Genomic DNA, 250,055 nt, shown 5'->3' with positions numbered 1-250,055 from the left:
AAGCAAAACAGATAAAGAAAATATATAAACGCAAGTAAAATATATAAAACCAAGTAACTTAAAAAAAATAAAAAATAATGTTAAGAACATTCTGTGAACATATATCCGTAAAATCTTTAATATTGACCGAGTAAGGTCATAGCAAAGATGAAATAAAAAAGTGAAAATCGCAAAATTAGATTATGAGACTTTATCCTGGATTTCACAGACAGAGTCACATACATCTTAAAGCATTTTGCACACTACACAGCATAGATACATATACATATATCTCTGTGTCTCTCTATGTTGAGAGATATGTGTGTATCTGTCTATATTTCTATTTTTTCCATCTAGACAGAAAGATTATACCATATTAACATTGTATATATCATTATTAAGTGTCAGACTGCGAACCTTGAAAAGTATTCACAGTGTGATCTAGACACAACTTGGCTTCTTTATTCTCATTTCTGGAAAAACCAGGCCTTTGAACATGTCTCCATTCTCTGGTCCTAATCCATGTCTTACACTTTCATGTGGTCAACCACCCTGCCCAACCTCAAGAAACAGATGTGACAGTACTTCCGGTGAACACTGATGGTGGGGTGAGACGGTGTTAATATCTACGCGTTGGACCTGAGATTAATCTTAATCTCTTCTCTGTGTGTCGCAGGGCGTGGGGTTGAAAGGCATGGGGAAGTACCAGCAGGAGTGCTCTGGTTCAGGATCTCCTGCCCGGAGAGGATAATGCCAGCGGCTGAGCCTGCTGGTCCTATGGAATCCGGTCGGAATCCCCACGGCTCCGTGCTTTCACTGCACACTTCCTGAAGAAGTGCACGATATTGGCTTCCCACCTCTCTAGCCCAAAGAAAACCTCGGCTAACAAGCTGTTTCTGCATCCCGAAAGCCGCGTTTCTGGTGCACATCAAAGTTAAAGCCACTACTTCAGAAAGTTTGGAAATGTGTGCAGGACAGATAAGTGCTAATCTCTGCAAGGAACCATTTGGGATGCAGAACAAAGAATCGGCGACAGGTGTATACATTGCTTGATTCACTACTACCATCATGGTATATTTACCAAAATTCAGCTGGTTTTAAAACCAACCAACCACTTCCTTGAATCTCTAGGGCTGTGAATCTTTTAAATTCCCTTTATCGTGTTTCTAATGCATACACTCTTCTCTGAGAAGCTAAAAAGATCTCTCCCTCCAAATGCGGTGAATGAAGACAGAGGCAGAGAGAAGCACAATGCCTTAAAAGTGGAGGTAAAGAAAGAAAAGAAAAGAGGGACTTCAATTCTTTTCTGAAGGACTTCATAAAGTGAACAGCCACTCTAGACTTGATTTTACTTTCTGCTGTCTGCTAACGGTCAAGACTGATGGCATCAAGGATCTATACATCCCTACGAAACCTTTGACCTCTTATACTTTCTAAAGACCCTCTTTCAAGACATGAAGCATTTGTTCGAACCCCTGGCAGTGTGTTGATGAAACCGCATACAGAATCAACCTCTATAAACGGTCCAGAAAATACATAAAACTACAGTGTAAAGCCAAAAGGAAGAACCAGTCAGTATTAAAGCCCCACGAGACAAATTTATTGTCTTTCTTTTCCTTAAAGTAGAAGCGCTGGAGGCCTCTCCTCAAGCTTCGCACAAAAACCCATCCATGAGTAAAAAGGCAAGCTGAACACTTGGCCTGCCCAGCTGCCTTGAAGTGAATGGGGTTTCTTTTTGAGGCCATTGAATGCTTTCTGTCTCTCTGCATACAATGTAGGTGTTACTGCTCAGAGAGAGAGAGAGAGAGTCGGGAAAAGAGTCACTTGAAAACTGAGGCTGTTCCTCATTCTCAGTCAGTCATGAAATCATTCCTTCTTCAGATGAGGAGGGGGTCCGCTCACAAAGGGCCAGAGGACTCTCAATGGCTGTCCTAACATTTTTATGGGGCCCTTTCTTTTTCGAGATAATAAATCTGATTTTGAATAAAACATGGATCCTCCTGTATATTTTTATATTTAATCTGAGCTGTCACAATGATTTGTGCATTCCGAATGCGTATTTATTAGCAAACTCAATGACAGTTCATTCAGTTCGCTTTGCCTTCGTATTAACGTAAAGGCAATTTCTTTCCTTTTCGGATTAATTTTTCAATTTTATTGACTACATTTGCCCTTTTCTTACCTTTCTCAGTGCTTGGGACAAAAGGGAGTCTTTCAGCAGTCTATAACCCTCGCTGGGTCAAAGCGCAATCTAAAGACTATTAGGTCCAAAGAGAGGACAAAGGACTGGTGGGGGGAGTTGTGAAAATGGAAGCCCACCATTCTGCTTGCAGAGTTCGAAAGTTTCGATTTAGGTTTTGCCGTATTCATGGAGGTCGATGTCTGAATGGGTGTCCGCTGGATGTCCACGACGGCGCAGGAGACTTTTATTCTCTGTGGCTTCTCGGGGCGCGCTCGAAAGGGTGGCATGCTGGAGGCCTCAACTAGAGGTGGCGAATGGTGCAGGCACGCGAGTCTGTCCTCTGGCAGGGGGCTGCTAATCAACACCCTGGGTTGACTGTCGGGCCCGACTTCAAGAGGCTGCCTTCTAAGAGGCCAGAAAGTCTCTTCCCCTCCCCACTGTTGTTTTGAGTCGGTATGGAGAGAGTTTTTGTGCAGCTGCCTGTGATGCAGAGCGTAGGCTGTCGGAGAGAAATGTCTGTGTTAGACACTTTGTTTTGCTATATGGGCTAGACAGAATATAATCTTTGTTAGACTAAAGAGGTATAGTATGAGCTCGTTAGAATGCTTGATTCTGATTGGCCAGTCGCGACATTTGTAGGTTTGTTATTCCCAGATAACAACTGCTTAAAACTAATAACACACTGTAACCCAGATGCTGCTAATCATTTTGACAGGTTCAGTTTAATATTACACAATATTTTATATAAATATGTCTTTTAATAACTTTATATTACTTTATATTTATATAGGCATTATATTTACAAATGATTAAAACAAATAGTGTGTTTGTGACATTTGAACGGGTTTTCCTTGTGTAAGCATTAGTCTGCATTAGTTAAAAATAAACAAATAAAGTATTTCAAATCAATATTTAATGTTCCTTACCTTACTTATGCAGTAAATATGTAATAAGTGGGATAATGTACAGACAGATGGTTGTTATCACAAGATAAGCACTGTCTGGGCTTATTTCTGCAATAACAACCGGATGTTGATACATTATCCCTTACATAGTATAATATAACTTTTTTAATTATTTTTTATTATTTTATATAATACAGTATTTTATAATATAAATATAGTATAACTTGTCTGTATTAATTTATAATGTAATGTATAACTATGGTGTTATGGTATGAGAAAGTGACATGCAATTTGATATCTGGTACAGTGAAGTTACAAGTTTAGAATCACATACTCATTTTTAATTATTTATTTTACAATAATAGTAAACATATCAAATCTGTGGAGTTATGAAAACAGAACTAATGGGATGAAAAAAATATGCAGCATGAAGGTTAAACAACTTTATTATGCAAGTCAATTCAACCTACTTTTTTATTTTGACTTGTGATTAACTTAATTTTAAGTTAAAGATACATAAATATATATGAAGAGTTTGGTTCCAAAATGTGATAACCACCATTATAGTTACCACAAAAATCATTTTATCTGGTCAGTGTTAAAAGTAAATTCTTAATTTTACGCAAAATCCAGTATCCACCATGTTATTCTGTCATCTTTTCTTCCCGCAATAAACGCCAGTCCTCCTTCTCTGCAGAATGGAATAAATCCGCTTAACCAATCACAGCGCACCATTCCATGCACTTTAAACAATAACGGCGGCATGTTAAATACACATGGAATCCTAGTTCCCTTTCAGTCGGTCACTACGACGTCACGTCGTGACCGACGAATTGGGAACCGCTTCGCGGGTGACCTATCTACTTCGAGAACTATCAAAAACGCCAATGAACTTGGCATGCAGGTATTTGCATAATGCCGGCGCCGCCCCGCCAGGTGCGTATATAAGGCGCAGGTGCATAATACCAAATCAGCTTTATTGCTTCGAAGCCGGCAGACATCTGCTCTCGAGAAGCTGTTAACTGATCTTCGTAGATCCTGTTCTGTGTGGGAAGAAAATATCTCAGCTTGCTGAAGTTGGTTGGGCAAAGACACCTCAGTGGAGGCTCGCAGTGTTTTTTCCACCCTTTCTCTCTCTCTCTGTCTCTTTAATTTAGGACTTGAGTTCGAGTGAGTGCGTTTGCCTCTCCCTGTGTGTTTCACCAGCTCGCACAAAAGAGTGATTTCCCTAAAAGAGCAGCACGTTTGAGCTTTGTGTCTTTTTAAAGACAGCCACTCATTCGTGTCACGGTCGGGGTCGTCTTTTTAAAGATGGATTTCCGTCCGTGCTCCGTTTCTGGATGTGGTGTGTTCATCGCCCCCCAGGATGGCCACAAGCGTTGTCTCTCGTGTCTGGGGCTCCAGCACGCAGAGGCAGCGTTGCGTGATAGTTCATGCCCCGTCAGCGAGGGCATGACTATAGCGGATTTGCGGAGACGGGTGTCGTTCCTCCGGCAACGGCCCCTGCCTTCCCAGTCTGGTGCTGCTAAGGGCGCATCTACCAGATTTGCGAAGGATGACCTCCGTATAACGGTGCTGGGTCGGTCTGCTGGTTCGTCCAGTAGCTCCCAGCGCCCTGATCCGTTGCCAGCGGAGGTCCCGATGGAGACGAGCGGCCCGTGTTCTACGGTGTCCTCGCACTCTGTCGAGCCTCCACCTGACGCGATGTCCACCGTAACGTCGGAGGGGGGGTTGTCAGCCTCGGACGTCGATCCGGATCCGCTCCCGCCTTCGGGCCAGGTTGCGGCTTCTGCGTTCGACCCTGAGATGGCAGCCATGCTCGCTCGGGCGGCGGAGGCGGTCGGCTTGGAGTGGACTAAACCTCCCCCACCTGAACCGTCCCGCCTCGATGATTGGTTCTTCGGGGGTGCCAGGGCTTCTCAGTCCTCGCCCCCGGTGCCTTTCTTCCCCGAGGTGCATGAAGAGCTGACGCGGTCGTGGAAAACCCCGTTTTCCGCCCGGAACCGGCCGTATCAGCCTTCACCTCTCACCTCTCTTGAGGGTGGAGATGCCAAGGGGTACACTGGTATCCCGTCAGTGGAGCGCCCGGTCGCGATGCAGTTGTGTCCGGCCGGTGTCGCTTCCTCCTGGCGGGACCAGCCTACTCTCCCCTCACGGGCCTGTAAGCAGTCTTCGGCGCTGTCCGGTGCTGCTTACAAGGCTTGTGGGGAGGCAGCCTCTGCCCTGCATGCCATGGCATTGCTGCAGGTTCATCAGGCTAAGGCTCTGAGGGATCTGCACGCGGGAGGTCACGACTCGGCGGAGTTCTCTGAACTACGTGCGGCTACAGATCTGGCGCTTCGTGCGACCAAGGTCACCGCACGCGCCGTCGGGCGTGCGATGTCTACCCTGGTAGTCCAGGAACGCCATCTCTGGCTGTGTCTGGCGGACATGAAGGACGCTGATAAAACCCGGCTCCTGAATGCTCCGGTTTCCCAGACCGGCCTGTTCGGCGAGACGGTCGAGGAGTTTGCCCAGCAATTCTCCGCGGCCAAGAAGCAGACTGAGGCCATCGCTCAGATCATGCCACGTCGGAAGCGTCCTGCGCCTGCCCCATCCACGTCGGCGCCTCAGCCTGCTCCTCGCCGAGGGCGTCCTGCGGCGGCCGCCTCCGTTCCTCCCCGGGGCTCTTCTAAGAAGCGAGGAACCGGTCGTCAGCAGCCCGCCCCGCCCGCTCAGCCCGCTGCAAAGGGTGGTAAAAGAAGATCAAAGCGGCCCTGAGACGGGCGACCTAGAGATGGAGGGGATCGCTCTTCGGGAGATGGTGAAGGCACCACTCCCCCCACCGGAGGAGGGCCGGTTGGGGAATCTTTTGTTTCATTTTTCTGTTCCGCCGACTTTTCAGTCGGCACCCACAAATCCACAAAAAGAGCGAATTCCACTTCCATCTCTAGGTCTTCAGATGAGCTCCGGAGATACGAGAGGGCTCATAACCCCCCCTCGTTCTCCGACTCATCAGAGGAGAACGAGAGCGACGCACGGGCTCATAACCCCACCGCGCTCTCAGCCGGTAGGAGACAGCTACGGGCTCATAACCCATCGTCTCCCTCCTCCTTCGCCAGAGGGTGCATCGAGTGGTGTGAGGTGTCTTCAGCAGAGCCTCCCTTACTCAACCACCCAGCAACGGACTCAGGTGAGTGTTATCACACACAACACTGCGGTCGGTGCGGCCGTTACGCACACACCGGCGATCACCTCCGTTGCGCCCGCCGCGGGTACACCGATCGTGCCTTTAGTCCCTCTCGCACGGTATCTGGGGGCGTGGGAACAGCTTCCCAGCCCGTCGCGTTGGCTTTTACGCACGATTCGTCTCGGCTATGCGATCCAATTTGCCCGGCGTCCCCCCAAATTCTCCGGCGTTCGTTTCACTACGGTGAGAGCTGCCGATGCGCACGTCCTCCGTGCGGAGATCGCTGTCTTATTGGCGAAAGACGCGATCCAGCCGGTCCCTCCAGCCGAGATGAGGTCGGGGTTTTACAGCCCTTACTTTATTGTACCCAAGAAAAGCGGCAGCTTGCGACCGATCTTGGACCTGCGTTCGCTGAACCGTGCACTTCACAGAATGCCGTTCAAAATGCTGACGCCCAAACGCATATTTCCATGCATTCGTCCAAACGATTGGTTCGCATCTATCGACCTGAAGGACGCGTACTTTCACGTATCGATTCTCCCCCGACACAGGCCGTTTCTCCGCTTTGCGTTCGAGGGGCGAGCATACCAGTACAAAGTCCTCCCATTCGGGCTCTCTCTGTTGCCCCGTGTATTCACCAAAGTAGTGGAGGGGGCTTTGAAACCCCTGAGAGAGAGAGGTGTGCGCATTCTCGCGTATCTGGACGATTGGCTAATAATAGCTCAAACACGTCAGACGCTGTGCGATCACAGAGATTTAACTTTAAAACACCTCGCTCGTTTGGGTCTTCGGGTCAACTGGGAAAAGAGCAAGCTTTGCCCCGTGCAGAGAATCTCTTTTCTCGGTATGGAACTGGACTCGATCGATTTGACAGCTCGTCTAACAGAGGCGCGTGTACAGTCGATTCTGACTTGCCTGGATACATTCAAGAGCAAGAGCGCGGTCCCGCTGAAACAGTTTCAGAAGCTTTTGGGGCATAGGGCAGCAGCCGCAGCTGTAACTCCGCTCGGACTGCTTCATATGCGACCGCTTCAGCATTGGCTTCACGATCGAGTCCCGAGGAGAGCGTGGCTGCGCGGCATTCACCGTGTTATCATTACACCTGCGTGTCGTCGCACTTTCACTCCGTGGTCAGACCGTGCGTTTCTCCGAGCCGGTGTGCCTCTGAGACAGGTCTCCAGGCACGCGATAGTATGCACAGATGCGTCAGACACGGGGTGGGGGGCCACGTACGATGGGCTTGCGGCTTCGGGGGTCTGGACGACACCCCAGCTGCATTGGCACATAAACTGCCGGGAAATGTGGGCTGTATATCTTGCGCTCGTCCGTTTCAGCAACGAGTTACGGGGCAAAGATGTATTAGTTCGAACAGACAACACTGCGACCGTGGCGTACATCAATCGTCAAGGCGGTTTACGCTCGCGTCACCTGTCGCATCTCGCCCGTCACCTCCTCACATGGAGTCAGAAGAATTTGAGGTCTCTTCGTGCCATTTACATCCCGGGCACGCTCAATGTAGAGGCGGATGCGCTCTCTCGGGCTGCGCGTCCCGGCGAATGGCGACTCCACCCCATTGCGGTTCAGCAAATTTGGAGACGTTTCGGCAAAGCGCAGATAGATCTGTTTGCTTCCCCAGAGACGACCCATTGTCGCCTGTTCTATTTACTAGCCGACGACTCGCTCGGCGTGGATGCATTGGCACACAGCTGGCCGCGAAACATGCGCAAATACGCGTTCCCTCCGGTGAGCCTCATTGCGCAAACCTTATGCAAAATCCGGGAGGACGAGGAGAGCGTGCTGTTGGTGGCACCGTATTGGACAACCAGGAGTTGGTTTCCAGAACTCTCTCTCCTCGCGACAGCCCCTCCGTGGAAGATTCCCCTGAGGAAGGACCTTCTTTCTCAACAAGAGGGCACATTATGGCACCCGCGCCCCGACCTGTGGAACCTCCATGTGTGGTCTCTGGACGGGGCACGGAGGATATGAGTGATTTACCGCAAGAGGTATCTAACACTATTGCTGCTGCGCGAGCGCCGTCTACGAGACAGGCTTACGCGCTTAAATGGAACCTGTTTGTCGACTGGTGTTCTTCCCGAAGTGAAAACCCCCGAGAATGCCCGATTAGTGTTGTGCTTTTATATCTCCAGCGTCGTTTGGAGAATAGGCTGTCACCATCCACTATTAAAGTCGATATCGCTGCGATATCAGCTCACCATTCACCCGTAAACGGTAGAACAGTGGGTCAGCACGACCTGGTCATTAGATTTCTCAGAGGCGCTCGAAGACTGAATCCTTCGCGTCCCCCCTCTATTCCTCCTTGGGACCTGTCCTTGGTGCTGAAATCACTCCAGGAAGCCCCATTCGAGCCTCTGCATAGTGTGAGTGTTAAGTTTCTTACAATGAAAACTTTAACTCTCCTTGCTTTGGCTTCTGTTAAGAGGATAGGGGATATTCATGCATTTTCGGTCGATGAATCGTGCCTTCAGTTCGGGCCGGCTGCATCCAGCGTAACACTGAGACCCCGGCCCGGCTTTGTGCCCAAAGTTCCCACCACTCCTTTTAGAGATCAAGTGGTGAATCTCCAAGCACTGCCTTTGGAGGAGGCAGAACCAGCCATGGCTTTGTTATGTCCTGTTCGTGCACTACGTGTGTATATAGACAGGACGCAAAGTTTTAGGACCTCAGATCAGCTCTTTGTTTGTTACGGTGGTCAGCAGAAAGGAAAAGCTGTCACCAAGCAGAGGATGTCCCATTGGATTGTGGATACTATAGCCCTTGCATATCAAAAGCAGAATGTGCCTTGTCCATTTAATTTACGTGCCCACTCTACACGCAGTGTGGCATCATCTTGGGCACTGGCTCGCGGTTCCTCGCTAACAGATATTTGTAGAGCTGCAGGCTGGGCGACACCTAATACGTTCACAAGATTCTATAGTGTTCGTGTCGAACCGGTTTCCACTCGGGTTCTTTCTACTAACTAGTTAAGAATGCCGAGGGTCGGCTGGTGTGTCGGCTTGGAGCCTCTATTTTGGTGCTGCACATTTGCACCATTATGGAAGGCCATCGGGGCAAAAACGTCTAAAAAACTGTTTTTGCCTCTCCTCCACCGCCCTGATAGCTGGTGTTGCGGAGCATCCGCTGTCAACCTATCACTGATGTATTCTCTGTAAACCTGTGTAGGCTAGGCGTCCACATTTGTCCCCTACGTGGGGTTCATTTGTGTGTATAGTCCGTGGGGTTCTAATCCTCCACGTTTTTCCTTAGCAGAGCCTGCTCTGCATCTCTCAACATACCATGTATTGTTCAGAGACTTTATTTGAGCAACCTGTCGGTTGTTTCATATATTTTTATGTCATCCATTAACCTTCTTAGGGGATGGCTTCCGCAGTGTTCTAGCTCCGCTCAGTTTAGACGCTTCTCCCAGTTCGCTGCTTCACTATCGTGGGTTAAGGAACAGGTAGTGACCGGCCTTCTGCATTTCGCCTTGAAAAATCTGTTTTTATAATAAATCTTTGAAAATCAAATTATGGATTTGAATTTTTAATGTTATTATAACCTAAAGATGCTATGTGACGGTTTGTAACAGAAAATAGTGGTTTTCATCCTGTCACTTTCTTAGAGTTAGTTAAAATGGATTAAATTAGTTCAAATGGATTCATTGCATTTTGGAACCAAACTCTTTATATGTTGTTATTATGTCATTTTTACAGTGTGTTTACTAGATTTCACCCATGCTTTATAAACAGTTCTGAAGCAGTTTATGCTGGGCTTTTACACTGTAAAAACTGAAAAGTTGGTCAAAAATACTTCATTTGGTAACCCTTTTACTTTTATGTTTAAGTGAAAAATACCTTAAGTGAAAAATTTAAGTTGAGAAAACTTAAATTGTTAGGTGTTACCAATTTAACTTGTTACAGTGTTTTAGCAGCTTTTCTTCTTTATTTGAATTTTAATTAAAGAAATAAAAATAATATTGTATTTAATTTAGCTTATTTCAAAGTTTAGATGTTTATTTTCAAACCTGCATTCTAAATTTTCTCACAAAACAACATAACAAGCAACATAACCAACATATTATAAAAGTGCATGGTTTGAAAAGGGAGTGGATGAAGCAAACGCTTATATAATTCCAAACCCTTCACATTCAACAGAAAATACAATACAAAACAATATACAACCAAAATAATTCAAAAACAAAACAACAACAATATTCTAATACAACACATACAGGGAACAATTGTCACTATATAATGATATAAGACAAGCAAAAAAACAAAACATCACACATACTTACACAAGACACTGGCCCAAACACTCACTGACCCTACACCCTCTCACCACTGGCATCATGCTGAGGGCATCACTCTCTGTGCTCTATATATTTCTTTAGTACTCTTTTTTTAAATAAATATTTGAATTTAATTATATTTGAACATGATTTTAATTCATCATCCAAATCATTCCAAAGTTTCACTCCCCGCACTGAGATACACATAGATTTTAGAGTGGTTCTATAATTGGGCAAGTATTTATTTTTATTTCCTCTTAATGTGTACCTATGATGAGCATCTCTATCATGGAATAAGTTTTGAACATTAGAAGGCAAAGAGTTTTGAGATGCCCTAAACATAATTTGAACAGTTTTAAAATTAATCACATCTTGTAATTTAAGTTCATCCAACTTTACAAACAAAGGATTTGAATGATGTCTATAGTGAACACCTGAAACAATCCTGATAGCCTTTTTCTGCAGAGTAATCAAGGGCTGTAAGTGGGTTTTATAACAGTTTCCCCAGATTTCAACACAATAATATAAATATGACATAATAAAGGAATGATACAGTAAGAGTCGTGCTTTCATATTCAATATATTACATGATCTTTTCATCATTCCAACACATTTAGCCACTTTTGTCCTCAGGTAACTTATGTGGGGTTTCCAAGAAATCTTTTCATCTATTATAACACCCAAAAATATATTATGTTGAACCTTTTCTATATGTATGTCATCAATAACAATATTAACAGGTGTATTAGATTTACGATTACTAAACAACATGATTTTGTCTTTTTCAAATTCAATGACAATTTGTTAATATTAAACCAGGTTTTTAACTTTACCAATTCCACAGTTACCGAGGCCAAAAGTTGCTCCAAGTTGTCATCAGTACAAATAATGTTAGTGTCATCAGCAAAAAGAATACATTTCATTTTCGCTGATAACCTACATATTTCATTAATATACATTAAAAATAAAGTTGGTCCAAGTATTGACCCCTGCGGTATCCCACAAGTTATTTCTAGAAACCCTGATCTGAATTGATCAACCTCAACAATCTGACTCCTGTCATCTAGATAGCTCACCAACCATTTTTTTGCTATTCCCCTTATGCCATAGTCCTCCATCTTTTTTATTAAAATCTGATGATCAATGGTATCAAAAGCCTTTTGGAGATCAATAAAGATTCCCAAAACAAATTTATTTCTTTCAATACCATCTGTAATTTCTTCCAATAAATCAATTAATGCATGTGATGTAGATCTATTCTCCCTGAACCCATATTGACAATCAGATAATAATTGGTGTTTATCGATAAAGCTCCGGAGTCTGTTATCGTATAATTTTTCTAAAATTTTGGAAAACTGTGGCAGAAGGGAAACAGGCCGATAATTATTAAAATAATGTTTATCCCCTAACTTAAATATTGGTATGACTTTAGCAGTTTTCATTTGCGATGGAAAAAGACCAAGTTGAAAGGATAAGTTACAAATATATGTGAATGGATTTATAATTTCTTCTGCAACATTACGAACAATCCTCATGTCAATATTATATATGTCTTGGGATATTTTATTTTTGGAATTCTTAATTACTTTCATAACTTCCCTCTCATCGGTTGGAACGAGAAACATAGTATTTAAATTTATATCAATTAGTCCCTTAATGTGTTCGTTTGTAAATGGAATTTTTTTCGCCAATTCAGGTCCAACGTTGACAAAAAAATTATTAAATCTGTCCGCAATCACTGTTTTTTCTCGTATAATTGTACCATTTTCTACAAAATACTCCGGATAACATGAGCTGCTAGAACCACGACCAATAACAGTGTTCAAGACTTTCCAAATTGCTTTTGTGTCATCTTTCTTATTAATCAATAAATTAGTATAATATTCACTCCTAGTTACTCTCAATATGCTAGTTAATTTATTTTTATATATTTTATACTTTTGTTCAGTTTCACTAGTTCTATACCTAAGAAATTGCTTATATAAAAGATTTTTCTTTTTACACGAGTTCGCAAGCCCTTTTGTTATCCAAGGTGTTTTTGTGTGCTTTCTTGTTGTACATTTTTTGATGGGACAATGTTTATCATAGAGTGTAATAAAAATATTAAGAAAATTATCGAATGCCACATTTACATCTGACAATTGATAAATAGGTTCCCAATTTTGGTTTGCCAATTCATTTTTCAGTGCTATAATTGAATGATCAGTTATGACTCTACGGTAATATTCACTCTGTACAGTTTTAGATAATTTACAGTTAAGATCGTATACCATAAACACTGGTAAGTGATCACTAACATCATTCACTAATAAACCGCCTGTTATATTATTGTTAAAAATATTACAAAATATATTATCTATGAGTGTAGCACTGTGTGATGTGATTCCAGTCTAGTAATAAGTGGGTACAAACCCAATGAAAACATGGTGTCAAGGAACTCCTCTGTACTTTTGTGTTTATGTGGATTCAACAAATTAATATTAAAATCTCCACATATAATATATTTTTTGTTATTATTAGTAAATATTTTTTCTATCCATTCCCTGAATGATGCCAAGTCAGATCCCGGCATCCTATAAATACAACTTACAATAATATTTCTATTTTTTGAAAGTACCAATTCAACAGTCACACATTCAAATAGATCATCCACCACTAAACACATGTTGTCAACAATATTACAAGGAATATCTTTATCTATATAGAGAGCCACCCCACCTCCTCTCTTGTTTGTCCGGTTTGTATAAAACATTTCGTAACCATTTATATCAAACTCACATATTTTATCATCATTCAACCATGTTTCTGATATAGCTATGATATTAAAATGAGACTTAAAAAGATTCAGGTAGTCTTGAATGGCTTCAAAATTGGATTGTAAACTCCTACTGTTAAAATGAATCAGAGAAATATTCTTATCTAAAGTAAATGTCTTCTCATATGTACTATTAGTATAATATAAACAATCATTTTTTGTATTTAAAAGGATATTACTGTCTGGATCAATTGAGTCCATACATATTGGTAATTTATAATCAACATGATCTGATAAATTATTCATTGTTTCTAAATTTAGTGTATTTATATGGAATTCATCCTCAACTTCAAAGTAACTACCATCACTATCAGAATTATACATCTGTTATTATATCAGAAACATGATTAAAGGTAGAGGGTGTATGATCATCACAGAATGAGGGCCCCAGACACACAACAAGAACAAACACACAACAACATGAACATTTAAGAAGACACTTACCCAAACTCTCACTCACAGACACACAGACACATACACATACACACGCACACACACGCACACGCACACACACAGAGTACATACGCCCTTACACAACACAGATAATAAAGCAAAATTAAGGAAAAACAAGAAAATAAAGATAAGTAAGATGCCTATGAGGCACTGACTATTAATATACATTTTATTATTTTATTTAGTGTTTTTGCTGCATTCTTAGAATTAAATTAAGGCACTGGGAGAAAAAAAAACATTATGAATATAAAAGGGAAAAAAATATATATATAAGTAACTAAAACTAATATGACACAGGTAACTCCCTAACGACAGTTCGCTGCAGCACAAGTGTATTAGACACATTACTTTACGGCAAACACAAAAATACTGAACTCATCGGGCTACCGCTATAAATATTACTTCGTCCTTGTCAAAAAAGAGGAAAAACAGAAAAAGTCCAGCTAAACTTAAGACTTTATACTTAGCAGCAGCCCTCGGCTAGTACGTGCTTACCGTTTATTTAACAGTAACTGTTACTTACTTCCCCTCCGGGAGGTCGCGATAAAACTTCTCAGCATCTTTGGGACAGTGAAAAAGTTTTAAAAGTTTTAATAAATAACTGCACACGTGTATGGATTTTGTGTTGTTTTAAGGGTATTGAGATTTTTTTTGTTTTTATATTTTTTGTTTCTAGTAAGATAAAATGGTTTGAAGACAAAAAAACATAATATTTTTGTTTTTCTTTGTCTTCATTTTTTAAGACTTTTTATTATTATTTATTATAATATCTATTTTTTTGTATTTTTTAATTCTCATATAAAATTTTATAATAATTTGCCAGGTTAATATGAAGTGTCCGACAAACATAATTTAATTTACCCACCAATTAACACATACAGTATTATATTTTATGTTATTAATAATCATTTTTCTCTGTCTTTTTTAAACACTGGGCTTTCATATTGGGTGAAACAAACATGGCTGAAACCTTAATCAGTGTTTTGTATTTGCCCTGTTCATTAAGAGCATACAATTCTGATAAATCTCCAGTATGTCAGACAATAAACAAAAACAAATACAGTTTTCAGTACGAAATGATCACACACATCTTTTCCTCTCGCTCTGAGAGCCGTGTCATGTTCACCATACTCTCTCTGAGATTATAACACACGCTCAACCTGCCTTCCGTGTAGTCGGGGCCCCAAATCAGATTTCTCAAGGTTTGCCGTCACACACCCACCCACACACAGGGAAATAAAAAGCAAAGAGGAACTCGCTGCTATTCCCAAGCAATGCCTGCTCTCCGCATATTAGCCCCTGTTGAAAAGGGGTCTCGGCGAATGAAAGCATTCACCGGTCATTCATCTCCCATTGGCTGGTACTGGTTGGGCAAAATTTGCCATATCTGTAACACTTGAAGAAGTCCAAAGGTTAGGCGAGAGTGAAAGCCGACTCTTGATGCGCTCAGTGTCTCACCGGTTATGGGGTTTGCTCCCTTTTTGTAGTTTCCCAGCAGGAAGCCTGTTGTCAAGTCACATTCACGTGCCGTCGCCACACACTGGAGGCCTTCACCTGTTTGAGAGCCACCACCACACAGACTTTTAACACCAGAATACCTCCCTTTGTGCCTTTTCACCGAACAGACTGTAATTTCATCCATTTTTCATGGCTATAGTTCCCATGAATGCTTTACACTTCCATGTCTAAACGTCAACAATGAGGGAATTTCATGGACCACACTGGCAAGATTCTGTTGCCTCCAGCTTTAAAACCATGTTTTCTAGCCTTCTTCAAATTAATTTTGTTGCATATCATGTCTTTCTGGGTTATGTTTAAGAGAGAAAAAAATGCTTTCAGTACAGTTTTCAGCAAGTTTAAGTTATCATCTTCAAGATAATTACTTTTATACTCAAGAAGCCGTCAGTCTTTGTTAACTAGGCTACTTGTTGTAAGAGAGCAGATCTGTGCAACAAGTACCCGAATCTGTTGGATGGGACACCCTTCACGAAAGTGTATCCAGCGGTACAGACAGACGGCATTACCCCCTCCTAATGCTATGCTTTTGCATTTGAATGCATCAGTGATCTCCTTCTCTGGCGGAGGGCTGCGCCACTAACATCTCTAATCCCTAAAATATTGTCAGACCCCATGAATGCTGGCAATCCGAGCATATGTGTAATTATTCTGTAATTCCCCCACAAATGTGATTTCTCTTGCATGCGTTACGGGTTGACGCCCCCCATCCTTTTGTCATCCAAATAATTGTTTCTCTTTTTTTGATAAATCTGAGAAGGGTACGGGTGGCTCAATAGATAAAGCGACATGAGCAAGTCTCATATGACCGTGCAATTTACATACTGATGGTCTCTCCCATCTCTTGATTCGAACAAAGGGGGCAGTTTGAAAAGATGAACGAAAATGAGTTTGAATTCAGGGGCGTCATCTCAAACTAAACAGTATTCTTATTGGGATTCAATAGGAGAAAAATCACATAGAAAGTGTTGGACTGCTTTTAGTTTATTAGGGTTTTCAAAAAAAAAGTAAAAAGAGGGGGAGATTCATATTAAATATTAGCAACAACAACAAGGATGATCATTATATAGACGGTTTCAGCAGTAACAACATAAACAAGCGGCTGTCGCTGTCTGCACGTAACTTCCGGTAAACTCCGCTAAGAATAAATAACAACAAAGTACTTTAAACGTAGTTATTTATATAACAAGCAAAAAAAAACAACACACAGATTACCTAGGAAAACAAAACATTTGTTATTTTCGACGAGGCATTTCAGTTTAGCAACTAGTCAGACCATTAAAAAAACGAAACCGGAAGTAAAGTTCGGATCCAGACGTGTATCACGTGGATCCGATGAAACCGCCTATACAATGTAAATATGTATTACAATATAAATAATGGAGAAATGTAAAAATAATTTCATTGGCTTACTAAAAAACAATGAAATATTGCAATAAGAGTAACAGAGTTGTTTAATTTGATCGTTTATATGCTGTAATATATAAAACTGTTTATCTTAAAAGCCATTGAGATGCAAATTAAGAATTTATCAAAGTCACAAACTGTGCTCAAATTAACCAAAATACCTGAAAGTCTGCAATCCCACAAACAATAGCCATCATTTCACCATCTACAGGTTAACTACAGACCCTATATCCAGCTATGAGTAACCCCCTTCTAGACAAATAAACTTGAATTAGGTTACATGTAGTTTTTGTCAACATAACTGATTACACGGTGTTTGGCTTTATTTTTATATTTCTTTAATTTAATTTGTTATATGGTTAAACCTCTCTTAAATTTACTGACAGCCCAAATATTGCCTTGGTTTATCCAAGACGTCTGGGCTGTATGGATGTCTATTATATGTCTTTAAAACACAAAATTGTTTGCTGGGATAAAAAGCCAGAGCACTGTAAAAAAACTCAGATTTACAAGTCATGTCAACAGAGATGAGTTGTCACAACTTATAAAATTAAGTTGACTTTTCTCAACTATATTTTATAAGTTATAACAACTCACCTGTAGTTATAACAACGAATCTCTAGTCAAGATAAATAATAGTTAGTTGAAATGACTTTTGAGTTGATTCAACAAAAAATTTTAAGGCAGCAAAGTATTTTTTACAGTGAGATCTTAAAATTTCCTCAGACATTTCTAACAAACATTCCCAAGACTTACAAATTATTTATACTATCCTATTTACATAAATTTTTCATTTTTATACAGTGTAAAAAGATTTGTTGTTTCAACTTAAAAAAGTAAGTGATTTTAAGATAATTTAACAAAAAATATTATTTAACTCAAAAAAGTTCTGTAAAAAATGTTAATTAAGTTAAATTAACTCAAAATTTTGTTTAAAGTTGAAACAACAAATCTTTTATTTAAGTAATGAATTTCAACATTTGTCACAAAACAATTTGTGTGTGTTTTTACTTATAAAGCGAAACATATATTAGTTTAAATAAAAACAGCTAGTTGATAATTAAATTAATTATCAGTGCATCTAATTAAGCTATAAAAGAGAAAAAGTTACTGGACATATTCAAAACAGTGGTTGTCTGTGGTCCTAAGATCTGCTTACTGATACAGTTGGCACATTTTCTTAGAAAAGCTTTAAGTTTCCTTGACAAATGAAACAGTCTCAACATCAGAACTAAAAGAAAATCCTCAGATACCCAGAAAAACTTCACGCTGCCCTGTCTGCAACAAACTGAAATACGCATCCACACAGACGCACCGTACAAAAGAAAAAAAACTGTTAATTACTAACAAGGGTTATTTGAAGGGGGACTTTGAAGATGCTGTATTCATCTCTCATTCAGATCCTCATATTGAAAATAATGAGAGTGGATGACATGGGCCATGGAAGGGCTTTGCCAGTTTTAATTTGGAAACCTCTCCAAGTCATTGTATCTATTAAGACCCTATACTGGCAGCAGCAAACAAGCTTAACTTAAAGTCCAACTTCACACTTCTCTCTGCCTTCTTTCGGCACGCAAGAAAGAAATCCCAAATAAGCTGAGCCCGCTTGTGATTCTCTGCCTTAATTAAGACACTTGTGGCCAACTATAGAGCTTTCTTTCCCATAGTGCTGCTCTCGAGTGTGTGTGTAAAACAAGCGTGAAAGGAGAGAGAAACCAGAGAAGAAGTGTTTGGAGAGAAAAACAGAGATTAATTAATGGACAACTTCACTTGAATAAGATGGGGGGGCACCTCCGATTGCTAACTCCTCTCTGCTTCTGCCCATCTGCATTGATCGGCAGATGCGGGTGAAAACAATTCTTTACGAAACTTTTATTTTGGAACTATACTGAGAAAAGGTTTACTTTGAGATATGACGGCAACAACACATTTCAACACTGTGACAGCATTGACTAATTTGAAATCTCTATAGATTCCTTAATTAAACCCGGGTAATGCTCTTCCATACTGTAAATCAGTAGATTTGATTGATTTTTTATGTTTGGTCCCAGCTGTTTCTTTTACCTTCCTTGATTGATGATAAATGTTTGAATTCTTGATACTTAAATGTCTTACTGGATCTGAGAAAAATTTGAGTAGTTGAGATCTCTTCTGAAACTCTACACTGTCAGAATGTGAAATGTCACTGGGGAAGTACCCTTTCAAAAAATACACATTTGCACCTAAAGACTTCATATTAGTACCTCCAAAGTACATATTTGTACCAAAGAGTGCATATTAGTACCTCAGATGTAGATATTTGTACCTCAGATGTACATATTAGTACCGAAAAAAGGTACACGTTGGTACCAAAGAGCGCATATTGGTACCTCAGAGGTGCACGTTGATACCAAAGAGCGCTTATTGGTACCTCAGAGGTGCACGTTGGTACCAAAGAGCGCATATTGGAACCTCAGAGGTGCACGCTGGTACCAAGGAGCGCGTATTGGTACCTCAGAGGTGCACGCTGGTACCAAGGAGTGCGTATTGGTACCTCAGAGGTGCACGCTGGTAGCAAAGAGCGCGTATTAGTACATCAGAGATGCACACTGGAACCAAAGAGCGCGTATTGGTACCTCATAGGTGCACGCTGGTACCAAGGAACGCGTATTGGTACCTCAGAGGTGCACGCTGGTAGCAAAGAGTGCGTATTGGTACCTCAAAGGTGCACGTTGGAACCAAAGAGCGCGTATTGGTATCTCAGAGGTGCAAGTTGGTACCAAAGAGCGCATATTAGTAGGGATGTAACGGTATCAAAAATTCACGGTACGGTAGTATTTCGGTATGATGCCCACGGTACGGTAATTATTGAAACATTTGCAGGAAGAAAAAAAACAAATGAAGACTTGGAAAAACTCCCATAAGTGTTTATTAAACAAGACTGAACATTACAATGTACAAAGTGTAGTGAAGTGTTTACAATTTTCATAAAAAGGACAGAAAAATTAAGTTTCATTTTAGTTTGTCGACTTTAAACAACTCCCAATCAGTCAGGTTTTAAGAATTGAGTGACTCCCTCAATTGACCTAGTTTTTATTATTATTAATATTAATGCTAATGCTTGGTACTCCTATGAAAGCAACGGTTGTGATTGTAGAATCAAGAAAAGATGATGGGTTTTAAGATGGGTCAATTCCTGAAAACAAAAACAACCCAGTAAAAAATGAAAATTGCTTACTTATTGTAGCTGGACTTAGAGCTGAGGTCAGCTCACTTAATACAGGGGCGCGTTTCCAAATCGGAAGTCTGCAGCCTCTATGGGTCGCATTTGTAGGCTGCATACGTAATGAAGACCGTCTTATTTCAAAATATTAACATTTTTTAAGTTGACTATTATTCTAATTTAATCGTATATTATTGTAACACGCCTATGACTTGCGAATAATACTCAGTTAACTTAAATACACCAGGCGTTTAATGACGGATGCAGCCTGCATATGCGATCTAAGGAGGCTGCAACCTTCTAATTGAAAAACGGCATACACACTCTGCTCATTCACGGATTTACTCACTCGTTTTTTGAATGTCCATCACATTTTGTCCTTCCTCGTTTCTTGTCACAGCGAACGCGAACTTTTTCGACACATCAGATTTAAAGTCCGTGTTTCTTTTGCTTCCGCCATTGCCGCTTGTAGAGAGGAGGCGTCAGAGTAGCACGCATGGGATTATGGGAATTGTAGTTCCCGCGTCCCTCCACTCGCTTTACTTGACCGGAAAAAAACTACACGTGTTGCCCGGAAGACCTAACGTTTTACCGATCATGTGACCACGGTGGTACCGGGAAAATCTTCTACCGCAATACCACAAAATTTATAATACCGTTACATCCCTACATATTAGTGCATCAGATGTAGATATTTGTACCTCAGATCTACATATTAGTACCGAAGAGGTACACGTTGGTACCAAAGAGCCCATATTGGTACCTCAGAGGTGCACGCTGGTACCAAAGAGCGCATATTGGTACCAAAGAGCGCATATTGGTACCTCAGAGGTGCACGCTGGTACCAAAGAGCGCATATTGGTACCTCAGATGTAGATATTTGTACCTCAGATGTACATATTAGTACCAAAGAGGTACACGTTGGTACCAAAGAGCGCATATTAGTACCTTAGAGGTGCACATTGGTACCAAAGAGCGCGTACCGGTACCTCAAAAGCGCACATTGGTACCAAAGACCGCATATTGATACCTCAGAGGTGCACACTGGTACCAAAGACAGCATATTGGTACCTCAGAGATGCACACTGGTACCAAAGACCACATATTGGTACCTCAGAGATGCACACTGGTACCAATGAGTGCATATTGGTACCCTAGATGTAGATATTTGTACCTCAGATGTACATATTAGTACTAAAGAGCGCATATTGGTACCTCAAAGGTGCACGGTGGTACCAAAGAGCCCATATTGGTACCTCAGAGGTGCACGCTGGTACCAAAGAGCGCGTATTGGTATCTCAGAGGTGCACGTTGGTACCAAAGAGCGCATATTAGTGCATCAGATGTAGATATTTGTTCCTCAGATCTACATATTAGTACCGAAGAGGTACACGTTGGTACCAAAGAGCGCATATTAGTACATCAGAGATGCACACTGGAACCAAAGAGCGCGTATTGGTACCTCATAGGTGCACGCTGGTACCAAGGAACGCGTATTGGTACCTCAGAGGTGCACGCTGGTAGCAAAGAGTGCGTATTGGTACCTCAAAGGTGCACGTTGGAACCAAAGAGCGCGTATTGGTATCTCAGAGGTACACGTTGGTACCAAAGAGCGCATATTAGTGCATCAGATGTAGATATTTGTACCTCAGATCTACATATTAGTACCGAAGAGGTACACGTTGGTACCAAAGAGCCCATATTGGTACCTCAGAGGTGCACGCTGGTACCAAAGAGCGCATATTGGTACCAAAGAGCGCATATTGGTACCTCAGAGGTGCACGCTGGTACCAAAGAGCGCATATTGGTACCTCAGATGTAGATATTTGTACCTCAGATGTACATATTAGTACCAAAGAGGTACACGTTGGTACCAAAGAGCGCATATTAGTACCTTAGAGGTGCAAATTGGTACCAAAGAGCGCGTACCGGTACCTCAAAGGCGCACATTGGTACCAAAGACCGCATATTGATACCTCAGAGGTGCACACTGGTACCAAAGACAGCATATTGGTACCTCAGAGATGCACACTGGTACCAAAGACCACATATTGGTACCTCAGAGATGCACACTGGTACCAATGAGTGCATATTGGTACCCTAGATGTAGATATTTGTACCTCAGATGTACATATTAGTACTAAAGAGCGCATATTGGTACCTCAAAGGTGCACGGTGGTACCAAAGAGCCCATATTGGTACCTCAGAGGTGCACGCTGGTACCAAAGAGCGCGTATTGGTATCTCAGAGGTGCACGTTGGTACCAAAGAGCGCATATTAGTGCATCAGATGTAGATATTTGTTCCTCAGATCTACATATTAGTACCGAAGAGGTACACGTTGGTACCAAAGAGCGCATATTAGTACCTCAGAGGATATTTGTCAGCTCTGTCAAAGGTTGCAAAGATGCTGTCATAGTTTGGGATGCAAATGTTATCAGTCCTCTGAGAAAATCGCTTTGTTACTTTCGTCCAGTGTTACTTTTGCCCCGGTTCTCCCGTATTATATTAATGCAAGACTTAACACTATGCTGTTCAATTTGTTTAGTTTTATGAGGAAATGATATGGAAATGTGCAGATGTGAACGTGTGTTGTTTGTAAGGTTAGAGTAATTATCATTGCTTACACAAGAGCGCATATGACAAAAACAGTGCATGAAATTATATTATAATAAGGCACTGCACAAAGTGACACGTACCGCCGTGTTGTTTCAGGTTGGAGCTTGAATTCCTGTACGCTAAGATGTCAGTTCGTTTTGGTGCACAAAGCATACATCGCATTATGAAACTATTCTTTTTTACCTTTTGTAGTGTAAACATAGACCAAACTTGAGGCCACGCGTGATCTGCCTCCGATAGCTTGCATATGTCATCCTCCGCTTCAGTCATCTCCTTTCATCTATGTTTCATCTACGCGCGCTAAAGGGTGATACGTAGCCACCCCTCGCAACGCACGCAGCCTCTCTAACGTCTCGCGAGACTTTCGAGCAAGCCATATAAACTTAAAAAAATATATATATTAATTAATTATTACCATTTGAAAGTAGCGTAGTAACGCCACCGAATGTAGCGAAGTAAAAGTACAGTTTTTTCATTAGAAATGTACTTGAGTAAGAGTAAAAAGTACCCATCCTTAAATTTACTCTAAAAGTACTAGTTACCCAAAAAATGTACTCAAGTAAATGTAACGAAGTAAATGTAATTCGTTACTACCCACCTCTGCTCAGAGGTGCAGGCTGGTACCAAAGAGTGCATATTGGTACCTCAGATGTAGATATTTGTACCTCAGATGTACATATTAGTACCAAAGAGGTACACGTTGGTACCAAAGAGCGCATATTAGTACCTTAGATGTACATATTTGTACCTCACATGTACATATTTGTACGTCAGAGGTACACATTGGTACCAAAGAGTGCATATTGGTACCTCAGAGGTGCACATTGGTACCAAAGAGCGCGTACCGGTACCTCAGAGGCGCACATTGGTACCAAAGACCGTATATTGATACATCAGAGGTGCACACTGGTACCAAAGACCGCATATTGGTACCTCAGAGATGCACACTGGTACCAAAGACCGCATATTGGTACCTCAGAGATGCACACTGGTACCAATGAGTGCATATTGGTACCCTAGATGTAGATATTTGTACCTCAGATGTACATATTAGTACTAAAGAGCGCATATTGGTACCTCAAAGGTGCACGCTCGTAGCAAAGAGCGCATATTGGTACCTCAGAGGTGCACGTTGGTACCAAAGAGCGCATATTAGTGCATCAGATGTAGATATTTGTACCTCAGATCTACATATTAGTACCGAAGAGCTACACGTTGGTACCAAAGAGCGCATATTGGTACCTCAGAGGTGCACACTGGTACCAAAGAGCGCATATTGGTACCTCAGAGGTACACATTGGTACCAAAGAGCGCATATTAGTACCTCAGAGGTACACATTGATACCTCAGAGGTGCACATTGGTACCAAAGAGCGTGTACCAGTACCTCAAAGGCGCACGTTGGTACCAAAGACCGCGTACCGGTAACTTAGAGGCTTTGGTACCAATGTGCGCCTCTAAGGGTACCGGTACGCGCTCTTTGGTACCAATGTGTACCTCTGAGGTACTAATATGCACTCTTTGGTACCAATGTGTACATCTGAGGTACAAATATCTACCAAAGAGTGCATATTAGTACCTCAGACGTACACAGTGGTACCAAAGAGTGCATAGTAGTACCTCAAAAGTAAATATTTGTACCAAAGAGTGCATAGTAGTACCTCAAAAGTAAATATTTGTACCAAAGAGTGCATATTAGTACCTCAGAGGTACACATCGGTACCAAAGAGTGCATATCAGTACCTCAGAGGTACATATTGGAACCAACTGTACAGATTTGTACCTAAATGGTACATACTAGGACCTTATTAAGAGGGTACTGCCCCAGGGACGGCTTGAGACCATTTTCTGACATTGAAGGGGACACGTGTAAGATTACAAAATACAGAGAAAAATCTCAAATTTATCAGACGTAAGCCAAAGATTTGTTTAAGTTGAGATTTCTTCCTTATGGAAACAACTTAAACAGGTTTTGGTCTGGAACCTGTTTAAAAAATAAATCCCATTCCCAGAGGCCAAAAGGTTTTATGAATACATTTACTCCTCATTTATTCTCTCGTCCCTCTTCTTTCTCGCTCCCTTTAATGTTTTCCTTGATCTAAGCTTATAGTTTCTCAGAGCTGAGAAGACTCATGGGGCCAAGGCCAGCAACAAAAGACACGAAAAGCTGCTCTCTCATATTTCTTTGAGAATCGTTCTAATCTTCTACATCAACCCTGAGTGACTCACTGATAAGTCAGATTATAAACAGTGGCACTGAGCACAGAGGTCCTGTGATCTTTAAGGGATTTGGCCACCGCTCGGGGTGTCCAGGTCGATGATGTCACCCTTCAGGCTGTCAATTATTGGCATATGTGGCTCAGTGTGGCCCTCTGTGTCAGTTCAGTGATGGATCAGGAGAAAGGTTCATTCATGTGCAGATTGTACACGCTGTGATTGAGGTGTTGCATTAAGGTGTGCATGTGTCCAATTAAAGCAGAACTAATTCAAAATTAGTCACACAAATGTCCCTTTGCATTACAAAATGACATATTAATATGACATAAGGCACAAAAATTAAACTATTATTATTATTATTATTATTTAAGGTATTATTTATTAATCTAACTGTTGTAACATTTTTAAAGTACACTTGATGTTTTATTTGTGACCCTGTCTGTGAAATCCAGACTAACGTCTCATAATTTTGAGATTTGATGCATACAAGTTTAATTTCAATTATTAATTTTACCACAATTTCAATTTTTGACATGACCTTACTCAGTGAATATTAAAGATATTAAGGTTTTATTTTCAAAAAATGTTCTTTGTAATGTAGGATGGTTTTATGTAAAAAAAATGATAAATAAATAAATAAATAAATATATATATATATATATATATATATATATATATATATATATATATATATATATATATATATATATATATAATTTGCTGCGTTTACACGCACTGGGATACACATATTGGCTATTTCACAATGTCTTCGAATGTGGTTATAGTCTAAAAAAAGTTTAGGAGGAATATTTTTAGGATTGAAGAATTTTATTTTATTTTAATAAGAATTTAACTACTTTAAAACTAAGCTGGATATATTCAATCTTCCTTAATAAAAACAGTGAAAGATAATGGTGTAAAGTAAGCAGAAATATTGTTTATTATCTGCCTCTTTATACTTTAATACAATGCATTTGTATAGATGTACAATTTTTTTCAGTTCATTCCTTCCTTCTGGAATCGAATCCTTAACATTTTAAGTTCAGTCTATGTGGCCACCAAGTTAAGTGAACTTAAATATATACGTTTTTGGGAGACCCATTACTTAATTTAATTGAGGCAATGAGTTTACTCATTAAAATTAGTTTAGTCAACTTATTAGGGTTTTCAGTGAGCAGCATGCTTGTCCAGTTGAGCTATATAGACAAAAAGGGATAAACCTCACATGCTGGGTTGTAATTTAACCTATGCTGGGTTGTTTAAACCCATTGTTGTGTCAAATATATAAAAAAAATCAACAAACCTTAGTAGAGTCAACAAATAAAAATTTAGTTAATTATACATTAAATTTTTAATTAATGATGACAAAAAATTTATGCATTTAAAAAATAATGCAATTTTATAAACTCCACCCCCTTTAATTAGAATTTAAGAAGTCCATAAAACTGAATCAATCAATCAAAGTGCAGCTGCTCAATAAAACTCATTATATAGACCTTTTTTATACAGTTTTTCAAACATATCACAAACATATTTGAAATGCAATGTTACATTTGTTTTGTTCCAAAATATATCAGAACAAGTTAATTGACTGATTGCTTATTACTCACGTACCTATCTAATGGTGCTACACTTCTGCAAGATGGTGCCAGAACAACAATTACCCACAATATACTGCAAAATCTTCAGCCAATGAGATGCAAATCTGTATTGGTTTTATTAATCTGTTATTTTTATGCAACAATGTTATGTTGGCTGAACAAATCAGTTTTAAGTAAAGCTGACAAGAGACACTTTTTTGTTGAATGAACTAGATAAAATTAAGTTCACATTGTTAAATTGATTTTTTTTTTAAGTTATCACAACATAAAATAATTAAGTAAAATTGGCAAAAAAAATTAAAGTTCATTTGTGTAACACTAGTCAAAATTTCAAATAGTACCTTGAATTGACTTGCAAAATCAAGTTGTTTTAACTTTTTAACATTTTTTTACAATGTGGGTTAATTTAACCCAACGTCTGTGTTCTTCCCTTTATTACTCATCCTTTTGTTGAAAATACCCCAGGATTTTTTAATAATTACACAGATTACACAACATACCACATAATTTTTAACAAACTATTTTAGATGCTAATAAATAAAGTATTTACACTCTGGGTTCTTCTGGGTTATTTATAACCTAATGCTGGGTAAATATTGGACAGAACACATGTTGGGTTATAAATAAACCTATGCTGGGTTGTTGTTAACCCAACCATGAGTTAAAACAACCCAGCATAGGTTTATTTATTAACACAATATGTGTCCTATAAAGTATTTACCCAGCATTAGGTTATAAATAACCCAGCAGAATTTAGAGTGTACAAATCTACATTGTAATATTTTAACCAAAGACGTTAAATGTGTTGCACTTGGCCTTAGATCAACATCCAGACATTGGTTAATGGAAAACTGTGCGCATCCTGCATAAGAAAGCAGCTAGTGTCCATATAATGGCCAGATTAGCTTGAACAGATGGAGGGGGTCACAGTCCAACAGCTAAACACAGAGCACATAAAGACAATGTTTAAGCAGAGTCTATTCCCACTCAAAGACAATGTCAATCAAGCTCACTTCAAATTTCTAATGGACATTTTAAATCACTCCTTAAACAGGTGCGTGTTAAAAGAAGGGTACAATTTGTTAAATGGAGCAGAGTGCGCTATACTCTCATTTGCTATAAGCATCCTATATATATTCAAATACTTTTCACATTTTCAATAAACGTGACCCGTGTGTGAAATCCAGGCTAAAGTCTCATAATCTTATTTTGAGAAATCAAAGTTTAATTTATTTGGCATGACCTTACTCAGTCAATATTAAAGATATCAAGGTTATATTTTCACAAAATGTTCATGCATTACGTAGGATAATTTTGGTTGCCTTTCAAATTTTTTGTTAATTCAACTTAAAGGAAAACACCACCGTTTTTCAATATTTTACTATGTTCTTACCTCAACTTTATGAATGAATACATACCTATCTTTTTTCAATGCATGCACTTTTAATCTTTGTACAGCACTTCTTGAGTGTGTTAGCATTTAGCCTAGCCACATTCATTCCTATGGCTCCAAACAAACAAAAAATGTTGTGCCACCATACTTACTCGTGTAACTACTCATGTCTTTAAATAGGGAAATCATGGAAGTGTTTGATGGCTTCTAAATTCATCCCTGTTTGGATCCTAAGGAATGAATGGGGCTAGGCTAAATGCTAACACATTCACGACGCGCTGTACAAAGATTAAGTGCACGCATTGAAAAAAGATAGGTATGTATTAATTCATCTAAGTTGAGGTAAGAACATAGTAAAATATTGAAAAACTGTGGTGTTTTCCTTTAAAAACATGAACAACATAAAAAAGTTTTTGAGTTAAATAATATTTAAAGTTGAGTTAACTCAAAATTTTAAGGTAACCAGGTAACTTACTGTTTTAGGTTGGTCTTTTACACTGTTAAAACAATAAATGACTACTCAGGTCTCTTTTTGGTTCAATCAATCAACAAAGTAACCTATTATTCTCTATTTCTTCCACTATTTTCCCTTTACATAAGATTGTCTGCTTAGACGCGACTTAAATCCATTCTTGTGTTTTGTAAAAGTGTGTTTGTCGGCATCTGCATTGTCTCATTAACCTAAAAGCCTTTGGCACGGAGGTAATAGTTAACACGGCTTTAAAGTAGCCAGAGATGTAACACCAAAGCCCAGCATGTTTCACTGTCTGTTTCGTCTCATTAACAAGAGAAGAACAATCCACAGGAAGGAAACAAGACAGTCAAGATGGACAGATTTGTCTTCTCTATCGAGGACAGAGACCAACAATCCCTCATTGTACAGCTTGTTATTTGTATAGGTCTAGTCTGAGCTAATTGAATTTAAAATGAGATCTTCGCTCGAGGTTCATTCATTTGCAGAGTCCCAGCAGAAGCACAATAGCCTTCGTTTTTGTGGAGCCAAGGCAATTTCATATATGTGCTTGCTTGCTTACAATGTCACTCAAACTCTAAGAAATAGAGTTATTTCCATTTTGCTATATAAGCTTTAACACCCCGTACCTGATGTGGTACAAACAAGAAGGATGGTTTGCTCTTCATTGGGCAGGCGCTAGACCCTACCAGTCCTTGCCTTTTGTGCGTGTGCACGGAGGGGTGGGCCCGTCAGGCTTTGATTCTCAAACAGACACCCTTTCAGCCGCTTTCCCGAGCCTGGCTGTGAGCTCCTCTGCTCACATCCTCGGAAAATTCGGGAGGAGAAAAAGTTTATGGAAGCGAGCCGCAGTTTATTCAGCAGCCCGCCAAAGCCTTTCACAGGCCTGAAAGTGAGAGTCTATAAGAAGGCAATCAAGCATGTGCTGGGAATAAGCTCTGTTGCCTTCCTACCTGTGACGGCCCCCTCCTCAAGTGCGGCTAAGAGACTCTGTGAATGGAGAGAGGAACAATGGACGATAGGAACAAACAATTCAGAGGAGTCTATCATTCTGTATGCTGTTATCTTAGGCACTGAATAAAAGCAGACTCCCCCCCTTCTTCAAGATAGTCAGTACTATTTTTAGAGAGCGGCAGCGGCCCTCGGGTTCCTTTCAGAAGATCTCAACAGGTTCACGAGGGCAAGAAGTGCAGTATATTAAAAAAAATGGCCTAGTTACTTCACTTGACTGAAGGCACATAGAGGTTGACTTTTGTTTTTTCCACAGCGTATGACTGTAAAACACAAACATTAACTGATCTTTCTCAAACATAGTTCTTTTATTCTTTAATTAAAAAATAAACTATTATGTCAGTTTTTAATAACTTAGATTAAGATTAAAGTGTTGGGTTCATAACTTTTCTTAAGTTTATGTGAGAACTGATTATAAAACAAAATTGCTTCAACTGTCCTTGATAAAAATATGTTTTATCATAAAAATGCATTGCAATTAATAATTAAATAGTTCAGATGTGAAACCCTCAAAGTGCAAAAATCTAAAATGTTTTCTTGTAAATGAGCATTTTTATTAGATTATTATGGTTAGGGCCAGTAATTATACTTTAATTGCAATGAAAATGTTATTTTTCAGTATTTGGAATGCCTAATTTTTATAAATGTCACTTTAGTCATGTAATTGATAATTAAGAATTCTGTCTATCTTTCGCTGCAAAACCCTCTAAGTGCATGCAGTCTTTTTGGGGAAATTCACTCTTCACTATCGTTTTTGAATAAAGATAAAAGGCTCCAAAATTCGATCAATATGCTAATATATTTGGTAAACATTCTTTAACTGGGTAAAAAACTCTTGAAGCTCGACAATTGAAATCCGACATACATGTCTCATGTAGATGCGTATAAATAGCATGAAGTGTAAAAATCAATACATACAACAAATTCCACTTTGGCGTGCATATGATACGCCAGTCCTTTCCATTCAGTTAAACGGCACATCTTTTTTTGACGTTTTATTTATTGGTTCCTCCATTTTTTCTGTTTTTTAAACCATTTTCGCTTGGGTTTAGGGATAGATTTCAGATTTGCTTAAAAAGGTTATTTAATATACAGGTTTCTCCATGTTTTTGTCCATATTTAAGCCATGGTCGCTTGGAGTTGGGGTTAGAATTGGGGTTTGGGTTAGGATGTCATTTTTATATAACAAAAAATAGTTCTAACCCTAAATCCAAGCGAAAATGGTAAAACAAATAGTAAAAAATTTGAGAAACCAATAAATAAAACGACAAAAAAAGATGCGCCGTTTAAGTGAATGGGAAGGACTGGCGTATCATATGCACGCCAAAGTGGAATTTGGCATATGTATTGCACGATTTTTACACTTCGTGCTATTTATACACATCTACATGAGACATACATGCACCGTCATTCATCCAATTCTTCTTCCGTAAACCGAACTTTGGTGACAAATACAATGGCGTTTAACGAATTTTGCCAGACTGATCTCACGGAATGTCATGTTATAGTAACGAAAAATTTTATTAATTTATTTATGTTCGTGGCATGAAATTCAGCTTTTTTCGTGTCAGTCAGCACGAATTTCTATAAATAGTTTTTCATGTCTGTTGCACAACTTTATTTTCGTGTCATTTTATGTATTGTTTTCTCATTGTTTTTTCCCTATTTTCTTACCATTGTCACTTGGGGTTGGGGTTAGAATCACTTTTTGTTACATTTTTAGACATCCTAACCCAAACTCTAACCCCAACTCCAGGCGAGAATAGTTTTAAAAGCAGAAGAAAAACATGTAGATACATAAAACCTCATCCTAACCCAAACCCCAAATCTCACCCCAACCTCAAGGAACAATGACTTAAAAAATAGGGGGGAATGAGAATGAGAAAACAATACATAAAATGACATGAAAAAAAGAAAGTCTAGCCACGGACACGAAAAAGTATTTATAGAAATTCGTGACACAGAAAAGACATTCGTGCTCAATAGACACGGATAAATTAATATTTTTTTGGTGACTATAAAACCACTTTCCGTGAGATCATGTTGGATTTTGCAAACAAAACAGTATTTCTAATTGGGCTGAGATTATGCAGATTTGAAATAAAAGTATTTGATGAAAATATATGTGCCGAGAGCATTCAATTAATATTATTATCTTATTTTTGACGAAGGTGACGATTAGCGACTTTTGCATCTTTGCTTTTCAATTATACTTAAATAAATGTAACTCACATTTCTGTAAAGTTACGATTAAACCAGAATTTCTTTCAACAATAATTTTGTTTTTGATTTGCATAATTTTAAGGGGATTTTATCATTTTAATTATTTAATTTAAATTTTATTATTCAACAAATAACCCATTAGGGAATCTTTATAAATAAAAAACAACGTGAAGTCAATCTCAACAGAACAATTTAAGAGTACTGTGAGGCTTTCCTACAAAAATCACTGTGTCAAAACAATTGTAGTTGCACTAAAATGAAAAATCACATCTCAATCATTCTCAATTACATCCTAATGTCTCTTTCTTTCTCCACCATTTTAAACAAAACCCCCTCATGCCTAAGTAATGCCATCCAAAACCGTAAGCTCGATTTCTCCCGCCCTATGTGTGGAGTCGTAAAGCACGTCTTCCTGACCACCACAACTCTGCCTCACAGATGCACTGGCCCCTGCCTGTGGGAAAAGAGAAACCATGACTTATCTGAACATATGGTTTCCCAATTCAAGTCAAAATGTCTGAGCCCTGTTGCATCTGGTGCCATTTTAGTTGTTTAAAAATGCCACACAGGACTGTGACGAAAGGAGAATAAATGGAGAAAAATACAGTTATTACACACCCATGGGCTCATTTTCTCAGCTCATTAGCCACTGGTCTCCGTGACCAATTAGGCTTTGTCACCATCGCCGGGGTCATTACGCTCACATCTTCCTGCATGCTCATTCAGCTGTCTTTAGGGAGAAAATAAAGGCAGGAGAAAGAGAACTCATTGATGGAAGCAGGAAAAGGCAAACCCTTATAAATTGATTGAAAATTAAAGACACACGGTGAGATCATTTTGCTGCCGAGGATTTGTGCGCTCGTGTCTTTAAGAGCAAGACCGCGAGCGGTTTACAAGTGATGCTGCCTCACTGTTACTTTTCAAACATTTTATAGGGCTGGAAACCCTGGCTTAGGGTGACTATAATTATACCTGAAGTCTTAAATTATTCCTGCTTAAAATGCAACCCAAGGCAAAAGCCAGTTGAGAGATTCTTAAATCCGTTACCTCCCAGTGCAGGTCAGTTACTGGCCAGTGTGTGTAAATGGGGTCCATGGTGAGAGGGTAGAGCCGATGTCAATCACAAAGTTAGTGAGTACAAAAGACCATAATTGGCGTGGGTCCACCTCATCCCCGCATCCCAGAGCGCTGTCGGCCCCGTGGGGCCTTGTGAACCCCCCACCACCCCCAGACTGACCACAGAGTCCATTTATCAGAGATGGGGGCAACTTGGCACCCCCTACACACACTCTCGCACGACTACACGCACATACGACCCAAACAAATATGCTGTGGGGACCGTGGAAGACGCACCATGTTACAACAAATTTACAACAGGCGCACCATGGAAATGGCTGGGTCAATATGATGACTAATGGTGTAGATAACCGAGTGTGACTTCAGCTGATTACATGTTTAGTTGATCTGAGCGTCATCGAAAGACGACGGATAGATAGATAGATAGATAGATAGATAGATAGATAGATAGATAGATAGATAGATAGATAGATAGATAGATAGATAGATAGATAGATAGATGCCCTTGAAGACATTTTTTTTGCACATATAAGATTAAGGTCTGAACTTACTATAACCATTATTTTCAGAGGATTTAAACCATATATCCTATATAATTATTTACATTTTTTAGATTATCATTATCAAAAATTATCATTACCGCAACATTATATTATATTAAATATATGCATTTACAAACTTATGTTTCGGTAATGAGAGCTTAAAAGTTATCTGTACTATCACAAACAAAATTTCAACTTTTATCTGGAAAGAAAAAATAAGAACTGCTTACCTGGTAGCCATCTTGAGTGTCACAGTCAATTATGTCCCTTCCAACAATTTTTTTAAATGTTAGTTCCTTAAGGGCTTAAACAATTGAAAATTGTTGCGGAGGATGAGAAAATTGGTCTTGGACACATATATATATATATATATATATATATTCCTTATTATTGTCCCTACATTTACCAATGATCACCAAATACCACATATTTCTTTACTGTAAATGTTTATAGGATAACATGCACTGAAGCTTTTTATTTTTTAGATTTTTTAATTATAAACATTTTCATCTCAAAGAACCCAAATTCAGTCATGGACACGTTGCGGTAATGAAAAATTTCCCCTTAAATGTGGAAAAAAACTAAATTGGTTTACATGCACTGAAGCTTTTTATTTTTTAGATTTTTTAATTATAAACATTTTCATCTCAAAGAACCCAAATTCAGTCATGGACACGTTGCGGTAATGAAAAATTTCCCCTTAAATGTGGAAAAAAACTAAATTGGTTTACATGCACTGAAGCTTTTTATTTTTTAGATTTTTTAATTATAAACATTTTCATCTCAAAGAACCCAAATTCAGTCATGGACACGTTGCGGTAATGAAAAATTTCCCCTTAAATGTGGAAAAAAACTAAATTGGTTTGTATGATGTCATTTGAAATCATGTGCAAAATAGTACGTGAAGAGATGTTTATGCTTCTTATTTTGATACTCTTACTTTGCATTTACTTTTTTTATCAAATTGTTTCATGACACCTCATAAGTCTAATTTCGCGAGAATCACCCAGATAATGACCTTACTCTAATATTAGACTAATATTAAAGATATCAATGATATATTTTCACACAATGATTTTGTAGGATGATTTTATGTAGAAAACAGTAAATCACAAAACGTTACTTTAACTGGTTTTTCACTGGCAGGGTCAGTTATATGCCAGATGCCGGCGCGTCCCAGCAGGCCATGTGTTTGCTCTTTCTTTAAATGAATAGGAAACCAGGCTGCTAACAGCAGGCTGAACAGTAGGCTAATTCCCTGTGTTTATTACAAAAGGACCAATTATATGCTAATCAGCACATCTCAGCGCTGCTAGAGCTCCCCATCCTTCACCGGCAACACAAGATAACAGTCATGCTTTCCTCTGGTCTGTAGCTCAATTAAATGCCACTTGTGAACCAATTTGTCTTTCAAAGGTGTTCCTGTAGCTCGCTTGGTGGCACATGGCAACACAGGCAGTGTTAGATGTATTGATGTTTAGTATGTGGATACTAAACAGCATATCAATTCGGACAAAAGTAGGGTATTGTGATACTCTCTGGCTGTTAAACGTTAGTAAAATCTTGTCATGAACACTCACCTTTCCTTAAGAACATTTTGAACATTACATTTATTGTAAAATCAGCCCAGCAAGCATTAGCTGACATTTTACAGTTTAGGTTAACTATATATATATATATATATATATATATAGACCTGATATAGCAACCCACTTTAAGCCAAGATATAGTAAAATTTGTTACATTTGTTTTGGGGAAATAACTTGCGAGATGTATGATATTCCATCATGTAAGCAAGTCAACAGTTATATAATATTAAAGGATTAGTCAATTTTTCTTAAAAAAATCTAGATAATTTACTCACCACCATGTCATCCAAAATGTTGATGTCTTTCTTTGTTCAGTCGAGCAGAAATTATGTTTTTTGAGGGAAACATTTCAGGATTTTTCTCATTTTAATGGACTTTAATGGACCTCAACACTTAACAGTTTTAATGTAGTTTAAAATTTCAGTTTCAACGGAGTTTCAAAGGACTCTAAACAATCCCAAACGAGACATAAGGGTCTTATCTAGCGAAATGATTGTCATTTTTGACAAGAAAAATAAAAAATATGCACTTTTAAACCACAACTTCTCGTCTATCTCCAGTCCTGTGACGCGCCAGCATGACCTCATGTAATTGCGTAATGACGTAGAAAGGTCACGTGTTACATATTTGAAATGCACATTTGCAGACCATTTTAAACAATAAACTGACACAAAGGCATAAATTAGTATCATTCGACATACAACAACGTCGGAACGGTCCTCTTTCTCCACACTTGTAACACTGGGGCGTAGTTTCGCATACGTCCTCCATGACCTCTTGACGTGATGACGTATTACGTGAGGTCGCGCTGGCGCGTCACATGACCGGAGATAGACGAGAAGTTGTGGTTTAAAAGTGCATATTTTTATTTTCAAAAATGACAATCGTTTCGCTAGATAAGACCCTCGTTTGGGATCGTTTAGAATCCTTTGAAACCCTGTTGAAACTGCAATTTCAAGTTACGTGTTGGGGTCCATTAAAGTCTATTAAAATGAGAAAAATCCTGGAATGTTTTCCTCAAAAAACATAATTTCTTCTCGATTGAACAAATAAAGACATTAACATTTTGGATGACATGGTGGTGAGTAAATTATCTGGATTTTTTTTTAAGAAAATGGACTAATCCTTTAATTTATTTATTTAGTTTAATTTTGGGCTACTGTATGGTTAGATGCCTTGTTTTAATCTAGATGTCTCGCCTGTGTTTGGACGTCTTTTAGACGTCTTTTAAACACAAGATTGCTTGCTGGAAGAAAAGTGAAGTTTGAGTAAAGTCTAAAACATTTGTTGATTCCACTTGGTTTAATGTTGTTGGCTATATATTGAAATATAGACGGTTTCAACAGATGCACGTGCGGTGACGCAATTACGCGTCTGGTTGGAACTTAACTTCCGGTTTTTGTTTCTTTAATGGTCTGACTGGTTGCTGAAACTGAACTCTTAAACAAACACCTCGTCGAAAATAACCAATGTTTTGGTTTCCTATGTAATCTACTTGTTGTTTATTTTGCTTGTTATATAAATAAACTACTTTAAACGGATTTTGTTGTTATTTATTCTTAGCGGAGTTTACCGGAAGTTATGTATTGACCACGAAAGCTACTTGTTTATGTTGTTACTGCTGAAACCGTTTATATTGTAAGTCTTTTTTGTACCGAGCCCCTAAGGTGACATTGGAGTAAAAAAAATCTAAAGTTTCGTTTTGCGTGCTCACGTGAAACTTTCGCTTTCACGTGCGCGCACGATAGTTTCACGTGGGCATGCGAAAGTTTCACGTGAGCACGCAAAACGAAACTTTAGCGAAAGTTTCATGTGCGCACGTGAAAGCGAAAGTTTCATGTGCGCACGCGAAAGTTTCACGTTAGCACCTGATAGTTTCACATGCACACGCGAACATAACTCGATAGTTTCACGTCCGTACACAATAGTTTCATGTGAGCATGCGATAGTTTCATGTGAGCACGCGATAGTTTCACGTGCGCACGCGAAACTAAACTTTATTTAATTTTTGCTCCATGTACCTTTAAGGGCTCCGTATTTTTGAGGCCACTGTAATTGAAAAAATATTTTGATAAGCATGACGTTTCAAGATATAGAAAGTGCCATTTATATTAACACAAATAAAACCATTAACCAAAAAAAGCTCTCAGAAGCAAACCTCACTTTCCACATAAAATCCCACTTTCGTTTTCGTGACCCGTCAATCTATCCCGAGCACCAGAAAAGTGGCCCCAGCTCAAAGAGGAAGCGAGTCGACCGTGTCTTGGCTAATCATTAGCGCTCTTTTGTCTTTCCCCAAAATCAAACAGCATGTGCTACACTCTTTCATGCAGAGGGCTCAATTGTTTTAATATGAACTTCCTTAAGTGTTCACATTAGGAGTAAACTAGCCCCCTGCTATCCAACTAGCCTCACCCCCTCAAAATATCTCCACCCCCAAAGACCCGCAGATCCTTTCTTAATCAAATGTACATTTACTAGTCGCTCGGCTTGAGACATCTGCCCCAAGCAACCAGTCAATATCGTGGCCCCGGTTCAAAGCAGTCAGTTCATTAGCTGTGTCAGCTTTACAACCAGAAGGTAATGGGTTTGAAAGTGAGCAACGACAATGCGTGGCAATGCAGGCCTCATTTAATAGTGATTTATCACCAGCCAAAAGCCCTGTTTAACCTTTGGCCACTGTAGACCTCCCTTCTTCTCTCAAAGGAACTATTGTCACATCCCCAGGGCATCTTAATGGGTGAATGAGGAAAAGATGATCTAGTTAAAGTCACATCATTCAGGCCTGGTTACTGTTACTTCAGTCCACAACAAATGTTTTTTCTTCTTATTTAAAGCACGGCAACTTTGAAATTATATTACATTACCTGCCCCATGTAAATATTTATTTATTACCGTGGTCTACTATTAAAGATCATAAGATAATCTGAGCATGCAGCGTTAAGGAAAGCGATTTTTCTATGCACCTAAAAATGTTGTTTAGTTACATTTTAAGAAAAGCATCAAACTTAACCAAGCAGAACGACTATTGGAAATACAGTTTAAAATACGCTCTTGGCATCCCGTGTGTTTTAATGTTCTAGTGATCTAATGCAGAAGGGCCCTGTTAAGTGGCCAGATGACAATAGGACTGTTTGGTGTGGTCCATATGGACCGCATGGTTCTTTGCAAGCCTCCTCACTTTATTAATCACATGTCCTACCACTGCTTAGTAAACTGTTTTGTTAACAAAGCTTTGGCAGGAAAAGAAAAAAGGGGGTCGGCGTTGAAAATGCGAACAGTTGGTGCGATGTAAAGGCGCTGTCTTCTGCGGAGAGCCTGGTGGTGCCCTCCTCCACCCCACCCGCCTCACCTCCCTCTCTGCCTTCAGTCTACGCCACTCCGCCCCATCCTTACAAGCCATGGCTTAGTCACACCAGCTGCCTGGACCATTCTTCACTGACTGGGCTGCCCCCTGTCAGGAACAGAAGCCAGAATCTTTCTCTGTCCCCCACGGGACAAAAACCAAAAGAACCAGACGAGTTACGTGGACCCGAGCGCGGGGTCTTGAGATCAAGTGATCAATACGATATAGATATTGTGACCAGATGAAGCCTTGCCATACCTCCTTTACTTAATGTGAGCTCTACCGATCGTTTGGATAAATATATTTTTAAAAGTGTATTTTAGTCAATGCTCTTTTTAGAGTAAAATTTGAACAATTTCTAAAGTAATAATAAATCATATTTTGGGGTTTTCAAAGAGATAGACTAAATAACAATTCAACCATAGTATGAGGCTTTAAACATGTTTTTTTTAAACATGAGCTTAATCCACATTGAAATCCATCAATGCTATAAAGGTTCCAAACAAAGCCAAAATGGATTTTATAGTGTGATGCTACTGGAGCCCTTCAAATCTTACAAAAAAATGTATGTTTCATGTTTTTTAAATAATAACCATGTGCATTAAAGAACCTAGAAACCAAAATATGCTCTTAAAAAAGGTGCTTAAAAGTTCTCCACAGCGATGCCATTGAGAACTATTTTGGTTCCTTAAAGAACCATTCAGGCAAAGGTTCTTAGTGTCATTACTTTCATTCCTTTTTATAATCTAAAGAAACTTTTTTTAAATAGAAAGGTTTTTTTGTGTTTCTTTAGTTTCAAGTTTTTATGTTCATATGTACTTAGTACAATACAATTCTTACGTTGTTTGCTCCTAAGGAGAAAGACAAGTTGCTGGACAATAAAAATATGAAACAAGAACCAAAAATATGCAATTAAAAAGAAAGAAAATAAGCAATTGACAAAAAAATAGATTTTCGCAATATGAAGTTGTAGTGCAAGTAACGAATAGACAATCGAGTGACAATCAAGTGGTATAAAGTGTCCATGTGGTGTATTGTTCAAAATTGTCCATGGTTCTGTCTGAAACCGCTCCCTAACTCCTACATAGTGCACTATATTTGGGGTCGGCCATTTTGTAGTGGTGTCTTAAACTTCATTCACTACTTTTTACCCACAATGCACCCTGACTTTGAGGGTACATTCGATGTACACTGGCTCACTTACTATTTACGATAATACAACGGGAGATGAACGCGTAACTGGAATCAGCTGAAGGATACTGACAGTAAACACCACAAATTTACGTTTATACACAAGAAAAAAGGAGTAAACTGCGCTTCTGTGATCCAAGACAATCCGGTGCGACCAGATCAGGACGGAACAATACGTTTATACACTTTTGTTAGTTCTTGTTATCAGTTATTTTTTATAAATAAAAAAATGTGATACCTTTAATTTAAAATATAATACGTGTTTTTATTAAATATAATAATAAACATAATAGTAAATAAATTAAGAGTTTGGTTTCAAAACGAGATAACAAAACGTGTTTCTTATCATGTTATTATTTTGTTTTATGGTCCTACTTAGCTGTATTTTTTTAGTTATGAAGGCTTAAATCAAAACAAACCAACTGCAGTTTGATTGATATTAATTGGAATGCACAATCAAAAAACGAAATTTATCTTGTTTTGGAACCAAACTCTTTAAATATGACAAGCAGTTGGTTTGATCTCTTTATTATCAACAACAATAAACATGACAAATGTGACGACAAAAGAAAGTAAACTTTACCGTTTCACAGTAAAATTTGTAAGGCACACAGGTGTAAGGGTTTATGACGAATCTCTGCGAACGCTCTATGACACATGGTATTTACATCAGTGTCCCAAGTCGCTCAATCATTTTCATTTGTCCATATGGTGGACTCAATTGTCATTCGCCATAAATAGTGAATCAGTAAATGAGGGCGCGGTTTCGGACACAACACATGATTATCCATCTAGAGCAGTGGTTTTCAATCTTTGTCCCAGTGGACCCAATGCTCTGCATATTTTGTATGCCCCCTTAACTGACACACCCAGGATCTATCCCTTAATGAGCTGATGATCTGAATCAGGTGTGTTAGATAAGAGAGACATGCAAAACGTGCTGAGTGGGTCAGTGGGTCCCCTGGGAACAGTTTGAAAATGAGGAGTGTGAGGGGTGTGTGTCTATGTCGTGTATAGAAACCATTAAGCCAAGAATGGCTTTTGTATGGTATCGTGAAGCACCTTTATTTTAAGAGTTTACTTTTCAGAAGATCTTAAGAACACCTGTAATGTAATTTCTTTTATCTCCCAAGAACCAAGAAAAGTGTTCACCTAAATTAGTTCATATGAAGAGGATATAACCTATTCAAAATTCTGTGTTCTTTCAACTGATGGCTGGGTAAAATATGGACAAGCCCAACCTTTGTTAATTAAATTAATTTAATTGGTAGGTAAATTAAATGTCAAGGGGTTGAAACAAGCCAACATAAAGGGTTCTTCACAGCAATGCCATGGAAGAATAATTTCCCCAAAAAACTATTCAGTCAAATGTTCTTAAAAGAAAAATTTCTTTCATCCATTTTTACAGTCTGAGGAATTTTCTTCCACTACAGAGAAGCTTTGTGAAACAGAACGATGCAGTGGATGTTAAAGGGGTGGTTCAATGGTATTTCATGCATTCTGACTTATTAACACAGTTATAGAGTTGTTTCCTCATGCTAAACGTAGGCAAAGTGTCAAAAAAGCTGGACGTGTTACAGAGTATTTCTGTGCCGAGTGCACTTCGCCAGGGTTCGTACAAGTTTCGGAAAGTTTTTTTCGGTTACAGGTCCAACTGACGTTTCAGGGGGTTTTCTATAAGTATCACTTCTTTATATGGGCACTTCCCCCGGAAAACTCCGCCCACTCGTCAATCAGCAGAAGATGCTAGAACTTACAAACATCACATCACACGACAGCTTTGTTTAATTTCAAAACTCAACAAAGGCACGAAAGAAGAAGTGTGTTTTTGGATGTAAGGAGAAGAAAGTCAGTCTTATGGAAACAATGGATATAGTTTATTATCCAGGGTAGCAGTGGAGTTTTGCTTGGGTTGGATGCGCTGGATTTCATTGAAAAGTTCCAACTGGGTCATGATTTGCATGCGGTAAGTAAGACTTCTGTCTTATGTTGGAAATAGGCGCGTGCATATTATATGACAGAAACATGTAGTGAAACTTAAGTTAAACAGTGTTGTATAGTGTTGCATGACTCGTACTTGCTCCTCCCGCGGTAGTAACTCCTCCTTCTTCATTTTTTTGTACGTTATCGTAAAGATTCGGTAAAGCTAATCTTTCTTTTTTATAAATCTGATTAAACTAAAGACTCTTCAGTGATATAAAGGATGTAATACTACTCTATAGGTACTCCAGATTAACATCAGAAATGCAGAAACAGCGTGTGTTATGTGAGCTTTAAAAGTTTGTTATGGAACCATACAGCAAAAAATGCTTCCTCTGTGAACCCAGCATTTTAGGTCAAAATGATTAAATAATACTCAGAAAGATACAAAAAACACCTCACAATAAATAAACCCGCAGCTATTGTCTTACAAAAGACAGCTACAAGCGAATCCCGTAAAACATGCAAGTGCATTCTAACCAATGAGAGGACACTTTAATCTCACATAAATTGTGGTCCGTTTTAAAACTTTGCCATGTGAAAGCGAACGTAACCAAGAAGAAAATGCAACATTCTAACAATTTGAATACCTGTTTTGAAATAAAGCAAATGGTCTAATGTCACTCTTAGGCCTAGTCCGCACGGACTGGGTATTTTTATAACCCGTCCACACATGCTCGGTTTAAAATATATCTCTGTCTTCATGAAAAAGCAAAAACACGCTATCAAGCACTGTCAAGAGCATGCCACACCAGCAGGTGGCGATACAACTCAAATCGTGGCCAATCAGAAGCCTAACAAAAGTGACGTCGCAAGGCAAAACCCCCGGTTGTACTGTCTACATGATCTTAAAATTGTCACCCTGGCAGGATTTTCAAAAATGTTCGGTTTCAGTGCCCTGATACTGCGTTTTCGTTTGGACGAACGACCGAACCGGTAAAAAAGTCACGGTTATAAAAATGTCCGTGTGGACTAGGCTTTAACAACTCGGAGGTATCGTACACCGGAAGTGCACATTAAATAGCGCAAGCTTAGTAAGATAGCGTCTACTTTTAAATGCTAAATATACGTTAGCAGCCAATGTTAACTGTTAATGATTTGGGACAAATATGATGTTATTTAATGTTAAACTATGTGAATGGCGCGACAGGGATTTGAGCAAGTTCCTGAGTCGTAGCTGGGCGCCGCGAACAGGCGCCACCTGTCGGCACCGGTGTGCGTATACTCATAGAAAACAATGTGTTCGATTTTTTTTAGAATCGTCCGGTGTGCAACCCCCTTTAGAGTGCTGCAAAGACCCACAGAAAAACCTTAATTTTCTTACTTATTAATAAACAAATGTTAAATCAGTGTGGTCAAATGTTAATTGAACTGTCACTTTGATTTTGGAAAAATAACCAGATTGTAATCTCAGAATTAATCTAGTGATGTCCTACAGATGTTCAAGATGATCAGCTGTTCAAAAAATCCACGCCACCGCAAAAAAACCCAATGCAGGCAAAACGATTGCGTTCCATTTAGAGCCTTACAATAATCCTTTTCTGGCCTGACAGAATTTGTTCCATTACAATTTCCTTTGAAGTAGTTTTCGGCACATTTGATTGCAAGCTTCGAAAGCACAGCATTATAAGCGCAAGAATGGGGCTTTTGAAGGTGTTTATAGATTTCAAAGATCTCTCTCTTGTAGAGCACAGATTGTGTGGTCTGATTGGGTCATTCCCTCAAGTGTCACTTGAAAAATCCACAGTATTTGGTCTCAGTCCGATACTATGCGCGAGCCATGCTAAGACTCCGAGGCATTCGCTTTGTAGGGGAATCTGCTTAGTTTTAGTGAGCATACAGAGGTTGCGTGACACAAAGGCCCCTTGGCGAACACATTTGCACGCAACCTTTCTACAAAAACTCCAAAGGACGGTAAAATTAAAGAACGAAGCGACCCATCCGCTAAGCAAACAGCATGAACTAATGGATCAGCCATCTTCTCCTCCCATTTCAATTATCCGGATCCATGTTAAGAATATGGCCACGTCGGTAAACGGCAATGCAAATACAGATAATCCCTTACATACATATACATATCGCATTCAGACCGGTCACTTAGCCACAGAACCACCCAAGCAGTAAATGCATGACTTGAGACCGCCAGCAGAGAGCAACTACATCCTTCACGTTTGTACAAGATAATGAGGAATATGTAAATGCCGTAAGGCTTATGAGATTACCTCATGTTTAATAGTTATTACAGGTGTTAGTAAACCAGAATAAGAAGCCAGGCTAATGCTTCTCCATTCAGACTTTGATTGATCCCTTAATACTGCCGTTTGTGGCTGTGTTTGCTGCCCTGGATGAGACACTGGTTTGGGCTGTGGTGGGTCCACATTGTGTACTCAAGATTTGGGAACAAAAGTTGCTCTCTGTTTACTCATTTTTTTTTAGTTTTGTGTCTCAATTCTTTCACATGTGCACACGGTAAAGTGAGATAAAATGCTTTTGCAGCACATAAATGACATCTGAATATTCAACCATTCTAGAAACTTCATAGATCAGTTCTTCTGCAAAAGTATCCATATTACATTTTCCTGCGTTCCCGCTCTCTCTTTTTGCAACCAGTGCTGGCAAGTTAAAGAAGTCATTAAGCTTATCCAGATACAACAAAAGAAAGATTTTGCAATGGCAAACAAGAGTGTTAAATCAAACAGAGATTTGCCAAAGAGGCTTTGGCGAGTTGGTGAGGTCCATACCAATTTAGAGATTTCAATGCTGTCTTTCTTACTCCTGGGAAACTCACTGGACTTGTTTGAAGCGGACAAAAGCAACACAAATATGAAGAGATCATTTTAAGTCAGATTCAGCATCCCGTTCCTCAAAGTGAGACTCGAAATTCCACACGCATCTGAACTGAATACTATCAGAGTTAGGCAAAGATTTTATTCTTCATCTCTTGTATTTAAGTTACATATAGGAACAATGACTATGAACTGTTTACTGTATAACAATTAAACATCATCTACAAGATTATATTATGTCTTATTGCTTAAATTCTGCAGTTTTCAGATGGCCTGCATAGCTGCCTGCTCCAAAATGTGCACAACGGTGCAGATCAAACTCTATATAAAGTGTGATCAACTGTGATCTAAATTACAAATTTAAATGCTTAATTGTATTAATAGTAATATACAATACAATTAAAAAACAGCTTTTTTTAAACTAAATTGAACTTCTCGTGTTACCTTATTATAAAAGCTGACAGATTCGTATTTAAAAATGATAAATAAATGGCATACATATGTAAACAAGTTTAAACAACTTGAATTAAAAAATCATTTCAACTTTTTTGACAAGTGTGAAATTGCTATAAATTATACAAATAAAGTTGTAATAACTTAAGTCCATTCACCTTAATTTTTTAAATTTATACCAACTCCTCACTAGTCAAGAACGTTGTTTAATTCCAATTGTTTAAACTTAAACATTTAAGTGCAACAAGGATTTTTTTTACAGTGTAAGTAATTAAGTTATATATTAGAATTACAGTAAGTAAATTGGGTTCGATGTAAAAAAGTTATATTAGGGCAGCTAATATATGCCAAGCAGTGATATATCAACTAAAGCATCTCTTTTCAACTTAGTTTGCATTATGTTATATATGCTTTCTAAAGTATAAATATGTGGAGACAGATTATTTGCATTAATTGTTAAATAAATAATTGATTATTAGATTTATTGTAATTATTTTGTCTCTCTGCAGGGGGTATGTAAGTAAACTGCACTAATGCATACAGAAGAATAAGATCAACTTAACTAAAATATAGTCTCTCTTATATGTATGTTTCTCTGTTTCTTATATACGATTAAAATCCTGAATTTTAATCAAATTCATCCCATCTAGCATTTTTAAACATCTACACCATCACTGTGAGAATGGGGTATTTATTATTCACATCCATGTGAGCATAATTAGTGTGAAAATGCATTGCAAATTCATGGGAAAGCCCACCTAAACTGTCTAAGATGGTTTAGGTATTATGAATGAAAAACTTTGTCCCTACAATATGCGATCTGTAGAAACAGCGCCCTCTGTTGGCTTCAAAATACCACTTATTTTGAACTCCTTTGAACCTTGCACTTAAACTCATTATTGAAAGTGTTATATTACATGTATGCATTTGGCAGACGCTTAAATTCAAAGCGGCATACAGCCAATCACAAGCTATAATTTTTTTTCAGTGCATTTGTCTTCTCGGGGGATGAAACTCGTGACCTTTGCGTTGCGTAGCTAACGCAGTGCCAACTGAGCAACAAGCAGTTAAGTACAGTGCGGCTTTAGGATTTGATGTGAAAGTTTTTTTTAAACATTATTTATTAGTTATAAACATTAATGGATTTCTTTATTTTAATACCCCTAATAAAAATAATTATTTTAATGGATGACGAATGGATTAAAAAATTACATGATTACTGAAAGAAAGAAATAGAACTGATTAACATTACACAACAATATACAATGAATAAAATAAACGTTTGCATCAAATTAATTTCATCATTTTAAACTCTATATTTGCACACATTAAAATAGATTATTTTTAATATATTTTAGTATTTACTATTTACTATAGTAAACTGATGTAGCCTACTTTGTAGTAGCCTAGTGTATTAGTGATTACCACACTTAATATTCTGTAGTATTAAATATTGTAAACTGATAATACTGTGTAGTCAATACCTACTTTATTATTAACTGAGGTAAGGTTTAAAAACACTAAGTTTATTATAATTTAGAAAATACCGCGAGTATATGCGCGCGACATTTCTTGCTCGTTCGCCAAAGCAGTTCCCTTGAGAAAAGCTAAACACCGTGTAGCGCCGTTTAAAATGTATTGTGTTTACAAATTTAAAACGTTTCTTGTGTTCCTCTTGTCCCATATGTATCCAGCATCAACACAAACCCAGTCATTATAACACGCGACAATATTGCGCTCTCAAACATCGGGAACGATGGGAACTCAGCATTAGTTTGGAGGTGGCACCTATTTGTTGCTCATAAAAACAATATTTAGGTTGTGCCTGAGCGTTACCTCGTTGAATAGGCCCTATTCATGTGAGGTTAGAGTGTAGCGTGGGTCCTGTGAGGAGGTAGCGTGGGTCTGTCAGGGCTTCAGGGGACACGGAGAATAGGAGCCCGCCCGAGTCTCTTGCTTGGGTTCGAGCCGCGGTGATTTAACTGCATAATCGGATTGAAAGTGAGCCGCGGAATTTATGTCAGTTCACATTTCATCAAACGGCGAGTGTGAATTGGAGTCGACAGAACAGAGGGTTAATCCAGAACTAAAGGCAAAATAATTAGGGGCCCCGGTCTAATCTCCTGCTCATTCTAACACCCCTGAATGACATTAAAATATGGCGCCGCTTGCTGTTGACAGTCAAACGTGTTGCCTAACTTTAAATGGGCCAATCAAAGCTCGCTTCTTTACTACAAGGAAAAGCTCCCAACCTGGTCTCATGGGAAATACGTACCTCTGTACACTTTTTTGCAGGACCACAAATATGTACTAGTTTGTTCATAGGATACCATCTCCAATAATCCCAGGTAAAAAGAAGTACACTTTTATAATGTACTTAAAATGCTCTGTTTTCGAGCACTAATTCGGTCGAGTTTAGTACTTCTTGAATATGACATGATATGAATATCCACAAATATGAAGTAAAGAGTGCTAAAAATTTATTTAAAAATTTATTTAGGTACCTAGTAAACTTGAACCCATCTTTGAATAAATATATGGTGGTAACTAAATAATTATTTGTCTATGTTTCAGCCAACCATGGGGGTATGGATAGAGAGAGAGAGAGAGAGAGAGAGAGAGAGAGAGAGAGAGAGAGAGAGAGAGAGAGAGAGAGAGAGAGAGATTATGTATTCAATATTCTTAGTTTGCATAATACATTTGTGAAGAAAATGACATCTTAAATTTAAGTATTACATAAAAATCTTGTACGTTATGCTAAATGGAAAATCATAGGCTACAAAACATATACAAAATATTTTATACAATAAGTGCATAAATGCAAATGTATACTTTTATGCACTTGCTAGCCTATAAAATAAATCGCAAACTATTTCCTTTTTTGATTATTTTGTGCTTGTTCACTGTAAAAAAATGCAACATGAAGTTAAAACAACTTGGTTTTGCAAGTCAGTTCAACCTACTATTTTAGGTTTTGGCTTGTGATTGGTTGACATAACTTATAAAATAATTTTGACATTGTTTAACTTTTTTAAGTTAAAGTAACATAAAAATATATGTTGATTTGACAAAATTGCTGCAAATGTTTTACAGTGTAAGTAGACTTTGAATATCTTGTCTAAAGTTTGGTGCAGATGCTCTAACTTGCTATATAAATCTCTCAAAGGGATAGTTCACCCAAAAATGAAAAATCTGTCATCATTTACTCACTTTCGTGAGTTTCTTTGTTCTGATGAACACAAAGAAAGATATTTTGAGGAATGTTTGTAATCAAACCATTCGTGAGCACCATTCACTTCCATAGTAGGAAAAAAAAGAGTACTATGGAAGTGAATGGGGCTCACAGATGGTTTGATCACGAAGATTCCTCAAAATATCTTCCTTCGGGTTTATCAAAACAAAGAAATGTATACAGGTTTGTAACAACATGACAGCGAGAAAATGAAGGCCAAATTTTTTTATTTTAGGGTGAACTATCCTTTTAAATGTGTTACTAATTGGCTAACATTAAGATAAAACTGTAAATTTTCTTTGAAATGCTTAAAAGTTCCTAATACAAAGTAAGTAGTTTGCTTATAACAACAGTGTCATTAAATCTCTAACATTGACAATTATTTGAGTAATTCTTAGACAAAATCCTAGCTTGGCCACCACCCTAATCTCCACCACTGTTCAAATTTATTTTTTGCGGCATTTATTAATATATTTATTTAATTGAATTATTGTTCATTATTAATTTGCGTTTTTTTGTACATTTTTTCATTTATTTGTCTCTGTGTCTGGGAGAGCTGAGAATCAGGAAGTCAGCCCAGGTTAGGAATGTCAGACAGGAAGTCCTCCCTGTGTTTGGTTGACTACTTCTGAAATAGACTTCCTGTTCTCTACAGCTCTGATTGGTAGGATAATGGTGTATTCAAGGGGAGGGTGACCACACTACACGCAGCCGGGTAACCCTTATCTGATGATGTCTTAGTCAATAACATAGCGGAAGCACTATAGTCGAACCGCAGGATCTATGATGTTACCTAAAGCAAGAAAAATACATGCGTTAAAGCATTGGATCTCAATCTTTTTTGGGCCGGCACCTCCCTACACTCTAAGGTACAAAAGTTGTCACTGGGACAGTACCCTTTCAAAAAAGTACACCTTTGTACCCAAAGAGTGCATATTAGTACTTCAAAGGTACATATTGGCAGTTCAAAGATACACATTTGTACCTAAATGGTAGGACGTTTTTTTAAAGGGTACTGCCCCAGTGACAGCTTTGTAATTTTATTTTTGACAGTGTATCCAGTTTCCAGGTTCCTTACCATCCCCCATAAAAAATGAGCTAAATATTTTTCCTGAATATATGCTGATTAACATTCTTTCTTAATAAAAATATTTCCTTCTTTTTTATTAATATATTATGGCATAATTATAAAGCATGTCACTTAAAGCCAAATGACAGATTTGATTTGACTGGACAGTTGGAACAACATTAGTTTCACAACAAGCTACAAAAGTTCCATTATAATATAGGCCTAAATACTACAACCAAAGTCCATATTTTAATTTTAATAAACAGAACTAGCCCATTTCTAAAACAGCCATTGGGTGTTGTTTTTGAATAAATAATGAAGTGAGTCTATGAAAGGATATGTTAATGTAATAATGTGGCGGAGGCAACCCTTGTGATGACTCTGCTACAGTTTATGGGAGATGCATATCCACCCATCTAGAAGCAGCATCGCCAACCCATGTCCGAAGGGAACTATTATTATTTGCGGTTATGGTGGTTGAAAAGATAACAAACGTTTAGACATGTAGATATTTTTAGTGCATAGTGCTGCTTAGAAGAAAGATAAAGATTTCAAATCTTTATTTTGCTTTTACTGCCAGTCTTACAAACTCTGTCAATAATCACAGAACAGATGGATGGATAGATAGATAGATATATAGATGGATGGATCGACATTATCGCTAACAGTGGTATGTGTTTTACTTCTTGGGTTACTGATATCAGATAGTTGTAAACACAGACGCAGTATAAGTTACAGGCCGCTACACTTGCACAAATAAACACAATCATTACGGCCCCAGGGCTAAGATTCCTTTCATGTTTGTTCTGTGACCCGCAGCTGTGAATGATCACGGGGCATCAGCATGAAGACAGTACAAATCATCACAAAACATCTATCATCAATGTATTGATGTAGACCCTCATGCAAACTCAACCAACTTGTTGCTTTTCTAAGACACAAATCATCCCCACACATCTACCACCAATCAACTGACGTAAGGCCATGTAAAACATCAGATTATTCTCAGCACTTCCACAAGAACTTTGCAGTTCATCCAAGACATATTGGATTATAACTACTGCAGACAGAAAAGGCACTGTTTCAAATAAAGGCCACCCCCATATTTACTCCTCACCATCTGGATCATTTAAAGGGCGGAGTGCCTGCTTTCCCTGTGTTCCTCTTGCGCTCTCGCTCTCTCTCTCTCTCTCTCCCTTCCTCTCGTCCCTTCCTGCCGGCCTCCGAGCAGAGGATGTGTCTGGGAGTGTGAGAGAGGAAGATTGCCGTTGTGGGTATGTACCCTCTTCTCTTCTTCCTCCTTGTTTTTCTGTGTGTCTCTGCTGATTTCTCCATCTGGCAACGGTGAGCAGGCCCTCCGGGCAGGGCAGTCTCTTAGTGGTGGAACAGTGGACGGTTGTACAATAAGGCTAAATGTCAGACGGAGACAGGAATGGCTGTGACAATCATGAAGGTACACATTGTTTCTTATTACTGGCTGTTGGCATGCAATCTATTAAAAGCTTTGGCTAATGATGTCATAAGGTTGTAGTGGTTGAAAGTGTGAGATAGAGAGAGAGATGAACTAAACCCATATATTCAAGTATACTCAACTACAAAACATAAAATTCCTAAAGTAAATAGCACATTCAAAATCTTTAGAAATGTATTTTTAGCATCAATATATTAAACTATAAAGATAGATCTACCATAAATACAATATATAGCTGTACTATACACAATACTAGTAACAGCCGTTACCATGGAAACGTGATGTGGACACATGGCAACAGCTGTAGGTGTACACCAAGGCATGTGTTTTCAATGTTTCCAATGGAAGCGCCACACTTTTCAAAAACGTCAGCACTGGTGGGTGTTTTCGCACTGAGCACAGGTGCTCTGCGTTTTTTCTGCGTTCAGTGCTGAGCGCCCAGAGTTTAAAAATGTTCAACTTTGGGTGAATCGTATAGCTCATCAGCCGTCCAATCACAGTGGAGAGGGGGGGTGGTACAAATACAACAACAACCAACCGGCGCATCGTACAATGACTGATAAACGAAACAGAAGTATTATCGCAACCAAAGCGCTTGGCTGAAGCAACGCTGGCAAGCGCCCACAGTTGGTATTTGCCTGCTTTTTTCAGTCGTGTTTGAATGCTTTGGTGTACATGCCCCCTTATACTGTAAGCACTTATGACTGGACACTGTACTGCAGAGGTTCTCAACTCTGGCCCTCAAGATCCACTTTCTTGCAGAGTTTAGCTCTAATCCTGATCAAACTGCCTGCAATTTTCTGGTATTCCTAAAGATCTTTATTACCTTGCTCAGGTGTGATTGATCAGAGCTGGAGCTAAACTCTGTAAGAAAGTGGATTTTAAGGGCCAGAGTTGACAACCTGTGCTGTATTGGAACCTATGGACTGAGGCTGACCATTGCTGTAAAAAAGAAATAAAATAGAATGCAGTTTTCAGCAATATATTACATACTCCTCGCAAGACCTTAAGTTTCTAAAACCTTAGATTTAGAGGGATCAAGATGCAGATGAGTCATTGTCTGGTGAGCTAAAGACTAAAACTCTTCTATATAACCTTTAACCTGTTTAAATTATCCTTATCACATGGCAACTATGAAAATAAAAGACTTTAACTATGGAACTGTCTCGCAAATAAAGCATGCATTCTTTTGCGTCTGATTTAGTAGACAATGTCACACAGCTTAGTAACATTGGAGCTGAACGACTGCCCAGTTCATATTGGACTTCTCTGTTCTAGGTGGAGCCCTTTTAGCAAAGTAGCAATATTGGCCGAGTCATTATTACCATTTCAATTGACAGATACCCCTGTCCCAGTGGAAGTGTGGCCAGAGGTGGAGAAAGCTGAGTGCTTGGCTCGGGGTGCTGCGCTGAAGTGGGCCTCGGGTGTTTTTTGTCAGCCAGAGCATTTGGAAAGACTCGGGCAGTACAGGAAACGGGAAAGCCAACGGACTGCATCGATTAATTCTAGATTAAAGGTAGATAGTGATTATTTCATTAAGAACAAATCGTCCAATAAGTTCTTGAAGGAATATGGTTAAGCACTCACAGCATTTGCTAGAAACGTCATTTGTTCAGTCTTATTTTTCTTAAGTCAGTTGTACAGTCCTACCTGGAAGGTGTTGACTGGGGTCTTGGTCAACTGCGGAAGGCAAGAGCTGAACTGAGTGAAGCATCTCATGACTTACACAAGGCAAGCCTGGAGTCCAGGAAAAATTCAGAAGAGGTCACTGTACTAGAGACGCTTCGGGAAATGTCAATCAATCATCGCCAGCTCCTTGCTGCAGTTAGCAATTTGCCACGTCTCTATAAAGGTTAGTGATTCTATTTTGTACACACAACATACTTACAAGACCATGTTTACAATGCCTTGATCAAGCATTTGTGTCTCTAAATTTATTTTAACCTAATTTGTATCAGTGCAAAGCATGGTGCTTGAGACAGAGAGGCTAGTGGAGTCCAGGAGACTACTAGAGGCTCATGCTCGGCTAATGGAACTAGAGCACTGGCAGGATGAAGTTCTGCTACAGCTCCGTGGACCTAGGGGAGCATTGGGAACAGGACTAACTTCTGAGGATGAGGATTTGGTGCGGAATTACTTCTCAGGTGTTGGACGCTTGGTGGATGCACTTGCCAAGGAGCTTTGGGCAGTGGTTGGGAGTGGGTTGTCGCTCTCTCGCCAAAACCCCACACCTTTTGTGTCGGCTGTACGTATAGTGGAACGTGAAGAAGCATTAGATCAGTTCTTTCTGGAGGAGCGAAGGTCTATAGGACAGAGCAGACCTATGCCCCCTGGGAGACCACGATGTTGGAGAGAACGCTTTTTCAAGGTTTGATGATGAATGCTACCCGTTTCCTGTTGATAGAGATGCAGGCAAAGTTTTTAGTCACACTCTAGTTATTGTTTGAAGCATGGCAACATATATTAAGGCTTGTTGATGTCAGTTTATCTAATCTATACCTGTTTACCAAACTGTTGGCCAGGTCATGGAGGACGCAGCATCAGCCCGCTTCCGTAGCATTTCCTACTTGCACACCCGAGGACCAGGGCTTGCTAGTCACTTGTCTGCACTACAGCATGGTATAATGGGAGATCTTGCAACAGTGCGGCATATTTTGGAACAGTGTGTTCCACCTCACTATCATCTAACAAGAGCCTACCTGCGCTCCTGCCACCAGTTCTTGCAGGCCCATCTTGGGCTAGTAAGTGGATGGGAGCTAGAAAGTGGGGAAATTTTTGCGGTTCTTAACTGGGTTCTGCACATTTACAGCAGGTAGGTTAAGTATACATTTGCATATGTATTATTAATCATAAAGTCATGTACATAAAAATGGGTTCTTTAAGCTCAGAGATGATGGGTGATCCAGACCTTGAGCCTGAGCTAGACGTCAAGGACCTAGGACCTCTGATTTCTCAGGAAGGTCTCGAGCAGCTACAGAATAAATACGTACTAAAAGTTCGGGTAAGATCCTCACAACATTTACCTTGTTTTGTTTGGATATACAAGTAATGTGTTTTTTGAGAAGTGTGACTATGATTGATTGTAGAAGAGTGTGTCAGAGTGGATGCAAAAGGCTCTAGAGGTGGAGCTGACAGACTGGCAGAGGGACCAAGAACCAGACATTGACCATGAGGGCTGCTATCACACCAGCCTTCCAACCATCATCACTCAGGTGTCTCAGCTATAACTGATGCTATAGTGTATAATGTGACAAAGATTTTGCTTTACATTAAACACAACTCTTTGGTTGTTAGATGCTAGAAGAAAATTCGCGAGTGGCCTTGATGATAAGTGAAGCTCTGCGGGATCAGACAATCCAAATGGGTCTATATGAAATGGAGAACCTTCTTATCCGGTGTGTATACTTATCAATACTGACATACCAGCAATAACAACTTATGAAATGCAAATTTTTTGTACTTACCTCTCTTCAAATCCAAACAGATTTCGAGATGCAATCATAGAATTTGGTAAGGAGCATCGCAAGAATCCAGCAACAAACAGTAACAAGTTCTATCTCCATTATCTCCTGGCCTGCATCAACAACTGCATCATCCTCAAGTGAGATGGTGTACAAGTATCTTTTGACAGTATGTCTGTGTTTACATGCTGTTTGTTTGATAAGTGTGCAGTTCAAACCATGCTTCATGTTAGCCATACATGGTTTGAAGGAGTATGATAAATCTAATTTAAATGTACATTTAGAACCTCCACAGAAAGTCTGCAGCAGCAGTTGTGTACCTACCCTTTAAACCGGTTTTCCCGTATTCCACTCGGGCCTCAGGCCGGTCTGGATCGTGCTGTGAGAAAGGCCTGTCGCCTAGTCATGGACCATCTACTGTCTGACTTGCAGCCACACCTACAAGAACTCCTGTCTCGTACCTGGCTGGTCCAGGAAGATGTAACCCAAAAAATGTGTGGGGTTCTGGAACATCACTGTGACTTGTACAACAGAGTGCGTCAGCCTTGTCGGCAGGTCAGAGTTATATTACACAATACATCAAGCACTATCTTTCTTAATAACTTGTGACCTTTCCATCATGATTGAATGTTCCAGTAATAATCAGACAGTTCCATTATTAGTCTTTGAAATTTGGAGATTATTAAAAATATCCACTGTAGCTTAACATAAACATATTTGTGCATTTCCAAACAAGGCAACCATGTTCAACAATAACGTGTCATGTGACCTCTGTCATCTATAGAGACTAAAGGAAGAATGTCAGTGGCTAACTGTTGTTGAGTATATTCGTGCACTGATGCAGAAGAGACTGGTCTGTCGAGGTGAAGATGAGCGATGCCATTTGGCCCAGCGTTTATCACAGGATGCTCAGCAGCTGAGAGAACACTTTCAGAACACGGTAAGAACCAATTTTATATTACTTCATTCATTTGTTCCTGTATAGCTCAGTGGTAGAGCATTGTGTTAGCATTGCAAAACAAGGTTGTGGGTTCGAACCTAGGTAGCACGCATATTAGAAAAAGTATACCTCGTAATGCACTGTAAGTGACTTCGGATAAAAGCGTAAATGTAAATTATGGGTTTTAAAGGCATGTTTTGGGACAAGGCATCTTGTCTTGGTGTTGCTAGCACCATTCTTTATCAACTAAGCTAAGCTACAGAAACTATATGGTATTACAGCGTTCTGCTGTTTTCACATTTATAGGGGACTGATGGAACAACAGGTGAAGTGAATCCCACCGCTTTGATACTTGCACTGGCAGATTTAATAAATGTGAAAGATCCAGGCCTGTTAACACTGGAGATTTCTGAATTGGTAACCAAGTACCCTGATATTAGTGAGAATTCAGACTTGCGCACCTCATGCTCTTATGTTAAATCCACATTCAATACAGTGATTTGCTCTTCTATATCACAATAACTTCTAATACATGTCTATACAGTGAGGAACATGTCTCAGTGCTGTTGGATGTAAGAGGGGATGTCCCCAAAGATGTTCGGGGGTCTGTACTAGATTTTCTGGAGCAGAGTGCCCCACCTGTACCATCGGGATACCGCTCAATCTTCTCAGAAATACTTGTACCCTCTTCCAGGAAACAGTTTTGTCTGCCTACCGCAAAGTGCACTTGACAACCATTCAGAGAAATTAGACCAATTGTATCTGTCTTTGTCAACAAGAAATTCATCTTTAATTCATAACTACTAAATATGCCTATTTATTTTCTGTTACATAATTTCTGACCAGTGCCTTGTTATATTATTAAAATAAACTGTAGCCAAATCCTTTCTTACAAAAACCCAAAGTAACAAAAATATGAAAAATATATATAAGTGCCTTAAATGTGCAATGCAAACCTAGCAAATTAAGAAATGTAAGTTTATTTAATTCTCCTTATTTTTTTTTTATCGTGGAGGACATAAGGTGATATTTAGTCCATTGTGATTCACACTGTCAACCACTAAAAAATGACGGTTTCTCGGACAGGGCATATCCTAGTCTCAGACTAAAATGCATGTTTGAGCTGTCCTAATTTGGAAACACCTTGTACTGACATATTAACATATATGGGTGCCATTGTTTTGTCTCAACATGCAAACCTGTATTGTTTTTTGTACGGTTTGTTTTTAAAAACGACTTAAATGTCCTAATATAACTAAGGCCTAGTCCTGGATTAATCTAAGCCCTGTCCGGGAAACCCCTTAAAGTATTAAGTAGACCATGCACTGCTATAGTCTACGTCTAAAAAGCTTGGAATATACATTAGTAAATCAGTGGTATGGAAATTTCTGTCTTTTTTGCATCTTGGCAATATGATATGTACTGTCATGGTATTTCAAAAAGCAGATCATATAATAATTTTTTGTGATCTTTTCCATTTTGGGAGGAAAATATGAATAATTGGCCACTTTTAGAATGTAAATGTTATTGATCAGATATTTTGCTTCATACCCAATTATGGCTTTTCAAAAACTTGTATATCGTGGTTCACTGTGTATATTGTGGTTGACTATTGGACAATAAAACAATGCATTTTAATACAAAATGTATTTTTGATTGTTAAACTTGTCATGAATTATTAACTTAAAGGTATAGTTAACCATAAAAGGAAAAGTCTGTGATTGATTACACACTCTCATGTTGTTACAAACAAAATTCAGTTTTCTGATGAACAAGGAGGAAGATATTTTGTGGAATGTTTCGCCCCATTGACTTCTATAGTCTAAAAATACTATGGAAGTCAATGGGGCTTCTGGTCAGGTAAAATTCTGTCATAATTTAGTCTCCCTCATGTTGTTACAAACCTGTATAAATTTAAAAGGAAGATGTTTTGATAAATGTTTTTAACCAAACTGTTTATGGACCCCATTTACTTCCATAGTATTATTTTTTCCTACTATGGAAGTCAATGGGGTTCACAAACGGTTTAGTTACAAACATTTATTAAAATATCTTTCTTTGTGTTCATCAGAACAAATACATTTATACAGGTTTGTGAAAACATGAGGGTGAGTTAATGATGACAAAATATTAATTTTTAGGTAAACTATCCATTTAAGGGGATTCAATAACAAACAAGAACCATGGTATTACAATGTTTTGGATGTTACAGTATGGTATTTTTATATTAAAGTACCTAATACAATGATACGTGAACACAGTATGACAATTTTTACAACCACTGTAGCCTACTATTTTTAAACGGTTAATATTGTATGTCTATAGTATTTGTGCAATGCTGCTTCTAACATCCTTTGAACTGCGTGTAAGTTTTCTAGTATCACCTCTTTAAACTGACAAAGGGCAAACTAAACTAAAATTAAGGGAACTTGTGGAAAGCTTTTTCTGAAACAACAGAATAAGGCCTATCGTGCAACGTATTTAAATAATACAATTTACATTTGTCGGGCAAAAGTTTTTAAAAAATGTCAACCTACCTTGATTTGAGACTATAACTTCAACTTGATTTTGGTGTATATGTGACTGTAGTGATTAAATGCAAAGCACAACAATTCACACAAATACTACACAGTAAACACAAGTAATGCTATTCGATGCGGCGCGACTAGACTGGAACTGACAGGAGGATGACCTCAAAGTACCGCGAGAGCAAGTCGAAATTAAACTCCTACATATGATTTCTCTAATCGCTCCCGCGGTATTTTGACGTCATGAGCCTGTCCGTTCTTGTGGCGAACAAGGCTAGGGCCTGGTAAGGATATATTTTTGTATTATAAAAGTAACTGTGTAGAGAAACACTTGTTAATCAACTTATTGGTTATATATGGAACATTTTACCTCCACAAACAAAAATGGGCAAACAATAAACCCAACAGCATTTTTTTTAGAACGGAATTAGGAAATTATTTTGAAACTATTAAAAGTCTAAAAAATAAAAAAGCAAAGCGAATATATACATTTTTTGAAACATTTTCTTTTATTGAATTATTGGTATTTATTTTATTTTATTTGATCCACTGTTTTTTTGAATGTTAAATAAGCACATTGTAATCCTCTTGTATGTTTGCAATGTATGCAAGGCTAGGGCAGTAACGGTCACAGGTCACGTGGTGTTGAAGGCGTGTCTTCGCAAACAAACATGGCCGCGCCCAGACAGATCATGTTGGATTAATGTTTTTGTGAACAACTGAGTAATTTGAAGTCAAAAATACGTCAAAGTATCGTTTTCTACACTTAAACCTGAAGGGACAATGAAGACGTTTTGCGGTCGTGCTAATCCAACAACCGGAGCGCTAGAGTGGGTCGAGGAGAGCGAGGAATATGATTATCACCAAGAGATAGCGAGGTAATATCAGTATATTAATGACAACCGAACGCTGCACATATAGTTCTAGTTCAGTCATTGACTCATTATTATCCAAAATAAACGAATGAATAATCATAACTGTGGGAACATGCTTGACAGTCACATGTTGCATATTATATATAACACGTGGGAATCCCGCATGAGTTCTGTAATACAGTCCCTGTGTGTTTATCTAGGTCCTGTTATGGTGATATGCTTCATGACAAAGACCGGGTGAGTTGTATTGTTTCCAGTCCCACATCCTCTTACATACACATACAAAAAATATATAATAGGTAATACTGGAAAACACAGATAATAGTTTTAACAGCCTTTATGAAATTTCTCATCAGCCCAGTAAATTTAAATAATATTAAGTCACATTTTTAACGGTAATGTGTTGGAAACCTCAACATAAATAAAGCTGATTTACATTTTTGCCTGTCTTTAGAATGAGAAATATTACCAGGGTATTCGAGCGGCGGTGAGCAGAGTAAAGGCGCGTGGGGAACGTGTGGTGGTTTTGGACATCGGCACGGGCACTGGTCTGCTTTCCATGATGGCAGTGACAGCTGGAGCCGACTACTGTTATGCAATAGAAGTACGTATGAGATTTCAATGAAGATACTGCTTGTAAAGTGATGTTTTGTAATTAAAAAAGTTTATGCACAGGTCTTCAAACCTATGGCACAAGCTGCATCTTCCATTGTGCAGAGGAACGGCTTCTCAGACAAGATCAAGATCATAAACAAACACTCCACCGAGGTTACAGTTGGTCCAGGTTAGATTGCCAGTGATGCAATATGCTTATGGATGTAATCCAATTGGGATTATTAAATTTAATATCATTGTATCCACAGATGGAGACATGCAAGAGCGAGCAAACATTCTTGTCACGGAGCTCTTTGACACTGAGCTGATTGGTGAAGGAGCATTGCCCAGTTATGAGCATGCACACATGCACCTGGTTCAGGTAAGCACAGCATTTACATTTCAAATCATTTGCTTATAGCTTTGTGTCAAGTGCCGCTCTCTCCAATGCAGGCGGGTTGTGAGGCCGTGCCACATCGTGCCACAATATATGCCCAGCTGGTGGAGTCGGACATGCTTTGGAAATGGTCACAGATCCGACCTATACAGGTGGACGGGCACAAATTGCTGCCCCCTCCTGCTGTAGTGAAGTGTGCGGGAGCGCCATCAGTCTGTGACATCCAGCTTAGCCAGGTGTCTCCACAATCATTCACCCACCTCGGGCCCATCTGCACCATGTTCAGGTATAACCGGACATATAGTTAAAGGGATCGTTCACCCAAAAATGAAAATAATGTCATTAATGACTTAACCTCATGTCGTTTCAAACTCGTAAAACCGCCATTCATCTTCAGATGTTTTATATTTAGCCCGAGAGCTTGTTGATACTTCATTGAAAATCAACGTACGGTATACTGTCCATATCCAGAAAGGTAATAAAAACATCATCAAAGTAGTCCATGTGACATCAGTGGGTCAGTTAGAATGTGTTGAAGCACCGAAAACACATTCTAGTCCAAAAATTTTAAAAACTACGACTCAATTCAGCATCTTCTCTTCTCGTCTGTTGTGGGGCGCATGTGCGAGACTGGAGTCACGTGACTGCAGTGACACGGCTGACGTGTTATCCTCAGACATGTTTGCGAAGTTTTTTTTTCAAACTTTCAGCGTGCGTCTCCCTCAGACTGTAAACGAAGCTCGGGCACACAAAAAAAACAGCTGGGGCGCACCAGATAACACGTCATCCGCGTCGCTGCAGTCACGTGGCTTTGGTCTCGCGCATGCGCTTCACAACAGATGCGGAAGAGAACACAATGCTGAATAAATTAGTATTTTTTTTGTTATTTTTGGACCAAAAGTGTATTTTCGATGCTTTAACACATTCTAACTGCCCCACTGATGTCACATGGACTACTTTGATTATTTTTTTATTACCTTTCTGGACATGGACAGTATACCAGACATAGATTTTCAATGAAGGGCAAACAAGCCCTCGGACTAAATATAAAACATCTTAAACTTTGTTCCGATGATAAACTGAGGTCTTCCGAGTTTGAAACAGCATGAGGGTGAGTCATTGATGACATTGTTTTCATTTTTGGGTGAACTATCCATTTAAGCTTCAAATAGGGCATTATTATTTCCTAAATTCGTTTTATTTCTGCATAGCATTGATTTTAGCAAGCCAGTCAGCAGTGCTGCTGGGTCCTACACGGCAAAATTCAAAGCCCAGGCCAGCGGAAGAGCACAGGTGGTTTTAACCTGGTGGGACATCGACATGGACCCTGATGCCAATATTGTGTGCACGATGGCTCCCAGTTGGACCTACTCAGCACCTCAGTCTTACCCTGTAAGTCATTATATAGAATATATATATACAGCTGTATACATGTACCTGATGACTGTGGTGTGTGATGTACAGTGGAGGGACCACTGGATGCAAAGTGTCTATTTCCTTCCTGTTGAGAAGAATGTGGTAGAGGATGAAGAACTCTGCTTAACAGTTTCCCATGATGACTACAGTCTCTGGTACAGCCTTACAAACAGGTAAAGATGCATTACTGAGATACATTGAGATTAGGAGCATCAAAGTTTGATTTTAATCTTTGACATGGTCTTACTTAGTCAATATTAAACATATCAAGGTTATATTTTCACAGTTCTTTAAAGCGACATTCCATTATTTTGAAAATAGCTTTATTTTCCAGCTCCCCTAGAGTTAAACATTTGGTTTTTACCGTTTTGGAATTTGTTCAGCTGATCTCTGGGTCTGGCGGTACTACTTTTGGAGTAGCTTAGCATAATCCATTGAATCTGGTTGGACCGTTGGCATCGCGCTGTAAATAACCAAAGAGTTTCGATTTTTTTCTATTTAGAGCTTGACTCTTCTGTAGTTACATCATGTACTAAGAGCGACCGAAAATTAAAAGTTGCGATTTTCTAGGCAGATATGTCTAGGAACTATACTCACATTCTGGCGTAATAATCAAGGACTTTGCTGCCGTAACATGGCTGCAGCCCCTGAAAATAGTCCCCTTGGTAACTTTCAATAGCAGGGGACTATTTTCAGGCACTGCGAAATATTATTGCGCCTGCTGCACGATGTAACTACAGAAGGGTCAAGTTTTAAAAAAGAAAAATATCAAAACTTTTGGTTATATTTTTTAGCGCGATGCTAATGGTCTAATCAGATTCATAGATTATGCTAAAAGTGGTACCCTCAGACCCAGAGATTGGCTGAATGGATTCCAAAACTATAAAAATCAAATGTTTAACTCTAGGGGAGCTGGAAAAAGCGCACACTTTCGAAAAAAGTGGAGTGTCCCTTTAAATTATGATTTTATGTAGAAAATCGTGCATTTGTGAGGGTCTATGATAGTTTTTGTAATCTGCTCTAAAGTGATATCCAAGCACCATCTTTCCGGCCGTGCTGTACCTGTCAGGCCCACCTGATTTGGACAAGGCCTCGCTTCGGAGAACTGAACGATGAGAAGAGAACTGAGAGTTATGTGAGCGCACTACGCAGTGTAAGTTAAACTATTAAAATACTGAAAACTGTTCAAAAGCTTTCTGATTGGATAGTACAACTGTATGATGTGTGTGCATGTCTCCTTCAGATTGTGAAACCAGACAGTGTTTGTTTATCAGTCAGTGATGGGAGCCTGTTACCCGTTTTTGCACATCTGCTTGGAGCTAGGAAGGTACACGTCTTCATTTTCATTTATCCCTTTAAATAATTATCTTAGGTCCAGACTTCATATATCAATATATGACTCTCTATATCTTAATATCAATTCAGGTGTTTACTTTGGAAAACTCCGGAATGGCGAAACAAGTAATCGAGCAGGTGAAATTTTAATAGCGGCATTCATAAAACGTCCATACGAGCGAATTCGGTTCCATTCTGATACACTTTTGCGTTCACACAGGTCCTGCAAACGAATTCGCTGAAGCACGCAGTGCAGATATTGGGAATCCGACCTGAACAGCTTTCATCAGATGATTTGGAGGGAAATCTGGTACAAACCTGGATATCCTACATTAATACTGATCATGTTAGAAGCTATGAGAGTCTTACGATCTTATGTCTTGTCTCTTCTTCTGCAGATATCGGTGTTGATAGCGGAGCCGTACTTCAGCACCAGCCTCCTGCCTTGGCATTCTTTATTTTTCTGGTATTGCCGCACTGCTGTGGCGCAGCTGCTTCATCCCAATGCCACTATACTGCCCTCTGCCGGCACACTTTATATAGTCGCTGTTCAATTCCAGGCAAGTTGTTTTTTCCGATTATTACATTAAAACATTACAAATACCAAATTCAAATAAGATTTGAATGCTTTTATGTTTCAGGATCTGTGGAGAATTAGAAATCCCTGTGGTACCTGTGAGGGTTTTGATGTCAGTCCTATGGATGAGATGATTCAGGTACTTGGATTTATTTAAAGTTTTTCAACTGAAGCCTAAAATGTAGCTTGAAATGTTTTTGAATCTACCCACAGCGATCTTTGGATTTCCGTGAATCTTGGGAAGCAGAGCCACATCCGCTGTGGGAATACCCTTGTCGTGCCCTGTCCAAGCCACGGCCGGTCATGACATTTGACTTCACACAATGCGTTCCAGAGCAGCCGATCAACAATCAAGGAACTGTGCCGCTTACAGGGTAAGATACGCACATAAATAAGCTCTGTATGTGTTTAGATGATGCTTACTTCAGCTGATGATGTTGCAGGAGAGGATGTTGTCACGGTGTCGTTCTCTGGATGGAGTATCAGCTGACTGAGGATATCACTGTAAGCATGGGCCTGACCAAACCAGTCGATGAAGAGGTATGTCATAAAACGAATCAGTGTTGCATAAACAAGACTGTCATTCAGATGCAAGTGTTCATGTGATTAGTTATCACTCTTATTTGGTTTAATAGGGGTCTTGTGAATGGAACCCACATCGAAAACAAGGAGTTTTCTTCTTTAGATCTGCACCGGAAATATCTGGGGATGGAAGAGAAGATCTTTCATACAGTTTAACCTTTGAACCTCATACTGGTGATATTAAAATGGACTTCTCGGTCACCAAGCCTTGACCCATGGACAGGACTCCAGTCATCAGTCGTTTACTTTGTTTTTAAGATTATCCAAAGAATTTCAATGACTGTGATGTTACAAGAGCTTATAGCTGCTTTTATCCTCTGTGTACTACATACATATATAGTTACACAACTTTGAAGGGATAGTTCACCCAGAGATGGGGATTCTGTCATCATTTGCTCACTCTTATGTTGTTGCAGGCCTGTATGGATTTTCTTTGTTCTGATTAACACAAACCGATCAGAGGTCCCATTGACTTCAATAGTATTATTTTTCTTTCTATGGAGGTCTATGGTGCCTCTGATCAGATTGGTTACAAACATTACTCAAAATATATTCGTGCTCATCAGAACAAAGAAATTAGTACAGGTTTGTGGCGGCGTGACGGTGGGTGAATGATGACAGAATTTTCATTTTTTGGTGAACTATCCCTTTAACTTTACACAGTTTTCAGTGGGACGTAGCATTTACAAACATCAGATTTAAGTTATTTATATGCTCTAAAAAAAATGTTGGATTATTTTCAACCCACCGTTGGGTCAAAAAGGGACGAATCCAACCTGTTGGGTTGTAATTTTACCTATGCTTGGTTGTTTTAACCCTTTGTTGGGTCAAATATAAACTATCTCTGGGCTAATTTAACCTAATAGCTGACTTTGTCTCTTTTTGACCCAATTATTGTAGTGTACTGCGTCTGTGTGTTTAAATTCATGTGAAAGCAGAAAAAATGTACAATGTTGCTACGCTAGTTTCATCATAGTGTGTTGTGTAGTTGTTAACATGCAATACAGTATGTGCTCTTGCTTGGAGTAATAAATAGCAAGGCAAAGGGTATTTAAACGTTTTATTTTATCTCAAACAAATGATCTTACACTATAGAAATGGCTAAATAGATGAGCAACTGATTTTCAAATAAAATAAATACAACCGAAGTGAAGATTTCTTGCTTCTAAATAAAGATGGGAGCTAAAACAAAAGTATTTTTTTAAGTCTGTGTAAAGTCATTTCAGAGAATTGTTGCTAAACATAAATGTTAATAATGTATTGCTAAAACACGTTTAAAGACTGTGAACTAAAGTACTGAATTGCGGAGATACACAGTCACAAAGTTTTTTTTTTTACACATTTCTGTGTTGGGATTATTTAGGTGGGGCTAAAATGGCGGCTTGATGACGCACTGGAGTCACCGACCATGACCCCGCCCCTTACACAATCTCGTGCATCCTTTCACGTTGTCGCGGCATTTGAAAGAGAGACGGCAGCTTTCCCGCGAGTGGGCGTGGTTTCAGCGCGACAATGGACACGCCCCCAGCGTTTGAGAGCTGAAAATCATGCTCACTTTAATAACAAATTTTATTTTTTTGTCGTTAGTTAATCATTAAAATTTGGCTGTGTGGTTAATATCACATTTTCTGTGGTGTCACAAACTCAGAACACATTTAATAACAGACTTTACACAGACTTTAAATACTGTAAATCAATATATCAAATAATTGTAAGATTTTTTTAGTGGTTTGATCCCATTTGGATATATTTTGAATTTTTAACTGATTTAAAGTCTGGAATGAGAGGTTTTCAACTGAGCAGTGCTTTCAACTTTATTTACATTATGGGTAACAATTGTACTCAATTGACGAAAATAACACCTCTATAAGAAACGTCCCTGTTGATAACAGCTGGAAGTGTATCTGTGTGTCTCTGATGTTGCAGAATGATAACGGAATGGATTTGGGTGTTATAATGAATGTCTATGCATCTGCTTTATCAATGTTGGCCAACAAAACCTTCTCCCCGGGTTTGAATGCAGGCATGCCTAAATATGGGCAACTGGCACATCTGAAGGCGTCTCCTAAATAGCACTGAAAGAAAATAATGGGGGTCTTAATTATATAACAAACCTGAAACAATAATTATGGAAAAAGGCTTTGAAAGATATTCTTACACTTCCACAGGCTGATTTAGGCAGACTGGCTTTCTGGGCAGCTTTGCTCTCCTGTTCCAGTTCTTCAGCAAGACCACACGTGCTACACACAAACAACAATCATGTTTATATGTACACACTGAAAGTGCACACTCAGGTTGACACAATGGGAAAATCTCCAACTATAATTTAACTTTAAGGTAATTACCAGTTTTTGCAGGCTTTCTTTTTCTTTGTTGAATCCTCTCCACAGGAAGTCTTGAGAGAGGATGGGTCGGGCTTCTTCAGATCATCTGCATCCAGAAGAGCATCAGAATCTACCAAATCCTGAGAATGAGAGGCGGAGCCATGTGGTGAATAATATGCAAAAACAGAAGCTTACTAAAGGTGATTATAAAGTGAACATTATGTACCACATCATCATCGTCCATATCATTGGCTGAAAGGGTCCACATTTTAGCAGTGCTTGGATCAAGGGCTGGCTTCTCTGTAGAAACATAGATTAATCGGATAAATATTGTCCTATTACACAGCTAAATTAAATGTTAATAGCCACAAACCTGTTGTGGTGACTTTCTTGCCAAAGTTGAGTTTCAGCTGTGTAGAGGAACCGACCTCAAAGTTGGGTTTAGATGCAGACATGCGTACCCTCGAAAGAGAGTTTCCTTGAAAACCCGTGCGCTCCTTTACAGCTGTGGTTGCTTCTGGGCTTAGAGGCTCCGTCTTTATCTGTAAAAGTATGTTTGTAAAAACTACTTTAATGTCCTAATATAACTAAGGCCTAGTCCTGGATTAATCTAAACCTTGTACGGGAAACTGACCCTTTATCTTGTTTATTAAGATACTGACCTCTGTGACGGACACCAATCCAGACAGTTTTAAAGCTGACATCAACTTTCCAGCGCTTCTTACACTATTGTCCTCAGAACCTAAAAGGAAACAACGGGCACAAGTTGGTTTTTATTTGAGGATGCTATGAAGTTGCTACTCTATGAATGCTGTGAAGTTACTAACCTGAAACTGGCTCTTCTAGCACAAGTTTCCCATCAGGTTTCAAAAGTTTGGCGAACTCAGCCAGCATTTCAGAGCTGTGGATTGGTGAGCTGTCTGTCAAAAGTCCTGACAGAACCCAGTCATAACTTGAAGCTGCGTGAGAAACTAAAAGAGAAAACATTAACACTTAAAATTAGGGATGCACCAATATGGAAATTTTGGCCGATACCGATAACCAATAACTCTTTAAATTTGGGGGGCGATAACCTACATCTATAGGCCGATAAATATTCATATTATTATCACAATGAAAAACTCGCAGACCGCGGACATCTTGTCTTTGCGGTAGACTAGCATACTCTTCTTAAGCCCGCAACACGTGTCATCTTCGTGCTATGTCACAGAAAGCACCAATCAAAACTCCACATGGCCAGCAATGAGCAAGTGAAGTGGTTCAACAAACCAAAATAATCCATAATTTATTGGCTTTTATTTATCGGCCGAATTTTGCTATCAGACCGATAACCGATAATATTAAAAATAAGCAGTTATCGGCCGATAACGATATGTCGGCCGATATATCGTGCATCCCTACTTAAAATCAAAAGCATTTCACTACATTGCCATTTGCATTTGTTTGGAATTAAGGGTTTTCTACATAAAATCATCCTATGTAATTTAAAAAACATTCTGTGACAATATAACCTTGATATTTTAATATTAACTGAGTTAGGTCATGTCAAATATTAAAACCAACTTTGTTGCTCCTTATCTTATAATTAGATTATGAGATTTTTATTATGTACTTACAAAGTTGTAGTCTCTCCATGTTCTCCAAAGACACAAGACTCTGGCTGCCAACAATAGTGCCAATATTTTCAGCAAATTCCTTCAGTGTGATGGGAGATGATGGTTGGCTCCAGACCAGGAGCACCTTGTCCCCCTTTTTTAGTCCGATGTCTGCCATGATCTAGTGCATGTAAAAGAGTTTGTTTACAAATGCAGCATTTGCTTTATAAACTGACTAGTTTATAATCAAAGTTATCAGACGACTCAGATGCCGTTTAGACTCTTATCTGGTTCATTTGAACCTATGCGGTTCTAGATACACCAACCGAAGAAAAATATGAACAGATAATAATATTCAACTGCTCGAGTCAATAATACAACCACCAAAATGTGAGAAATATTTTTGCTATCAATTCTGTAAGTTTTGTTTTGGCATGTATTTGAATGTAGATCTGCTGCATCATTATGACTGCGCAGTTCTTACAAAACAATGTAAATAAGCACCATTATCTGGCGGAGACACGAGATGTGAGACATACATAACATTAAAACGCAGGTCATGAAATTAAACTAACAACAAAAACTATTACATGTACAAATTTACAAGTTTATAGATTTATAGCAGTCCAACCTGTTTATAGAGTTCCAGAAATGCGCACACTGCTATATCAACACCGGTCACGTCGGACGTCGCAGCAGTAATGACGCCACGCAGGTTCTTGCTGTAGGCATCGCGTTGAGATGATCTCATAATTAGCCAAAAACAAAATACATGGTACGATGGGTCTACACATTTTTATTTTATTTTTAATTAATCTGTTCACTATTTCTCGGTCCAGACCGCTGAATATATTACAATATATTAGTATTGTTATTATGTTACTTTCGTCAGCGCTGATCAAGGAGGGCCAATCACAGTCGTCCCCACTGAGAAAAACAACAAAGTCCATCAAAGAAATTCTAACGGTTATAATGGAAATTGTATTGTTTTTTAATTCAAACTAATTTGTTCTGTTTGTGGGATGATGACGGAAACATTACTGGAAGGCACAAAACACTACATAAAATATTTTTTAATAGTTTTAATTGCCAGCAAGGGTTTGTAATAATTTCAGTAAAATATTATACTTTTAGTCTACACTTAATGAAGAATGCGACTTTATGTGCCACAAAGCGACCCCTGGAGGAATAACAGTGCTATGCTATCAGCTTTCACGACACACTTGCACTACAACAGATTCATACTGCGCACGCAGACCGATCGATTAATATGATATCAAAGTACCGCGAGAGTTGTTTTTTCTAGCGTGCGTTTTGAATCGCTCTCGCGGTACTTTAATGTCATACGTCCATCGGTCTGCGCTGCACCGCGTGAAGTAGCCTACAATAATACTGCCGCGATCCTTCGCTGTCGTTGGATATGGCGGCGCTGATTAGAGGTCTGAGAGCTGGAAAGGCCTTACGGGGTCTCGGCAGCGGTAAGGAGAGATATGAGAGAGGGAGACTGGTGTGATTTGATTTTTACTCCACGATATTCCTGTTTGATACGTTGATAGGAGTCACATATTTGAATTGTTTTCGTAACCAGGTAAAGTTAGCTACTGTAAACAGTCTGCCTACTTTCAGTTTATGGTAAACGTAACAGTAAATGTCAGCTGCAAGGTGATAATGAAGGGCAGAGCAAAGTATGGAAATAAAAAGTGCAAATAATAATCCTTGCATTTTAAAGGTTGTGCGATTCAGTCCTATAGAAAGATACTAGTTATGGTAAACAACAACTATATGTAATAAAACAAAGCTGGTGGTTTTACAGTGGCGCGTGTCTTCATGCACGTAGACGTATGCAATTACGTTGCAACACAGCAGGCTGGATGCTTACTAAACAACTATAAAATAAATAACGTTATCGGTTATTTTGAAGCTAAAGTTACACTTTCACTACTATGACATAGTTTCTGACCAGTTTAAGATATATAATTTACAATAATATATAATTTACAATTAACTTAAAAATTCACAGTGCATACTTCTTAACGTCTTCATTTATTTGTTTTGTAATGTAAATAAGCTTTAAATACTATTGCATGCTAATTTCATTCAATGCACCACTGCAGTTGCAGTTCAAGCCAAACTCAGTCCCCAGTGCAACAATGTGAGACGTGAATTTCACCGTGCAGCCCTGCTGAGACTCGCAGATGACTATAAAAGTGAATCTGTACCACCTCCATCCTACCATGAGGTCCATAAAGGTGAAGAAAGTTCAACCTCTTCAGCACAGGGAGACTCCTTTAACACAGCTGCTGGCCAGGAAGACGGCCAACCAAACACCAGGTTAGTGCCCGAAGGTTACAGATATTATCCAAGATTTACAAAAACCTGGTGTACTATAGCATCGTTGGTAAAGTATTGTGTTAGCAGCAGCACAAAAGGCCTTAGGTTTGATCTCCAGGGAACACATACTGATAGTATTTGATGTATAAAGTTATCAGGATCAGAGCGGCGAGCATGGCGAAGACTACGAAACAGAAGAACAACTCCAAACTCGCATACTGACCGCAGCACTGGAGTTCGTACCACAGCACGGCTGGACTGTGGAGGCAATAGCATCCGCAGCAGAGGTTAGTTTACTGTAAATAAAGGAGAAAACAAAAGCAGTGATGTTCAAGCATTGAACGTGAATGCTAATAAAGGAAATAATAACAGTCATATGCCGTGTGATTCAGACGCTTGACCTGTCACCAGCCTCTACTGGGATGTTCAACAATGGAGCGGGAGACCTGGTCTTGCATTTTATAGCGCAATGCAACACTCAACTCGCAGAGACGCTCGCAGAGCAGCATAAACAGATCCAGCTCGGCCAGGCAGAGTGAGTTATATGATAAATCTGATATCAAAAATCTGTTTTTTTCTCAAAAAAGGTTTTTACAATTTTGCTGGGGTTTTATGTTAAAGGAACACTCCACTTTTTTGGAAAATATGCTCATTTTCCAGCTACCCCAGAGTTAAACATTTTGGTACCCATTCAGCTGATCTCCAGGTCTGGTGGTACCACTTTTAGCATAGCTTAGCATAATCCATTGAATCTGATTAATTTGACCATTAGCATTGCACTCAAAAATAACCAAAGAGTTTCAATATTTTTCCTATTTAAAACTTGTACTAAGACCGACAGAAAATTAAAAAAATCCATCGATCTTATTATATTATGTAACTACAGAAGAGTCAAGTTTTAAATAGGAAAAATATCGAAACTCTTTGAGTATTTTTGAGCGTGATGCTAATGGTCTAATCAGATTCAATGAATTGTGCTAAGCTATGCTAGAAGTGGTACAGCCAGACCCGGAGATCGGCTGAATGGATTCAAAAACAGTAAAAATCAAATGTTTGTCTCTAGGGGAGCTGGAAAGTTAGCATGTTTTCAAGGAAGGTGAAGTGTCCCTTTAACATGGTCACCAGTATCACCCAGCTCATGTTAATCTGGATTCTTCATTGTGTTAGGCCTAAGAAAACAGCAGAGTTTCTGAGAGATGCAGTTGAGCTGAGATTACGGATGTTGATACCTTACATTGACACATGGCCTCAGGTATCATCGACTGAACGTTTACCCAAATCACTTGCTGATGAATTATTTTTCAGTTTATTATTGAGCACTTGCATTCAGAAAAAAAGATCATCGTTGTTTAAATCCATCCTGGCTTGTAGGCTATGAGCATCCTGCTGTTGCCCCACAACATCCCCGACAGCCTGAAGCACCTGTCCACGATGGTAGATGACATCTGGTACCACGCAGGCGATCGCTCAACAGACGTGAGTGGCTCCTCTAATTTGAAATTTCCACCTTCCACCTTGAAATGCAGTTTTGTATAAGCAAAAATCTTTTCTGTGTAAATTTAACCAACTAGCCCATGGCTTACCTGAGCATTTGCTAGGTTCTGAAACAGAGGACCCAGAAGCGAAAAAATCAACACTGCTTTATTGAAAATCAACTTAAACAGTCAGGCCGTCGAGTCCCGAGCCACCAACAACGAATCAACTTTAGTGTTACACGGTTTTTACTTAAAAAGCTTTTGTTTACTTCACTGCTCCATGCGTGTTTACTCCCTTGACTTTAATCTGCTAATCTTGATGACGTATGCAGCCTACAGCCTTCGGATTTAGAAACGGCCTTGTTAACAACACACAACAAACCACGAACAGCCTTTTAATGGTAAATTTCATTTTCATTTATTTATTGTGTAATAAGAGAGGCGAATAAATGCGATGGCGGTATAGTGCATATTTATGCATATAACGTATGGGTGGAGAAAGTGTAAAACATGTTAACAAGGCACATATCAGCAGCTGACCATACTGATCTTCCAATATTAGTGGATTTTATTTGTCAAAAAAAAAAATTGATATAGTACAAATAAAAATATGTTTTGATCATCTGAGATGATTGTGTCGCGTTGGTCTTAAATTTCACTCATAATGGTCTTAAAAAGGTCTTAAAAAGTCTTAAATTTGACTAGGTGAAACCTGCAGCAACCCTGAAGCTACAGTGTGTGTCATTTCTGTTCACCAAACAGGACTGCAAAATTTTTTGTCTCCTAATGCTACTACAATCTACTACCCTGACCTGTTTAGCCGAACAGGTCCAAACTTGTGCGCTTGGTTGAGGCAGAAATGGACAGTTTTTTTGTTAGTTTATTCACCTGTCTTTGTGTCTCTCAGATGAACTGGTACACTCGGCGGGCGGCACTAACTGGCATCTATAACACAACCGAACTAGTAATGCTGCAAGACTCATCTCCAGACTTTGAAGAGACCTGGGCCTTTCTGGACAACCGTATTAAAGATGTAGTCAACATGGCCAACACAGCTAAACAGGTGCATGATGTGTTGGATTATATCAATATGGTGGTCTTCTCTCTGTGTATTTATCTGTAAAAAATCATCTTTTTGTTTGGTCTAGGTCCAAGCCACTGGAGAAGCTGTGGTACAAGGACTCATGGGCGCTGCAATTACGGTAAAAACCTCAACATTTCAGCGAAATCCCAAATTTACAGAGTTGGAAGACGCTTTTATCCAAAGCGATTTACAGTGCATAACACGCTAAAATGTTTGCATTTGTGTTCCCTGGGATTGAACCCAGATGTATTGGTAAGATCTCATTTGTCCTTCCTACAGCTGAAAAACTTAACAGGGATGAACCAGAGACGATGAGTCCATGTCTTTGGAGTTTTGGTCCTGTTTGTCCCAGCTCCTGCTTACCGACCCCTCGGCCTTGCAGCGCAAATGTCTGACAACTCACTCAACAGCTGTAGATTAACAATTTAGCATGAAAGACAGTGACAGCAATGGTGTTCTGATAGAGGAATTGATCTTTTATCACATTCTTAGCACTTTTAAATGGGTCATATGTGCCACAAATAGGTCATTTAGACCCAGAGCACAGTGAGGATCTGACATTTCTTTTCTTTCTGCAGTTGTTTTTTCTCTATTTGTAAAAAAGGAAAAATTAAAAAATATAAATGCACATTGTATTGAGAATCGTTTGTGTTTGACTTATGTTAGAATCCCTTATTATAATAAATAAAGGGTAAACTATTTACTGAAAAATGTTTCAGCTTGTTATGTATTCAAAGTGGCAAACACTTGACAATAAAAATAAGGCTTCATAGATACAAAAGAAAAAAGAATATTAGTTTCTTCAAAACAAAAATACACTGTTTCTGTTGTTTTTATACTCATGTATTTTCAAACAACAGATTCCTATTAAGAAGTACCATTATTTTAATGTATTACATATGCATAGTGTTTGGAGGCTACTTATTTTTGTTGGTAATCTGAAAATTGCAAAATTGATAACAATTTAAACTCTACCCTGTCATTTTTTAAATGTATCCCCCACCCAACTAGTACTGCACTATTTTGCCATATTAGACACTGCAAACAAATGTGTGGTGCTTTTACGGTTTCGTACAGTACCTATTTTTTTATAAACGTGTATGGTACAGTAAAAATTATTTAATGCGTATTATAGGACTTATATTCTAAAATAAAGTTGGGCTTTTATTATGTCTAACCAGAGTGACCCGGATGCACATAGCATTAGAGCGGGCTCTAGCCAATCGCGTGCTTTCTTGTGTTATTGTGCCGGAGAAACGCTCGCTGCTGAAGCATTACTGCACCATATAGTTTATTTTTACATTTTTATCCATACAATCTAGAGTTTATCTTCATTATGCCGTATGCCAACCAGCCTACAGTTAAAATAACAGAGCTTTCAGACGAGAATGTGAAGTTTTTAATCGAAAACACCGATCTCGCGTGAGTCATACAAATACATCAAATGATCATTTCGTGTATTATTTTAATGCACGTGTGTTGTGTAGTATATTAAGGAACGTATTTTGCAAGTTGTTGCTTATTTCAAAAACTTGTGAGATCAGAGCTATCATATTTCCTTATTACAAGATTATTGTGATATTATCATCGGATACTGTATCATAATATATTAAATGTTGGCTGTTACAGGGTGGCAAACTCTATTCGACGAGTGTTTATGTCTGAGGTGCCAACTATCGGTAAGAATCAAACCATCTCATTCTTTACACAGAGCTTCTGAATGTGTGTTTATTTTTGATCATGAAGTTCATCTCTATCTGCTCACGTGCATTGTCTTCCAGCTATCGACTGGGTTCAGATCGATGCCAACTCTTCTGTACTCCACGATGAGTTTATTGCTCACAGAGTGGGTGCGTATATCGACATCTAACTTATTTTATATTTTTACTTTGTTTATGATTTAAAAAAAGGTTTTTAAAATTGCCTTATAATGCTTGCGTTCGACAGGTTTAATTCCGCTTACAAGTGATGACATTGTTGACAAGATGCAATACTCACGCGTAAGTTTTCACGAGTACTAATCTGCACATTCAAACCATGCACATATACTTATATATTTTACGGTTTTACTTAACTCTTTGTATTGTACTTCTGTGTACAAATTGTCACTGACGTCATCTCCTGCACGTCACCTGGCAAATAAACTTCAGACTGAACAAATTATTCAACCACAGCCTCGCGAGGGCTTTCGTTTGTTTGTTTATTTTTTTGTAACTTTTATTTTGTTTTCTTTTAGGACTGCACATGTGATGATTTTTGTCCAGAGTGCTCTGTTGAGCTCACACTGGATGTGAGATGTACAGAGGACCAGACACGACACGTGACCTCACGAGATCTGCTGTCCAATAACCCCAGAGTCATTCCTGTATGCCCATTTACCTCATCTATCTATCTATCTATCTATCTATCTATCTATCTATCTATCTATCTATCTATCTATCTATCTATCTATCTATCTATCTATCTATCCATTTATCCATCTATCTATCCATCTATCTATGGATGCTAATGTATTATGTCTTGTACCTCAGGTCACATCCAGAAGTCGAGACAATGATCCCAATGATTATGTAGAGCAAGATGGTAGGTGTATTTATTTGTCTATATATTGTCATTCATTTCTTCTGTATGGTGTCTTCATTGTTTGGGATTTTCATGTAGATATTCTGTTGGTGAAATTGAGAAAGGGTCAGGAGCTGCGTCTCAGAGCATATGCCAAAAAGGGTTTCGCCAAGGAACACGCCAAGTGGAATCCTACTGCAGGGGTGGCTTTCGAGTATGACCCAGACAATGCACTGAGACACACCGTTTACCCCATTCCACAGGAATGGTAAGATGCTAAATGGCTTTTATTTGTTATAAATTGTATGATGTCAACTTAAATTAGTTGGTGTAGCCTTTACATACTGTATGTAATGTTGGAAAAGTGTTCTGATTTATATTCTGTTCATGTCAAATATTCCTGCTTCTCTATATACGGTTTCAGCAGCAATAACATACATAATCAGCATTTGTGGACCAAACGTAACTTTTGTAGACCTCCACATATATATATTAACTAAAAGTCCCTTTAGAGTACTTTTCTCTGATAACTAACAAAATAAATTACTATTATTACCTTTGTTCCGATATCATATCCATTGCGTATCAACTACTTCACTGAGCTAATGTTATTGTGTAAAATTAATGCATACAATGTTAGTTACAAGTGCTAAATTCTTGCTGGCTGACAAACTTCTTCACACAGTGGAGGTCTATGCTCGCCGTCTCCCCTCATCTTTAGGAAACCAAAACATTTTATTTTTGACAAGTTTCCAAGGGTTAGTTTAGCCCAGGGTCAGCAACGTTGGTCCTGGAGTGCCGATGTCATGCAGAGTTTAGCTCCAGCTCTTATTAGGCACACCTGGAATAACTAATCAAGTTCTGAAGATTCACCTGAAAACTACAGTTAGGCAAGGTTTTATCAGGGTTGGAGCTAAAATCTGCAGGACATCGGCACTCCAGGATGTTGCCTAACCCTGGTTTAGCCACTAGGCAGATCGATAAACACCTACAGACCAGAAGTGTAATTTTTGCCAGGAGTGTAACCATGGCAATGCGCATGAGTCTAAGGAAAACGTCTATAATTTTTCAAAATCTTTTTTTCTTCCCTTTTTTAACAGTTTTTTATATGCAATATTAAAATAGAGTATGCATCTTATCACTTTGCAATGACGCTAAGGATGGCTGAGCCTGGTAACATGAACTTGCATATGAGTTTTTTTTTTTTAAGTTAAGAGTATGAGACCAATAGGGTGTACAGAATCTTGCCAAGGTTTCCCCACTGGCTGTCGTCAGTCATGGCCTGATAATTCCTCTTTACAAGTTGGCTGCATGTAGCCCCCCAATGTGATTTCTGGTACCATTTAAATAGAGATTGACAGATTTTACCAATAACTAAATTGGTCCCTACTTTCAGATAACCAATTAGTCGACCGATAGTTTTTAAAATGGATACTGGATAAAAACAAACATAACACTCAAAGTGAAAGAACTGCACTGAACCATTAAAATGTGCTAAATAAAAAAAGTATATAAAAAAATATACATTATAAGTGTTAAAGTAAATACTTCTATTAAATACTCCCACTGGTAAAATTGAAATTATGTAAATGTTTAATCTTGTATTTTATTTGCTTCTGTTTTAACATTTAATGATATCTAATCAAAAAAGACTTATTGCAGTGATGATAGAACTGAATTTAGATTTTGATGTTAACGTAGCTGACAACTGCATAAAGTTCACTTTCTCTGGTTATTAAGTTAAAATATGGATAAATCATGGAAAAAATAACCAGCTGTAACTTTCAGGGTGACTTATAACATTCCATCCAGGGACAACGGATTGAAAATAGCCTTTGGCTAATTCTGGTGCATTTACAGAAATGTTTTGTGCAATGTGCAATGTTCCTGATAACTAAATAAATAAACTAATGCAAATCGATGGTAATAATCATGACGTTAAACATTTGGGTTTTGGATTTATCCGCGTGTATTTTTTTGTTTGAGGTACCACTAATTTTAGCATCCTGTCAGCCTTGATGACAAACTCAGGTTCCTTCTGTTGTTTCTCTGCTAATGCAGCATCAATTCATAATTACTTAATAATGATATAAAGCAACGTACTATGGAGGACCACAAGAGTCATGCGGGATGTGATGAGGAACTTCAATGTTTGATAACTACCTGGACATTAAAAATAGAAATTAATGGATTTGTTTAAAAATTCATTAATTAATCTATAAATAAATAGACAAAGTTACAAGAAAAATCATTATGTAACATTTTATTAGGCAATAAAAAGTGAGATTATAAAAATAACGTAGAAATGAAATATTAGTCCATTAATAAATTGGTCAAATTAATATAACAATTTACAAAAACAACATAAAACACTCAATGGGTTCATCATTTTGAATTGCATTTGGAAATTCTTGGTTAAATAATGGAACTTCAAAATGTATTAAAAAAAGCGATTTAAAAAGAGAAGTGAATGGCTGGATTTGTGAATTGAACTACAAATACAGGTTTAAATTAGGCATTTGAAGGGGCGTTTCTGTTTAGCATTTCTGTTTTCATTTACCGACGATTCTCCTTGTTCTTTTCGCTGTTCGATCCGCTTCTCATTTTGGCCTCTCTATTTGGCTTTTCCGTGACTCTTTGGGTCGTTGCAAATGGTCAAATGAGAAATGCAAATCAGCTATGGCCAGGTGGATGTAACAAGCTCGCTGATTGGCTCTGATTGTACAGATTTATAGATCTCGGATGAGGACCCAAAGAGTTATGGAAAAACTAAATAGAGAGGCTAAAACGAAAAGCAAATCGAATAGCGAAAAGAATGAGGAGAGCCATCTGCAAAGGAAAGCAGAGATGTTGAACGGAAATGCCCTTTTAAATTTTTTTTTTTAATTTTAACATTTTAATTTGGACCTGTATTTGTGGTTCGATTTGTAAATGCAGTTGTTTGTTTCTCTTTTTTAATCGCTTTTTTAAAATTCCATTATTTGATTAAGAATTTATGAATGCACTTTGGAATGGTGGACTTGTTGGGTGTTTTGTGTTGTTTTTGTGAATTGCTGTATTACTTTGAACTATTTATTGGTGGATTGGTGTTTCATTTCTGCGTTATTTTTGTAGTCTCACTTTTTGTTGCCTAATAAAATGTTTCATAATGATTTTTTTGTATCTTTGTCTATTTATTTATAGATAAATTAATACATTTTTGAGCAGACGTATTGATTGCTATTTTTGTTGTCCAGGTGGTTATTGGATATTGGGGTTCTTTTGCGTTTTGCATGACTCTTGTGGTCCTCCATAGTGGTCCTCCATAACGGACGCAACTCAAACTAACTATCTGCAAAATTGATTAATCGGTCTAGCTTTAAATTTTACCTTAAAATTCTATACTGCATCTATAATCTTCTACTTTTGCTTAATTGTCAGGCCTAAAAGTGAATACTCAGAAATTGAAGAGGATGGAATTCAGGCTCCATATGATCCTAATGGCAAGCCAGAGAGGTAAGACAACACACACACAGTATAATATATACAGTATAAAGATATAAACAATATAGTAATTGTGTTTTACTTATGCACAAAACAAAACCAGTAACGCCAAGTCTCGTGTTAACACAAAGATCTGTTGTTTTTTTCTTGTGTCTAGGTTCTATTACAATGTTGAGTCCTGTGGTTCACTTCGGCCGGAGACCATCGTCATGTCAGCTTTTGCTGTGTTGAAGAAGAAACTAAGTGATCTGCAGACTCAACTCAGCCATGAAATTCAGAGCGATGTTCTTACTATTAATTGATTTCTAATAACTCAAATTTACAGTGCTGCTTTCTTTTTTTTCAGACTAGTAAGAACATTACTCCTAAAAAGATATTTTTTCAGCTGTTTTGTCTTTTTTGTTGCATCAACATGGATATTTCTACGTATAATAAATGCTTAAAGAACGTTGTTTTCTTGCGTTATTTTGCAATGCAGGAAATCATTAGACCCAGATATGAACACTAGAGGGCAGTGTGCTTAAGTTAAATGAAAGATGCCACTCCTACATGTTCAAAAGTATTAGGCCACCACCACCACCACCACCACCAGACTTGTTGTTTTAGAATGTCTATCCATATAGGACTATATGTAGGAAATATATACAAAAATTAAATTTTCAGGACTAAATGTCGTCTTTAGGCATCGTCTGTGTTAGTGTGACCTCTCTTGGCACTAAACACATCTTGAGCGTTTTTGAGCAGAATAGTAAAAAGACGAATTTCTTTTAAATAAGGATTAAATTTTATTTAGGTTTAAGAGATCCTGCAGTTTCCTGCTATTGCTCAAGTGGAAGGGGAGTTCACCCTAAATACTTGACACATCAGGTTACAATTTTATACAGATTTTAATACTATATACACATTTCCTTTATTTTCTGGATGTATTCTATTAAAGAGACTGAGAAACAATTATCTACGATTGCAAAACAACAAATCTAATTGTGGCATGGTGACCTAAGACTTTTGCACAATACGACCGCACACACACACAATATGGACAGACAGCATGTATGGCTATGAAAGAGCATTGAACAGCATGCTAATCATGGGAAAAGATTTATTTCGAACAAAACAAGCCTTAAAATGAACGTGTAACAAATTCACATAGCCCGAGACAAACGATGTAAACCAAACACATGGAAGGAATTGGAGCTACATGAGTTCAACAACAGATTGTGCAATCGGATTTATTTCTTCCCGTCGATTTTGGTTTTTCCATACATAAGTGTTGAGGGGTTTGAGGAAAGTGCAGTCACAAAACGTCTCCCTGTGATTTAAATCAAAATTTTCTAGTTTAGCACAAAATTACAGCAACATAGACCAAGTGAATGCATTCCTCCCAAGAAGTGTGTGTGAGATAACTATGTTAAAAAAAAGTCTGGCTCCAATAATGTGTCTATAAAATGCATTTTTTACTTCAGAATTCAGATTATGTTTATGGGTGATTCTCACGAAATCCAGACTTAGAAGGTGTCCAGCATCAGATTTTTTAAAAAGCCCTTGAGGCCAATTTCTTTTGCACATATAAGATTAAGTCTGAACTGATTATAACCATTATTTTTAGAGGATTTAAAAATATTTCCTATAGATTTACATTTTTTAGATTATCATTATCAAAAATTATCATTACCGCAACATGATATTACATTAAATATATGCATTTACAAACTCATGTTTCGGTAATGAGAACTAAAAAGTTGTCTAGGTACTATGACAAACAAAATTTTTACTTTTATCTGGAGAAAAAATGCTGCTTACCTGGTAGCCATCTTGAGTGTCACAGTCAATTATGTCCCTTCCAACAATTTTTTTAAATGTTAGTTCCTTGAGGGCTTAAACAATGATTGAAAATTGTTGCGGAGGATGAGAAAATTGGTTTTGGACACATTTATATTCCTTACTATTGTCTGTACATTTACCAATGATCACCAAATACCACATGTTTCTTTACTGTGAATGTTTATAGTATAACATGCACTGAAGCTTTTTATTTTTTAGATTTTTTAAATTAGAAATATTTCCATGTCAAAGAACCCAAATGCAGTCATGGACACGTTGCGGTAATGAAACATTTCCCCTTAAATGTGGAAATAAACAACAAAATTGGTTCGTATGATGTCATTTGAAATCATGTGCAAAATAGTACAAGAAGAGATGTTTGTAACTGTATGTTTCTTATTTTGATACTCTTACTTTGCATTTACTCTTTTTATCAAAATGTGTCATGACACCTCATAAGGCTAATTTCGTGAGAATCACCCTAATACACCACAATAAGATTTCTGATGGAAAATTTGCAGATGTGATACGGCATAAGTGGCCTAAAACGTGCTCATTGAGTTTTGTCAAGTACACACACCACACACAAATCTACATTTTTAACGTCTTTCTTTAATTACATGATCTAAAAGAAGCAGGTGACAGCCGTAACCTCATTTTTTCATATCGTCTAATTCACTGAGACCTATGTATATGTTCATTTCATAATATTATATACTGTACTGTGGAATACTGGCAAAGAAGGACCAAACAGTGTTCTTTAAGTTTGTGTATTGCTTTTTAACTGATACCACATAGATTTTTGGCACACCACATATCAGAGTTAAATGTCATAAAAATTTCATAAATATTTCTATAAATATTTAAAATACTGTGCTGTTTCCTAAAATAAGATATATAGAGATGATAACTCTAAATCTTCTAAGGTTGAGAGAAAAGCAAACATATATATATATTTATATATATATATATATATATTATTTATATATAATTTTTATTTCTGAATCTCTTCGCTGCATACTTCGAACGGTCATCTTCACAGGCGTTCTCGCCACATCGCTTTCCCCTCAGTTCTTGCATTACCCACAGTGCTTCAAACTTGATACTGATGGCAAAATGTTTAATGCTGGCTGTCTTGTACGTTTCAACTTTATCACAAATATGAATAATACCTCCAGTCACATCCCATTCCTACTGTACGTAGTTCTGGAATATGTAAACAGCAACACCTGTGAGATTTATTATGGCATCTATAGTCCAATAAAACTTTGACTGAGTCTCTGATATTGAAAAAAATGTATACTTTGATTCACTTTGAGATGTTGTGGTGTGTCAAATTGTAACACGTATAGGCACGTTGCAGTTAAAAGTAAAATGGACGTAATATGACAGCAAAAGCAAAAATTCCCACTTGTGAACCGAAAGGGAAAACTGCGGGATGAGAATGAACAGAGTATTTAGGAAAAGCACTTTGATTGGATCTATTATTTAGGCTTTACTTTGTGAATCCAGATGGGAAAAAAACTGCGTCCGAATTAAATTTCAAACTTAAAAACATATTACGCAACAGTTTACGGATATGAAGTCGCATCCTGTATCAGTTACAATTGACGACATTGATATGTATAGATTAAGGAGGTTTCCTGTAACGCTCTCGACGACCCTTTTAACCATTAAATGATCTACCGATTTATAGGTAAGGAAAAAAATCAAATTATTCAACTCATTAAAGTGTCACACTTAAAGCAAAAGACAAATACATACTGGCCCATCTACGGTGATTGTGTCAGCATTTAACTCTCTTAGTTTCCATATACTCATAAAACTCAATACTTGAGTTAATACCAGCGACACTGGTGAAGACGTTATTGTAGTTCAAAAATAGTGAGAAACAGCGCAACCTAGCATTGATCGAAGGTACAAATCGAATGTTGGTGGGAATGCCGTACACCTCCTTACTATATGGAAGACACCTAATAGTAAACCACGATTCAAAAAGACCCAAGAAAATTTTGATCATTCAGACGAACACCTAATGTCGGCGTATTCAAAAGATGGTGGAGAAACCTGCTGCTTGCTACTGTTACGTTTGTTCGCACGTAGGGAGAATTGGCCTTTGTGTTTCAAATGCTTCGATAGCCCATTCCTGGACTATGAATGAACTGAGTTCCCACCGATCACATCTCGGAGATTCGCATACATCTCGTTCAAACGTGTAGGAGAAAAAAGCAAGATATTTCATAGGCAGCTGTTACATAGACAAAGGTTCCCTTTTTCCTGAAGAAATATTCTTTGTAGAATTGTCTTAGCAAAGATAAAAAATGGATCCCCAGCTCTGCTGGTTTCAGTGCATTCAAAGGAGGCCAAAGTCCTTAAAAGCCAAAGGAAAGTCGTAGATTCCATACAGTGTGTTGGCTTCAATGTCCTCTCTGGTGCCGGAGCTCTTGAAACGTTGGGAACCGCTTGTGCTTGCGCGGATATTCGAACACTTGAGTTTCTTCAGGATGTGAGAGTTCCTAAAATCCACCAAAAAGCGTGATAGGACGACAATGTTTTCAAATTAGTGAACCAAAAAAAGGAAAGCTTATGAACAAGAGCGCGTGGAGTCCCGGAAGGACGTCTCATCCAATCTCATCTATCCAAGAGTACTTTAAGCGCCCGCTCGATGTTCATTCTGTGACCCACGCGTGTGACGCCCAAATCGATCAGATCCTCCTTTTGCAGGTTAGGTAGGTGGCTTCCCTCTATGTCATTGTCCATAAAGGCGTCTCTGTGCTCACCCAGGTTTAGGCTCTCCAGCCAGTCGGCCACGTCCTGCTTGCTCCACATGAGGACGGGTTTGGTGGCGAAGGGCTTATTTGAGGCGGCCTGGATCAGGGTGAGCGGGGAGGGGGAGCGGCTACGCCCTGTGCCGAGGCTGAGTGGGGGCGTGGGTAGACCGAAGACGTCTGTCATAGTGGGGGAAGTGACGGAGGTCGGGAGGGAAGAGGCACAACTTAGGCCGGAGTCCGGAGGGGACATGATTGGACTTGGGGCGCGGTGATGGGGAGGCAGGCTCTCGGGCTGTCGGCACGGCGACGGGACAGGCACATTCGGGCCAGGCTGGGCAGTGAAGGTAATGGTGGTGTTCTGCTGTGTACCTGAGATGAGGGATACACCATCCTGATTTCTGCAAATGTAGAGAGATGCAAAATCATGAGGAGTGGAAAATGTAAGACATTCATAGCAGGTGATTCAAATGTCAAGTTTCTACCATTTTAAGTTGAACATTTGAGTAGTTTAATGAATAAAATCTAGTCATCTTATTGTTTTATTGGACAAACTTGAACAAATTCGCTTTAAAAGATGTGTCCCTGGACCACAAAAACAATCATAAGTGTACATAAATTATACATCATAAGAATAAATAAGCTTTCCTTTGACGTATGATTTGTTATGATATGACAATATCCGTCCGAATCTGGAATCTGAGAGTGCAAAAAATCTTGAGACAATCGCCTTTAAAATTGTCCAAATTAAGTCATTAGCAACTGTGTAACAAAAATAAAGTTTTGATATATTAACGGTAGAAAATGTACTAAATATCTTCATGGATCATCATGATCTTTACTTAATATCCAAATGATTTTTGGCATAAAATAAAAATCTATAGTTTTGACCCAAACAATGTATTTTTAGCTATTGCTGCAAATATACCCATGCTACATGTGACTGGTTTTGTGGTCCAGGGTCACATTTAGCTGAAAGGTGAGTAGGTTGCGTACCTGTATATTAAAGTCAGAAACTGTCTCCCGATGTACCAGGCCAACATAACTAAGGTCGCATTTACACTGCCTGTTTGAAGTGACTTAATTCAGATTTTTTTCCCTTTAGTGGCACATGACCTACGGAAATTCGGTTTCAGGCCTCATTCATATGTGGAAATAAGTTGGATTTGAATCAGATACACGCATTCGCGTCCGCGACAGTTTGGACAGGGTTCCCACACCTTAGTTAACTTCAAATTCAAAGACCTTTCAAGGATTTTCCAGGTCTAATATCTTCAAATTCAACAACTAAATGTGGGGACATTTCAAGTGAGAGCAAGGTTACATTGTGTTACCTTTTAAGATACATTGTTACAGTTCACTTTCGAGGGAACTTGCGCTGCGTCACTGTGGTGACACTTTGGGGACGCCTCCAGGTGTAAGTGCATCTGAATGTGTATATCAAATTCAACCAATGGTGAGGATTAACGACAAAGACAGGGTGACGCAGGAGCCAGGAAGTATATCGCTATCTGAAATATTGCCAGAGACGGCGTTACAGGGACGCATGAAGTATGGCAAGGGAGACGCAGCGTCTCGTTCCCTTCTCAGGGAACAACAGTTACATACATAACCCGAGACGTTTTCATGTGTCAAACACAACTATGCAAAAAAGCATTTTGGTATGAATCAACATTTGCAAACAGAAGATATAAGCATATAAAGCGAACAGTTTAGCACGTGTGCTTAAAAAGTCTAGAATTGTCCTACACTACACAGGGAATAACATGGATTTTTTTTCAGAAAACTTCTTGCATAAAAAAGAAACTGGCCACTGAAAGTGCTTGAATCCATGTATGTATATTTTCAAAAACTTCCCATGGCCTTGAATCCCCCCCCCAGAATCACAAACTCTCAAGGATTTTAAGGAATGTATAAAGTAGGACTATAGTATAGTTGGAATAGCTTTAAGGTGGCTGAGGATGTGAGACTCTTTGACAATGTGACGTCCGTCCTTGTCCCTAGTATCTACTTATACCCAAGGTGTATTGGCCTGACTTTGAAGTAAATTTACATTTCCCTCTGATTCAGCACAGCAAAAACAATAAATAATACATCAAAATGACTACACATTGCTTGCATAAGTAACATTTTTGACACAGATCTTGAAATAAAAATACCTTGATTCAGTGATTAACATTATCCTTTCATTTATATATATATATATATATATATATATATATATATATATATATATATATATATTGCTCAATGTACTAAACATAGTGCTCTGCTTTGGCTACGAGTGCATTTTAGGGCCAGTTCTCTGGTCTGTAAATAACAGAATCATTCAATAATGAATGAGACTTTGGAGAAAGGACAGCAAGCCACTGCCTGTAAGACGTGGCAGCCATCAGCGTGCACAAGCCTTGCACATACACATCAAGTGAATTACTGATGTTTGGCAAAATAAATAAGACATCATAATCTCGTTATAAAACGGTCACTCAATATCACCCTAAACGTTTCCGTCAATATGAAATATAATAGCCATTTATGATCCCGCTTAAGATAATCTGTAGATGTCTTGTGGGAGTGATTAGGGTGATGTGATAACTAACTAACAAATGGACCATGCTGTAACAACACGCACGCACACCTCCCCCCTCCGTGGTATGGTCTGTGTTCATCATCACACTGACGTTGCTCATCTCGTCCTCAAGGCTGTTCTCATTATTAGGTTGCTAGGCAACTCTTTCGTTCTCCGACGGAGCACACACACACACACACTCATCTGAGAGACTAAATGCATGCTTGTGATACTGAAAGAAAAGCATGGCATACCTCGTTCCAAAGTGAGTCCTGGTTCCTGTCGGAGAGTCTAATGTGTCCCCTGGCTTTGGTGCTTTGTCCTTGTTTACGTGCTGCAGAACTGAATTCATCTCCCCCATTCCATGAGACTTGGCTTCGGGCCCATGGGGGCCTTTCAACTCTGGAGGGTCACCCCATAGTTTTGAGGTTCGCTGTGTTGGGGTTTTCAAGGGTTCTGGTGGAATAGTTCCAGGGGGTGGTGGTGGAACCGAGGAGGGAATTCTAAAAGAGCTTATGTTTTCCTCTGGCAAAGGGTCCTTGTAAAGTGCATTGCTTTTGATGGCAGGTTTGGGTTTTGGTTTGGACAGGATCTGAGTCCTGTCCACCAGAAAGGCTTGTCCATCTGCATAGACGGTGCAAGTGTCTAGGTTCTCACCTCCTTCAGAAGACAAGGTGGAGATGCTGGACACAGTGGAGATGGTGCTGGTAGTCTCCAGCTGAGGGTCACAACTGCTCCGGCTGTCGACCTCGATGCCCGAGTCAGTGATTTGTTCGTAGGGTTCTAACGGCCCTGGAGGAAAGCTGGGAGGGGTGCAGTTTGTGAGGACTGTTGGTCTTTTGATTTCTGAAATTACACCACCTAATGGGGGATAGTAGGAAGCAAGTGAAGGTCCTTTCGTGCCATTCGCTTTCTGTTTCAGAAGCTCAGCTATTGACCCCGTCTGGTCTTCAGGAATGTCAAAACTGTTGGCGAACTCCAATGGAGGGGGGAGGGGTTCAGCGAACACGAACTCTTCATCGATGTCGACAGAGGCCAAAGGCGGTGGAGGGATGCCGAAGGGAAGCTTGACAGGCTCATCCACAGAACTGATAGTTATGATGGTCTTGCCATGTGGAGCAGCTGATAGCGGCTTGGTAGCTGGGGGGTTGGTGGGAGCTGGCTGGTTGGGGTCGCGAAGCTCCCCGGGGGTGTTGTCGGGATTCCCCACCTCATCCCTTTCACCCTCTGACAAGTTGTTATCCTCTGATTTTACCCCATCTGTTGTGTGTACCATCAGCAGACCAGCTGACTTCTGCTGCGAGGTGTCTACAATGTCAATTAGCATGTTCTTCTTCTCCTCTGTCCTCTTCTCCGGCTTGCCCAGATCGAGCTGGTACTTGGACTCTGTCTCATATTTGGATTCTGTCATCTGTCTGCGCAAGCCCCCACGGGGACGCCCCATGGTGGCGGTACTTGAGAAGCCAACCTCAACATTTGGTCTAAGCTTAGTGTCGATGAAAAGTGGTTTATTAAGATCGAGTTTTAATTGGTCACTCTTTAGTGGAAGAGGTTGTGATTGGTCCCTCATGGCCCTGTCTCTGGCCGCTAGTGCTAAAGCTAACGGCGAATTGGGATCTAGTGGTTTGCCTGTGACCGGATGAACGTAATTTCCACTTCCTGAGCTGTAGGTCTTATGAGCAGGCAGACTGATTGGGCTATGTCCTGTACGTGTGTTCAGTAGCTCGCGCACTATGGTGGGCTCAGGGCTGTTGAAGTCCGTCACGTTGCCACCACCTCTGGAAATGCTAAGCAGGGACGTGGGAGGCGCCATGAGCCTACGCAGCCGTTCGTCACTGCTAAACATACCCTCGTCGATCGACTTTGAGTGTCGAAGACGTGGTACTGGTGTAGGTGCCACGTCCTCATCACCTGCATCTGTGGACTTAAAAGATGGGGAGTTTCGATGAACATCCAGCCTCTTCTCCCTGTCTCTGACTGCACCGGCAATGGCAGCTGCAAAGGGACTTCCTGAATTCATACCGTCATCAGGACGCAGTTGCCCTGGGTGGTCCGGTGTGGTCGTCTCAATTTCCATACTGCTTCCCTGGCTGCTCTTTCCACTGCTGCTGGTAGAGGGCTCTTTGATTATTATGGTTGGTATCGGGATGGAGCAAGTCTTCTCTGGACTGTCCTCCACATTAGACTGTTTCACAAGCATGCCCTTCCTCCTGGCAGGTTTGTTGGGTACAAACAGTCCGGCTTGTCCCATCTTTCCCACATCAGAGTAAGGGTTCTCAGGGACATGGGCACGACGCATATGAAGACTCTGCTGGGCTGTTGGACTGTGATTGAAGCCTTCAGACTCGTACTGCTCAGGACTGTCTCTGTAAAACACGCTCTGATCTCTCCACCCAGCACCTTCAGTTCTGTCCGAGGCCGGGCTGTTCGCATTAGGGCTCTGAGAAGTAAAGCCTGCTCTGATGGTGCCATATCCTCGGCCAGCTGGGACGGGAGCATTATTATGAGGTGGAGATGGAGGGGAGATGGCTGGTGGGGGTGGAATATCTTCTGATGTGTCAGGCATCGAAAGGCTTCTTGTAAATTTCAACATTGGAGGAGTGAGGAACTGCTTCTCTTCTTCAGTTACTCCTGAAATGAATAAAGAAAAAATCTAAAATTAGTCCACTGTTATATCGCTCTGGTGGTTATTTTAAGACATTTGACAGGTCAGGTGTGCATTTATTGAAAAATAATGCTTACCTGGAGAACATTTCTTAACTAATCAGTATAAAGCATTCAACAGGCCCTGTGGTATAAATTATAAAAGTGCATACCTATAGAGGTTTGTCGTCTCATAGTTCCTCTTGGTACACCCAGGAAAGGACCTCTAGGACTACTTGGTGGTGGCGGTGAGTCTGTTGCTGTATCCTGACTATTGCAGAGAGACTGCAAAAAATAAAAAAATCTTATAGGCCTGATAAGATAATAGGAACAAAAAAGTACTCTATGTATGAATAATAAATAACAGTAAGTAAAATAACAGTGAATATATTAGCAATGCTGTGAAGAAGTACCATTTTTACCAAAATAGCATGCTTGGGCAAACATGTTGTCAGAACAAAGGTTATTACACTAAAACTAAAATGCAATTCTTAACAATGCCACAAGAGACAAGAACTCTAGGGGACGTTAGCTATGGCACACTTACATTCATTTCAGGGCTGACAGCGAAACACTTGCTAGTCGGACGTGGTTTGACCGTCGCAACCCTCAAATCGGCGTTTGAGTTGTCCCACATGGGTTTCTGGGGGGGCACAGCTTCATCCACTTTATCTGCAAGACAGCATCGTCTCAAATTAGAAATCAAGAAGCTACATTTCAAATAAGCTATGTAGCAAATACTGCCAATGTCCTCAAACAAAATGCTCAGAATGAGGATCCGAACCGAGCAAGAGAGGCGACAGAAATAGGTACAACGACAAAGTCAAGGTCAAAGCCGTGCAAGCGCTTCCAGGTTTCCGTTGGAGAAATCTTAGCACTTCTTTCAACGGCCACTGCACAACCTGCTAGCATTTATTTCAGACAGTTCCCATGCATGGGATGATTACTTAGTGTGACTTGAAATACAATCCTCTTCTTCAGACCCTCATTATCTGAAAGCTGATCATCTACACAGAAATGGAGGAAAGGGAAATTCAGAGTCGTATTTCCTAGCATAAAAGTCAAAACTGAATCTGGTAAGGGAAACACACACACACAGTTACACCTCTGCATTATATGGATATATATATATATATACTCACATTACACAGGCCTAACATTTCAATTCCCATCATACCGCTAAGGTAAAACAGAATTGAAAATAAAAACTAGGCATTCATAATCTGTCTTGTTCATAATTATAACACAAAGAATTTTAATGCAGTCTGAGGAGGCAAAAAGTGTTTGCTTTTGTTTTCATAAACCGTGCTTTCCTAATACTTAAATGTAGCTTTAAAAGGGCTCTCGCTAAAGAACACAAGTTGTTTTAAGGACACAGCAGGAGTACTTTACAGCCAACCGCATTATGTAAACATAAGACTAATGCCTCTAACTGTTCACAAAAGATCTCCTTTGTGAAGACGCAGCAGTGTCTAAAAAATCGCTATTGTATCTGCGCAGCACTCACACGTCCTCACACTGCTGATCATTGCTAACAGTGCCAGTAGCTTTACGCCAAAAATATAGCATTACATTTTGCAGGAGGAAGGTTTCTATATTAAAAATATGCAGCATTATTTCCATGGCAACACCTTGTTTCAGACTGATTCAAAGCTGGAGCGCTCCACCATATATTAGTTAAAAGTTGCTTGTTTAAAGGCTAACCCTTTAAAACCCAAAAAGAAATGTGTCATGAATTACCCAATACCCAACCTCATGTCGTTCCACACCTGTACGACCTTTGTTCATCGTCGGAACACAAACTAAGATGTTTTTATGAAATTGGAAAGCTCACTGAGCCCCTATAGACAGCAATGCTACACCTTCAAGGCCCAGAAAAAAGCAAGGACACTGCTAAAATAGTCCATGAGACTAAAGTGGTTCAAGTGAAAAGAGTAAAAAAGAACAACTAGTCAACAATTTCTTCTCATCCGTCTCTGACGTGTATTCACGAGAGGAGCACATGTATGTGTTGTGAACGCCGGCATCCTGCGCCAGCCATATATACAGCAGTAGAAAAAAATTAAGAGATAATTTCAATAGTCCATTTCAGTTTTAATAGATTGACTATTTATAGGTTTTTGTTTAAGTAAAATAATAATTTTTAAAGATTTTTTAATAATATTTTTTTCCTAAAATAAGAATTTTGTTTCATTCTTTCAACTACAGATAACATTTCTGCCAAATTCTTAATAAAAATAACGTTTTTATTTACGTTTATTTACTGAAAATTTAAATGGGGAAAAGATCATCAAAATAATAAAACAAAAAATTTGAGCTGTCAAAAGATTAATAGCAATTAATCTCATGCATAATGTATGTGTGTGCACTGTGTTTAATTATTTTGTATATATAAATACACACATTCATGTATGTATTTAAGAAACATCTACATGATATATATAAAATGTAAAACCAACTTTTATTTTGTATGCGATTAATTGTGATTAATCTTTTAACAGCCCTAAAAAATTGCAGTGTTTTTTAATATTGCAGAGAAAACAAGTTAGAATTAATTTCTTAACAACCAAATACTATTGTTTTACATGTATCTTAGAAAAAATTAAAAAATGAACTTTTTGGGAAAAACCCTGACTTTTAGATTTTACATTTGCTGTTAGTTGACTTTATGTCACTCTCGAGGTTTGTTTTTGTTGAAATTCAACAGTCACTGGACTGAAATACTGTAAAAAATCTTTGCCGCCTTAATTTTTTTTGTTGAATCAACCCGACAAGAGAGGAGTTGCTACAACTAATTAAATGAATTTTCAACTATTTTCAACTTTTTTCAACTATATTTTATAAGTTATACCAACTCATCTGTAGTTATAACAACTCATCTCTAGTCAAGATAAATAAAAGAAAGTTGAAATGACTTGTAAATCTGAGTTGATTAAACAAAAAAAAGGGCAGCAAGCATTTTTTCAGTGAAATTATGACTAAAGTCAAAACTGGAGTGGTCTCTTAATTTTTTTACGGCTGTATATATATACACACACATATACGTAGATGCCTCATTTGACCACTACATATATGATCAAACAGCCCTAATGAAGAATCTATGTACATATATATATCTATGTAGTCAGCACCACACGCATGCATCGTGGTGCTGTCATGAATTTCCATCAGAGACTGACACGAAAGAGAAGAAATTGTAGAATAGAGTCATTCTTTTGGGAGGGGGGTTACACACAAAAAAAGTTTGCTTCATGAAATGAAGATTGAACCACTGTAGACTCAAGGACCATTCCAACAATGTCCCCTCTTACTTTTTGGGACTTGAAAATTGCCTAAAGCCCGAAGTTTAGTTAGTTTTTTACATGTACGTGAACATACGCGACCTTGCATATAGTTTATTTGACTCGTACGTGTACATAGATGTTCCACGCATGTACATTGCAACAAAATGCAATGCATCTCCTGTGCTACATACTACATTCTCCTGTACGCGCATGCACAACCTACGCTTAAAAAGTATGTGCGGTTAAAAAAATACAGCAGCGCGTGTACAGTGTGCACATACTAGTCTATTCTGATGATGAAATTTGCATCACGCACATGCGTAAAACAACACTATGCTTCTAGCTTAAGAGGGGTCAGAAAGCTCTCAGATTTCACCAAAAACATCCCAATTTGTGTTTCAAAAATGTTCTTATGGGTGTGAAATGACATGACGGTGAGTAATTCATGACAGAATTTTTATTTTGACGTGAACTAACCCTTCAAATGTGGAATTATCTTTTAAAATGTCCAGCATCATCCCTATCTTAGTAGTAAAAAAGGGACTGGATGCATGTTTAAGGGTGGGTTTTCAAAGTGAAATTCATGGCTTTTGCTTTCTCATGCATATCTTTTTTTAATACATGGCAGGGTTTTGAATAATACATTACTACATTGCACTTTTGAAGATTTGTGTAGTCAATGAGTAAAGCTAAAGGCATATGGAGCATTTCGCAGTGTAAGCACATTTCTTATGTTTTCATTCGATTGGTAAATTTGGATTATTCAAGTGCATTATTTGCCAAAACAAATTTCATATCGAACCTTAAATTGAATTGAATAAAAAAGCAAAAAACAAACATCTAATTACTAAGTTGTGACAAATACTTAAACAGTGCTTAGGGAAAACTCACCCTTTTTTTTCCTCAAAGTGGCTTTAACATAAAAGAACAATTCAGCTTTATTTAAGAATCAATTGCATATCATTTCCAGATAACATAAGGAGGAGAACCAAAGTTTGGAATAAACTGTATTCCTCCATATGGCATTGACCTGTGCATAATGTAATGCCATCAGTCGGAAACCAAACTTTCAAAGCGACAAATCCATGCAGTTAGTAAACTTTTCAATAACACTCCACAAGACAAAATGACAGTTAAATCCCCAACAGATCAAACTGACAAAAAGACACAATAACTTGTTAATACTCATTTAATACAGCTTACCCATAATGCCATTCTTTAATTACCAATAATTAAACCAGCATGACCCATCAAACCCTATTTAACCGTGGTCTATGAGCACCAAAATAAATCCAACACAGATCCGCTCAGAAGAAATGTGTCATGCTTTAACAGTAAATGTGTTTTCAACAGTTGGGGGCACAAAAAGTGAGGTCACACCGAAACACTCAATATATCCATATAATCACCAATACAAATCGCTACAACAAAGGCACATGCATGTCAGGGAAGCACAATTAGTACAATTTGTATGAAAATAAAATGCATCATACCTTTATCCACTTTTGGTACAGCATGCAGGAAAACAAAATAACATCAAAGTTCATTTTATAATGAACGACAGCTGCAGAACAACAGAAAAAATTCCCACGTTAAAAAGCATTTATACATTCTTTTTGCGTTCACGCAAGACGCATTAAAAGCACTTTAACTTATGCACGAAGAGTGTCACCAAAATTATTTAGCGTTTATGATAAACAGCTAAAAAAAGACAAAATGCGAGAATGCGTCCTGTGTGAACGAACTGGTAAAATGCAATACGTGACTACATGTTAGATGAGATGCATTTGCGTCTGCGTGACATGACTGAGCTTACCTAGGTCTTCAAGCTCTGAGGTCATAGATTTTGACCGCATGGATAGCGCTGTGGATGGAGCCCTCCGTGGTGGTGGAGGTGCTGTATTAATAAACAAAGGGACAATACAGCAGGTACAGTAGATGATTTATCATGGGGAGGAGGCATTGCATACAAAAACAACTTCATGCATTCAGGGTTTCCTTTTGAATAATAAATGAGAGAAAGAGGGAGGTAGAGATAAGAAAACCCCCTAAAACACAAATGAGTGATGTTAGTAAAATCAGTGATTAGTATAACTAACATTAGTGTCATGGAAAAGCGATGGTAAGAATTTTTACATGAGCATTTGCTACATTTTCAAAAAATACAAACATATTACTCGATATGCAGAAATACACAAGAAAACCTCAATAAATCAGAAGGGAATGGTTACCTTTCTTTCGAGCTGTGTCGTCAGGGTCCAGATTTCGACTGACTGTGACGACTTTAATGATTAAGTGGTTGCCGCCATGACGGATCATGTTGACAACTTGTTTGTGGCCCACTTTGACAACATTATCCTGGTTCACCTATAACAAAAGAGGAACAATTAGGCATCACATAAGCAAAGAAAATAAACAAAATATCTATTTTCCACAAACCAATAAGTAGTACAATGCAATACTTTAACGATTTTTTACATAAAATCATCCTACATAACATTCTGTGAAAATAAAACTTTGATATCTTTAATATTGACTGAATTAGAATGTCAAAGATTAAAATCAATGATTGAAATCAAACTTTGATTAGATTATGAGACTTTAGTCTGAATTTCACAGACAGGATAACACACATGCAATATTCACAACATATACTATATTGCAAAAAATGTGCATACACTCCTCAGCAGGAAAACAAAATAGAAAGCCTGTACATCTATAATGTATATCTAAATGCCACAAAACTCAAATTTTATGAGGGCTTAAACTTCTATATATCAAGAAGCAAATTCTTCTTAAAGGAATATTCCACTATTGTAAAAAAAATGTGCAACGTGATTACGCAATGCAGAAAGTCGCGCTGGCACCTCACACGGCTAGTGCAAGACAAGAAGCTGTGATTTAAACATGCTTATTTTTTATTTTTCTTGCCGAAAATGACTTTTTTTCGCTAGATAAGACCCTTATGCCTCGGCTGGGATCATTTAGAGTCCTTTGAAGCTGCATTGAAACTGCATTGTAAACTGTTGAGTTTTAATAAAGTCTATTCAATTGAGAAAAATCCTGGAATGTTTTCCTCAAAAAAACTAATTTCTTCTCCACTAAACAAAGAAAGACATCAACAACTTGGATGACATGGGGGTGAGTAATTATCAGGATTATTTTTAATGAAAGTGGAATATTCCCTTAAGCATTCATCTGTGTGATAAGCTATAAACTCTTGCGGTTTTGTAATGGCACTTGGCAAAACCACAAAATAACCATCAACCCTACTAAACCAACTACTTCATTCAGACATAAACACCTTATTTATTTCTCAATTGAAAGCACAGATATACAAACAGAAATATATGAAACACAAAGCCATTATTTTATCCACAGTATGTTGAAATCTATTAAAATGTCATATATATTTTCAATAGTTACCATATCAGAGAAAGCCGTCATCAGACTGGCATAAGTGGGCAGTAAATCTGATTGCGAGTAAATGTTTAAGTGGGATATTACTGTAAATCTGCCATCGAGCAGTTACTGTCGAGTTTAACTGCATTCAGCTAAAGCAGAAACTATTCGTTATGACAATTGTTGATGGGCAACATTGATCACCAGACGTTTTTCTTTCTCCAATGACTCCAACTGCACTTTTACTTAAAGGGGACATTTCACAAGGCTTTTTAAAAATGTTAAATAAATCTTTGGTGTCCCCAGAGTACATATGTGAGTTTTAGCTCAAAATACCCCATAGAATATTTATTACAGCATGTTAAAATTGCCACTTTGTAGGTGTGTACAAAAATGTGGTTGGATAGTGCAGATAAGGGGCGATATTATCCCCTTCTGACATTACAAGGAGAGCCAAATTTCAATGACCTATTTTTTCGTGTTTGCATAGAATGGTTTACCAAAACCATTTGAGAAAGTTACTGGGTATTTCTTTTACACATTTTCTAGGTCGATAGAAGCACTGGGGACCCACATGGACAGAGTCAGATTTTCATGATATGTCCACTTTTCGCCTCTCTATCGGCGCCTCTGTTTGAAACATAAAATTGCAGTTGTTGTGCTTCGCTTGCTGATGTCTGTGATCAGAGCATTAAAGCAGATTTGTCATTATACATCAATATGAGTACAATCCAACAAGTCAGATATCCGAAAAAAATGCCATCTTTACATCGTAAAAAGTGAAGGTTGGATCTACTTAAAGGAAAACACCACAGTTTTTCAATATTTTACTATGTTCTTACCTCAACTTAGACTAATTAATACATATCTATCTTTTTTCAAAGCGTGCACTTAATCTTTGTATAGCGCGTAGTGAATGTGTTAGCATTTAGCCTTGCCCCATTTATTCCTTAGGATCCAAACAGGGATGAATTTAGAAGCCACCAAACACTTCCATGATTTCTCTATTTAAAGACTTTAAATGAGTAGTTATACGAGTAAGTATGGTGGCACAAAATAAAACGTGGCGATTTTTAAGCGGATAAAAAATTTGAACTATATTGTATGGCGAAAGAGCACTTAGTTTGCAGCACTTCGACCTCGGCGCGCAGTAACATCATCACTCCTGACTCCTCCTCCTCTCGCTCAAACTTTTGTCAATATTACTGCGCCCGAGGTCGAAGTGCTGCAAACTAAGTGCTCTTCCGCCATATTGCTATGATGTTGGCCCTATGAAGTTGCTAGGGTCCTCTGGATGGTTGCTAAGGCTTTGCCTGGTAGTTTTTAGAGTATTCTGTGATGATTCTGTGAGGTCTCGATAAAAGAGCCCTTTCATTGAATATCGTTCTCGTCTTAACTTCAGTGTCTTTTTACCCAGTTTATTGTCGATCAGGTGAACTGTCTGAATATTAGAAACGTAATATCAAATCGTGTGGGGCTTGTTGAGAAAAGATGTGATATTACTTTTCACCTGACGATAAAGTGTGTAAAAAGATCCTGTAAATGTATATCAAATGATAGATATCGTGATGTATAAAAAAATTTCATACATGCTATAGAAAGCACCAATAATGTTGATTATATGTTGATATGCTTCATATATTATATAGATAGATAGATAGATAGATAGATAGATAGATAGATAGATAGATAGATAGATAGATAGACAGATAGATAGATAGTTTGAAATAGATAGATAAACATAACTAAAAACAATGACACTATTAAACAGATCAGCAGAGATAAATAAGAGGCAGGTTTGGGAAAGATTTTAAAGTATGCCTTTTACCGAAGGAAAGGTTACGTGAATAAGCTTGGGTAACCAAGGAAACAGCCGAGAGAGCTGAAGTCGTCTTCATGACGAAGAGAGCTGAGCTGCTCTTTTTATCCTACTATTCATAAATGCTGTACGTGTGATGGGAAACAATAAGATATATGTTTGTGTCTGTAGAGAAAGAGATTGCCATTGTCCTAATTGAATAAAACGAGGCGAACACAAGTTTGAAAGCAAGAAATAATCGATGGGATCTGGAGTGAAAGGTCCAAATGGAGAGCCAGGTCTGTTTAAAACAATTACAGCCAGTAACGTCAATCGTCTTTATATATTCGTCATCTCTCCCTATTGAGGATATTCATACTGCACATTCCAGAAGTCATCAGAAGACAAAATGACAGCATTACATCTTGATGCTTGACCTTATGACAAATGGTGCAGATTTAGAGTAAGACAACGCATTGTGAGTCACGTACAAGGTGTGGAAGGAGGGCAGAGGCAAAACGAAATTTCCCAGCATTCACACTGACCTCCAGTTTCTCAGCAAGTCACAGGCCGGTAATGAGATTTGGACTCATTTAGGAAGTGCTGGGACCAGATGTAGATAAAGCTCACAAAACAGCACAATCTCACCATGGCCACTTCATCTAGATAATCTCATTATGATGGACTCGAGCCAAATCCTATGAAGCACCAGAACCAGAACATTGTTCACTCTATCATTTGACCCAATTGACCTTTTACATTGGAACACAAACTGAGAATTTGTGTATAAGAATATATACTTAGACAGAGCTTCCTATTCTGAACAATGCAAAGATTCATAAAACATTATATAAAACATACAATTAACCCCTGACCTGAATGTTGTGACATCTTAACAACACAGTACTACTACTGGTGAAAAACAGTACAACAAATCACAACAGTCTATATGTGTACATAGATGGACTATCAATTGCAAAATTAATGGATAAAATTAACTGTTGTTCATCAGCAAGCGTGTTCCCTGGGAATTAAACCCACGGCCTTATGCTCTTCTAAAGCAATGCTCTACAAATTAAGCTTCAGGAAAATTTGCTCTTTCAACATGTATTATTTCCTATTATTGCGCATAATTGTATGTTCCTGTTGGTAGAGCATTAAGTAGCAACACAAAGGTTGTATGTTCGGCACACATACTGGAAAAACTTTATAGATTAATGGCACTGTAAGTCGCTGTGGATAAAAGCATCTGCTAAATGCACAAATGTTAGGGGTGTAACGGTACACGTATTAAATAGAATTGTTTCGGTACACGACTTTTGGTTCAGTGCACATGTGTACTGAATAAATGTAATAGGCATTTCTACGTGCGAGACATACTTCAAATCCGAGTTCCTACATGAACAGATTAAGTGGCGCAGCGCAAGTTGGACTAAAGGTGACAAATCATGAAAATCTGACATTTTCCGTGTTTAAGTGCTATAATTGGGTCTCCAGTGCTACTATCAACCTATAAAATGTAAAAAAAATGGATTTGGTAAACCATTCTCTGCAAGAATGTGAAAAAATAGGTCATTGAAATTTGGCTCACCTTGTGATGTCAGAAGGGGATAATACTGCCCCTTAATCTGCACTATGCAACCACGGCACTGACATTAAGTGAAGAGATCAGCTCATTTGCATTTTAAAGGACACTCACACTTTGGCAGCGAAAAGACAAAAAGACGTTCAACAGACGCAGCACAATTCATCAATGTCACTTCAGGGGACCAATCAGGAAACCCTGGAGGCAAAACAAGCGTTTTAAGGTTTCGTTTACAGTAACAAGTTGGCATTTCTGTTATTTCCATATTTTTTTTTCATTATATGTTTTATTTTATTTAAACCAATCAGATGTTTCATATAAAAATGTGTTTAAAATATGTAATCTGTTTGTAATAAACACTATTAATGTTTACAACAGGGAACTACACTAACATTTCCACTGGTGCCACTTGCGCTACTAACTTTTTCAGTTACTGGCGCAAAACATGATTTGGTCGCACAAATTAGTTATATTATATTATGGATAATAATGAACAATAATGAAACTGTATTGCATACAGATGTGCTTTTCATTTTAATTGCCATCTTTTAAACCACATGCCGCCTTGTTTTTTTAACGTTGCAGTGTTTCCCACAGATCTGAAATTTGGTAGCTGGTGAAAAGGGCAATTATTACCCACAAACAAAAAATGGTCTATTATACATGTGACAAATAACTAATAATGTGTGACACAACACAATACTTTGATTTATTGAACATTAATATTAATTTCACATTATAGTTCGTTAATCTAATCTAGCTTAATCCACTCATTATTTCAGATTTAAAAGTCTATTGCGGTCCCGGTGACGAGTGACTTTACATTACAGCTTTGTGTTTTTTTATATCTTGAGTCAGCTTGAGCTTTCCTCGTTCAGTGCTTTTTAACTACCATATCTGTGCAAACTTTTTAGAAAAGACATGGTTTATTAATAATAAGATTATAAAAAATAGGAGAAAGAAAATGCAGCGTGTGGTCGTAACAAGAGCCAGTTGTTATCGCCATAGAAACCGGAGGCACGTTGAAACTGCACTCGAGCTTTAGCGTGGTAGCGCTCGCGGCCGTTCTCCGATCGAATCATGTTTTACACAAAATATTAATCAGACTTGGGATCCGAAGTAATTAAACTAGGACTGACCCCAACGCGACTGACCATTTAAAATATAAACCCTTCACCGCTCGGGTCTTCCGTGAAGACCTCTTATGGTTTAACTCTGCTAAAGTTCAGACACATGGAAGGATACAATATTTCGCACCGACCCAATTCATTGAGAAACAGAAAGCATGCGAACGCTCACCGGGAGAGTGAAAATGAAGCCAACTCGATGTGTTGAAGGCTCAGAGCATGTTATAAAACATATTCTTAAAATACACATTTCTGTTTTAATAAATACTCATAGTAAATCATAGCATATTGCCTAAAACATAAGGTAGGTACAAAAATAATCGGTGATTAGGGATGTTCACATTGACCGTTTAACCGTTAACCGAAGGTAAGAATTTATGACCGATTAACATTATCAGTTAAAATAAAAAATATTTTGTCAATACATGGTGCGTGTCGTCATGAGCCGACAGACATTTCGACACTTTTCTATCTTTAATTTGTGAATGTCCTGTGAATGACACAAATGATTGCTGCCCTGACGGTCTGATAAAGTAATAACTGGTATGAGAAATCATTTGTATGCGTGTTTGGAAGCTGAACAGAGATGCGCGCATCATGAGTTACTCTTGAAGGTACGAGTCTCCATTGGCGCTTTTCCATTGCATAATCCCCCCACGGTTTGGTTCAGGTCGGGTCAGCTCACCTCACTTTGGCTTAGTTAGTTTTTCATCGAGTTTAGTAACATTTTGGACTGGGAGGGATTATAGGCGTGTTGTTATATTTGCGCTGCCTACTGCTGTGACATCATGTGAGAGCGTCGTTGTACATTCCCATACATTCATTTATTTCTCAGTCCACCACAAAATTAAAACTGACCACCACAAATAAATGTTTGCACTTCGCATTTATCACTACCTCTGTCTTAGATGACAGTTTCTGTACAAAGACCCATGGCGTCGGTCAACGCACTCCGCTGAGCCTCATTTAAAGGAATATTCAATTTTCTTAAAAGAAAAGATAGTTTACTCACCACGATGTCATCCAAAATGTTGATGTCTTTCTTTGTTCAGTAGAGAAGAAATTGTGTTTTTTGAGGAAAACATTGCAGGATTTTTCTCATTTTAATGGACTTTAATGGACACCAACACTTAACACTTAACTCAACACATAACAGTTTTTTTCAAAGGACTATAAATATCCCAAACGAGGCATTAGGGTCTTATCTAGCGAAACGATTGTCATTTTTGACAAGAAAAATTAGAAATACGCTCTTTTAAACCACAACTTTTCGTCTAGGTCCGGTCCAGCGCGACCTAACGTAAATGCGTAGTGACATAGGGAGGTCACGTGTTACATATATAAAACACACATTTGCGGACCATTGTAAACAATAAACTAACACAAAGACATGAATTAGTATCAGTTGACATACAACAACGTAGGAACGGTCCTCTTTCAACACACTTGTAAACACTGGGGCGGAGTTTCGCGTTCGTCCTCTGTGAACTCTTGACGTCATTACGTATTGCGTGGGGTCACGCTGGCGCATCACGACCGGATCTAGACGAGAAGTTGTGCTTTAAAAGTGTATATTTGTTATTTTTATTGTCAAAAATGACAATCGTTTTGCTAGATAAGACCCTTATGTCTCGTTTGGGATTGTTCATAATCCTTTGAAACTCAGTTGAAAAAACTGTTAAGTGTTGAGTTAAGTATTAATTGTTGGTGTCTATTAAAGTCCATTAAAATGAGAAAAATCCTGCAATGTTTTCCTCAAAAACATAATTTCTTCTCGACTGAACAAAAAAAGACATCAACATTTTGGATGACATAGTGGTGAGTAAATTATCTGGATTTTTCTTTTAAGAAAATTGAATATTCCTTTAAGTTGCATTTAAGCATATATGCAGACGTGTGTGTCGCGAATGTGCCACCACAAACTACAAGTCTGGAAAACCTGTTATGGGTGTTCCTGATTCTCAACTTGTGGATGTTTTCATAGCTAAAAGGGAGTTTGGGAACTTGCAGCAAAGCACAGATTACAACAGGTTTACTCGAGACAGCGCAAGCTAGCATGAAGGTAAAGCTAATTGGTAAAGCAAATTTTTTAATATAGCGATGACGCTGATAGTGACGATTCTCTCAGACCAATTAGTGATCTACTTTGGTATCAGCTCGGGTCACTTGGAACCCCAACCTAGGTGGTACTAAAAAAAGTATCGGGAACTACGTACTGCACCCAGTGGAAAAGCTCCCAAAAGTAAGCTGACCCAACCCAAACCGTGGGGTACAATGCAATAGAAAAACGCATGTAAACGTGTGTTTACATGCATCTTTTATAGAAAAAATATATTTTTGTTTAAAAACATACGCATTTATTCCCACAGATACACACATACTGTAAATGGTACACTAGTTTGCAATTGTAAAATTACCAGTGACGTTTGTGATTGTGCATGTTTGCGGTTTCATGGTGCAATGAGACATTACAGAAACACGATGCACATGCAAATCTTGACTGATAGATGTGCGTGACATGTGGTGAGCATCCCACACTTGATTAAAATCTGATGAAATTAGCAGCCGGTTATCCTCTCGACGCACAGCTAGCACACAGGAAACAAACCATAAAACGTTAATCCCTCCATTTGGCTAATCATATCAATTCTACTCAGGGTCGTTCTGGTCACACTTTCTCAATACATACAAAGAACTCATAAACCGAATGTATTCATTGCTTCTCTGACCGAATGTACCACACAATGAGTCTGTGCTTGTTGAGGTTTTTGTGTACTTGTGAGGGCCAAATGTGTAATGCAATGACATGTGAGGACATGTGAGCTGGTCTCCACTACTTAAAAGGCTGATAAAGCAGTCAAATCACATTCACGGGAGCATCCGTTCACGTGCCATTCATGCAGCCTAGCTTTGTGAGCATGTGCGTTTATGTGACAGAAAATCTACAGGGACCTCCATATTTCATAAAGGATGATGTTGTGTCATCTGGTTACTTCCAGAAGAATAAAGTTGTGTGCTGCACACACACTTACTGATACACAAGACGTGCACACATACACACAAATATATATACTTATGCATGCTCGCTAAACCGTTACGTAACCGTTTATCCATGTTCACCCTTGTAGTTACGTAATGCCACTCTAGTGAACCAGGAGACCACCCGAGGTATCTTGACATAGGCCGATGAGACACTAACTAATACACTCTCAGAAAAAAAGGCACAGAAGCTATCACAGGGGCGGTACCCTATTAAAAAGTACACCTTTGTACCTAAAGGATGCATATCAGTACACATCTGTACCTAAACAGAACATGCAGTATTATGACCTTCTAATAGCAGTTGTGCCTTTTTCCTGATAGTGTAGTACCAGAACAAATGGTACACACAAGGAAGCCTCTTACTATTTAATTTAGGACACCATCTACAGACCAGTCCAAACATCTACTTTAAAATTATACAGAATATTACTGAAAAGAACAGCAGCAAGCATTATTAATGAAAAGGGAATACATGCTGCAGCTGAAGTCCAGGTCCAAGCTGGTTGCACCAGCTGGGCGTAAACCCGGTCATAAGACTAGTCTGGATGTAAAATGCACTTTACGTCGGATGTAGAGTTTACACCTGTTGCACCATCTAGGCATAGCGAACGACTGAGACTAAATCTTACGTCTAGTAAAGGTTAGACGTAAGTATAAAGTCTTGACTTTTTCTATGGCAAAAATAGAAATAATAACATGTAGAAATAATGAAATGTGACGAGACATTGCCACGTCTAATGCGCAGAACACGCGAGATGTGTGCTTTCAAGCATGGCAGAGTGAGAGACCGCACCAATAAATTATATCATAAAATACATAAATACTTACAAAGACAAAGTAGAGAACTTTTCATAAGCTTTCTTTTAATTTTGTTTTAATCCAGAGCTGTTAGAATTGACGCACGGATCTTGAGGATACAGCGTACTGGTAAACATGAGGAGCGAAAGCTCTCATTTGTCATCCATTAGAAACCTTATATCACTGTGACTAAACGCGAATAGTGTCTCAATATCACTGTGGTTAAAGACATACACGGGGACGCACATCATCTTAAGCTGGGCGTAGTTGCGACTGGTCGTAGTTTCAGTTCACAAGTTCACACTTACAAATAAATTGGATAGATTAAATTAGTAAACGTATATGGCGTGCTGTCTGGGGAGAGGGCTCTGAGCTCAGAAATGGGCCCGAACGCAGAGTACCCCCCGCCCCGGATAAGGGATTAACCTGGTGAGTGAGAGGAGACGGGCTGGTGGAGGGATTCTGAAGACTGCAGAGGATCTTTGGAGAGTTAAACTGTAACTTATATATGGCTTGCCTTTGTGCTGATTGGGTAGATATGATGATTACTGATTGAGGACAGCTGGTGGTACTAGAGTATTTGTTGATTACTGATTATAGACAGCTGGAAGTACTTAAGTGGTTTATCTGACATGCTCCTTCTGAACTATGTTAATAAAACATCATATGGTGCAAAAGGCGTAAATATTTTTTCACAACGACGGACGTAGCTAAGCCCGACGTAGGACTTACACCCAACTTTTTTACGTCCGGCTGGTTCAACCGGCCTCAGGGGTTTGTCCACATGCTCATGGTATGGGCAAGGGCCAATGGGTCACATGGACCTAGGTTTTCAGTTGCTAAAGTGTTCTGCATTAACTAATAAAGGGGAAATATCATGAAAATGTTTAAGTGCTATAATTAGGTCCTTAGTGCTTCTATCAACCTAGAAAATCTGAAAAAGATCAACCCAGTAACTTTTGGTAAACCATTTTCTGCAAGCATATGAAAAAATAGATCATTGAAATTTGGCTCCCTCTGTGATGTCAGAGGGGATAATACCACCCCTTGATCTGCATTATCCAACCACTAAACTGTCATTTTGTGCAGAGATTTAAAAAGGAACACACCCAAAAACTGCACATTTTTTATCAAACCTACAAAGTGGCAATTTTAACATGTTATAATAAATTATCTTTATGAGATTTTGAGCTAAAACGTCATGTACATACTACTTATTTGACATCTTAAAAAAGTCTTGTGAAATGTCCCCTTTAACAGTTACAACTTCAAAAAAATGCATTAATAAATGCTAAAATTAACATAAACTAAGATAAATAATTGTAAACATGTTAGCTTGTGCATTAACTAATGTTAACAAATACAACCTTATTGTAAAGTGTTACCAATAATTGAGACAACTTGTGTTTTATATAAGCTGTAATAAAAATTAAATGTTGCGTTAAATGTACTTCCATATTGTATTTCCAAATGAAACAAAATATCAAAGGAAGAAAATAGCTGCCATGGCTTGTGTTTTCCAATTTCCACTGTGAATTGATTGGATCTAGAAAGTGAGCATTTCATTCATAAATTGAACTCACAGCAGACTGATAACTGGAGGGGGGCGGGGTTAACACACTGATGATGCTCTTTTTCTTATGAATTAAAAAAATAACGACACCAGATGAATACGTTGTTAATAATAAACACTGCAATATTCCATTAAAATAAGAATTGTCAGTTTTGATTTCATGGTGACTTTAACATTTATGTACTACATGCAGCCAAATTTACAATATTAATAGAAAGAAAAATAAGAAAAATGTGTACGTAAACATTTACGTGTTATCAAAACAATTAATAAAATGTATAATACTGTAATTTATTATTTAAAAAAAATGACTAGTATAGGTTTGCTGCTTGAATTGGACAAAATAGTTGGCTGTAACTGTAAATAAACAATAATCACACTAATACTGGCTGATATCAATTCGGTTACCGATATATTGTTCATCCTTAATAAAAAAATCATTCAGCTCAGCAAATGCACACAGCTCTCATCTCTTAATCCCTAAGTCAAATCCACTATCATTCCTAAACACAACCCCACACCAACGCAGCGCTCTCTAATACGGTCTAGAGAGCCGACAATCACTGCACCTCTGGCCTGATTTAGAGATTTACACAGAGTTGTCAGAGGACAATCATCCATCGCAGATCAAAACTCTATCCCTTCAAATGCAATCTCCCTCTTCTTGGTGATCTCCAGAAAGGAGGGCACCCATTTGTCTTGAGTGAGGATAATTATGAAGAGCACAGGGAATCTACTTTTCACAAGCACACACACACATTTACAAGACCTCATCTATTTTCTCTTATGCATTGCTCTACGAAGAAAAGCAGCAGAGCTATCGGCTCGGCCTGGTTTACGCTTAAAGATAGGTTGCGTGATAAGACCTCTGCGGTCAAGTCCTCTGTAGAGGAGATTAAACACAAGATACTGTGAATGACTCATTGAAAGGCTATGGAATTTTCATTAAGGATAAAGGGGCTAACCGAGTCCATTTTCCGAAGTCTAAACAGCACTCGTAGTACGAATGCTGTAAACTGTGTTTTTGTATGGCAACTATGTCCTAACACAGATTAAAAGTTTTACGGAAATTGACCAGTGCCTGCTATGACAGTATACACTGTGCTTTTATGTAATTGCCTAGGAATTTAATTTGAGTACAAGTTGTTTCCAAATAATGCCAAAAACAACTTGAGGGAAATTGGACGGGATTGCGCTGGGTGTAGTTTGAGGTAAAGCATTTATGCTTTTTTACACCCCTAGTTACGGCCATACAACAAAAATTTATATTCAAATACATAAAACATTTTGTACGCTGCCATGATCATTGGGTCTCATTCATAAAACATGAGCAGAACGAATTTTTGTGTTATTCGTTCGTAAAGTCGTTCTGGCGTAAAAGTTCATGAAAATTCGGATTTCAAAATGTTAGTTGGTATGAAAAAAATTTACACCTGCTCCACACCACATGTAAATGGTGCCTAAAACCTTAAAACGTTCTGTATTTTTCTAGACAAAATAATTTGACATTTTGATGAACTATGTATCATTATGACATGTCACGAGTTATTTTGTGCTGCTGTCTTTATTAATTTTCTTACTCTTTAACTTTGAGAAAAACACAGAGCTTGTCACTGTCCTTTTTACACAACCATCCAATCATAGTATTGGAGGGGTGGGACAAACACTACATTGACCACCAACCTTAATACTTGTACAACTCAACAATGGAGAAGTTAATATTACTTGGTACTGAATTTTTTATATTCAGTAATATTGTTCAAAAAGCAACAAAAGTGTTTCCGGAATAACGGGCAGTGCTTCCAAAGCGCTCTTAAGCGCCACCATGTTGTTCGTTTTCAGAAGAGCACCAGGTACTTCAGCTAGCTTAAAGGGGACATTTGATGAAAATCTGACTTTTTCCATGTTTAAGTGCTATAATTGGGTCCCCAGTGCTTCTATCAACATAGAAAATGTGAAAAAGATCAACCCAGTAACTTAGTTTTACTTAGCATGTGAAAAAATATTGAAATTTGGCTCCCCTTGTGATGTCAGAAGGAGATAATACCGCCCCTTAATCTGCACTGTCCAACCACGGCACTGCCATTTAGTGCAGAGAAAGAGAGAGAGGAAATAATGGACTGCATAATTGAGTTTCAATTTCAACAAACCACCATCATGGTGATCAGTGTTTGCATTTCATCAGCTCATTTGCATTATAAAGGACACACCCACAACTGGTACATTTTTGCTCACAGCTACAAAGTGGCAATTTTAACACGTTATAATAAATTATCCATATGATATTTTGAGCTAAAACTTCACATATCTGCTCTGGGGATTTATTTTACATCTTAAAAAGTCTTGTGAAATGTCCCCTTTAAAGCGCTATGGTGGACACAGTTTAAATTATTAATTTATTGATAGTCCTGCAGCCTATTACTCTCTTATGCATTCATGCAATATAATGTAGTCAAACCAGATTCCAGAGGATTTCAGCATACGTAATTTGCGTAGCTGTTGTGCAATAGGCGGGGATTATGCTAATTATGAATGAGCATGCATACGTGCCCTGTTTTCAAATTCATACATACACACATTTCACTATTAAATCTGACGTTTACGAAATATTTGTGAATCAGGAGGTTTCGGAAAGGTCTGTTTACACGCAAATCACTCACATATTTACTCGTATATTTACGAATGTTTCATGAATGAGACCCACTGTCTTTAAATGCTATACGGTACCAACCAGTATCATGCCACACCAAGCACATCTTCCCAAAAGTATAATAAAACTACTTCATGTCAACTACCCACTAATTAAAGCCCTATGATATCACCTGATACCATAACAGACCCCTAAACGATATTGACCTGCACGGTATTGAAGGCCAAAATCAATATCTTGCTGAATAGTGTAATGTACGATATATGCAATACAACAATGCGAAATCTATTTGAATTATGATAAAATGTATTTAAAAACTGAAAATTATATAACAACATGCATGTTTTAAATTTTTTTCTGGGAAAGGAAAACATCTATTGCTTTGTACAGGGTTCCCACACCTTAGTTAACTTCCAATTCAAGGACCTTTCAAGGACTTTCCAGGTCCAATACTCTCAAATTCAAGGACTAAATGTGGGGACACATTTCAAGTGAGAGCAAGTTTACATCGTGTTACCTTTTAAGATACATTGTTACAGTTCCCTTTCGAGGGAACTCGCGCTGCGTCACTGCAGTGACACTTTGGGGATGCCTCCAAGGGAAAGTGCTTCTGAATGTGTATATCAAATTCAACCAATGGTGAAGCTTAACGACAAAGACAGGGTGACGCAGGAGCCAGGAAGTATATCGCTATCTGAAATATTGCCAAAGACGGCGTTACAGGGATGCAGGAAGTATGGCAAGGGAGACGCAGCGTCTCACTCCCTTCTCAGGGATTAACACATACGTCACCCGAGACGTTTACATGTGTCATACACAACTATTCAAAAAAAGCATTTTGGTATGAAATAACATTTGCATACAGGAGATATAAGCATTTAAAGCAAACAGTTTAGCACGTGTGCTTAAAAAGTCTAAAATTGCATGATATTATCCTAAACTACACAGGGAATAATAAAATAGATTCAAGCACTTTCAATGACCTGTATCAATGTATGTATATTTTCAAAAACTTTCCAGGGTCTTGAATTTTCCCCCCAGATTCACAACCTTCAAGGATTTCAAGGACCCGTGGGAACCCTGTTTGTCTCACCAGTCTCTCTGCTATTTGGATCGACCTAAAACTCATACCATAACTTTTTGAAGTATTAAAATCATCTAGTTATTGCAATATTCTGATTATTTCAATATATATTGCTGCCCTAACAGACGGTAAAGACTCTCATCAGTGAACATCGACAATGCATGTAAAAATATCACCTTACAATGTAGGAACTATCAAAACAAGGCTGAAAAGCCAAAATAGAACAAATCCCGCAACTAAATGTTAGATGCCATAATATGTTTTTATCTTATGCATGTCTTAAACCATAAGATGCAAATTACTAGCATTCTCCTTTGGTGATGGAATCCTTCATGCAGGTGTATTTTTGTATCAGTACAAACAGGAAAAAACTGTTTACATGCGGCCCAGTACTGCACTCCGACGGGAAAAAAAAACCTCAAACCGCTACCTCGCTTTCATCACTGAGCTCAGACACAATGCTGGAGCCGTTGCTAGGCAACCGTTGCTCTGTGTTACAACATGAGACCTGGACCATCACATGCATGCATGAGGCAGGTCAGTAACGTAATTTGTTATAAAAAGAAAGATCACGTATATAACGTAATGCTTCGCTTTCCACATCTTCTGATATGTCATCCAATGGCCGAAAACGCAAATCACATAAATCTAGGCTGGTGATTTTATATTTAGCCGCAGTAAATGCTATGTACTGTTCTATACTGTTTGTGGTGCGTGATGAGCAGCTTTTGGTGACAGGTTGTACGGTTATCAGGCCATGAGGACGCTTGCAGGCATCTCCAACAGTCCACAGACTTCCACCCTGCTGGTGCACAGAGAACGTTCTGGAGAGAGTATTGCTGACAAAGAGACATCCAACCATCAATGAACATGCCACGTTTCCAGTTTTTAAAAAGAAAAGTATTTTCTTTTCATCTTCCTACAGCATGACGACAACATTTACAACCAAAAATACTACTGCGCTGCTTTACTAAACAACCCACCACCATTTAAAAAAGCAGATGCATGTTGTTTCAGACATGACCTAAATGCAATGCAATTCTTATCAAGCATTAATATTGAACAATTATGTAATGACTTGTTTTGGCAGATGTAATCACATTGATAATTGCAGAATAAAACGACTGATTTTGCTCAAACATGTCATTACACTCCTGATTCATGCTTATGTTTATCCGCAGCTGAATGAAAGCTTACGCTCCTTTTTATTGATGGTGATGAGCTTTTCATACACAAATTATTTTTGGTATTGATAACTTATTACCAATGGATAAACTGATAGCATAGAAATGCTAAATAAATCTACGATTCAATGTCGTTCTGACAAAGACGAGAGGAGACGAGTAAGTAAGATGCAAAAATGCGATAACAGCGACCAGATGAGAGTAAAGAGAGAAATACTAATGCCCACACAACAAGGGCCAGTGGGTGTAGATATATTTTCAGTAAATCCATATTTTGTAGCTTCCTGGTTGATCACTCTTCATAAGCTACACAGTCGAATGTTTCTTATAGTTTCTTTCAGCTTATAGGATCCACTGACTTTCAAATCCTCTAGTTTCTAGGAGGTATAACAAATAGATTTTAGCAGATATTTACAACCTACAAAATGCACTGAAACCGTTCACCATCATTGTAATGTGTTTCGCTTAAAACGAGGTCAAGATGTCTGTGAGAGTTTTGCCTTGCTCAGCTCGGCCCTGAGCCACAACACATCCATTCACCAAGGTGTGAGAGGACAAATCGAGACCATCACAACCTGATGTGGGCAGTGAAGCTTGTCTGGCTCCTGAGGGACTGACGGTCAATATCTTCGACAGGACGATTAAAACGTGTTTATTGTTTTCGTGGTATTTGGGGGGAAGTGACAACGAATAGATTTGTATAAATAAACACTCACTTTCTCTCTTAAAGTGTTATTCTGGCCTTTTACATTTATACGTGGACATACTTTATACATAAGGTATCAGAATGCAATACTGCGATAACAGAATGCATAGGATACCTACTGTATAAACTTATGTCACATTATACAGTATAACGAAGGAATAACTTTACTCTTAGTTTTAGGGTGGTTCCCACACTTTAGGTAACTTCAAATTCAAGGACCTTTCAAGGACTTTACTGGTCCAATACCCTCAAATTCAAGGACTTAATGTGGGGACACATTTCAAGTAAGAGCAAGTTTACATCGTGTTACCTTTTAAGATACATTGTTACAGTTCCCTTTCGAGGGAACTCGCGCTGCGACAATGCGGCGACACTTTGGGGACACCTCCAGGGGTATGTGCGTCTGAATGTGTATATCAAATTCAACCAATGGTGAGGCTTGATGACAAAGCCAGCATGACGCAGGAACCAGGAAGTATATCACTATCTAAATATTGCCAAAGATGGCGTTACAGGGACGCAGGAAGTATGACAAGAGAGACGCAGCGTCTCTTTCCCTTCTCAAGGAACAACAGTTACATACGTAACCCGAGACGTTTTCATGTGTCAAACAGAACTATGCAAAAAGGCATTTGGGTATGAATCAACATTCGCATACAGAAGATATAAGCACTTAAAGCAGCAGTTAGCACTTGTGCTTGAAAAGTCGAGATTTTTATGATATCATCCTACACTACACAGGGAATATTATGGATTTTTTTCCAGAAAACTTCTCGCATAAAATAGATTCAAGCACTTTCAATGACTTGTATCTATCTATGTGTATTTTCAAAAACTTCCCAGGGTCTTGAATTTTTTTCACCCAGATTCACAAACTTTCAAGAATTTCAAGGACCCGTGGGAACCCTGTAGTTTAAAGGCGGAGTGCACAATGTTTGAAAGCCAATGTTGATATTTGAAATCACCTAAACAAACACGCCCCTACCCCAATAGAATCTGGACCTTCTTTTGATAGACCCGCCCCACACATACGCAACCCGGCAAGGATGTCGGTTAGTAGACACGCTCCTTACTGCTGATTGGCTATAAGTGTGTTTTGGTAGAAGACCCCATCTCCTTTTCCAAAGCGTTTTTCAAACATTGTGCACTCCGCATTTAAGTGGACATATGGGGCGGTTTCCCGGACAGGGCTTATCCTAGTCCCAGACTAAAATGCTTGTTTTAATTTAAAAACATCTTTCACTGACCTATCTTAACATATATCAGTATCATTGTTTTGTCTCAAGATGCACACCAGTAATGTTTTTTGTAAGGTATGTTTGTAAAAACTACTTGAATTCCCTTATATAACTAAGGCCTGGTCCTGGATTAACCTAAACACTGTCCGGGAAACTGCCTCAAAGATTTTACATTATAATTACACAAATTGGTTTATATTGGCACTAAGGTGTGACAAATGAAATTTAGTATGTAATTTCTCAATTAAAATGCTTGTGAAAACTGTACGGCTGCAAAATTCAAAAATGAATTAGTAAAATGCAGAAAAAATTCATTTTTGGGAAAATATCCCAGCAAACAATAGCCACTGTGTAGGTTAACTATTGACCGGATAAAGCCCGGCTATAAGTAGCCCACAATAAAGTTTAGTTTCGCGTGCTCACGTGAAACTTTCGCGTGCGCGCGTGAACCTACCGCGTTTAGTTTCACGTGCGCGCGATAGTTTCATGTAAGCACGCAAAACTAAACTTAAAAAAAGATTCTGCACATGAAGGTTTCGCATGAGCACATGAAAGTTTCACGTGAGCACATGAAAGTTTCACGTGAGCACATGAAATTAAACACTAGATTTTTTTTACTCCAATGTCACCTTAGGGGCTCGGTAGGGGTTGGACGGCAATAGGCGTCTTTTTAAAAGCAAAATTTCTTGCTGAGATGCCATGTCACACTGGAGTACCGTGAACAGTGTTGGGAGTAACGCATTACAAAATATAATATATTACAGTAATATATTAGTTTTTGCTGTAACGCAGTAATATAACGCATTACTAATAAAATTTTGGTAATATTTTACTCGTTACAGTCTTAGTAACGAGCGCGTTACAACAATGCATTTCAAAATTAGACTGTGTTATTTTAATTTTTTTATTTTTGACCAATGCGCGCGACCAGCATCCACACATGAAAAAGCTGCGTGTAATAGTTATGGCTGCGTCCCAAACCGCATACTTCTATACTATATAGTGGGCGAAAAGCACTACTTCTCGTACTCTTTGCCTACTATATAGTATGGAAGTAGGCGGTGTGGGACGCAGCGTATGTCTGTTTCCACGTGCTGTATGCAACATGTTAATTTTTACTTGAACTTTGTATTTGAAATGCGATTTGGACGCGGCGCGCGTCAAATATAGACATGTGGAAGTCCGCGGCCGTAAGCATTGACTAAAGTGGTCGCAATCAGGTCCGGTAGCGCCGCACACGCATAAGTAAAAGCAACAGAACGTTTCTATCGGTCTCCTGTGCTGCTTGAACCTCAGAAGTAAAGAGACTTTTACAAATGTTGCCAGTAAAATGATCCATATCACACCAGCAATGACAAGGTAAGCGTTGCTATGATTACAGTGCTAGGCTATTCCTATGCTATCTACAGTTTTATTACAAACAGCAACCTAAACTACAACATAACATTAGGGAAGACTTAAACATGGTTATCTAAATATAATTTAGTACATTTAAACATCACTGTTTAAAATTTTACCAGCCTTTGTATGGGAGCCTATATTCATTGTTTGGCAAAAAGCAGTGTTCCTCTGTTTGTCTGTGTTTTATTAAGCAATTATATGTTAGCCTACATATTATCCTTATATTGTACTGAAATGAGCTGTATTCCTTGAGGCCTGATCCTCCAATAGCACTTTTTGATAAGTTGTGTCAATCCAGTGCATGCCAGGTTTGTGCTGTGAATCTGAATTAAATGTGATCACTTAAGAATAGAAATGAAAAGAGGTTGCGTGTCTTGCCATGTTATTAGGCTATAGGTTGCATTATAGTGGGCTCTATTGTGTTTGGTATGTGTACCATAATTTACCAGACTTTTACCAGATCATTTGTCTATGTTTTTGATTCTGACAGTGATTGTTACTGTATTTTGCCATAAATCTTCACTTTGCCTATTCAAAGCTCGAGGGCCAACACATAACTTCTAGATTTATAAGCAGCAACAAACTACATTTTAACATTTTATAATGCCTAGTCATACTTCTGTTCTTTTGATGAAAGTAACTCAAAAGTAATACAAAAGTAGTGTAACTTATTACAGTTCAGAGACAGTAATATTGTAATGTAACTAATTACTTTCAAATGACAGTAATTTGTAATATATAATGTATTACACTTTGGAAGTAACTTGCCCAACACTGACCGTGAACTGCCCTAAGGTATCATGTCAACTACCTATACTACATACTGAGAGAGAGAACTACATTAAATAACAGAAACTGTTAACATCAAGCCAAAACAAGTATCGCAATAAACATTTTCTCGTCAAAATTCAGCTGGCACTGACAAATTCTAGCTTGGATACATTTGGATTCCTGGATTAAAGGAACACGGCGACTTTGCTTATTCACCGTATCTCCATACATACCCTTTTCATCTCAGTGCGTGCCGTAACTCTGTCTGATGCACCCACTGCTAGCCTAGCTTAGCACAAAGACTGGAAGTAAATGGCTCCAGCTAACATACTACTCCCAATAAGTGACAAAATAACACCAGCATTTTCCTATGTCGTGATTTGTATAGTCACAGCGTGTACAAATAACAAGGTCATATGAGACACAGCCATCTTTTAAACATATACATACTGGGAACTTAATTCTCAGAAGGTGAAGCACTGCTACTTGGGCGGAGTGATTAGCACAACTCTGAGCGAACTCTCTGCTGTTCACCACGGGGCTTCTCGAGTGTTGCGAGCAAATCACGCACAAGTAGCAGTGCTTTGCCTTTTGAGAATATAGTTCCCAGTATGTATACGATTAAAAGATGTCACTTATTGGGAGCAGTATGCTAGCTGGAGCCATTTACTTCAAGTCTTTGTGCTAAGCTAGGCTAGCGGTGGGTGCGTCAGACAGAGTTACTGGATGCACAGAGATGAAAAAGGTATTTATGCACTTATCTAATTCTGGGGGATACAGTGAATAAGCTAAAGTCCCAAAAAGTTGGTGTGTTCCTTTAACATAAGAAAGTAATAATTCATGCAATCTTAGCCACTCATGACAGCCAATCATTTTCCTCCTTCCTCAGCCCATGAACTGCAGAGATCTGCACTGTGTTCTTTAACACAGTGAGTGCTCTCTTGAATTTTGCATGCAAATGAACTTTTTTATGCTGATGTTGAGAGGAGGACGCTTTATCCAATGCTTTCATGTCTTGCGTTTAGTCTTTGCTTGTCAGTTTCACCAGAACTGAGGGGTCAACCGGGGCTGTTTTCCAGAAATATCTCAAACGACATGCAATGTCATGCATTGTGCTTACAGAAAAGTCACAGATTTAATTATGAACAGTTCTCATCAAATTCTTCTTCCAACATCAAATGATTTTGGTCATAATAATTATATACAATTTTTTTATTTTATATCCTATGCTCCTCAAAGAACCTTACTTTATATCTTCACAAATGTCCCATTAATTTCCATTTCTCTAAAGTAAAAACATCAGAGATGAAGCATTACTTAAACAAGACATTACCAAAACCTCTTACAAGTCTCCTGAGCTATGAAAGAACCACCTATGAGTAATATATATTTCCTCTGGGTACCTTAGCATAAAGCCATAACAATGAAAAGCATTTAATGCATTCCCATAGCTTAAACCAAACCACAGTGTAATCTGAGATAACAAGGTGGTTTATCCTACATTTAGATTGAAAACAATCAGTGTGATCCCTTATCACGACATTTCTCATCTGCCTCCGCTGCTTCTTTGGCTTGACAGCTTACATATCCAGAGTACTTCCGAGACATTAAAAATTTACAACATCCAATAAATGCAAGATCACTCTCAGACAACTGCATCAAATTCAAAGCTCAACTTCTACAGAGTTAGAAGACTGATAGATGATCACTGGCCTGACATAAATGAATTTGCAATTTCAAGGTTAGACTCTTTTCATTAAAAATTCGAAAAAAGCAAAAATGATGTGATGACATAAAAAAGCATGATGGCATACAAAGGTTAGCAGATTAAACATAACCCAGACCAAAGGCTCAGAAGATGTCAGAAGTGTCCAAGACACAGAGAAACAGAGTTTTTGCACAGGACACATCACTGTCCTTTCACAGCTTTTTCCGGAAGCGCTCTCCTCCTGCGTCTCTAAGCTTCCCTATCTCATTAAAGATGTAACCATGACCTTTCCTCATATTCACAAGCCCAGACTGTGCATAAACATTTTCTTGTTTGTTCAATATGTCAATGATTTTCAGCAAGCCTGAGAAGAAGTTCCCCTGGATGGACATCACTTCTCAGCTGATCTGGGACCTTCAAATCCCCTCAGAAAGCATTAAAGCTCTGAACCACAGCAAATCGTTTTTCTTTCCAAAGAATAAAAAAGAATGTAAGCCCAGTTGTACCCTTACCTCAATGAGAAAGTCCCCAGTCCTCAGACCAGCTTTCCATGCCACTCCACCCTCATCCACAGACTCCAGATACTGCAAAGCAGGGAAGGCCGGAGTGGGGGTAAACTCCTCAATGGGTGTATCAGCTAAAGATCCAGATAAAACAGAGATTAGGATTATAAAATACATTGGGATAGTTGATTTAGGCCCAGGTGAATCCTAATGTTGGACTGCAAAGATCTTATACAGTATAGCTTTTGGCTATTTCAGAATTAAGCTTAAAAAGCATGCTTTTATATGAAAAACACACATAATAGACAAAAGTGAAAATGCATTTCCTATGAAAACTGGTGATGTCAAGGAGCACATGATGCCAGCTGCAATGCATCCATCCAACCAAATCAAAAATGAATGCAGTAGTTGGGACGTTTATATAACCACAGAAAATGCATGCATGGTTGTCACCACTGGTCCGAAGCCTGACAGACACAAGCAATGCCCTGATGCAGTGAGCACTCACGCTCCAAACTCCAAACGTACTGTAGTGCACTGGCTGTCTGGAAACTAAAGCATTGCAGTTGTGGATGGAGGCCTGTGCAGGCATTTCTCGAAATATTACCGCATTGGATAGTTAAATGTTTGCCTGAGCTTATGTAAATGGCTATGAGTAATTTTAAAACAGATTATGTGTTGTAATAGAAAGAGGCCAATGAGGATGACTGTCAGCAAGCTTTGAAGCAAAAGTGCCAGAGCCCTAATGCAGTCCTCGGGGCACCCACGTCCCCATTGACAAACCCAAGCCAAGCACATGGACCAGGGGGTGGATGGTGGGGGTCTGTGTTTACACTTCTTCACAGATTTGACCAAACCATTCAAATTCACAAGAGCCAAGTGATGACTCTGTTAGTGCATCAATCCAGAAGTTCTCGACATGGATGCAATGCATGCAGCTGCAGACACATCAGATGAAGCGCGCGCGCGCGATGACGCGGTTTGAAATCAACAAAAATGACGTTAAGTGAGATGGATTTGAAACGAGACAACACGAGGGAGGGAAAGGAAATAAATGAACGACAGACATCTCGACACGAGTGTGTACAGAATGAAGTCAAGCACACACGATGAGGCGGCGGAGACGACGACGATGGAGACGACAGCGTCCGTCTTGATTTCCTACCTTTCGCCCCTCGCAACACGAAACCGAATCCCTCGTTATCCTTCTTCTGCAGCACCACCGTCTTTTCGTTGATCACGCAGTCGCTGTGGAGAAAATTGCGCGCATAACGACCGTTATTGCAGCCTATCATCCTCATCATCGCCACCGCGGCGCGCGCGGAGTGATGCCTCATCCTGACAGGCGTCGGCTGAGAGGAATTCATCATGTTTTGCGACGAAGAGCGCGATGTGAGAGTTGTAACCGCTGGAATAACGCGCCGCCGACTTTATCTGTCGAAGAACGAGCTGCGACGCCGGTTAAGAGAGGCAAGGCCCGGTAACCGGCGCGATAGCGTGCCGTAAGCGCGAGACATAACCGCCGGATGAAGGATGAAAATCACCAGAGGAAAACATGAGCGGTAATCTTGGAGGAATGGGTATGGCGAGAGATAGAGTGAGTGAGTGAGAAAGAGAGAGAGAGAGGGAGAGAGAGAAGGAGAGAGAGTGACGGTTTACTGTGCCACAGAATGAGAGAGCGCAAAAGAGAGGGGAAGAATGTGTTCGCGCGCGCACTAGCCGGTTGAGCTCGCGACTAAATATAAATGTATTTTGATCCGTCAATGTGGTTTGAATTTCATTTTTGCAATTAATTCTCTGCAAAAAATGAAATATTTGCTCGTAATCTTGTCCAAATACGTCACAGTTACATAACACAACGCTTATCCATCGTTGACTATTGTTTGCGATGGACTTTAAAGGTTCCAGCACTTGCCCAGAAAGTTACTGCAAACGCCTCAGTAGATTTAAATCCCACTTGTACCAAGCAAAATACTGTAATCTGTAACTTTCACCTAACGATATAAGACCTAGACCCAGTACAATAAAAAGGTCTACAAATCAGTTTTTTTATTATAGGCTACAGTAGCCAATAGCCATTCAAAAACTACATTCTGCCATCATATACCTGCATTCATGTCACTTTAAACCTGAGTGCTATTGTTTGTTTTTGTGAAATGTATTTTAGAGACCATTTAAATCGTTTTTTCCATACAGCCACAATTCAGTGACCAACTGACCATGACACAAGCTCGAATGTGAGTGCAGACATTGTGCTTTATGAGTTTAAACAGAGAGCAAGATTTTCCATTTAAAAACGTACAGTTTAGTCCGTTTCTCATACAAAGCTATTGTATGACTTCATGAGATACAGTAGAGCGTACAAGTCACATGCTTAAATGTTTCCTTTAATCTTTTTTGGGGGGCTTGACTGCTTTGGTCATGATGAGCTGTTATTGTATGGAAAAGATCTGTGCAGGGTTGCCAGGTCTGCGTAAAAACAGCGTATTGGCCAATCAAAACAAGCCCAAAAACACTCTAGTGGTCTTAATACATATTTTACTTGAGATGTACAAAAGTTTATATGAAACCCTTCACCCCATTGCAAAAAAAAAAAAAAAAAAAAAACAGCAGCAACAGTTTAAAAGTAGCTAAATTCAAAAGTGCAGACTTGGCAACATTGGATTTGAGTAAATTTTCTTAAAAATGATCTTTTGTGTTATTAAAAAACAACAGCATACAGGGTTGGAAATAAATAAGGATTAACAAAATATGATGAAGGTTTCTTTGTTGGTTTAACTATTTTGTTATCACAGCATTAGAATGCAAAATTTGGGTCAAAAACATTCATTTGTATTTAATGTACTTGGTAAATGATAATCAGAAAGGCTTTCAATTGCCATTAGTTTATAATAAATTACAATTTCTGAGTCAGACACAGAGAGCAATTACAGAACAACAAAATAACTAATCATTAAGAAAGACTAAAAGCGATTTTGCAGGGATAAATAGTTAGTGAAACAGTTACAGTTCTAGGTACTGTAAATTCTAGTTTTTGGTATACAGAGAAGTGCAACTGAACTATTTGTCCTGAATGACATCACACCTTGTGCCTAACACCGTCTATATCTTTCTCAAAATCACACACTTCACACAAACAGATCATTTAATGAAAGTGTTTAACCACTGAAGGCACAAATACACTATATTTGAGCAAACCGAACATTCAAGATATCAGTCTAAGATACTGAGTTTAAACCTGACATTTCCCATTTGCACATTGCATCTTGACTGTGACCTTAAAACTGTTCAGACTGTAAAGATCTTAAAATGAAATCACTTGAGGTCATGTACAGTATATATAGGTTTAATTAATTTAGTGGCCTATAATACAAACACCCGGAAACTAAGATCCCCTTGATAACGTCAACCGTCTGTAATCCCATTAAAACTTCAGCTGCAATATCGATAAAATGGGCTTAACCTGTGACCACAGAATGTACTTATGTACCATACAGTCTTAAACTATAAGATAAAGTCTTATTGATGTATTAAAAAGTACTCTGGGCTCTAAAGGTAGAGTGCTGACTCTCGCAGAACGATGCATGGTTGTCATGGCAACATAATCTGCTTTGAAGGGGACACTGTGGCGATGTCACAGAGCAACAAGGTCATTAATATCCCGGCCTGTTAGGGGGGCTCAGTAGCTGGGAATTATTATTTGCTCATAATGCATTTACGGCATACAAGTATGGTGATCTCATTACAAAAAAGCTTTGTTGCATCCTAGTGCAGTCACGGACCGCTACCAGGCCTAAATTTCAGTTTGGGTTATCTTAAAACTAAAGCTAGAAACTATGTCTGTTCAAATATCTCAAACCTAATCACTTTTGTAGAAGGTATTTATTACATTTATATTAAAATCCTATATCACAATATATTAAATTTACTCAATGTATGCATAAACAGGATTGTCACTGCTAGCAGATATTGTGCTTCTATCTGTGACGACAGACTAAACGCTTAAGCAATTTCACTTAAAATCACTTATGTCCCTCTGTCCGCCCGTCACTCAAACTCCCTGCAGCAGGAAGTAGTCGGCACTGCATTGCCATGGACTCTCTGTCTCCATGACAACCAGCTCTGAGCGAGGGGTGTGTCAGCTGGGTAGGAGTGTAGCCGGATGCAAGGGGATCTGTCTCCTTTATAATTTTAGCACTCTCTTGTAAATAACTTGTAAAAGTAGTAAACAAGCTTTTAATGGAAGAGTTTGACAATATTAGATTAAAATAATAAAGCATTGATTTTATTGCCTTAAAGGGATAGTTCGCCCAAAAATGAAATTTAATCACCGTTATTTTGTTACAAAACTATATAAAATGCTTTGTTCTGCTGAACACAAAGGAGGATATTTATAATGAAGCAGGAAACAGAAGCACCATTGACTTCCATAGAAAACAAATACTACTATGGAAGTCAATTTGGTTACAAACATTGCTCAAAATATACCTTTGTGTTTAGCAGAATAAATAAAGTTTGTACAACATAAGAGTGAGTAAATGTTGTGATTTGTGCCTTAAAATGATTAACACGATTTTATTCAATAACAGTCCATCTTTACAGCTATTTAATTTGATAAGTCTACGCAATCTAACTATCATCAAGGGTTCAAATATGCTTAGTTTAATTAAAATAGTTTTGGTAAAATCATAATGTTACAGGGCAATGCCATGAAATGTCTATGCGACGCAGTGACGACCTGAAGCTCAAGTGTTGCTTACATAACCATTTAAAGAGAGTTTTCACACTCTTCAAACCCCTGTGAGTAACAATGTACTTGCGCAACGCTTGGTGTTATATGACAGAGAGATGGCAAAGTTTTGGGATTTTTTTTTTTTTTTTAAATCAATAGATGGATGAAAAGGCAAACGGATGATCACACTGCACTTCGGTACAGTGACAATAATTATTGACATTAATAACAATTAGTAAAAATTTAGTTCAGGGTTATTTGTTTTTACCTAAAAATACTCATTTTAAAAATATACTTTAATTTATTATTATAATTAATTATTAATTAGGACTGCTTAATCCACAAATATCTCTGTAGTTTACACTTTAAACTGCTTTAAAATGTACAAAACAGTACCTTTTATGTCGCTGGGGTGGTACCCTAATGTTCCGTTTTGTACCGTACAGGTATACTAAACATGATACAACGTGGTACCTTTTTGGGTACATTACTGTACCCCTAACATTTAACTCTTACAAAACTCCACTTTTTTGAAGATATGGTTATTTTCCAGCTCGTGTACTAAGAGCGACGGAAAATTAAAAGTTGCGATTTTCTAGGCAGATGTGGCTGGGAACTGTGCTCTCATTCTGGCGTAATAATCAAGGACGTTGCTGTCGTAAAATGTCTGCAGGAGGTGCAATGATATTACGCAGCAGCCGAAAATAGTCCCCCTAGTAACTTTCAATGGCAAGGGACTATTTCGGGCACTGCGTAATACTGTATCATTGTGCCCCCTGCAGCCATTTTACAGCAGCAAAGTTCTTGATTATTACGCCACAATGAGAGTATAGTTCCTAGACATATCTGCCTAAACAGTCGCAGCTTTTGGTTTTCTGTCGGTCTTAGTACACAGTGTAACTACAGAAGAGTCAAGTTTTAAATAGGAAAAATATCAAAACTCTTTGGTTATTTTTTTAAGCACAATGCTAATGGTCTAATCAGATTCAATGGATTGTGCTAAGCTATGCTAAAAGTGGTAACGCCAGACCCGGAGAAATATTTAACTCTAGGGGAGCTGGAAAATGATCATATTTTCAAAATAAATGGAGTGTCCCTTTAAAAGGTACACATTACATCATTATTAGGGTAAAATATTGTACCCCAACAGGGACAACATTATAATGTGCTGTATACCCATAAAGGTACAAAAATGAACCTTTGAGGGCTATCACCCCAGTGAAAGAGAAGATACAGTTTTGTGCATGAAACAAAGACAACAAACTTTAAAGCATGTTTAGGAGTAGAAAATATTTAATCGTACCTTGATGCATCAAAACTGTCATAAGATCCCACAGTGTAATGTCGAAAGAGCTTCCGCCTGTCTGACCGGTCCGCCCGGGCATCTGTGAAGACACAGTCAAACAACATGCATTTAAAATCGTATTTTTTAAAGCTTCATATCATTTACAATCCGTGCTTTAAAATTCATTTTAGTTACCGCTTTGTTTCACACACAAGCATAAGCTGAAACTTTCTGGTGTGACTGAGTTCAAGTACTAACACTTAAAACTTTGAAAGCCTGAAACATCACATTCAAATCAACATCATCATCGCTTTCACACTGAATACAAAATGTGCAAAAAAGAACAAAAAGAGCAACACATTTTTTTTTTAATGCGAAAAGGTTTGGGTTACATAATACCATATAGGATTAAAAAACTGTCTAGTCACAAAATTGGTCTCACTGTATGCCATGCGCCACTTTTTCAGCAAATTTAATCATTCAGCGAATGCGACACCAACTGTGCCCTAGGAAACAAATAAATAAAGTAACAAAGGTGCTTACAATTTCACCTCAACATGCAAATGAATACAACTGAGAATCAATACCAGCATGAGGGAAATTCCTCGGCCACACGCGGTTCGATCGGTCTTGATGGCTGTAAAGTAACTCGGTGATCAAATAGCGAATCCAAAATAAACAGATGGCAAAAAATGTCAAAGCCCTACTAGTGCTACAATAACTATACCACTTTTCCAGTTTAATTGCAACCAATATAAAACTCTTTGTAAGACAGGGACCATTTGGCCCATAATGGAGCCAAACAAGACAGTCCTCAGAGGGAGCTCAAGAAGGCCAAATATTGACTACGTTTTATGGAAGGAACGATGAGAGCAAACAAAGCTAATCAAGAGACTTTTTTATATTGTTGAGATTAATCGTCTGTGCGGCTACACTCTTAAGACGAACCAAATATCTTGGGGGGAGCGCTCATTCTCGCATGTTCCCATGGCATCATATTTGTCGAGGTTAATGGGAAATTGCGTCACAATGGCACCTACACAGCTACACCATCTTGTTTATGCTAATAATTAAAGTGTATATAATACAATATAATATTATTTAGTATGTGACCCTACCTGTAAAATCCAGGCTATAATATCATAAAGATTATTTCACACTGATTTCATTTTTTGACATGGTCTTACTCAGTCAATATTAACCCTTTCCTCGTCAGCATTTTTTTAAAAGCTGCCAGCCAGCGGCAGCATTTTTTATGATTTTCACAAAAGTTAAATGCCTTCCAGAAAATTTTATAAACATACAATATATCAAATGAAAGACAAGACCATCTGCTTAAAAAAAAAAGTTTCATCCTACCTTCATTAGTTCTCTTTTATCACCTCTCAAATATGGGTAGGTTTCTAAAATTTTGAGCAAAAAGCTGAGATAATTGCATTTTTGTGAAGAGACTTTTGATAGAGATCAGATGCAGAGCGATCCTCAAAACTTATACGGACATACAGCTGTTTGCCCTAGGGCGATACTTCCGTGTTATTAATTGCACAAGAGCCATTTGGTGGATAATAGTGGTATTGCGGAAAGCCAGAAATACTCGTCATTGGCAGGGAAGCATTTCGTAAATGGTGGGGAAAGAGTTAAAGATATACATTCTTTACATTATTTAGGATCCCCCTTTGAATCAATATGGTTATATGTTCTGATGAAATAAAGATGTAAATTTTTATTTATTTTATTCAGTTTATGTTTAAATTAAGAACAAATTGTACCACATTGACACCAAACCAGTGGTGGGTTTCCCAAAAGCATTGTTAGCCAACATAAGTTTCGTCGTTACTAACAAAGTTCAACAATTTGGTGTTTCCCGAAACCATAGTTCAAAGGAACATTCGCAAGCTGCATCGCAAACTTGTGCGGTTTCAACGACAGCTCTTCACCTGTCGTTAGAAGCATAGTTCCTTGTTATTATAATTTATACCACGGGTTTGTTGAATGTTGTATTCTGATTGGTTAAGAAATGTTCCATGGGTATGCATTATTTTTTGATAACTACACACCTAACTTTTCAAATGTCTTAAAAATAGGCACCAGAGCAATGTTTGTGGTAACCTTGGTATAAGCGGAATAACTAACTCCGGACCTTATAATTATTTAAAAATAATGCACACCCGCATAACCACCTTGGGTGTGCATTATTTTCTTATAATTCAATGACCCGTCGTCAATTATTCCTTACATATAGACATAGGTTGATCATGCTTTTGAACAAAATAAGCAAAAAACATGTAGTGCATTCTATATCCATCATTCAAAATATATAAAACATTTATTTTATGTCTTTAAGTTTGTATTAAAGTAGAATTAAAAGCGCTGCATTTGAAAACTGCGCATGTGCGCAGTCCTACGAGCTTTAAGACCCTGGGGAAGCCTTGGGAGAAGTGACGTAATGCTGCGTTCCCACCAGCCGTGGTAGAGGCGTCAAGCACAAGTTATTTCAATGTTAAGTCAAAGTGAAGACGCGTCAACACGCGTCTGGAGGTCTCGCGGTGCGAATAAGGCGTTTAGCGCGGCGCGGTACACTCGATTCCACCTCGTTCACGTGTCTAGTCAGCGCGAAATGACGCGAATTGAGCATTGCCGCGGCAAACGAGTTGGAAGATTTGAACTTTGGCAGAAAAACGTGCCACGTTAACCAATCAGGAGCTTGCTCTAGTAGTGACTTGATTACAGGATGCGACCGAAGTCGCGGAAGTTCACATCATGGGAGGGGGTGAATTTCTCGATGATTAGAATTTCACGCGCGAATGAAGCGAGTAAACTCAAAATGTTCAAGCGGCAAACTAGATGTGTTAGACACGAATCAATTGATAACAAAATCAGTTTTCCGATGCAATTTAGGTTGTTTACAACAATAATCTGACATAAAATAGATTTGCACAGATTAATTAGTACTTCACCTCCCACGTGACATCATCAACTATGTTGTTAAACCAACATGGTTCAAGCGACAAATGTGCGACAAAGTTACTATGCTTTTGGGAAACAGTCGTGACAAGGTAGTTAGTTTCTCCAACTATGCTTCGTACTATGTTGGTTCAGCAGCGAGTTACGTTGTTGTTCGGGAAACGCACCCCTGCATTATTTCTTACAAGGTGTAGCAACTAAATGTGATGCGCCATTTCTAAATGCAATTACATGATAATTATGATTAATTATGACACACATCTGGCGCTTGTCTACTGTGCATCCTTGCAAAAATTCATGAAACTTTTGTATTCATGAATAAAGAAATAACAACATATGGGTTTGAAAAGAAGGATGCGTAAACAATGAATGAACTGACTTATTGTGGGTAAAGTACATAAAGACAACAAACAGTATTGAAAGGAAAGTAAAGCCAGCAAGAGGGCATAACTGATGATGATAATAAAAATCGTCTCCCTGAGTAACAGGACTGTGCAACTAGGAAATATCCACAATATTTATTCCTTAATGACACAGTTGAGGAATTTGTTCTTGTACGGGCTGTAGCTTCGAAAACTGCACCATTTGAATTGTCCTCTGTGGTTCTGTTGATACACGATGATATCAGTAGTCAGAAGGCTGCGTGGGATTCAACACTTTCCCCTTCCAACCTACTCACTGGTTAGCTGTTAAAGTTACAGACGCGCAATTCTTTGTTGAGCCGAAACGTTTTGATGTGCAAACAAAAGGAGGTTTAAATTCTGCGTAATTCTTCACAGACATCCCTTATCACTGCTAATGTAAGATGTCCACCCAATCTGTCTGTGGTTTCTGATGTATAAAATGAGGTCTGTTTCATATATTGCTTTTATTGGTTATCAACATATGTTAAATTTCAAAGCTTCATTAGAAATGCAATATCTTTAAAATATTTACAAAGAGACTTTCTGGACTTAATGTCTCTACTTGGCACACCTGAATCAAATCAAATTAGTATGCAGTCAAACAGGACATATTTTGGTGCATTACTTAAAACGAATAGATCAAAACTGATTCATTTGGGTGTGCAAGTGAATCATCACACTCCAAGCTTGACATTACCATTTATAGATGTGTTGTGTCAGGTTGTACTTTATCCAGATTGTGCAAAGCAATACCTGATTCTGCATGATAGCATTCAGCATTAAAAAGAACAGAGGACTTTAGTATCAAGACATAACAGCTAACCGAATATACTGTATAATAAAACGCTGGTTATTGTATGCAAGTAAAGGATAATATATTGGCAGCCAGTTGTTATCGCACTGAAGGGGCTTATTTCGCGATAACAACCTGTACATTATCCCGCTTTTTACATGGCTATTTACCTCATATGTAAGATAAGGAATGTTAAATATTGATTATTCGCTAATTTTAACGAATGCAGACCTTCCGCGAAGAAAACCAGTTTAGTTTCGCTTTTAAGATAAGACGGAAAAACAATATTTGATGTAATCATTTGTAAATATAATGTCATATATGTTATTAAAAAGGTAATTTTTTGTGTAATATTAAATGATTTGTAACATCCGTGTTATTCGTTTTGAACGTTTTGTTATCTGGGAATAACAAAGCTGCAAACGTCGTGATTGGCCAATCAAAATCAGGCCGAATAATAATACTCTACTCTTTCTCACATCCTAATGGAACACCCTGTCAGCTTTCTATAGCAGAGCCACACATATTTGAGTCAAGCGTTGTTCCTCAACGGACAGTGTGAGAAAAAAACTCATTTGATAGACGGCGAGCGATGATGACAGCTGCTACAACACCGGATTTTAAATCACCAAGGGTAACTAACTCTGCGGCTCATAAGTACAGCAAAGTGCCGGCACGTGAAACTCGAAGACCACAACAAAACTTTTCACGAAAGTCTTGGAGCACTCCACAGGGATGAGCAAATAGCCAATGCCAATAAACTTTGTGACCTGACCGCAGTTTCTCCTTCAAGCTTAATGAAAATACTTTCTGTTACACTACACTATTTGTCTTTTCAGACAAAGCCAGAAAAAAAATCAATAGCGAAAAAGATTACGTTGTGGATAGAGCAATACATTTTACCATCATTTGAAGTATTAATCTCTCTAATGTCCTGCGAAGAGAAACTGGAGTCTAGTAATAGGAATGTAGAGTTACTGTAGTATAAAAAAGATTTTTAGACTTTAAGGTCACAGTTTTCCAGAATAAAGTATTCGATAATACAGAAATATGAAAATACACCCGCAGGGCACTGAGCATCATCTGATCTTCATATCTTGCACTATAAATAGTGCCTAAAATATTATCGACAACAGACTGAAACTAATCATTGCACAATTAGATAATATAAAAACAAAATTATTCATCACAAACCTTCATCAACGCTCCACATACCTCCAAAATGAACCTTTTTCCTGGATCTGATAGTTTCGTCCATTGGTCCCCTTTAGTTAAACACCAGAAAAGTAAATCCCAAAAATTCTCCTCGCCTGAGGGGGGGTTGCTACTTCTCTCTCGCCCTCAGGCCTCGCTGCCTAACTTCCCATCTCCAAAAACTCTTGCATCTCCTTGAGCGCCCAGGTGAGAATTGACCAGCACGCAGCACGCGCACGAAAATGATAACTGTGGTGTTGAAAAAGATTGTATGTAAGCTCTGTTCTCGGTGCCGTGAGAGCGAGGGAAAAAAAGATGCCACAAAAAGAGGAAAAAAATCTTACCGAGGCCCACTCCTTAGCAACAGGGTTTGTACAGTGTAGAGCATGTTTCCATGGAAATATATCAATCAGGAATGTGCATGAGTGTTGCACGGAAAGGTTCAAGAGACTTCAGCAGAATACTTGTGCTGTTACTAACCAGCTGATGCTGGCTTTAACAGCACAAGATTTATTTTTAATATTGCATTATATAGATTTGAAGTGGGAAATCCCATCAACTTTCTGAGCTATCTAGCAGGGTATGGATCGGTATGCGATAGACCTGCCAGATCTATGTTAAAAATAAGTTAGAACCGCTTCACGCAATGTTCTACGATAGATGGGATTAAAATAAGGTAGAGAGCATTGCCATGGAAACAGAACGACTATTTTTTAAAAGCTACAATTTCAGTCAATGAAAGAAAAGAAACAGCTGTCCTTGTAACTCTCATCCAATCTGAAAACAAGCGTTTTGCGTCATGTTTTTATCATTCCTGCTAGTTCTAATGGTATTGTAGTAGCTGTGGATTTCAAGGTTGCGGTACTCTGCTACAAACCAATGGCTCCCATTACAACTGAGCATTTCTCACCTTTTTATGCCGCAGCTCGCAACGCTAACAAACGTGGATGAGGTTCAAAATGCCTCAGGTGATGCGTCTACCAAACATAGTGAGCATTTTCACCTCGCATTACTGTTTGAATTTGTGCAAATTGATCAAATGTTTTGCGACAAGTCAGTTATTTGCAGTAACACTGATTATAGCGAAATCAGAAACAAAATTATATACCAAGCAAAAGACCCGAACATTTATTGTGCTCATCAAGTAAACAAAAAATGATTATAACATTCAAAGTTGATGCATGTGTTTTTTTGTTATTTTTTCTTCAAAAACACCACATTTTCAGCAAAAAGCTGAGATAATTCCATTTTTGTGAAGGATTTTTGAATGAGATCAGATGCAGAGCGATCTTTAAAACATACACCGAGGTCTTTCTATTTCACGTGAGGCGTCACTTCCGGGTTGTAAAAGTTGCGCCTGGTGGATAATAGCAGTATTGCGGAAAGTCTGAAATTTTCGTCATTGCCAGGGAAGCGTTTTCTCTTAATTGATGAGATAACTCATCAATGGAATAAGGGCTGGCATATTAAGTAGCTCCTCCCCCTTTTGATTTGCCACACAGCCTGTAATCTGAGGAGAAGCTGTGCAGAATGATGTCATAAAATCGTATTGGCGGGTGCGAGACTTTAAGTTTAAAAGGTGCACTGTGTAACTTTAAAGGCGGGGTGCATGATCTCTGAAAGCCAATCTTGACATTTGAAATCACCTAAACAAACACGCCCCTACCCCAATAGAATCTGGACCTTCTTTTGATAGACCCACCCCACACATACGCAACTCAGTCAACGATGTTGGTTAGTAGACACGCCCCTTACTGTTGATTGGCTACAAGTGTGTTTTGGTACTTTGCCCGACTCCCTTTTCCAAAGTGCTTTCCAAAAATCATGCACTCAATATAATACATGCATTCAATACAATATAGACGGTGTAGTCAGCGTAAACAAGCGGCTTTCGTGGTCAACACGTAACTTCCGGTAAACGCCGCTAAGAATAAATAACAACAAAGTACTTTAAACGTAGTTTATTTATATAATAAGCAAAATAAACAACACGTAGATTACCTAGGAAACATAAACATGTTATTTTCAATGAGGTATTTGTTCAAGAGTTCAGTTTAGCAACTAGTAAGACCATTAAAAAAACTGAAACCAGAAGTAAAGTTCGGACCAGACGCGTATCGCATCACCACACGTGTGTCTGATGAAACCGTCTATACATAACTATATTATCAGTGGTGTACAAAACTATTAACTGTATTGTTTTTATTACCTTAGAAGGAGAGGTTTTTATCTACATACACTGTGGGTCCCCTTACATGGTAGTTGCCGTTTTTCTACAGTGGCCCTAAATGGACAAACTGTTCTATAGAGCGCGTTTTTTTACTACATTGTCTCAGACGATGACGTGTTTGGCCTGTGGCAGCTACCATAGCTTCACTAGTATGCATTTCGAAAGGGAGGGGTGAGCTGTGGACTGAGCCGTAGGTTGCAATTCACCACTAGACGCCGCTAAAAATCTACACACTGGCCCTTTAAATGCTTATATCTTTAAAATGCTAATTAATAGATATCCTTAAAGGAACAAGCCAACTTTTGGGGACTTTAGCTTATTCACCGTTATAAAAGTTAAAAAAGTCCATACATACCTTGGGCAGAGTGATTGGCACAACCCTTGCACAAACTCTCTGCTCCTCACCATGGAGCTTCTCAGGTGTTGCGAGCAAATCACTCCACCCAAGTAGCAGTGCTTCGCCTTCTGAGAATATAGTTCCCAGTATGTATACGATTAAAAGATGGCTGTGTCTATACAAATCACAACATATAAATAGCAAAATGTTGGCATTATTGGGAGCAGTATGCTAGCTGGAGCCATTTACTTCCAGTCTTTGTGCTAACCTAGGCTAGCGTTGGGTGCGTCAAAGTTATGGCACACACGGAGATGAAAAGGGTATGTATGGACTTGTCTGGCTTTGGGGGATGCGGTGAATAGGCTAAGGTCCCAAGAAGTTGGCGTGTTCCTTTAAGGCTAACATATTCATAATAAAAGCCAAAAAACTTCAATTCAAAGTCCAATGACCTGAGTTATGTGCGGGGCTATGTGGGCGTGTTTAGAAAGGCACTACTTTGGCAGTTCTATCTACAGTATTTACGTTCCCCTTAAAAAAACACTGCAGGTACTTTAGCCAAACAGATGTGAAACTGCATACTACGCTACACAAGAACAACCTTAAGGCATATGTCATGTTCTATCATGTGATGGGTGAATTTTGATCTTACAGTCTGAGAGCTGAGTCAGCCAAACTCTCTCCTAAGCTCGGCCAATGAGTCACATAGGCCAAAACCTCTAGGCCAATGGCAGCTGTCGTTCGCCACACCTCCATTCTGTGTGCCACATGCTGTCATGAGCATCTCTCCTGAACGGTTACATTTGCTACACATAGCTGCCAGTTACTGTCTTACTGTACACAGTCACAGCCAACAATCTGGACTGAACCGAAGAATAATAGTCTTTTTGCCAGTCTTTTGCCAGTTGTAATTGTTGGTCACATAATTCAGATTTGTGTTGCGTAATTTTGTCATATGGTGTAATATTATACAATGTCAAGCATTGTTATGAGTATAAACGCAGGGATGTGTGAAAGAATAGCATCCATCCATGCGTATAAAAAAGGTGCGTTGTCGTTACGTTTAAATGTGCATATTACTAATGCACTCTTTAAAGGGATAGTTCGGCCAAAAACGATATTAAACCCATGATTTACTCACCCCCAAGCTGTCCGAGTTGCATATGTCCATCGTTTTTCAGACAAACACATTTTCGGATATTTTAGAAAATATTTTAGATCTTTCTTTTGATTAAATGTAATGTTACGGGGTCCAGCAATAGTCCACGACCTTCAAGTCCAAAAAAAGTGCGTCCATCCTTCACAAATTAAATCCAAACGGCTCCAGGATGATAAACAAAGGTCTTCTGGGGGTAATCCGTGCGGTGTTGTTGTAGAAATATCCATATTTAAAATGTTATTAACTTTATTAACTAGCTTCCGGTAGCGCCGCCATCTTAGACTCAGGAGAGAGTGTGTACGTAGTGTACGCACTTTTCTTAGTGACGTATGACAAATCGGAGGGCGGGGGACAGAGCAGCAACAGAGAAACCGCTGTCTATGCTGCGTAAGCGCTCATCCTGAATGCATATGACTCTAAAATGGCGGCGCTACCGGAAGCTAGTTAATAAAGTTAATAACATTTTAAATATGGATATTTCTACAACAACACCGCACGGATTACCCCCAGAAGACCTTTGTTTATCATCCTGGAGCCGTTTGGATTTAATTTGTGAAGGATGGACGCACTTTTTTTGGACTTGAAGGTCGTGGACTATTGCTGGACCCCGTAACATTACATTTAATCAAAAGAAAGATCTAAAATATTTTCTAAAATATCCGAAAATGTGTTTGTCTGAAAAACGATGGACATATGCAACTCGGACAGCTTGGGGGTGAGTAAATCATGGGTTTAATATCGTTTTTGGCTGAACTATCCCTTTAAAGGAACAGTATGTAAGAAATTTATATCAATTAATCATAAAATGGCCCTGATATGTCACTAGACATTAAGAAATCATTTTCATTTCAAATACTTATATCACTGACAACAGTGGTCGGGCCAGGATATTGTCATTTAAAAAGTTGCAGCCCTCAACTGATGTTAATGTTGTCATTTTGTGTATTGGCCACCAGTTATGTGATTGCAGTACCAGTTTTAGCCACAAGTTTTGTGATTGCAATACCAGTTTTGGCCGCAATCAGGCACGTGCACACATAGACATCAAAGGGGGCTTGAGCACCTGCCCTTTTTATTCCTGGAGAGAAAGTGCCTTTTTTTCTCAGGTGCTTTTTTTTAATAATATGATCTTTATTCATAAAACAACTGATGTCTGTCTGTTTCCTGTGTTTTTTACCTATTACTTATTTAATTTAACATGAATTCATTCAGGAATCATTTAAATGAGATTTAAACTCATAAAAAGAAAAATAGCGCTATTTGTGGTACTTAAACGGTTAACTAATGAGTCCCGCCTCCAAAACTCACATCGCTAATATGATTGGCTTTACCTTTCTTAAGCCCCGCCTCTGTAACCTACTTCGCTTTATGATTGGTTTGTCTTTACTCGTGTATTGTAGGCTCCATTGCCGCTTGTACGCGCGTCTAAACCATTTATGATAAAAAAAGACGCTCACGTTCACAAAATACTCGCAAGACACTCCCTTAACACTAAACTCTGATTATGCATGAGATTATGTGAATATCTGGTAAATGCGATCGTCTCTTTTGACATAAACCCTTATTTTGACAAAACACGTGATAAACATATGATCACTCGACGCGCATAACACATATTTTGATAAAAGGAACCACACACATGACGGCCTACATACATGTTGTGACGAACTTTGCCTCAAGTCACCGTCCTCTACTGCATTGCATTATACCAAATACACATATACAGTAAGTTCTTTTTAGCAACGCTTTTCAGATTTCACAGTGAGTAGATTTATGTTTCCAGGTACAAATACTTACTGTACAAGTTCACAGATTTGATTTTGTTGCTCTTTGACCTACATATTACAGTCAAGGTTTAGTAAAGATTCAGCTTGGCTGGAGCTGACTTAGGATGTGTTTTAATGAAGAAAACCTCTGAACGCCTCTACGACACACGCAGCACACACACACAGGGCTGAAACACACGCAGTAGTTGCACTGATGTGGAAGGCATTCATTTGGCCCAAAATAACAACTCTCAACAGAATGTTGCCCCTGGCCCCTTTTGCCAATTTGCACAGAAAACGTTGAGTGCACAAGCACACACCAAAGCTACAATACTACTCACAACCAATAATAAATACAATAATAATACTTATTTTAGTCACATTCATACTAGACTAACAGTATGATCGCTGTCAAGTGCATTGCCGGGCTTCGGTCTAATTTTGATATAACACGCAAAATCTCAGGTGTTAATTTATACTAATGGTGACAGATGAACGCAAACTTGTGATCTGAGAGGTGGACGTGTTAGCTTTGTGGCCTAGTTACAAATGAAGACTAACTGAATTAACAGCCTGCTGTAGCCGCAAGGCTTCTCAGATATTCTGCGGGTTATCGGAGCAGCAGAGACAAAAAAGATGGAGACAATAAAATGGCCTTAAATTGTAGTATAACTGTATCAATGAGAAATTTACACTTTATTTATAACAATACATGATAGAAAAGTCTGTCACAGTTTTACTCATCTTTATGACATCCCAAATCTATAGATTTCTTCTGTGCAACAGAAAAAGAGATTTGCCAAATGGGTTATGCTGCTATTTTCCAAACAATGCCTGTAGTGCGAAAGGCATACAGTGACCACCGGCTCTAAATCCCAAAAAAGTAACATAATGCAATTTATTCCAAGTATTCTGAAACTTAAACTCAAATTTAAATCTGTTTCTATTCATGGCTTTAGATGACTTAGAAAATAGCACACAAACCATATCAACGGCTTTTGAGGAAATTGTAAGTGCTTTTATGGAGCTTGAACACTTCAACCAAGCATTAGGTCAAAAAGGGACAAGCCTAGATGTTGGTTTAAATTAACCCAGAAAATTTTTATTTATTTGATCCAATATTGTGTTAAAATAACCCAGCATAGGTTAAATTAAAACCCAATGGGTTAGGTTTGTCTTTTTTTGACCCAAAGCTGGGTTAAAAAAAATAACCCAGCATTTTTATAGTGAAAGCATCAATTCTTAAAAGGATTGTTCACCAAAAAATTTAAATTCTGTTATCTTATCCTCAAGTTGTTTCAAACCTGTATAAATGTCTTCGTTCTGCTAAATACAAAGGAAGATGTTTTGATCTGGGGCACCATTGACTTCCATAGTCTGAAAGAATAATGCTATAGAAGTGAATGGTGCCCCAGATCTGGTTATTAAAGCTCACAAAACACACGCTGTTTCTGCATTTCTACCTATAGACTAGTATTACATCCTTTATATCTCCGAAGAGTCTTTAGTTTAATCAGATTTATAAAAGAAAGATTAGCTTTACCGAATCTTTCCGATAACGTACGAAAAAATGAAGGAGGAGGAGTTACTACCGCGGGAGGAACGAGTACGAGTCATGCAACACTATACAACACTGTTTAACTTATGATTCACTACATGCTCGTGTCATTTATATAATATGCATGCGCCTACTTCCAACATAAGACAAAAGTCTTACTTACCACATGCAACTCATGACCCGGTTGGGACTTTTCAATGAAATCCAGCGCATCAAACACACACGAAAAACTCCGCTGCTACCCCAGATAATAAACTCTATCCATTGTTTCCATAAGGCTGGCTTTCTTCTCCTAACATCCAAAAACACACTTTTTCTTTCGTGCCATTGTTGAGTTTTCAAAGCTGTGTCGCGTGATTTGATGTTTGCAAGTTTTAGCGTCTCCCGCTGATTGACGGGTGGGCGGGTTTTTTTGGGGGGAAGTGTCCATATAAAGAAGTGATACGTATAGAAACCCCGAAAACGTCAGCTGGACCTGTAAAAAACTTTCCGAAACTTGTACGAACCCTGGTGAAGTGCATTCGGCACAGAAATACTCTGTAACACGCCCAACTGCTTTTTTGACACTTTGCCTACGTTTAGCATGAGGAAACAACTCTATAACTGTGATAATAAGTCAGAATGCTTGAAATACCATTGAACCACCCCTTTAAAATTTTTCTAAATATCTCTCTTTGAGTTCAGTAGAACAAATAAATGTATACAGGTTCGAAACAACATGAGAATGAGTAAATGATGACAGATTTTTCATTTTTCAACTATCCCTTTAACAAGTTTCATTATATGGTGTGACTAAATCTGCCTGACATCATCTTTAATGTTCCACAAACATGTTAGGAAGGCAGTAAATGAAGACCAAATTTACCTTTATGCATTTGACAGACACTTTTATCTAAAGTGACTTTCAGTGCATTTACAAGATTTACAATTTAACATGTGTGTTGCTGGGATCGAAATGTTGGCTTTTGGGTGAACTGTCCTTTTAAATTGGCATTGTGTACAGTGAATGTTTGTACAGTACACACTCACAGGGCCTGTCCTCGTTGGGTTTGCTTGGGATCTCTTCCACGCATTCCGCTGGGAACCAGCCTACATTCCCTCGAGCGCTGCCTTCCCAGAATCCTCCTTCTCCAATACTGAGAACTACATATAGAGAAAGCAAAATAAATACATAAATAAAAACAGTGATCCTATCCTTTACAACACGCTACCCGAGGCGTAAAAATAGACATATGTAGTAATATACAGTTTCAGGCCTACGCTAAACTCAGCTAAAGTTTATATCGAGTCTCCCTCACTCGCTCGATTTGTGAAGTGTTGTCATCTCTGGCCAGCCACTGCCAGGTGGCCAAGGTCAGAATCTGTCAGGTATTATTCTCCATATGGCTGGAGAAACTGCACAGCTACAAAACAATTTCTCCTTTTATTTGCTGTACACATTGTAAATATTTTACCAGTGCTGTAATACAGGATTTTTTTTCAAGACTGGTCAAGATATCACTAAATTGCTGGTGCATTCCCATACGGCAAAAAATATTTTTTTAAATATATGCTAAATACATTTTGTAGAATATTATGCTCAGTTGAAAATATTTTTGAAATTGGAAATATATTTAGTTTTTAACCTTCATATATCAACATACAGTACTGTGCAAAAGTCTTAAGGCACCACCACCAGACTTGTTGTATAAGAAGTTTAATGTCCATCCATATTTATTTTTTTATATTTATACATATTTTATTAAGATACAAACAGAAAATATCATCGTCAGTGTTAAGTGTGACCTCTCTTGGCACTAAACACATCTTGAGCGTTTTTTTGAGCAGAATAAAGTAAAAAGACTAATTTCTTTAAAATTAGAAATTAGCATTTAATTTTATTAAGGTTTAAGAGATCCTTGGAAGTGGAAGGGAAGTTTACCCTAAAAATTTTTTTTATACAATATACACATTTCCTGTATTTTCTGGATGTATTCTATTAAAGAGACTGAGAAACAATTATATATGATCACTATAACATTGCAAAAACAACCAATATAATTCTGGCATGGTGGCCTAAGACTTTTGCACAGTACTGTGTATTTCAAAATGTATTTTAAGAGCAAGAAAATACATTTCTAATTTTACATCCCATATGGCAAAAATTTATTTTTTGCCTAAATGTATTTTAAATATATATGCTAAATACAAGTTAATTTTATAAAGTATGTTGTTGAAAATATATTTAATTTCAACATTTTTAAAACTGTTATGTTTACACGTAACATAAACAAAGTTTTTCTTTCAATGCAATGTGAATATATTTCCGTGGATTTAAATTTATGGAGGGCTAAATTATTTTAATGCTTTAAATATATTTATAAAAGTATATTTTAAAATATACAAAAATGGCCATATATTGGTGAAAAATATATTTTTGTAAACATATTCCAAAATATATTTCAGCAAATATAATTTTGGACATTTTTTGTATATTTTAAAATATATATTTTTTGCCGTAGGGGTATTTTTGATTTATTTATTAACATCACTTATGTGATTGGATGTCAAATATCCTGCTTTAAAACTGCTGCTTTGATGTATTATTTATATGACTTGAGAGATTGGTCTCAAGGTCTTGCCTTGGTCTCGCTCTCGCTCTGCTATGGTCTTGGCCTTGTTGTGGTCTTAACCCTTTAAAGACTTGGTTTTGTCTTGGTCTCGACACACACTGGCCTTGAACTAGACTTGGTCTTAGTTTAGGTGGCCTTGACTACAACACTATATTTCACTACCAATAACATTTTGCTTTGAATAAAGATATTTTTACAATTTTGGTCTTTTTGAAACTTGCTCTTGATTTCATGCTATTGTCAAACTATTAAAAACAAATACTACAAATACATCAATCCTATTGTGTTGAAGAGGCATTTTACCTTTAACCCTGTCGTTCTTGTATAAAGCGATTTCACCCTCAGCCTGCGGTTGGTAAGACTTGACCACCACATAGTGTCGTCCTGGCACAGCACTGTATAGCTTACGTTTTGAACCTGGCGTGTCCATTCCAGAGAAGGCATCCCTGTTGGGACAGGGATTAGTGAGAATACAAGCAATAAATATATTAAAATAATATTAATATTAAAAAAGGTGTTATCTTATATGTGTACACACAGGGGTAATTTAAAAATCCTACTACAAATGTAAAAGAGTAAAAAAGGACAAACCCAGCCGATAGGTTAAATTAACCCATAAAATGTTAAGATTTGGGTTAAAACAACCCAGCATAGGTTAAATTACAACCCAGTGGGTTGGGTTCGTACCTTTTTGACCCAACGCTGGCTTGTGGAGTGTAACACCTTGATGTATGAATGACATGTATACTACTTGTTTTACTTTGTATTAGTTTCTAAAGGGACTTTTAAAATATTCATTTAATTATAGTAAATATTATTTAATAACCCAATGATGTTGTTATCTATCTCTGATGCAGAGAAGCTTGTTCATGCATTCATGACATCTAGACTAGTGCACTTTTAGGTGGCTGCCCCGCATCCCTATTAAACAAACTGCAACTTGTCCAAAACATATGGTTTGTGTCGAAACTTAAGCTTTACTAATAGTTATCTGAGGGTACATATAGGAGAAAAGATTGTAAAACACTGTTTATTACTTATTGATATATTATATATACTAGTAGCAGTGAGGCACACTAGGATACAAGATCACAACTATTAAAAGTAAGATGGCTCCCTCTGCTGGATAACCACTATAAATGTACATCATTGCAAGATTGGCCCACAAACAGAGGATTGTGAGAGTAACCCTGAGCCAGTAACTTAACCAGTATGGCTAACAAAAAAACAGTGCATCCGTTAAGCAGTCCGGTCCTATCCTAAAATGACTCTCAGTACACTACTGGAGCATACGGCTCCTCTCCAAAAAAACTTGTTCTCTGTGAAAACGCTGACACGCAAGACTCTACAAAAGAACAGTCCCGAAGATGTTGTTAATGAACGTGTTAATGAGGGCGCGATGGACCTGAAAATAACATTGGCACTCTCGCTGCAAAAGAACATCTAGTTTTTTTGTAACGATATGCATAATCTCCATACTCCAAGGCACATATCCTTATTTCTACATTAACATATAAATGGCAAATTTTCTTTGTAGAGACTGACAGCGTACAAATGTACCCGAATGTACCCAAATGTTCATTTTTACACCATACTATAAAATAAATATTTTAAATTCTCAGGCCACATTAAAGTTCCCATATTGTCAAAACTGAAATTTTGTGGCTTTGTTTCATGATAACTTAAGCTTAAAAAAAAGATTCATTTTCACAGCTCTCTTTGCTTACAGTTACCAAGGGTGCCACCACTGTATACACCAAAATTTTGCAAATTAAATGAAAATGAAATAACCAATTTCTTAGATAGATTGGTTGTCCATTCATAATAAATTTAGTGTATTCAAAACTAAACCTAGACACTGGGGTTATACAAGTCACTTCTCATTCTGTCTCACAACCTCCCCGTGTCCCCATGGTGGCATCTGATGACTTCGGCCTATAGGAGAAGATGAAATTGGGACAAAGCACCTACATATGCCCTCACATGTGCCTCTTGCTTTTTTAAGCCTCCACAGAGAGCCTATCAATGTCACCGACCAAAGTCAACATAAGCCTTCTTACATAAAAATACTGTAACACAGATATGGAAATTGTTCACAAAATAGAGCTCTGGAAAATTTTTATATGCTAAAAGCACATAAACGTGAACTGTAAAAAGTTGGTTTAACTTCAAAAAGAAATACTTCAGTTGGCAATACCTTAAAAAAATCCACTTACATTTTCTCACTTTAAAGGAAATATTTAAATTGATAAAGCAATTACCAATTGAGGTAATTATTTATAAAGTTTTTTCACCCTAAATTTTTCACTTAAAGTTAATAAAAACAATTACTTCAATTGGTAACACTTAAAAACTTAGTTTTAAGCATATCCAACTCTCACTTTTTACAGTGTGTGTCGATATTTTTTTCTAAATTAAACCAATTGTAGTGCCAAAAGCAGCCTGAAAGACCTGTAAGGGAAAATAAATATGTTATTTGGTAGCAAAACAGACAACAAAGTGGCACAAAACATCTTGGGCTCTATCTTACACCCGGCGCAATGCAGTGCAATGCGCGACGCAAGTGTCTTTTGCTAGTTTCCACCCTGCGCAATGATAATTTTCACGTTTAGCGCCACATTGTTTAAATAGCAAATGCATTTGTGCCCATGGGCGTTCTGGTCTGAAAAGGAGGTGTGTTCAGGCGCATTGTTGGCGCATTGCTATTTTGAGGCAACTAAAATAGACTACGCCATTGACCAACAAAAACCTGCTCTAAAGTCTAAAGTCATTGGCGCAATAATGTTTTTTGTTATTTAAAGAGAACATTAGTAATATGCGCCTATAAATAGGACCACAACGCAGGTTTGCTTATCACACACATGAATGCGCAGCAGCAAAAAAACGTTTTTAAATATGAAAGATTAAAGGATTGAATGTAAAAGATTATTATTGAGTCTCTTGGACATAAATGAGGACCGATTATGAGACGTTAGAAGGCGCAAAGAGCTGCTTCACCTGTAGCCTGGTAAGTAAATAAATGCTTTGCTTTAAACAAATGCATCTGCTACTACCACACGGATTTATTGTATATGATGACGACTCTGTACCTGTGGATATGGTGAGATGAGAAACATTTTTAAGTAATGCTTAAAAAAAACTTGTGACGCTGTCCAAGGGCTGAAATGTGCGGAGAGCCGTTTGTAAATTCTTTATCTCCTGTTTGTTACAAATAAAGTATTTTTAGAGTACAAACCTTTTCTTACATATTTGTAAATGATTTTTTGATGATATTAGATAGCCATACATTTAAAGCAATTAAAAGCCTGCTTTTTTACTTCCATGACTAAAAGAAAACGGGTTTAAAAGGTTTTAATAAAAAAATAACAATTTCAATACAAGTGAAAAACAACACAATTATTTAACATTAATCTTAAACAGGGGATCTTCTTCCTCCGCTTAGTTTTTCAGTTTACAAAGTCCGTCATCTAAATAAGGATTAGACATAGCGCCAGCGCAACTGGCTTTTAAAGGGGATGAGAGCTGAGACTCTCATTGGTTACGCCCAAAATACTCCCATTACTCATTAAAAAAATAGGACCAACCCTTTTCGACCATGTGCTCGGCGCACAAACCATTTTTCCCGTCGTTAAATTAGCAAAAGTGGATTTGGACGTTGCGCTGTGCGCTTTAGACAATGCGCTTAGATCATTAAAATAGGGCCCCTTATCTGTAAACTGCTACATCTGTCAATGGCTGCACGATAAATCGCATGCGATTGTCATGCGCATCTTGTCAGTAAAGCCGGTTCCTTGATCAGTAATGAATCGTCATCACCTGCTTTTTAGAGTGGCATTTACTACACAAAGCCGTAGTTTACTGACAATCGGGGCAGTTTCTTCTTCATTATCGGGGACGTATCGCTGGGGCTGTCACGATTATGAAATTTGATTGACGGTTAATTGTTTACTCAATTATGACAATTATGACGATTAATTGCCTGTTCATTGCTTTGACATTTAATTCTCATACATTTTTTGTTTATGAAATAATTTCGACAGATTACTTAAATTAAATCTTTTGCAAGGTTTATCTGGCAATAAATATTTATACACATAACACATTTTTAAAAGTAATCTGTTACTGTCTCGTTTATACAGGCGCTGCAGCTCCCCCTTTTGTTTTTTAGAGAGATGTGCAATCATCACGGTGATCAGAAATCATCGGGATGAGGTCAAACAATTGCGATGAGACGATTATTTCATCATCTTGACAGCCTGCGATAATAAACACAATATTGCCCAGCTTGTCATTGAACTACGGCTTTGTGTAGTAAATGCCACTCCATCTGAAAGCAGGAGATTTATTACTAATCTAAGAACCGGCCCTATGTCAATATATCATATTTAAAAGATAGCCAGAAAGAAGTTCACAAGAGCAATTCCCAAAAAGGTCTATTCATCAAATACCACCCATACTATCACAAAAATTACGCAGATGCAGATCACTATCCAGTTTGTGTATACTGTACATCTTTTATAATATGCAAATTAACCGCCCTGTATATTTTAATTGGGTATATTGTTAACTAAAGCAATAAATATCTTAAGTTCATCAACTTCCTAAAGTAATAACACACATTCTCGAGTGGCTTATTATACACTTGCAATATAATGAAAGACGCCAATGTGCAATAAATATTGACATTTATTGCTAATAATAATCGGAACAAGCAATTTTTGCACCAAGTGTTATTAGTTCATTACTTTAACTGCAGGTAGTTGCCAAGCAACATAGCCACTTGCTAAAGTACACCAATACAGAATACTGGATATATTACCCATTAATTATATACAATTAATGTTAAATACAATATATATGTGTGCTCTGTGTTACCTTCTCTACAACGTATAAAGCAAAATAAATCATACTGTACTGTGAGTAGGTTGAGTGTGAAGGGCTGGAAGGAAACAATAGCGACACCCATCAGAAAAGCTTTAAATTTATAGACCAACACCTTAGAAATTGTGTATTGATTGTCTGAAAGTTTTGCTTCATTTTTTTTACTTTAATGCCTCTTACATCACAAACATGAAAACCTGTTTAAGAATCAGTGCCGACAGCCACATGAAACCAGGCAATCGAATCTACTGTATACTATCCAAATCATAAACCACAAAAATAGCCGTGCTTTACTCATTAAGTACAACACACTGACACAGACATCTTTATCTGTATCTCATTGTCAACTTTCAATTGGTCTGAACATAATGAATCCACACCCGCAGTTGTTTACAAGCCAGTAGGTGTTTTGGAAGAAAACTAAGCATATTTCAACAAACCATAAATGACTGGCTTACTTATTTAAAGCACAGCCTATGGCAGCCAGATGGTCTGCCAATGCAACTAGCTGTCAAAACGCGCAGCGTTGCTTTCTTATCCGGCTTCGTCCAAACACAATTACATAAGCTCATCTTATTTTTAAAGAAAAAAAGCAAAAGAGAGTTCATGTGGGCTGAGATATTTATGCAAAATGGGGAGGAAGAAAATAAAGGCCATCAAGTGTTACTGTAGATATTGGTTGAAGCGCCACACGTATAGTCACTTCCACAGGTCTATTTTTAATCCAGCTCAAAGCAAATGAGAATTAGGTTTTAATGTCTTTGTGGCTGTGTTTGTGATCGTCACAACGAATTCTTAGTTACGATAACTGCTACGACCCCTTAATCACAGCCCAATGGAGCGGTATCAGACTCAAATTCTGACTAGGCTATCATTTAATGTGATTCAAGAGAAAATGTCTTAAAGGATTAGTCCATTTTCTTTAAAAAAAATCCAGATAATTTACTCACCACCATGTCATCCAAAATGTTGATGTCTTTATTTGTTCAGTCGAGCAGAAATTATGTTTTTTGATGAAAACATTCCAGGATTTTTCTCACTTTAATGGACTTTAATGGACCCCAACACTTAACAGTTTTAATCCAGTTTAAAATTGCAGTTTCAACGCAGCTTCAAAGGACTCTAAACGATCTCAAACAAGGCATAAGGGTCTTATCTAGCAAAACGATTGTCATTTTTAGCAAGAAAAATAAAAAATATGCACTTTTAAAGCACAACTTATCGTCTTCCTCTGGCTGTGTGACGAGCCAGCGTGACCTCACGTAATTGCGTAATGACGTCGTAAGGTCACGTGTTACATATATGAAACACACATTTGCGGACCATTTCATACAATAAACTGACACAAAGACATTTATTAGTATCATTCGACATACAACAACATCGAAACGGTTCTCTTTCTCCACACTTGTAAACACTGGAGCGTAGTTTCGCATTCATCAACCGTGACCTCTTGACGTGATGACGTATTGCGTGAGGTCGCACTGGCGCGTCACAGGACCGGAGGAAGATGAGAGGTTGTGGTTTGAAGGTGCATATTTTTGTTTTTATTGCCAAAAATGACAATCGTTGTTTCACTAGATAAGACCCTTATGCCTCGCTTGAGATCCTTTGAGACTACAATTATAAACTGCATTAAGACTGCATTAAAACTGTTAAAGGACAAGTGTTTGCAGCGACCCCTGACCACTCGGTGAGTTTCACGTCTTTGTAAATCAAAGTTTAATGCATTTTAGGAAGGATTGTTCCTGTGCACCTATAAAGCCATTATAGAGGTGGGAGGTGATACAAGAAACACCCGAAAATTCTCGGGCCAGCATCATATGTCCAAATTTCAGTCAAAACCATTCTATTTCATCATAAACAATCTGAAAACAGGGCTTTAAATGTAAAATACCGAACTTGTCCTTTTGGGGTCTATTAATGTCCATTAAAATGAGAAAATCCTGGAATGTTTTCCTTAAAAAGCATAATTTCTTCTCGACTGAACAAACAAAGACATCAACATTTTGGATGACATGGTGGTGAGTAAATTATCTTTTTTTTTTTAAGAAAATTGACTAATCCTTTAATCCCTTGAATTTTTATATATACATATTCGAACTACAAAAGTTACATTGGAGCTAAACATTTAACATTTAGGTGAAGAGCAACCATGCAACTAATATGGCAACAAAGTATTTTTACTATCATCTCTTATAAACACATGCTGGTACCGCCACAGTACAAAAGGGTTGATCTTCAAAACAGAATCTTCAAACTAAGAACAAACAACACGGTGTATTCACAACATGACCTTTACTGGGACAAGATACGAAACCTCCAATTTCTCATGTTTATAGCTGTTGACAAATGGCAATTGCAATACGACGCTAACAAACTACATCTGCTTTGGCTCCATTCGGAGCCACTAAAGAGCGACCACATTATCTAATACACCACGGAGTAGATTATACATAGACACAGACTGAAAGTGACACACACACACACACATACACCATACGGACATAGCCATAGCAACTGCCGCTGTAACTAGGGGATGGTGCTCGGTTTGAGCTTCACATGCAGCCACAAGAGCCAATGATATTTCTATGGGTTTGACACTGTCACTGACACTACCCAGCACACATAAAATCTTACTACAATATTATGCAGTATACGTATTTACATTGTAAAATATAAACAATACCACTGCAACTTTGTGGAAAGTTACAATTAAGCAAATACTGATGAAAACCACAATGAAATATGTTGGGAATGTTGTGAAAATACAAAAGTTTTTTTTACTGTGTCAAAATGACAAAAATACATCTAAAATATGCCTAAAGTAACGTTAAAATGTTGTACTTCTCAATGAGACATGCAACAATGTAGTAATTAGTAAAAATACCAACACACAATCTGGTCATATTGCAGCATTTGTGAACATTGTTTTTGTTTGATTTGTTTTTTAATAAAATAAAATAAAATAAAATAAAATAAAATAAAATAAAATAAAATAAAATAAAATAAAATAAAATAAAATAAAATAAAATAAAATAAAATAAAATAAAATAAAATAAAATAAAATAAAGGCTTGCAGAATGACTTTTAATTTAGGTTATTGGCTAGCATGACAACTGGACAATACAATTTCGAATGCAACAAGTGTCTAGCACAACAAGCAAATCTATATAGGCTAACATCGTGAGAAACGAGAGGAGAACAGGGTCAAATACCAAAGGAGTTAATTTCTTCCTTTTTAAAATGACATCTAATTAGAGAAGTTTTTTGCGGTGGAAGTGAGTAATTGGCCTGGCCCACTTACCTTACCGAGCCCGCTCTCGCGCTAGAACCCCTGTTGAGTGACAAGATTCGCACACCCCCTGACACACATGCATGCACACTGATGCACACACTCCTGCACACGTGCACACTGAACTTTCACTACATGATGTGCACCCACGCATGCATTCACTCAGGAAAATACACACACACACACACATATATATATCCCATATACACACACGTAATTTACATACATATATATTTATATATACACATACAGGCACATGCTCCCTATTTGAACAAATTCTTTCCTTTTTCTGTGTCTTACATTTTTGTCCACTCTCCATATTGCACCTTTGTGTTTGCGCTGTTGTACCCAATGTCACAAAAGCTAAAAAAAATGAAAACAAGAGCCTGGGCTCCTGTCCAAGAGCTTGGATCAGGTGCAAATAGCATTGCAACCAAATCCTGGCTGCTTGGTTATTTAACAGACAGATGTCCAAATATTTTTGTGTTACTTTTTAAGGCCATAAGCAAACCTTATGCTGAAATGTGGTTGCTGCCATATCTGCTTTTTGCAGATATGTCTGCCATACCAGATATGATAACAAGCACGATACAGAAAAAGTATTTAGTGAAGTCTAAAATCATTACAGTTTTCTGGACAATTTATATTTTTTAAATGCATTATTTCTAGTAAACATACACAACATTTGTGACTGTGGACCACAAAATCAGTCATAATGGTATTTTTTTATTGTTATTAATACATCATCTGAAAGCTGAATTTATAAGTGTATGTTATTATATATTTGTTAAAATAGGAGAATATTTGGCCATTTGAAAATCTGGCACCTGAGGGTGCAAAAAATCTAAATATTGAAAAAAAATCACTTTTAAAGTTGTTAAAATAAAGTCCTTAGCAACACATATTACTAATGATAAATACATTTTTTGATATAGTATTTACAAAATATCTTTATGGAACATGATCTTAATATCCTAATCATTTTTGGCATTAAAGAAAAATCTATAATTTTGACCCATACAATGTATTTTTGGCTATTGTTACAAATATACCATATATATATAGTGCTACTTACGACTGGTTTTGTGGTCTAGGGTCACATATAAGAAATAAATTAAAATACAATTCTGTCTTTAATCTAATAAACTTTTAAATGCACGTTTTGATTATATATAGTTTTATTTTTATCCACTGAAATGTCAGCAGAGGAGGAAGTCATTAAAACGACTGCTACTACTGTAATAAGTGAAACATATACAGAAACATCATTTTTCTTTATTTTCCTCATAGTAAAGGAATGAGTAACTATGGTAACCAGGAGCTCACATACACCATAAACCATCCCCCATTATATAATGTGACTCTATATACAGTATAACTATCTATAGTCAATCTACCATCACCAAATGATTCCCTTTATATCTTCTTTGAGCTCATTCATGCACTCTCGTGTTGTTCTGAACCTATGTGTGTTTCTTTCATAATTGATTGTAACCACATAGTCCACATAGTTGACGATACCCATTGACTTCCGTAGTATTTGTTTTTCCTACTATAAAAGTCAACGGTTCCCGGCAACTATTCATCATCATTTATCAAAATGTTTTCTTTTGTGATCAACAAAATAAAGAACAACATAAGAGTGCATGAATAATGACAGAAATTTCATTTTTGGGTGAACGATCCCTTTAAAGCAGCTGTCATCATGTTAAAGTGCTGCTGCTGAATACAGGAGCAAATAAGTGCATGGGACTCTCTTATATTAATATATATATATATATATATATATATGTACGTCTAAGGGCCCTATTTTAACGATATAAGCGCATTGTCTAAAGCGCACAGCCTAAACGGGTGTGTCTGATTCCACTTTTGCTAATTTAACGAAGGGAAAAAAGGTTTTTGCGCCGAGCGCAAAGTCGAAAAGGGTTGTTCCGATTCTCATAATGAGTAATGGGTGTGTTTTGGGCGTAACGTGAAATAAACCTTTTTATCCCCTTTAAAAGCCCGTTGTGCTGGTGCTATGTCTAATCCCTATTTAGATGACGGATTTTGTCAACTGAAAAACTAAGCGGAGGAAGAAGACCACCAGTTTAAGAATAATGTTACTTTTTCTTTTTAATTGTTCTTTTTTGGATTTAAACCTTTAAAAGCCTTTTTCTTTCAGTCATAGAAGTAAAAATAGCAGGCCTTTAATTGCTTCAACTGTATTGATATCCTACATAATCAATGTAATGTCATAAAATAATTAGCAAATATGCAAGAAAATGTTTGTACTCTAAAAATACAAACAAGAGATAAAGAATTTACAAACGTGCGGAGAGCCGAAGCGTTTCAGCACTTAGACAGCGCCATGGGATTTTTAAAAAGCATTACTTAAAAAAACGGTTCTCATCTAATCATATCCACAGGTACAGTGTCATCATATACAATAAATCCATGGGGTGGCATTTAAAATAACATTTAAAAATAGATGCATTTGTTTATAGCAAAGCATTTATTTACTTACCAGGCTACAGGTGAAGCAGCTCTTTGCGCCTTCTAACGTCTCATAATCGGTCCTCATTTATGTCCAGGACACTCAATAATAATCTTTTACATTTTAATCCTTTAATCTTTAAAAGCGTTTTTGTGCTGCTGCGCATTCATGTATGTGATAAGCAAACCCGCATTGTCGTCCCGTTTATAGGCGCATATTACTAACGCGCTCTTTAAATAAAGGTATTGCGGAGGATTTTCTTTTTTCGGGTGGATCATCAAGACTATTGGGCTTCCTAGTTGTCAATCAGCAGTGTTGCGCAATTGCATTTTTTTTAAAAGTGGAGAAGGCGGTTTTTTTCTAAAATTCGAGAAAATCCTCCGCTACACCTATAACAAAAAACATATTGCGCCTGAGTCTATTTTAGTTGCCTCAAAATAGCAATGAGCCAACAATGCTCCTGAACACACCTCGTTTTTAGATCAGAACGCCCATAGGCGCAAAATTGAGCGCAAAAGCATTTGCTATTTAAACAACGTGGCGCTAAACGTGAAAATGATCATTGCGCCGGATTGAAACTAGCAAAAGACACTTGCATCGCGCATTGCGTTGCATTGCGCCGGGTGTATAATAGAGCCCTAAATAATTGCTTACAAGCCGAGCCTTAATTCCTTTGACTTCCGATTGACACATATTCACTAAAAGTCCCGTAAATACACAAATATCCACGTGCATGGATTCTTGAAGAGTATATAAAGTACAGCTGGACAGAGGGCATAATCCACAGTCTAATCCACTTTCCAACCACCAAAGCAACATTTGACCTATTTGCATCCACACATGGCCCTAAAAAAACAACACAAATGTGCCAGAAATGTGGCCTTGGGTGGCAAAGGATAAAAACAACTGTGTCCAAATAGAAAGGGACACACTACGATCCTCTTTGCCCCAAAGTAAGAGGGACCCACTTTGGCCCCATAAGATTTTAAAGCACATTGAAATGTGCCAGTTTCCTTGATCTAAAATTAACATTTTCCAGGCCTCAAAATGTGAAAATAAACTGCTGGTCGAGAACTTAATAAAGAAATGAAACATAATATATGATTTGATTCATACACATATACATACACAGAGATACAGAAGAATTTTAAACATCTCTCAAGTTTTTCAACATTTTTCTTTTCAAAATTGACAACACAATATTATTATTTGTATTAAGCCCCTGAAACAACGAAATGAGAGAAAGAAGTCATTAGGTATTGTGATTATTCTATTTCCAATGGTTTAATATTTAGTAAGAATTATTTATAGCAAATAAATCTAGTCAGCATTGCTAAAAGGTGTAGCACAAGGTGGTAAAAAAGTAAATTTGGGCCATTGTTTACATGACCCACACACTAGGTTCTCATATAGGTCCTGATATCTCAGATGTGGCTGAACTGACCTGCCGTGGCGCTGAGGGGTCTGTCTCCGTGTGTCTCCTTCCCCCAGCCGTCCCAGGGAAGGAGAACGGCTACGGGGTGAGCGTCCCCCCCGGGCCATGGTCTTCACTGTGCCATTGGGGCTGTTCTGCATCTGCTGGGGGTGGCGGGGCGAGAGGCTGCGCAGGGGCGAAGGTGAGCGCGAGCGGTCCGGCGGGAGCTTGTTGACGTTCAGGTTGTTGTCACTGTTGGAGCGGAGCAGCACGCGAGGGGCGGCCAGAGTGCTCCTGCCCTGGTGCTGAAGGGGCGTCTGCTGCCTGCTACGACCTGCGCCTGCCGGTGCCTCCCGAAAAGGCACTGGGGAAAAATGATATAGATATTAAAAATTATGCCGAACTTGAAGTGGAGTTTCAACTTTTCCGCCAGCCTCAAAGCAATTCGGTTTTTACGGCGTCCTTCATTTCTTAGCAAGTGGAAATAATTGAAGCGTTGTGGCGGGTGTTTAAGAGCAAGCTGTTGAGACGTATTTCAGCTCATTTCTACAAATGAGTAATATCACATTAAAGTCAGACTTAGCCTGAAGGGCCAGATCACCAAAAGAGCAAGCTGTCTGCGAATCAAATACACAATCAGCCGGGTTCATTGCTCATTTACTGAAAAATGAACTGAATTTACTGCAGTTTATTTATTTATTCTACAGTACTAAAGGGCCTGAAATTATTTGTAATACTTTTAACTGAATATTGCATGATATGTGTCAAGCCAAATTCAACTTATTCTGTACTGACATCATTAGTATGCAACAAAAAGGGCTACCCCTACAGTAAAGTTTCAGCAAAATGGATATAGTGTGTGTTCACACCAGCCGCGTTTGAGGCGTCAAATTCGCATGTACCGTGTCTAGTTTTCCACTTGAGCATTTTGATTTTACTTGCTTCATTCACGCGTGAAAGTCGCGCGTGAAATTCTAGTCATAGAGACATTCACGCGGAAATTCGCATCATGGGAGGGGTTTCTGAAACTCCGCCTGCTTCCTGTATTCACGTCACTACAAGAGCAAGCTCCTGATTGGTTAACACGCCGCGTTTTTCCGGCAAAGTTAAAAATTTTCAACTTGAGTGTTTACCGCTAAATGCCTCATTTGCGCCGCGAGACCTCCAGACACGCGCCAACGCGTCTTCACATTGACTTAACATTGAAATCACTCACGATTGACGCCTCTATCGGCTAGTGTGAATGCAGCATTACAGCGAAAATCAATAACTCCAATATCTTTTCATAAATTTAATCAAACCATATTTGAGGTGGAAGATCTTGATCAAGCATAAATCTGAGGTGGAAGATTGGATATAACTTTACATACAGTAGAGAAAGTTAGTTTGCATTTCATTGATTCATACATGTATTTGTTACTTGTATTATGTTGATGTTAACTACCATGTTTAGAAACATTTGAGTGACGCGTAAATATGAAAAATTTCTTGCGTAGACCAAAATCACTATTGTGCCAAAATATGAATTTCTCTAATTAGAAAACTAACATTTTTTAAAAAATGAATGACTTGGACAAAAAAAATGCAGAAGCAGCAAATAAGAACCCCAAATAGATTCAGCGTCACAAAGTGAAACCTTAACCAGCTGCTTGATAAAATGCCAGGATCAGGAGTACAATTTTGCAAATTCTAGGCCAAGGGTGGCTATTTTAAAGATGAACAAATATAACATAGCTTTGATTTATTTTGGATACTTGTAGTCATAAGTAAAAAAATATATATTTTTAACCCAGCATTGAATCAGAAGGGATGAACCCAACCTGTTGGGTTATAATTTAACCTATGCTGGGTTGTTTCATCCCAAAATTCTGAGTTGTTTTAAGAGAGTTTATGTTAAGTTGTTTAAATGTATTTGTAGAAATTTACGTCATCTGTAAAAGGCATAGGACCAAAAACTGTTCAACCTATCATAGATCTCGGTTCAAACGGACGTTGCCTTTAATGTCCCTTATCCGTAAGCGTAATTTGAATGCCACCGCGCAGCCTGTTCACGCAGACACCATACGTCATCAGCGCGTTCACGTGCGCTCACCTCCTGTCTGTAAACAGAGGGAGATGGAAAACTTTCCTGCTGAATTGACAACCTGCACAGAACCACAAAACGAAAAGCATCTTTTAAAACAACAACAGCAAAAACTGCCTGAATCAGCAAAGAGCAAAAACCCAAATTAACATCTTTACTGCTTTACCACGAGATGCAAAAAGCTTCAGGAGGCAAAGGGTCTGAAAGAGTCGTTGCACTGTTTATTTTGGTAAGGTAGGTACGCGATTTGTTTGTATTGATGAAACATTGTGTTGCTTATGATATTTGTGTTTGTTTACAGATTAGCGCAACGATATAGTTTCTACATCTACACAACCAAAAGTGTGCTTTAATTAACTTTGATTTAAAACAGTTGTTTATGTTTTGGTAATGTTATTCATGCATGATGCACATACGTTTACATGATGTGCCGAACACATATTTTTAAATGACGAGCCACACACATGACGGGCTACATACATGTTGTGAGGAGCTTCGCATCATGCGCCCTCGAAAAAGAAGTCACTGGCCTGCCACTGTGCAGATTACTCAAGAGTGATATCTGCCGATACTGATAGTTTGATAGTCATATTAACTTGCATTAACTCAATTCTGAAGATCACATTTTCTAATGTTATTCATTCATATAATAACCATTACTATTGAACATTAAACTAGTGATGCTTCTTTACATTTTTTATACACAGAGCTCAAATTCATTGCATTATCCTGTTCTCTTTTGATTGACAGGATATATCGGCAATGAATATCGGCCGATAGTAAGATAGTGAGACAGATACCGATTATTGGCCGATATATCGGTGCATAACTTTAGTTTTAACTAAATTTTGGCCGATACCGATAACTCTTTATATTTGGGGGCCAATAACCGATATATATATATATATATATATATATATATATATAGGCTGAAAAATATTCATATTAATTTCACAATGAAAAACTCCCAGACCGCGGACATCTTGTCTTTGCGCTAGACTAGCATACTCTTCTTAAGCCCGCAACATGTGTCATCTTCGTGCTATGTCAAAGAAAGCACCAATCAAAACTCCACATGGCCAGCAATGAGCAAGTGAAGTGGTTCAACAAACCAAAATAATCCATCATTTATCGGCTTTCATTTATCGGCCTAATTTTGCTATCAGACTGATAACCGATAATATTAAAAATAAGCAGTTATCGGCCGATAACGATATGTCGGCCGATATATCGTGCATCCCTAGTTTTAACCAATTGTTGGGTCAAATATAAACAATTTCTGGCTCTATTTGTGTCTATCTCTTTCTGACTCAATGTTGAGTTGAAAATAACCCAGCATTTGAGTGTAAATGTGGGAAAATATAAATAATAAGTGTTTCAAAACTATTCAACCATAGTGTATGCCAGCCCATTGCCTGATTTATTCTATACCTGTCGTTTGTTTTGTTTTCAAAACTTAGGTCACAGATTGTGTCAATACAGCTTAAATTGTATTTAACTTATCTCTGTAATACACTAACCAATACACTTACTAAGTGGTTTTAGTCTCTTAAGCAACAAGACTAATCACTTCGGTCCCAGGAGACGATTTACCCACAGCAGCCAAGTTCTGTGGTTTCAAGGTGATATGCGAGCCTTTCAGGGCCAGATGAGTCCTCCTCCCCCCTCCTCCGTCTCATGCCTAGAGAAATCCCTCGAGTCTACTGTATGCGTGACGAATACTTATACTCTATTTATTTCACTAATGTCACTTTAAAGGTGGTTGAGGAAGAGTTTTATCCACAGGAGCTTGTTTGAAGGGTGTGTTTCACCATGAACTAGATATATCGCTGGCAGGGCGAGACAAACGCTATAAATATATTTCCGCTTAAGAACCCGGGAGCTGAATTGCGTCGTAAAACCTCGACCAAACATTTATTAATGCGATGATGTAATGGCAAGTCGCAGCAGCTAGATCACCTTCCCTGGTGACGTTTATTATGACAAAGCACCGTCTCAGAGGTGCAGATGTTCTGGTTCATTATTTAAAGGCAACTGTAGGGGAGTCATCATTACAGTAATGATGTTCAGGAGTACCGTAAAACTTCAAATAATAGCCCGGGCTTTTATTTTCCCAAACCTATCATCACACCAGGCGTCTAAAAGAGACAGGCGTCTATAAGAGACAGGCTTTTAATTTAATTGTTCCAGCATGACAGCAGGAGGTTACCACATATTACGTTTTATTTTTTATTTGAATGTGTTTAACAAATTAGTTCGTGTAATAACAACAGTCTTAAATTATTGGCAGTATAAATAAAGCAAACAATGATATGTTTTTTATTGGTTGTTGCGTGAAATCTTACCCAGATACAACAGTGCTATTTTCTGATTGGCTATTGTGTAGCCTCTTTCTTTTTTTTGTATTGGCTCGCTCGACTAGAACTCTAGGGAAGACTGGCTTGATAGAGAGAGAGAGCAGTGCGGCCAGATACATTTAAGGCACTGCAGCATATTAAATAAGATAAATAGTGTTTCCGCGTGAGAAATACAATGTGTGGCGGGAGTGCATGCATGACAAAAGACTGAAAGCCCGGCTATTATCAGCGGCCCCAAAACACTACCGGCCCACCGGAAAAAGTTTGCTACTGTCATCATCACCTCAATCCTGGCGACGAAGCTTGTTGTGTTGTCATAGTGATGAGTAAATAAGCGACTGCGTCTGTCACGTGACATCTACCGGTAAGCAAAAAAAACTTTAGCGTGTTCAATCTGCACCATAGAACTGTCTTAAACAGACTATCTGACGGGTTTTAGAAGATTAAATACAACCCGAAACTAAAAAACAGACCAGGCCTTTATTTGAGACAGGCGTTTATTTACCCAAACCTGTTGTCACACCAGGCGTCTAAAAGAGACAGGCGTCTATTTGGGACTCGGCTATTATTTGAAGTTTTACGGTATGTGAGTTGTTAACCCAGTCCCCCAATGAGCCATGAATAAATCCACCCCCCTACCCCCAATGATCAGATGACTCCACATCAGCCATGATGCCATTTAAAGTAAACCAATGCTTATTGATAATGTCACACGATATTTGCATAATTGATTTTCTACACAAACTTGGTTTATATGGGCAGCTCCGAGGAGCAAAACAAACAGGGATGACAGGAAGCAATAATATTGGCTGGTTTTTGGTAAATATGACCCTGTCTGTGAAATTCAAGGTAAAGTCTTATAATCTAATTAGCATCAAAGTTTAATTTCAATCATTGGTTTCACTTTAACTTCAATATTTATGACCTGACTCGGTTAATATTCAAGATTTCAAAGTTATGTTTTCACAGACTGGGTCATTTGCTTTAAACAAGTGAAATCAAAGTCTTTCCAACTTCTGTTACATTTAAGACCTGAATCTAAATCCCAATGCACAATTTTCAAAACCAGGCCAAGGATATCCTACATGTCAAACTCTTTAAAAAGTCTAGCTAACTTATGCAGGAGAAATCCAGAATTATGATACAACAGATTAATGTCCTCGCACATGAAAGTGACCTTCTCTCACCCATCTCTCGGCCTTAAGAGTCCTTCAACTTACATTATCATGTGTCAAAACATATGAAACACCTCAAAGCGCCAATCACAAAACATATAAAAATGCTTACACAAGTAAACACCGTGTAGCTGTAAAGTTTTGAGCAGTTACACAAGCATGAACCAGAAGTCACCAAAGGTCTTGCTCCCACTCAAAACCCAGCATCACCCCTTACCTTCTTTCTTGAAGGCATTCAGTAAAGACTTCATATCTCCTCAGTTTATTGCTCAGTAACTCCCTTAAATGTCAGTTTCGCCTTGAGAAACTTGAAAGAGAAGGTCAGGTTCTCCTAAACCGGTGTTCATCGGTCAGTAAAGGACGGTAGAGAAGGCAGGAGCTTTGGTGACAGTCCTCGCACCACATGATGCCGTCTGTAACTGCGAGAGCGCGCAAGCCTCGCACGTTTCTCTCTCGCTGACACACATACGTACACACAGATTCTCTCTCTCTCTCTCTTTCTCTCCATCAGTGTTTCTTTCCAAACGACCCCGCCCCCTTTTCTGTTTCTCTCTCATGACTCTTCCTCATTGCCCCCCTCCCATTCAAATCATTCACTGTACTATGAGTTGAAGCCCCCCTTCTGGATAGTCACGGCTCAAGACTGATTGGAGTGTGTTGTTGAATCAGCTGGGTGACAAGTCCATGCTGAGATAATTCTATTCAAAACGGCGCCATTATGACACAAAGTACTGAGATAAACAAAATTCACGCAGAATTTCTCAAGTTTGGCCCATCAGTGGCTCATAATACAATACAAGAGGTTTCTAAATCAGTCGCGACCGCCCGCCGCACGCCACAATCAAGACGCTTAAATTAACTGGCGGAAACCAGAAGGTGTTATTGATTAGGGATTTTAACCCTTCTCGGACTGCCCAAACAGCTGTATGGGAATCAAGCCCCTGAGTGTTGCTAAGCAACCTAAGGATGGATGTCTAAATTAGTCAGTGCAAGTTGCCGGGTTTGTGAATTCTCCCGTTATCCGTGTATGTGGGCTGTCCTTTCACACTAGCAATTCACAATTGCCTCTCTCTCTCTTTCTCTCTTTTTATCCCCACCTCCCTTTTTCTGGCATGAGATGAAAAAAGCTCGAGGAAATGAGGGGGATAGGACTCCTTGCATTTTAAAATCTGTGTCAGGGTATGATGTCATTGGTATGTGTAGATTAAAATTTTTGATACATATACAGTGGGGTTCCCAAACGTCTGAGACCGCATTGAAAATGTTTCTAAGTGTATTTATGAAATGATATTATCAGAATAACAATTTGTGTAAAAAGTTACTCCGAGTATATTGATATTAAGTATGTAAGCATGCCAGCTAGCATGGCAAACACAAATGTTTTGAGAAGAGTTTCTTGTGTGCTTCGATGGAAGAAAGGACATCTGACCTTTTGTAAAAAATGGGTAACATGGTCAGTCACAAAGGTTGAAAATACAATGACCTACTAGCCTGGCTAACACCAGACCAGTCTCATAGAGAATGAGACGTGGTCTGGGAACCACATGCTCATTTCCTCGTATTTGAGGCGTGGTTTACGAATTCCCAGAGCCGTTTATTGGCCGCTACGAATGTCTATCAAATGCGTCTGTACGTAGCTCATAGCCAATCATTTGAATTATACCAGATGACGTATGTAGAGCGACATCAATTCAAACGTAAACTACTTTTATCGGTTCGTGTGCACACAGCTGAAAGCTATGGAACTAAACCGGCAGCTGTATATTGATATTGAAAAGCAACACAACTTAGTGGCACTGTGACAACCACAGTACAGGCATAATGACAATATGATATTAATAAATACCACTTTCCATTTAAAAATGAATTGTACTTCGTCAACGATGATGCCTAGCAGGTTGGTCCTATAAAACTCTGTCGCTATCATGTCTTGTCATATCCAAACATCCTTCTTGGATATGAAATTGTTTAACGCCAAAAGTGGCTCTTTTTTGTTTTTAAACTTGCATTATAAACTTCTTAGAACAATATCTAAGGCTGCATTGAAAAGTAACTTTGTGTCTGCTGCCGTGTTGTATAAACAAAACTGCTTCGGTGTGTCGCATAGACATCGTCATCTTCTTGCTGCCCCCTCCCCGTTCTGTGATTGGTTCCCTATTTCAGGGGCAAAAAAAGGTCCATAGTTTCCATGCTAGACTTGCAGCGTGAATAAAGTTATGCGCAAGGCAGCATGGGGAAACCTACAATAATCTAGAAGGAGTGAATTAGGGATGCACGATATATCAGCCGACATATCGTTATTGGCCGGTAACTGCTTATTTTTAATATTATCGGTTATCGGTCTGATAGCAAAATTAGGCCGATAAATGAAAGGCGATAAATTATGGATTATTATGGTTTGTTGAACCACTTCACTTGCTCATTGCTGGCCATGTGGAGTTTTGATTGGTGCTTTCTGTGACATAGCATGAAGATGACACGTGTTGCGGGCTTAAGAAGAGTATGCTAGACTAGCGCAAAGACAAGATGTCTGCGGTCTGCAAGTTTTTCATTGTGAAAATAATATGAATATTTATCGGCCTATAGATATCGGTTATCGGCCCCCAAATTTAAAGAGTTATCGTTATCGGCCAAAATTTCCATATCGGTGCATCCCTAGAGTGAATATTCTTATTGTATGCCACTTTCTTACTGTATGCCACTAAATTTTCAAAATCCTAAATGTTGCACCAAAAAAATAAAATTAATTATAATCTTAGATTTTATACTTACTGTATATCTTCATATTTTCATGTATAAAAAATGAAAATGTCATCTTAGATTTTGGATTTTACTGTATATCAGGGGTCGGCACTTAAAGGGATAGTTCACCAAAAAATTTAAATCCTGTCATCATTTATTCACTCTCATGTTGTTACAAACCTGTATAAATTTCTTAGTTCTGATGAACACAAAGGAAGATATTTTGAGGAATGTTTGTAACCAAACTGTTTGTGGACCCTTTCACTTACATAGTAGGAAAACAAATACTATGGAAGTAAATGGGGTCCATGAACGGTTTGGTTACAAACATATCTCAAAATATCGAGTTGGTAAATGGTGACAGAATTTTCATTTTTGGGTGAACTATCCCTTTAAAGGAATATTCCATTTTCTTAAAAGAAAAATCCAGATAATTTACTCACCACCATGTCATCCAAAATGTTGATGTCTTTCTTCGTTTAGTCGAGAAGAAATTATGTTTTTTGAGGAAAACAATGCAGGATTTTTCTCATTTTAATCGACTTTAATAGAGCCCAACATTTAATACTTAACTCAACACTTAACAGTTTTTTTCAATGGAGTTTCAAAGGACTATAAACAATCCCAAATGAGGCATAAGGGTCTTATCTAGTGAAACGATTGTCATTTTTGACAAGAAAAATAAAAAATATGCTCTTTTAAACCACAACTTTTCGTCTAGGTCCGGTCCAGCGCAACCTAACGTAAATGCGTAGTGACGTAGGGAGGTCACGTGTTACATATATAAAAGGCACATTTGCGGACCATTTTATACAATAAACTGACACGAAGACATTAATTAGTATCAGTTGACATACAACAACGTAGGAACGGTCCTCTTTCAACACATTTGTAAACACTGGGGCGGAGTTTCGCGTTCGTCCTCTGTGACCTCTTGATGTCATGACGTATTGGGTGGGGTAACGCTGCCGCATCACGACTGGATCTAGACGAGAAGTTGTGGTTTAAAAGTGGATTTTTTTTTCTTGTCAAAAATGACAATTGTTTTGCTAGATAAGACCCTTATGCCTCGTTTGGGATCGTTTATAGTCCTTCGAAACTCCGTTGAAAAAAACTTTTAAGTGTTGAGTCAAGTATCAAATGTTGGGCTCCATCAAAGTCCATCAAAATGAGAAAAATCCTGCAATGTTTTCCTCAAATAATTAACATAATTTCTTCTCGACTGAACAAAGAAAGACACCAACATTTTGGATGACATGGTGGTGAGTAAATTATCTGGATTTTTCTTTTAAGAAAATTGAATATTCCTTTAAGTTTGGCATCAGAATTTTTGCCACAAGATGTCAGACCAGAAAATAGTCAAAGGATAATTTAAAGGGATAGTTCACCCAAAAATGAAAATAATGTCATTAATGACTCCCCCTCATGTCGTTCCAAACTTGTAAGACCTCTGCGTACGGTATACTGTCCATGTCTAGAAAGGTAATAAAAACATCATCAAAGTAGTCCATGTGACATCAGTGGGTCAGTTAGAATGTGTTGAAGCATCGAAAATATATTTTGGCTGAAAAATAACAGAAATTACGACTTTATTCAGCATTGTCTTCTCTTCCGTGTCTGTTGTGAAGCACATGCGCGAGACTGAAGTCACGTGACTGCAGTGATGCGGATGATGTACGACGTGGCTGACGTGTTATCTGGTTTGCCCCAGTTTTTTTTGTGCGCCCGGGATACACATGCTTGTTTGTAAAAAAAATCACAAACATGTCTGAGGATAACACGTCATCCGCGTCACTGCGGTCACGTGACTTTAGTCTTCCGCATGCACTTCACAACAGACGCGGAAGAGAAGACAATGCTGAATAAAGTTGTAATTTTTGTTATTTTTGGACCAAGATGTATTTTCAATGCTTCAACACATTCTAACTGACCCACTGATGTCACATGGACTACTTTGATGATGTTTTTATTACCTTTCTGGACATGGACAGTATACCGTATGTAGATTTTCAATGAAGGATCAGCAAGCTCTCAGACTAAATATAAAAACACCTTAAACTGTGTTTCGAAGATGAACGGAGGTCTTACGAGTTTGGAACGACATGAGGGTGAGTCATTAATGACATTATTTTCATTTTGGGGTGAACTATCCCTTTAACAAAATTACTAAACAAAATTATTACCTTAAAAAAATGGCGTTATTGTTTGGTTTGCAGCTTATTGCATGGATAAAAATAACTTGACATAATGGGAATATTAACCCTTTCCCCGCCAGCATTTAAAAAAAAAAAGTTGCCAGCCAGTGCAAGCATTTTTTATGATTTTCACAAAAGTTTAATGCTTTCAGAAAACTTTCTTCTTTAAATATATAAACATTCAATATATCAAATGAAAGAACAGACCCTTTGCCTTTAAACCAAAATAAAAACTTTCATCCTATCTTCATTTGTTCTCTTTTTGACACCTCTCAAATATGGGTAGGTTTCTTCAAAAATACCAAATTTTAAGAAAATGATAAGATAATTGCATTTTTGTAAAGGACTTTTGATAGAGATCAGATTTAGAGCGATAATCAAAACGTACACAGACTTTTAACTGTGTTTGGCCATAGTGGATGCTTCCGTGTTTTATAAGTTGGGTAAGAGCGCCACCTGGTGGATAAACGTGGAAATATGGATTGCCGTAAAAACTCGTCATTGGCAGGGAAGCGGTTTCTCTTAATTGACGAAATAACTCGTCAATGGCGGGAAAAGAGTTAAACTGTGTCTTCTCTATCTAGATTGACTGGACACACATTGTGGAACGAAGGATTATGCGTATCACTGATTAAATGCAAACAAAGACACCAGTCATTGTCCTGCCAAAGTCCCAAAAGTAATCTTGAGCGAGCGAACGCATGTTGTCCAGCTGGGAGACTATGGAGAGAGTCAACTGAGCGCTCATCCAGGCCTTTCCTCACATGACTGCATTTGATGTGCACTCTCGCGTGGACGCTTTTGCACGAGCGAATAGTGTTTGGTGCCCCCGCGAGGACACTTTCCAAAATGATTGTTGGGCGGGCCAGTTTTGGCCCGTAGGTCGCCTGTTGCAGACCACTGCTGTAAATCTTCACATTTGTGACTTTATTGAATATTTTTACATTTCCATGTATAAAAAAATAAATGTGATCTTAGATTTTGGACCTTACTGAATATCTTTCAGTATATTAAAAGTCTGGTTCTTTCTGTGTTTTTGAAGCTTTGATTGTGTTTACAGCGCGCAATATAACATGCGTTCATGTTTCACCTGTAAAAAAATTTAGATTGTAAAAAAATCTTGTATAGCGCTGTTTTTACTGTCCTCAAAACGGGCTGATGTCTTCCTTGTTCTATAAAGTCCCTCCTTCAGAAATACGTATCGAGTTCTGATTGTGTAGTTTGTTTAGTGTGTTGTGAGTTGATAGCAGCTTAGCTTGCCATTAGCTTAGCTGGTGACTGACGTATTCCTGTGGGCGGAGTTTAGTCAAAAAACTGTTCTACTGACGTAATTAAAGCAGGAAGTAGAGGGCTGTAGTCCAAACCGGCCGTTCGCTGTAGGCTTTGAAAGGCGAATTCTGTTAAATAAAATATATCGCCCGGCAGTGAACTTTGAGCTTTATCATTTTACAGGTATTATTTATGATACTATAGCAACATTACACACTAACTAGGGTTTAAAAAATGGTATCAGGGCGAACGTGACCTTTAATATAAATGCACTGTAGTGGTTGTAGTAGTCTGAATGTAATAGGAATAGACAAGAGCGACATTAATTAAATCATAATTAGAAATCTGATTTCCATCTCTCTTGTCTGAGCATAGTTACCAAATGAAACCACCAAAATGACTCAACCGACAGCTTCTTAAATCTAAATAAACTCTTACACAAGCAATAAAGCCACAACCTTTTATCCCAGTAGAGCTGTGATCGTGCAGTCAGTGAGCAGTTGTGATAAAACCATGATTCAAAATAAAACAAGCTTTACTTTTTAACCAACCCAACACAAACCCTGTGAGTTCACTCCCTGCGGACAGCCTAGCCTTTATTTTTACTTTCCTCATGCTTCCTTCGCCTCCATTCGTGCCATTAACAACCCTGACTTATAGGACCGCGGCGATCGGCCTTGCTTTGATGAATCTTTCCTGATCAAGAAAACATCCTTTTATGTGTGTCAGCAATTTCAAACCCCTCCACCCGTCTAGAGAGTAGCTAAAGATGAATAGACATTTTCAGCCAATTAAGGTCTCTTATACGTAACAAACAAATCCATGGGCCCTCCAAGGGCCGTCCACTGCAGCTGGTATTCACAGTCTCATTAAATCAATAGCCATTAAATTGCACTTGAAACACAATCTAAAGCGCTCAACCCATTCAATCGAAGCCAGCGCTGTGAGGTTTGAACTTGGGGCGGTGAAACGAAATCCATCACTTTGTCATGCAGTGCATTTGATTTTTTTGTTTGTTTATAAACCCTGATTAAAAGTCACAGCGGTATATTACGTTTCCTTGCAAATCAAATCTTGTGTCAATACAGACTGCAATATGAGCCTGTGGGTTTGCTTGCGCATACATGCATTTCATATCCCCATAATTTACAGTATATGTGAGCGTGCTGTGAAATCTGTGTATATCATATGCTTTCGCAAGTAAGTCGATAATAAGCCGGGCTCCGTCACCTCCTTGGCTTCTCAACATCCCTTAAGCCAATTATTGTGTGGATCTGGTAACCATGGCAACCAGTGGGTGGCATTAAATGGGACGACCATTTACATACATAAATACAGTGCTTTTTTAAACATATAGGCCTGGTGTCACTGCACGTAAACAAACAAAATGGTTTTGATCAAAAACCCCTCCACAAATGTATATGGACGATATAGTACGAATTGATCAAAGCTACAATGCTGTGCCCTCTGCCGCGGTCCAACATGAGATGCGTAATTACAGGATCCCCCACTACTACAACATACACATGAAAATAACAAGCCGCTGTCGATTATCCCCGAGTGGCGCATTAGTCTCAACTACAAACTGTGCAACTCCTGACGATTGTTCAATCAAAATTTATAAAAACATTTTCTTCACACAGCTGGCCCACCGTCAAAGGTTTATTTTAGCAGATTGAAACATCTGCAGGAATCACAAGCATGCGGATTCCTGTTTTCTTTTGAAGAAATCCCTGTTATATTACGTCCGCTGTTATCCGAAGGTAAATGCGAAACCTGGCAGCTGTTGTGCCTTACATCTCTATGTCCCATCCAAACATAGGCACATAGTCTTGGCCACAAATAACATCTGAATCACTAATAACCAGGACAAAATAATTCATTTATGTCACACTGTTTACACCAGTGACTATTTTTTCAGGGTACAGTATGTTCATTTACATAGTCTTGGCCTCAAAAACTATTTAACTGTTATTATCCAGGACAAAAATTGTTACTTTATAATTTATTCAATTACAATGGGATATATATATATACATAGTACCCGATACTTTTTAGTACCACCTCAGTCGGGGTTCCATGCGATCCGAGCTGATACCAAAATGTGATGCAAAAACACTGTAGATCACTGATTGGTCTGAGAGAATCGTCACTACCAGCGTCATCGCTATAATGTAAGATTAGCTTTACCTTCATGCTAGCTTGCGCTGTCTCGAGCAAACGTGGTGTCATCTGTGCTCTGCTATAAGTTCCCAAACTCCCTTTTAGCGATGAAAAACATCCACAGGTTGAGAATCAGGAACACCATAACACATTTTTCCAGACTTGCATTTTGTTGCGGCACATTCGCACGTGCACGTTCTCATATATGCCTAAATGCAACTAAAATGAGGCTCAGTGGAGCGCGTCAACCAACGCCACGGGTTTTGTACAGAAACTGTCATGTGAGACAGAGGTAGTGATAAACGCGATGTGCAAACATTTATTTGTGGTGGTAAATAATTTTTTTATATTTTGTGGTAGACTGAGAAATAAATAAATAATGTATGGAAATGTACAATGACGCTCTCACGCTCTCACGTCTATGTCATGTCACAGCAGTAGGCAGCGCAAATATAACTACACGCCTATAATCCCTCCGACTCCGAAGTGTTACTAAACTCGATGGAAAAGCTAACCACGCCAAAGCGAGGTGAGCTGACCCAACCTGACCCAAACCAAACCGTGGGGGACTATGCGATGGAAAAACGGCATTAGTGCAGTAATATATAGCACACCTGAGGCCTAAAGGCCGAAGTATGGTCCGTTTTTATTCGTATGCAAGGGTTCGCGTACAGTGCGCGTGATGCAATTTTCGTCATTAGAAAAGTACACACGAACTGCAGGATTTTTCAAATCCCACGTACATTGCACCCATAGGTCACGTATGCGTGTTCAGGAGAATATAGTCTGTAACCCAGGAGATGCTTTGCATTTTGTCGCAATGCGCATGCGTTGAACGCCTGAGTACAAGGCCATGTACTGTATGCGTAAAAAACGTAAAAAAACAGACAATACTCCGGGCTTAATGGTAAAAGAATAGGGCTTATAACACAAAGATGACCGGTTTAAGTCTCACAGCAAAGGTCACATTTCAAGTATGGGCTTACTATACTTACTATACTTGACAATCACGCCATTTTCACTTAAAGTCGTTTTGGATAAAAGTGTTTGCGACGTACATAAAGGTAAATACAATAGTAAACAATCAATGAAGTAGCAATGAAGTAGTTTTAGTAGTAACGAGTAAAGTTTCGCATTACTTTTTAAATGTACACATTAATATTTGAGTTACTTTTTTAAAAAAGTAACGCAAGTTGCTTTTTAGTTTAATTAATTAGATTAAATTTTTTTACTGAATTAAACTAAACATAGTCACATTATGCACTCTATGCGTACATGCCTGTGTGCGAACAGTTTTAGTCAGAAACTGAGATAGCAGGCCAGAGATCGACATTTTTGTGATGAAATATGCAATTTCATAAAAACACCTGCAAGGCCTGAAAGAGATCAAGCCTCAGCCAAGAAAAAGTAACACAAAATTAACTATAAAGTAACGTAAGCATTACTTTCCATGAAAAGTAACTAAGTAACGCAATTAGTTACTTTTTTTTGGGAGTAACTTAATATTGTAATGCATTACTTTTAAAAGTAACTTTCCCCAACACTGATTATAACCAAGGTGCGATTCGGGGAAAAATCTGAGGGAGGGATGTTTTCAAATATTTGTAATTATGAAAAAAATTATAAACCACATGCTTATATTGATTATTCAGGGTATTAAGCTATTTCTTGTAACTGGTGAAATTAAATATTACACATTTTGTCCCCACCGGGGATAAAAAAAAATTCATCAGAGAGGCAGGGATATAAAAACCAGATGGGGGATAATCTACCCCATCCCTCCAACAAATCGCACCCTGATTATAACTGACAACATTTAAAACATGACTAAATATTTTAATAGAAATAATATGACTATGAAATGCAATACACCCAGTGGTTGCTCGTGACTGCTCATCCGAGGGGCAGTAATTCAAAATAAGTGTTCAGGGTGTCGTGTGTGTTGCTCGCGTTTTCAAAATATGTGTTTGTTATGTCATGTGAACCACGTGCATCATGTGTTTTGTCAAAATAAGTGCCTGCCGGACACGCGTCAAAACCGTTTATGATAAAAGAGACGCTCACATTTACAAAATACACGCAAGAAACTCCCTTAAAGGAATAGTCTACTAAGTTTCAATATTAAAATATGTTATTACCTTCACTAAGAATTGTTGATACATCCCTCTATCATCTGTGTGCGTGCACGTAAGTGCTGGAGCGCGTTGCGGCGCTTCGATAGCAATTAGCTTAGCCCCATTCATTCAGTGGTACCATTTAGAGATAAAGTTAGAAGTGACCAAACACATCAACGTTTTTCCTATTTAAGACGAGTAGTTATACGAGCAAGTTTGGTGGTACAAAATAAAACGTAGCGCTTTTCTAAGCGGATTTAAAAGAGGAACTATATTTTATGGCGTAATAGCACTTTTGGGAGTACTTCGACTCGCCTGAAAAGTCCGCTCCCCTTCTCCCTCTCATAATGGGAGAGGGAGGGTGTTACTGCGCCGAGTCGAAGTACTCCCATAAGTGCTATTACGCCATACAATATAGTTCCTCTTTTAAATCCGCTTAGAAAAGCGCTATGTTTTATTTTGTACCACCAAACTTGCTCGTATAACTACTCGTCTTAAATAGGAAAAACGTTGATGTGTTTGGTCACTTCTAACTTTATCTCTAAATGGTACCATTGAATGAATGGGGCTAAGCTAAATGCTATCGAAGCGTCGCAGCGCGCTCCAGCGCTTACGTGCACGCACACAGATGATAGAGGGATGTATCAACAATTCTTAGTTAAGGTAATAACATATTTTAATATTGAAAATGAGTAGACTATTCCTTTAACACTAAACTCTGATAACACATGAGATTATGCGAGTATCTGGCAAACGCAAGCGTCTCTTTTATCATAAACCCTTTAGACGCATCTGCAGCAGGCACTTATTTTGACAAGACATGTGATGCAAATAGGATCACTCGACGCGCAGAACACATATTTTGAAATTACGAACCACACACATGACGGGCTACATACATGTCGTGACGAACTTCGCATCGAGCGCCCTCAAAAAAGAAGTCACTGGCCGCCACTGAATACACTCATACTGTAGTTAATCAGCATATACTGTCATCAGTGTGACAACTAGCCCCGATCTCATCTACAGTATATATTTCCATAAACAAACAAATTATCTGACAAATTAAAGTCAGCCAATGTCATTCAATAAGCAGGTTAACTGTAGTTTCTGTAGCTATTCTTCGTCACGTCATTATAGAGAAACCAAGACAGAAAAGGCTTGACAGTAGTAACATGACAATCCCTCATCACATTCTGATCAAAAATCTGACAATGCCCTAAATTCAGAACAGGAATTAGTAGGAATTCTAGTAGTGTTGTGTGTGTGCGCGTATGGATGAGTTTCCCATTCCTGTAAGGTCTGTAGCTTATGTAGGTCAGCTCCACAGAGTAAAGCTCTCTCTAGATGCACGGCTGGGTTCGGAGCTCAAAACCATCTATAGGGTGCAACGACAATGAGAAACGCCTGTGTGCACAACCTTCGGGGTACAACGAAGCGGAATGCTAATGTCATCATTTATAAATTGTGATGCACACGGACCGCATGTTATATGTGGAGCAGAATGTACACGCAAAACGCTTGCTATAAATAATTCACATTTTAATTATTCATATTGGTCCGTACTCATGTTGCATGTTGTGTGCCGCATGCGGGTGCATCCGTGGCGCACAAGGACCTTCGGAATCTATTTACACGGAGCCGACTTCATTTTACCCAATTCCCTTAGTTTAATGACGTCTAATGATTAATTAAATCTGTTGTGCCTTCACTAGCTTTAATGAGGCTGATGATTATGCGGTCGGTTAATTGAAATGAGCGTTCAATCGCTGGATTCCTTCGAGCGTGCCTGAGAGTGTCGGAGAAATATACAAATGCGTTTTCCTTTCGGTAAATGAATACTGACATCTGCTACACGTGTCAGATCCGTGGGAGCCGAGAGGGCTGTGTGAAGTAAAAAAATCATTTGTCATCTGTTTATGGCCAAAACATTCTGCCGAATGCTTATCTGACTTAAAAATTTGACTATGATCAAAAGTTAAAGAGTACATAAAAAAGTTACCTTACATACAATATTCTCTTCCACGACAAATATACAAGCAAATGTATTATATTCAAGCTTTCACAATTATAACCTAAAGGCTAAACAGCATCAGGAGACCAAGAGGCAGATATTGCTATGACACTGCATAATTATGGGATACACTGGAGAGTCTGTTATGCCGGTGGCAGTGATACGGGAAGCCCCTTTTAGCTTAGTCTTTATCACATGGTAAAACTTTTGCACCTGCAATATCAGCTGCCTACCTGATAATTGGATTATATCTGACACCTTAATACCATGCTCTGTTGGGCATTATGCTGAGGGATTGCACTTTAAATGAATTCAACGATTTGGTTAGCTACATACTGATATTGCAACGCTATCTCATGGCGAATTTTACGAGGTGGCTAATTCGTAATAATTTGTACAACCACATTCGTATATTTTTGCTTGTGACATTGAGGTTAGGGGTGGCTTTCGTTATTGTTTTTTAATAATAATCGTATGTTTTGTACGATTCACTTTGTACGAATTCATACAAATTAGCAAACTCGTAAAATACGTACGAATTCTCGTGAGATCAGGCTGATATTGTGTGAAACACAAAAATACTGCCTTCTAACATGGAGAACGTTTGCATGTTGCTGTAGCATTGTGTTAGCAAGACAAAGTTTATGGGTTGATTCCCAGGGAACACACATACTGATAAAAATGTATAAACTGAATGCACTGTAAATCGCATTGGATAAAATGCCATCTGTAAATGCATAACGTAGCACCCATCTAAAAATGATGTATTAATTTGTTACACTTTTTTGTGTTCCGTGTCATTTTGTGTTGGTTTGAGTTAAGTAACACAAAATGTGTTGTTCCATATAATAACAAGATATGTGAATACTGTATTCTGTTGCTGGGCAAAGATTAATCGCGATTAATCGCATATAAAAAAGTGAATTTTTTTTGCATAATATGAGTGTGTGCTGTGTGTAATTTTTATGTATATATACACACACATTCATCTATGTATTTAAAACACATTTACATGTGTATTTATATATATATATGTGTGTGTGTGTGTGTGTGTGTGTGTGTGTGTGTGTGTGTGTGTGTGTGTGTGTGTGTGTGTGTGTGTGTGTGTGTGTGTGTGTGTGTGTGTTCTATATGATATATACATTTAAAATATATATATATATATATATATATATATATATATATATATATATATATATATATATAAACAAAACATTTCTGAAATGAATATATGTATGTGTGTGTGGTTAAATATACATAAAAATTACACACAGTACATACACATATATTATGCAAAAAATCACTTTTATTTTGCATGCGATTAATCACGATTAATCTTTTAATCCAGAACTAGTTTTAACACATCTGTTCTAAAGGGGGTCGCACACTGGGCACGCAGCTCAGCGTCGCGCCGCGTCTAGGACAACTCGGAGGTGCACATTACATAGCGCGAGCTTCGTCAGATAGCGTCTACGTCAAAATGCTAAATGTTAATCATTAATTATTTAGGACAAATATGATGTTATTTAATGTTAAATTATGTGAGTGGCGCTGTGTGGCGCGACAGGGATTTAAGCAACTTCCTGAGTCAAAGCTGGATGGCGCGGACAGGAGCCACCTGGCGGCGCCAGTGTGCGTAAACTCATAGAAAACAATGTGTTCGATTTTTTTAAAACGGCGTGGCGCTGCGCTGATCCCCTTTAGAGTGCATTTACGTTTTCGTCTAAAAATGCAATGCAGTTGACACACACAATAAGCTTTAGTAAACTTACCAATATCAGAGTCTTTGTGATTCTTTATGATTTCTGCAAGCTCAAAATTACCAGAAATAATGGCCACCTTTAAGAAAAAACAAGACATAAATGAGATTAGATTGTTAGCATTGGATGTTCGATTGCTTTATCACATTTTTCTCTCCGAAGTGCTCAACCGACCCATTTTGGTTTCATAAAAAGGATTCATGAAATAGAGACAAGTTATTACAAATACAGAAAAAACATCATGAAGGAGTGAGTTAGTAAACTCAATAATAAGGACACTGTAAGCAAACACAATAACACCTACACTGTAAAAAAAGATTTGTTGGTTCAACTTAAATAAGTAAGTTACCTGGTTGCCTTAAAATTGTGAATTAATTCAACTTAAAAATATTAGTTAACTCAAAAAAAAGTTGTGTTAAAATGATTGTCGACTAATCTTTTTAAGTTGAATTAACCAGGTAATTAACAGGCAACTTACTTTTATAAGTTGAACCAACTTTTTTACAGTGTAAAATTATAGCTGTTACAGTTTAATCTGACGTAGTAGTGAAATAAAGGAGTGAAGTAGATTATCTTCATATGAATTCTTTCTTAGGTTAAAGGAAAACAGCACAGTTTTTCAATATTTTACTGTTTTTACCTCACCTTAGACGAATTAATACATACCTATCTTTATTCAATGCGTGCACTTAATCATTGTAAAGCACGTCGTGAGTGTGTTAGCATTTAGCCTAGCCCCATTCATGCCTTAGGATCCAAACAGGGATGAATTTAGAAGCCACCAAACACTTCCATGTTTTCCCTATTTAAAGACTCTTACATGAGTAGTTACAAGAGTAAGTATGGTGGCACAAAATAAAATGTGGCAACTTTTTTAAGCGGATAAAAAATGAAAACTATATTGTATGGCGGAAGAGCACTTAGTTTGCAGCACTTCGACCTCGGGTGCAGTAATATTTTTGGAAGTTTGAGCGAGAGGGGGAGTTCACAGGAGTGATGATGTTACTGCGCGCCGAGGTCGAAGTGCTGCAAACTAAGTGCTCTTCCGCCATACAATATTTTTTATCCGCTTAAAAAATCGCCACGTTTTATTTTGTGTCACCATACCTACTCGTGTAACTACTCACGTGACAGTCTTTAAATAGGGAAAACATGGAAGTGTTTGGTGGCTTCTAAATTCATCCCTGTTTGGATCCTAAGGAATGAATGGGGCTAGGCTAAATGCTAAAATATTCACGACGCGCTGTACAAAGATTAAGTGCACCCATTGAAAAAAGATAGGTATATATTAATTTGTCTAAGTTGAGGTAAAAACATAGCAAAATATTGAAAAACTGTGATGTTTTCCTTTAATTCCATAATATGTGTAAACACTTAATCAACTTAAAAAATTACTTCAACTGGAAACACTTAAAAAAGTAAGCATTTTCAACAAAAATGTTTAACCTCAAGTGAAATTTTAAGTTGAAAAAACTTTACCAACTCAAGTAATTTTTTAAGTTGATCCACTTTTAGCTCTTACAGTGTATAAGAGCTTTGGCTTAGCCAATCACAGAAGCTTGTGGCTGGGATTCCTGCTTGTTCAACCAATTGCAGAATGTGGAAGTGATTCGAAATCTTTTGCTATTTTAGCAATCCGAAACACTTAACTTTTAACATGGTTGTGACTTTAAAGAGAGCCTCCGAGGATTTAATACATTTATTTAATAGCTTGATTTTTCATTCAGCATGAGTTAATTTATATTTAATAGCTTCAATTTTGCCACACATACCAACCATGGTCTATTAATTGATCTATAATTTAGACATCAGTCTGGTTAGCAAGTTCAGATGTGAGAACAAAGCCGTGTTTTAAATACTGCATAAAAGGCACGGCGCAGCGTAGTATGCTTATGAGTTTCGGCGCTGTAGGTGTGATAAAATGCAGATTTCATTCACTAGGCTGGGTTGCTAAGGTTTGATGTAATGAGCTTCAGAAGAACTGCATTCCTTTTCATATGAAATATGGTGCTTGGCTGCAGTTTAGAGGTACAGTGTTAGATGGGCCAAAAACAAATCTAGAGCTGAGAAATTCCAGGTAAGTAAATCAACACGGTAAAGGCCTAATTTAGTAAGAAACAAATTTGTTCATCCGGTATATTTACGAGCTCTTTTTGAGCAACCTGATTCGTCATTCCAAAATGGAAACAACTAACAAGGTGCTAACAAGAGTTCCTCAAAACAATGCCATACTGTCAAAAAAATTGTCCCTAGGTGTCACTAGAGCAGTACACTATCAAAAAGTACACATTTGCACCTAAAGGGTTTACATTAGCACCTCTAAAATTACATACTGGTACCAAAGAGTGCATTTAAAGTAGCGATGCTTATTGATTAATCGCGATTAATCTATAGCAGAATAAAAGTTTTTGTTTCATTTATATATTATATATAAATGAAGAGTTTCGTTTCAAAACGAGATAACCACCGTTTTTTTAATTGTACAGAAATCTCGTTTTTTGGTTGTGCATTCCAATTAATTTCAATGCAACTGCAGTTGGGTTGTTTTGATTTAAACCTTCATAACTTAAAAAATACAGCTAAGTAGCACCATAAAACAAAATAATAACATGATAACATGATAATAAACATGTTTTGACAAAAATGTAAAATAATGGATTTATTTCGTTTTGCAACGAAACTCTTCAAATACTTAATATATAAATATATATTTTTTCTTACAATTATACAAGCATCTGTGCATATTTATCTATACATAATTATTATACACAGTTCACACACATATATGATGTAAACAAAAACTTTTATGCTGCTATGGATTAATCAACAGAAATGCAATATAATATACACTCACCTAAAGGATTATTAGGAACACCATACTAATACTGTGTTTGACCCCCTTTCGCCTTCAGAACTGCCTTAATTCTACGTGGCATTGATTCAACAAGGTGCTGAAAGCATTCTTTAGAAATGTTGGCCCATATTGATAGGATAGCATCTTGAAGTTGATGGAAATTTGTGGGATGCACATCCAGGGCACGAAGCTCCCGTTCCACCACATCCCAAAGATGCTGTATTGGGTTGAGATCTGGTGACTGTGGGGGACATTTTAGTACAGTGAACTCATTGTCATGTTCAAGAAACCAATTTGAAATGATTCGAGCTTTGTGACATGATGCATTATCCTGCTGGAAGCAGCCATCAGAGGATGGTCATAAAGAGATGGACATGGTCAGAAACAATGCTCAGGTAGGCCATGGCATTTAAACGATGCCCAATTGGCACTAAGCGGCCTAAAGTGTGCCAAGAAAACATCCCCCACACCATAACACCACCACCACCAGCCTGCACAGTGTTTACAAGGCATGATGGATCCATGTTCTTATTCTGTTTATGCCAAATTCTGACTCTACCATCTGAATGTCTCAACAGAAATCGAGACTTATCAGTCCAGGCAACCTTTTTTCCAGTCTTTAACTGTCCAAATTTGGTGAGCTTGTGCATATTGTAGCCTCTTTTTCCTATTTGTAGTGGAGATGAGTGGTACCCGGTGGGGTCTTCTGCTGTTGTAGCCCATCCACCTCAAGGTTGTGCGTGTTGTGGCTTCACAAATGCTTTGCTGCATACCTTGGTTGCAACGAGTGGTTATTTCAGTCAAAGTTGCTTTTCTATCAGTTTGAATCAATCTCCTCTGACCTCTAGCATCAACAAGGCATTTTTTCCCACAGGACTGCCGCATACTGGATGTTTTTCCCTTTTCACACCATTCTTAGTAAACCCTAGAAAGGGTTGTGCGTGAAAATCCCAGTAACTGAGCAGATTATGAAATACTCAGACCGGCCCGTCTGGCACCAACAACCATGCCACACTCAAAATTGCTTAAATCGCCTTTCTTTCCCATTCTGACATTCAGTTTGAAGTTCAGAAGATTGTCTTGACCAGGACCACACCGCTAAATGCATTGAAGCAACTGCCATGTGATTGGTTGATTAGATAATTGCATTCATGAGAAATTGAACAGGTGTTCCTAATAATCCTTTAGGTGAGTGTACATAACTATATTATCAGTGGTGTATAAAGACCAAAATAACTGTTACAAAACTGAATTGTATTGTTTTTATTACCTTAAACCGAGCCGCATTTATCTACATACACTGCGGGTCCCCTTACATGGAAGTCGCCATTTTGCGCCACCATGTTTCTACAGTAGCCATAAACAGACAAACTGCTCTATTTTATCACTACTTTGTCTCAGACGATGACATGTTTGTCGTGTGGTGGCTACCGTAACTTCTCTATGCGTTTCGAGAGAAAGGGGTGAGCTGTGGACTGAGTCATTGGTTGCAATTCACAATCTCACCTCAAGATGCCGCTAAAAATCTACACCTTTAAGTAACTCAAAAGTGCATATTGGTAGCAAATATATCCACATCTGTATCTAACTTGTACATATCTGGACCTTTTGAAAGGGTACCGCCCCAGTGACAGCTAGCGACCATACCATTTTTATGAACCATTTTTGCTTCCCCTAAGAATATTATAACAAAATTGCTAGATGCAACCTTTCATTACTACACTCCTAAAGGGTTTGCCTTTGACCCTGTGTAATTTGTCTTGGAGTAAGGGTAGAGGTTATGATTTGCTCAAACCGGATTGAACAGCGTGAGTTCTGGTTAACCGTGCGTACGGGAGCAGTCCAGTAGAGCGCCTGAAGTTTCATGAGCTGCTTAAATGAGATGTAATCGAGCGGCCGGCGAGGCGTGAAATATGATTTCAGCAGCGTGAGATGAATAATACAGCGCATTAAACAACGCACCAGCGGAGCGCTGATATCTATATTACATAAACACTTCACTCCTACGTCAAGTTTGGAGTGAGCAGGGTCAATTCAAAGCTTAGAGGTTGTAAACCAGTATATCTAACACAACGAGGCCGTCCATGAACCATTGCAGAAACCATTTCTAATGCTTCAATTGTTTAACAAGATCTAGAATTGACCAGGATTCAAGAAGAACAGACTGCAAAATATACTGTATGATGTGGGCTCTATTTTTAATATCTTTTGGAGGTTTGCCATTGGATTACTGTTGGATATGTGTTGTCTTGCAAAAATAAACACAAACAGCCAATTAGACACAAACAACCACACATATCTGAGCACCCAGATACATACAAATCTGTTTGAGCACAGATACAGTATTTTTTGGTCTTATGTTGTGTTTTTAAACGTTAAACACAATGGGAACCTCAGTGTTCGTGTTGCTCAACTGTTAAATCATTTCATTAGCCGTGCAAGAGTCGGTTTGATGCCTAGAGGGCACACCGAAAAGGCTTACAATAAAACTAATGTAATGAAAATGTGGCACAATCGCACAATGCTGCTTTTTGTGAAAGGGCTTTGTTTGATGAGCTGATCTACACTTTGCATTATGAAATCAGTTTATAAAAACAACGTAACAAGTGTAACTGCAGTGCCGATGTGGTTATTTCTGTCAAGGAGGTTGCATTTCAAAGGGTTAAGCTAACATTGTGTGGGTGGTCTAGTACAGTATTGATGTTGGCGTTTGCTATTAAGACGGTTTACTGTACGTGCTGTTTTGCCATCAGCATGTTAGGGCATGCTTTGAAGCTTAAATAATTCATTTCGTTATGACATTGCTTTGAGGGATGGATCACCATTTTCATAGCAAGTGGACACTGGGTAAATCTGTAAATGAAAAGACTTAGAAATATCATAAAATGTCTGCATTAGAGTTTCAGATAAGCGTGTCACAAATTGAGCTCAAATTTGCCAAGGCTACAGTCAATACTGTTGAAGATATCAATATAACCTCAAACATTTCTCATTAAATTTACTCAAATACAGATTATTTTACCAGTAAGACTTTACAGTAAGGTTGTATTTGTTAAAGGAATAGTCTACTCATTTTCAATATTAAAATATGTTATTACCTTAACTAAGAACTGTTGAATCATCCCTCTATCATCTGTGTGCGTGCACGTAAGCGCTGGAGCGTGCTGCGACGCTTCGATAGCATTTAGCTTAGCCCCATTCATTCAATTGTACAATTTTGAGATAAAGTTAGAAGTGACAAAACACATCAACGTTTTTCCTATTTAAGAAGAGTAGTTATACGAGCAAGTTTGGTGGTACAAAATAAAACGTAGCGCTTTTCTAAGCGGATTTAAAAGAGGAACTATAATTTATGGCGTAATAGCACTTTTGGGAGTACTTCGACTCGCCTGAAAAGTCCGCTCCCCTTCTCCCTCTCATAATGGGAGAGGGAGGGTGTTACTGCGCCGAGTCGAAAAAGCGCTACGTTTTATTTTGTACCACCAAACTTGCTCGTATAACTACTCGTCTTAAATAGGAAAAACGTTGATGTGTTTGGTCACTTCTAACTTTATCTCTAAATGGTACCATTGAATGAATGGGGCTAAGCTAAATGCTATCGAAGCGTCGCAGCGCGCTCCAGCGCTTACGTGCACGCACACAGATGATAGAGGGATGATTCAACAGTTCTTAGTTAAGGTAATAACATATTTTAATATTGAAAATGAGTAGACTATTCCTTTAACAGTTAGTTAATGCATTATCTAACATGAACTATCAATAAACAATACTTCTACAGCAAATATTAAAGTCCTGTGAAGTCGCGATCAACTTTACTTCTGTCTTGTGACGTATTTCCGAGTGAAATGGATATAGTAGGCGTGATTTGTGTTTTCCACTGTGCTTTGATTGGATAAAAAATAGGCATTTTAAGTAGGCTTTCAGAAATGGAACTGGCAGCAGACTAAAGGGGGTCGCACACCGGACGAGAAGCGCAGCGCCGCACATCTAATAACAGAACACATTATTTTCTATGAATGTGCGAACACCGCCGACATTCTCAAATCCCTGTTGCGCCACAGAGCGCCATTAAAGGTGTAGCGGAGGTTTTTCTCGAATTTTAGAAAAGAACTGTCTTCTCCACATTTTTAAAAAATGCAATTGCGCAACACTCCTGATTGACAACTAGGAGGACCAATAGTCTTGATGACCTTTAACATAGTTTTAACATTACATAACATCATACCAATCTTTAGCGATTAACATTGGCTGCTAATGTATATTTGGATTTTGAAGTAGACGGTATCTGACTAAGCTTGTGCTATTTTATGTGCACTTCCGGTGTACAATACCTTCGAGTTGTCCTAGAAGCGACGCTGCATGTCTCGTCCATTGTGCGACCCCTTCAAGGGACGGTTCACCTAAAAAAAAAATTCTGTCATCATTTTCTCATCCTTGTGTTGGTGTAAATCTGTATGAATTTTTTTTCTGATGTACACAAAAGAAGATATTTTGAGAAATTATGGTAAACATAAAGCAGATAGTGACCATTGACTTCCATAGTTGCAATAAAAAATATGATGGAATTTAATGGGTACCGTTAACTATGTGCTAACTATCATTTATCTAAATATTTTCTTCTTCATTTATCACAATACTTTCAAAATATTTTTTTCCTACTATGAAAGTCAATGGTCACTATCTGCTGTGTGTTTACCATCATTTCTCAAAATATCCTCTTTTGTGTACATAAGAAAAAAGAAATTCATACAGGTTTAGAACAACATGAGGATGAGTAAATGATGACAGAATTTTTATTTTAAGGTGAACTATCCCTTTAACAGTTGAAGGGGGTGTGGTTAACAGATGCTTCCGCCCAAGCCGCCTACCTAGCTGACGTCAGAGAATGATCGCCACAAGAAGTACATTTTAAGATTTTGATTGAAGTTTATGAGGGAAAAAAAAATTCACAGATAAATTGTTTTAATAAACACTGCAATATTACATAAAAAAATTATCGTCAGTTTTATTGTGTTTTATTGTTATGTATTTTAACAATCATTTGTTTGTATTTTTATTTCACCTAAGCAATTTTAGGAGTAACATCTGAGACTAAATTGATACCTAAATGAAACTTCATCAAATTTCTTGAGCTATGAAAAGGCTGAGAAATAAAATATATATTAAATTATTAATATAAATTAATATATAGTAAAATGCTAAATCAATTAAAGGCGGGGTGCGCGATATTTGAAAAACACGTTGGAAAAGGAGTCGGGCTGACTACCAAAACACCCTTGTAGCCAATCAGCAGTAAGGGGCGTGTCTACTAACCATAGACTGTAAAAAAAGATTGCCCTCTTCCATTGGTGAAAAGTGAAGCCGGTGTCCCGATACGGAGCTGACGTCTTGGATCTTGAGTCTGCGCAGTAGCGATTTCGGGACCAGTCCTGCACAGTAGTGAGCAGGAAGTAAAGCCGCAAAATCAAGGCCCCGCCCTCGCAGAATGCACATTTCACAGCTGTCAATCATGACGTGACACCACCGTTTTTATAGCATTAAACTAAAAACAAACTTATTTTAAAAACAAACACTTGAATTTACATCAGCGTGATAAAAACTACACTAAATGACAGAAACCAGCTTCAGAAAAAAGATAATTGAAGTGCAAAATTGTTTAGTTGGTCTCAAGTCCCATTGAATAACATGGGGAGGCGGGGTTTATGACCTATACTAGGACCAGTCACTGGGGGGCGATCGAGACGTTTTGGCTTCACTTTTCAGGGCTTGTGCGGCACGCTTGCTACTAACCAACATCGTTGCCTGGGTTGCGTATGTGAAGGGCGGGTCTATCAAAAGAAGGTCCCGATTCTATTGGGGTAGGGGCGTGTTTAGGTGATTTCAAATGTTAAAATGTTTTTTTTTAATTATTAAGTCCAGACAGTTCCAGGCAATATTGTCATCATCTCAAGGCCACAGGCTTGAATCACCGCTACTGCTGTCAGGCATCTCACGCAAGCTACTGAATGTCACAACCTGACATTTGAAAAAATCCCAAAGTAAACAGATGCGGAAAACAGAGATTTATACATTTATTAAAAAACTGCACTTCTATTCCAGAATATCAGGAAACACTAAACCATGCAAACAAACATAATAAAATGATGATGAATTCCCCTCAGGCTCATTTTGTTTCTCTGTAAATCATCAGCGATTCTGTCTAATTAATTATCACTTAATTGAGCAACCGACTTAAGTTTATTTTGCGCTTATCGTTGTGTTCGTTTCAATGATTAACCAACAAAATATAATAAACTTGATTCAAATGAGCAAGCCTTCAAAGAAACATCTGACCATCATTGTTAAGAAACATAGCAGAGATGCGTCACCCAACTGTTGCTGAAATGGACACTGAACATGATAGAGAAAAATATATTCTCGTACCTGAAAGGGAGTTTGTCCTCTGTAGTTCTTGACGTCTTTGCTGGCTCCACGGACCAAAAGAACCTTGGCACACTTTTCCTTCAGAAGAAAAAGCAGAAGACTTTTTGTTTCATTTATTCATTCTAATTCTATAGGTTAGATTCAATTAACAATAATCATCTAACTCCACACCTTAATATTTTTATCGAACGCGAAACCCGAAAAAAAGAAGCGCTCTTAATTTTCCGAGCTATTAGAGATCAAATCCTCTTCTTTCAAAAGTGTCTCCCTCAGCTTAGTGGTCTCCAAATTCAAGTAAGAAGCTCAACACCCGAAGAGAAACGAGAGGGGGTCTCGGCAGCGATGTCGGTGTGCATGAATGTGTATGTGAGAATGAAAAGCAGAACGAGAGAAAGGGAGGGAGATGCTTGTGGAACCAGGGCTCTGTAGCTCTCCAGCCCACTATATCCAGCTGGATTCAGCAGCCCACCCACGGCAAACCTCACCATTAAATTGACACACAATCGCACATACACACACCTCCGTTGCCTATTCCTCCTATCTCGCTTCTAATACTAGTTTCACAGCTGCTGCCAGATCTTGTATTAGACGTAATCACATGACTATTCCCTGTTCTTATAAATACCATTGGCCTGCATTTGGCACCGTACCAAGTGACTCGTTGACATGGTGACAAATAGGCGCAATCGAGACTCCCAAACCAGCCCTTGACTGCATTCAAACTGATAAACGAGAGAAATTAAAGGTTTAACGGTGCATCGGCTTTAATAATAACCCGCTGTGGCCAATCATTACAGAGGAGTACTTTAAATAACGACCCCATTGGTCAGCGCGGGTTGAATGTTGAGATACACAATTCATCATACTGTATGTGACAACTGACCTTGAGGGCTTTCAGGAATCAATGAATCAAACCAGCCAGTGAAAGAAAGTTTATTTATTGTCATACGCCTAGGGCCAATTGATTTTTGCAAGTTCTACGCGATGTCACCATTTAACAGCACCGTAAACTTATTATGGGGAGAGTCCCATGTGATTAAGGGGAAACGTTCAGCCAAAAATAAAAGTCATCATTTACTCACCCTAGTGTCCTAACCTGTATGACTTTTATCTGTGCAATGCAATATAGTACAATGACCGTGAAGGAGGAGCTCAGGCATATGAGGTCAATGGAGGACGTCAGGTGCAAAAGCCCCTAACCGCCACCTCCATCAAAAATGACATTAACTGAATGCTCTCGGCACATACTATACGTTCATCAAATACTTTCGCTTCATTGTGTGCTAAGAAAGATGGAAAATTAAGTAATTATATTATGCAGTGCCCAAAAATAGTCCCCAACTATTGAAAGTTACCAAGAGGACTATTTTCGGGCACTGCGTAATATATCATTGCGCCTGCTGCAGCCATGTTACGGCAGCAAGTATTTGATTATTACGTAAGAATGAATATAGTTGCTAGCCATATCTGCCTAAAAAATCACAACTTTTAATTTTCGTTCGTCTTAGTACACGATGTAACTACAGAAGAGTCAAGTTTTAAATAGGATAAATATCGAAACGTTTTGGTTATTTTTTAGCGTGATGCTAATGGTCTAATCAGATTCAATGGATTATGCTAGCTATGCTAAAAGTAGTACCGCCAGACCCGGAGATTAGCTGAATGGATTTCAAAACGGTAAAAATCAAATATTTAACTCTAGCTGGAAAATTAGCATATTTTCAAAAAATGTGTAGTGTCCCTTTAAGAGCAGCTACTCACCTCATGACCAATCCAGACTCGTACCAAAATGCAAAGGGAAAATAAAACTGCTTATACTGTGATATACACATTGTGAATCTCAGATCAATATAGAAGTCACAGCATGAATGTTACGTTAAATACAGGCTGAATACAGCAGTGAATAGCGATTGCGGTTTCAGCAAACAATGACGGCCGTGCTGTGACCCCGAGCAGATACACCAGACTGAATCTCCCACAGAGGAAACATAAGGTGATTATCTGCCTGCCCGCTTAATGTTGTGAATGTAATGGGTTGTTGTCCATTCATAAACACTGAATGCTATGTTAAAGGTACTCTGGATTCCAGCTGATTTCAGCTCGGGATTTATTGTAGACGGAATGGGGAACAATGGGGAATCCAGAACACTGTAATTACCCGCAATCATTACTGGGTTTTATAGAAAATGAATATGGCACCAGTTCCACCCTGAATCTTCCCATGACGTGAACCTGACCCTTTAGTATATTAAATAAAAACATATGTGACCCTGACTGCAAAACCCATCTAAAGTCTTTTTTAAATTTTTAGTACTATTCGGACGGGATTAGTTTTAGATAGTGAGGTGGGATAAAGCAATTTTTATCAGAGCTTCTTAGTGATTTTAGTCAAGTCCATAATCTCCATGTCTGTTTTACTATAGTCCTTTTGTGATATAAATTTTGATGTTACAAGGTACAAAAGCATATAGAGTTCATATTAGAACCTCAAAGGTACATATTGGTGCCAAACATACTGTATATACATATCTGTACCTATACCTTTTTAAAGGGTACCGCAGCATAAAGTGTACTGATTCAAGAAGTCATTTGCTAACAAATCTACACTAACTCATAAGAAATCTTACAATATCAGTCTGTCAAGGAAGTATATGTGACCCGTGCTTTCTTAATGAGTCGGAATGCACACAGTTTAATTTTGAGTTACAGGCAAAATAAAGAATAAATGTCAATTTTCGTGGAATTTTTCATAAAAATATTTACATTAAGCCCTCATCTAGTGATCCCAATGCTCTAAATAGTCATTAACTCCGCCAATGACGAGTTAACTTGTCAATTAAAAGAAAACCCTTCCCTGCCAATGACGAGTGTTTCCGGCAATCCGTAATACCGCTATTATCTACCGCTATTATACCGCTATTAGGTGGCACAACTTATAAAACCCAGAAGTATCGCCCTAGTGCAAACAGCTGTATGTCCGTGTATGTTTTGAGGATCGCTCTGAATCAATTCTCTGTCAAAAGTCCTTCACAAAAACGCAATTATCTCAGCTTTTTGCTCAAAATTTGGTGTTTTTGAAGAAACCTACCCATATTTGAGAGATGATAAAAAGAGAACACATGAAGGTAGGATGAAACGGTTTGTTTTGTTTGTCTGTTCCTTCATTTGATATATTGTATGTTTATATATTAAAAGAAGAACATTTTCTGGAAGGGATTAAACTTTTTGTGAAAATCATGAAAAATGCTGGTGTTGACTGGCAACTTTTAAAAAAACGCTGGCAGGGAAAGAGTTAAACATGTACAATTATCTTTATTTGTATGTTTTCTGAGAGGTGTACTGTACCTAAATGCTTAACCTACTGTAGACAAAGGATGCTTGTCCATCATACGCATGTCTGACATTTTGATTTAGATTTTACAACATGCAGGAATTAGAAAATAAAATGCAGGACTTGCTTGATGTTAAAAGTAGGGATGCTCCGATCGATCGGCCGCCGATCGGTATCGGCCGATAATGGCATTAAATGACTCGATGACTAGAAAAAATTGTAACAGTTACAGTCATCAAAGAGCTTGCATTTCAGCTTTTAAAAAAAAAAAAACGGTAATGGAATCGGTATTGGTCGATCACGAAGATCACAAATCGGTAATCGGTATCGGCTGCAAAAATCCTGATCGGAGCCTCCCTAGTTAAAAGAGTAATTAAAGTGTAACTAAACCCCTGATCAGAGCTTGAACCTGCTTACGTAGGGTCGTACCGCTTACGTCACGCGGTACCGCAACATCCAATAGAAAAATTCAACTGCAGTAGCCACCGTTCAACCTGAAGAGGGCAACACTCAGACATTTTTACACCATATATTGTAGCATTAAAACTCTTTATACCCAAATGTGAAAAATGTTACTCAAATCAATGAACAGCACTAATAAAGCCCCCCCCCCCCAAAAAAAAGTTGGTTTAGGGTTTAGTTACTCTTTTAACATCTAAAATTATCTTTATTTGTATGTTTTCTAAGAGGTGTACTGTCCTAAATGCTTAACCAACTGTAAACAAAGGATACTTGTCCATCATATGCACATTTTGGTTTCGATTTTAAAACATGTAGGAATTAGAAAATAAAATTCAGGACTTGCTTGATGTTAAAAGAGTAATTAAGATAAAGTTCAGGACTTAAAGGAGCAGTGTGTAAATTTTAGCGGCATCTAGTGGTGAGGTGCAAATTGCAACCAACAGCTCAGTTCACAGCTCACCCCTTGCTTTTGAAACACATAAAGAAGCTACAGTAGTCGACACAGGACAAACATGTCATCATTGGAGACAACTTAATAAAAAAATGTGTCCGTTAAGAGCTTCTGTAGAAACATGGCGGCACAAAATGGCGACTTCCACATAAGGGGACCCTCTTTGTATGTAGATAAAAATGTCTCATTCTAAGGTAATAAAAACATAACGGTTCATTATGAAAGGTTTTTATACACCCCTGATAATATAGTTTTGTATATTATTTTGCATTTCTGTCAAGAGATCCTTCTAAAAATTACACACTGCACTTTTAATTGATGTTAAAAAAGTTATTAAGAGAGACAAAACTCGAAAATGATCTTTGTCGCGCTGATTGACAGATCTGAAGCATTCACACGCGTGACCCATATTCAGTATATACACAGAATTACAGTTTTAAAAATATCTGTTTTAACAGGAATTCACGCAGATATTATCTGTTATGTCTTAAGTGAGTGTTTGGTTAACTGTAAAATATCTGATGTGTAACATTATATTAGATCCTTGCATTATAGTAGATCTTAAAGCTGTCTGTCTCAATGTCAATCAAACAATAAAAGAAAGAAAAAAGTTAAACATTTTGTTCCTATTGTCTTGTTTCTTTGTGTGCGCCAATTTATTAGTTTTACCAGGGAGTTTAAGGTGTGTATGCACGGATTTTGTTTTTGAACCTTCCCTTTATTACCGTTTTATAGTCTGTACAACCTTATTCCACTACTGAGAAGCTTTTATAAAACAGAAAGGTTCTTCATGGAACCATACAGCCAACAATGGTTCTTCTATGGCATCATAGTACCCTTTATTTTTAAGAGTGTAAGTACTCTAAAGTACTTGAAAGAACTCCCACTGCCCTCAATCTTAGCTATCTGGCTCCGGTCCCATTGATTTCTCCCTTGAAACAATATTGATCTTGAAAGAGAAAACAATGTTTTTTTCAAATTCTTGCATTGACATCTATGACGCCAATAACCTCTGTTTATCGACTGGTTAAATGGAGCTGAATTCAGTTCATTAAAGGTACAGTGTGATTACATACCTGTTTGTACAGGGCGCAGATATGAAGGGCCGTATTACCAGATGCGTTTTCAACTCGCATATCCGCACCATAATACAAGAGATGCTCCAGGTGTTGAACGTGCCCGTATCGGCAAGCCTAACAAATGAGATCACCATATACTGAGTATAGTAAAAAATCTGAGAGCGCAGATTCAATAAAGAAGCTTGTAACAGTGTATGTAAAAGCTTTTAAAAATGTATATACAGTTGTACGACCTGAAAGTCTTTTAAATCATGAAAACATAGTTCAGTCTCCCTGTCCTCTTGTATTTTTCAAAGACTGATGAATAATTTTAGAGACTGAGTAAAAACTGAAATTTGACTGACAGGATAATAACATCCTGCAGTCCACCTATCACAACACTAGATGTCAGTACGCTGACAGGCTTGTTGATGGATTCATCTAAAACTGGTTTGATCTCGTCACCTGTCTAATATTTAAACAAAGCCGCTGCCATACAAGCTGAAGTTGTATTATAATTACTTCATCAAATATACCAATCCCCTGTTCATAAATGTATACCATTTATTATAAAGTGTTTATCACACTCAACATTGTTAGGTAACAAAAATGCCATGCCCATAAAAAAAGTATAATTATGTAAAACACTGTGCCACCTGGTGGATTTCGTGCCATCCGTTCTCATCATGGCATCCGACACTGGCATGGGCACGCAGTAGTACCTCACAGCAGCTGGGATCTCCCCCAACAGTTACTGTATGGTAGAGAGGAGTCAAACCCTGTCTGTCTTTGTAATCCGGAGATGCTCCCAAATCCAACATTGCCTGTAGACAAAAGAGACACACCATTATGTCTCCCACAAGAATTAAATAACACAATAAGCATAGGCTTTATCACTTTACTGCTTTGTAATAAACCACAATCATTTGACAGCTTGTTTTGCAATAGTCTAAAATAAGCCTCAAACAAAATCATCCTTCTTTCTGATTGTCTTTAAATAAAGACGAGTCCCCTTAAGATTTTGCACCTCCTCATAATTAATTTGTATAAGATTAGTTTATTGGTACCAAGGTGTCGGTTTGGCTGGTTACTGTAGCATGACCCAGTTACCACCCACCGCTCTATATATAAATAAATAAATAAATAAATAAATAAATAAATAAATAAATAAATATATATATATATATATATATATATATATATATATATATATATATATATATATATATATATATATATATATAAATTGATATATATATTTTTATATATATATATATATATATATATATATATACAAAATTTGTATAATGTATGTATGTAGCCTACTATCTACTGCATATATATCATATACTTATTGAATACTTGAGAAAAAAATCTGTCTTCACTGCAAGTGACGGCAAATGCTCCCAATATATTCACTAAAGTCATATACTGCAAATGCACAAACTGCAGACAGCTTCATTGATTCACACACGGCCTCTTTTGATGCATCGCTCACTTCTTTCATGCACAGTGACTCGCAAGACACAATTTGATTTGAGATTTGTTTCCAACAGAATTTCAGTGCAGATAAAGTGGGTGATGAAGAACTTTAAAGTAAGAAACAGACGAGAGAGTACAAGAAAAAGATATGAGATAAAAGATGTTATTTAGGAGAGACGTTATCTCAGCATCGTCTACATCCCTAATAACCACATTAAAGAGCAACTATTATCCGGTTCACAATTTTACATTTCCTTTGGTGTGTATTAGTCATACTAACGATATGCAAAGGTACATATCCCAAAGTAAACGATGATGAGAGTTATCGTTTCCAACGTAAGTTGTCTATGTTTTCATATTTAAAGAATTTACGACTGACTAAACCATGATTCAAACGCAAGTTTTGAAAAGCGCAGATTAGCGTTTGTTGTTTGTCGTTTCTACGATCAGATATGAAGATATGGTTTTAATGTTTTGGTATCCTTACCCTACCAATTTGTTACGTCCTGCTCAAGCCGTGCTGGCAAAGTTAATCGATCAGCTTGGTCATCTGCATTTCTTGGATCAGATTTGGCTCGTATTGATAAGTAAAGACGATATTAACTCCTGTCAGTATTGTGGGCTAATCTAATAAACATGGTAAGGAGCGTCACATTTCCGGCTGATGTCAGAGGTATTCAGGCCAATCATAACGTACTGGTAAGCTGACAAATAGGGGACACAGCGCTTTTCAAATCGGTATGCTTTGTAACAAATTAGAGCGACGGCAGGGCTTAGAAGAGCAACAAAAATGTACGGTATAATGTTTTTTTTAAACCATAAACCACGCAAACACATTGTATTATACCAAATATACAAAATAACGTTGTTTTTAGTAACGTAATAGGTGCTCTTGAATATGACAAACAAAAGAAACTAATTTAAAGAAATAGAGGTGATTTATTTAACCTGATAAGGAAGTTGTTAGCTGCCTAACCCGGGTGGCGCCGATTTAGGATTTTTACTTACTTTCAAAATCTTTCCTTTATCTGCTTCGGTGAAATTGTCCAAAACTAATTGTTCATAAATCCCTAAAAGTCCAAGGAAATTTAATATCCAAGCCTTTTAATCCAAAACGATTTGTTCATCTCACAATCTTGACGTTTCTGACCGAATTACGATATAAATACTGTATACAATTAGTTCACGGACATTCGTTAGAATCTCCCTTTTCATTTACGATTTATAATGAATATTTTCGGATGTCACGTTTATTGTGCAACGTTTGAGGAACAAATAAGTAGGGCTGTCACTTTTCGTTCGAAAATCGATTGCACAATCGATTGGACGAACCAAAAAAAGTTTCGAAAATGAAAATAGGTAATCGATTTTAACCAAATATGTACACTATTAATTTGAAAATAATTAAACAATTAAAATATAGTAACAAAACTTACAAACAAGCAGAAAAAGAAAATAAAGAATTACGAAAGTGCAGTAGGTGTTGCGAAAGCAAGACAGAAAATACCCAGCAATTTTACGCACCTGTAGTTTCACGCTTTCAGTCACTGTATCTAATGTTTTGCAAAGAAAATGGAGGACAACATCAATAAACCTGTGCAACACGAGAAAGCGTTGAAATTGCGACCTTACAGAGATGATGATTTATGACAAGGAGCCACCATTGCCAGCTGACAGCGATCCGCTTTTGTGGTGGAAGATACGAAATGCCCCCACCTTGCGCAGCTGGCAACGAAGTACCCGATTTTTCCTGGGACATCAGTGCGGTCGGAGCGCGTCTTCTCAACAGATGGACATATTGTGAATAAAAAACGCTCTGCTCTGGACCCCGAAAAGGTTAAACGACTTGTTTTCCTGACCAATAATTTGTAATGGCCCTAGCCTTTTTGCGCATTTCATTATGCCTGCCTAGTGCCGCCTAAGTGTCGGTTACGTTTAATAAAAAAAACACACAGCATGCTCTTAACTTCAAGTAAGTCTATTTAAAGTTTCATTTTTGAACAGTTGTTTGAAATGGATCGAATCATTATTTAAAATAATTTTTGAATTGCCTAAATCATAAATGCAGCCGGTTTGAAGCCTGCAGTAATGTTTTTCATTTGTTATGGCAGCAGTCCACTCTGCATAATTTTTTCGAGAATGTTGCACTCCTGTTGCTGTTTGTTATTCTGCACGAAACGTAATGACAATAAATAAGAAATATTACTGACTTATGCGTTTCCAGCGCTCTCTTTACATTTATCCGCTATTTGGCGTTGAAAAAGGAAAAGTATTTTTAGACATGGAAAATCGATTTTACAATCGATTCAATGAACACTTACATATTAAAAATCGAAATCGATTTTTTCACAAAAGTGACAGCCCTACAAATAAGCCCCCTTGTGGAATTTCAGCCGTTCTATAAGAGGCTACAGTAATAACGAGCAAATGTTTAAACTAGGGCTGTCAATAGATTAAAATATTTAATCGCGATTAATCGCATGATTTCATGAGTTAACTCGCGATTAATCGCAAATTAATCGCACATTTTTATCTGTTCTAAATTTACCTAAATGTAACACTTTTCAAGTTTTTAATGCTCTAATCAGCATGGATTTGGTCAATATATATGCTATATGCAAATGTATGTCTACAACAGCCTGTTTACATTTTCAACAGAACCATCAGCCATAGTTTTATATATGATTTTCCCTTTAGAAGACCTTGTTCTTTCTCCATTTCTGTTTGCTGCTGCATCATTTGTGACCTGTGCTGGCAAATTGAGCTGGGATGAGCACATTTTCAAAAATGTGTAATTTATATTTTAACATTCTCTATTAAAAAACTTCAAAACAATTGGAACAATTGTTGGAATCTGACAAAGCATGACAGAACTATACCTGTTTACGCAGAGCAAAAACAATATCACTATATGTTACATATAGGTTTTTCTTTTATTGTTTAATTTTGACATTGAGACAGACTGCTTTAAGATACTGTAGGCTAATGCAAGGGTTTAATATAGCCTAATGTTACACAACAGATACTTTTCCTCAACAGTTAATCCAAACATTCACTTCAGATATAACAGATTATAGGTCATACCTGCGTGAATTCTTGTCAAAACAGATATTAAAAATGTAATTTTGTGTTAGATGTCTATTTAAATCGGGGTCGCGCACTCGCGTGTTTGTGTGCATGCGCTTCCGACGTCTGCGTCAGACATCGCTTTTGAGCCTTGTCACTCTTAATAACTCTTTTAACATTAACCAGATCCCGAACTTTATCTCTCTTAATAATTATTATAACATCAAGAAAGTCCTGCAGTCTATTTAGTCTATTTTCTATAATTTCTGAATGCTTTAAAAACGAAACTAAAAAGTGAAAGAAGACGCATCTTTGCTTTATATGGATTTGGGACGGGACACCTCACAGAAAACGTGCAGATAAAGATCATTTTAGATGTTTAATGACCATTTAGAGCATTGGATTCGCTAGGCGAGAGCTGTAATGGTCTTATTTTTATGAAAAGCTCCGACTCATCTATACAGCGCGGGTTACTTGCTGCGTCTCAATTCATCCAGCTGTGGGTCAAACAGAAATTGCTTGTTGCGTTAATCGCGTGTTAATAAAAGTAGTGCCGTTAAAATTAATTTGCGTTAACGCGTTATTAACGCGTTTATTTTGACAGCCCTAGTTTAAACAGAAAACTGTAATGCTGTGTTCACACCAGCCACGGTAGAGGCGTCAAGCGTGAGTGATTTCAATAATAAGTCATTGTAAAGACGCGTTGACGTGCGTTTGGAGTTCTCGCGGTGCGAATGAGGCATTTAGCGCGGCGCGTTAGACGCGATTCTGCCTCATTCGCGCATCTAGTTCGCGCGAATGCCGCGAATTGAGCATTGCTGCGGGAAATTGAAAAATTTGAAATTTGGCGGAAAAACGCACCACATTAACAAATCAGGAGCTTGCTCTAGTAGTGACGTGATTACAGGAAGCCAGCGGAATCGCAGAAGCCTCTCCCATGACGCGAATTTTGGCATGAATGTCTCGATGACTAGTATTTCACGCGCGAGTAAACTAAAAATTTTCAAGCAGCAAACTAGACGCAGTAGACGCAAATTTGACGCCTCAAACGCGGCTGGTGTGAACCCACAGTAAGAGCAAACAAAGTTAGTTACAGTTTGTATGTGAAGTGGATATACTGTTTGTACTAATTAAATAAATGCTTAGCAATTCAACTAAAATAAATACATTTAAATACATATTTTTGTTTCTAAGCATAGAACAAAAGCATCTTAACGTCTTGTAGTAAAACCCACAAATTTAAAGACATAATCTAAAGCCAAAATACAAATGTTACCCTGGACAACAAAACCAGTCACAAGGGTCATTTTTTAAATTGTGATTTTTTTATATAATCTGAAAGCTGAATAAATAAGCTTACCATTGATGTATGGTTTGTTAGGATTGGACGATATTTAGAAAACCTGAAATCTGAGTTTGCCAAAAATCTAAATACTGAGAAAATCACCTTTAAAGTTGTCCAAATGAAGTCCTTTGCAACACATATTACTAATTATAAATAAATTTTTTATATATTTATGGTAGGACATTTACAAAATATCTTCATGTAAAATTATCTTTACTTAAAGGGCACCTATTTCATTGCTAAAAACAACATTACTTTGTGTATTTGGTATAATACAATGTATTCACAGAGTTTTTGATTAAAAAACACATTATTTTCCACATACCGTACATTTTTGTAGCACCAGATTTCACTCTCTTTCTGAAACGCACGGATTTGAAAAGCTCTGTGTCCCTGATTGGCCAGCTAATATGTACGTTATGATTGGTCTGAATACCTCTGATGTCAGCCGGAAATGTGACGCTCCTTACCATGTTTGAAAGATTCGCTCACAATGCAATGCTGACAGGAGTTAACTTACAGGCTGTGAATTATGATAATGTCGGTCTTGTCTACATCACCAATCCCAGGATGTAAACTGTTGCCTAAAATCCGTGTGTTTGTTATAGTCAAAAAAAGAGAGATTTACAATGTATACGATAACTCGCGTCATTGTTTACTTTAAGGGTTTGTACCTTTTGCATATCGTTAACATGTACTAATACACACTAACACACCAAAGGAAATTTAAAATCGTGAATCGGACCACTGGTGCTTTTTAATATCCTAATGTTTGTAGGCATTAAAAATCGATCGTTTTGACCCATACAATGTATTTTTGGCTATTGCTACAAATATACCTATGCTACTTATGACTTTGTGGTCCAGGTTCACAAATGTATATGGAGAGCAGTCACAAAACAATGACACCTATTTAAAATAATCTCTGTTTCCAGGCTAAATTTACCAGATTTCAAACATGCAATATATTTCATTATTTCCCAACCAAGCAATTTCATAACTAAATGACTACAAGCACTTTTTATGCATCTTTGAAATTAAAAAAGTCAGCAAATCTACAGCTCAAACACTTGAAGAGGTATAAAACTGAAATTCTGCGGTAGGCTGTTTATAAATAAACAACAAGCAATGTACTGCGAGTACAACAGCACAAAGAACACAGTGTATTGCGTTCACAAAACAATAGTGCATCAGCAGTTATACTGTATTACCGATTGTTGTCAAGGGAAAACATTTCATTGAAGCTATTCCTTAAAAGCATCACAAAATTACCATGTACTTTATAAGATAAACAGAAAAATTGCTTATGCAGTGTGCTTTGAATCTATATTTTAACAGCGGCTGAATAATCCTGAATATTATATCTCCAAGACTCTGTAAGATTCTGATTCCCTGGACTGTTTCAGACCAGCGGCAGCCATTTTTAACAACACTAAACTGATGAACCAAGAAGACGTGAACTCTGTATGACCGTTTGAAATGAGTTTATTATTACCTTAAGGGCGATCTGGTTCTTAGCCCGGGCTGCTTTATGGAGGGCAGTCATACCATCCCGAGAGCGGAAATCTAAATGAGCTCCACCATTTTTCAGTGTCATTATAACCTCCACCATATTGTCCAGGTGGGCCGCGAGAGTTAGCGGCGTCTCTGCAGACCAGAAGCACATTAAATATATAAAATAAACCAGTATATGAAAGCAACACATTTTGATTCATTAATATGACATATTCATACAATGTAAAAAAAAGTGTCAATAGGTGTCACTGGGGCGGTGCCCTTTCAAAACCTTTGGACATTAAGAGTTCATATTAGTATCTCGAAGGTAGATATTGGTACCAAATGTATACATATCTGTACCTAAATGTTACAAAAAATGAAGATATTACAACTTAATGTTGGTGCAATTTTATCAGATCCCCTACCGCCAGTTTCAGGGTCATGATAGTTGGGGTCCAACCCTCTTTCTAACAGCATGGCGACTTTGTCCACCTGGTGATGTTGGATGTACTCCATAAATTTCCTCAGGTTGACCTTAAAAGGGACATGACAGAATGAAAAACAGAGGGCAGATGAGGGTAAATATGAAACAGTGAGACCTAATGATTAAGAAGTAAGCGAAGGGCAAGAAAGACAGACAAAAACATCAGACAAGAGGGTGAAGGGTCTCAGTTCACTTCCTCTTGAGAACTCCGGGACACACATGCTGTGATACAAGGCTGGATAAAAATAGATAGGAGAGCAGCTCCCAATACAGATACATCAGAGAGAGAGAGAGAGAGAGCAGCTGAGATAGAGACCATTGGGAAGCTATGGCACAAATATGAACTGATCCAGACATGTCAGCCACTAATGCACAATGCACAACACATATGTGAGTAAGTGCCACAAATTATTACACCACCATAGGTGTTTGTTTGCATTATTAAAATTCTGGATCCCATTTAACCAACGCTACTTTTTAATAATTCATTCTTTAACACGAGCGAATGGTTCACATTAACTACAAAATGGAGATGTCATGTAACATAACATACCTAAAATATCTCAATTGTGCAATACAACTAAATAAACATGCATTTATTAGTTAACACCAAGGGAGTAGATTTGGTTAAATTACTGGGAGATTGAAATCTCAATAGTACATATGTTTTATTAATCATTGTAAAAATATTGGGAGGGGGGATTAGTGTTGCCAGTTTAGATTTTTGAGGGTGCCCCATTCCCCCAAATACCGCAACCTTGGTTTGGATAGTTTTTATATTGACCTCTTTAGTTACACTGCTACGAATGACTTTCTTAGGGGCCGTTCACATATCGCGTCTTTTGAGTGCTCAAGTTTGCTATTTCAAATGTAGGCGCGTGGTATGCACGCTTATAATTTAAGCCACGCGGTTTTTACAGGCGCACCGCAGGTCATGTAACAAGGACCAATCAGCTTCCTCACCTTTTGCGTTACTTTGAAACCTCAGCAGAAAAATGGAGGAGCAGCTCATAATTGCGGTTCCATGACAGACGCCTCAGGAGCACAACTGCCCAAGCGCTTTGGAAAGAAGGAGAAAGTGGCGTTTTTTCACACGTTTTAGGCGCGTGTGTGTGAACGGCCCCTCACTATTTCTTACAAATAAACAACATGATCTCACAAAGTTCCGCGTTATAGTCACGGAATATTTTGCTCATTTATCCGTGTCATTGTCACGGACCTCCAAATTTTTCCGTGTCCATATACCACAGATTTTCTTTTCTGTGTCAGTTTCATGTATTGGTTACTCAATTGTTTTTTCCTATTTTTAAGCCATTTTCGTGTGGGTTTGGGGTTAGATTTGGGGTTTGGGTTAGGATGTCACTTCAACTATTGGTTTATAATATTTTTTCCGGATTTTTAAACAATTGTCGCCTGATGTTGGGGTTAGAGTTGGGTTTGGATGTAATTTTATGTTACAGAAAGTAGTTCTAACCCCAAACCCACGTGAAAATGGTAAGAAAAAAGGGAAAAAAAATTGAGTAACCAATACATGAAACTGACACGGAAAAGAAAGTATGTGGTATGGACATGGAAAAATGCGGAGATCTGTGACAATGACACGGATAAATGAGCAAAATATTCTGTGACTACAACACGGAAATTCGTGAGATCAGGTTGCAAATAAAATACACCAAAAAATATACAATTTCAGTGAATTTGTGCTTAAAAAATCTGCCAATGGGTAAGACATTTTTACTTGAGGTTTTCTCGATTTAAGTGTTTAAGAAAAAAATGGTAACACTTTACAATGAGGTTTATTAGTTAACATGAACTAATAATAAACTGCACTTATACAGCATTTATTAATCTTTGTTAATGTTAATTTCAACAATTACTAATACTTTATTAAAATCTTGTTAACGTTAGTTAATGCACTGTGAACTAACATGAACAAACAATTAAAAGCTTTATTTCTATTAACTAACATGAACAAAGATTAATAAATATTGTAACAATTGTATTGCTCATGGTTTGTTCATGTTAGATAATACAATAACTAATGTTAACTAACAATGTTGAACACAAATTCACTTAAAGCTATGGTCTACGATTTCAAAGATTGTTCATTGTTAATAACCTCGTTTAGATGCTGGTTATGGTTCTACAGTAAAATCCTAACAATATGAAAAGAAAAAAGAATGAAAAAAAATCCATTCACTCTATTGGGTGTACAGCGGCAGGGAAGTTGACTAATGTAAGCTGTCCGGCCGGACAGCTTACATTGGTCGACTGCTCTCATCCAATCCCCGCTCCACTTGAAACTCCACCTTGCGCTCGCGTCTCCACCCCATCGCACCCCGTCCCCGCCTGCGACATGACCGATTTTCAACATCGTAGACTACAGCTTTAAATTTTATGTTGTTTTTTTTTTGTCTAAAACACTGGTTCCCAAACTTTTTCAGCATGCGGACCCCCTTGTTTACGGTGCATTCCTTCACGGCCCCGCAAAGAAAATTTGTGACAAAAAACTGTTCTAAAACTCAACATTTTAATAAAAAAACATTAAATTATACAAAAAAATTGTGCTTTTGGTTAGTAGCCTTATTTTGTTTAGGTTTAATTACACAGAATTCACTATAAATTAATGTATTTCATAAAACTGGGGCCCCCCTGGAACCATCTCGCGGCCCCCAGTTTGAAAACCACTGGTCTAAAAGACCTATTTTCTTAGGTCATTTTGCTCATCAAAAAATAAATTTTTAGATATTTGTACTGAAAACAAGACAAAAATGTTAAGTAAGAAAGTCATTTTTTTGCAGTGTAATTTTTTTACACAATTTCATGGCTATACGAGGTGGCTAATTCGTATTAATTTGTACGTCCACATTCATACATCGCCCTATGATGTTGGGGTGGGGTTTCTTTGTTGTTCTTGTATGATTTACTTTGTACAAATTCATACGAATAGGCCAACTCATAAAATATGCAGAGCTCAACATTAAGGACTGCCCAGTGGCCCGGGGCCAGCGTGAGAGATGTTCTGGCCAGTAAACAGTTTTGTCACTTGCCCGATCGGCCAGTGCTTCACCCTTAGTCACTAAAATATATTTGGCAAATTCTTTGCGTTGACCCCTAATATGTAAGAATTTCCATGAGATCATTCTGGTTACACGAACCAAAGTAATTTTTAGGTTAGATCAAGTAAAAAATAGCTACTTATGTAAACCACTGCATGTTTTTGTTTTGTACAGTGTAGTGAGATTGTTTAAAAATGCAAACCCCTCAAAGCGTTCCACCATGTGAAAACACTACTACAGTATGTGACACCCCAACATGCATTCATAATGCATCAAAATCTATTCGATGAATTACGAAACAAGCGCGTATGCGCAAGGGCTGTTCTTACGTCACCCTTCGCAACCCCAGGTGACTTACGAAGCTAATATAATAACTTATTAAGGGAGCGTGAAAGCTCAAAGCAATGAGAGAGAGATTTTGTAAATGCTGAGGGAAGCAGCGCAAGGACGGAAGATAAATAGGTTGAGCAATAAACGCAAAGACACAGAGCTCAGCATAGGACATACAGTGCTGGAGGAAGGTGGCAATTAAAAATGGGTTTAGAGCTTCGGGGTTGCTCTGGGGGGGTGGGGGGTTGTGCTTAGGGGGAGGGGTCACAGGACGTCCACTAGAGATGTACGAAAACATCACGACAGTCGAGGAGCTAAAACGTCAACATCTATGACCATCTCAGCCCAGAAGTTCTGCTAGAGGTCCAAAACATATGCAAATGTGCCAGTCTCTGCATTATTTATCAGGACAGCCTAAAAAAATGTTTGCGTGTTAGATATTCGTTTCTTGAGAGTGCAAAAAAGAAAGATTGTTAATGTTTCTTTTCTTGTTTCAACCATCGTGTCCCAGGACATCATCTCTCGCTCGCAATTAAGCAAACAGCTTTCATTTGATATGCATGTAAAAGAGTCGATTATCATAACGGAAGACAAGTTAACAACCAGCTGGGTGTCAAAAAATAGACACATTTTTAATAAATATGCATAGTAGGCTAATTTACATATGTCGTAGCTAAAGTACAAAATAAGTTTCATAATTCTTACCTGCGTGTGGAGTTTCTCGATCTGTTTTTCATTGACGTTCGGCTGCTGGTACACTCTGCTCTTATAACGAAACTGGAAAATAAGTCAAGATATGGATTATATTGGATGAATTTATCAATCACTGTTGTATTCCATATTGTAATATAATAATGTTTTGGCTAATACAAGATCAATACACTTTAAATAGTAAGTTAATAAGAAATAAGTACAATGCTAGTAGTACCATGGCATTGTTTGAAGCACTTTAGGGTACCATGATAACACCATTAAACATTATTATGGTAATAATACAGTTATACCATATAATGATAGCGCTGCATGGAACCACACTGTCAGTAAAAAGGTACAAAAGCTGTCACTGGGACAGTAGCCTTTAATGCTGTGTTCACACCAGCCGTGGTAGAGGCGTCAAGCGCAAGTGATTTCAATGTTATGTCAATGTGAAGACGCGTTGACGCGCGTGTGGAGGTCTTGCGGCGCGAATGAGGAGCGAATGGCGCAAATTAATAGTTGCCGCGGGAAACGCGTGAGTTGAAAAATTTGAACTTTGGCGAAAAAAACGCGGCATGTTAACCAATCAGGGCTTACTTTAGCAGTGACTTGATTACAGGAAGCAAGGGCAGAAGCCCCTCCCATGACGCGAATTTCCGCATGAATGTCTCGCTGACTATAATTTCACATGTATAAATATACAAAAACTAATGACACACAGGTGGAATGAATCAGGTGAAGATTAACAATGTCCAGATGACGACAAATAGACCAGACACAAAACATGACACGCATCACCGTGTAATTACCCCCCCTTAAAAGGTGGCTTCCAGACACCAATCAAAACAAAACAAAGTCTGGGAGGGCTACTCAGGGGGAGGGACGGAGGGTAGGGTTGGACCAAACTGGAGACAGGACGAAACCTGACATCAACAGCCCAGCCAATACTCGAACAGTCTCTGGTGCGTAGTCCATAATGGGAACCGACTTCGAAAGTTCAACCATCGCGGGAACTGCTTCAAAAAGTTCAACCATCACGGGAACCGACTACGAAAGTTCAACCGACACAGGAACCGCCTCAGAAGATTCGACCATCCTGGGAGTCGACTCAGAAGATTCGACCCATAAGGGAACCGACTCAGACGACTCATCCTTCACGGGAACCGACAAGGACTCAATTGGCCCAGGAATAAACTCCACCCGTCTCGGGGGAAACGGCCTCGTAGATCCCAGCGACCATCCCGGGGAATAAATCGGGCATGGCCGTGGCCGATCACAGAACCGCATCGAGCACGACGGGGGTCATCCCAAGAATCGACCCCGAAGATTCGACCGTCAGAGGAACCTCGACCACAGACTCGAACCTCCCAGGACCCGGCTCATGTGTTGCGACAACCACCCCGGGGAATGAATCGAGCGTAGCTGCCGCTAACTTGAGCCGAGCCTGGAGACCCGAACGTTCGCTATCCGCTGACTCCAGTAAGTATCGGGACACGGCGGACAGCGCATCCCGACGTCCATTACTACCCCTCGAAAAAAACTTGGGGGAGCTCCCCTCCGCAAACTCGCTGCGTCCTTTACTGGCCGGATCATTCTGTCATGACTGGGATGGAGGAGTGAGGAAGTGAGGACGCAAGTGCAGAGTTTGTGTGAATAAATAACATTTAATAAAAAAACCAGAAATAAAACAGGAGAATCAAAACATGGCAGGTACGTAAAACACAGGAACAGATAAATGTTAACTGGAACAGACATGGTAGAAACGACAATGATCCGGCGATGAGTGATACACAAACACGGGTATAAATACACAAAGACTAATGACACACAGGTGGACTGAATCAGGTGAAGATTAACAATGTCCAGATGACGACAAATAGATCAGACACAAAACATGACACGGATCATCGTGACAAATATGCACCATTCAGGTACAGAAATTTACTTTTTGAAAGGGTACCGCCCTTGTGACTGCATAGTGTGTGTTAGAGAGAACCTACGCAAATAACATTATATGGTAACACTTTACTTGAAGGGGTGTGTAGAAGACTGACATGACACGTGGCATGAACATAAAGGAGCTTTTATGCATGTTATGACAACTGTCAATAAGTGTCATTCGCTCAATTATGTCATTTTTAATGAAAAGATGACATTGCTTAAGATGTCTTTTTTATGTTAACTTCACATAAACCATTATATGTCAAGGCCATTATAATTGTGTCATGAATATTTTTCTTGACCTCAACTACAGCGGTACAAATTTAACCTGTCATTAGAATGTGTAGTTTTTGGGTGTGTCCTTTAACATGCAAATAAGTTAATCTCTGAACTTAATTGCAGTGCCGTGGTTGGATAGTGCAGACTAAGGGGCGGTATTATCCCCTTCTGACATCACAAGGGGAGCCAAATTTCAATTACCTGTTTTTTCATGTGCTTGCAGAGAATGGTTAACCAAAACTAAGTTACTGGGTTGATCTATTTCACATTTTCTAGGTTGATAAAAGCACGGGGGACCCAATTATATCATTTAAACATGGAAAAAGTCCCCTTTAATGACATTTTAATGACAAATTCAATTTGTATCACTGGTAAAAAGTGGTCAGAAAAATATTCATGACACAATTATAATGGCCTCATGACAGCCAAACCAATCACATGACAGTTTAATGCAATGTAAACCCATAAAGCTAGGTCGTTTCTTAAGTTAATGAATCTGCTATGTCATGTTTATGACAGATTTATGACAGGTTATGTTGTCTTGGTAATGTCAATTTGTCATGACCAGTTATGTTGTCTTGGTACTGTAATGTCAAGTTGTCATGACAAGTTATGATGTATTGGTTTATGTCAAGTTAACATAACAAAGACATCTCAAACGATGTCATCTTTGCATCAAAAATAACATACCGTAATTGAGCGAATCTCCTTCATGTTCATGACACGTGTCATGTCATCATTATAAGGTGTCATGTCAGTCTTATGCACATCTCTTTAAGTAAAGTGTTACCCATTATATTAAAGAAATATTCCATTTTCTTAAAAGAAAAATCCAGATAATTTACTCACCACCATGTCATCCAAAATGTTGATGTCTTTCTTTGATCAGTCGAGAAGAAATTATGTTTTTTGAGGAAAACATTGCAGGATTTTTCTCATTTTAATGGACTTTAATAGAGCCCAACATTTAATACTTAACTCAACACAAAATAAACGATCCCAAACGAGGCATAAGGGTCTTATCTAGCGAAACGATTGTCATTTTTGACAAGAAAAATAAAAAATATGCACTTTTAAACCACAACTTCTTGTCTAGATCCGGTCGTGATGCGCCAGCGTGACCCCACGCAAAACGTCAAGAGGTCACAGAGGACGAACGCGAAACTCCTCCCCAGTGTTTACAAATGTGTTGAAAGAGGACCGTTCCTACGTTGTTGTATGTCAACTGATACTAATTAATGTCTTTGTGTCAGTTTTTTGTTTACAATGATCCGCAAATGTGCGTTTTATATATGTAACACATGACCTCCCTACGTCACTACGCATTTACGTTAGGTTACGCTGGACCGGACCTAGACGAAAAGCTGTGGTCTAAAAGAGCATATTTTTTATTTTGCTTGTCAAAAATGACAATCGTTTCGCTAGATAAGACCCTTATGCCTCGTTTGGTATCGTTTATAGTCATTTGAAACTCCGCTGAAAAAAAACCGCCAAGTGTTGAGTCAAGCACCAAATGCTGGGCTCCATTAAAGTCCATCAAAATGAGAAAAATCCTGCAATGGTTTCCTCAAAAAACACAATTTCCCCTCGACTGAACAAAGAAAGACACCAACATTTTGGATGACATGGTGGTGAGTGAATTGTCTGGATTTTTCTTTTGAGAAAAGGGAATATTCCTTTAACATTGATGTAATCTATTGCTAAAATGAACAATAAAATAGAAATGTTTGTTTCATTGTAGTCTGATGGTGTTGATAGTGGCGCGATTACATCAGACTCTGAGGACCGAATAAAGAAGTAAAAAGATGTGTTTACAGCAGCCTGGCATCAGTCTTTCACGCAGAGAACTTAAGAAGCTTGAGTAAAAGAAAGCATATCTTACAAAAGGTCTTACAGCACTGCCCAACCCATTTTGTCATATCATGATATAGGCGCATGATAGATTTGAGAGCTACTGTGTATCAGTGAATAGCACAGCTATATAAATACATTTTTTATTTTTGGGCAAACTATTTCTTTAAAAGAACTACAGTTGTGTAAAGAAAACGATCTCTTTTTACAAGCTTGGGCGACACATTACCTCAAGGGTAGAAACACCCTTATTGGTGGGCAGTGGATAATCTCTAAGAGGTCTTTCTTCCTCCAGGAAACCACTCTCTCTCCCATCCACCGCAGGCTGAAACAGCCCATAGTTCAGCACATCCTTCAGACTCTGTGTAAGTGTACACAGGATCTGCTGCTTAGCAACCCATACTGTGGCATCAGAACTGAACCGCATGGATTTCTGAGAGAGAGAGAGAGAGAGAGAGAGAGAGAGTCTCTATCAAACTATAGCAGGTGAACAGATTAACTAGGGAAAACAATTGTGTGCTATAAATGTAGAAATTAACAAACCCAACAGAATAAATCATGAAAACAAAGGTCATTAAATGGCACAGACTAAAATGAAAATGATAACAATTTCATAAGCCAAAACATATAAATAAAAGGTTTATTTTCCCCCTGCGATCAACTTACAATGTTAGTCAAAGATTGTGACCAAAAATAGTGATAATTACGTTTTTCACATGCATTTTTAATTAAACACGGCATTATTTGCAACATTGTCTACTACAGGGTCCATTGTGGTATAAAAAATTGCCATTAAATGCTGCAATGTTTCATTGAATTTGGACTTTCACACAAAAATGAAAATGACCCAATGATTTACTCACCCTTAACCCATTGATGTATATTATTATCTTTCTTTGGAAAAATACAATCAGAGTTATTTTAGAAAATGTCCTGGATGTTCCAAGCTTTATGGTAGTAAATGGTGCTTCTGGTTTAAAGAGTACGAGACTTAGTGGCATAGTGATGAACGCGAAAGCTTAGAAAGCAAAACAAAACAGCAGCCGAAAAATAGAAATCTGAAATAGGGATTCCAAAGAAAATGTAAGAGGATTTCGATATTAGAAGAATATTGGGGTTTTTGCCTGCGATTCTGCATTCATTATTTATTTATTGTTCCAAGCTTTATAGTGGTGGTAAATGGTGCTTCTGATTTGAAGCAATCCACACAGCTTCACGGGGTTAATACAGTAAAGGCCTTCTGAAAGCAATCGATGCGATTTTGTAAGAAGAATTTCAAGATTTAAACTTTACAAACTAAAATAACCAGCTTCTGGTACCGACGTATGCTCATTAGGGGTGTCACGATGCTCCAAATCCACGATTAGATTACATTTTTGATTCTAAGGCCACGGTTCAATTCTTAATTTTTACTTTTTTTAAAGCACAAAAAAATGCTATGCCACTTTTAGACTAGACTTTTATGAAATATAATATCTGACCTTGAACCCAGAGATGCCCTGCCATGTTACGCCCCATTCAGACAGCCAGCGACCAGCAGTAGCAGAGCGACGCAATCTCCTTAATTTCAATGGAAACCTGGCAACTTCCGGCGACATGAGCGAAAGTGACCGTTGGCGACCGCATGGGCGTGTCCAGTGACGCGAGAAAGTTAAGAAAAGTTTAATGCAAATGTTGAGCGAATTTCGGGAGCGACTACCAATGAGAAGTAGTGGAGTTCACGTCATCCTTCTCTCGTCAGTTACTGGAGTAGATGGTACTCATTTGTTTATGACAACCAGATTTAAACACCCCTCATTGAAAGAGACGGGCGACACACAGGGATAACGTCGCTGGCTGTCTGAACGAGGGGTCAGTCGTGCTGCCAGTGGAAAAATATGGTACACGCACATACCTGATAAAACGAAACTTACTGTCAGATGAACATAAGGGTCTTATCTAGCGAAACGATTGTCATTTTTGCCAAGAAAAATTTAAATATGCACTTTTAAGTCACAACTTCTCGTCTTTCTCCAGTCCTGTGACGCTCCAGCGCGACCTCACGTAATACGTCATCACGTTAAGAGGTCACAGATGACGTATGTGAAACTACGCCCAAGTGTTTACAAGTGTGGAGAAAGAGGACTGTTCCGACGTTGTTGTATGTCGAATGATACTAATTAATTAACTTTGTGTAAGTTTATTGTTTAAAATGTGCGTTTCATATACGTAACGCGTGACCTTTCCATGGCATTACGCAATTACGTGAGGTCGCGCTGGCGCGTCACAGGACCGGAGATAGACGAGAAGTTGTGGTTTAAAAGTGCATATTTTTTATTTATCTTGCCAAAAATGACAATCATTTCGCTAGATAAGACCCTTATGCCTAGTTTGGTATCGTTTAGAGTCCTTTGAAACTGCAATTTTAAACTGCATTAAAACTGTTAAGTGTTGGGGTCCATTAAAGTCCATTAAAATGAAAAAATCCGGGAATGTTTTTCTCAAAAAACATAATTTCTTCTTGACTGAACAACATCAACACTTTGGATGACATGGTGGTGAGCACATTATCTGGATTTTTTCAAAGAAAATTGACTAATCCTTTAATGCTCATGAAAGTATGATGAGGGCGTAGTGATGAATGAATGATAAATGCGGAAGCGCAGGCAAAAACTCAATATCGTGTTGTCTAATATCGAAATCTTCTTACCCCTTACATTTTCTTTTGAATTCCCTATTTCAGATTTCTATTTTCAGACTGCTGTTTTGTTTTGCTCTCTGCACTTTCACATATAAAGCTTGGAACATCCAGGGCATTTTCAAATATAACTCTGATTGTGTTTGTCTGAAAAAAGATCATCTTTAACATTGAGTATGGCTTGAGGGTCATTTTAATTTTTGAGGGAACTACCCCTTTAAAGGTGCAGTGTGTAAATTTTAGCGCCATCTAGTGGTGAATTGCAACCAATGGCTCAGTCCACTGCTTACCCCTTCTTTTTTTAATCACATAGAGAAGCTACGGTAGCCACCACCGGACAAACATGTCATCAAAGACAACTTAGTAAAAAATAATTGTCCATTAAGGGTTTCTGTAGAAACATGGCGGCACAAAATGGCGACTTTCATGTAAGGGGACTCTCGTGTATGTAGATAAAAACGTCTCATTCTAAGGTAATAAACACATAATGGTTCATTATGAAAGGTCATTATACAACCCTGATAATATAGTTTTGTATATTATTTTGCATTTCGGTCAAAAGATCCTTCTAAAAATTACACACTGCACCTTTAAGGCTACACTCTTAAACATAAAGGGGTGGTTTCCCGGACAGGGATTAGCTTAAGCCAGGACTAGGCCTTAGTTTAATTTGGAAATATAATTATATTTAACAAACATGCCTTGCTAAAAACATTACTTGTGTGCATTTTGAGGCAAAACAAAGGGCACTGATGTATTTTAAGATATGTCAGTGCAATATGTTTTCAGTTTGGACAGCTCTTACATTTATTTTAGTCTAGTACTAGTCTAATCCCTGTCCGGGAAACCGCTCCATAGTTTCCCGGACAGGGTTTAGATTAATCCAGGACTAAACCTTATTTATATTAGGTCATTTAAGAATTTTTTCAAACATAACTTACCAAAAACACTACAGATATGCATCTTAAGAAAAAACAATGTCACCAATATAATTTAAATTAAAGGTTTTATAAATTAAAGCAGCTCAAACATGCATTTTAGTCTGGGATTAGGATAAACCCTGCCTGGGAAACCACCCCAAAGGTTCCTAAACATCCACAGACCCTTTCTGTCACAAAATCTTCTTTGTAGTTGAAAAAACTTCTTCAGACTATAAAAAGGTAAGAAAGAAATTGCTATTTTATGAACCTTTGACTGAAAGTTTTTTTTTTTTTGGGAACCAAAATTGGTTTTTAAGACAATTTAAAGGGATGTTTCAACCAAAAAGAAAAATTCTGTCATCATTTAGTAACCCTCAAGTTCTGATGAACACAAAGAAAAAATATTTTGAGCAATGTGTGCAACCAAACATTTTTTGAGCACCATTGAATTCCATAGTATTATTTTTCCCTATGGAAGTCAATTGTGCTTCTGCTTGATTACAGATATCTTCCTTTGTGTTCAGTAAAACAAAGAAATGTATAAAGGTTCGTAGCAACTTGAAAATAAACTATGACAGAAATACAATTTTTGGGCAATCTATCGCTAAAGGAATAGCAGTTTATGTTGCACTACCCCATTTTGACAAAAAAGAAAAATAAATTGAATAAACTTGGAATAAGTCTATTTTAAGAAAAAGACTCCCCATCACATTGATGATAAAACGTCTGTGAACTTGTCTGTGAAGCATGACAATATCATTTTATGCTTAAAATAGGTCAAACGCAGTTGGTGCTCTGGCCCAATTACATAAGTTTCATTTTTATAATCCACCAAAACCCAAACAGCTTTTAAGAAAAGCTGCAAAAGGAAGCAATTTACTATAATAACATAATTTAGAGAAATCCACATGACCCAGCCTGGGGCTAAACTAAACAGCACTGCTTGTGTATACGTGTACAGTATGTGTGTATATGTGTGTAAACGTACAGACTGCTGCAGGTCAGGGATGACCACACAGATCAGTAGTGTGTCTCTCAGGCTGTTGTCTAGTCGGCCGCTGGTAGGTCGATCCAGCCTGGGAGGTTCATCTCTGGAGCTGTCTGATTCTGAACTGGCCGAGTCAGAGAAACTCTGAGCCATTTCCTCCTCGCTGGACATGGGGCTTCGTGGCATGATCAACACTGTAAAGAAACACTGAACATCACTTGAAATGAAATAACATATATAATGCAAAGACAAGTCAACCATGAATTTGGTTTAATCATTTGTAAATAAAATGTAATATTAATTATGCATATTTATACTGAATTTGTTTGCATTAGTTTGCACCTGTCAAGATGACTCACAGTACCCGGATGAGGCTGTGTTATAACACAGGGAATAACAAACCTCAAAATGTCACAACTGACCAATCAGAATCAAGTATTCCAAAGCGCTGTGTAATAAAAAACCTTTAAAATGGTATGATTCTCATTTAAAGGTCACATAACACACAGCGTTTCTGATAATCTCATGAAAAATCTTAAGTACCTAGAGTATTATTACATCCTTCATATCTCCGAAGAGTCTTTTTATCAGATTTATAAAACACAGATCAGCTGTAAAGCAACTTTCCAAAAAAAGCATTGCACCTGGAGGCGTACCACACACACTATCTCTGGATAACTTATGATTCGCTACAACGATTGCCAACAAAACTAGGGATGCACGATATATCGGCCAACATATCGTTATCGGCCGATAACTGCTTATTTTTAATATTATCGGTTATCGGTCTGATAGCAAAATTAGGCCGATAAATGAAAGCCGATAAATGATGGATTATTTTGGTTTGTTGAACCACTTCACTTGCTCATTGCTGGCCATGTGGAGTTTTGATTGGTGCTTTCTGTGACATAGCACGAAGATGACACGTGTTGCGGGCTTAAGAAGAGTATGCTAGTCTAGCGCAAAGACAAGATGTCCGCGGTCTGGGAGTTTTTCATTGTGAAAATAATATGAATATTTATCGGCCTATATATATCGGTTATCGGCCCCCAAATATAAAGAGGTATCGGTTATCGGTATCAGCCAAAATTTCCATATCGGTGCATCCCTAAACAAAACACAGACATTTAATGCAGTTTTACTTACCGCCTGATGCAGGGTTCACACCAGACGCGGTAGAGGCGGCAAGCGCGAGTGATTTACATGTTAAGTCAATGCAAAGACGCGATTAGGCATCCTGTGACGCGTTAGGCGCAGCGCGAATGGTGGGTTCCGCGCTGAAGGAATTTAATTGAGCATTGCCGCGAGAAACGCGCAAGTTGAAAACTTCGGCGGATTTCAAAGCTTCGTTAAACAATCAGGACCTTGCTGTAGTAGTGATGTGATTACAGGAAGCAAGCGGAGTCGCAGAAGCCCCTCCTTTGATGCGAATTTCCGTGTCAATGTCTCGAATGACTAGAATTTCACGCGAGAAAATCTAGTGTTCAATTTTTCCTCAAATGTTCAAGTGTCCAAGTACGCGCAAATAGCGTGTTTTTGCCACCTATAGCGCGGCAGATGTGAATGCACCATGAGACTCATTATCCCGGTTGGGAACGCCCCATTTCAACAAAATCCAGCTTTAAACAAACACACATGCAAAACTCTGCTGCTACCCCAGATAAACAAACTATATCCATTTTTTTCATAATGCTGGGTTCTTTGGGAAGCTGAACACACTTCCTTGGTGACATAAATTTCATGTCAGCTCTTGGTTGGTGTGTGTGCGCTATTCCAGGTGAAGTGCCCAAATAAGGACTTCCACTGTACTTCCTGCACTGAAATTGGCCATAAAAGAAATAAAGCAAGTTTGTATAAATCATGTTCGAAAAAAACTTGTATAAACCCTGGCAAAGTGCATTTGGCACAGAAATACTCAGTCACACGTCCAACTGCTTTTTTGACACTTTGCCTAGGTTTAACATGAGGAATCCAATTCTAAATCTCTTAACTGTCACGCCCTTTTTGAGAGTGGGGATGAAAAGTAAATGTGCATCTTCAAATTAATATAATTCTGGCATTTTTTGGTCTAGAAGCCTAATCTTGGTCTTGTTTTAAAAAAAGAAAATTTAAGGTTTTTCACTGACGTGTCTGGAACAGAAATTTTTTTATTGCAGTTTTAATTTATTTTAATAAAAAATGCCATAACATATTAATTTTATAAATAAAATTATAAAAATGTAAATGTTTCACAACAGAAATACTGTAAACATAAAGCCACAAGTCTCAAGTAGTTCAAATTTCAAGTAAAATCACAAGAAATAAGGTTTGTGTCACTTTTTTTGTGGTTTTACCAACAAATGCCACTAGGTGTCATTGGTTTGCGGCATACTCTTGTCACAAATTAATAAATTACTCTCACTACATTATTACTACTGCCAAAAGTTTTTGAAATATCAAAACTACATTCTTAGATCTTTCAATGATACAAATTTTATCAACATTTTTGAAAATGTATAATAGAATATAGTGTTATGAATATATAAAATTAATATGCATTCCTATGGGGGGGCAGGGTCATGGAACAAAAAAACTGTCACTACATCATTTCTATTATCAGATGACCTTGAAACATAGACTGTAAAAAAAGATGGACGACTCTACGTCGCCTCCCACCATTGTAATGAATTGAAGCCAAAAATGTAAAAACGTCAGTTTGGGGCCAAGGCATGCGCAGAAGGAATCGTCCGTGGAGCCAGAGGCGGAGCCCCAGAATCAAACTTCCGCCCAAATGCTCACGCGACCAATTCAACCACGCCAATCATAACAACACGCCCCGTTTCTATAGCATTAAATTACAAGCTAAAATGAAACTTACCACAATAATGAACACTTGAACATATATCAGCGTGATAACAACTACTTGAAAGGACCATGAAAGTGTAAATATTTTTTTTTATTTAGAGCCCCATTCGTTTGAATGGAGAGGGCGGGGTTTATGGCTTGTACTGCAGCCAGCCACCAGGGGGCGATCAAAAAGCCAGAGGCTTCACTTTTCAAGGCTTATGAGGCACACCCACCTTGAAATAGGAAAATTACATTCTGAGAGCTTTCAGTGATATATAGTTTAGAACAGGGTATTAGTGTTTTAAATATGTGGGCCTATGACATTTTAGAAACTGGCTCTCACAACGTCATTTTATCCGCAAAATGGTGATGATATATGAAAAATACACTCTTAGAGCTTTCCAGTGATATATAGTTTGTCAAGATTTTTAGGTTTAGAACAGGGTATTAGTGTTTTAAATATGTAATAACAAATTGGACCCACCTGTGGGCCTATGACACTTTAGAAACTGACTCTCAGTACGTCATACTTTTCTGAAAATGTTGATGCCAAATGAAAACTACACTTTTAGAGTTTTCCAATGATATATAGTTTGTCATGATTAGATGAAAATTCACATGCAAAACACTGAAGTAAACATAGGCGTCCCGCTGGCAAACAGTGACATTTAGCAGGATTATCAATATTTTGAGGCACACTCTTATCATAAATGAAGCGCTTACTCTCCCTGCATAATTTATTTTATAAACACTGATGATATCTGTATTCTAGAGGCTAAGACCTTTCCAACGATATATAGTTTGTCATGATTCGATAAAAACAATACATCCAAAATATTTAAGTAAACTCAGGCATTCCGTGTAATAAACAGGTGACAGGTAAGTCAGTGTTAATAAGTCAGAATTCATAATAGCTTTAGACCCCCACCCAAAATGATTCTTTTTTAATTTATTTATCTCTGACAGACTGAAATCAAACTTGAAATCATCCAAAAACCCACGAAGGCAACTCAGTAACCCTATATAGTGAAACAGCTCTTGACAAGAAGATTCCTAATGTGCTTTAGTCCAGCGAATATTGTGCATTTGTTCAACTGATGCTTGTCAGACTGTTAAAATGACACAATGTTAAAAAAAACAGCATAAAGGTCAAGGCAAATTGTGCACCATTGACTCCCTTTCATTTCAGACTGTACATTAAACATAAAAGCCAAGAGTTCGTTCACGGTTGAGAGCACTGAATAAGCATCAAAAAGAAAGAAACCTAAACTAATGCTGACAAAAGAAACAAGAAAGTGTCATTCTTCAAACACAACACAAAAAACGTTAACTATTATAACAAAGTAAAAGTAACACCTAATAGTGAAACTTGCATATCACATAAACCATAAAGAATAAACATTTCTAACTCAATGTCTCTTACTCACATTCCACTGGTTGTTTATAACTAACCACAATTGCTAAATTACTAAATAGCTTTTCCATTTACGCTGTTTGCAGACACATTTATCCAAAGCGACTTCCGGCGCATTTAAGCCAGGGCTCCAGACTAACTTTTTTCACTAGGAGCACAGTGGCCCCCAACTGAAAATTTTAGGGGCGCAACCAGAAAATTTAGGGGCACACACTGTAAATCAACATGCTATCCAAATATTCACATTTCTACTAATTTCCACTTTATTACTAATAAATAATTTAATGATAGATGCAGAAAGTACAATGTGCTGTTTTCTAATTCAGTGTCACATAACAAAAAAAGGTACAATTTACTGGTCGCACATGTGCAACTGGATGTAAAATCTTGGTGGCAAAATGCTCCCTTTTGGTGGCAGTCTGGAGCCCTGTAAGCTATACCGTACATTTAATAATTTGTGTGTTTTTCCTGAAATCAAACCCAATTGAGCCACAGCTATTTACCATTTGGTTAACATTAAACGGTCTACGTGTTATAAAAAAAAATTCTGAGGCGGAGCAAAGCAATTTGATGAAATATGACCAAGACATTTAAATAACTTGCACTACTGAATCCTTCACAGTCAACTTAGCCACGTGTATTTGGAAATTTATAAGAGTCAATTTTGGTTAAATGTTAACTTTAAGAGTTTTTAATATTACGATTAATGTTTTTCTGTTACTGCATCTTTTGTGCCTCTTCTCCAAATACAAAATGTCCTCTGTGACCTTTTGTGATGTGACGAGGTTCACTGAATGTATTTAACAGTCCCGATATGACAAGACTGAGCATGTTTGTATTTTGTCTCTGGATGATGTTGTGCACAGCAGTACATTGAAATGTCAGACTGTATAACACAGTGGTTCCCAACCTTGTTCCCTGTGGCGCCCACCCGAAGTACATATATGACAATCTAAGCCACCCCCAACCCTCTACATCTACCTTTTGCAATTAACTTTGCTCTTACGTTGACAAGTACGTTGAGATAAAACGAGTAAAATTGAAATAATTATTTTATGTAAGGAATTGATGACAGGCTGTTAAATTGTGCATTATTTTTAAATAATTCAAAGGACCGGAGTCAATTATTCCACTTATACCATGTTTACCACAGACATTGTTAAAGAGCACCAATGGTCCGATTCACGATTTTACATTTTCTTTGGTGTGTAAGTGTATTAGTACATGCTAACGATATGCAAAAGGTGCAAAACCCAAAGTAAACGATGACCCCAATTATCGTCTCCAACGTAAATCTAATTTTTCTTGGACTACAACAAACACACGGATTGTAGGCAACAGTTTACTTCCTGGGATTGGTGATGTAGACAAGACCGACATTATCATAATTCCTTCCGCTTGGACTCACAGCCTGTAAGTTTACTCCTGTTAGCATTGCATTGTGACTGCATCCTTTAAACATGGTAAGGGGCGTCACATTTCCGGCTGACGTCAGAGGTATTCAGGCCAATCACAATGTACAGATTAGCTGGCCAATCAGGGACACTGAGCTTTTCAAATCCGCGCGTTTCAGGAAGAAAGTGAAATCTGGAGCTACAAAAATGTACGATATGTGGAAAATAATGTGTTTTTTAACCATAAACCACGCGAATACATTGTATTATTCCAAATGCACAACATAACATTGTTTTTTAGCAATGAAATAGGTGCTCTTTAAGATTTTGCTCTGGTGGTTATTTTAAGACATTTGACAGGTCAGGTGTGCGTTTATTGAAAAATTCTCAACCAATCAGAATAAAGCAATCAACAGCCTCGTGTTATAAACAGGGTTTCCGCACCTTAGTTAACTTCAAGTAACAAGGACCTTTCCAGGTCCAATACCCTCAAATTTAAGGACTAAATGTGGGGACACATTTCAAGTGAGAGCAAGGTTACATCGTGTTACCTTTTCAGATACATTGTTACAGTTTCCTTTCGAGGGAACTGGTGCTGCGTCACTGCGGTGACATTTTGGGGACGTCTCCAGGGGTAAGTGTGTCTGAATGTGTATATCAAATTCAACCAATGACGAAGCTTAATGACAAAGACAGGGTGACGCGGGAACCAGGAAGTATATCGCTATCTGAAATATTGCCAAAGACGACGTTACAGGGACGCAGGAAGTATGGCAAGGGAGACGCAGCGTCTTGTTCCCTTCTCAGGGAACAACAGTTACAAATGTAACCGAGACGTTTTCATGTGTCAAACACAACTATGCAAAAAAGAATTTTGGTACATTCGCATACAGAAGATATAAGCATTTAAAGCGAACAGTTTAGCACGTGTGCTTAAAAAAGTTAAAAGAATTTTATGATATTATCCTACACTACACAGGGAATAATATGGATTTTTTCCAGAAAACTTCTTGCATAAAATAGATTTAAGCAGTTTCAATGATCTGTATCTATGTATGTATATTTTCAAAAACTTCCCAGGGCCTTGAATTTTTAACCCCAGATTCAAGGATTTCAAGGACCCGTGAAAACCCTGTATAAATGTTAATATAAAAAATATGTTTTAATAAAATTATAACTGGAACATTTTATGCATGTTTATTTGAGTTCAAAGCCTATTGGATCACCGTGACCTTCGGTAAATCCCCCCCTCCAAGGGGGCCCGAATCGTTTGGGTCTTCCTAAACTGACACTTACATAACGAAAATGCAAAATAGCAATTAGCAATTGAGTTTAATCCCAATATAAGGCAAATGAATAGATCACCCACATTTAATATTAACATTGTAGATTTTGATATACATCAAACCAAAAATTCCAAAACAAACCAATGTTTTGAGTGTTTTAGGTTAGCGCCCACAAGATTTGTTTGAAAGTCAAATAAAATGGCTGGGTGTATGAGAGAATAAAGCAAGCGATATCAAACAGTGACAGAAAGACACATAAAATAGAGAAAATACAGAACTAAAGTAAACAGGTCATGTTATTTTACAACAAGCACTCCACAAAAAAATAAATCATAGCAACTTATTTATGCATTTGGCAGACGCTTTTATCCAAAAGTGCATTCAAGCTTTAAATGCTCTAAGTGTATTTGTGTTCTCAGGAAATGTAATGTTTAATGTAATGTTTATCCATTATACTGTAAAACTATGTAGGCCTATATAATTTCTTCTCCTTCAAAAGCATCACAACTGGCATAAAGCTTAGTCATGATGTTAATTTGTCAAGTAAATCACCATGGATTCCCTCTGTAACTTATTATTGGGTTTTAGATAAGCGGTTCTTGATCTGAGCAAATAAAAGTCTGTCATTCATATTACTTGAATGATTATTCTCTGCAACAGAAATTACAGTTACAGCTGCTTCTTAGATATTAGAATTCATCTACTAACTTGCAGTCTGGTATTAATTACGATAAAGTGACGAATGTGAGCCTCCTCAAAAATTTAAATGCTCCCCATAAGTCATTTCCCTGTCCCACCCTGACACTGTCAAAGATCATAATTTACTCTTAAATTAAAAACCATCAAACTAAAAACCCATATGAAATTGCAAAGGAATGGAAATGCAATACATTAAACAACGAAATTGTAAAAATATTGACCGCCTGTTTCGAATACGAGCCATTCTGCCAGTGGTTGGACAAACAGACCTGCATCACAGAGTCACAATGGTTACTGTGGGTTCACACCAGCCGCGTTTAAGGCGTCAAATTCGGGTCTAGTTTGCCGCTTGAACATTTTGAGTTTACTCGCTTCATTCGCGCGTGAAATTCTAGTCATTGAGACATTCACGCAGAAATTTGCTTCATGGGAGGGGCTTCTGCAACTCCGCTCGCTTCCTGTAATCACGTCACTGTTGAGCAAGCTCCTGATTGGTTAACGCTGCGCATTTTTCAATGAGGCGGAATCGCGTCTACCGCGCTGCGCTAAGCGCCTCATTCGCGCCGCGAGACCTCCAGACGTTAGTCAACGCGTCTTTACATTGACTTAACATTGAAATCACTCGCGCTTGACACCTCTACCACGGCTGGTGTGAACGCAGCATTACACTTCTCATCATGTAAATGTCTTCGTGTATGTATGTATATAAGTACACTCATCATTGTATGCTTTAAATTCAGCCAAAGCCAAACTGGAACCCTAAATGTCATTTGCAATAACGCACTGGAGAAAACCAGCAGTGTTAGTCTCTCCCCAGTGCCTCGCTCAGACGGCTCCATCATTCATCAGGCCTGTCAGTGTAGGTTTTCTCTCCGACCTTTACAATCACCAGCCACCGAGACAGAATTCAAGAGGCAGAAGGCATTTGTCGACTTTCGCTTGAAGGGTACCACCAATTAAAATCTTAAAGCGTGGAAAGGAAATTGCACCCACATGCACTTTAACGCTAAAAAGCTGCCAGTAGATTTACCACATAACTCTACTGTTGGCAGATAAACATACACGGACACCTACTGAAGTCCTTTTACAGTTACTGTATGTCAGTGTATGGTGGGTGATATATGGTTTCCTATAAAACAAAAATATTATCCAGCTCCGGGTTTTTAAATTATGCGGTGCATTCTTTATCCTGGGGAATTAATTAGACATTATTTGCTTGTTGTATGCAGCACAAAACAACATTATTGCATAACAGCCTTGCACGTGTTATAGACAGGACTAATTAACAATGATTTGTGATGTAAAGATACTGGTACTTTACTTGTTTTGCAGCCATGATTTAGTATATAAAAGTTTTGGAGCCATGTGTCATTAATGTATGTACTTAAAAGACAGTTAGTTCCAGATCTTGATTCTGATTGGTCAATAACTGTGGTTTATTTATGATAAAACACAGGTATGACCGCTGTACCCAACGATTCTGTGTATCACTGCGCATTACCCTTAAAGAGCCAGTAAGATGCAAATTTTAAGCATCCTATCATTGCTTATAAGTCCTGGAAAACAGGTTTAAATGCATGCAAGGTCAAAAAACACTGTATTTTTCTCAAAATATAAATTTAAATACCCCATTTTTCAGAGATCCCCAAACGATTCGTGTGAAGCCGTTCAACGACTCAGTCTGCCTAAACCCCACCTTTCAGTAGCCTGCTCTGCTCTGATTGGTCAACTGACACAGTCTCCACACAGACCACAGACCAGTGGCACAGACTAACAATAGCGCAACATGTATTCTTCCCTACAAAGGCAAAAGACCTTAACTCGCTAGAGTGTAGAACTGAGAAAAATGACTTTAAAGTTTAGACTTTTTAGTGACTTTAGTTGTCAGTTATTTTCTTCTTGATTTTTATTTTCTCAAAAAACAACAAAGTAAAGGAGGACTTGAATGTCCTAAAAATATAAATAACTAATTTTCGACCAAAAACGAAGTTACTGCCTTTTGCCTTTGTAGGGCAGTATTGACCTAGTGCTAACATGATTTACTGCGAAGACATTATCGACATCAATACACATCATTCATCATTAATCCAAGCAATAAAAACAACGATAGAAACTAACATTTTATACTCATTTAAGCATTTATGTCAGCTAACCAGGTTATAGCAGAACCGTAAGTGCAGCATGTGTTAGCCGCTTGCTAACGTGATGGTATGACAGTATATTAAAAGTTTAAACATCGACATCATTCATTATTAATCCAGGCAATAAAAACGACGACGGAAACTAACATTTTACACTCATTTAAGCAAGTATGTAAGCTAACCGGACCATAGCAAAAATGTATACACTAAGTGCACATGCATTAGCTGCTTGCTAACGTGACTCCCTGACAGTACACTCTCAGAAATAAAGGTACAAAAGTTGTCACTGGGACAGTACCCTTTCAAAAAGGTACACCTTTGTACCCAAAGAGTGCATATTAGTACTTTGAACTGCCAAAATGTACCTTTAAAGGTACATATTTGTACCTAAATGGTACATATTAGGACCTTTTTTAAAGGGTACTGCCCCAGTGACAGCTTTGTACCTTTATTTTTGACAGTGTATATTTTAAACACTGACATCAATACACATCATTCATCATTAGTCCAAGTTATAAAAACGATGACAGACATTAAAGTTTTTACACTCATTTAAGCATGTATGTAGCTATAATCATACTTACAGGTTGTGGTTAGGAGACGCATGTTGTTCCAAATAAAGTGGGTACTGAACCATCTTTCATTGACAAACGTTTAATAAATCCCTCAATGAAAAAGTAATTTTCACCACTGATTCTTCACAGCCAAACTTCTAGTAAATCCCTCCGTGAAAAAGTAATTTTAACCACTGATTCTTCACAGCCAAATGTTTAGTATATCCCTCCATTAAAAATAATTTTAACCACAGATTCATCCTTTGGTAGTGAAAACAACACAAACTGAAAACACAGCGTTATATGATGTTTACACACTAACTTGGTGTGGGGAGGTCATAGTTTTCGTTTCTCACAGGCAAGGCTGTAGGCGGAGATTATTATGCAAAGTGTTCGTATTATGTGGATAAAGTCAGGCAGGAGATTCAATCCATATGACGACTCGTTTCAGTGATTCAGAGTCGACTCCCTACTTTACAAGCCAATAACTTTATTAATCGTGCACTTTTTGGTTCAACTACTTTGCACATTGTTTACATTGATGGACAGCTACATGACACACTGCAATACCAATAATTTTCGATTTTGGTTCTGTGTGGCCCTTTAAGCTAGAAGTATAGTCATGTTTTTACGCATATGTGAGGATATGCATATAGTGCATGTGATGCGAATTTCGGCATCAGAATAGTATGCACGCACTGTACGACTTTTGTAAGTGCGAATACTTTTTGCGCAAAGGTCGCGCAGGAGAATGTAGTATGTAGCCAAGGAAATGCATTGCATTTCGTCACAGTGTGCATGCGTCAAACGTTTGTGTACACGTACGAGACAAATAAACTTTGCTTTGCAAGGCTGTGCGTCGACTGTGCGCATACGTTCACATACACGTAAAAACTGACTATACTTCAGGCTTTAACAACGTAAACATATGTAAAACATTCTGTTGCTGTTCACAGTCGGTCAGGGACTATTTTTTCCGGCGGGAGGAAGGCTTGTAGTGATTTTACTTCATGAAAGTTGCATTGATTGATACATATTTTTTTGGCTTTAATGTTTGTATTGTGTTGTAACTGTTTTTTTAAAAGCAATTAACTACTACAAGTTAGTGCTCTAAAAAGGGGTTGTGAGTCGTGACAGCTAAAATGGGTTGCATTGACTCCGCTTCGCAACGTGGCTAACAACGCCCCTCAGCCGATACAGCACAGCCTCTCGTACCTTATTGCTTACATATATATAGCCAATAAACTGTATGTATAGTCTGGCTTATATACCCGTCTCACATTTTCTGGAAAGATACATTAATTTATGATGAACCCATGCATTAGATTTTCATACAGTATTTTATCATCGGTTCAGAGACACAGAGGTGGGACTTTCCACTGGCACAAAGCACTTCGTCAGGAAAATGTACTGTTTGGATAAATTATGTATTTTTTTATATTAGCAGGTGTTTCTGTAGCTCACTTGGTATATGCATAAACAAAGCAAAGGTTGTATGTTCGATTCCCAGGGAATACATTTAGTAATAAACGTATACTTTAAATGGACTGTAAATTGCTTTGAATTAAAGTGTGTGCCAAATGCATAAATGTAAATGTTATACTTTTTATATAACAGTTTAATCTGATTTGCATATTTCTTATTAACTTCTACAGTCAGTAACCACACATCTCTGTGTTTTTTCAATAAGCCGAGTATTTAATAATGTGAAAAAATTAATTTTGAACACCGTTGCCACGACAACTACTACTAAACACATTGGTATTGTCTCCATTAATGGAAGCGTAGATGCATTAAGCTTTTCGGAAACGGCAGATTTGCTAAAAACTGTCATAATTTGTAAGAGTTATTTTGTCTTTCAACGTGTGCGATAACATTTCATTTTCTTCACCGATTCTGCACCCATCAACGATGATGTGAATGATCCGGCAGAGAATCAAACTCATCCAAACATCGTACAGACAACTGCAGAAGAAAATATTTCCCGGGAGACATTTATTAAAAAGATTATCTCAAAAACAGTATGAAGGGTTGTTAGTTAGTAATATGGAAACGACGTTTGCATAGTCAGTGCAATAATTTCACACCAGAAGTACAGCAGTAAACACTACAGTAGGTTGCTTGCTGTCTTACAAAAAGCCAGCCTGAGGGCAAGTAAACTTGCTGTTTGCGTATCAGGGACTGACAGCTCTATCAGACCTGAACCTTTATTTGAATAAAGAATATACATAGACCTGTACTTGTATGTTTGCTTGTGTATTTGTACGTATATGTGACCCTGGACCACAAAACCTGTCATAAGTCGCACAGGTATTTGTAGTAAAAGCCAATAATACATTGTATGGGTCAAAATTATAGATTTTTTATGCCAAAAATGAAAATCATTAGGATATTAAGCAAAGATCATGTCCCATAAAGATATTTTGTAAATTTCAAACTGTAAATACATTATAAGAAAAGAGTTATAGTAATATGTGCTGTTACCAACTTGAGTTATATCGCATGTCTCATTTGTACGTTTCAGTCTGCGATCTGCTTTTAGAGTACTGTTCAAAAGTCTAATGCTGCGTTTACACCAAACGCGTTTGAGGCATCAAAATCGCGTCTAACACGCCTAGTTTGCCTCTTGAATAGGGATGGGCGATATGGCCTAAAATCCATATTGCGTTATACATTGCAGCCTCTTGCGATAGCGATATGTATTGCGATATTATAATTTCAATAGACTCGTTTCAGAACAGGTTATATAGACCCTTACAAAAGCCAAACTGCTAAAAAAAGTAAGCAAAAGTAAACCGTTATGGCCAGATTAGTCTTGTTACCTCTCTTAGCTGGAACTTTTGCTTTTCACACTCTACAGCAGGGGTGTCCAGATTTTTTTGTGTGGTGATCTACTTTTAAAATGATAAAGCCGACAAGATCTATCTGCTAAAAAACAGTTAATTATTTTTATAACACTAAACACTTTAAATGCTTGTGGGGACTATACTGCTTATATATATATACTGCATGTTTCACAATTACTAGACCATAATGCCAATTTCGCGCATGGAGCCACAGTTAACTTATGTAACTTATGGCTTAAATCCAAAAAATAGATGTTGCATCGGTATTTTTCACGAGTTCCTCTGTTTCGCTGACGCATTCATCCATGTTTATTCGGCTGCAGCTCGTGGCTCTAAAGTTCGCGGGTAGATTGTGTCATTAACACGCATTATCGCGATAGTGCAATAGATTTAAAATCTCTATTGTATGCCAATTTTCTATCATTTATATTGCATATAGTTTATATTGCCCATCCCTACTCTTGAACAGTTTGAATGCATTCGCGCGTCTAGAGCGAAGCAAGCATTTGATGCGCATCAGAGGCAAAATACGCTTCTTGTGGGAGGGGCAATTGCTATGCGGTTGTCTGTTTGCAAGATGGCTGATGTTGATTGTGCATTTATCGAGAGAGTTACCGGTTTGTATTTGGTCACCTTACTATAGGGGGAAATTAAAAGCGCGGGTCGATAAATGTCACGTGACTCAAAAGTGAAATGTGTATTTACAACTTACAAGGTTGCCCAATGTCCTCACTGACACTCTTTCAAGGGAGGTCCTTTTTATTCCTGTATAGAAATAAGAACTTGTGTCGTATAGCTCCGGGTGACTGCTTATTGACAATATCAAGCGTTCCTTCATGTTGAATGAGTGACTCCGGGCGGGGCTGCCGCCACAGCAGCAAGCAGGCTCCTGATTGGTTAACGCGGCACAAATATCCGCCAAAGTTAAAATTTTTCAACTCGGGCGTCAGCACAAAAAGCACCATTCACGCATATCGCGCAAGACGAGACGCTCAATTCGTGCCAATCGAGCAAACTAGACGTGTAAGTGAGGCGAAATTGCATCTTCCGCGCCGTGACAAACGCCTCATTTGCGCCGTGACACCTCAAGACGCGCGTCAACGCGTCTTCACATTGACTTAACATTGAAATCACTTACGCTTGACGCCTCTAACGCGGCTGGTGTAAACGCAGCATTAGGTCACCATGCTACCATTAGATTTGTTGTTTTGCATTCGTATACTGATCATATATAATTATTTCTCTTATCTAATTATTATTTCTCTTTATTAGAATATAACCAGAAAATACAGGAAATGTGTATGCAGTATTAAAAAGAGTATGAAAGTAGGGATGCACCGAAATTTCGGTCACCGGAAATTTCGGTCACCGAAAATTGCATTATCGGTTTCGGGCCGAAATAAAAAATCCAGCCGAAAATGTAAACCGAAAATGAATGTCAACCGCACCCCTCCCATCTGTGCGCTAGCGCTTGGGTTTCACTCACGGTGATCAGTCGTCTCCCACCCCTCCCCTTCGTGCTCAATAGTGCTGCAACGACGCGTCGACGTCATCGATTACGTCGACAACGCGACGCGTCACGCTGTTTACATTAATCTCACGTAATGGCGGCTTCTGCTCCTGGCAGTGTTATCCATACATTTATTTGTTTGTGTGCGCCACAAAATCAACAATGGTCGCAACATTTACATTTTTATTTTCATTTAAAACGGAGCGCTCGGTGGTGCCTCTCTTGTGCACGCGCTCTCTCTCTCTCTCTCTCTCTCTCTCTCTCTCTCTCTCTCTCTCTCTCTCTCTCTCTGTGAAGCCCCTAGACAGCGCCTCTACTACATCACACTGAGTGAAAGAATTCAAAGTTGGATGTGTTTTCCATGCGGATTCCTCTGTGTACTTGCATTTTCACGTAAACGTCATGTTACTGACAGAGAAGACGACTGATTCGAGTTTATCATGAAAGGTTAGAAGTGTTTTCCCACACACACTGGTTCTCTATGTGCTTGTGCGCGAGCTCTCTCTCTCCTATGCCCGTGCATGCCTTCTGTAGTAACTCTGTGTAATGGCAATTTTGTAATTTGCGCGGAATTGTCTGCGATGTCTCGTCTATAAATCAAGATTTTAGTAACTTTGTAGTTAAAGTAACAGCTGGTTGGATTAAACACAAGGTTATTGGGTCATGTTTAGTCACTATTTTAATAGTCTTTGGGGTGGTTTCCTGGACAGAGATTAGCTTAAGCCAGAACTAGACCTTAGTTTAAATAGGAAATATAATTAGTTTAAACAAACATGCCTTACTAAAAACATTACTTGTGTGCATTTTGAGGACAAACTAAAGGCACTGATGTATTTAAAGATATGTCAGTGCAAGATGTTTTCAGTTTGGACAGCTCTTATATTTATTTTAGTCTAGGACTAGTCTAATCCCTGTCTGGGAAAACGCCACTATATTTCTGACAACAGAACAGATAATATGTGAAAATAGCATTCAGTTGTGTTAAAATGCTAATTTCAGACCTTATTAATGTACAACTTTGTTCTTTTTTATAAATGTTTGCAATTTCTTTATTGTTTATTAGATTTTCCCCACCTTTTTGCTGATCCAAAAATAATCTGATCTGTGCCTCAAAAACTGTAATGTGATCCGAACTGTGAGTTTTTTTTTATTCGTCACACACCCCTACTAAAGTTAGTACACAGTGATAGCCATAAATGCAATTGTACTAATAATTGGCATAATAATTTATTTCAGTGTTTCGGTTTCGGTTTTTCGGCCTTAGTTTCCTTTTTTCGGTTTTCGGTTTCGGCCAAGAATTTTCATTTCGGTGCATCCCTATATGAAAGTATAAGCTGAGGTGTCAAATATTTAGGGTAAACTTTCCTTCAAATTAAGTTAAACAAGTTCCACTTGATTTTATAAGTTATGTCAACTTAAAAAAGTAGGTTGAATTGACTTGCAAAACCAAGTTGTTTAAAACCTTATGGGTTGTTGGGGACATTTTTTGTCTTAATTTGGCCACAACTTTCTCTGTGTTTCACCAAATGGAATGATTTTTGGTGACAAATCTTATATTGACACATATTTTGAGAAAATGCTTTAAAAAAAAAATCAAAAACTCAACAATATATACCGTGGGAAATGTACTACCCTTTCGGGTTGTTTGTGTACAAAAAAGCCACTAAATTAAGCGTTTTTTATTTTGCATAAATCTGTTAATCACCCTTAGTACTGATCAAAACTGCCAAAATTAAATGTTAAAAAAAATTCCATGATTTAACTTTTACCCATATAACACATAACTTTTTGCACAGGGCTACTAAAGGGTTAATGGTGCCACATGGTGATCAACAGTAAAAATGACAAAGTTTACTTCTTAGCAAAAGGAAAAACCACCAACAATCAAGAATGCATTATTATACGATGTCATGGCTTTGCAATCAAAAAATGTCGTTATAATGGAAGTCAATGGGGAAAAAAGCCACAAACAACTAATTAGGGAGAAAATAATAAAATCTGAGGCTGCACAAAAACTAAAAATGCATTAAAGCCAATGTTTTTACTAATCTTTGACTTGCCAAAGTCCACAATCACTTTTTATATTGAAAATTGGTCATTTTGTGTATTTTCCCCCCAAATCAGTGACATCATTATGAACTTGGCAATTAAAGAGTTAAAATCATGAAATTTTTGTAAACATTTGGTAGTTTTGATCAGTACTGAGATTGATTAACAGATTTATCAAAAAAAAATCTGATTATTTTTACAGCCATTTAATTTAGTGGCTTTTTTGTACATGAACAACCCAAAATGGTTAACTTCATGCTGCATTTTTTACTACAGTGTATTCTTCATCAAAGAAGCGTTGTGGATGTTACAGCAAACGCTCCTGGTATCATATTTTGCAATACAGCAATTTCGGCATCCCAAATCTCATCTTCATAAAACAAAGGCGGTGAGAGAAGTAATTAGATCTTTACATTTGCGCATAAAGTACAACCCGTTGCAAGGCATTGGTAGTGGTTGCTTGGATGCTACTGTATTATTCATCCGCTAGTAAGTTCTGGGTCACTGATAGCATGTTGCTAGGTGATATTCTGGTCTCTAGATATAGCTCTGGTCCTTTCTTCAAACTAAGTCTATGGGATTTTCCACCCATTTCATCACAGGCAAAGCATATAAGTCCAATCCCTCCTCAAACACCCAATACCCAAGGTATCTTTCTACAGCTCAAACGGTGTGGGATGAGCTACACGCCTAATAAGCAATGGTGTTAGTGGCTTTAGCAAACACCACAAATTTCTGAAAAGCTGAACAGTCTGAGGCAGGTAGAGTAACTAAAGTATGGCTTTCATCTGGGCCACTGAGGAGACTGTAGAGTACAGTAGACATCCAAACCAGAGCTGTGAGATTTGAAGGAGGAATGTGTGAGACAGATCGACAGAGAGAGAGAGAGAGAGAGAGAGAGATAAACAAGGAGAATAAGAGAGAGGGAAAGAAGGACTGGCCTGAATCTGTGTCCGCTTGCATTACCCCTGGCGATTTCACAGCAGCACCACGCTGCTGCGAAATAGGACAAGGCTCGGTCTCTGGTATAGTGGTACAAGACTAGTAGAATTAAAGCAAACCTGTTTCGTTTTCTCAGACCACAACAGCGGTGTTATATGCAGCCGTGGTGAAACTGATGAAAAATAAATGAGAACAAAAGCCCACTTCTATCAAAACATGTCATCGTACCCCTCCCATGGGCTGCGTTCAAACAAAGTGTCCACAAGTCAATACAGGAACAATTATTGGACCCAGAGGAAGACCACGGCTCAATAGGGTAACAATAGCATATTGTTTCTCCAATCGGTTTTCAGCTTTTTATTCATCTATCCATTCATCCACTCGCTCTCTGGGGAAAACTAAATCAATTTAGTGGCTCCATTTAATGATTCCATCACTTCACTTATTATCAAGTACATAACAGCACATAATAAAGCAGAAAATAACAATAAAGCCACGGCATGATAAAAAAATGTTCATTAATTTGATCAGTGTCACAAATTATCTTTCTAAAGGTGCAATCCTTGGTTAAAATCAGTTCAAGTATAAACAATCAGTGTTCAAAATTGTTTCCTTGCCTTACAACAATTCACAACAGTAAGCTTACAATAATGATTTATAAGTTGGGTCAGATTTTTAGAAAAGTCATTGTTTTTTAACTAACTTAAATGTATGTATGTAAGATAACCTGCAATTTTATGTTTTAAACAGAGATGGCGATAGAGTGGCAAAAGTGAAGGATTGCAGCTTTAAATAAAAGGCAATTATGCAATATATTAGGGGTGTAGCGGTTCAAATTACGGTTCGGTGCATATCACGGTTTTAGGGTCACGGTTTCAGCACGTTTCGGTACACTTTGGTCACAACAGGCTTCTTTACAAAAATAAAAACCTAAGCCGTTATTAACATCTGCCAAAATCAACATTTTCACTTAAAGGTATAGCGGAAGATTTTCGTTTTCCGGGTGGATCACCTCTGTTATTGGTCATCCCAGATGTCAATCATTCTGATTATATGTTGACGTATGACCTTCGTACGTGCTCGCCTCTAGGTTCACTTTCTGCACATGCGCACTTTCACGTGTATGTGTGTTGTGCTACGGTTTCAACCATTCATAGAAGCTCGCGTTCTCCTGTGTTTTTTTTTTCAAAATGTCTGAGGGTCACAAGAGAAAAAGTGTCTACGAATTGTATGACAAGAAGTGAAAGGACTATAAAGAAAGAAACAAGACCAGAATGTTTATGGGAGACTATTTCACACGCTGGCCGCTGGCGTGAGCTAAAAGGAAAGGTTGGGCTTCCCACGCGAAGTTTCTACTGGAAAGGTACATTTTGTATCATTTTGTATAATCCATTTAAAATCACTGCTAGTAAAAGTTTACGTAAGCTATGATTAGCGATGCTAGCCCTGGCACGAGTCACGAACCGCACAGACACGGTAAACATGCCGACAGCAACTTGTAAACAGAGCGAAGAGAAGAACTGGTCTTTCTCTGCCTCGTGCACGCGTTTAACAGGCGTTTCCTCTCTGGAGGAGGGAGAGTGTTGCGTGTTCATTTTTTTTTAAATATGGAGGGGCGGTTCTTTTAAATAATTCGGGAAAATCTTCCGCTATACCTTTAAGAGCACTTGCATTATTATACTACTAGAGGCCTACCAACTTTACTGTGCACTTCAAAATGGACATAAAATAGCTTAGAACACTGGGTTACTTTTTATATTCTACGCCACTATATAGTTTTTTCGCAAGAAGATCAGTTTGTTAGCATTTAAACACAGAAGGCAATGTGGGCTGTTTCTGTCTCACCTGCGATCGCGTGCTATGAACAACAACCGGGTGATGACGGCGCAAAAAGCGACTTGTCATACTAGATGTAATGCCTTGAGCATACGCCATTCGCGAATTTTAAAGTTTTGTAAACGTTTTCTTGAGCATCGCTGCTGCAGTAGACTTAAATGAAACTGGCAGTGCCGCTATTAGCGTCTTTTCTACTTCGCTTGCCGCGCTAAAAGGTCTGCGCCACACACACACACACACACACGAGGAGGAACTGTGGGAGGATTCGATCCTTTACCAAGAACAGTTACACCCCTTCAATATATATATATATATATATATATATATATATATATATATATATATATTTCTGCGCTATGCTGGCCAGACCAAAGTACGCAAAGTTTTCAAAACCTTTAGTGGGATTACTATGAATTACTACATTTCATGTAACTTAACCTGCCTACCTACAACAAGCTACCTGACTTAAAACACACCTGACATGCCCACTTGAATTGATATGCGTTTCCATGACACAGCTTTTCTTCCAACATCTCTAAAGGAACATAAACAGCTCCGGGAATTCCGACACAGACAGTACAAGTTTTCGTCCATTTTGCGCTTTTTTGGATGCCGCGTTTCTATTGGCCATGGGGTAATCGTTACAGAGGGCAGTGCAAAAGTTAAGCAGTGAATTCTTTTATTTATTTATTTATTTCCTTAATAGTTTTTATCATTGTTTAAATTTGGCTGGGTGGTTAATAATATTGTTGGTCGATATGCCCCAATTTTGAGATCGTCCTATCGTCCGAGCAAGAGTCCAAGACGTGCGCATTGAGTCCACGTGCATGCGAGAAGGAATCCGCGCGCATTACAAGCTCTCTCGTGCAAAGTAAAGCCCACAAACCCTCTCAGTCGAGGAAAAGCATGCAAATGCGCATGTTAATGTGAAATTATAATGATAATAATAAAAACTATCGACAGCTATCGTCATGAAGGCCCGCTATTGGCGATATGTCTGACTTTCGTCAATACACTATACCAGGGGTTCTCAAAGTTTACTTTCAAAGGTCCAAATCTGAATTCTCATCATTTACATAGGTCCGGAAAATCATTTGTTTATATAACAAATCAACACAAAAAGTTTGGGAAAAACATAAATGTGTTTTGCATTTAAACTAAAAATAATTTTTTAAACATAAACACAGGAAATAATGCTTACTATGCTTCTCAATGTCTCAATGAATTACGGTGAAATGACGCTAAATCCATAAGCCAGGGGGCGCTCTCGTGCAGAAACTCAATATGCGCTGCAGACGAAGAACCAGACACACGCAGCTCCAGGAAATGTCTTAAGGATAAATTAATATTGCTGTTCTTCAAACCTTTTCAGGTATTTTCATGATAATAAAGAACATGTATAGTGATTATGTTTGACGAGTGTTGCTTTTTCAAATGCATGTTTTAAACGACTCAAACCAACAGTGATTTCAGATTGATATGGACTTATTAAGTAGCTGTGCATAATATCTGGGTGATGGCTACAGCGTCACACAGGAAATTTTTAAATAACTCGTTTTATTTTCAGACCAGGAATACTCTTAAATCTAAAAAGAAAAAATAACTAAACGAATGGTTGACAAGTTTAATATGCATTTGTAAAGTAGCAAATGCACACATTTAGCAATCACATAAAAATTAATGCACTTGTAATATGAAGTGGACGCGGGTCCGGATCAAGTTCCCGTCGGGTCCGGATCCGGACCGCAGTCCGGACTTTGAGAACCCCTGCACTATACTATCATCTATCGGCACAACCTTAGTTAATAACACATTTGTTTGTGGTGTGACAAACTAAAGAACGCATTTAATATCGGACTTTAAAAAGACTTTAAGGTGTAATGTGTTTTCAGCGCCATCTAGCCTTCAGATTGGGAATTGCAACCAACCTCAATTTCGAAATGCAATGAGAAGCAACGATAGCTGCCACGGAACAAACATGTCACCGCCTGAGACAACGTAGGAACGAAATGCACCCTGTAAAGCAGTTTGTCCAATTAGGGCTTCTGTAGAAACGTGACAGCGATTTCCATGTAAGGGAACACGCGGAGTATGTAGATAAAAACAGCTCATTTAAAGGTAATAACAACAATACAGTTAATTTTGTAAGGTCTTTATACACCACTGATAATATAGTTAGTTATATTGCATTTATGTTAAGGGATTAGTGTTGGGCGGTAGATCGTCCTATCGTCAGCCTGTGAGATTGCGGATACACGATAGTATTGGGGGGGGGGGGCAATAGTTTACTCATTTATTTATTTGTTCATTTTTACTCATTTATGACAAGTCACTTGATTGGTGGACAAGAAGAAGCAAGGGCAACACTGTCATGCCTGCAACCTTCTTAAAACTGATGCCATTAATCCATCCGCATCATTAAGTCAAGGCGCACGAAAAATGTCCTGCGTGCCAGTGAGCGGGAACAACACACTAGTCCATTTCACACATACAGTCTTTACTAGTAATTTACTGGTAAATTGCAGTTAACATGTCATGTGTGAACAGAACCTTTCCGGTAAATCAGTGCTCCCAATTTACCAGTAAGACAGGTTGTAAGATTACCAGTAATTTACCGGTAAGCGCTGTGTGTGAACGAAAAATATAGGATTACCGGCATTTAGAATGATCGACGTCAGACCGCGCTGACAGATCGGGCCAATCAGAAAGTTTTTTATACAGGTGACGCGTTTACCCCCGAACTGTTTACGGACGTTTCCACACACATGCTGCTAAAAGTCGAGCACACCTGAAGGTAAATTCCTTTTTCTCTCCGAGTTTACCGGTATTTTGATACTGATGTGTGAATGATGTCTTGCTGGTAAAAAGACGGAACGTCACTGCATGTGTGAACAGCACATTTTTGTATTTACTGGTAAATTCATTCTGGTAAATTCATGGTAATTTACCAGAGTTACTGTGTGAAAGAGACTACTGTGTAGTTTTAACCGTTGGAGCGCCTAACAACCTTACTAGCTCATTCGTGAGACGGATTACGAGTCATGCGCATTTCAAGTTTAGGTGCTAGAAGGAGTCCATGCCATGCGTATTCAGGTCCGAGCAAGAGTCCAAGAATGTAATGTGTTTTTAGCGGCACTTAGCCACTAATTTAGCGCAATAAGTCCAGGTGCGTGTGAGAAGGAATCCGTGCGCTTTACAAGCTCTTTCACGCAAAGTGAAGCCCACAAACAATCTCATGCGAGAAAAAGCACGCAATGCGAATGTTACTATGATGATAATAACATCGACAACTATCGTCATAAAAGCCCGCTATTGGCGATATGTCTGACGATCGTCGATAAACAATACTATTGTCTATCGGCACAACCCTATAAGAGATCCTTTTAAAAGTTACACACTGCACCTTTGAAATTATTACAAAACAAACTTCACAGGATACCATTTGTCCCCACATCTTGACCATTTTTGCAGTTAATTGTGTTAACCCTGGCTGCTATAAATGCATAACAGATGTAACTTTGGAGTCCTCTATAAAAAAAGCAGCCAGCTTGCGTGCATAAATCTCTTAGAAGCTAGAAGTGAATGCTGGGTGGCGGCAAATCCAGTCTGCTAAAATCCTCCTCCCCGCTTCTTATCTCTGTGGGACACAGGATAACACAGAGCTTCCAGCCCAGTCTTTGTAAATGGATAGATGGCCATGGCCTCACAGCTGCGGCTCCTATTCGTTACACAAGCTGAATTTTTCTTCTTCCTTACACTTCAGCTAATGTTGCGCGTCTCCCAATTACTGTTTTTCTGATGGCAAATTGGCTGAGGTCTTTTATGCGCAATCACAACAGCAATCAAGCGCAATTGTCTTTTGAACGTTGCATGTTGGTCAATAAAGCCCAATCAAATGGTTTTGAAACAAAAAGAAAGATCTGATGTGTGGATTAGGACTCTTGAGAGGAAAACACATCTATTCAGATTGCTGTATTGCAGTAATGACATATTGCTTTGAGTATAGTGGGCTAAGAATGCCAGGCTGGCAGCAAAAGCAGATTTGGCTGAACTGAACTGTCAACAAACGTCAAGTTGAAACTGACGAAGCGCTCCAGTGAATTTCAGCTTTGAGACATCCACTGACTACAGGCTTAAAGGCAGGGTAGGCAGGAATTATCTAAAAAACTTTTTTACAAGTTTGTCTAAACTGTCTTTATATACAAATGCATAATTAAAATGTAAGTACTCTAAAAAAGAGAGTATAAAACTCGAGTGTCTGTAGACCTCTCACGACTGTGTCAAACACAGTTAATTATTTCCATCCGGGACGAAACATATGATTAGCTTGCTCAAATATCACTCTCTCTCGCGACCATGGCTCCACCCGTTGCTATGGGATCTGCCCAGACATGCGCACACCCGATTGATTTGAACGTGCACGAGGCAATAGGAAGAGCAATAGTACAGCAGAGAAATAGCACTAACAACTCACAGAAACTGCATTCACATCTTACAGTACCTGCATATCCAGTCAGCGAAGGCAAAAAAGGAATAAATGAAGCAATCAAACGAGAGGAAATATCGCGTGGCTTTTCCTCGAGTCGATGATGCGGTAGCGGTATTGTCTGCGGAGTGTAGTCCTCGTCAGAGTCAACAATGCTTTCATCACAGAAACTCTTCCATGCAAAACACTGGCTGAGTGAGTACTAAAAGCCATCCGTTTATAAAAGCCATCTGTTTATATTCCTAGTGATAAAGTTAGGTGTATTATTACATGTGATTGTGACTTGATGTTATTACATGCACCGCGCTAGCTCCTTCCTCTCCGCTGGTCTGAGGTAATTCGCGCGTTCATGTGTTTTGGGGGCGTGGCTTAAGAAGAAACCCAGAAGGGAGGGGGTGGAGTGAATGGAAAAGTTAGCTGTGTTTAAAACAGTGCCGAGAGGTATACAGACACTCGATTTCCACACTCTCCCCTTCAGAGCACCCACACTCCACTTATGCATTGATATATAAAGTCAGTTTAAACAAACTTGCAAAAAAGTTCCTTTAGATAATGCCTGCCTATTCTGCCTTTAAACTTAGCCTTTGTTATATCGTGCCTGAACTGATGAGGAACTTTTATCTTGAGATCCCATTACAAACTGAATCACTGCACTGATAAAACAACTGGGTACTGGTTGGTTTAGGTCAGGATGTCTGCTGAAGTCTGTAGATACTTATCTGGAGAGATACAATGGCTTGTGGCTATAGTGGCCCTTGGAAGTGTCACAACTGGAATCTGTCTTTTCCGTTGCTATGGAGTCGCGGGTTGGAAAGCCCAAGAGACCGGCAGTACCCAAGCAAGAAGATGGGAGAAAACCTGGATGTGCGCATCCATAATGCGGTGTGTCTGAATAATGCTGACCTAAAAACTCTTTTAAGAGGCACATAAATTATTGTCGAAAATCCTGCAGGACTGAAGATCCCAAGGGATGCCGAAGTCATTTAAGCGAAGAATTTGGGAGTTTTATTTTTCTTTGCTTAATAAAGACGATAAGCATTTAGCTTCATAAACAAAGCAAGGAGTTGTGCTCCATTTTGAAGAGATGGAGAAATCAGAACCTCACATATTAACTAGTCTTCCTTAAAAATGTGCTTTGGTTTTACAGTACGGGTAAGTCAATTTATTGACTAGGTTAAGACAGGCCTATAACAATGCCTGCTTGGCCAATTAACAGGAATAGCTCTCTCACGTGTCCTTTGCAAAAACTACAGTACAAAAGCATCATCAATATATCAGTTTAAAAAATATATTTTGTGTGGAATAGTACACGTAAATTATTAATCATTTTAAGCATACACGTCTATTTTAAATGCTATGAAGTATACAGTATTAGGTTATACAGTAGCTGCAAAAATGACATGATAATGCACAATTATTTGTTTTATATTTTTAAAGAACTATTACATAAAAGCTACCTTTAATGCCAGCATACATGTCTACATTATCTCAGTTGCTATTGCGTATAAATAATAAATAAAAATTCATATCAGTCTCTTCTTGAACGAAAAAGTTTGTTAAAAACTGAATAAATACGCATTTTCTCGAAAATTTGTACTTATTTTAAATCACAATTTGGTTGATTTTAAGGAAACGCGTCATCGTCAAGATTGATTTATCGCCATTTGCCGATTCACCGCGCGAAAATAAAGGCGCCAATAGGCGGCGTCAAAGCGCACGTGCTTGCGAAAATGAGGTAACTTACATGCGTTTGCATATAAAAGCGTCATTGCGCCTTTTACGTATTTTAAATGTGCATATATTGTGGTATCCAAACTTTGCCAATGCGCATCCCAAGACAAATGAAGCCAACCAGCAACTAAATTAACAACCATCTCACACAAAAGCATACTGAGTTTCAAGATAAACCGTTTCACAACACATATCTTTCAGCTTGTATATGTGCCATACATTCACTATATAAACAGCTTCTTATGCTAAATCCGTATAGCTTTACTAAGCTGTTAAAGAAGTTGCCTCAAGCTTATCAGTCAACTGGCTCGATCGCGCGTCTCCAGCGCGTCAAAGGTGTGTTGGGTCCATCAAACGATACAAACTTCAGACTTTCCGGTCCTTGCCCTGCACTGCAGATGATAGTAAACTGCAGGACCAAATAATGGGTGCATGTGGAGCGATAACAAAGGTGCGTACCTTATAGCATCCAGCACACTTTCTCTTCTTTTTGGCTCTCTTATCCTTTCTCCAAAGCGAGGCAAACCTCCGGAGAACCGCTTGGGTTTTTCGGATAGTCCAAACGCAGGGGTTGAGCCCTACAGCACTTCTTCTGGAGCAGAGGAGCGAGTATTCCGCATATGTGGAGAGCGCGAAATGCGCGACATCGACCCGAGCGCGCAGCAGACGCCTGGAGACGCGCTGTAATCGGGCTCTCTTCTAACCACGGCGCTCAACATTACAGGGGTTTACTACTGCAGGCGGGGCCACTGTACCCTAACACACCTGCATCTGGGACAAAAATCATACGAATAGGGTTTTGTATCGTTTTTGTAAAATGGAAAGGGCGAAAATACTTTAAATGATGCTTTGTACAATTTATTTATTTATTTATTTTACAAAAATGTAATTAATTAAGTTAACGTTGTTCGGTTTTTTTTTTAACTCTGAAAAGGTAACTTTTAAACTCATGATAGATACACAGACAGACAGACAATCCTCATTTACACTATAAACAATAATAACTATTTAAAATAACAATAATTACAGACAGACAGACAGACAGACAGATAGACATTTTTGCTTTCCCAAACACAGTTTTGAGGAGATAAACAATAATGACAGACAGACAGATAGAAACAGACAGACAAGAGATATAAATAGATAGACAGACAAATAGACAGAGATGGATGTAAGGACAGAGAAAGACAGACAGACAGACAGGTAGGTAGGAAGACAGACAGACAAATAGACAGAGATGGATGGAATGACAGAGAAAGGCAGACAGACAAATATGGGTTGATGAAAGACAGACAGACAGACAAACAGAAAGATAAATAGATAGATAGATAGATAGATAGATAGATAGATAGATAGATAGATAGATAGATAGATAGATAGATAGATAGATAGATAGATAGATAGAAAAACAGACAGATAGACAAATAGACAGAGATGGATGGAGAGACAGAGAAAGACAAACAGACAAATATGGGTGGATGACAGACAGACAGACAGAAAGATAGACAGGCAGACAGACAAATAGACAGAGATGGATAGAAGGACAGAGAAAGACAGACAGACAGACAGACAGACAGACAAATATTGGTGGATGAAAGACAGACAGACAGACAGACAGACAGACAGACAGACAGACAGACAGACAGATAGATAGATAGATAGATAGAAAGACAGACAGACAGATAGACAAATAGACAGAGATGGATGTAAGGACAGAGAAAGACAGACAGACAAATATGGGTTGATGACAGACAGACAGAAAGATAGATAGATATATAGAAAAACAGACAGATAGACAAATAGACAGAGATGGATGGAGAGACAGACAGAGAAAGACAAACAGACAGACAGACAGATAGATAGACAGACAGACAGACAGACAAACAGAAAGAGATGGATGGAAGGACAGAGAAAGACAGACAGACAAATATGGGTGGATGACAGACAGAAAGATAGATAGAAAGACAGACAGATAGACAAATAGACAGAGGTATACAGACAGACAGACCGACAAATATGGGTGGATGACAGACAGACAGATAGACAAGTATACAGAGATAGATGGAAAGACAGAGAAAGACAGACAGATAGACCGATAGATAGAAAGACAGACAAATAGACAGAGATGGATGGACAGATAGACAGACAGACAAATGTGCGTGGATGAAAGACAGACAGACAAGTAGACAGAGATGGATGGAAGGACACAGACAGATAGACAGACAGATAGATAGATAGATAGACAGACAGATAGACAGATATGGATGGAAGGACAGAGAAAGACAGACAAAAAATTGTGGATGACAGACAGACAGACAGACAGACAAACAGTACATAGATAGACAGACAGACAGACAGATAGACTGTACATAGATAGATAGACAGACAGACAGACAGACAAATATGGGTGGATGAAATGCAGACAGACAGACAGACAGACAGACAGACAGACAGACAGATAGATAGATAGACAAGTAGACAGAGATGGATGGAAGGAAACAGACAGACAGACAGACAGGTAGGTAGGTAGGTAGGTAGACAGACAGATAGACAGATATGGATGGAAGGACAGAGAAAGACAGACAAAAATTTGTGGATGACAGACAGACATATAGAGAAGATAGTTAGATAGATAGATAGATAGATAGATAGATAGATAGATAGATAGATAGATAGATAGATAGATAGATAGATAGATAGATAGATAGATAGATAGATAGACAGACTGTACATTGATAGACTGTACATAGATAGACAAACAGACAGACAGATAGACTGTACATAGATAGATAGACAGACAGACTGTACATAGATAGATAGACAGACAGACAGACAGACAAATATGGGTGGATGAAATTCAGACAGACAGATAGATAGATAGACAGACAGACAGACAAGTAGACAGAGATGGATGGAAGGACAGAGAAAGACAGACAGACAGACAGATAGATAGACAGACATGGATGAAAGGACAGAGAAAGACAGACAGACAGACAGATAGATAGACAGACATGGATGAAAGGACAGAGAAAGACAGACAGACAGACAGACAGACAGACAGACAGATAGATAGATAGATAGATAGTAATTTTCTCCAACCCAGTTTTGAAGAGATCAACAATAATCATGGCTTCTCTCCCACTTTTCAAACCAAACAGATAAACAGACAGACAGAAAATCTAAAGTGGCAGGACTGATAAGTGCCTTTCAGTACAGTACATCCACTTTCTCTGTGGGAAGGGATTCATTAATAAACACTCTCTGACTTAATCAATACGTTCAATGTGGGAAAGTTTCCTCTGTATACTGACACAGAGAAAGCTATTGAGCACCAAGTCCAAACCTGAACTGACTGCACAAGATTCCAATGTTCACTAATGAATGTGCTGCATTGTATGCAAAAGAAAAGAGCAATGAAATGGGATTTTAATAAGCATGAATAGGATTCATAATGGATCCGAGTCTATCGGCTTTTCCTCTTTTTCTCTTGGCTGTCTCTATATCTCTCCCTCTCTATCTTTCCATTTATCTTTCTCTCTTTTGTTGTCTTCATGCGTTAATCACTATAACCTCCTGGATGTCTCCACCTTCATTTGTCTTTGATTTCTCCGTCAGTCAAAAGTGGGGCAGCAGTCTGCAGTAATAAGTCTGCCTTCTTAACCCTCTCCTACTGTAAAACCTTCAAAAACCACATGATCCAAAAGCCAAAAAACTGGGTCTCGGTGTTATAATTGGAACTCACGGTGAGCGGCAAGACCAATCCAGAATGGACAGTTAGAAAGAAATCGCAAATTTACAGTATATTTAATCCTCCAGCAAACATCCCAGAAGGAACCGTTGTATAAGCATGCCATTATCTCGAAATATATATATATATATATATATATATATATATATATATATATATATATATATATATATATATATATATATATATATATATATATATATATAACGTGAGTTTAAAACGTTACTTCAGTAGATGTGCTCCACCTTTAGTGAATTTGAAATCTTTTTCTCGAAAGTAGATTACAGATATACTGTATGAATAATATGAAACAGGATGCTTCATGAGGGTTTTAGAGAATATTTTCATCCAAAGTGCTGAAATAAACTTAATAACACCAACAAATTCAATAGCGTATATACAGTACCTCACATATTATGTCCTAGATTGCTAGGTTTCAGAGTAGGTTTTGTGAGACGCAGTGTACTCTTCTGTTGCTCAGCTGTGCCTCTGGCCTACATTAAACTGACCTGTTTTCTTATCATCATCATATATTTAGGACTATTGGTGATCAAACCCTTAGAGACTATAGCATAGATTAAAGCGATAGTTCACTCCAAAATAAAAATTCTGTCATCATTTACTCATCCTCAAGTTGTTGATGGTACTTCCATAGTAGGCCTATTTGTTTTTCCTACTATGGATGTCAATAGGTACTGTCAACTGTGTGGTATCCATCATTTAATAAAATAAAGAAACTCATACAGGTTTACACCAACATTATGGTGAGTAAATAATGACAGAATTTTCATTTTGGGGTTAACTATCGCTTTGAATCTGGTCTTTTGCTTTATACAAACTACGGATGATTTATATAACTACATCTATTTATAAGTTATATTGTGCCATTTATGCCATGGTGGCAGGTTTAATGCAAGTTATTTTTTATAAAAGGTAGTAAACTGATTTTAAGGGTGTTATGGGCTATTTCATAGCAAGTCTGCCACCCTGTGGTACATCTGAAAAACAACAAATATGTTTTTCATTTACAAATGAACCATCATCTGTATAGACTAGAGGGTATGCACGTGACGTCACCTTCGGCGAAAGTGTCTGCGGTTACGCCCACTGAGTGGCAAAAGACAGAGCGGCAAAATTTGAGTCCACAGACCACAGGTGGGTAAAAAAAGTATTTTGTCAAGTATTTGTATTTTATCAGTGTTTTTCCTTGAAAAACATACATTCCAAAGCATATTATCATAATTTTTACTCTATTACATTTCATAAATAAAAGTTTTTTATATTGAAGTACATTAACATACTTTTACTTGAGTAAAAGCACACAATTTTAATATAATTTTAGGTATTAAATAAATTTTAATATGCAATATTAAAGAATACACAGTATGATTATATGTTTTAGAATGTAGTGAAGTAAAATTTTTCCCAATACAAACACACTAATAAAGCACAGATGCTTGGAAAATGTAACTAATGTAACTAAGTATTGTCCACCTCTGCTATCAAGTCCAACTAAATTCAATTTAAGCTGATAATAGTCAGTTTTACTGGCATTTTCGCAGCACCCGCTATGAAAACCAGCCATTTTGTTGAACGTTTGCCACTCGACGGTGCGAGTTCCGGCGTGGTCACGTGGAAAAGTGACGTCAATACATAACCTCTATATTAACATCACTACAAAAGTCCTTAATAGATGCACTCTTTAGGTACAAAAGTGTACTTTTTATTGTACCTTTATTTCCTAGAGTCAACTAGTTGGATTAAATGTTGTCTACTGGTACCGTGGTTGAAAACAGACTCAAATATACCTAGTAGCAAAAATGTCTTCCACAAAAATTTATAAAGCTAGCATATATTAGCAAAGTTTTCATTTCTATTTTTGTTTTGGTTTAATAAAGCCAACTCAAAATCTCGTCACGCTCATTTTCCAGCTCCCCTAGAGTTAAACATTTGATTTTAACCGTTTTGGAATCCAATCAGCTGATCTCCGGGTCTGGCGGTACCACTTTTAGCATAGCTTAGCATAATCCATTGAATCTGATTAGACCATTAGCATCGCGCTAAAAAATAACCAAAGCGTTTAGATATTTTTCCTATTTAAAACTTGACTCTTCTGTAGTTACATCATGTATTAAGAGCGACCGAAAATTAAAAGTTGCGATTTTCTAGGCAGATATGGCTAGGAACTATACTCTTATTCTGCCGTAATAATCAAGGACTTTGCTGCTGTAACATGGCTGCACAGGCGTAGTGATATTACACAGTGCCCGAAAATAGTCCCCTGCTATAGAGGGTATGCACATGATGTCACCTTCGGGAAAGTGACTGCGGTTAGTTACACCCACTGAGTGTCAAAAAGTCTGAGCGACAGCATTAGCATAGCGTGAAAAACGCATCTAAAATTGGAAAAGTAGTTGTGTGATATTTTCAAAAAAAGTTAAGTGTGCCTTTAAACCTGCTTGTACCTGCATTTAAAATTAGGAAGCGCTTATATACTGCACGAGAAAGTTTTTGAAAATATGTAAATGTATTTATTGAACAATTTATTGTGGCTGTAGACGTGAAGCTTGGTACAGAGGAACAGACACGAAACAGGACATCTGCGGTACAAACACAAGACAAGGTGGAAAGATCAGGAAAGAGGAGAAGATGAAGGGTTTAGAAGCACTTCCTGTGGACAATGGAGGGTCCGGCCTCTTCGTATTCATCTTTGCTGATCCACATCTGCTGGAAGGTGGAAAGGGAAGCCAGGATGGAGCCACCAATCCAGACAGAGTATTTACGCTCAGGAGGTGCAATCATCTATCGAGGAGAAAGAAAATATGTTGTCACCTTGAATTAAACATTTTTTTTAACTGGCAGATTATAAACTGTACTGTACCTTGATCTTCATGGTGCTGGGAGCCAAGGCTGTGATCTCTTTTTGCATCCTGTCACCAATACCAGGGTACATAGTGGTACCACCAGACAGTACGTTGTTGGCATACAGATCCTTACGAATGTCAATGTCGCACTTCATGATGCCATTGTAAGTGGTCTCATGGATACCAGCAGACTCCATACCTACAGAAAAATAAATGGAAAAGCACCTTACCATTACTGAAATACAGCATGATTTGATGCAAAATTCATTGTAGCTCGGATTACATAACAGCACAGATTTAATTAAGGGAAGAACCACAGCCTAGACATTGTTTTATCAGTATTATTAAATAAGGAAACGGTGATGGATGAATAATGTCAAGACTAAAAATGCCAAAAATAGACCACCATCCACCCTAACCCTCTGGCCATATACCAAAACACTCCTAATTAGCTTCAATGTCAAAGGTGATCAATCACCCTGCCAGCATTTTGCTGAGAATTCAGTCCTGTGTAGGAAAAATCTCAGAAAAATTGCAGCCGTTTCTCTGTGGGAAACTTGACCGCTTCGCTGTGCACATGAATGGCGAGTTTAATTGTGCTACCACAGGAAGAGCGATGTGAAAATTATGAAAGAATTATTAATATCATTAATTTTTCATCAATGAGATCCATGCTTGGCAATGACTCAAATGGAAGAATGTATTTTGAGTGAGATTTCAAAAGTGTTCGAACAGTAAATGAATAATTGATTAAAAAAATACAGAATGATGGAGGGGTATTTAAAACTTGTCTGTCATTAAAAAGGAATCCCTTAAAAATAATGTGGTCCTGTCAACTGGTACAGTGTTGAGTTAGCAATCCTAGCTCAAGTCACTTTGGATAAAAGCTGACAAATGCATGTATAATTTTTTTTGTCAATTAAAACATATATTTTTATGTTGCTGTTTAAACTTGTTTTTATAAGTTACTTTTTAAGCAGTAAGTTGAATTGACTTTCAAAACCACTTTTTTTTAAAGTGTGGCTTTCCAATTCAGTAATTTTTTTGTTGCATACTGAGGTCTATTGGGAACTTTTTTATTCGTTTCTTAAAGTTCTATAGTATTTAATATATTATTAAAGGTGCAGTGTGTAAATTTGAGCGGCATCTAGTGGTGAGGTTGCGAATTGCAGCCAACTGCTCAGTCCACTACTCACCCCTCACTTTTGAAACACATAGAGAAGCTACGGTAGTTGCCACCGGACAAACATGTCATCTTCGGAGACAACTTAGTAAAAACACTTTGTCCATTAAGGGTTTCTTAAGAAACATGGCGGCACAAAATGGCGACTTCAATGTAAGGGGACCCTCGATGTATGTAGATAAAAACGTCTCATTCTAAGGTAATAAACACATAACGGTTCATTATGAAAGGTCATTATACATCCCTAATAATATAGATTTGTATATGATTTTGCATTTCTGTCAAGAGATCCTTCTAAAAATTACACACTGCACCTTTAAGTTTTTAAGATCTCTCTAATTGTTTTTTATATAATTTTGTAAGTATATATTTGTAAGTATACAGTTACTGTCTCAGTATTTAAAGTCAAGAGGGGATCGTGCCTTTGCAGTTATCGGATCAATGCTTTGGGAAAGCCTTCCCTTATCATTGAGATCCATGTCCATGCATAAATTCAAATTTAAGCTAAATTTAACATTTTTGAATAATTTTAATTCTGGTCTTATCTTACTATGGCGCAGTTTCCCGGACAGGGATTAGTTTAATAGTTTATTCTCCTAAGACCCGAGCTTTGGTTTGGCTTGCATTTTAGATTTCTTCCAGTTATTTGGGGTTAGGAAGAACCAATAAATATAATAACCAAATATTTTTCTTTGAACATGAAGCACTGTAAGTGTCCACGTTTGTGTACAACAGGTTCCAGTTACACAAAATTAAGTATTATGGTGCACATAACAAAAAATGTCCACACCAGGTCTTAGGAGGTAAAAGGTGGGGTGCATGATCTCTGAAAGCCAATGTTGACATTTGAAATCACCTTAACAAACACACCGATACCCCAATAGTATCTGGACCTTCTTTTTATAGACCCGCCCCACACAAACGCAACCCAGGCAACGATGTCAGTTAGTAGACACGCACCTTACTGCTGATTGGCTACAAATGTGTTTTGGTTCTCGGCCCGACTCATCATGCACCCCGTCTTTAAGCCAGGACAAGGCATAAGTTGGGAAATATAAGGAATATAAGGAATTTTATGAAATATAACTTTTAACAAACATGCCTTACTAAAAACATTACTTGTGTGCATTTTGAGGCAAAACAAAGGGCACTGGTGTATTTTAAGATATGTCAGTGCAAGTTGTTTCAGTTTGGACAACTCTTACAGTCTTATCCCTGTCCGGGAAACTGTCCCTATGTGTTTATGTGTTTTCCTCTTTTTTCTTTCCTTTTTTTTCATCCTAGACTTTTATTCTGTAAAGCACAGTGGTCAACTCTTGTTGTGTTTATATCGTAGACTGTAAAAAAAAGATGTGCTATATAAATAAAATGAAAATATGGATATGCTATACACTACCAGTCAAGGTCAAACATTTTAAAACACTTGATGGAAATGTTAACTATGATTTTAAAAATCTTTTAATCTGAAGGTGTATGGTTAAAAGCTTGAAAGATAAAAAATATACAGATCAATTTTGTTATTAGAAAACTACAATTTTATTTTAAAATAATATTTATAAAATTGACAATTATTTGACTATTGAAGGAAAAGCAGCCAATGACAGCCCAGCTTCTTGATAAAATGACACAAGTAGGGTTTTGCAATATTGAGGCAAAGGGTGACTGCACTTCAGATGATAAAATATAACAGAGTTTTCAATTATTTTGGATGCTTTTAGTCACCAACATCATTCCCACAGTTACATTTGTGTTACACCAGTTTGGACGAGTTTATTATTATTTTATAATATAGAAATTGTATAGTGTTTTAAAACTTTTGACTGGTGGTGGTGTATATCTAAAATAATTTATAATTTCTATTACAGAGGTTAATATTTAATTACATTAAAATGTATGTAATTATTAAATGTGATATATTATGTCAAATAAAATAATAAAGTGTATATATATAAAACCGGAAATGATGGACTAACCAATGAAAGAGGGCTGGAAGAGAGTCTCGGGGCAACGGAATCTCTCGTTACCGATGGTGATGACCTGACCGTCGGGTAACTCGTAGCTCTTTTCCAGGGATGAAGAGGAGGCAGCGGTCGCCATCTCATTCTCAAAATCAAGGGCCACGTAACACAACTTCTCCTTAATGTCGCGCACAATCTCCCTCTCAGCTGTAACAGAGAGTTACAAAAGATTTTAAGTATGTATATTAAAACAAAACACCTCGGGTACAATTACTTTTCAAAGCAGTTACTAATGTTTACCAAGAGGTGGTGCTGTTTAGCTAATTAAGATACCATTACAGTATTTTAATCATTTTTTTTGTTCATTATTTATAATTATCATCTTGTAATTTATAATAATATTTTAATAATATAAATGCAGTGAATAAGTGCATAATGCACGAGTTGGGTTACCAGTGGTGACAAATGAATAGCCTCTCTCAGTGAGGATCTTCATCAGGTAATCTGTAAGGTCTCTGCCGGCCAAGTCCAATCTCATTATAGCATGTGGAAGGGCGTAACCCTCATATACGGGCACGTTGTGGGTCACACCATCACCAGCGTCGAGCACAATACCTGAAAGAGTGTCAAAATATAAAAAAAACGAACAATTACAGTATGACAATATACCGCTGTGCTGCTGTAGGTAATGCTGACCTGTGGTACGGCCAGAGGCGTACAGGGAAAGCACAGCCTGGATGGCCACATACATAGCTGGAACATTGAAGGTCTCAAACATGATCTGTAGAAACATAAATTAATAGATATTTAAGCACACATTGCATTAACTAATTAAATTAAATTAGTGTATAGACCGTTTTATTGGACGCACGTGAGGTGACGCGATACGCGTCTAGTCCGAACTTCCGGTTTCAGTTTTTTAATGGTCTGGCTAGTACTAAAAACTTTAATAACCTCGTTGAAAATAACAAATGCTTAGGTTTCCTGGGTAATCTACGTGTTGTTTATTTTGCTTGTTCTATAAATAAACTACGTTTAAAGTACTTTGTTGTTATTTATTCTTAGCGAGTTTACCGGAAGTTACGTGTTGACCACGAACGCCGCTTGTTTATGTTGTTACTGCTGAAACTGTGAGTCAGGTGTACAGTTAAAGCAAAAGAAAGGCTTGCCTGGGTCATCTTCTCCCTGTTGGCCTTTGGGTTCAAAGGAGCCTCTGTGAGGAGGACGGGATGCTCCTCAGGGGCGACACGGAGCTCATTGTAGAAGGTGTGGTGCCAGATCTGATAATATAAATATAACTTCAAGTTGATGGTACTTTATAAATATGCATTGGCTTTGCGTTTGATTCATGATCTACCTTCTCCATATCATCCCAGTTGGTGATGATGCCGTGCTCAATGGGATATTTGAGGGTCAGGATGCCTCTCTTGCTCTGGGCCTCGTCTCCTACGTAGCTGTCTTTCTGTCCCATACCGACCATGACACCCTAACCAAGAAAAACAGCCTGTCAACCACAATCCACACACACGGATGGGTGGAGTTTATCCCAGCTGACATCTCAATGATACTACTGTAAAGGAATCTTGTTCGAATAGCGTTTGCAATCCGTTGATATTTTCAGTACAAGCACTGTTAACAGTTGTATTATGGGTCAAAGGTTCAGGGTAAGCTTAACTGCCGTGAGTGTCTTAAGAGCTGCTTTACCGGAGCCACTGAGTGGATACAACACATAAGAATAAACCCCAGACGGCCTAAATAAAGGTTGCTCGCTGGTGGTCACCTGATGGCGGGGTCGGCCCACAATGGAAGGAAACACGGCCCTGGGAGCATCATCTCCAGCGAAGCCGGCCTTCACCAGTCCTGAGCCATTGTCGCACACCAAAGCGGTGGTCTCCTCCTCGTCGCACATGTTTGCTTAGACAGCTGCTGTTTGTTTTGGTGTTCAAGAGGAAACAAACATAAAAAATACACATTAAAAGGCAGATTAAATAATTAATTTAGACTGAAACTAAACTAAAACTAAAAACTGCTAATTCAAGATTCATCTTTTGTGGTTAAAAAAGCCTTGATCTTGCTGTAGATGCGATCTTACCCTCCCTACTGTATAAGCTTGTAATATAGGGTAAATAATTTATATTGTATAAATATTTGATATATGTCATCTTGGGTCGCACATAGAAAGGATCTTAGCTTGGATGTTCATAATTTTTTAATGTAGCTAGTGTACAGCAACACTTTTGTTCAGTTTTTGAAGATTTGGACTTTATACATGGTTATACTTTGCTGTATGTAATGACTATCAGTAAAGTATCTAATCTACTCACTTGATAAAAATGTAATTTTACTACACTTTAAAAAGTTAAAAGTTGGATCAACTTTAAAAAATTACTTCAATTGGTAACAACTGAATTTAATTTTTTTCCACTTAAATGTTTCACTTAAACATATGAGTTTATGCAACTTAATTATTTAGGTGTTACTAATTGAAGTAATTTTTTAAGTTGATTCAACTTTAACTTCTTACAGTGTACAATAAAAAAGATTTGATTCACTAAGTCCGATTAAAAAATACTTTGTTGAAGATCTCAAATCCAAAACCTGGAAAAAATTTACAATTAAATTTTTTAATTTTTATTTTAGTGAATCAAATTGAAATATTAAATGAAAGCATCTAAATTTATGTACATTACGGAATTTCAATTTTTCTTCAACTTACATTTTTCACTTAAACATACGAGTTAATGCAACTTAATTATTTAGGTGTTACTAATTGAAGTAATTTTTTAAGTTGACCCAACTTTTACTTTTTACAGTGTACAATAAAAACGATTTGATTCACTAAGTCCGATTAAAAAAAAACTTTGTTGAAAATCTCAAATCCAAAACCTGGAATTTTTTTTTATTTTTTTTATTTTAGTGAATCTAAGTTAAGGTACATTACGTTTTCTGAATTATTTCTAAATTACTTCATCAAATTCATCACTTCGCCAATGTAAACTTTTTTGACCATACATCAAATATCTTGATTATTTCTAAAAAATAGAAATACCAAATCATCATTACACTGTAAAAATTATATCAAATTAACATTTTTATGTTACTTTAACTTAACAATTTAAGTTAAACAATTTCAACTTGTTTTTATAAGTTATGTCAACTTATTACCTTAAGTTAAAACCTAAAAAAGTAGTTTAAATTGTCTTGGAAAACCAAGTTGTTGCTGCATTTTATTATTAAACTGTAAAAAAATTATGAAGAAATTACAGTATTACCGGTTATTTCTGACAACTGGCTGCCAGTAATTTACTGTAGATTTTACATTGATGTTATTTACTGGCAACAGTTTGTTCAAAGTTAAATGAACATGAAACATTTTCAGTCTTTATCTTCTACAGTAAGTTACTGGCAACCCGCTGCATAATTACAGCAATTTTTTTTACAGTGTACAGTGTATATTTAACTTTTCCTAATTTATATTAAACTTACTGGGGCGGTTTCCCGGACAGGGATTAGACTAGTCCTAGACTAAAATAAATGTAAGAGCTATCCAAACTCACAACAGCTTGCACTGACATATCTTACAATACATCAGTGCCCTTTGTTTTGCCTCAAAATGCACATAAGTAATGTTTTTAGTAAGGTATGTTTGTTAAAACTAGTTATCTTTCCCAATAAAACTCAGGTAGGGCTGGCTTAAACTAATCCCTGTCCGGGAAACCACCCCATCAACTTAAATAAATGTTAGTCTTAGTCTTTTGGACCTCACGTCTAACTAAAACATTACACTTTCCACTGAATATTAAATAATCCATGTACTCATAATTCATCCAGAAAGCTCAGCTAAACTGCTTGCTGTAGTCCAACAAACCAGTTAACCAATAAGGATCCCTTACAGTCGACTCACCCCGGAGAGCTTGTAAAAGAGGCCTGGAAATGTTACTCCCTCAAGAGCGGTAGAAGAGAGTGAGCGACCCGTTCACCTGCCGCCCATATTTATATACCTTTCACCAGGAGCCCCGTCGCCTGGGCCGCAAAACCTCGGGCCTTTTTAGGACACATTACAACCCCGCATCACACAAAGGTGGGCCGTCCCATGTGAAGACAGGGGGTCTCACAATGGCGGCCGTCAAAGCGACAGTTGCATTTAATATTAGAAGATAATTTATGGCCCTCGAGGACAGTGGGGACTATTGTTGGAAAGAGTGCCGGCCAGATCACTGGAAGAGAATGGCATTCTAGTTCTCGCTAAAAATAAGACGGCGTGCATTGGTCATAATGGACGAATGGCCATTTGTCTGTTATGTCAGTTGTGAGGAACTTGTAGTTGGCCTTCAAAGGAAATGAACATTGCTGTTGCATATGGGTGTGGATGTAGGCCTACCAAATCAGGACTGATTTTCAAGGTCTATCCCCAAATGAAAGTCATAGCGTTTAGGAAACTAACAATGCGTTTTAGTCTGTTTGGGTGCAATTACGTTTAAACAAAAGAACGTTAATTGCATAGCAGTATGAGAATTGCAGATGGAGTAAGAAAAGACTCGTCTCATTTGTGTTGGTGTATGAAGGTCAAATGTCAGCAAAAGTTTACTTTTTTTGTGACCAGTTGTGTTCTTCGGCTCACAACGAGTCTCAAGTAGCTGCAGTTTGGCCATCTGTCAGCTGGCGGCCCCCCAATAACAGCAGTAGTAGCGTCCCGTCACCTGGCCTTACATTCTGTCAGTGACACCCTGACAGATCCACCAGCATTGACTGTAGATGGTAAAAGAAACATTTGCACATGCATACATGTACACACACACACACACACACATTTGCTTGCATTGTATTCTTGTAATAACAAAATATTTGATTTCAACATTCCTGGTTAAAGAAACCACCAACTTCCTATAGACTTTCCGTACTAAGTTTATTACTGTAACTTGTATTCATCCTACAATGTAAAAAGTAAAAGTTGAATTAATTAACAAAAATAATTTCAATTGGTAACGCCCAATAATTTCAACTTAAATTTTCTCACTTTTAAATATTTCAGGTGTAACCAAAAGTTTTTTCACCTTAAATGTTTCACTTAAAATATTATTAAACTTAATTTTTTAAGTGTTACTCATTAAAGTTTTTTAAGTAGAGCAGCTTTCACTTTTTACAGTGTAATATTCATTTTAATTAAAGCTAAATACTGAAATTATGGAAATGTTATCCTTAACTGTTTAAAAAATGGTCAACCCCAGCTGTCATTGGGGCAGTACCCTTTAAAAAGCTCCTAATATGCACCATTTAGGTACATATATGCACATTTGGTACCGTCATATGTATCTTTGAGTTGCTTATAAGCTTTCTTTGGTACTAATATCAGGGTTCCCACACCTTAGTTAACTTCAAATTCAAGAACTTTTCAGGTCCAATACCCCTTAAATTCAAGGACTAAATGTGGGGACACATTTCACGTGAGAGCAAGGTTACATCATGTTACCCTTTAGGATACATTGTTACATTTCCCTTTCGAGGGAACTCGTGCTGCGTCACTGCGTTGACACTTTGGGGACGCCTCCAAGGGTAAGTGCGTCTGAATGTGTATATCAAATTCAACAATGGTGAGGCTTAATGACAAAGACAGGGTGACGCCGGAGCCAGGAAGTATATCGCATCTGTAATATTGCCAAAGACGGCGTTACAGGGATGTAGGAAGTATGGCAAGGGAGACGCAGCGTCTCGTTCCCTCTCAGAAAACAACAGTTACATACGTAACCCGAGACGTTTTCATGTGTCAAACACAACCATGCAAAAAAGCATTTGGATATGAATCAATATTCACATACAGAAGATATAAACATTTAAAGCGAACAGTTTAGCATGTGTGCTTAAAAAGTCTAGAATGTTTATGATATTATCCTACACTACACAGGGAATAATATGGATTTTACTTTCAATGACCTGTATCTATGTATGTTTTAAAAAACGTCCCAGGCCTTGAATTGCCCCCCCACAGATTCACAAACTTTCAAGGATTTCAAGGACCCGTGGGAACCCTGTAATATGTACCTACTAATATGACCTGTTTATGTGCTTATATTTTGAAAATGTACCACCCCGGTGACAGCTGGGGTACATATTTAAAAAAACATTTCTGGTGGTGTAGCTTACAACTGTAATAAAAAGTAGCCTATGTGTTGTTTATTGCTTAGTATTACATGACCTCACTGCATGTTTGTGCACATTTGTAAAAAAAATAAATTAAGCGATGTGAAATCTCACGGCTGATATTATTTCCAGAAGGTCAAGTTCATGGCAATTGTGGGTTACAGGATTTCACACATGCAGCTACCAACCAGTTTGGCAAATCTAGAAGGTCATTCAGGTTATACAAAAGAATTTGCAGACTGTGCACGCATGTGTACAGTATACACAACAACAACAACAACAAAAGAATATGCTAAAGCATTCATTGTCCCATATATGTATTTATATGCTTTTCTTTCCTTCATTCCAAATGACCCTGTGGGGACAGAAGCAGATGGCAGGGCTGTTTGTACATTTGTTTCTACCCAAACACATGTGTAAACATTTCATCAGCAAGCTAAATATAAAGACAATTGGTGTAGGATATAAGGCAATATATACTGTAAACGTCTCTGTGATAAAATGATCCAATTTATGATTAATGATGAAATTTCTGTGTCTGTGAATGGTTGTCACTTTGCTTTAAAGCACCCACACAGTCCCATCAACCTGTCATCAAATCGCTGACCTACAATGTCCCTGGTAACAGTGATACTTTCTAGAGAGTGAGAGTGAGTGAGTGAGTGAGTGAGTGAGTGAGTGAGAGAGAGAGAGAGATTTGCTGCTATATTTTTAAGGATTTCTTAAAGAAGAAATGAATCATTTTTAAAATTTTTGCAGAACGAATTAATTTTTTGGCGTTTATTAAATCAGTGTAAATTAAGCTTTACAAAGTACATCATGTGGATTTTTATTTTTGTGATGTCTTTTATCTGGCCCTTACACACAACATAAACATAACACAAGTTATAAATCGTTTTTCCAAAGAAATATTTTTCATTGTGATATCATATGTTTATGGTTATGTTCATGTGCCAATCATGCCAGGGAGTTTATCTGGTCAGTAAACCAAACAATATTTCTTTCCATATTAAAGCACATTTGTGTATCATGTGACCTGTCCGCCGCTCTCCTGTCGCTGTTGCCTTTGTCTCATAGCTCAAATTCCTGCACACTAAACATAGATGCACATTCTCAATGCCCCACAACAATGCATTATGGGATAGAGCAAAGACATCTGTGCTGATTTTTAATACTCCAAAATGTCAGGGAAGTTTTTCCTAAATTACGTTATAGAAAAAAAGTAAACAAATGACACTGTTGACATGAGTGTGGATACAGTGTCAAAAATTTGAATAGCTGTCACTGGGGAAGTACCCTTTAACTCTTTCCCTGCCATTGACGAGTTATCAATTAAGAGAAAACATTTGCATAAAAAAGTGTTCCTGATGAAGTTTTATGTAAAACTGCAATACCGCACTTACCCAATTTATGAAAAAACTAAAGCCAAAACGTTATTTACTAATTTTAAACTATGTATGTTTTGATTATCGTTCTGAATCTGATCTCTAACAAAATTCCTTAACAAAAATGCAATTATTTCAGCTTTTTGCTCAAAATTTGTTTTTTTAAAGAAAAATATTCATATTTAAGAGTTTATAAGCACAGATAATAGATGGGATGAAACCGTTTCCTGTTTGTTTATTGTTTGTTTGAAAGCGGAGTCTGTTCTTTTATTTGATATATTTGTATGTTTATATATTTTTAGACGAATTTTTTTCAGGAAGGCATTTTGTTAAACTTTTGAGAAAATCACAAAAAATGCTGGTGGGGAATGTCCAAATATATACCATTTAGATACAGTTATGGACTGTTATAGTACCAGTATGTACCTTTGAGGTACTAATACACACCCTTTGGGGTGTACTTTTTTAAACAGGTACCAGCTTTCGTTAGCTTGGGAAAACCCAGACAACTTCTGGCAAATTTAGATTTGCTCTGCAAGTAGTCTGACAAAGAGGCCATTCAAGCCCATTTCTAATGCCGAGAAATCGCGGCACCAATCAGAAACGTTGTGGCGGGCTTTACACGATGACGAACGCGCAGCGACGGTGAAGCAGATTTTGTACATTACAAAGATGGATGCCATCGTGAGCCATCAGTCGTTCGAATCAGCTATCACGTCTGTTTTAAGCGATTTAAACTTTTCCTTTTCATTAAAACCCGAACAAAGAACAACACTTGAAGCCTTCATATCTAAAAAAAAAAAGATGTTATCGCTGTCTTACCGACTGGATCCGGCAAAAGACTGATATAGCTCTGCATACGTCATCTCCTTCATTGCTGTGATTGGTTTTAGGTCTATCCAATTGGACACAGATGCATTCGAGAGACATCCGTTGGTGACGCCCCTTTGGAAATGATTTGTCTATGACGCTTTGCCAGACCATAACTCAGTTACTGAGAATGGTCTGGTTTTAACCAGACTAAGCTTTCGTACTTTTCATCTGAGATTATAACGTGTAGCACAATTCAGTGGTTCTCAAACATTTTCGACGTGCGGCCCCCTTTGTGTACGGTGCATCACTTCATGGCCCTCTCAAAAACTATTTACGACATAAAACATTCCAAAAGTTTACATTTTAATAAAACAAAACATATTACATTATACAATGCAGTGCTGTTGGTTAGTAGCCTTATTTTTACGAGGTTTAAGTACACAGAATTTAAGATAAATTAATCAATTTTGTAAAATGTCATTAAACGAGGGCCCCTGGCACCATCTCAGGGCCCCCAGTTTGAGAACCACTGCCGTAACATATACATATATTTTTTTTAAAATCTACAGTTGTTAAATAGATGAGTGCATTGATGTCCAAGACACCTACTTCAATAATATCTGTCACATGATCTTCATTTACAAAACTCAACGTCCAACAGACGGTTTCATCGGACGCACGTGCGTCTGGGCGGAACTTCCGGTCTGGCTAGTGGTTAAACTGAACTTTTGAACAAATACCTCGTCGAAAATAAGAAATGTTTTGGTTTCCTAAAGACAAGGGGAGACGGCGACAGTGGATCAGCGCTATTTGAAGGGAGGTTTGGCAGCCAATCTGTAGATTGCATACATTATGTAGTACATATTTTACACAGTAACGTAAGCCCAGTGTAGTTTTTGATACGCTTTAGCTGCTAATGTAATCTATAAACTAAGGTAATCTACTTGTTGTTTATTTAGCTTGTTATCAGAAATAAACTCTAAATGGACTTTGTTGTTATTGATTCTTTGCTTTGAGTTTACCAGAAGTTTGTTAGTTCCAAGAAAGCTGTTTGTTAGTTCCAAGAAAGCTGTTTGTTTACTGCTGAAACCGTCTATATATCTGGCAATGTGTCATTAAAGATAACTGGTTTTAAATTCAGGTAAATAAATAGTTTTCATGCATTCATAACATTTCGTTTCATTCATTAATTCAAGTAGCATTCTTTATTTCGGATAAAGCTTTGCATCTGTATACATTATATTGTCAATTTCACTGTATTCCTTTATTTTAGCTGTATTCCATATCTGATGTGTGTGTTGAATTTTTTAACGTGTCCATAACACACCCCCACCCGTCAGTGTGTTTAGCATCTTCCTGGTGTCAGTGAGAATTTGAATGCACTTGTTATGGAGGTCCAGGAAGCCGCATGAATTTTGAATAGACAGCCAGGAACTGTGTTCAGAATGCTGTCTGAAAGATATCAGGAAACAGATATGAGTCTTTGATGCAACAGAAATGTTTTTAAAGTTAAATTAATTTTTAAGTCATCCCTCAGGAAACCTAAACCCAAATGAGGAAACAGTATCTGTAGTCGATTTGTTGTGTTCAATCTAAGTATAGTTCAATACTGCAGTGAAAACTGGCCAAACCACACTCAGGTTTGTGCGGCGAGTGAAACCAGTAAGTTGACAGGGAAGGGTGTTCTGCATCCATCCATCAATCCATCTTTATATTATTGCTGTCAAGAACTGCCGCCCGGTCACTCTATCATGTCCGAGCGAGACAGCGGACCCAATCGCAGACAAGGTTGAGGGATATGAAACCAGACATTATTATAAGACAAACACAAAGCAAAAACCCATAAACAGTACTAAAAATAAAACAGACTAGACAGGACTGACTCTAAAAAAACAGAACTGAAACAAGGACTCGACCCAAACACGGACTGGACACAAGCCGATCGACACGATCCGGGAAGATCTGACAGACGACACAACATGATGGTGTCAACGGGGCATTAAATAAGGGAACAAATCACAGAGGAAACTAATCAAACAATGTTGGGAAGAGCTAACGAGGAGACGAGGGGGATGGGGACATAAACAAGACACGGCAGCACACGGCCCTAACAAAGGCCATGTGCTACCACACAAAACGTATATACATATATATTACAGAACTATTTAGGTAAATCAATCTAGTGTAAAACCAGTAGGAAACGTCAAAGTTATGTAACAGTCTCTATCCTCAGCCTATTTCGACAAAGAGCTCCATAGGGGACCGGGATGAATAGCAAGACACCCTCAATCCCAGACTTGATGTATTAGAAAGATATCCGAGCAGGTAAATGAGAAAAATGATTTTGATAAATGCAATGCGTGGAGTCTTTCACAAGGTCCCTATAAAGCCACACCTGGATGATTTACAGGGGTTAATAGCGGTTCAGCCAAGAGATGAGCTCCAGCCCTAAGGGTAAAAAAGATAACATGCTTTGAATTATGTCACAGTTAAGAATAGTTCATTGCTAAGCACCATCTGTCAATGCAGTGCATATTGGGACTGGGATTAATTTCTGTTTCAGTCAATAAATCACAAAATAAGGCACATGCATGGGTTTATGTATCAAATGCCGTGTAAAATGAATGCGTGAACTCAAAATAAACAGATAAAAAGTATTACTGGTTTCATGCCAGTGTCTTGCAGAA

General features: G+C 38.1%; 7 protein-coding genes and 1 long non-coding RNA gene across 10 annotated transcripts; 4 read left to right on the top strand and 4 right to left on the bottom strand.

The window, feature by feature from the left end:
- Positions 1–31,628: 31,628 nt before the first annotated feature.
- Positions 31,629–57,570, bottom strand: LOC129433211 (uncharacterized). Of its 2 annotated transcripts, none has more exons than XR_008640356.2 (3): positions 57,124–57,570; positions 32,068–32,179; positions 31,629–31,903 (listed from the first exon to the last, which is right to left on the bottom strand). It is a non-coding gene; the product is annotated as an uncharacterized lncRNA (long non-coding RNA). The 2 variants fall into 2 exon arrangements; XR_008640355.2 differs by lacking the exon at positions 57,124–57,570 and adding an exon at positions 46,250–46,653.
- On the top strand, positions 49,829–56,235 carry exoc3l1 (exocyst complex component 3-like 1). Its single transcript, XM_073868591.1, has 14 exons — positions 49,829–49,988; positions 50,067–50,167; positions 51,526–51,701; positions 51,818–52,037; positions 52,144–52,553; positions 52,708–52,997; positions 53,069–53,186; positions 53,272–53,397; positions 53,480–53,580; positions 53,670–53,786; positions 53,931–54,201; positions 54,431–54,586; positions 54,893–55,030; positions 55,135–56,235. The coding sequence occupies exons 2-14, from the start codon at positions 50,128–50,130 to the stop codon at positions 55,315–55,317; spliced, it is 2,346 nt and encodes a 781-aa protein (XP_073724692.1). The 5' UTR covers positions 49,829–49,988; positions 50,067–50,127; the 3' UTR covers positions 55,318–56,235.
- A 173-nt stretch (positions 57,571–57,743) lies between the features above and the next one.
- On the top strand, positions 57,744–64,086 carry prmt7 (protein arginine methyltransferase 7). Its single transcript, XM_055191728.2, has 17 exons — positions 57,744–57,992; positions 58,190–58,226; positions 58,444–58,593; positions 58,665–58,773; positions 58,853–58,965; positions 59,037–59,266; positions 60,192–60,372; positions 60,445–60,569; positions 61,423–61,549; positions 61,640–61,723; positions 61,822–61,869; positions 61,952–62,041; positions 62,130–62,291; positions 62,373–62,447; positions 62,522–62,682; positions 62,752–62,848; positions 62,944–64,086. The coding sequence occupies exons 1-17, from the start codon at positions 57,898–57,900 to the stop codon at positions 63,100–63,102; spliced, it is 2,043 nt and encodes a 680-aa protein (XP_055047703.2). The 5' UTR covers positions 57,744–57,897; the 3' UTR covers positions 63,103–64,086.
- A 600-nt stretch (positions 64,087–64,686) lies between these two features.
- Positions 64,687–67,582, bottom strand: ciapin1 (cytokine induced apoptosis inhibitor 1). The gene is made up of 9 exons (XM_055191729.2): positions 67,441–67,582; positions 66,831–66,990; positions 66,042–66,185; positions 65,877–65,956; positions 65,588–65,756; positions 65,441–65,514; positions 65,236–65,354; positions 65,049–65,130; positions 64,687–64,965 (listed from the first exon to the last, which is right to left on the bottom strand). The coding sequence occupies exons 1-9, from the start codon at positions 67,558–67,560 to the stop codon at positions 64,855–64,857; spliced, it is 1,059 nt and encodes a 352-aa protein (XP_055047704.2). The 5' UTR covers positions 67,561–67,582; the 3' UTR covers positions 64,687–64,854.
- Positions 67,583–68,128: 546 nt separating this feature from the next.
- On the top strand, positions 68,129–72,327 carry coq9 (coenzyme Q9 homolog (S. cerevisiae)). The gene is made up of 9 exons (XM_055191730.2): positions 68,129–68,287; positions 68,924–69,140; positions 69,292–69,427; positions 69,533–69,675; positions 70,308–70,392; positions 70,512–70,616; positions 71,523–71,678; positions 71,764–71,817; positions 71,979–72,327. The coding sequence occupies exons 1-9, from the start codon at positions 68,230–68,232 to the stop codon at positions 72,012–72,014; spliced, it is 990 nt and encodes a 329-aa protein (XP_055047705.2). The 5' UTR covers positions 68,129–68,229; the 3' UTR covers positions 72,015–72,327.
- A 564-nt stretch (positions 72,328–72,891) lies between these two features.
- polr2c (RNA polymerase II subunit C) lies at positions 72,892–78,195 on the top strand. Its single transcript, XM_055191732.2, has 9 exons — positions 72,892–73,121; positions 73,329–73,378; positions 73,481–73,549; positions 73,647–73,699; positions 73,936–74,064; positions 74,231–74,282; positions 74,361–74,529; positions 77,682–77,756; positions 77,902–78,195. The coding sequence occupies exons 1-9, from the start codon at positions 73,036–73,038 to the stop codon at positions 78,044–78,046; spliced, it is 828 nt and encodes a 275-aa protein (XP_055047707.1). The 5' UTR covers positions 72,892–73,035; the 3' UTR covers positions 78,047–78,195.
- Positions 78,196–78,826: 631 nt separating this feature from the next.
- Positions 78,827–230,111, bottom strand: shank2b (SH3 and multiple ankyrin repeat domains 2b). Its single transcript, XM_055191696.2, has 26 exons — positions 229,739–230,111; positions 203,566–203,759; positions 199,210–199,413; positions 194,919–194,990; positions 190,766–190,874; positions 190,339–190,490; positions 183,607–183,774; positions 182,969–183,085; positions 177,649–177,726; positions 168,384–168,450; positions 148,530–148,863; positions 136,734–136,876; positions 134,848–134,961; positions 121,435–121,516; positions 116,565–116,647; positions 115,409–115,533; positions 93,061–93,196; positions 92,646–92,726; positions 92,323–92,331; positions 91,721–91,741; positions 90,397–90,399; positions 88,493–88,552; positions 88,093–88,217; positions 87,719–87,830; positions 85,157–87,533; positions 78,827–82,734 (listed from the first exon to the last, which is right to left on the bottom strand). Exons 2-26 carry the CDS (start codon positions 203,749–203,751, stop codon positions 82,197–82,199), a joined length of 5,496 nt encoding a protein of 1,831 aa, XP_055047671.2. The 5' UTR covers positions 203,752–203,759; positions 229,739–230,111; the 3' UTR covers positions 78,827–82,196.
- A 5,424-nt stretch (positions 230,112–235,535) lies between these two features.
- acte1 (actin, epsilon 1) lies at positions 235,536–243,092 on the bottom strand. Of its 2 annotated transcripts, none has more exons than XM_055192085.2 (9): positions 242,937–243,092; positions 240,813–240,958; positions 240,390–240,518; positions 240,202–240,312; positions 239,729–239,813; positions 239,486–239,647; positions 239,048–239,239; positions 235,909–236,090; positions 235,536–235,829 (listed from the first exon to the last, which is right to left on the bottom strand). In XM_055192085.2, exons 2-9 carry the CDS (start codon positions 240,939–240,941, stop codon positions 235,686–235,688), a joined length of 1,134 nt encoding a protein of 377 aa, XP_055048060.1. In that variant the 5' UTR covers positions 240,942–240,958; positions 242,937–243,092; the 3' UTR covers positions 235,536–235,685. The 2 variants fall into 2 exon arrangements, with proteins under 2 accessions (XP_055048060.1, XP_055048061.1); XM_055192086.2 differs by having other exon boundaries at positions 240,813–240,955; positions 242,937–243,087.
- Positions 243,093–250,055: the final 6,963 nt, after the last annotated feature.

Source organism: Misgurnus anguillicaudatus, chromosome 6 (assembly GCF_027580225.2).
Source record: "Misgurnus anguillicaudatus chromosome 6, ASM2758022v2, whole genome shotgun sequence".
Taxonomy (NCBI): domain Eukaryota; kingdom Metazoa; phylum Chordata; class Actinopteri; order Cypriniformes; family Cobitidae; genus Misgurnus; species Misgurnus anguillicaudatus.
Note: the sequence above shows the minus strand (reverse complement) of the source record. Positions and strands in the feature narration are given on the sequence as shown.

What these genes read in the sequence shown, in the direction of transcription:
- exoc3l1 (XM_073868591.1), top strand. Translation starts at nt 50,128, where the DNA reads ATGTCAGACGGAGACAGGAATGGCTGTGACAATCATGAAG. An exon ending in TGGCTGTGACAATCATGAAG is followed by an intron (nt 50,168 to 51,525) that starts GTACACATTGTT and finishes TTCAATTGACAG; the next exon opens with ATACCCCTGTCCCAGTGGAA. An exon ending in TGCGTCAGCCTTGTCGGCAG is followed by an intron (nt 54,202 to 54,430) that starts GTCAGAGTTATA and finishes TGTCATCTATAG; the next exon opens with AGACTAAAGGAAGAATGTCA.
- prmt7 (XM_055191728.2), top strand. Translation starts at nt 57,898, where the DNA reads ATGAAGACGTTTTGCGGTCGTGCTAATCCAACAACCGGAGCGCTAGAG. An exon ending in TGCTTCATGACAAAGACCGG is followed by an intron (nt 58,227 to 58,443) that starts GTGAGTTGTATT and finishes GCCTGTCTTTAG; the next exon opens with AATGAGAAATATTACCAGGG. An exon ending in ATGTGAGCGCACTACGCAGT is followed by an intron (nt 61,550 to 61,639) that starts GTAAGTTAAACT and finishes TGTCTCCTTCAG; the next exon opens with ATTGTGAAACCAGACAGTGT.
- ciapin1 (XM_055191729.2), bottom strand. Translation starts at nt 67,560, where the DNA reads ATGAGATCATCTCAACGCGATGCCTACAGCAAGAACCTGCGTGGCGTC. An exon ending in GCTAGAAGAGCCAGTTTCAG is followed by an intron (nt 65,957 to 66,041) that starts GTTAGTAACTTC and finishes GTTTCCTTTTAG; the next exon opens with GTTCTGAGGACAATAGTGTA. An exon ending in GATTGGTGTCCGTCACAGAG is followed by an intron (nt 65,757 to 65,876) that starts GTCAGTATCTTA and finishes ATACTTTTACAG; the next exon opens with ATAAAGACGGAGCCTCTAAG.
- coq9 (XM_055191730.2), top strand. Translation starts at nt 68,230, where the DNA reads ATGGCGGCGCTGATTAGAGGTCTGAGAGCTGGAAAGGCCTTACGGGGT. An exon ending in GACGGCCAACCAAACACCAG is followed by an intron (nt 69,141 to 69,291) that starts GTTAGTGCCCGA and finishes TGATGTATAAAG; the next exon opens with TTATCAGGATCAGAGCGGCG. An exon ending in ACATTGACACATGGCCTCAG is followed by an intron (nt 70,393 to 70,511) that starts GTATCATCGACT and finishes CCTGGCTTGTAG; the next exon opens with GCTATGAGCATCCTGCTGTT.
- polr2c (XM_055191732.2), top strand. Translation starts at nt 73,036, where the DNA reads ATGCCGTATGCCAACCAGCCTACAGTTAAAATAACAGAGCTTTCAGAC. An exon ending in ATCGAAAACACCGATCTCGC is followed by an intron (nt 73,122 to 73,328) that starts GTGAGTCATACA and finishes TGGCTGTTACAG; the next exon opens with GGTGGCAAACTCTATTCGAC. An exon ending in TACCCCATTCCACAGGAATG is followed by an intron (nt 74,530 to 77,681) that starts GTAAGATGCTAA and finishes CTTAATTGTCAG; the next exon opens with GCCTAAAAGTGAATACTCAG.
- shank2b (XM_055191696.2), bottom strand. Translation starts at nt 203,751, where the DNA reads ATGCCACGAAGCCCCATGTCCAGCGAGGAGGAAATGGCTCAGAGTTTC. An exon ending in TCACAAAGACTCTGATATTG is followed by an intron (nt 148,864 to 168,383) that starts GTAAGTTTACTA and finishes ATTTTTCCCCAG; the next exon opens with TGCCTTTTCGGGAGGCACCG. An exon ending in AGGACTCACTTTGGAACGAG is followed by an intron (nt 82,735 to 85,156) that starts GTATGCCATGCT and finishes CTACATTTGCAG; the next exon opens with AAATCAGGATGGTGTATCCC.
- acte1 (XM_055192085.2), bottom strand. Translation starts at nt 240,941, where the DNA reads ATGTGCGACGAGGAGGAGACCACCGCTTTGGTGTGCGACAATGGCTCA. An exon ending in ACTGGGATGATATGGAGAAG is followed by an intron (nt 240,313 to 240,389) that starts GTAGATCATGAA and finishes TTATATTATCAG; the next exon opens with ATCTGGCACCACACCTTCTA. An exon ending in CTATTCATTTGTCACCACTG is followed by an intron (nt 239,240 to 239,485) that starts GTAACCCAACTC and finishes TCTCTGTTACAG; the next exon opens with CTGAGAGGGAGATTGTGCGC.